The sequence below is a fragment of the Uranotaenia lowii genome, chromosome 3, assembly GCF_029784155.1.
Source record: "Uranotaenia lowii strain MFRU-FL chromosome 3, ASM2978415v1, whole genome shotgun sequence".
Classification (NCBI taxonomy): domain Eukaryota; kingdom Metazoa; phylum Arthropoda; class Insecta; order Diptera; family Culicidae; genus Uranotaenia; species Uranotaenia lowii.
This window is the reverse complement of record NC_073693.1, coordinates 183,068,426-183,346,958: the sequence shown is the minus strand read 5'-3', so window position 1 is coordinate 183,346,958 and position 278,533 is coordinate 183,068,426. Positions and strand designations below refer to the sequence as shown.

At 36.8% G+C, this 278,533-nt stretch overlaps 7 protein-coding genes, 4 long non-coding RNA genes and 1 pseudogene across 19 annotated transcripts; 7 read left to right on the top strand and 5 right to left on the bottom strand.

The window, feature by feature from the left end:
* Positions 1-11,637: 11,637 nt before the first annotated feature.
* Positions 11,638-16,385, bottom strand: LOC129755040 (kinase suppressor of Ras 2). The gene is made up of 2 exons (XM_055751339.1): positions 15,841-16,385; positions 11,638-14,954 (listed from the first exon to the last, which is right to left on the bottom strand). The coding sequence occupies exons 1-2, from the start codon at positions 16,133-16,135 to the stop codon at positions 12,346-12,348; spliced, it is 2,904 nt and encodes a 967-aa protein (XP_055607314.1). The 5' UTR covers positions 16,136-16,385; the 3' UTR covers positions 11,638-12,345.
* Positions 16,386-19,630: 3,245 nt separating this feature from the next.
* Positions 19,631-24,159, top strand: LOC129756564 (MATH and LRR domain-containing protein PFE0570w). 2 transcript variants are annotated; one of them, XM_055753470.1, is made up of 4 exons: positions 19,631-19,795; positions 20,619-20,765; positions 20,866-20,931; positions 21,502-24,140. In XM_055753470.1, the coding sequence occupies exons 1-4, from the start codon at positions 19,768-19,770 to the stop codon at positions 24,123-24,125; spliced, it is 2,865 nt and encodes a 954-aa protein (XP_055609445.1). In that variant the 5' UTR covers positions 19,631-19,767; the 3' UTR covers positions 24,126-24,140. The 2 variants fall into 2 exon arrangements, with proteins under 2 accessions (XP_055609445.1, XP_055609446.1); XM_055753471.1 differs by lacking the exon at positions 19,631-19,795 and adding an exon at positions 20,196-20,414 and having other exon boundaries at positions 21,502-24,159.
* Positions 24,160-40,541: 16,382 nt separating this feature from the next.
* LOC129750527 (uncharacterized) lies at positions 40,542-41,692 on the bottom strand. The gene is made up of 3 exons (XR_008738397.1): positions 41,610-41,692; positions 40,675-41,545; positions 40,542-40,607 (listed from the first exon to the last, which is right to left on the bottom strand). It is a non-coding gene; the product is annotated as an uncharacterized LOC129750527 (long non-coding RNA).
* A 1,804-nt stretch (positions 41,693-43,496) lies between these two features.
* LOC129756273 (dromyosuppressin) lies at positions 43,497-53,890 on the bottom strand. 2 transcript variants are annotated; one of them, XM_055753094.1, is made up of 4 exons: positions 53,792-53,890; positions 47,095-47,309; positions 43,698-43,798; positions 43,497-43,592 (listed from the first exon to the last, which is right to left on the bottom strand). In XM_055753094.1, the coding sequence occupies exons 1-3, from the start codon at positions 53,836-53,838 to the stop codon at positions 43,701-43,703; spliced, it is 360 nt and encodes a 119-aa protein (XP_055609069.1). In that variant the 5' UTR covers positions 53,839-53,890; the 3' UTR covers positions 43,497-43,592; positions 43,698-43,700. The 2 variants fall into 2 exon arrangements, with proteins under 2 accessions (XP_055609069.1, XP_055609068.1); XM_055753093.1 differs by having other exon boundaries at positions 43,497-43,798.
* Positions 53,891-61,674: 7,784 nt separating this feature from the next.
* Positions 61,675-116,181, top strand: LOC129757188 (acyl-CoA synthetase short-chain family member 3, mitochondrial). The gene is made up of 11 exons (XM_055754321.1): positions 61,675-61,808; positions 87,281-87,434; positions 93,723-93,867; positions 94,274-94,418; positions 94,500-94,802; positions 95,573-95,961; positions 108,348-108,498; positions 108,657-108,802; positions 112,961-113,094; positions 115,516-115,727; positions 115,856-116,181. Exons 1-11 carry the CDS (start codon positions 61,760-61,762, stop codon positions 116,020-116,022), a joined length of 1,995 nt encoding a protein of 664 aa, XP_055610296.1. The 5' UTR covers positions 61,675-61,759; the 3' UTR covers positions 116,023-116,181.
* On the bottom strand, positions 115,841-189,521 carry LOC129757187 (C2 domain-containing protein 5). 3 transcript variants are annotated; one of them, XM_055754318.1, is made up of 15 exons: positions 189,235-189,521; positions 188,705-188,820; positions 188,547-188,647; positions 183,979-184,065; positions 183,757-183,917; positions 169,092-169,276; positions 160,638-160,843; positions 153,864-154,016; positions 151,593-151,761; positions 132,318-132,701; positions 132,203-132,260; positions 127,658-128,193; positions 123,719-124,238; positions 116,576-116,848; positions 115,842-116,506 (listed from the first exon to the last, which is right to left on the bottom strand). In XM_055754318.1, exons 1-15 carry the CDS (start codon positions 189,409-189,411, stop codon positions 116,435-116,437), a joined length of 3,198 nt encoding a protein of 1,065 aa, XP_055610293.1. In that variant the 5' UTR covers positions 189,412-189,521; the 3' UTR covers positions 115,842-116,434. The 3 variants fall into 3 exon arrangements, with proteins under 3 accessions (XP_055610294.1, XP_055610293.1, XP_055610295.1); XM_055754320.1 differs by lacking the exons at positions 183,757-183,917; positions 183,979-184,065; positions 189,235-189,521; XM_055754319.1 differs by lacking the exons at positions 183,757-183,917; positions 183,979-184,065; positions 188,547-188,647; positions 188,705-188,820 and having other exon boundaries at positions 115,841-116,506.
* On the top strand, positions 143,554-144,324 carry LOC129757190 (uncharacterized). 3 transcript variants are annotated; one of them, XR_008739641.1, is made up of 3 exons: positions 143,597-143,658; positions 143,715-144,070; positions 144,129-144,324. It is a non-coding gene; the product is annotated as an uncharacterized LOC129757190 (long non-coding RNA). The 3 variants fall into 3 exon arrangements; XR_008739642.1 differs by having other exon boundaries at positions 143,606-143,658; positions 143,718-144,070; XR_008739640.1 differs by having other exon boundaries at positions 143,554-144,070.
* On the top strand, positions 170,999-171,098 carry LOC129758839 (U6 spliceosomal RNA; annotated as a pseudogene).
* A 1,212-nt stretch (positions 189,522-190,733) lies between the features above and the next one.
* On the top strand, positions 190,734-274,809 carry LOC129757502 (MATH and LRR domain-containing protein PFE0570w). Of its 2 annotated transcripts, XM_055754766.1 has the most exons (11): positions 190,734-190,918; positions 192,674-192,820; positions 233,437-233,640; positions 233,826-233,968; positions 234,030-234,111; positions 240,774-241,517; positions 241,703-242,204; positions 251,376-251,593; positions 272,318-272,814; positions 273,056-273,192; positions 274,530-274,809. In XM_055754766.1, exons 2-11 carry the CDS (start codon positions 192,728-192,730, stop codon positions 274,715-274,717), a joined length of 2,808 nt encoding a protein of 935 aa, XP_055610741.1. In that variant the 5' UTR covers positions 190,734-190,918; positions 192,674-192,727; the 3' UTR covers positions 274,718-274,809. The 2 variants fall into 2 exon arrangements, with proteins under 2 accessions (XP_055610741.1, XP_055610742.1); XM_055754767.1 differs by lacking the exon at positions 190,734-190,918 and having other exon boundaries at positions 192,679-192,820; positions 233,441-233,640.
* LOC129757506 (uncharacterized) lies at positions 220,635-222,224 on the top strand. Its single transcript, XR_008739723.1, has 4 exons — positions 220,635-221,074; positions 221,151-221,214; positions 221,280-221,350; positions 221,411-222,224. It is a non-coding gene; the product is annotated as an uncharacterized LOC129757506 (long non-coding RNA).
* LOC129757505 (uncharacterized) lies at positions 229,110-231,091 on the top strand. Its single transcript, XR_008739722.1, has 4 exons — positions 229,110-229,788; positions 229,865-229,928; positions 229,994-230,064; positions 230,125-231,091. It is a non-coding gene; the product is annotated as an uncharacterized LOC129757505 (long non-coding RNA).
* LOC129757503 (uncharacterized) lies at positions 238,238-241,507 on the bottom strand. 2 transcript variants are annotated; one of them, XM_055754768.1, is made up of 2 exons: positions 240,141-241,507; positions 238,238-240,073 (listed from the first exon to the last, which is right to left on the bottom strand). In XM_055754768.1, the coding sequence occupies exon 2, from the start codon at positions 239,541-239,543 to the stop codon at positions 238,449-238,451; it is 1,095 nt and encodes a 364-aa protein (XP_055610743.1). In that variant the 5' UTR covers positions 239,544-240,073; positions 240,141-241,507; the 3' UTR covers positions 238,238-238,448. The 2 variants fall into 2 exon arrangements, with proteins under 2 accessions (XP_055610743.1, XP_055610744.1); XM_055754769.1 differs by having other exon boundaries at positions 238,238-240,241; positions 240,674-241,507.
* Positions 274,810-278,533: the final 3,724 nt, after the last annotated feature.

Below are 278,533 nucleotides of genomic sequence, written 5' to 3'. Positions count from 1 at the left end.
GAATAATTAATTGTAACAGTGCTGAAAAAATTATACCGAAAAATATGAAAAATATTACAAAATTAGACTAAATATGAGAAAAATTTCCCATAAATGGCAAAACTATGACAAATGTGAAAAAAATATGACAAAATTATAATCAAAATTTGACAATGAAATGACCTGACAGAACTAATATATGGATAAATATTTGACAACTAATTTACAAAAATGACAAAGTAATAAAAAAAATTTACAATAAAATTACAAAACTGACACATAAAACTATAAAAAAAATATTTCAAAGGTAGTAAAATATGGCAAAAATTTGACATTAAAATGAAAAAAATAAGACAAATGGCCTAGAATATGACAAAGTTCTGAAAAAAATATGACAAAAATTTGACAAAATAATGACAAAAATCTGACAAAATTATGAAGAATGAGATAAAAAGATAACAAAATACTTTTAAATACATGTAAAAAAATTACAAAATGATGACAAATACGACAGTAAAATTACAAAAGTTTAACAAAAAATGACAAAAATCCTAAAATATAATGAAGAATGTGTTACAAATATATGGCAAATATGAGGAAAAAAGACAAAATATGAAAAAGACAAATCTATGGGCTTGTGATATGTGTAGCTCAGTTGGCGAGTTTAAATACAAGAGTAATCATCGACCACGGTTGTACCGGGTAAGACTTTCATAATGAAGAGAAGATGGTAAAACGACTATAATCGAACGAAAAAAGACAACTATAAAAAAACTTACAATCAAATGACCAAAATTCTGACAGAACCATGAACAAAATACGACAAGTTGCAGACTTATGTTATTTTATTGCAAAATTTTGTCATATTTCTAATTTTTGATTAGTTATAATATTTGTCATATTTTAATTTCATTTGTCATATTTTCCATAATGTTGTCAAATATTTGTCAAAGTTGTTATTTCGTGTTATGTTATTATTGTAATTTTTTTGTTATTTAGTTTAGTCAATTTTAACTTATTTTTTTAATATTTTGGTCATGGCTTTGCCATTTTAATGTCAAATTTACCAAAGTTTTGGTATATTTTTCTAATATTTTTATCACCTTTGCCATATTTTTCTCAAAGTTTTGTCAGCGTTTCGTAATTTTTGTTGTCATAATATTGTAAAATATCTTTTCATAATTTTGTTATATTTTTGTCATAGTTTTGGTAGATTTGTTTTCATGCGATTTTCAGTCAATTGAAATATTTTAAAGTTGAGCGGAAGCCGCCAAATTGGATTTTAACGCGGATTGTTTTTTTTTTTTGCGCGGTACGTATTCCCCGCTCACAGTTTTGATTCTGCAAATAAATTTACAAAGATTTTTTGACGTGTGAATAATTTGTGCAAAACACAGAAGGTTTTTTTCAGTGTTGAACCGCTTCGCAATTCGCGTGCACTGTGGCCGGCCTTCAAAAACGGACTTGCGAAATTCATCCGGTGAATGAATATTTCGCTTCGCAGTTCGCTTCGCGCTCACTGTGTTCGTACCCTAAGAAGGCAAACGCTACAAGAGTTAACCGTTTTTTTATTTGATGATTTAAAAATACGACAATAGATGGCACTACACTGTGTTTCCAGTTGCAAACGCGATCGCGAATGCAAGCTTGGCCACTCGAGCGGTTTCGCCGACATCGACGCATTAAATAAATCATCTTTCTATTTATTTCTATCTATTCTTCGTTGAAAATTTACTTAATTTTGAATTGAACAAAACAAAAACGCCATATGATAAAAAAAAATAGATAATAATAATGAATCTATTTTCATTATTATTATCTATTTTTTTTATCATATGACATTCGGTGGCGTTTTTGTTTTGAATTTCAATTCAATTCAAAATTAAGTAAATTTTCAACGAAGAATAGATAGAAATAAATAGAAAGATGATTTATTTAATGCGTCGATGTCGGCGAAACCGCTCGAGTGGCCAAGCCTTTTAACTTTCAACGCTACTCGGCGGCGAAAAATCTGGATGTGTATGGATTTTTTTCTTCTCAGCATTTGAACTCGAAGGAAAAAAGTTGCCGTTTTTCTAACATGAAAATGCCACTAGATGTCACTAGTCGAGTAATGAGAAACGCTAGGAATTTGAGAAAAAGATTCCAATTCCCCAATACACGCATCGCATACAACGTTAGACGTTTTCGCAAAAATGTTTCAAACGTTGCAATCTGTCTGTTGTCTGCTATTGTCAATTCGAAAGATCGTATATCGTATCAGTATCAGTTTATGTTTTTGCGAAAACGCATAATTTTGTCTCAGATGTATAGCGACATCTATTGGCATTAATTTTAAACAAAAGAAGACCCTACAATTTTCTTGGCTCGTTCTTAATTAACGCTTTAATGTCACTATACGACAAACGAAGGCCGATGACAGAGTAATTATCGGGTCGGGATAGCGCATGGCAAATAAACGAATTAAATCAGTTTCGCATCGCCCCGAAAAGAAATTAATTAGAATAAAATCATTCAATAGAGATAAAATGTACTATGTATGTACTACGAAAATAAAACTTGAACACCAAATCTTTGGAATGAAAAACGCCGCCAAAAACGCTCAACATAAATCCCACAAGATGTTACTAGACGTTTGTGATTTCCCAGGATAAACACTTGGAGTGGGAGCGTTTTTCATTTCAACTGGCGGCGCTGATCGGATGGGCTGGCGCGAGTCTGGTAACCCAGGCGTACTGGGTTCGATTCCCGGTATCGGCAAGAAAAACTTTTGGGTTCGAATCCCATAAGTTGACGACAGGTAAGATGTGTAAATGTATATAGATTATATATTCCAGAGGGAATGCATCTGGGGCGCACGAACGCTATCAACGATGATGACTATGGCAAGAAAAAACACGTTGCCTTCTTGCTAAAATAAAAATGCCGCTAAATGTTGTTATGCTTAAAAAACGGCAGGTGGGTTTCTGAAAAACACGATTTTTTTAAATTTTCAGATTTTTGGGGAATCTTAAACGGTTAAAAAAATTAATTTTCTATTTGTTTATTTTATAAAAACAAGCTTTGTTTCGGAGGTATTCACGTGTCCATGAATAAAATTCAAAATCAAAATGCCACCAGATGTCGCTATGATTAAAAAATCGGATGAAAAAACGAGCCTGTTGGGTTGAGATATTTAAATAATTTTAATGCAAGTCCATTTTTGTTTCAAATGGTTTATTTTATATGTTTGGAGTTATAGTATAAGTTATTAATATAAATTATTTATAGAGGCAAACAATACAATGTTGTTTTGACAATTCACTTTATACAATATCATATAACCACAAAATTCTTAATTTAATACATTTCTTCTGTTTATTCCTTTCGAAGCTTTCAATGCGGGATTTATATGACACTTATAAACATATTCAGAACTGTTTTCTAAAAACAAACTCGTAGAAATTGCTCTGCATCATTGCTACAAAAAATTACACCTTTTTATCAGTGACCACTACAACTCAGAACTTCGATAATTCTATTTATAATTAAGTTCCGCTAAGCACTTGTAAACAAATTATTGTTATAACATTTCATTATGAACAATCTAGTTTGGATGTGATTATGATTCGGATAGAATCAATCCTTTTTCAATAACACATTATTTTGTTTCGTTTTCTACAAATATTCAAAATAGAAAACAATTTATGTCTATTTTTGTATTTTTTTTGTTTCATACGACGTGAAAGCTCACGTGAGATATCATAAAATTACAAATTCTCTGCAAATGATAAAAATTGAAATTTGAATAAATAAGACATTTTTTTTTATTTCGCCACAAAGCCTGCTGTGCTATGCCGGGAGTTTCGAGCATTTTTATTCGTTAGTAACGCTTTAACTAAACGCCAATAGATGTCACTACTGGCTATAGCCAAGCATTTTCCAGTAGCTCGATTCGAGCAGCCGGACTCTGATCTACTCGATTTCGATTTTTCGTAGCGTTGCATTGAATTTATTTGTTGAACGGATGTCGCCAGATGTCACTATACTTTAAAAACAAAATCGTGAATCACGCCTTTCTGAGATCATCATTGGAAAATTTAATTCAAAAAATTTAAAAAAATGACATTTTTATTTTTACGGATTAACGGGGTCTCGGTTAAAGGACGTTTTTATGCTTTCTTCTAGGTTTAGGGACGGAAGCTCTTTCAACCGTTCACATTAAACTGCAATTGTTGTTGTTGTATTTTGGGTTTAAAATTGGCCTGAGGGACGGAGCCTCATATCGCCAGTGCGAAATTTCACTGTTTTCTTGATGATTCAAAAAAAAACGACAATAGATGCCACTTTTCTTTGTTTCCAGTTGCAAACGCGAACGCGAGTGCAGGTGCGGCCACTCGAGCATCATTATTTTCTATTCTTCAGTAATAACTTACTTATGCCGTTTTCGTTTTCTTCACGAACACAATTACAGCAATAAGGGCAAAAACCCGTTTTTGCCACTGCTAATAAACAAAAACTCTAACACGAGATATCATAAAATTGCATATGCATATGCAAATGATGAAAATGAAATTTTAAACAAGACTTTTTTTTATTTCGTCGTTTTGACCTTTCCCACAAAGCCCACTATGCTGGGAGTTTGGTGACGCTTGCTTAGTGACGCTTAGATTAAACGCCAATAGATGTCACTATTTACAGTATGTTCAAGCGTTTTCCTCCAGCTCGGCAGCTCCATCAGCTTGATTCGAGCAGCTCGGCTACATAAAAAAACACTGACGGAACGCTTTTTCCAAGCGTGAATGGAACTGAATTTGTTCGATGTGGGATGATGAAGAAGTACACCCAAAATAATCTACACGTAGCGGCTACGTGAAAAACTACATAATTTTTATCCAATTGATTTTCACGTAACTTCTACGAATAAAACATGTGAACGATCTCCTAATAAGATTTGCTGCATAAACGTCACCTACAAGTTACGTGAATTTTCAATGAATTCAAACAGATGTGCTGATGAAAGCTATTTTCAATTCAAGTTGAATCATTGCAATTAATGGAGGTTAAGATCGGTTTTCGAATTAAACATTTATACGTTTTCTTATAACTAATATTTATTTTTCTTTTCTTTCACTAAATATTACATTACCACAACACTACCACTACACTTATTTTGCTGTCTCAAAGTCTCAATTCCGGGAGTTCTTTCCAGCTGGTTGATTAGGTAAAATCTGTAAAATTAAAAAAAAAAATAATCAAAAAGAAATTATCTAAATGATAAACAATTTACCTTGTTAGGAACCAGTAGAAAACTCATTTCTTTTGACAGGGCAACTAAAGAATGGCTGATCGTGTCTGGTACCAGCACGAATAGCCCAAAATTTTACAGCAGCAACATATCGACATGAACTGAAATAATTAAACAAATTCGTTAATAAATAAGCTCCGCGCTTCAAAAAATAATTTGAAAATGTTGTTTAGAAAATCGAAAAACTTACGTCCTCACTGGTTCGAAAGAAATAATCTCCATCGAATTTTCAATATTGTGTATTCAGAGAAAAATTGGATTTTCGCAACGGTAGTTAGACCCGAAATTTGACAACCGTAATTTGACAGCTCTGCTGCAATGGGTTGCATTTTCGTCAGTGTAGCCGAGAAACACTAAAGCAAATCGTCATATGATATGTAAATCGTTTTTTAAGATGTACTAAATTATTATTTGAATGAATAAATCGACTTCTCTGCGAGTTTTGTAAATTATTAGATATCGATAAGAGTCGGTTACTTTAAAACATATATGACTTATTTGAAACATTCGTTGTACTGTATATAATGTGATAATGTTGAATGTTTGTGTTGACTCAATTTATTCAAATTTAGGATTTCAAGTTTAGTTTCTATTCAATATTTCTATCTATTCTATTTCTAATTTAACTTCAGATGTTGGACTTCCAACTTCCAACGAAGATAAAATTTGTTTGTACTAGATTGTCGGAAGTTTGTGTTGTCAGTTCCCAAACAATGCACAATATTTGTTTGATTGAGTCGAATTGCGATTTGCAGCATAGCTGTTTGAAGTTATTGGTTTTTACTTAATATTTTAATAATTAATCACGGTTTCAGGATTTTTTTTCATAAAACAATTTTTGAATAAACATGATAAAAATACTACGTAATCTTTAAGCACTAAGGTTGCATATGCCAGCATCATTTTTCAGTTTTTTTGGGGGGATTTTCATTTTTTAAATCGTTATTTAAATATCGATTGAAAAATCTTGAGAACTGAATCATCCTTGCGGATGAAAATCACAAAACAAAAAATCAGCAACTTAGAGAAAGCTGGCAAAAGTAAAACTTAACTCTGGAATAAGTTTTTGACAATTTGTTCCAAACACAAAAATTTGCAAAAGATTCAAAGTTTGTAAGAAAAAATTCTGATAATGTATGTTAATCCTTCGATTTCATGTATAAAAATGCAGAGAGAACCATTCGAAATAAACTCTGCATTCTTTCTTCTTTTTCCTTCTGATTGAAGTTTCAAATCAAGTTTACCAAAGTTCTTTAAATAGGTAAACAATGTTCCAATCAGAACGTTACCATGTGCAGTAATCATTTTAAATGGTTTGAAATGTTGCTGAAAAATCATGATTGATTCTGAAACATGATGTTTGGCTTAGTAAAAAACGCATGAAAGTGTTCTGAAGATTTATTTCAGTTTCAAAGTTCAGTTTCCATGTTTGACGTTTGCGGTAGTGCTTCTTCTTCTTCAGGAAGAGTTGAGAAAATCCAAAATAAGTCTGAAAGAGCAATAATAAGCATTTTGTTTAGCTTCCTGCACCAAACTCTACACTATTACGATTCGGTCTGAAATAACCACAGAGTTAGCAAAAACCAGATACAGGCTCACCAGAAAACAAACTCAGCTGACAGAAGACAATTACCATTTCCTATAAGAATTTGCAATCACACGCTTCTGAAAAAAGCATTCACTTGTATTTTACGTGAAATTCATGAGCTAGTTACGAAAACGTAAAGAAGGTACTAAAAGATACCATAGAATCGATGTTATGCCACAAAAGCATAGTTTACGTGAAAAATACCGTAAAATTAATTTCAAAATTATTTTGGGTGTAATTTAAGGAAAAATTTGAGGTCCTTTTGTGAGAAAAATCACGCCCTAGTTTTGAGGAACGCTTTTTAAATTTCAATTTTCATACAAATTCATTCAAATACAGTATTCAGACAACAAACCGAGCCATGTTTTCATCCGTTTGCTTATTATAAACGCCAATGGATGTCACTAGAGCGTTAAGTATTTTCCCAAAAACATTTCAAACGTTGAAAAAGCGAGACAATTTGAAAAAACATCAAAAACATAAACAGCATTTTTATGTTTACGGCTTAACGGTGTTTCGGCTGTGGTTTCGGTTAACAAACGTTTTTTATGCTGTCTACGGACGTTTTAGAGCTTTAGAAGGCAAACTGCTAGAGTTAACCGTTTTTTTCATTTGATGATTTAAAAATACGACAATAGATGGCACTATTCTGTGTTTCCAGTTGCAAACGCGATCGCGAATGCAAGCTTGGCCACTCGAACGGCTTCGCATCGACATCGACGCATTAAATAAATCATCTTTCTATTTATTTCTATCTATTCTTCGTTGAAAATTTACTTAATTTTGAATATAAAATTTAAAACAAAAACGCCACCGAATGTCATATGATAAAAAAATAGATAATAAGAATGAAAATAGATGTTACTTTCAACTACAACAACTGCGAAAAATCTGGAAGTGTATGGATTTTTTTCTTCTCAGCATTTGAACTCGAAGGAAAAAAGTTGCCGTTTTTCTAACATGAAAATGCCACTAGATGTCACTAGTCGAGTAATGAGAAACACTACACTCAGAAAAATACTATTATGTATGCCATAAGATTCTCTTATGAAGTGGCGCCATAAGAAAAATTAATGAAATTCATAAGATTGTCTTATGACGCGAATGAATTCTGAAGATGAACGCCTACTTCAATGAGAGGTTGTTGCTTTTCATTAGAGATTCTTATGGAAACAGTAAATCACTTTCTAATAAGAAAAATTCTTGCTGAAAACATTCACTTTATTGTTTGCCAAATTCGTTTAAAATTAAATCCTGCATTGTCACCATCAGCAGCGCATCAACAGACGGCTTCATCAAAGTTTTTTTTTTGCCGCATCTAAATCTTCGACCTTTCGTTTTTTGCCGATCAGCTTGCTGAAAAGTAAACAAATAATGTATTTTAGTTTACTAATATATTCAACGTTTATACCAAAAACATCAAATCGAACATACCATTCCGGAGATAGCAATAACATTTAACATATAAGGAAAACTATAATAACTATGAACTGGCGATTGCTTCGTACTGTTAGATGATAAAAAAAACTGATGCTATGAATGAATGTGTTCATCATTTTTTCACAATGCCGTTTCTTATATTTTTCATAAGAACATCGTATGAAAATTGAAAGAATTTCATAAGACTCTTATGAAAAATTAGTTTGGACGCAAAAAAGTGGTTCATAAGATTTATCTTATGAAATTTATAATAAGATTTCCTCTGAGTGTAGGAATTTGAGAAAAAGATTCCAATTCCCCAATACACGCATCGCATACAACGTTAGACGTGTTTCAAACTTTGCAATCTGTCTGTTGTCTGCAAGTTATCAATTCGAAAGAACACAAAAATCGTATATCGTATCAGTTGAACAGTTCACGTTTTTGCGAAAACGCATAATTTTGTCTCAGATGTATAGCGACATCTATTGGCGTTAATTTTAAACAAAAGGAGACATTTTCTTGGGTCGTTCTTGGGTCTATACTGTTTGCAAACGCTTTAAAAGGCCGATGACACAGTGATTATCGAGTCGGGATAGCGCAAATAAACGAATTAAATCAGTTTCGCATCGCCCCGAAAAGAAATTAATTAGAAAAAAAAATCATTCATTAGTGATAAAATGTACTATGTATGTACTACGAAAATAAAACTTGAACACCAAATCTTTGGAATGAAAAACGCCGCCAAAAACGCTCAACATAAATCCCACAAGATGTTACTAGACGTTTGTGATTTCCCAGGATAAACACTTGGAGTGGGAGCGTTTTTCATTTCAACTGGCGGCGCTGATCGGATAGGCTGGCGCGAGTCTGGTAACCCAGGCGTACTGAGTTCGATTCCCGGTATCGGCAAGAAAAACTTTTGGGTTCGAATCCCATAAGTTGACGACAGGTAAGAAGTGTAAATGTATATAGATGTATAAATAATTATATATTCCAGAGGGAATGCATCTGGGGTGCACGAACGCTATCAACGATGATGACTTAGCATTTTCGTATGGCAAGAAAAAACACGTTGCCTTGCTAAAATAAAAATGCCGCTTAATGTTGTTATGCTTTAAAAACGGCAGGTGGGTTTGTGAAAAACACGACTTTTTTTTTAATTTTCAGATTTTTGGGGAATCTTAAACGGTTAAAAAAAATTAATTTTCTATTTGTTTATTTTATAAAAACAAGCTTTGTTTCGGAGGTATTCACGTGTCCATGAATAAAATTCAAAATCAAAATGCCACCAGATGTCGCTATGATTAAAAAATCGGATGAAAAAACGCCCTAATCGCTTATTTTGAGGAATTTTGAAAACAATCATTTCAGATATTCAGATGAATAAAATAGCCACGCTGAGCCTGTTGGGTTGAGATATTTAAATAATTTTAATGCAAGTCCATTTTTGTTTCAAATGGTTTATTTTATATGTTTGGAGTTATAGTATAAGTTATTAATATAAATTATTTATAGAGGCAAACAATACAATGTTGTTTTGACAATTCACTTTATACAATATCATATAACCACAAAATTCTTAATTTAATACATTTCTTCTGTTTATTCCTTTCGAAGCTTTCAATGCGGGATTTATATGACACTTATAAACATATTCAGAACTGTTTTCTAAAAACAAACTCGTAGAAATTGCTCTGCATCATTGCTACAAAAAATTACACCTTTTTATCAGTGACCACTACAACTCAGAACTTCGATAATTCTATTTATAATTAAGTTCCGCTAAGCACTTGTAAACAAATTATTGTTATAACATTTCATTATGAACAATCTAGTTTGGATGTGATTATGATTCGGATAGAATCAATCCTTTTTCAATAACACATTATTTTGTTTCACAGATTTAAACAAAAATCGTTAAAAATGAGCAAATTTCGGTATTCTAGGGCTTACGATATTTTCACTGTTTATGATTCAACTGCTCCCGTTTTAACCAACTGTTTCAGCTCGCTGAAACATTTAACATTTATGTTGGTTGCTATTGTTACTAAAACATTTCCATCGTTGCTCGAGTATTCAAGAAATGAAAAGGTTAAAATTTACTTATAACTTGTTGATACACATGCGCGTAATAAGCAACTTTATACTTGTTGAAATATTCGTGGTACTTAAAGATGTAACCAAAAATGTGAATATTAAATGCTCAACTCGCTTGTTCTTAAAAAAAGGAAAGAAATTCTTGAGTTAAAACAAATTCCTAATACCAAATTTGAGAATAGTGGATACTGATTATGTGATATGAAAAAAAATCAATCTTTTTCATTCTTATGAAATTTGTATCGGGGATGAGAAGAAATACATTGTTAAGCCTTTCTCACTAGATGACATGATACGAGATTTCGGTTGATACCATTGCTGAAACATTTCTTGGGACTCTGATTCATACGATACATGGAAAATGGGTACATGTTGCATCACGTTGCCTAATGCCTACTAGGCTTGGATTGATGAGTCCTTTGAATGTGATTTCAATAATTTTGGATTTTTAATCACCGTAATTTATGTAACTTTTAAACGTTGTACTTATACAAATAATTGATTTCATTTGACAGATGTGCATTGTTTCTCTAACGAATTGATAGACAATTTCATGTTGGGATAACTCAGAAGGTATTTCTTAAACCCTAATCCGCGCTAGAGCGTCAATATGACACTATTGGAAGTTTGGCTGCCTGTAACTTTATTCAGGCGCATCCAAATAAAAAAAAATCTTGTGGGTTCCCCAATGAATTCATGAAATCTTTAAAATTGCATCATTGGTTTTTTTATGGACGCTCCCTGAATCCCAGACAAAAAAAACTCCCTAATGAAATCTGGAGTGTCTCTTGATCCTCAACCTATTTGTACGAAATTTATAGTTTTGAAAACCTCGTTGCATTACGAATTTTGTACTTTAAAAATTCTCTACTGAGACAGAAACAACTTTGACCACTGGCTGATTGAAATGTACAGTTTTGACACCCCCTTTTTACATTTTTGTAGTCATGATTAAAAATAAACCATAGCGTTTAGTTTCAGCTTACTCTAAGTACTTCATTCCGAAGCATGTTTCCTATTTTTTCTTAGATTTTGAATAACGTGAAAAGAAATAATATTAGCTGTATATTGTCGTTAGCGCATACTTGAGCTCCATTGCGAGGTGTACAAATCGGTTGAGAAACAAGAGAGATATTATATTATAATTATTATAATAGCAGTTTTAGTAATGAGTGTCAAATTGACATCGTTGAACTCTAACGGGTGAGAAAAATCAGAGACGAGTGAGGGTTAAAATACACTAAAAAATATAAACGACAATAGATATATTACTATCTGTTGTGGTCCCACTCTATAGGTTTATTGAAGCCATTTTCAACACATCTCTCAAAAACTTATCAAAATTCGACCTCATAACAGCTACTTAGATACGTTCCCAGAATAATTGCAAACTTAATCCTTTCGATATCCATTCCTAGTAGTTTTCTTTTAATTTGTAAAAAGGTTATTGGAATTTAAAATATGAACTCTTTTACAGTCAATGGCCAATAGTTGGATAGCTGGTTTTCTTCTTTATCAGGCTAGTTCTAATAATGAAGTAAGAGTGAGAAAAAAAACAGAAACTTGAAAAAACAAATGATTGAACACTTCCTTCGTCCATTAAACTCCTTTCTAATCTTGATCTAATCTTCGTTTAGCTGAGACTTTTCAGAAAATTAACATGAAATTCACATTTTTTCATACTAGTTGGGGAGTGTTCGTAAATTATGCCATGCAGGAGTTAAGCTTAGAGTATCACTTTTCCCTTATGTCACGCATGCTACAAATGTTCTTTAAAAGTTTTCATGCTCTGGTAAATGCCCGCTTAGCTCTAATCACGTTGCATGATTAATGAATGCTCCTTTACGTTGTTCTTTTATTATTATTGAAATCTAAACGTTGATATGATTCAGATAAACCAACTGTTTTCTTTCTATATTTCACAATACATTCGGTAAGATTACCTAAATAACAAAAAAAATGTATGAAAGGTCTAAAATACGGATTCTGCCGAACGAGATAACTGCACCGGATGGGATGGTGACCTGGCTAGCCTTTTTTTAGGTAATTTTTCTAGATTAGTTAGTAGTTTCGCGAAATCGGGTCTATCGTCTAACTGATATTTCCAACAGTCCATCAAAATTTCTTTCACATCTCGCGAGGCCTGAAGGTTAGCAAGAGTTTGCTTCATACCGCGACCGACCTGCCAGATAATGGACTCTGGCGGCTGCAATTTGAATGGGAATTCACCACACAATAACTCATACCATACAGTGCCGAAAGCGAAAATATCTGAAGCTGTTGAAAACGGCAAATCACTGTTCACGGGTCGATACGATGTTAACTTTTGTATCAGCTCTGGTGCAAGGTAGCATAGCCAGCCACTTGGAATCCCTAATCCTAAATCACAATACAAGAGTTTGGTGGCACTGAAAAGGCCAAAATCTGTTATTATCACTTTGCCATTTTCGAGAAAGATGTTTTTTGTTCTCAAATCCTTGTGAACAATGCCTCTGGCGTGTAGATAGCCCATGCCTTGCGAAATTTGTTGGGCAACAATGGTGGTTCTGTTAAGATTGAATTTATCTTTGCGAATATGGATGTGGGTGAACAACGTATTCCCTTTACAAAGTGAAGTAACAATCGCCAACCGAGGTGGCTTCATACAGGCACCCATGAACAATACCACATTCTCATGGCGTGTTTTCTTGAAAGTAGCAACTTCCAACTTAAAAGCTTCTAAAGTACTATCGTCGGCAACATAGTCTTCTTTCAGTAATTTTACTGCTACATCTCCATGCCATAGAGCTCGATGAACGGTACCGAAACGTCCATTACCAATTTTCTCTAGCAATTTTAGATCATCATATGGTATATCCCATTCTTTCAAAGATAAACTATTCTGTCGCGGCCAATTTTCATTCTCACGTTCTTCGGTTGAATCTAGTCGAATTGGGGTACGCTCTGATGAAGAATCAGTACTGGTAGCACTATTAGACCCAGTTTTGTCGCTATCGTTGCTGTGTTGTGATTCAGGTAGTTTCGAAAGCTGCAACTTGGGGATCCTATTTGTATTCTCTGAATCATTCGTAGTTGCTGCTTTGACATTGTTGTTGATGGGATGCGTTTCGATCGTAATACCATCCCTACTATCCGTATTATAATGTAAATTATTTGTATGTAGAATGTCTGGAAAGTTGAACTGCGATTGTTTAGTGGCAGCTGGAGTTTGTGGAGGCAATGACAGTAACGCAGGACTTGACGGAGAAGAGCTGTTGCAACTAGAGCCAGCTGAACTACTATCTGGTCCAGCATGAATTCCATGCATTGGAACTCTATTCCTATCTTTTGCAAACGGAATTCTGTTGCCTAAGTTTGGTGATATATTTGGCATGAGTGTATCCGACTGAAGCCTTTGCTTAAACTCATCTACGAATTCCTGTGGTAGCCCACAAGAAGGGGGCACGTTGGATTTACAATCTTTATGGCAGCGATATTTACATTCTGTACATTTGAAACCAAAAAACATTTGCTTGTTACATAGATCACAGGTGCTCTTAGTCACCTTGAATTTTTTAGTAAAACGATGCTGAATCATGTGTCCCATACCGCGGGTTATTATAGGTGTACAAGGGGACTTTGGCGGAATGGATACGTTGTGCAATGAAGATATGTGGTTATCTGTGGTTTCACTATGATGCTGCTGCTGCTGCTGTTGCTGCTGTTCAGCTTCTGTACATGGACGTGTGCGCACACACGATAACTGAACGCTGCCGTTACCTATAGTTGTAGTTGGCTGTAAGCTCGAAGTATTATTGTTGGAGTTCACCATGTTCTGGTGACTCACAGTTGCATTTTCAGTAAGTGGCAACATTTGATTGGGTAGGAATTGAGACTCGTGAGATTTCGACTTTGTTAAAGAAATGAATTGCTCACCATTGACATTGTTATTGCTAGTCGTTACAACACTTCCAATTGTATTATTGTTTTGTGGTGTTTGTTGGGCTTGGCTTGGAACGTTTTGTGTCATAATCGGCCTAATTTGTGTTTGATGTTTCTTTTTTGGAGGAGGCGTTGTAGGAAAACCTTTTTTATTTTGTTGTTGTTTATTTAACGCTGCATTGGATGGTGATGTTGGAGGAGAAGGTGACGGTGTAAGTGTGCAAGTTGACCCTTCTTCTGGAGACATTGCCTGTGAAGGCGGATGGAGTAATCTCTCAGAAATAATTTCTGGTGAGGTTACTAATGCAGGGAGTGGTTCTATCGGACTTTCTCCCGTATCATTTGAAAAATGGTTTTCATGTTTCGCTACAACACGCGGTTGCGAGCGACTTATTCTAGGAGATGCTCGATGGTGTGTTGCATGATGACGTTCCCAAGAATCCCAGTACAAATCTAATGGTTCCTTAGGCTCCCCAAATCGGGTTTGGTCGAGACATCGCCTTAAGTTGTTTATCGCACGGAGTAATCTTCTCAGATCATCTTCTCGAACTTTAATGTTGCTTTTAAGTAGATCACGTAAGTCAGCGTCACTTGTTTCTAGAAGTAATTCCAAAGAATTTGTTCTTTGTATCACAGCATTCAACGAAGCTGAACTCAAACCTGTAAGCAAAAAAAAAAAATGTTTGTTCAATAAATACCTAACATTTTGGTGCAATAAAGCTGAAAAGATTACAAGGGTATTCCTAAGTAACATTTTAACAAGGATTCAAAGGGTTCAATCTCCAAATGGTAGTTTAGAATATTAGAAACGTTTTATTTAGCGACGATTCAGAAAGAACAAAATCTATTCCATGGATCACATCTGAAGATTTTAAAATTTCTAATTCATCAATAAATTTTTGAATCACCAGGAAGTACTGTGTTAATATTTTTATTGTAAGTTTACCACAAGAATTTTAGTTCATAGCATAAACATAAAATCTTTTATTTTTTAGGTCCAATACATTTTTCTCTTAGTGCAGAAGGTTACAGGCAGTGATGATTTCGACTATTTTGGATGTTGAATCTGAATATGAAAACTGTTTTTCTTAGCTGCACTTTGACAACACTAGAATAATTAATTAACCGCCTAAGCGATTCTTAAATTTAATTTATTGTTAATAAAAAGTCAATGATAGATTTTCATTAACTTTCTTTTTCTATATCTTCCGAAGTTGTCTATGAAAAATTTTTGTTTTCTTACTGGGTTGGATTTTCACTAAGATTTTTGACTAAAGGCTTAGGCGACAATCACAATAAACAGCATAGGAAAAGGTTAGAAGAATTGAAAATAAATATTGAAAATAACGACTTTATTTGATGTTGTTCCACCTATTCCAATCAATTTCAGATCTTTTGTGTTAAAAAAATTATAAGAATTTTTTTTAAAGTGAGATTAGTGTTCTAATCTCTTATTCATGCACCAAGAAGGGCTACGATACCTTTTGATTATCCGGCGTTTAAAGCTCAATTCTATCATTTTATTCTTTATTACAGACAAACTTACCAACGACACGTAGCCATTGTCCAAGATCATTTCCGTCAGCCAATAATCCGCAATTGGGTACCCGTTTCGCTAGTTTAGCCTTCGCTAATAGCAGCTCTGAGAACATTTTGATAAGTTTTGTTTCCAATGTACGAATTTCTTGTTGAGTAAGCTCAGCGCTTGTTGCACACTGTGTCCTTAAACCTTCCAACCTATCGGCTGATATATCTATCATGCTCTGAATGACATCGAGACTTCGGCGGATGTTTGCTTCACTATCATTGTTCAGATGGGATATATTATTTTCTTCGGCCATGGTATCCAAAGAAATTGTAATTCTCACTTCTAACAAATGGCTCTTCTTCGGAAAGTTTTTCAAGCGATCCGTAATGATATCCAAGAAGATACTTTAGGGATACAGGATTTTCACTTAATCAACAATTTTGAAGACTACTGAGTCTCTTGGAATCATTTTCACAATGTGTTTTGCTATTTCTTCATTATTCTGCACAAAAAGGAGTAAAAATCAATATTTTTCTCTGTGATCTGAAACTAGCAATGGACATGATTGTCAAAAACTTTTCGATAACAAATTTCCAAATTCGATGTTACTGCGCATCGTAGAAAACATCGAATTCGTAATGCGAACACTGAAAAAAACCACTTTTGCACGCACAATAAAAATTAATGTTCATGCTGCACGCACTCAGGCAAATTCATATTATAATTTTCATAAGAAGAGTCTTTATGAACCGATTTTTAGAGTGTAAAACTGTTTTCCATAAGAGTTATGAAATTCTTTCAATTTTCATAAAAACATCTTATGCAAAATAGAAGAAACGGTATTGTGAAAACAAAATTAACACATTCATTCATTCCGTCAGTTTTTTCATCGTTTAACGAAGCAGTTTTTAATCTTGTTTATGTAGAATTCGATTGTATTTTTTATAAGTTTTTCTGGTAGTCGTTCAATATATTTGCAAACTAAAATACTTTTTCTGGCTTACTTTTCAGCATGCTGGCGACAACAAATGAAAGGTCGAAGATCCGTATGTGACTGAACAAAAATTGGAACCGGGTGTCGATGTGCTGCTGCTGGTGGCTAAAACACCACGAATAAGGCTGACCAGGAAGTCGAAAACCCTGAGGTAGCTATCGAAACCTCAGCTAAAGGAAGCCACCACCGGACCCTGATGGAAACTGTTCTTGGAAGTGACCCCAGTTAATCCCCTTTCTTTTCCTATAATAAGATTTGAATTAACAGTTGAGTAGCCGCGACGATTACGGCCCCCTCTTACTAACCCAAAGGTGCCCAAAGTTAGGAAAAATACTCCCGGCACATAAAAACTTTATAAGTAAAATGCCTTAATAAAACCATTTGTAAATTAAAAAAAAAAAAGAAGTACATCTAAGAAGAGGCAGACCCAGAAACTCGTGGTGGCGAAGCCTAGCCGCCGAAATACGAACTGTCGACGAGAATCTTGACTGGGATCGAGTGAAGACGCTGGCTCCGGATCGTCAACAGTGGAGGTCTTTTACCACGGCCCTATGCACCGGAGGATCAGCGCGGAACATTATGTAAGTAAGTAAGTAGTTTTTTGTCATTTTAGAGGCAGCCAAAATAGTTGAAAGTTATGGATGCTTTTGCGCACACTTTAAGCACTGACCACACTGACATGACACTTAGAACAAAAATTCAACCATTTTCTGTCTAATTTTTTGTTGTCAGATTTTGCAGGTTCGCAATACCGACGGCAGATGGCGAACCTGAAAAATTTGACAAAAAATGCCCTGTAGGAAAAATGGTCCTGTTTAGCCCGATTTTATCGTAGAAATTGCGTGTTTTATTTTTAAAGTTGGGTGGCATTTCCTAACTGGGATAGCATTTCTTCAAATCGATCGATGCGCACTCTGGAATCGACATTGCGTACTGTTGGAAAAATGATTTTTTTTTGTTTTTTTTTTCTGGAAAAATTATCCAGAAAACGAAATCGAGTGTCCAGTCAGTATGGTCAGTGCTTTAAGGTTTCAATTGTCAAAGTCAATTGATCGACACATCCACACTGCAAAAAATCCACATATTTGGAATATGTTAGCCTTATAGATTTTTGAAATTTGACTCCCTTTTGGAAAATACGTGCCCAAACATATAGAATTCAAGAGTATAACTTTTATATGAGTCACATGAAAGTTTTAATCCCACACATAAATATTATGAGCATTCATTTGCATTGTACTAAAACATCTGCCTACTTTAAGGCGTTTAAATTCTTGCTTACTCAAAGGCGATTTTTAATTTTCGTATTCGTTTTTTGGATGAAAATATAAATTGGTTGTTGCACATTCCTGTAGGAATAAATATTTATATTGGATTCCGGCATGATAACTCCATATAACAATAAATTTCGTTGTTCCTGGTCCGTACATTTGTCTCGCGTTCCAATTTCACTTGAACGAAAACTGGAAGTCAAATCCTCATCAATTTCTAGTAGTTTTTTTCGGGATTTTTCTGTGTTATAAAACCTAAATTCGATCAAATGAATTATAAACTCACCTTCTGAATTTGATGTGTAAACGTTTGCTGGTCTAGGTCTCCAAAATCAATGAAGGGCCAACCACCCTGCACTGAGTATAACCGGTGCCCAGAGGCAAGTCAATAGCTGGAACCCGGATGCGAATGGTATCGAACGAGGACCATTTCCGGACGACCAATTTCTGTGACGAACGAATTTCAGCATCTCAGTCAGAGTTTTCTGCGGGGAAGAAAAGAATGGATAAATGAAGATTCACTGCTGTAATTTTTATAAACTATTACTCACCTAACATGAGAATTTTTTTCAAAGACTAAAATCATATAATTTATGTGTCAATATCATATAAACTTCATATTTCGAACATAAATTTTATGTGTGACATATGATAATCATATGAATCATATAAAATCTAAGCGTAGAACAATTTTGAAGACGTATGTGTGGGGGAAATATACATCCTAAGTGTGGATTTTTTGCAGTGCAGAAAGCAAAAATTGCAGGCACCCTTGAAAGGGTAATTTCCACGTATAAGTTAAAAAAATATGTTGTTTAAAGTATTCTTCAATCAAATCTGAATGAATAACTTAAGATTTGAGGCAAGCTATTCATAAACCCAAAATACAGGAAGCTACAGGAAGCCACCACCGAGCCCAGATGGAGAAACGTTTTCGATAATGAACCCTAAATGCTTCCCTTCCCTCCCCCAAATTAGAATACAACTAACAGTTGAGTCCCCGCAACTGTTACGGCTCCCCCTTCTACTACCATATAAGTAAAATGCCTGAATAAATACACCTGATTAAAAAAAAACTTAATTAACGTCGATTTCTAGTACGTCAGCATGTTCTGCGCCCATTTTTACGTTGACTTACAAATTTATAAGCCTAGTCCACACTAGGAGACGGTTCGTCTCGAGACGGTCTCAGCGTCTCCCATTTTCTTCGGGAGACACTGAGACCGTCTCAGGTTTCCAACAACAACAACAACAACAGACGACAAAGATCGTCTCATAACAAAAATCGCTGTTCATGTTGCCTAGTGTGGACTAGGCTATAGATGGACTCGACTAGCATTCATGAAATAAGAATTGAAAATGTGATTCACCAACAACGATTTTCTCGAAACATGTCCAGTGGCTCATGCTCAAACTCAGATTTAGCATCTATTTACCTTGATACTTAAAGTGGAAATCAGTTTACATGATTTTTCGCGTAGTATGTATATAAATGTTTTTAAGTGTGTTACAAACAACAAAAACCTGCAACTGGCAACACAGTTTTCTGCTGTCAAAACATCAAAATGTCATATTTGCACAAATAAATTGTGAATAATATTTGTAAAACAGTTATTAAAATCATATTTTGGAAAGATATCTGAATAATTTCTTCACCAAACTGCTGTTTTACTCGAAAATATGTCATCGTTTAACGGAGCTTCCCATGGTAAGTTTTAAAAAGCATTATAATGGCTCAAGACGAATCATTTTTCTCTACCCCACCCACTTTAGTGGATGACTAAAAATAACAATCAATGGATTTTTTTAATGTCGATCCAAATGAAAGCATCTGGAATAAAAATATGTAACCGCCGATGCAAATGTTCATTGATTGTAAATTCATAGTAGAAAAATCATTCAATCTGCTTAAAAATTTCAATAGTTCGAAACAAATTCTGTTTAATTTTCGGGTTTCCTCATATCGAACTGTACACTTGGTAAAGAAAACATTTACCAACACATAGAAACCCATTTGTTCATTCGCATCAAATTTTCACATTTTCTTGTGCGATTTAGATTCCGATTCGAAGTTCTCAATTTATAATCAGATTATAAATTCAAATTAGCCACTCGTCACGCAAATTCCACTTGACAAGTTCGGCGTATGTTCGGTTTTCGGTTTCCAATCATTAATAATTAGGTTTCCATGCAGGATGGCTCGACAAAATGAGTTCCAAAAGTTCTTGATCCCTCTTCCATCACTTCGAGATTATACTGAAAAATTGTCGTCTTGTGATATTCTGGTATATCTCTTCCATCAGACTATCGCCATGAGAATAATTTTCGTAAGATGTGGGAAGGTTCGGGAATAGATTCGTCCTATTGTAGATTGACTTAGTCTACAAAGTTTGGCTTAATAGATAAATATACATAATTTCTAAATTATTAGTTTGGTACTTGCCTCACTACAGCCTCAGTCAGTCAGAATTTACTGTTGATTTACGTATACAGAATCGATGAAATAAATTTACCTTTTTTTTAAATCACAGATTACAACGCATCCTTACAGCTAAGACCCACAAGCACCCTAATATCTGAAATGGATTACTGTGAACCATCGGGGTCTCGCTTATCACCACCAAAAGCAATAATCGATTCCAGTCCTTTACAATCATCGATGGGTAAAAATAAAGAATGTAAGCTGATTAAAAATTATTTATGTATACAATGCGATGGTTTATACATATATAAATTCGTACACCAAAATCACAGACCAATCAATTCTTTATTTTACAGCCCTTAAAAACAAATTATTGGTTCGGCGGTCTTTAAATCAATTGGTTGAGCAAGGAATAATGCCATGTAAGTAATATTTGTTTTTATTGAAAAAGTTAAAATTTCATAGAATCCGATGTTTAATAATTATTATTAGCATAGCTTGATTCTAAAATTTACTTATCATTAGAGGAATAAAGGACACAATTACAAGACGCAACCGAATAAGCACATTTAAATGTAACTGAACTTTGCTCCGTAATTGCTGTGGAATTTCCGTTTTCTTTGTTAGATAGTACATTTCGTTATACTTATTGCGTTCTTTTGACTTCCTGGACTTACAAAATTTCCTTAACCTAATTTAGGTTAGTGGGATTCGATCCCTGCTATTTTCAAGCAGTTTCGAGAGTCAAATACTTCGATTATGAATATTTTTATTCCGGATCAGGTGTTGAGTAATTGTGCTTTTTTATACCTATATAGTTATTCAAATACTTTAAAATTTTGCCATTGAGAGTTCGAGCTGAGTTAAAGCTACCGAAGCAATTGTTTTTTTCTTATTCATACCACCTATTAGGCTAAACAAAAACCCCAAAAAGCAGAGTTTGGTGAAAGTTTGGATGGTTATATATTTACTTATATTTGTTTATATTCTAGCTCTAAAAACTTCTCCTGCGATTTATGAACAACAACGCCAGTTGGAACGAGCAAAAACAGGTGACATGTTGAAAGCAAAGATCAAACAAAGGCCCGATAGGCTAGAATTAGAGCGAAGGCATATTTTAGAACATCAGGAAGGCAATATTGATCCCAGTTTGGCTGATAAAAAAAAGATGCTGCAGAAAGCCTTATTAGTAGATCATTTGAACTCTAAAATATCTCACAGACCTGGTCCATTAGAACTCATAGAAAAAAACATTCTACATGCCGATGAGCCAATTGAGCGAATAGTTAAGGAAGGTTTGGTAACTTATACTGCAACAGATGAAGTTCTTTCTCCCTCTGATACTCTTCAGAGTCCAGAAAATTTGAATTTGATTTGTGTTGAAGATGATTCTTTAAGTTCCGAAGGAGAAAATCTGGGTGAAAATAAAATTAATCCAATAAGCGTTCTATTGTTCACACAGCCTCCTGAATCAAAATCATCAGATGATGCATTACAACAAGGGCCATCAGTTTCCGCAATTTCAGAACAAGTCACGCATATGATTAATTTGAAAAATAGCTACCACAATATTTTACAGCAGCCTGATATAAAACAAGAGATTAGCTCGGATAGGTTAGTTCTGGGTAATGAACCTATCAAAAAAAGTTCAAGTTCGATATCCAGCAATTTGAAAGAAAAAATAAAGAAAAAGAATAAGAACAAATTGATTTCTAAAGCACGTTCTATTAAATTTCATGAGTACAAAGGCCCCCCAAATGCTCAAAAACACTCATCATCTTCACATCAAGCAAGTGGAGAATCAAATTATCAGTTAATAATGAAACAACAATATCTGCTGGAATATTTAGAAGAAATGTGTAAACAGCCGCCAGTTTTACCAGTTAATTTGAAGTCATCCTTCCCTGCAGTAATGAAAGAAAGAGATAAGGATTTACAGACGTGTGATATGCAAAAAAAGGGTGATCCAGCATCCGAGGTTCTGAACAAGTTGAAAGTATTTCAGCTTAAACAGTACTGCAAAAAATTTAATTTACCAGTTTCTGGATCCAAATCCAGCCTAATTGAACGGTTGAAACCTTTTTTGAGCATAATGGAAAAGAATCCAGAATTCGAAGCAAGAAACGATACTGATATACTATCATCAAATGAATTGCCGCAGCAAAAAGATAATGAAGAAGGCAATCTTTTGAAAGAGCAACAGAAAAGAATAGCTGAGTTGCAGAAACAGCTAAAACAAAGTCAAGATGAACTGGAATTAATAAAACAAAATCAAATACGTTCGCAACAAAACTTTTTATCGCCAACACATAGTAATTACACCGATTTATCAATGAAATCTGAAACGCCAGGCGTATCAACTGCCTTCAAAGGAAATGAACTGACTTTAGCATCATTGCATGATGATAAATTACTATCCAATATGGATATAAAAATAACCGTGCATATTGACCATGGCGAAACGGAACTCAACAACGAGCTACCAAACAAAACACTATACAGTTCGAAGGATATAATGAGTGCAATTGATACTGAAAGCGATAATCTTGGCTCTGATACTATTCGAAGCCATACCAAAATTACTGAATATTCTCTCGGCGTTAATAACTATGTTTCAGAGAATGAGACCCTTGATAAATTACTAGGACAAGTTCAACCTGGTATACCGCAAATGAAGGAAAAGAAGGATATACTAAATGATAATAAAGTGACATTATACAATCAGAAGGAAGATTTACTAAAACATCATAAAACGATATTATCAAACAGTAAACCGGATAATAGATATAATGATGTCAATTTGCTAGATTTCCACATGCAAATTGATGAGGTGAGTACTCCTGATTATAACACAGTTCAATACAAACTAGAAGAAAGTGAATTTGCCGAAAACATTCAAATGAAATGTGAAAATGAAAAACATTATGAATCGGATATGCAGGATAGTTTACTCAAGAATATTGACCAAGACGAAAGTAAACAGGTGTTTAATGAGTTTGACGGTCTTAAATTTGTTCAAAATTATTCTTTTGGCAATATTTTTGACGTTCAAGCAAAGTCGTATGAAAACCCGAATAGCAAGATTCAAATAAAAAACCATTTGACAAATAGTGTTACTTTTACAATGGATTCTGTTGAAAAACACACCAGTAGTAATACGATAGCAGAATCGATGAATAGCCATAAAAATGATTGGTTCCAGGCAAATGCCTACGATGATGCAACCAAGTTTAAAACATTAATTCCTAATGAGAGACTTCAGTCTAACGACCAGGGTTTTGATAGCATAGTGAATGATAACGTCGCTAAATTGGCTTTCGGGAGTGATGAAAAGAATGCAAATTATGGTGTACTGAAATGTTTTAATGATCATAGTGACAATGTTAATAACAATCATCATATAAACATAGGGCAAATAAGTCCCATGGATTTTGATAGTTTACTAGCAAACATTGATTTACCAGTTTGTACACAATCTTGTGATCGATTAATGCTTGATAATAACCAAGAAAAATTAAGTTATGAACTTCAACAGCATAGTTTACTAGATTACTTAAACGATGATTATGGAATGAATGATTCATTATCATGTGAAATAAATAATACTAGTTTTTAATAAGCGTTGTTTTTATTACCTTTGTATATGCATTAAGACGTGACAGGTTAATTGTTATACATGCAGCTATACTGTTAACAATACGGATTGGAGACGTACCTTGAGGCTTTAGCATTTGAGGAGAAAAACAAGTTTAGATGAGATCATTTTTACAGAACCTTAGCTTTCAATTGCAGCAACATATTTATTTATTTATTTTTATTTTCATTCATCACGCTCCACTTGATCTAACCACCTCGCTCATTGCGCCCCTGCTCGGCTCGTTTCTACTGGATTCGTAGCGAACATCTGTTTTGCAGGGCAGTCGTCCGGCATTCTCGCAACATGTCCTGCCCAGCGTATCCGCCCTGCCTTCGCCACCTTCTGGATACTGGATTCGCCTTAAAGTCGCGTGATCTCGTGGTTCATCCTTCGCCTCCACACTCCGTCCTCCTGCACGCCGCCAAAGATGGTTCTAAACACTCGTCGCTCGAACACCCCGAGTGTGCGCAGGTCCTTCTCGAGCAATATCCACGCCTCGTGTCCGTAGAGGACAACCGGTCTAAGAAGCGTCGTGTACAGGTTACATTTAGTGCGAGGGCTAAGTCTTCTCGACCGCAGTTGCTTGTGGAGTCCATAGTAGGTACGACTTCCGCTGATTACTCGCCTCCGGATCTCACGGCTGGTGTCATTCTCTGCGGTCGCCAGTAAGCCGAGATAGACAAATGTCTTCGACTATCTCCAGCTCATCGACGTCGATCGTGACCTTGACCTCGGTCGGTCTCGGATCCGCAGGCCAGCGTTTATTTGTCTTAGACGTATTAATTATCAACCCAATTCCTGCTTCGCGTTTCAGTTTGCGATAGATTTCTTCCACCGCCGCAGTTGATCTGCCGACTATGTCAATGTCATCGGCAAATCAGATAAGTTGACTAAATCTGTTGAAAATCGTGTCTCGCATTTCACCCACCGATGGTCGAATAACAACTTCTATGGCCTTGTCGAAACCCACAATTTGTAACTAGTTTATTAAAGGCCTTTTACTTTTATAAAAAAAACTCGATAATTAACTCGAAATCCGCACACAGCACTGCGTTCAGATCATCAGCGTAGGGGAGTTTCGGTCCGTCAAGGAAAAGAAGAACGTCATTAAAATACATTAGAAAAACTGTCAGATGTGGCTGGGAACTGTCTGAAATACGAATCCGCCGATTTAACGTTGAGGAGGAAAGAAAATTTCCTAGAGCGTTATTGTCAATTGCATGAATTTTTAGACTATTGAGAGAATCTGATTTGACAGATAACAATTCCGCACTCACTAACACCATCACATTCTTTATATAAACTATCATGTAATAAAAGTTGACAAGGGACTATATGAAAAAAGGACCAACATCAGAGTTCAGTTACTTCAAATTATTTCTACCAAAAAATCAACTTTCATACGCACCGTTGCCGTCAAACTGCGCAGATTGCACCTATTTAGACCCCCGTGCAAATAATTTGCGCGCAGTAAAATCTGCTCCCAGACCTATACATAGACAATAGGTGGTATGAATAAGAAAATAGCAATTGCTTCGATAGCTTTTACTTAGCTCGAACTTTAGAACGGCAAAATTTGAAAGCATTTTCTCAACTAGATATGAAAAAATAGAGTACAAAATTTACTTTCAACCAGCTACGGATTAAAAATATGCATGCCATTCGAAGTATTTGACTCACAAAACTGCTCGAAAATAGCAAAAGCAATTACTAGAGCTTTATTCATATCAGCCAATGACACATATCGATATTCTTTACATCTTTGGATAAAATTGAATTAAAAACAATTGCGACTGGTGTGTCAGTAAAAATTGTCAGGGAATCCATAATTTTTTGGCTGATATTTCAGTAATTCGAAAATCGCCCGAAATGCATGATTTATTTGTTCCACTTACATTCTTGTACCCGAATGTACAGAATGCAATCTGTTTTCTGTTCGTTTCTTTCCATTTGTTGATCGGTAAATTTTCGTTATTAAACTCCTTGGTTCGCATTTCATAATAATTTTCGCCAAAACAATAACGATTATGCCGTTTGGAAATGTGATTCGAAAATCAGAAGCGAGCAACGGCTGATTTGAAAAACTGACACAGGTTGTCTATGTGTGCGTCAGTGCGAAAATATTTCTGCGTGGAAATTATTTGCACAGGAGTCTAAATAGGTGCAATTTCCGCAATAACTAGATCGGTAGAGATTGGTTCATTAGTGAAAATACTAGAAATTTTTTTAGGGATCAAATTACAAATATCAGGGTCCAAACTAGCCGTCTCGCCATCCAGGAATATAGATTGCTAGTTTTTTTTATAAGTAGAATTAAGTTTACGGTAATGGTCTTAAGGATTGTATCCCATTTACCCGAAAACCATTGCCCAGAATGAATTTTTCCCAGAATGACAAATACCCGAAATCAAACCCCAGAATGAACCATTTCCCAGAACAAAAATCCCCAGAATGCACCATTTACCAGAAATTTTTTTCCCAGAATGGACCATTTACCAGAATGGCACAAATCCCAAATTTTTTCCCCTAGTATTTTAATTTGTTTTTTTTTTCTTCTAATGAATTCTTGAATATTTCATATGATTCGAAATTATTTTTTCAAAATGATTTTTTAAATGAAACTACGACTTTGAAATTTTCCAACTAAATTTATTTTAGAACCCATATTGTGCTTTGTTTATGGTTTGGGTACTTTAATTGATTCAATGCTTACCATGGTCCTTTATTAAACCGTTTTGGTATCCGACTCCTCACGCTGCGCGTTCGAACTTGAAAGACGTTTTGTCCTTCACGCTGTCGCGTGGCGGACGGGGCTAAGGGATCACCCCTAGCTTTCACGCAGACCTAGGAAGCCCCGGCAGACCTAGACCCATGTCTTAGGGCCGCCGCTTCCGACGGCGGGTCGGCGGCCTCCTCGGATTTGGGAGCTTCGGCGGCTTTGTGCCGCCTCAGCCCCTTCATCCTCGTTGGTTGCGGCCTTGCCGCAAAAGAATAAAGTTATGAAACCCCATTTTTTTTGTAACAATTCCTTTTTTTAAAATAATTTCTAGTAAGGATAAATGTTTTCAATTTTCTGGAAAATGGTCCTTCTGGCGAAAAAATTTCTGGTACATGGTTCATTCTGGTGAAAAATTTCTGGGAAATGGTACATTCTGGCGAAAATTTTTCTGGGGAATGGTTCGTCTGGGGAAAAAAATTCTGGGGAATGGTTCTTTCTGGCGATTGGAATTCTGGGGATTTTTCATTCTGGGCAATGGTTTTCGGGTAAATGGAGTACAACCGGTCTTAAGCGCTTTGTGATTTGTGCTTATTATATTGTACGTTTAGATAAAAAAAATTATAAACGTCGTTGGTGAACTGGCATCATGGCTGACTTCCGACCAAAACATATTGAGTCGTTTTATTTAAGCGTACGCCAAGAAATTTTCTGTTTTCAAAATTCACATAAAATCAACGTTGCCACAAATTCATTTGAATCGTTTGTGTATCTTTCTGCCCGTAAGAGTATATTTCACGCGAACACAAATGATTGCTGGCGAAAACAGCAACAGCAACAAAAAAACCATCTCCACCTGGGTTGCCAGGTGCCCAGATTTGTCTGTAAAACCAAGACTTTTGACCCTTCGTTCAGATATTGGTCAGACACAGATTTTGCCCAGATTTTTGCTGAGAGTGCCCAGATTTTACAGACTTTCAAAATTGAGTGATGAAATCAATATTTAAGCATCGGATTTGATCCGTAAATTCTAGATTAGACTGAAAGACTGAAATCTCGCTTGTATTCATCGGTGTTTGACCAATCATTCATTAAACATATATAATTTTTTGGGTACGTGGTAGGAAACAATGTTCTCAACTTGAAAATAACCTGAATACCACAGGACAAACCCCCCCTCCCCCGCTCACACGCATCAGTTTTTTTTGTGGTTTATTTAGTGAGGGATTAACCTATTATTTTCACCCTCACGCATCGTTAAATTCCTTTTTTAGTACCAAATCTGTGATCTTCCCTGTGCACAGATACACACAGACTTTTTTTTCGAAATTGCCCAGATTTTTACTCCTCAACACCTGGCATCCCTGATCTCCACCCCGGCTGGGAGGAGGATATTGTGTATTCAGAGAAAAATTGGATTTTCGCAACGGTAGTTAGACCCGAAATTTGACAACCGTAATTTGACAGCTCTGCTGCAATGGGTTGCATTTTCGTCAGTGTAGCCGAGAAACACTAAAGCAAATCGTCATATGATATGTAAATCGTTTTTTAAGATGTACTAAATTATTATTGGAATGAATAAATCGACTTCTCTGCGAGTTTTGTAAATTATTAGATATCGATAAGAGTCGGTTACTTTAAAACATATATGACTTATTTGAAACATTCGTTGTACTGTATATAATGTGATAATGTTGAATGTTTGTGTTGACTCAATTTATTCAAATTTAGGATTTCAAGTTTAGTTTCTATTCAATATTTCTATCGCGCCAGCACTAAATTTAACTTCAGATGTTGGACTTCCAACTTCCAACGAAGATAAAATTTGTTTGTACTAGATTGTCGGAAGTTTGTGTTGTCAGTTCCCAAACAATGCACAATATTTGTTTGATTGAGTCGAATTGCGATTTGCAGCATAGCTGTTTGAAGTTATTGGTTTTTACTTAATATTTTAATAATTAATCACGGTTTCAGGATTTTTTTTCATAAAACAATTTTTGAATAAACATGATAAAAATACTACGTAATCTTTAAGCACTAAGGTTGCATATGCCAGCATCATTTTTCAGTTTTTTTGGGGGGATTTTCATTTTTTAAATCGTTATTTAAATATCGATTGAAAAATCTTGAGAACTGAATCATCCTTGCGGATGAAAATCACAAAACAAAAAATCAGCAACTTAGAGAAAGCTGGCAAAAGTAAAACTTAACTCTGGAATAAGTTTTTGACAATTTGTTCCAAACACAAAAATTTGCAAAAGATTCAAAGTTTGTAAGAAAAAATTCTGATAATGTATGTTAATCCTTCGATTTCATGTATAAAAATGCAGAGAGAACCATTCGAAATAAACTCTGCATTCTTTCTTCTTTTTCCTTCTGATTGAAGTTTCAAATCAAGTTTACCAAAGTTCTTTAAATAGGTAAACAATGTTCCAATCAGAACGTTACCATGTGCAGTAATCATTTTAAATGGTTTGAAATGTTGCTGAAAAATCATGATTGATTCTGAAACATGATGTTTGGCTTAGTAAAAAACGCATGAAAGTGTTCTGAAGATTTATTTCAGTTTCAAAGTTCAGTTTCCATGTTTGACGTTTGCGGTAGTGCTTCTTCTTCTTCAGGAAGAGTTGAGAAAATCCAAAATAAGTCTGAAAGAGCAATGCTCTGGTGGATACAAATTTAGGTGTGGCAACGTTGCATATAATACACTGTTATTTTTTTAAACACAACTGTCAAAAGCTCGGAAGCAAGTTCGGGATCGGAAGTCCGGACTCCGAAGTAAAACTTAGTGCTGGCGCTATAATAATGTGGAAGGCTTTGCATCTGGCGTAATTCTTTGGTGATCCAGGGAGCTCTTGAATTTTCATTCCCCAAACGTTTCGGAACATGACGATCAATAATGTAATTGATGTCATGAGAAAAAGTTCTAGCCGTGGCATTGGGGTTAGAGAGTGCGATCTCGGATTCCCAGTCTACAGAGTCTAACACAACAGAAATAACTTGAAAGACTGCGTTGTTATTGTTGTAAACTGGGGTAGCACAGATACGAGAATAAATAACACGTACACAGAAAAAAAATCTGAATCCTTAACAACACTGAAATTGAAAACCTTTATCATTACATGACGTGGAACGCGATTTATTAATGTAAATTTACAAAATAAAAAAAGTTGAATCCTTAACAGCACTGAATTCTAATGACACAAACATTATTTGACACGGAACGCGATTATTTGATGTAAATTTACATCACATATGATGTAAATAAAAAGAAGCATCACATATGACGGAATTTTCAGTGCGAATTAAATATTACACGTCTTAAATATTTTACCTGTCTTTCATATTTTACACGTCTGTTGAAGTTTATAGACGTGTAATATTCAACTTGCACTGAAAATTCCACCATATGTGATGTTTTTTCCGTTACATCATATGTGATGTAATTTTACAACATTTTTCGTGTTACACAAAATTTTTAACAGCACTGAAATAGAAATTTCTTAAAATTACACGACATGGAATGTTATAGATCATTGAATTTGAATTCAATTAATATTACAATACACTGAACGCGATGATGTCATGTAATAATACAGACTGTCGAAAACAGGCAAACACAAATGTCAACAAAGTGTTGCGTCAAGTCGTGCCCAATAGTATTTTATTGAAGCAGTTTTCCCGCGATTTAGTAAATCGATCTTGCTGGTTCCTGGAGATCTTCGAGAAGCAGGAATGGAGTTCGCGACGTTACTCAATTTTGGATCCGGTACTTCGGGGAAGAAAATAAAAGTAAGAATGCAACTCCTAACAAAAAAATATTTGTCCGATAGAAAAATTTGCCACTAATAAAATGATTAATTATAGAAAGATTTTATTTTTTATTATAAAATGAGAAAATTCCATTATTATATCATAACAACAAAAAATGAAACAAAACAAATTCCTATTGGATTTTTTTTCTTCCAATATTTAGTGATTTTATAATTTACATCATTTTTATTTTACACGTTTTTAAATTTTACATCATTTTTTATTTTACATGTAGCAAAATTTTACTGACATGTAATTTCCAACTAGGACTGAAAATTCCGTCATATATGATGCTTCTTTTTATTTACATCACATGTGATGTGATTTTACAGATTTTTTTCGTAGTGTGCAGTTACTTAACACTACATATTAAAAAAGACGATTTATTGACGAGGTAAAATCACGTCGCGACTAAACGTTTACAGAACAAAACATAAAGTGATTGGATGTTGTTGTTGTTTTCTACTCGCTGGTTGGCGCGTCGATCGGCTTACAGCCCAACGGTATTGTTTGTAGGGTGTTTCACGCCCAAACAGTTATAATCGAGAAAGAATGCAGCTGGTTTCTCAGAAGAAAAATTCGAGCCGGAAACTTCAATCAAGATAAGCAATGATGATGACGAACCAATTTGACCATAGGCACGGGAGACAATTCAGTCGTGGGCATTCTAATGCCTTCATTTACGAAACATATATCAAGTATACGCCCATGTTCCAAGTTTCCAATCGCTGGTCCCTTTCGTAGCGTGGGTCCTTGCCAATTTCCATCCGAAATTTCTTGTTTGGGGCCGTTCAAATACCACGTGGACAACTTAGGGGGGAGAGGGTGTATGGAAATGTCCACGCTTATCCACGGAGAGGGGGGTAGGGGTTTGGGTCATGTCCACGTGGACATACATCCAAAATATTTTCTTAATGTGAATAAATATTGTAGTGAATACCTATAGTGTGAATATTGTATATAAATTATGAATAGAAATTTGAATGTAAAAAAATAAGAAAATATCTAGTAAATTTTTATCAATGGATAAGAGATTGAATGGAGCAATAGGTGGTATGAAAAACCCCTAGCAATTGCTTTTGCTAAACTAAATCGAGCATTCGAGCAGTCGCAGAAAGCAATTGCTTCGGTTGATATGAATAAAGTTTTTTCTGACAGCTGTTTTCTCAGTCAGGAGCTTTTACTTTTAGAACAAGCTAGTTCGGTATGAATAAAGCCCAAATCAGAAGCAATCGCTCGAGAAATCTCCTAGCAATTACTTTATTTTCTAAGCATGCTTGGTAGCAGACTTTTCCAATAAACAAATTCTTCAACAACGTTATGAATTTATAAAATTAGCAATATTACACTTCAATACAATTTAAAAAGGCATTTTCAACATAGATAAAGAACAGTCGAAGTGATAACCCAACTGTCACGAATATACGTCGACACGTCTCATCTCAGCGCAAACTTAGTGATGACGCAACAATAATACATCGGTTTAAGCAAATGTCAGTTGAAACGGAATGTTAGGTATATGAATAATAATTAGCAACGCAAAGAAGATCAGAAAACTCAAAGTCATTCTATTGTGATCTAGAAGTACCTTCTCAAAAATTTAGGGAATTTATAATAGATTTAATTGAACTTCAGTGAAGATTTGTGAGCACCCACATATGAATATTTCTCCAAACAGTAAGTTTAACTTAAATTGCACAGTCAGACTTCAACGCTGTATATCATGAAATTCACAGTACTTTCGATCATCAAACTGACCACTTAGAAACACGAGAACATCAACCGACTATTCGGAACATTCGCAGGCCTTAAGGTGAATACTTGTGATTTGAAATGTACCCCTTTTAAGTAGTTATTATCACAACAGGCGCGATACGATACAATCCGTTGGTTTCAAACAGTTCTCAGACAGGTACAGAAATTCGATCGGAAATTATCAAGGTTATGATATTCACAACGATTCGAGGTCGCTCACATATGAGTTTATAGGAAGAAGCAGTAAACGTAAGACATTTATATTACTTTAAAGATATTCTCTAACCATTGTTATTTTAGAAATATTTTAATACACACCTACGTATTAAACTATTGGAATCGTTTGCTTCCCGAAAACTCCACATTAAAATATTTGTTTATAGTCCAAGATGCGTAGGACTACGAAATCTACCGCTACCCTAAAGAGTGGAGTGACTAACAAGAAGATGATACCGAAGTCTGCTAACCGGTGTAAAGCCTGCTCCAAACAAGACACCGACCAAATGGTGCAATGCGATTGCTGCGAATTGTGGTACCATTTCCAGTGTGCAGGAGTAACACAGGAGGTTGCAGATCAACCTTGGAACTGTGCCGAGTGTCTCACAGATGATGTAAGTGTCATTCACGTCCCTAAAACTGTATCATTGGCCATACCGCAAGATGACTTACAAGGTTTTTCGGTAAATCCTCCCTGCGACACAATCGGTAAAATTAATCTCCCACTTACAACGAGCGAAATCATATCGCTCGAAAAATTAACCCCTATGAGTGCATCAATATCGAAACCATCAGAAATAGTTATTCCCCCCATCGCTAGTTTATCGGTCAATCGATCTATGCTGTGTACTATAGTGGATTGTTCAAGAGCACTTGCTAGCTCAGAAAGTTGTGTTCCAATTATAGAATCCCAAACTGTTTACCCTACATCGTCGATTCCCCATAATACAACTGTTTCTGCTGCCGGAGCATTTGCTAAAGAAGTTGCCGCGCCGATGAAAAACACAGCTGAAACATCAGAGGCGGATCCTAATCTATTTCGCGAAGGTCTAACTGTTCAACAAATTTATTATCGGGCTCCAGGTTCCAGACAAGCTTCAGTTCATCGCCGAGCAGATCTAGAGCTTCAAAGATTGGAGGAGATACAGCGATTGGAAGAAGAAGAACACAGGCGTAAGATGGACAATCTCAACAAACGTTTCGAGCTGCTCCAAGAAATGGCCAGTGATTCTTCTCAAATATCCGTCGATGGGATACCACCGTTAAACAAATCTCAGGAGCAGGTAGCGCAGTGGTTAACTGATACAGGAAATCCGGGACAGCTGCAATTGAATAACTCCAAAAGACGACTTGATGCCGCAAATTCGAACCAGTTCGCTGACGTTCACACACTGAATCGCCAAAAACATAGTCCAAGAGGTGCAATACCCAACGAACCAGAACGCACTAACTATCCGATCGTGCAACCGATGGGAGATGGCCCTTTTATTCCACCACATCGATCTACCCCGCAGAAGGTTAACATCCAAGTGTCTCCGAGAGACTCTGATAATCATCATGACCTTACCACCAGCCAAGTGGCAGCACGTCAAGCAGCTTCTCGCGAGTTACCGTTTTTTAGCGGAGTTGCAGAAGAGTGGCCTTTATTCATCTCAACTTTCCACACAACTACTAGCATGTGTGGATATACGCAAGACGAAAACCTTATTCGACTCCAACAGTGTCTACGAGGCAAAGCGCATGAAGCAGTTCGTTGTATGTTGATGCATCCCGCCAACGTACCAACCATTATTTCCACACTAAGAATGTTGTTCGGGAATCCGGAAGTAATAGTTTTCAACCTAATTACAAAAATTCGTAATTCTTCGTCCCCTCAAGCAAATCAGCTTGACACCATTGTCGAATTCGCTCTTACGGTCAAAAATCTATGCGCAACGATTGAAGCGTGTGAACTAGATGAATTCACTTACGATGTTTCTCTTTTGCGCGAACTAGTTGAAAAACTTCCAACAATGTACCAAGTCGATTGGCTTAAGTATCGGCGCACGATCACTCACGTGACAATATTTACGTTCTCAAATTGGTTATATGAACTTGCTGAGACAGTCTCACCTATTGCAAAGCTATCGTTAAATGAACCGCAAACCATCAAACTCAGGAAAAGTCCACATTTCGAACCTGAAGACAAATTTCCACCTCAACGAGAGTTCTCCGAGAAACTTTGCAGAATCTGCAGAGGCGACTGTTCAAATATAGAAAAATGCAAACGTTTCAAAGCTCTGAGCTATAAAGCTCGTTTGTCAGCTGTGAACGAGTTTAAACTTTGCAAAATATGTCTACGAAATCACACAACTCCATGTAGGTCTCAGAAATCTTGTGGTGAAGATGGATGCTCCTATAAACACCATGCATTGTTGCATAATTTTGGGGGCAATGATACAGCGGCCTCAGAAGTTCAAAATAGTTCAAATCCTTCTTCACGCGAGTGTTATTTGCATCACTATTCCAACACCGAAGCACTATTTAGAGTAGTCCCAGTGACCTTGTACGGCCCTAGAAAAATCGTGTCCACGTATGCCTTTTTGGACGATGGCTCTTCGTTAACTCTGATTGAATCATCTCTTGCATCTGAGCTTGGGGCGGAAGGTAAAGCTGAATCATTATGTTTACGTTGGACGAATAGCGAAACCAGGACAGAATCAAATTCACAGAATGTGTCGATGGGAATTTCAGGAACTGGTTATCATCAGCGAAAATATCGGCTGCACGAGGTTCATACTGTCGAAAATCTTGATCTTTTCCAGCAATCTTTAGACATGGAAGAAATGAAAAAAAGATACAAACATTTACGAGATGTTCCAGCGGAATCCTACAGTGATGTTCAACCACAAATTCTCATTGGAATTAATAATACTAATCTTGGTTACGCATTCAAAGGTCGCAAAGGTAAAATGCACGAACCAGTCGGAGTAAAAACACCCCTCGGATGGCTTGTTTACGGTGGCAGTGAAACATCTAACTTAAATTTCATCGGATATCACTCTATTGACAAATGTCAATCTGAACACAATACTGAACCACTACAAGCGGAAACGCAGGATTTTCTTTCCATTTGTAATCCGGATTCTTCTGAGCCATCGGCATTAGCTGAGTCAAGCCAAGATCGGTTGTCTGACACATTGGTGAAAGCAATCACTCGCGCAAAAACCAGTTGTTTCGAAAAGCACTCTTTTAGGGGATTTGATAAATTCTATTCACCTAACAGCAAGTTAATCATTCTCACTATACTACTACTTGTACTTCCTGGTTTGCAATGGTATTCAAAATTACAGAATGAAAAATCGATAACAGATAATCATCGCAAAATGATGCAAAGTTATTCGTCGATAACAAGTATTACAATGTTGACCGATCCAAAGACAATACATTGTCGTGTTTCAATGAACAATACTTTCGTTTCAAGACTTTCACCATTCATAGGACCTTCTGCATTTACTAGATCAGACGTAAGTGGATTCTTATATGATTTAGTTGAACGGAAAACCGAAAAGCGATGGGGAGGTAAAATGACTTATTCAACCACTAAAACAATGTCAATTTGTTACATTCTGGTTTGGAGGGGGTTGCCGATTCAAACATCCAATGATCGAGGGACACAGTTGGTAATGGCAAAATATAAGCCTTTGAATGCACTTCGAGGTATCGTTCAAGGTATGGTTCAAGGAAAATTAAATCCACTGGTAAACCATGGCAGTTGTCAACTAAAAGCGTGAACCGCTTCACAGGATTAAAAAGGAATGTAAAATCTCAGCAATGGACTTGAATAAATTCATCGGAAATTACATAACGAAATGAGTGATATCGGCTGAAATACGTCACAACAGAAAAATAAGAAAGCGGCTATTCATATATCAACTTTAAACTTTCAACATCAACATCAACATGAAGTCACTTCTGTGAAGTCAGATGCTAGATATTCGACGTAAAACGAAGTAAACCATGGTGATGGCATACTTGGGGGGGAGTGTCACGAATATACGTCGACACGTCTCATCTCAGCGCAAACTTAGTGATGACGCAACAATAATACATCGGTTTAAGCAAATGTCAGTTGAAACGGAATGTTAGGTATATGAATAATAATTAGCAACGCAAAGAAGATCAGAAAACTCAAAGTCATTCTATTGTGATCTAGAAGTACCTTCTCAAAAATTTAGGGAATTTATAATAGATTTAATTGAACTTCAGTGAAGATTTGTGAGCACCCACATATGAATATTTCTCCAAACAGTAAGTTTAACTTAAATTGCACAGTCAGACTTCAACGCTGTATATCATGAAATTCACAGTACTTTCGATCATCAAACTGACCACTTAGAAACACGAGAACATCAACCGACTATTCGGAACATTCGCAGGCCTTAAGGTGAATACTTGTGATTTGAAATGTACCCCTTTTAAGTAGTTATTATCACAACAGGCGCGATACGATACAATCCGTTGGTTTCAAACAGTTCTCAGACAGGTACAGAAATTCGATCGGAAATTATCAAGGTTATGATATTCACAACGATTCGAGGTCGCTCACATATGAGTTTATAGGAAGAAGCAGTAAACGTAAGACATTTATATTACTTTAAAGATATTCTCTAACCATTGTTATTTTAGAAATATTTTAATACACACCTACGTATTAAACTATTGGAATCGTTTGCTTCCCGAAAACTCCACACCAACTTTTTTCATATTCCTGTCGTTGTATGAAATGATTCGTCTAAGATGAAACAAAACAAATCAATTAGTAAATATTTCAAATTAAAAAAATCCGGCTACAGTGGAAGAAGTCCCAATCGGCTTGAAGTTGGAAGAAAGTTGTAATAATTTAAAACATAATTCAGATCTCCCAAATTTATATGATTTTTTTTTAATAATTCAAAGATTTAAATAAAACATCTAAGTTAAGATGCGCGCCTATTGCCTATTTTTTATATATCGGATTATCCCGATCCGAAAACGTGTGGGAGAGCTTATGATAAATGTTAAAAAGCTAGGCCATTTTTTGTTTGACAATATTCAATTTTCTTAAAACATCAACATACGAGCATGTATTGATTTACATTTTTCCGATCGTTCTTACACCCACCACCCGCACCGTCGATTTCATGGCTATTTTAGCCGTACTTTTCAATTTTTTGATCGTCTTCTTTCATTTTACTTTAGAAAATTTCAGATTCTGCTGGTTGGATAGCTCTTTTTTTGAAGCAAAAGCTATGTTCTAAGACTTTAGTACACATTTGCTAAGCAAACGTTTATTCATACCAAACTAAGCAAATGCTTTGGGCTTTTGCTTTGCTTGATTTCGTGCAAAGTAAAAGCTACCGAAGCAATTGCTAAACCTTATTCATACCACTAAATATCAAGCATGAGCGAGAGCATGGTTGCCACATGAACAGATTTATCTAGACAGGTACAGATTTTTGAGCTCATTTTTGGTACAGAATCTGTACGTACAGATGACAGATTTTCAAAATTTGGTACAGATTTTTGACTTTCAAAAACTAAAAAAAGTTTCCCCATTTTACTCTCAACCAGTTTATTGAAAAATTTAAGGAAAATAAGTCAAAAATTGGTCTTTATTATTCTGACGATAGGAGTTCCTTACTGGGAAGTACACGATGGAACATTTAGATTTCCAAATTTGCTACAAATATTTATATATCTGATTATAATCCCCCACTCGTCAGCAGTGGTTGAGCGGATTTTGTCGCAAGTAAATGCCAATATAATCAAAGTTCTTAATCGTCTGAATGTTGACACATTGAAAAATGATTAAATGAGTTTTACAAAAAGTGTTTAGCTAAAAAACTGTGCTTTGTGCAATTAAGTAGGGGAAAAGTTCATATAACGCCCCATGTGGCTAATACGCGCTACCCTTGTTTTGAAGAATCTGAAACATTTTAAGCCTGCAAAACAATACCAATTTGTTTTAAATGCTGTGATTGGTCATGGCAAGTATAATTTTTTCCCTAAAATGCCCATGTGTCGTGATAATTTTACAATTTAGGTTTTTCTTCATTTCGATCTAAATTTTAGAACACTTTCAATAAGGTGTCACCAAGCAGAGAAAAACGAATAAGACAATATTTTCTGACACACCGATAGAGCAAAATCTAAACTTTAATTTTATGCTAAAAAATCATACTGAACTCGCTAAGGTATGCTTTTTATGGGTATGTTCTATCACGGCCCATGCGCTCGTTATAACGCGCCAATCGTAGTAGGCTGAAAATAGCATTAATTTTTCAAAAAGGCCAATTTTCATTAAAAATGAACAAAAAGTCTAAAACCATATTTTGAGCGTTAATTCAGCCCAAATTTTAAATTTTTATTAGTCCATTTTGAATTTCTTTTCATTCAAAGTGTCTGTAAGTATTGGTGTGTTTTCGGTCTTCGGCTGCTTTCGGGTGCGTTCGGCTGCTAGGCGCGTATTGAATACACAGCGGCGCGTATTTGCAACACAGTTTTGTTCTGTGGCTTTTAATATGCTTTTTAAAAATCAAGTTTTTGAAGCAAATATAGCAATTTGAGTAATAAAAAATCATAGGCATTTGTAGAAAACACTTTTCTTCAACGATTACACCCATTTTTACCACAATTTGTACGTGGAATACATAGAAAATCAGCGATCAGGTGGCGCATAATAGGGCATGTTCCCCTATCTATCTTTTTTAAGATTAAAAATAAGGAAACAAAATCTTCACATATCTCCAAGTTCAATGCAGAACTTTGTTTTCTTCGGTACAGATTTTTGAGATTTCGGTACAGATGAAAAAGATTTTTTCGATGAGCGGTACAGATTTGGATGTGGTAACACTGAGCGAGAGACTTCCAAACAGGGAAAAAACAAGAGAGAGAGAAACATTGAAAGGTAACCCGCATGGAGCAGTATTATTCAATGACTATTCTCATTATCTTCTTCCCGAGACACACAAAAGATTACTTCTATAGTTTTGGATCATTAATGTAAGATAAGGCTTATCATTTTTCCATGAAATGGAATCTTTTGGACGCACTTTACGATACAGCAAACGGGTCGTTAAGTAGAGTAACCATTCATTATTCAAATACATAACATTTACTAAATATATTGCTTAAAAATCCAAATTGCACATACACTTTGAATAGTAAAATTTTAAATCTGACAGTTTACACATTTTAAAGAGGATCTGATTCATTGTTAGATTCCAATACGAAAAACAATGAATATTAAATTTGATTTTTCATGTGAGATCAAAGTTGGATTTTGAAATTTTTAATCCTTAAAATATTTTGGTTTGGCATTCTTAATTCTTATGTAATATGGTTTCCGAAAATTTGATTTCTGATACTGAGGTTTTCTAGTTCAAAATATGATATTAAGAAATCATTATACATTTTGTCAATGATTTTTTATAAAGAATTTTGAAATATGCTACTGTACTCTCTACTTTTACGCTGTTTTTCTGCTGATTTTAAACGCTTACACTGCTGACCATAAGTATTCGACATCGCATTTACCTTTAAATTCAAAGAAATTCTATATAGTTAAGAGATATTTGTTGCGAATGGATTCTGTGAAATGATCTCAATCTAAGGGCATACGATTTCCAATGCTACACTCTATTTTTCCTGCTTTTCTCTCAAAGTGATAGTTAGCTTCAATTGCCGATAACATTTTGAAGGTTTGCACAAAATTCCTCCTTCTTGATTCCAATGCAAACCGACAAACTAGCTGGACTGATAAATGGTAGAATACCTTACTGCAGGATTGCCTAAGCACATGACTTTATAATCAGTGGATTTTTGTGCCCGGTATCGGTAATGATGAACTTATCATCAGTTGAGGTATAACAACTCAGTACACAAGTACAGATGAAACTTAGACTGGAATATATTCGCAGCGTTAGGTGTGTGCCAGGTATTCAACAGATTGTCCTTTCCGGTGAAGACAACCAACTTGCTACTGGTGGCAAACCTCAAGAAGCAAACCTGGTGGCGATCCAGCAAAAGCAGCTCTCGTGCAGGTATTTGTCCTCCTATCAATTAAGTGAGGGCACAAGTTGATAAGCAGGAGGTCTTGCTTATAAGTATGAGCGGTGTGGTTCCATATCCGATTGTTTTAGCACCCATACGATTGTTATCTAGAAGGAATTTAAAACGGTAACCAATTTAAATGGTTTTTAAAGGATATTGGAAAATATTGCTTACCTGTTCTTATCATTATCGCATGCGATGTATCATGATGTGTTGATCCATTCTATGTCGAATTTAAACTTGTACTGACTTTCAAATCCTGTTAAATCTATGGCTTAACAATTTTGGGATACATTAAAATCCATTCGAGCCGCCTAATACTGGAGTGATGAACTGCAAGTTTCACTACTTCGACAGGTTCAGAACCTCTCGGTTCCGAGCTCGTTTTGGCACAGGAACAGCTATTTTCTAAGCCTACGGCTATCTCGCCGCCTATATCCTCACCTGTCTTTCCCAGGAACCGTGGAATCGATTTTTACGTAATCGGCCGGCCTTGCCGCAGGCCACATCGTATTACCAGAAGTTTCCATGTGAGGTATTTGGTGGTAGCGGTTTACTGAAATTTGAGTTTTGGTCGACAAATCAGCAGCGGCCCGCAGTTGCCAAATTTTTCGTCACAAACTCCGGCGCTGTTCTAGAATAAAAAATAAATAAATGAAGAGATGGAGAAGAAAAACTGAAATAAGCACTGAATGAATATTTACGGCTGACGCACCGAGCATCGGCATTCCAAAGGAAACTCATAGATGCCGGATACATGTTGAATCCGGATTCCGGTGTTAATTTGATCGAAATTTTCTGTGTAACCACAAACATTCTTGGTTTTCGCATCAGCGCTGTTCCAGCTTTGGTCTGCATGATGTGTATCGAACTGGCCAGCGTCTTCCGCTAGCCGTAGAAGGAGCCCTGGTTTCTGTTCCGGTGGATCTTGGGGAATCGTATCTGGGTTCCAATAATAAAAGAAATTGCCAGTGGCTGTGTTTTGCTTTCGGAGCATCTGCACACGCAAGGTTCACAGTTTGCCATGCACCTTGGATGTTAAGTCCTGAAAAAGATATTTCAAACTATTGAGAAATAATTAATTTATAATAAATTTGCTGAAAACTTACATTCAAGCTGATATATTATTAAAAAAAACGGGAGTTTTCACAATTTGGAAAAACCAAAACACACGCGTTTTTTTCCTTTGCTTTGTGCACAGTGAAGACACACGACACGATACTGAGTTAATTTTAAGGATTATTACTCGTATCATTCAAAAATAGTTTTTTATCATTTTAGCAAAGACGCATAGAAAATGGAAAAGTATGCTTAAAAATAAGAAGATTTTAGAACGATTACACGAATAGTTAGTATACATGTAATCAGAACAGAATAATATCAAAGATACAGTGTATGATATTTGATTATGCGGGAAGGCCAAGCTAAGAAGTCAGAATAGAAATCAGTAATCAGTTTGAAAAAGGATGAAAAGAGAAACGGTCGTGTGATATGCGGTCGGATTGCTGGTTGCAAGATCTATCGATTACGACGAATATTAAGATATTTAAATCATAATCTTCAAATTGTAAAGCTTTTCGGGTTAAAGTTTAAATATTTAGTAGCCACCTGAAAGTAAGTGATAAATATGATAATTAAAAAAACTAAAATTTAGAGATTTATTTGATACAAGGAAATGCTTATTCGTTTTCTTTTTCAGAGTCAGCCATTTCAATAACAAAAAGTCAAAAAATAGTGTTTTATAACTGTCAAATTATATTTAGAAAAAAAAAAACAATTTCAAATCTGTCCACATGGACATCCGGGGAGGGAGATAGGGGTTTGCCAAATGTCCACGCTTGTCCACGGAGGGGGAGGAGGGGGTCAATAATCTCATTTTTCTGTCCACGTGGTATCTGAACAGCCCCTTTATCGTCGTTGCTAGATGTGTTTTTGCAGTCACGGGCTCACAAGGCCCGAAGCTAACATCACTTTCTCGCAGGAGGACCGTCGTTATGAATCAAAATTAATTATTTTTATAAAAAAATAAGTTTCATCCAAAAATTATATTTTGACTACAATCTAATTCAAAAAAGGTAAGTAAATCAATTATGCTAAATCTACAGTATGACCAAATTTAATTTAATTTAAAAAAAGCGAAAATCTACCATCAAGGTTCAAAACCTCTTTGATTTAAAAACTATTTTCATTCATTCAGGAACGTAGATAAACATATTAAGAAACAATAAAAAGATGTGTCCACTCTTTTTCTCAACTACTCTTTCCAGGCGAGATCTGAATCGGGAGCAAAATAATTCGCACATCGTGGCTAAAGAAAAACTATACAATTTTTATCCAATTGATCTTCACATAACAATTTAAAATTGTACGAATAAAATAAGAAAACGCTCCCTTAATAGGAATTTTTTCTTGGTGGAAATGGCGTGAATTTTAAGTGAGTTCAACGCGATGTGGTGGTGAAAGCTACGTGAAATGTGTTTAGTATGGAAATGATGTTTGAATGTTATTTTTTTCGGCTTCACTTCCGGTAATCTAAAAGATATATAAAGATAAGTTGGAATACACGGATAAAAAGTGTACTAGTTGTTATAAAAATTCTCATATGATTGCCTCTTCTCTGCCACTGATTTTCAATTTAACCTATCGTTTTACTAAAAAGATCAACATCGATATCTATGAACAAATAAGCGTAGCTGTGAATTTGTTTTGGCTAACCAGAATGGTAAGTATTAAACCTACCACACCACCGGCGTTACAGGGACTCCCTTTATTACAATATCCATTTTTTTGTTACATTATTTTCTTTTTGTATTATTTGTGTTCGTTTTACATCCGGAGACTTACAAAATTCCTTAACCTAGATTTTTTAGGGTGGCGGGATTCGATCTCTGAACCTCTGGCTTATAAGCTAGACACGTTCGCCTTTAGGCAAACGACCACCCCATATTTCGTTCGGAAATTTTAGAAAACAGTAAGACTATTTACCGCACATCATGTAGTATGAATCCTTAAGTTTTATTTTTACTCATATTTCGGGAATGGAATATTTACAACTGTTTCATTTATCTACATTCAAAATCACATTGGGGCCGCTTAACGTTTAGATCATATTGAACAAATAGAGACGCATATACAAAGATAAAAATTAAATGTATTATCACCACAGTTCCTTTTAAACGATTGGAAGTAGTCGGTACCTATTAACGCTTCTTTCCAAAACGAAGGAATACATGGTCTACATCTGTCCGTTTTCCATTGCTATTTGGCGTTAATAAATCTTCACCTTGATAAAGAAGAGCTGAAAAACAAGCCAAAAATGAAAAAAAAAACACTTGTAACAGAATTAATCCGAGGATTTTTAAAGTACATACACTGTGCGAAACCAAATAGCAGCTTACTTTTTTTTTCGCAAAAAGCACAACCTGTTAATTTTTCTGGGGCCGTTCACATACCACGTGGACAACTTAGGGGGCAGGGGGGTGTATGGAAATGTCCACGCTTGTCCACGAAGAGGGGGGTAGGGGTTTATGTCATGAACACGTGGACATACTTCCAAAATATTTTCTAAAGGTGAATAAATATTAAGATGTTCAAATCAAAATCTTAAAATTGTAAAGCTTTCCAGTTTAAGTTTAAACAATTAGTAGCCACTTGAAAGCAAGTGATAAATATGATAATTCAGAAATTTAAAATTTATAAACATCAGGAAAAGCTTATTTCTTTTTTTTCCAATATCAGCCATTTCAATAACAAAAGGCAAAATGTAGTGTTTTATAACTGTCAAATAAGATATAAAAAAATTTCCAATTTGTCCACGTGGACATTCGGGAAGGGGGGTAGGGGTTTGCCAAATGTCCACGCTTGTCCACGGAGGGGGAGGAGGGTGTCAAAAATCTCATTTTTCTGTCCACGTTGTATCTGAACGGCCCCGTCTTGAAAATCTTCCAAATTAACATGCCAGCGGCGATTTTTATAATGAGGAAGATTACCAATATCCTAAACTTTAAGGGGGGAGTAGGGTCTAACGCTTTCGTAAAATCGATTTTATTTTTTTTTAATTTTCTTATTGTAAAACATTTCAAGAATGTTGTGTCAAATTTTCAAGTCAATCGAAGCAAAACTGTAGAAATTATAGGCCTTTATCTCATGGGTGGCCAACATTTTCAACAGTTGGGCCAAATTTTCGAAATGCGATAGACTGGCGGGCCACACCACTATTTTTTTTTTAATTTTCCGAGCAAATAATTTTTGGATGTCGCTACTAAATCGGCAGCGCTGCCCAAAAAATGGAAGATCAGTTATTCATTTGTGAACCAAGTTTTTAAGAAATTTATTTTAAAATAACTAATTCAAAAGTTAACCAGACCTCCTCATTCATAGTTTCAAAACTGAACTAACGTCAACAATTCAAAATGCAGTTTCAAATGAAATGCATACTATAAAATCGGATTTTCGAACAGTGACCGCGGCTATAGAAACATCCCAAAAATTCTCGCCTTCAAAATTTGACACTATTTATTTATTTATTTATTTATTGCTAACAGATACATAAAATTAATACATTTTAGTTAGTACTCCAATGGCTTCGCCGTTTAAGGAGTTGTTATTGATCTTAAATTCTATAATCTATGATCTAATCAATAATAAATATTCAAACAGATTTAAAAAATTTAAAGTAGGGAATGAAATTCCAATATATGAGGTGATTGAACTAAAAAAACGCAATCTTTTTTTTTTGAAGATGATGAAAAGTTTGAGAGAAACAAGAAAATCAATGTTTCAAGCGTAAATTTCATGATTTTTTCGAAAAATTCATTGATTCTCATGTATTCTTAATCTTTTCGTCATATTCGATATTATAACATGGCAAACAAACATGGATATTATAACAAAACGCAGTGAATTTCAATAGCTTTTTAAATAAAATATTTAAAAAAAAGTTTGTTTCGAAATATCATTAATAAGCTGCAAAAACTATCAAATAGTACCTTCTGCAAAAATGAGAAAATTTAAAAATTTGGTAAACATCTGGAAATACCCTACGCAAATTATCATGTAATGGGTGTATCTATTTTGTCGTGATATTTGCAGTAAATATTTCATTGATTTCAATGGAAGCTGACAAATGAAGTATATTCTCCCATCTAAAATGCCTAAAATTCTAAACTTTGACAAATAAGTTGTTCAAGTCGTATATAAACCAATTATAAACCAATCAAACTAGTGTCATGCAGCCATTTAGAAGCTCTTATTGCTTCAAGAATAATGGTAGGTAAGTGGTAATAAAATAAGAAAAAAATCATCACAATACACATCTGTTAATCGAAATTACAGTTCATGTATGAAATATTAGAAAATTTAAAAATATACAGGTTTTTCCTAATTTTAATTCGAATTCTTGAATGATTGGTACAGATTTTGATAAATTTCATATCCAAATGGTACAGACAGAAACCAAGAAAAAGCCTCAACTCTTAAATAGAGCTTATACCACATGTAACATTTTGGAAAAAGCTTCGCGGGCCACAAAAAGACAGCCGCGGGCCATGGTTTGGCCACCCCTGCTTTATCTCCTCTTATCTAATACTGCAAGAATACTGCAATCAGAAACTTCAAACGCGTTTTTCTCGAAATCACATTTCTAAAGTCAGTGGACATCGTCATTTGAAAACTACTTCACCGATTCTTTTCAAATTTGGAACATATTTTCTACAAATAAAATACCAAACCCCAACGATTTTCTTTTTTTTAACTTTGGGGAGCTTTTACAGATAAAAAACGGCGGATTTTTTCCTGAAAAATCGTAGTTTTTACTTCAAGCAGCCACAAAAATTTCATAAATTTTTTTTTAAGTTAAATAAAATCGTTGGGGTCCAGAAAAACATCTATTAGAAATATTTTGCTCTGATTTTTTAACTTCAGATGATTCTGTGCTGAGACACAGTGTCCATCGCAAATCCTGTTTTCTAAAAGGAATCCTCGAAAGTGCTCCGTCACCGGCTCATTTTTCAATATTTTTCTACGAAAAAATTACTAAATGTTCTTTTAACAATGCTTCGTATAATGCAAAAAATTTGAATACATTTGTTTGAACGATAGCTCTAAAAAAATTTGTGAAAATGGTGTTTTTTTACCCGTTAGACCCTACTCCCCCCTTAAATCCTTCAATCATTACCTTTTGTGTTTTACTTGTTAATGAATAATGGTTTTCGCCCAAATGAATTCTTACAAAGTTTATTTTGAATATCTTGATGAATTAATTGTCACTGAGGCCAAAAAATATTAAAAGGATGTGGAATAAAAATAGTATCATTTTAGTATTTCTATAAAATCAAAAAATCAAAATTTACTACGAACCGTTTGAAAAGATAACTGAATATTTAGACGATTTCTAGAATTTTTTTGTTCACCGAAGAAAAGGTAAAAGTAAATGCTTAAATTGTCCGTTAAAATTTTTTAAACCTATTGTACAAAAAAATTTAGAAAATTGTTCCATTCATTTTTGAACAAGCAAAAAGAAGGACAGTGCTATTTCTGTTTCGCTCAGTTTACTACTAGGTAGTTTGTTTTTCTTGATGTACATTTATAACTTACCAGCTGCTTCCTTTCGGATATAAGCGTTAAGGGCTTCTGCAAATTGGTTTGAATTTTCCAAAGCAGTACATACTTTCCGAATGCGTTGAGGCATATCATCTAAAAGCGCACTTTCGCAAATAGGTGGAACAGCTGTAACGGCTTGGCAGGAACATAACGATACATTAATTACCACCACGGCACAAAAGAGATACCAGATCATGAGTAGTCGCAACCTGAAAAAGAAAGAAAAATATATATATTTTTTTTGTGCAAAACGGCATATGTGTGTGTGGCTTTCAGAACTCAGTTTTAGAATTCAGATTTGGAAATCAAATCTTGAATTCAAATTCAGGATTCAGATTAGGAATTGATATTCAGATTTCAGAAATCTGATGAGTAGGCATATGCCAAACTGTCATCACGCGTTTTTTTTTGGCTCCGCAAATTAGTATTTTTTTATAATATCTATATTTGAAACGGCTAAATTAGTAGATATTTGATTAGAACTAGAGTAGAAGCGCTAGTTATTGAACAGGTATCAGATATTGAACACTAGTCAAACATAAACCTATTAAAACAATTATATACAGTAGAAAATTAAACAAAAATCGTTGTACCACTATTGTAGTTTTTTCTAACTCTGTTCAAATTTTTATCAAGAATTTCAGACTAAGAGCCACAATCTGCTAAACTTCAATATTTGTTCAAATTTTTACATGATTTTTTGACTGCATGAAGAAAACAGCCCTTTTTATGATTGGGAGAAAAATGGGATAAAAACAAATTAAACTCTTAACTGTTTTCCAGCCTTTATTATTTGTATTTCCTTAAAATTTTACAAGTTAACCTTCCAAAGCCGTTCGCTAAATATCCGTTTCGGGGAAATATGCGTTGTAATTTGAATACGTTCTCCTGGCTGTAAATGTTAACCGATTTTGATGATATTATATTCATTGTGTAGGTAATTTATTCTAATTACTCATCATTTCAAAATAAAGTCGATATGTATTACCAGGATTTCAGAAACTGGTTCAGAAAGTTAAAAGTCCGAAAAATCAATTTTATTTTTAAAATACTCATAACTTCTGACAGCTTTTCTGTATTTAAATATTTTAATTGATGTTTGAAATTGTCAAGAATTCATTTATCCGACAATGTATAAATATGTTGGGGTCCAATTAAAGTTTTTACCGCTATGACAGATTTTCCGGTAGAAAAAAGTCTTACTTAAAAAAAACGACATCCAGTTTTTGCTTTGCTTAGCTGTATTTCATTTCTCGATGAACCGATTTTAAAAACTCCAATTTTAGTTTTTTGACGTTAATTTGATCATTATTTTCATAGAACATACTTGGTCTGTAAAAACTACCAGTTCATCAGTATATTGGAATGATGATAAAGATGTTTGAAATGTGCGCTTCGGGTCATATTGACCCTAACGGCTTTGGAGGGTTAAAGTGTTCAATCATTGGATCATCGAAAACGCCAATGTTTCAATTATTGAACGTTCAATCTTGCAATACTCGTTACGTAAAGGAATACATGTACCAGTTATTGAACAAACAACGGTTGGTGCTTGGAAATATAAACAAACTTTTTCTAGGTTGCTAGCTCAACCAAAATGCCCCTGCAAGCATACTATCATGCGAAATACCCCTAAATGTATACCTACAATGATTTCCAAAGTCTACGTGTTCAATAATTAGAACATTGCCTGTTCAATATTAGAATCATTGTGTTCAATAACTGGGACAAAGAATATTTTGATAAAAAGACTTAAATGGTTATTTTAAAACATATTTATATACACGAAAAAAAAAAACATATCGATTCGAAGCTGTGGACACTATCCAAAATTTCATATATAAAACCTCAGGTTATATTTTGTGGGCCACAAATTCGATGAATCTCAAAGATGGTGTTCAATATATATAGTGTTCTTACCCTAATTGTATGGTAGTTATCCACCACAGGGCCGCAGGAAGAATTGACTCTGACTGAGGGGGAGTGGGGCGGGGGGGTATTTGATTATTCATTTTAAGGGCATCTGTATTCGTGGTCTATTCTTGGGTCTAATTTATACAAGAATTGAACCAAAGAAATTAGATCCGATCCAATGAAAAAATTGGCAACTGCACTCGTGTTCCATTAACTGTCAAATGGTTTAGAACTGCGTCAAATTGGATCCAAATCTCATCATCTTTGGATCAATCCTTATACCAGCTCTAGAAAAAGTTGAGTTGAAACTGGTATAATAGATCACCAGTGCGGTTGCTCGGGTCGGAATTTGGGTCTAAACCTGCTGTTTGGACCACGGATACAGGTGCTCTAAGTTCTTTTACATAAATAGTTTTTCGTGTTGAATAAAATCTTTTCAAAATACATCCTAAGATCATTATTAAATAATGTTTAGAATTTGTATAAACAATCCTTAAGTAACAAAATAGGAAACTTACTTTCAGCGATTATGGTTGGAGTCCTAAAATACGCATCAAAATCTGATTAATTTAGATTAAGATTGCCAGAAGTTCTCCCGCACGTATTCGGTCCGGGCAAATCCGGTCTATTTTATTAAAACCTGGCAAAATTCGAGAAATCCATTTTCAAATTTTCAAACGAAAATCCGGGCAATATCCGGGAAAATTTTATAAAAATTCAGGGAGAATTCAACAAAAAAAAACATTTAAATCATTATTTTTTCGTCGAAAAAGATAACCAGATTTTGAATCGTATTTCAGGCTCCAAAAAAATCGTTTATGTTTATTTTAATAAATCTAGCTTAGAAAATTCCATTTTTGGGCGACAAAACAAAATAAATAATGAGATGCAATTTAAATTTTTCGTTTGATTTTCCGAAAAAAAATCAGTATATTTTCAAGATAATTTCGGGCAAGTCAGGGTAAAACGTGGTAAAACTGGGTTACCTGGCCCTCTTAATTTTACTTATTTGATTTAAACTTACAACAAGCTTTTTTGAAGAAAGCTTTCAATTTCAAAAAACAAAATTTTTAAAAATAAATTTATTTTTTAAAAGTTAAAGTAAAAGATTTAGATTTTGCGGTTCAAATCGGATTTATGCAAACTCGATCCTAGTTAAAGATTTGAACTTTGGTTCTTAAAAAGAAAATACAATATCCCAAAACATATGATTCCTTGCGATTTCTTAAAGAAAAGATTCACGTATCATCAATTCCTTTTCATTAAAAATCAATTCCTGTGAATGTGTTTTTTAAATAAATTTTTCATATGACTGAACGTGACTGAACTTGCAAAATGAACTCAAATTCCACTTAATTTCTGTCATTTTAAGCTGAATTGTACAAACGAACTGACTTTGGTTGGTTATTAAAATCGAACTAACAATCAGAATTTTAAGCCTGCAATCTCTTGCAATTTAAAATCCTTACCGAAATAGTTATCTTGATAATTTTATTTTGATTGTGGAACTCATTTAACAGCTCTTTTTGAATCCTAGTTTTAAACCTGGGTTCAAAATTTGAATTTTTAATCCGTTTCGGAATTTAAATACGTTTTCTGAAATGAACATGAAAACGAATTCTGAATATAGAATTATGAGTCAAGAATTGCCCTCAATCATCGTGAACTTTGAATCTGAACATTAAACAAAAACTCAGAACGATTTTTAATTTTTTTTTTTCATATTAAGAAAAAAAAACATTAATTAAATGTAAAAAATGCGTATGAGTTTCGGAAATCATAAATCAAATTTTGAAGGAAACGTAAAACCAAATTTACGATGATTTCAAACACAGCTTTTCATTTCAATTTTCATTGATGATTCGAACCGAAAATCAAGAATCATAACTGGATACATAATCCGAATTATGAAAACACAAATACACTTTCGATTTTGATTATAAGGAACCAGAATCTCTGAAATGAATTAAATCTTATTTAAAATTTAATATTCAGAAATGAATTACTACCAATAAGGGAGAAAATTTTGAAAAACTGTAGCTAAATGTTGAAATCTGGGATTAGTTTTCGAGGTTTTGACATCAGTTCTGAGTCAAGATTGTTACTATCGAATAACCTTACTCCATCATCATAACTTGATTGAGAATAACAAATTTTGAGTGTAGACTAGAATACCTCGCTTGCTTTTGATGGACACTCATGGGATGAGGGGCCACCCCCCCCCCCCCCTTTTTACGGCCATGATCCACCATGGGTTTACTGATTTACCGATTCATGAAATTTTCTGGCTTCCTAAAAGGAGTTCTACAATTTCTTATTTTTAGATTTTTGAATAGTTCACCCAGCAGAAAAAATGACAATTAGCCGGTTAGGGTTATATTGAACCGGATTATTGTTTTGATTATAAAATTAAAAAACTAGCGAACCGATTTTTATAAACTATACCATTTTGAAATCGTCCATATGTCTGCTATAAGATGCTTCTGATTGAAGTTATGATTTTTAAGGTCATCGGAAAACGACCTTAAAGCCGAGTCCTTAAAAATGGGTGTTTTACCTGAAATATAACTCATTCTGTTGAAGTCGTATTGAAAAACTCTTGATTTATATGAATTCAGATAGATTGAGAGCTCATATTGAAATTAGAAAAGTGCTTGGTTTTACATATCACACCCGGATATTTGAAAAATTCATGAACAAAAAATTTCAATGATTTTATAACTATACTGATCCCGTACGAACTCCGTTTCGCTTTCAACTATTAATACGCGAAGATGAGTTTGCTTTTGAATAATGAAGTCTATGCATTTTCACTACAATATTGCATAAAACATTCAACAGTATTAAAGATGACCCTTTTACTTGTTCTTCAACTTAATATTATAAATTCAAGATTCATTACCTGTCTAATATAACACCTGTGAGTGAACCTCGATTAATTGCAATGCAACATCATACTATTATTGTATTGTAGAAACATTGATTTGTTTATATCGACGACTCCTTTTCTTGACCTGGACGTTCTCTTCTAATGTCCAATGTCCCAAAATTTGATTATGGGAACCAATTTTCCGTTCCTAGCAGCCTTGCTATTTTTTTTCTGATTTCAATACATCAAAATCGAAAAACATTTAATGTGGACAACCCTTTTGACCGACTTGTGAGTGTGACCCGAGATTATGAACGACTCCTTTTTTCCGACCTCGATTGGAAATCGGACACATGAAATCAATTTTCTGGCCTTCAAAAATCTCGTGAACAAAATTTTATCTCAATTTAATGCATATTCATGGCAATATTGAAATATCAGCGAACATCTAAAACGAATGACCCCTGACCCAAAAATTGATACCTAACATTTTTTGCCCTTCCCTCAAAACTCCAATTTGCAAATTGTCAACTCAATCGATGTATACTCACGACAAAATCGCGAAAACATTTAAAATTGTATATGGACGACGACGGAAAAGGGTTCAGACCCTCGATTCAAAATTGGACACATGAAAATAAAAAGCCCTTCTCTCAAAACTCTCATGTGCAAATTTTCATCACAGTCTGATGCATCATCACGACAATATCGCAAAAATGGTCAACAGTTGATATGGATGACCCGTTTTTTCAACCCCTGACCCAGAACTTGGAACCCGAAATCAATTACTCCTTCTTTTGAAATTTATTGCGCAAATTTTTAATATTTTTTTTTTAATTTTTTTGAACGTTTGCACTTGCCCCGAGTTTGCACTGAGTTTGTACCTTATCTTCATCTTTATTTTGATTGAAAAAAATTGATAAGCAAAAAAATTTTTAATTTTTTCAAATTTGTATGGTTTTCTCCCCGCATTTTAAAAGGGGTAGGTACACGTTTTTATTTTCAACTGAAAGCAAAAACCCCAAACGAAATGCAAGGAAACCGACAGACTTAACGTAAAATTATCAGATAAATGAGAAATTATACCTATTTAAATAAATTGACTAAATTTCCGTTTGTTTGCATTTTTTTCATCCAAATTTAAAAAGTTCACAGTGGGCACTGCATACTAGACCTACTAGGCAGAAGTGCAGTTATTCCCCCTCCAATTGCATCCTCACTTTCTGGCCAGTCACTCTGTCACTCTGTGAATATGTCGAAAAAAGTTGTCGAAAAAAGTTGAAGATACTGTTGGTTTGAGAGAGAGTCCACAGCGATTAGTTTGTATTCCAATTGTGATATTTCTTATTCGTACAACTATCGTTACGAGCGGGTTGAGAAGGGTACTACTAGTATCTAGTTAATGTGATACCACTGTTCATAACGGTCTGTCGAAATTGGAGGCACCTAGATTGCGATTCAAAATCTTCATCCTTCATGTTTGGGAAGCAATGTCTACGGAAATACTTTGAACCGCCTGCAACGTTAGGCATTTTTTTAACACTGCTACACATGGATGATATAAATTATTATCATATAAAATTGTTTTCTTTTTTTCCGTTCTAACATATCCATTAAAACATACAACGCGATCCTTATCGATGGTCCCTATGAAGAATGACTACGATGATCCGCTTATCATCCAGCTCAATTGATTTTCATACCTCAATTAGGTACCACATTTTAATAGGGCGGTATTTAACGGAACTTTTTTTTCATAGAAATGTAATCCTTTATTGTTTATTTGAAAAATGCTACCTAAGTATTTTATAAACTTTAACGACATCCCTTGTGTTCATCAGTTCTTTTATTATTTTGTTATTGTATGCTTTAGTTAAATCCTTTAATCCAGCCCTTAAAATCACTTACATTTTATTCACTCGTTTATGGAACCAAAAGTTTAAACTCTCTTTCATACGGCACTTTCAGCAATAGTATATTTAATGATGATCCGTTGGAAACCTCTAATGATGTAATGAGCATAAACTACATGCTTCCATTCTTTTATAGCGACACAAGGAGTAAAGTTGCGACGGCGCAAAAAATCCCGTTTGAATCTTTCCATATGTATTGAGCTATGATGTTGTACACTGTTTTTCGCCAGAAGAGACCATGCATCGTTTAGCAGTAATTTGTTGGTACTCAACAGCATTTTTAGCTAAATAAGATGAACTATATTAGATCTTTTTTTTCTTTTGAAGTGATATGGCATCGGCTGTGAGTGAGAGTCATTCATACGCGTAGGGAATTCGGGCATGTTCAGTTTATTAAATTTTTATCACAGCAATAGAATGGAAACTTTTTTTGGTGTTTGAAATAGAAAATAATTTTCAGCATTTAAAAACCGTATCGAAAATCGCATTCATCATCACAGTTTCTAATAAAGGTATATAAGGATAGTATATAAGTATATATTCTGTCAAAATCAACACCAGTTGCCAATACAAATTAAGATCAAAGCTTTGAAAATGTAGCATTCTGAAAACGGTAACAAGTTAGTATTTTAATTAAGCATGTTTTAATTATGGACGGTCTAGATCATGAATGAATTTAGTCGATTCAGTGTAAACAGTAAGTAACCGTTGAGTTTTGTACAAAAATGAACACCGTCGAACAACTCTTCACTAGAAGTTTAAAGTTCTCTCAATCGATCCCCAGCTTCAACGTATGTACAATCAAACATCTACAAGGCATCGCACCAGATTCAGATTTCAGATTCAGATTACAATTCAGATTTTAGATTCAGAATTCACATTTCAAATTCAGATTTCGGATTCAGATTTCAGATTCAGATTTCAGATTCAGATTTCAGATTCAGATTTCAGATTCAGATTTCAGATTCAGATTTCAGATTCAGATTTCAGATTCAGATTTCAGATTCAGATTTCAGATTCAGATTTCAGATTCAGATTTCAGATTCAGATTTCAGATTCAGATTTCAGATTTCAGATTTCAGATTTCAGATTTCAGATTCAGATTTCAGATTCAGATTTCAGATTCAGATTTCAGATTCAAATTTCAGATTCAGATTTCAGATTCAGATTTCAGATTCAGATTTCAGATTCAGATTTCAGATTCAGATTTCAGATTCAGATTTCAGATTCAGATTTCAGATTCAGATTTCAGATTTCAGATTTCAGATTTCAGATTTCAGATTCAGATTTCAGATTCAGATTTCAGATTCAGATTTCAGATTCAGATTTCAGATTCAGATTTCAGATTCAGATTTCAGATTCAGATTTCAGATTCAGATTTCAGATTCAGATTTCAGATTCAGATTTCAGATTCAGATTTCAGATTCAGATTTCAGATTCAGATTTCAGATTCAGATTTCAGATTCAGATTTCAGATTCAGATTTCAGATTCAGATTTCAGATTCAGATTTCAGATTCAGATTTCAGATTTAGATTTCAGATTCAGATTTCAGATTCAGATTTCAGATTCAGATTTCAGATTCAGATTTCAGATTCAGATTTCAGATTCAGATTTCAGATTCAGATTTCAGATTCAGATTTCAGATTCAGATTTCAGATTCAGATTTCAGATTCAGATTTCAGATTCAGATTTCAGATTCAGATTTCAGATTCAGATTTCAGATTCAGATTTCAGATTCAGATTTCAGATTCAGATTTCAGATTCAGATTTCAGATTCAGATTTCAGATTCAGATTTCAGATTCAGATTTCAGATTCAGATTTCAGATTCAGATTCAGATTTCAGATTCAGATTTCAGATTCAGATTTCAGATTCAGATTTCAGATTCAGATTTCAGATTCAGATTTCAGATTCAGATTTCAGATTCAGATTTCAGATTCAGATTTCAGATTCAGATTTCAGATTCAGATTTCAGATTCAGATTTCAGATTCAGATTTCAGATTCAGATTTCAGATTCAGATTTCAGATTCAGATTTCAGATTCAGATTTCAGATTCAGATTTCAGATTCAGATTTCAGATTCAGATTTCAGATTCAGATTCAGATTTCAGATTCAGATTTCAGATTCAGATTTCAGATTCAGATTTCAGATTCAGATTTCAGATTCAGATTTCAGATTCAGATTTCAGATTCAGATTTCAGATTCAGATTTCAGATTCAGATTTCAGATTCAGATTTCAGATTCAGATTTCAGATTCAGATTTCAGATTCAGATTTCAGATTCAGATTTCAGATTCAGATTTCAGATTCAGATTTCAGATTCAGATTTCAGATTCAGATTTCAGATTCAGATTTCAGATTCAGATTTCAGATTCAGATTTCAGATTCAGATTTCAGATTCAGATTTCAGATTCAGATTTCAGATTCAGATTTCAGATTCAGATTTCAGATTCAGATTTCAGATTCAGATTTCAGATTCAGATTTCAGATTCAGATTTCAGATTCAGATTTCAGATTCAGATTTCAGATTCAGATTTCAGATTCAGATTTCAGATTCAGATTTCAGATTCAGATTTCAGATTCAGATTTCAGATTCAGATTTCAGATTCAGATTTCAGATTCAGATTTCAGATTCAGATTTCAGATTCAGATTTCAGATTCAGATTTCAGATTCAGATTTCAGATTCAGATTTCAGATTCAGATTTCAGATTCAGATTTCAGATTCAGATTTCAGATTCAGATTTCAGATTCAGATTTCAGATTCAGATTTCAGATTCAGATTTCAGATTCAGATTTCAGATTCAGATTTCAGATTCAGATTTCAGATTCAGATTTCAGATTCAGATTTCAGATTCAGATTTCAGATTCAGATTTCAGATTCAGATTTCAGATTCAGATTTCAGATTCAGATTTCAGATTCAGATTTCAGATTCAGATTTCAGATTCAGATTTCAGATTCAGATTTCAGATTCAGATTTCAGATTCAGATTTCAGATTCAGATTTCAGATTCAGATTTCAGATTCAGATTTCAGATTCAGATTTCAGATTCAGATTTCAGATTCAGATTTCAGATTCAGATTTCAGATTCAGATTTCAGATTCAGATTTCAGATTCAGATTTCAGATTCAGATTTCAGATTCAGTTTCAGATTTCAGATTCAGATTTCAGATTCAGATTTCAGATTCAGATTTCAGATTCAGATTTCAGATTTCAGATTTCAGATTTCAGATTTCAGATTGCAGATTCAGATTTCAGATTCAGATTTCAGATTCAGATTTCAGATTCAGATTTCAGATTCAGATTTCAGATTCAGATTTCAGATTCAGATTTCAGATTCAGATTTCAGATTCAGATTTCAGATTCAGATTTCAGATTCAGATTTCAGATTCAGATTTCAGATTCAGATTTCAGATTCAGATTTCAGATTCAGATTTCAGATTCAGATTTCAGATTCAGATTTCAGATTCAGATTTCAGATTCAGATTTCAGATTCAGATTTCAGATTCAGATTTCAGATTCAGATTTCAGATTCAGATTTCAGATTCAGATTTCAGATTCAGATTTCAGATTCAGATTTCAGATTCAGATTTCAGATTCAGATTTCAGATTCAGATTTCAGATTCAGATTTCAGATTCAGATTTCAGATTCAGATTTCAGATTCAGATTTCAGATTCAGATTTCAGATTCAGATTTCAGATTCAGATTTCAGATTCAGATTTCAGATTCAGATTTCAGATTCAGATTTCAGATTCAGATTTCAGATTCAGATTTCAGATTCAGATTTCAGATTCAGATTTCAGATTCAGATTTCAGATTCAGATTTCAGATTCAGATTTCAGATTCAGATTTCAGATTCAGATTTCAGATTCAGATTTCAGATTCAGATTTCAGATTCAGATTTCAGATTCAGATTTCAGATTCAGATTTCAGATTCAGATTTCAGATTCAGATTTCAGATTCAGATTTCAGATTCAGATTTCAGATTCAGATTTCAGATTCAGATTTCAGATTCAGATTTCAGATTCAGATTTCAGATTCAGATTTCAGATTCAGATTTCAGATTCAGATTTCAGATTCAGATTTCTGATTTCAGATTCAGATTTAAGATTCAGATTGCAGATTCAGATTTCAGCTTCAGATTTCAGATTCAGATTTCAGATTCAGATTTCAGATTTCAGATTCAGATTTCAGATTCAGATTTCAGATTCAGATTTCAGATTCAGATTTCAGATTCAGATTTCAGATTCAGATTTCAGATTCAGATTTCAGATTCAGATTTCAGATTCAGATTTCAGATTCAGATTTCAGATTCAGATTTCAGATTCAGATTTCAGATTCAGATTTCAGATTCAGATTTCAGATTCAGATTTCAGATTCAGATTTCAGATTCAGATTTCAGATTCAGATTTCAGATTCAGATTTCAGATTCAGATTTCAGATTCAGATTTCAGATTCAGATTTCAGATTCAGATTTCAGATTCAGATTTCAGATTCAGATTTCAGATTCAGATTTCAGATTCAGATTTCAGATTCAGATTTCAGATTCAGATTTCAGATTCAGATTTCAGATTCAGATTTCAGATTCAGATTTCAGATTCAGATTCAGATTTCAGATTCAGATTTCAGATTCAGATTTCAGATTCAGATTTCAGATTCAGATTTCAGATTCAGATTTCAGATTTCAGATTCAGATTTCAGATTCAGATTTCAGATTCTGATTTCAGATTCAGATTTCAGATTCAGATTTCAGATTCAGATTTCAGATTCAGATTTCAGATTCAGATTTCAGATTCAGATTTCAGATTCAGATTTCAGATTCAGATTTCAGATTCAGATTTCAGATTCAGATTTCAGATTCAGATTTCAGATTCAGATTTCAGATTCAGATTTCAGATTCAGATTTCAGATTCAGATTTCAGATTCAGATTTCAGATTCAGATTTCAGATTCAGATTTCAGATTCAGATTTCAGATTCAGATTTCAGATTCAGATTTCAGATTCAGATTTCAGATTCAGATTTCAGATTCAGATTTCAGATTCAGATTTCAGATTCAGATTTCAGATTCAGATTTCAGATTCAGATTTCAGATTCAGATTTCAGATTCAGATTTCAGATTCAGATTTCAGATTTAGATACAGATTTCAGATTCAAATTTCAGATTCAGATTTCAGATTCAGATTTCAGATTCAGATTTCAGATTCAGATTTCAGATTCAGATTTCAGATTCAGATTTCAGATTCAGATTTCAGATTCAGATTTCAGATTCAGATTTCAGATTCAGATTTCAGATTCAGATTTCAGATTCAGATTTCAGATTCAGATTTCAGATTCAGATTTCAGATTCAGATTTCAGATTCAGATTTCAGATTCAGATTTCAGATTCAGATTTCAGATTCAGATTTCAGATTCAGATTTCAGATTCAGATTTCAGATTCAGATTTCAGATTCAGATTTCAGATTCAGATTTCAGATTCAGATTTCAGATTCAGATTTCAGATTCAGATTTCAGATTCAGATTTCAGATTCAGATTTCAGATTCAGATTTCAGATTTCAGATTTCAGATTTCAGATTTCAGATTCAGATTTCAGATTCAGATTTCAGATTCAGATTTCAGATTCAGATTTCAGATTCAGATTTCAGATTTCAGATTCAGATTTCAGATTCAGATTTCAGATTCAGATTTCAGATTCAGATTTCAGATTCAGATTTTAGATTCAGATTTCAGATTCAGATTTCAGATTCAGATTTCAGATTCAGATTTTCCATGATAATTTGTAGGTGTCCACATTCGATTCTAAAAACGAATTTTTTTCTTTCATTTTTTCTGAATAACAATGAACCATCAGATCATGCGTGGATTTACGGGGGAGGTGATGGGAATGATAACCGCCCCCCCCCCCTCCAAGTGGCAAAAAATAAATCATCAGTAAAATGGTCATAAATTTTTAAAATCAATTTAGATGAAATATAACTTTTTCAAGTGTCAAAATTTCTTAACATTGACATCACCATTTTTACGCGTGCATAGAAATTCAATAGCTGCTTAAAAATAAGGCCGTGTGAAAAGGATAAAGCTTGCACCTCACTTTTTAAGGAATTTCTATAAGCATAACAGCAGATTGGTTTTGTTTATTAACCGATATCCGGAGTTGTTGTAAGCGCCAGTACCAGAAACGTCGGTTGATAGTGACTAATTCTGCATGATTTCTCGAAAACGCCTGAAAGAAGCCAACATCTATTTTCAAGTCGATAATAAAGTGATTTCTAGTTTATGCATGTTTACCAAGCTTAACAGTTTTCTAAAAAGAAATTTATTGGGTCCATAAATGAAAATTTTCAATTATTGTTCTATGTACGACTAGAAATATTTGTGACATAATTCTGACATTTTCAATAACACTTTTTAACTGTGGGAAAATAACCTCACAAGCGACCATGTCCTTTAACGGACCTCAACGTTTTGTTGACTAAACTTCTGGAGGTTCTTTTCAAAAAAAGTGTGTATCCTAAAACCGGTCCGCTGAAATGAGCAAAACCGGGCCGCGTTTACTTCCGTTTGGTGCATTTGCCCTTACTAAGCCACTGACTCGTTTTTCAAAACTCACAGCAAAAAAAAACGCTGGAAGTATTCGATAAGATATAAAGAGACGAATAAAATCAAATATAATGATTAGCAATCTATATTTTATTTGTCTAGATACGTGCTTATTTGTGTTTTGAATGTTTATTTGTTTTAGATTGTTTTTTGATTCACATCTTTAAATTGATATTTTGATAAAACTTCAAGTGAAAAATAAGTGAAATTATTGAATAAATACATTGACGGGTTTCGATAAGTAATGAGGTAGCATACGGTTTAAAATTGGAACTCAAAGGGAAAATATTTCGATTAAATTTAATTGAAACTTGTGTAAATGACTTTATAACCCGAATATTGTAATGGTTTCAAAATTAATAAGACGTAGTTTTAACCATAAAACCAGAGATGCTCATTTGAGTAAGTTTAAATCATACCAACAAATTTATTTTTCACCGAAAATAAATAAATTATGATTTTTAAAATTAAATTGCTTATGGATTTTTAATCTGATAAAAATAAATAAATGGTCATTCCATATCCTCAACTAGATAAATAAACGTAAAATCAACTTCATACCAATGTTCCGAAAATCAATAATTTTCACTGAGCTATGCTTGAATACATTCAGAGCCAAAAAAACAAAGCAGTCAAATTTTCCTTCTTCAACCAAATCATATAAACAATCATGCATGACAACGACGCTTCTGTATTTCAAACACTTTTGCGATACATGATATGGTAAAGAAGGACGCAGACTATCAGCTATCGAACGTCTCGATGCTGATTTCCTTCCATGACGACTTTCAACCTTAAGGATTATAACTGATATGTATCAGTTTTGAGCGATCTATGTAGGCTATCAGATGATTTTTTATTTTTCTCTTTGACCCCCCCCCCCCCCCGCAATCTCTAGATCCGTGCCTGCATCAGATTTGTTAAGAATATCCACATCAAATGACACAACATGGCCTCTGTTAAACGAAAACGTTTGCTTCTAGATTTAATTGTGACATAGTGTTGCATGTTTTTTTTTTTTGTTTTGTCTAGGATTTTAACGCTCTCGCGTTATTCATCCCTTATACACATAGTGTTGCAGTGCCGACGAGAATTATCCACATACTTGAGTATGTATGTATGTACCTACTTTTATTTTGAAATGTTTTCACTTTTACTGCTTTCTAGAAATTGATACAAACAGGAGCTGCCTATCACGTCAAACTGCATTCTTAATGTAGAAATATGCATTATTCAAACACATTAAGAATTCAAATGGCCGGGGTTAACGAAAAGTCTTTTACAGTTGCTTTTTAGTCCAACTTAAAGTCTAACCGAAATAGGTTCGAATTTTCGACGCACAATTTTTCGTTCTTGAGAAAAGATGAGTTCCAGAAAGTTTAGTTGTGAATATAGCAGCAGATTTACAAAAGGTAAAAAACAAGCTCAATGCCGTGAAAGTGATCTTACTAGTTTTAGGTAGTAATTTATGAAGAAAATAATTCAAGAGATGAAATAAATGATGTTTGAAGTTTATAATTGAAAAAATCATTTTAGTCGATTACATTAGATTGAAATTCTGCTGTTTTTAAATTTTCTCATGGAAACTGGTTCGGCCTGGTCAAAGGCCTGCCCAAAAAGTTTTGAAAAAACCATTGAATTATGAAATTTTAACCACAATTTTTTTTATCTGTTATTGTCAGTAAAACATTGATTTTGATAAAAAAAAACTTCAATTTCATAATAAATCATCTGTGTGATATTTATTAATCCAAAAATAAATTTATCATTTAAAAAATATTCATTTCTTATTTAAGATTTTCAACTGAAGCTAAGCTGTCTTTTTATTTTAAATTTCAAAAACGAGCTCAAGCTTATTTCTGAATCTGAAAGGTGAATCATAATTTAAAATTTAAGTACGATTTCAACGTGTACAAAATTTGGTGACAATCTGTCTAGTGGTTTTTTTTAGATAATCGAGATCGAGAAAAATTCAGAAAAGCCCCAAAAACAGATGGGAATTAACTATTCGACCGAAGTTCACAAGGTGAAATGTTTAAGAAGTTCTAAAGGATCGAATAGTGAGCGAAAGTTTGAATAAAAGTGAAGATGATTGATTCCATGAATTTAAGAATGTGAGATATTTTTTCAAGCACAACTCGAAACTATCAATAAAGGAAGTGATAAAAAAAGATATTTTTTTCTGACTGGTTCTTCAATTCTACAAGGTAGAAAAGCTGCCTCCGGTGATCAAATCGTGCGCAAAATATTTGGACTGTTTGTGGGGAGATATTTTGAAAATTTTCGTAATGGACAGAAAAAGGAATTCTTTAGCGGTCACCATGCAATTTTCCAACCAGAAACTTTTCGTTGACAAGTTTCACCTGTATTTCCCTAAAATGAACAAGGGAAAAAATTGTAAAATTTGTCTTCTAGTATTTGAGGACGCTAACGATCTGTGGAAACAGCAAAACACTCAGTGTTTCATAACGATTGACACGATGAATGGTTAAAAATACAACGAAAACTGCCTCCAAAAGCGACCGTTTTCTCTGCAAAGAACTTCGCTAGGACCCACAAAGTTTAATCTGTGTTTAAGTTGGATCTGGAATCGTGTCATTACGAAAAAGACGGTGGTGGAGTGATAAAAAGTTAAATATGTAGTTTTTGTGCCGAAGGAGGACAATCGGCTAAATCTTCGAGCAAATTAGGGTTATTTGGAAAGTCAAGCTTCAGGAAACAGAAAACGTAATCAATAATAGCCTTGATTCGACATTAGGATGGTTAATAGTATGTATGGCGCACGTGTTGCCCAAATATTCAAGTTGAAAAAAAAGGAAAATTGTATAGAATTTTGGACGAATGTTTGCAATGAAAACCATGTTTGCTATTCAGTAACCTGCAAATAAATTTTTTGTTCCCAAAACAGCCAGAAATTTTTTAAGAATCGCATGTTTCACTTCAAGCTCGCATTGCATCTCGCACGTAACTTTTGATTTAACCGATAGAACTTTTCAAAAATATCACACATGTGTGTTATATATTTCAAAAATCATCTAGCAAAATTTCGATTATCTGCGTAGTTTCTGATCGAGATATGACAGTTTTTTTTTCGTAGAATTGCTGTATCTCTGTTCAAATTTTGTGATTGATCTGTTGTACGAAGAAAATTTAATCAACAAATCCCAAGCAACCAAAAGTTCGGATAACATTCCTCTATCAGGTTTAATCAGCTTAATCGAGTATGCTAATACAACTTCTTTTCAGCTCAATTTTTAAGTAGTTAAACGAACTTTAAAGTTGAAAAAAAGTTAGCACAAATCGCCAAACAACTTTTAACCAGCTTCAAAATTCACTTTATAAGCAGCATAAAAAATTGAAAAAAATACTCTTTCGCTCCTTTAATTGCCTTCTCAAGTCCGCTTATTTGATTCATATTAATCAACCATATTTGTTACTAACTCACATTACATTTAAAAAACATGTTCTTACCAAGCCTCGAACCCGAGCTCACTGCTTGAAAGTCGAGATCCATACTTGTTGCCTCATATGAACATCATGAGTAGGCAACGATTTTACTCGATGTGATGATTTTCTTTAAAACGACTTTCAGGTTCTTTATTTCTACTTAATTCCCACTTTCAAGCTGTTAAAAAGTTCTTCCGGAACTTAATGTGTACTTCATATAGTTGTTTCCCAAGTAACGATGTGTTTATTTATGCAAACACGTGTTGAAGTTCGAAAAAAGTAGATTTAAGCGTTTAAATCTACTTCAAAGTTTCTATAATACCAAGTTGCTTTTGAACGCCCGTTGGAACTAATTAAAAACTTTCAAGTTTACAAAATAGTACAACAGAGACTTTTTACGAACTATTGAGCTGTACAAAAAGACTTGCAACCCTTTGATAGCTACTTGATTTTGAAAAAAATGAGAAGTACGTAACAAGTAGATTGTTTTTCTTCATACAAACTTTAAAGTTCCCAAAAAGTAGAAACAGAAACCAAAACAGTACTTTAAAGCTTTGTTTGAGTATTGGCTGAACTTGATAAAGAATTAAGTTCCATGGACCTCGAAAAAGCATTTTGAACAGCAAAACAGTTTCACAGAACTTTTGTACAGCTATATATGAACTTATTAGTTCGTTCCTTAAGTGATATTCGAACTTTTGGTTGCTTGGGATATCACTACATCCAACATTGATGGAAGTTCATAGTTGAACTGGAAGTGCACAGGCATTTCACTTCTAAAGAATTATGAACGGTACTGTACGTAATAGAAAACATTCTAAATATGTTGAATATTCTTTTCCCCCTTTTGCTCTTTTAAATTCGAATTATTTTTTTAAATGTTGTCATCCATTCAAAAATTAGGTTTAGTCTTAAACGTAAACGACTTAATTCAAAATTTGATTTCCTCTGAGTTTTGTATTTAAATTACAGTTTAAATTTATCAATTCGAGTTCTAGGGTTTTTTTTTTACTTAATTGCAGAATTTCAGTATTTCTGGACAAAGATAATACTACTTGATATTCAAGTCTTGCATTCTGCATAAAATACATAGTCAAAACACCGCCTTTAAATTTAATTTTTCAAAGTTCGAACCCCGGAATCACAATAATGAATTCATAATTTTGATTCAGTAGCGCTTTCTACGCCATTAATTCAAATTGACTTATGACTGTTGACTGATTTCACTGGATTCTGTAATCTTAGTAAACTACATTGATCTTTTCTCCTTTTTGGTAATTGAGCTTGAAAATTTAGTCATGCACAATTTTTCATAATTTTATCTCTGAGCTGTAAAGCTTAAATGAAGGATTCCATATTTTAAATTTTGTGATTCTGGTTCTTCGTAGTTTACTATTATTTTGAGTCTCTCGAGAGTCACGTATCATGTATATTAGACTGGCCCATAACAAAAAAAATCCTCATGTTCCACGCGGCACCCTCTAGATTGGTGCATTTAGGTGAAAAAATGACTTTCTGAACGGATTTGAAATTTGTATGGAGATTTTCGGCAAAATGTATGAAAAATCGACATAATTTCTCTCTTTGTGTTCTAAAATATGTTTCCAGTATGCTAGAAAGCTCAGAATTTCAGAAATTGTAGTTCAATCAATTACAAACAAGTTTGTAGTAGATTGTGACGCGATACGAGTTGACTGTGATGAGTTATTTGCAATTGAATGTGTGACTTTTATCGCATTTCTTTGACATATCGTGAACGGTGTATGGGCTAATAATCGCACTAGCTTGATTACATCGTCACACAATAAGAATAACAAATAGTTTGTGTCCTCGGAAAAGTTGCCAAAAAAGATTTTTGCAAAGATATTTGTTATAAAATAAGCTACAAATTTGTCGAGGACACAAACTTTCTATCTATTATTCTCATTGTGCGACAATGCGAACAAGTTAGTACTATAATCCACCCATACATCGTTCACGACATATCGATAAAATGCGAAAAAAATCGCACATTCAAATGCAAATAACTCATCACAGTCAACTCGTATCGCGTCACAATCTACTACAAACTTGTTTGTCATGGTTTGAACTACAATTCCTGGAATTCTGAGCTTTCTAGCATACTGGAAATATATTTTGGAACACAAAGAGTGAAAGTATGTCGATTTTTCATACATTTTGCCGAAAATCTCCATACAAATTTCAAGTCCGTTGCGCCAGCTCATGTTTCTGCCAAATGACCTGAAACTCTCAGAAAGTCATTTTTACACCTAAATGCACCAATCTAGAGGGTACCGCGTTGAAAAAAATGTTGTAAAAATCATCCCATACAAATTTGGGCCAGTCTAATGTATATACACTAACATATGACCCAAGATCTTTATAAATTTGTCTCTACAACAATGGGGCCGACTTTTAAAAAAAAATCATGAACATTTTATAGCTTATATATTTACTCATGTAACACATTTTTCTACCATATTTGATTATCTTTTTTACCCCCATTCAGTCGATATTGGTGTTCAACATTATAATTCCATTGGGATGGTTATGGTGATTGTGTTTTAGATCGATTGAGAAAATCTCATCAAAATGTAAATAATCCTACGCATGCAGAAGGAGGTAAAACCCACTGGGAGTGTTTTGGAAAAGGTCACAATTAATCATGATCAATTCCAAAACCGAGCACTTCAGCACATATAAAAACAACATCGACAAATAAAGCGAAATCTGTGACCCGATCTTGAAATCTGAATCTGAAAGTTAATATAAGTTTTGAAACAGAGGAACATACATGATATACAACAGTAAGACCCATAAAAAATACGAACACGTTTAGGTTGTTTTTGACGATTTTTAAGGATTTTCTTGTAGGTATATTAGCTGTGTTCGGCACTAAAGCACTAATCGCTAATTAGTCCGCCAACTTTTTTTTAGCGGTTTAATTTTGCCGCTAAATTTTGGTTGGGGTATCGAATTCATCCCGCTTTTTTTTTTGGTTCCGCTTACTGAAGACCGGTAACGCCTCACGGCTTGAAACTCACGTATTATTACTGATAGAAGTATATTTTTAGTATTTTATCAAACTGAAAAGACATTTGGTAACATTATGACTCCAATATCCAATAACATTAGGACCTCAATATACAGATGACACATTCCACGCGCTTGTACCGCTCAAAAATGATTTTTACCCGTTCACCTATCAAAAAATCTCAAACTTGTAATTAATTTTGATTATTCAAATCGCACAAAACCAGCGGAAAAAAAGAAAAAATGTTCTAAACATGTTTTATATAATTTTGAAAAATTAAAATTTTTGTTGAAAGAAGTGAAGAATGTTGACAACTTTTATATAATAATTAGTTAACATATATGGATTGATGTTCAAAATTTTTTTCATACGTTTTGAAGCCAACAAATACTGCTTCATTTTGCAGAAAAAAGAATTTGTTTGTAGTCACTGGGATTGTACTAAAAAGCGAACAAAAACAGTCGCAAATGAGTGAATTAACGTCACAGAAAAGGAATTTTTTGAATTTTACGAGAAAACTTTTATATTTTAGAGCAACAAAAAAAAGCTGAAAGCTGTTTTGACCCTCCAGGTGGATGAATTTTTAAAAATCGAACATAGTTTAGTTGATTTTTTTTTATTAGTTCGTGATTTTCAAATAAAAAACAAAATATTGAAATTAAAATTTAAAAACAATTTTTTGTGAATCTTTAAATAAACACTGTAAGAAACAGTAGTAATTTGAACGTATGATTTCTTTATATGCTTTATACATTCAAGTGCCAGTCAAAATAAGGAAAAAGTTAGGAAAAGATACCGTCAAACGGGGCATCATGCAACATCGGGGTTAGATGGAACATTTTTCATACCACAGCACTGATATATATATTTTTTTATTTTATATAACGTAATCGAGTTATCTTTGAATGAATAGAAAATGAAGATGACATAATTTTTCACATCTTAAGCTAAAAATACTTGCTTTCATTTTCATTCAAACTTTAAAAAATCCACCAATCTATTATATGAAATTCCCTTGTCACGATGTTTGTAGCACTACTCCTCCGAAATTACCCAAATGATTCGAATGAGATTATTTTTAGAGTCGGTTTATATCGAATAAAAAAACACAAAGTCGCATCAGTTTGTAATATTTAAATTTGTAGTTATTTGAAACAAATAAAAGTCATGGCTGCCATTTTTCGAGATTTTTTTTCCTTCGGGCGGTATGTTTTTCGTCTCCAAGGCGTCGCGAGCAAACGTCGCGAGAGAATAGTAACCATGGCATAGCATACTGATTAGTGGGAACATTTAGGCGCATTTTTTCTAACAGACATACCTACTGTCACTGCACGTGGTGGAGCTATGAAACCTAGATGTGTTTTTTTTTTCTTTTTGATTCTCAGCTCATTTGTACAACACATATTAATGAATTAGGCCAAATATGATTCAGATTCATTCATTAAAATTATTTTAATAGAAAACAAATTCTAGGCCCAACAAACTATTGGATAAACACATTGATTTTTCTAGCCAGGCGCAAGCAGTAACGCACACAGGCTAATCAACTCCAGATCTCGCCTGGAGAGAGCAGCTGAGAACGAAAAAGGACAAATCGAATGATTGTATCTTCTTAATATGATGATTGACCTGCCTGAATCACTAATCACTTATGCCCGATCCAGGGGAATAGTAAAAGATTATTATCATTTTTTATGTCTTTGTTCATGTTTTTTATTATGTTAGTATAAAAACATTGAAATAATAGAAAACATAAAATGGACTGTGGAGCAGAGAACGCAGAGACATCTGGAACAAAGGAACAGAAGAAACGTGGACCACCAGTACCATACGTTTCAAATAGGCAGTATCGTTGGAAGCATGCTAGGAAAAATGCCCTTTAATGAACAAACCATGGGTGATGTGAAGTAACTTCGCCAATCACTAGGACAATTCTCAGCGGCTGGAAATGATTTATTTGGAACATCGAAATCACAAAACCTAAGAATGGATTCATTTTAAAGAATTCGATAAACATAAGGATTTTTAAAATCTTAGCTTCATTTTTTGACTGTTTTGGATTTCAGAGTACAATCATTTCTGATCATTGATCAAGGATAAAGCGCATTTACTCGCTCTTGAAAATAAAAAAGAGAAACGGAAAATATTAGTAGAACAAAAACCCTTCAAGGTCTGAAAGCTTCAAAGGTTTTTTTGAAAAAAATTATCCTAATCGTAGAATGGAATTTTACTTATTGAATAACCCCGAAAGCTTTCCACAAGCAATAATTTTTCAGTTCTTAAATAAATTACATTTTATTCAAATTTTTAACAAAAAGCATTGTATTCTACAATGTATGGTTCCCTCATGCATTTAATATATGATTCGATTTTTATTAAATTTATTTAAATAGCAATTCGTTAATGAATTTCGAAAAAGGTGAATGCGCCAAATGTAAACATATGGAGTTATGAGATGGGTAAAGAAAGAGGTCCGTTCGGAGACCTACATTTTGATGCTACAAAGTTATCTAAAAAACATAATAATATTTTTGCTGAGCTGACAAACTCTGAGAAGCTGACATTGGCGCATTGATCGTATTAAAAACTCCATACCGAATTGAAAGATATGATTTGACAAAAAATAGTTTTCAAGATTGAACTTATTAAAAACATAAGCATAACGGGTTTTTTAAATCCCTTTATGGAAAAACACCTCATTGCACGAGTAAAAAATATGAAGGATCATTACCGTAGGAACGGGGGGGGAGGGGGGGGGGGTCGGTGTTTAACCCCCCCCCCCCATGAGGATCTAAAACATCAAGCAAGGTATTCTACTCTACACTCAAAAATTAAATTCGGAACCAAATTAAGATAATAGAGTAAGGTGAATCAAGAGTAACAATCTAGACTAAAAACTAACGCCCAAACCTCAAAAAACCCATCCCAAATCATAAATTCTGGTACACAATTTTTTCAAAAAATTTCTCACTTGTTATAAATTTAGGTCTGAATATCAAATTTCGAATCAAATTAAACCCATTTGAAGGTTCTTATTCCATAACTCCCATAACCAAAAGTGTATTCTTATTTTCGTATTCCGGATTCTGGATTCAGTTCATAATTCTTGATTTTCAGTTCGAATAATCAGAAAAAAATAGGATGGAAAAGCTTCTTTGAAATCCTGGTACAGATTTGGTTTAGCATTTCATATCAAATTTGAATCATTTTTTACGAGTTTATCGAGATCGAGTTCTTAATCTTAATTCTTACATAAAATTCAAAAATTTTAAGCTTCGAAATAGCAATTCAAAATTGAAAAATCAGATTCAGATCTTTGTAAATTCATTATTAAATTCTGATTCACAATACACATCAACAATAAATAATTTAAATAGTGAATTAAGATTAAACCTGAACTAAATACAGAATTTAATCTATAGATTCATGAATGGGGGCTTTCAAACTTGGCTCATAAAATTCTGATCTGGAATAAGATTCTGAAATCGTATTTTTTGTTCATTTCAGAAATCGTATAGAAATTTGACTACAGATTAAAAGCGCAATTTTTGAATTCATGTTCAGAATGCAGATTCAAAATTCAGAAAAAGATTAAGTTTGTAAATAAATATTACATTCAACATAAATTGTTGAGGAATTCGAGAGATCAACAAACACATCGCGGACCAAATCTTGTATTTTCGCTTGCCAAATGTGCTAAATTTCAAAGTACAAATGAAATGGACTGAATGTAAGTGTTAAACTTTATTCGACAAAATTGAGAACAATATTTGCCGTAACTTGAAAATGCTCAATTTGTAAAATTATGTTCAGAGGTTTCTGAAATATAGAATGCCGAAATTCGGGTTTTCTCGTCATAGATTTATTCGGTCTTTTATGTGTTAAGGCATCCATAAATTACGTAACGCAAAAAATGCACTTTTTCGACCCCCTCCCCCCCGTATGTCACAAATCGTCACGTTTCGATGTACCCCGCTATGAAAATTACGTAACGCTGATAATTACCCCCTCCCCCCCTCTTTTCATGTTTTTGAATAATGATTTTCGATGGTAAGAAAACATTTTAACATAAATTTTTTTAACGTTCTTCGAAACGGAATTAATATCTATCCAAATTGCTTCTTAGTTCTCATTGATGATAACTCTCTGATAAAATGAAACGATTGTCTTATTAATAGTTGTTCTGTGCTTGTAAACTGATGATCTACCATTATTTTATTTATTTACATAGTATTCCGTCTCACGACATAACTTGACGAACATAATTCCTAAAATTCACTCGGTTCATAGCAACCGTTCTCCAATTTCTCGGGCACCCCACGTTCGCCAGATCACGCTCCACTTGGTCTAACCACCTCGCTCGTTGCGCCCCCGCTCGTCTTGTTCCTACCGGATTCGTAGCGAACACCTGTTTTGCAGGACAGTCGTCCGGCATTCTTGCAACATGTCCCGCCCAGCGTATCCGGCCAGCCTTCACCACCTTCTGGATACTGGGTTCGCCGTAGAGGCGCGCGAGCTCGTGGTTCATCCTTCGCCTCCACACTCCGTTCTCCTGTACGCCGCCAAAGATGGTTCTTAACACTCGTCGCTCGAATACTCCGAGTGTACGCAGGTCCTCCTCGAGCAATATCCATGTTTCGTGCCCGTAGAGAACAACCGGTCTAATGAGCGTCATATACAGGTTACACTTCGTGCGAGGGCTAAGTCTTCTCGACCGCAGTTGCTTGTGGAGTCCATAGTAGGCACGACTTCCGCTGATAATTCGCCTCCGGATCTCACGGCTGGTGTCATTGTCTGCGGTCACCAGTGAGCCGAGATAGACAAAGTCTTCGACTATCTCCAGCTCGTCGCCATCGATCGTGACCTTGTTATTACTGGACAAGCGGGTTCGGTCGGTCTCGGATCCGCAGGCCAGCATGTACTTCGTCTTGGACGTATTAATCATCAACCCAATCCTTCCTGCTTCGCGTTTCAGTTTGCGGTAGATCTCCTCCACCGCCGCAGATGATCTGCCGACTATATCAATGTCATCGGCAAAGCAGATAAGTTGACTGGATCTGTTGAAAATCGTGCCCCGCATTTCGCCCACCGCTCGTCGAATAACACCTTCTAGCGCCACGTTGAACATCATGCAGGATAGACCATCACCTTGTCGAAGCCCCCTGCGCGATTCGAATGAACTCGACAATTCACCCGAAATCCGCACACAGCACTGCTTTCCATCCATCGTCGCCTTGATCAGTCTGATCAGCTTCCCGGAAAAGCCGTTTTCGTCCATGATTTTCCATAGCTCGTTACGGTCGATCGTGTCGTATGCGGCTTTGAAGTCGATGAATAGATGATGCGTAGAGACTTGGTGTTCACGGCATTTTTGGAGGGTTTGCCGCAATGTGAATATCTGGTCCGTCGTAGACCGTCCCTCCATGAAGCCGGCCTGATGACTTCCCACGAATCTGTTTGCTTGTGGCGTTAGGCGGCGGAGTAGGATTCGGGACAACACTTTGTAGGCGGCATTGAGGACAGTGATCGCTCGGTAGTTCTCACAGTTCAATTTGTCGCCCTTCTTGTAGATGGGGCATATTACCCCCTCCTTCCACTCCTCCGGTAGCTGTTCTATGTCCCAGATCCGGATTATCAATCGAAGTGCTGCTTCCACCTTTTGATCACCTCACGATTGTCCGTCAGGACACCCCCGTCCTTATCCCGGCACATTTCGGCTTGCGGCACGAAGCCTTTGCGGGATGCGTTGAGTTTCTGATAGAACTTTCGTGTTTCTTGGGAACGATTCAGCTGCTCCAGCTCCTGGAGCTCCTCCTCCTCCAGGCGGCGCTTTTTCTCCTGGAAAAGTCGGACTCGCTGCCTCTTCCGCTGTCGGTGATTTTCCACATTTCGACGGGTGCCTCTTTGCACTACTGCCGCCCGCGCGGCATTTTCTTCGTCCATCACCCTCCTACACTCCTCGTCGAACCAGTCGTTCCGTCGAGATCGCTCCACATAACCGATGACGTTCTCCGCAGCACTGTTGATGGCTGTTTTGATGGTATCCCAACAGTCCTCGAGAGGGGCTTCGTCAAGCTCGCCCTCTGCCGGCAGCGCTGCTTCGACCGATTGCGCGTAGTCTGCCGCGACCTCAGGTTGCTTCAGTCGCGCGATGTTTAACCGAGGCGGGCGCCGGTTTCGCTTGTTGTTCACTACGGAGAGTTTTGGGCGCATCTTCACCATCACCAGATAATGGTCCGACTCGATGTTGGCGCCCCGACAGGATCTGACGTCGATGATGTCCGAAAAGTGCCGGCTGTCGATCAAAACGTGGTCGATCTGTGATTGCGTTTGGTACGGTGATCTCCAGGTGTACTTGTGTGGGAGGCGGTGCTGAAAAAAGGTACTACGTACGGCCATTCGTTTGGAGGCGGCGAAATCAGCCGTTTTCGTTGGTCAGCTGGTGCGCGCTGAACCTTCCAATTGTCGGTTTAAATTCCTCCTCCTGGCCGACCTGAGCATTGAAATCCCCGATGACGATCTTGATATCATGTTTTGGGCAACGGTCGTATTCACGCTCCAGCTGCGCGTAGAATTTGTCTTTGTCGTCACCGGTACTTCCGAGGTGAGGGCTGTGCACGTTGATGATGCTGATGTTGAAGAACCGGCCCTTGATTCTCAACCGGCACATTCGTGAGTTGATCTACCATATTTAATTTATTTTGTTCAAGGAGCATAACTTGTTATGCAAAATATACTCCACTTAGTAATATTCGTCGGAATAACCAAAATTGCAGTTTGCAAATTGAGAAAAATAGTAAAATTTCCGTCTTAAGGATGAATTGTGTTCCTGGGAGTAATTGTACACATTTTCTAGCGATTATTTCTTGGATATCCAATACACAGTTTGTTTGGGTATAGAAATCGGTCCCCTTCAGCAACGAGTTTTCGACACGGCGCAATCACCGACGGCGCGTGAGGCGCATGAAACATTTCAACGTTATTGTTTGCCGGATTCCGCGAGTTTCTTGGCGGGAGATATGGCGTTCTATGCATCGCAAAGATAGGCTTGGGCATACCGAACATCACATCGTTCACTTCGATTTGTTCCAGCACGACGAGTTGACGGCCAAGCCGCAAGTTCAAAATCATTGTTGTTTCTTAATGTTAAGTGTTTAGTAATAAATTAATTTTAGTCAGTAAAAGTCTTCTAAAGTTAAAAATAAAGTGTGTAGTAATTGTTTAAAATAAACTGTTTGAACTATCAGTGTAAGTGTCATCATTTGATCTCAAGAAAAAACCGCAAAAGTGAATAAAAGAGACTCACCCGAAATTTGGGAGCTAGTGTCCGCTAAATTAATGTCTGGGAATCACCCACTGCAACCCTGAGCCCTCGACACAGTTTAAAGAATCTATCTCAGAATCATTAAAGAGGAAAGGTTACTGGTTTGTAACCTTAATCATGTTGAAGCTTAAAAATTATAAGCTGATTTTGGTTTGCTTATCATTCTGCAAAAATTGCATGACATCAAAATAGCTGCGTATAACTGAAATTTTTAAGGAAAAAATCGTTACGTAACGAGAAGCATACCTCCCCCCCTCCCCTATGTCACAATTCGTAACGCTCGAGCTTACTCCCTCCCCCCCCTAGGAGCGTTACGTAATTTATGGATGCCCCCTAAGATTGCTTGTCAATTCAGATTTCAATTTTTAAACAAAATTGGTTTGTTAACACAATTCACAATGAATTTTTTGTTTTATCCGAAAAAACCCAAATTTTATTCGAAAAATTCATCCACAGGATTTTCATTATGGGAATGATTCTGTTTGAAAAATATTTGCTGTTAAAGAAACATCTTCATCTAAAAAATTTGCACAAAATTCTTTATTTTCCCAATGAATTGTTTAACACCAAGGACATAATTTGGCATTTTGTGTTTCAGAAACCAACAAGCAAATTTCTGCTAATTGGATAGATATTTGAGTAACGGGAAGTGTTGTGTTAAATTTTGTAGAAAGAGGTTTCAATGAAACGGTTTCATTATTAGATTCAAAACATATGAATTATGCTTTTTAATGGAGCATACTAGCGGTAAGCGAAAAAATGTATTCATATAGTAGTTTTTAAGTCATATTTCATACCAAAATCATCAATTTGGTTCGAGTTTGCATCAAGAAATTTGGTCCGAAAATCTGTTGATTTTTATCTCTTACTTTTTTTTTTTGAAAATTTGTTTTTTTTTTCATCGAAGGTTCAAATTTTTGAATTTGCAAAATAGTTTGGAAGGTTAGGCTTCTTTGATTTGAGTAGAGATAAGTTTTTTTTAAGAAATGGAAGACTCACCTGAAAAAAGCTTATTTTATGCCCAAATCAACTAAGTTTGATCTATTCGACGGGCAAAAAATCATAGGTAAAAATTAGTCACCAAAACCCCCCCCCCCCATGAGTCGGTTCTTCCTACGGCCCTGTCTAGGATACTTATCTTTGCGCAGCGTGTCTCTATTAAGCGTTGGCTTGTAACAATTAAATATTATACTTGGTTTATTCTGTGTTTAAACCAATTCGGAATAAATGTTCAAAACATTGCAAATCATAATCGACGCAAATTACTCTCAGTGCAGTAAAATGGGTAAACGAGAACCCAAATAAAGTGAGGTAAACAAATTTTGAAACACCGTGTACCCATATTGCCAACATCGAGAAAACAAAAAAATAAAGCCACACGCTAGCAATCGAAAAAACCGCCAGTTTCCGGGAGTGTGCTTTTAATCGTGCGAGAAGCAGAAGTGACGCCGCGAAGCATTTTGCCCTGCTGTTGGGAAAAACGGCAAAGATACCGTGTAAGGCGAAGCCTCGAACGGCAGCAGTTCTGCTCAGTCACGAGATTGCCAGTCCGGAAACCTGAAAACGGCAAGCACGTCGGAAGAAGGCACTCGACTCCTTTGTCGACAAAATCTGAGTAAATCACGAGACTGTGGCAAACGAAGCCAGCCAAGAATCCGGAAAAACGGCAAGCAAGTGGAAGAAGGCAAATTAAAGGACGACGTTGAATCTGCTTTGATGCAATTGTGGCCACGAGCCAATACGGAAACAAAAGAGAAGAGGCCGGAAACAAGAAAACACGAAAAGAGCCCCAAAGAAGGGGCTCTTTCTTTCTTTTTTCTTGTTCTCTTTTTCTTTTCCTTCTCGACTAGCGTTCTGGCAAAGGGCACGGTGAACGGACGAAACCTGGATCCAGACAGAAGAATCTTCCACATCCGGGGGAAATCTCTCCGGAAGCGGCTGGAATCGGAGGCCCGGTCACACAGGAGTCGTCGGAAAGAACGAGGGGAGTCAAGGTCAACCGGCTTCCACGTGGTTCCAGAAATTTCGTTTCTCTGGCCGAAAGTTCGTGCGCATCGAGGAGATCCGTCGACAGAGCGCTTGGCACCCGCCGGGTGGAGTGCTGAATCGACCTCAGACAGGCAGCGGGAGCAGTTCCGTTCCGGAGGAATCGACATCGTGTGGGAGAGGCCAGTGCTGATCGTCACGACATCTGGTGGCCAGAATCCACAACGTTCATCGGGTGAGGCAATCGCGACACCTGGTGGCGGGTTTCGGAAGCTCGCCGCTTTTCAAGCAGCAACAGCGAGAGACGTTCGCTTGCTCCGTGAGCCACCGGGGTGTGTTAGCCGGTCCCCGGAGGCGCATTGCCTGGTGGCGAGCGTGATGTTTGGTCCGAGGATGACAGCAGGGCAGCAGGAGATCGACGCACAGAAAAACTCCGGGTCAGCGAGCCATCTACCGAGTGCGACAGAATGCAGTTTTTGCACGTAAGTCGGAAAATCATGAATAGATGTCATTTGTTTACCCACCCACAATTATTTCGACCATGGGCCATTGGAGCCAAGAATAAAATGATTTGCTAAAGGCAATGTTATAAAATGAACATTAACATCTTATGTTTTCGTGATATCATTCGGAAATCACCACAAGTTCCCCTGTTAGCTAAATTTAATGAGCTAGCCGGAGCCTGACAAAGAGGAAGAAACAACTCTCTTCTTCTTCTTTCAGCCAACTTCTTCTTACATTGGCACCCAACGTTAAAAACCCACACAGCACAACAGAAAATTTGGTTTTTTGATGGTTTTTCCTCCTTATCGTTAATTTTCGAAATCTTGTTAAGATTTCTTGTTTGGTTCGTTTTTGGATTGATGTTTCGATTCTGCTGCTTCAGAATAAGTAGCAATAAAAGTCAACATTATTATTAGTACAATACAAAGTAAGAAAATTATTTTAAGATGGATTTTTCGTTGCTATCAGAAGAGGAGATCGCTTACGAATTAGCGTTGTGACACATTTTGAATGTGAATTCACTCACACATCGCAGCAAAGTGTTGCGTTTAAAAGCACTTCTTCAAGAAGAACAAATTAAGGACCTTTTTCACAATAGTTCGATTCATGTGATGAGTCCAACAATAAATATTGAGAATTGCACAGTTGGCATTAAAGATCTACAAACTTTTGCCGATTTAGCTTGCAAAACAAATAACAACCAGGATCTTAAAATAGCTAGAGCTAGATTGCTTCATTATGACCAAAGATTGAAAATTATAGATCCACCAAATTATCTTATTGATGTCCTCACTTCCCTTCAGTCAATCGTAAGCGAGTTGCTTAAAAAAGTGCGTGCGCATATTGAAAACGGTGCTAGTGCAAACTCTAGTTTAATGGCAGTGGAAGAGGAAGGAGTCGGAGGAGAAAGCAGTCTTGCTGAGATCTTCAACGCTTCAGCAAGTATTCAAAACACCACGATTCAGGCAGGTTCACCAATCAACACAGGCCGAGGACGAGGGCGAGGAGTTTCGCCACATCAACAGACAGGAGCCGTTCCAAAGCAACGAGTGTTGAACAACGACTTCGAAACCAGCAACCCTCCACACCTTCTCCCCAATCCTCATGCGCAACAACAACGGGTTTGGAACAACAATGCATCTGCAATCAACCGTGATCAACAACTACAGCAATCAACTGAAGACAACAACGAAGGTAATCGACGTGACTTCAGATCAACACAGGCAGGAAACAGCAGCACGGAAAGAGAGCGTTTCGACGATCTTAGGAGCGAGCTCTTGAACAACCTGTTGCAGCTACAACTTCAGCCACGCAGAAACGACGAGAATAGCAGGATGCAGAAGGCGATACACCACTGGCGTTTCTTCTTCAAGGGGCGCGAAGACATCGAGAATCTCAACACGTTCCTGGATCGAGTTGAAAGCTTTGCTGTTTCGGACGATATTTCCGATGAGGTGTTGCTGTCAGGCGTGAAGCACTTACTCATGAACGACGCGCTGGAGTGGTATGCAGATAACCAACGTCAACTGGTGTCGTGGGACGCGTTCAAGCGTATTATTCGACGTGACTATCTAGGTGAAGAGCATGGTCAGTTGCTGAGGGCTGAGGCGTTTTTCCGTTACCAAGGTGAAACAGAATCGTTCGATCAATACTACAAGGACATCTCTACTTTGTTCCGGTTTGCCGATCCACCGATGTCCAACGCAGAAAAGCTGTTTCTGGTAAAAAAGAACATGCGCATGGATTACCTATCAGCAGTCACAGCAGCGAACCCTACAACGCTCGAGCAGCTAGTTCGGACGTGCAAAACCCAAGACAACATGAAGCTTTTGCTGGACAGACAACAACGCATGTCTATTCCGCGCGAATCATTATTAGCACCGAGGTTGGCCACTCCGAAGAACCAGCAGAAACCGTCGTACAACCAGCGTTTTTCGAAGGTGAATCTGGTGGAGAAGAACAACGCGGGAGAATCTGCAGCAACAACTCGACTACAAAAAGAAGCGGCAGATGCAGACGACGATGAGTATTGGCACCTGAAAATGGAAGAGCTGACGGAGCAGATCAACGCCATCAAGACTTTCGTGGATCGTAGACATCCCAGAACCATGAACAGGCAGAATCAACCGTCGATACCCAACCAACAACAGCAGCCACCGTATTCGCAGTACACGCAACAGCAACAGCTGCAGGCTACACAACATCAGTGGCAGAGGTCTCGGTATCCGGTAGAACAGCAACAGTTTGAAGGTTCGCAGCAGTATGCAGGGAATCAAAATCATCAGTGCCAGTATTCGCAGCAACCGTGGCAAGGTCAGCAGCAACGATCTTCGAATTACAATCAACAGTATCAGCACATTCAACCGAATCAACAGTACCTGACAACTCAACATCAATTTCAGCAGCACAGACAACCCTGGCAAACACAAGAAGCACAGCCTCCAAAACAGCACTTACAGGACCAGCGGAGAACTCTGACAACTTGTTGGAATTGTGAAGAAGCAGGACATCGATTCGTCGATTGTGAGAAGGAGCAAACATTTTATTTCTGTCATGGCTGCGGCAAAAAGGGATTCACTCTGCGCAACTGCACATCATGTCGTTCTAGCGCGGGAAACTACGAAGCGGGGAATCGTCAGTAGAGAGGGATGATTCAATTAACCCAAGCGACACTCTCAATGAAAATCTGATATTGACACACTTAAATGCTATCATCATAAATCCCGGACATGACAACAGACCGCATGCAATCATCGGAGTATTAGGTAGAAGGATGAAAGCACTATTAGACAGCGGAGCCAATTGCTCATTGCTAGGCGGCAAGCATACACGAATAGTTGACGATCTAGGATTACGGAAAGGAACGGTGCAAGGTGGAATAAAGACAGCAGATGGTACGAGCCACATGATATCAAACTTCGTTCGCCTGCCTATTGCCTACAACAATCGTAACGAAACACTCCCTGTTTTATTAGTTCCGTCAATCCCAGACTGTATTATTTTGGGGATGGACTTCTGGAACACCTTTGGTGTTAAGGCCGTGTGTTGTACGCTGGAATCCATGACGACAGAAGCAGATGTAGAAGATCCTCCAGAAGAACAGGTTACGAAGACACTATCGGATGAAGAGCAGAACCGGTTAGAGATGGTTGTACAGCAATTTCCCAAAGCAGAAGATGGCGAATTAGGCAGAACACAGCTATATGAGCACCGTATCGACATTGGAAACGCACCACCGAAGAAACAAAGGCATCATCCGATGTCAAAATACGTGCTGGAGGAGGTAAATAAGGAGATCGACAGGATGTTGGCCATGGATGTCATCGAGGAGGCCATGTTCTCCCCTTGGAACAACCCACTCGTCGCTGTGAAGAAGAAAAACGGAAAATGTCGTGTCTGCCTAGACGCCCGGCACCTGAACAGTGTGATGATTAACGAAGGTTACCCGATTCCACAAATTTCGTCAATCATCAACAACTTAAGCGGTTGCACATACATCTCGACCATCGATTTAAAGGACGCATTTTGGCAACTTCCATTACATCCAGATTCTCGTCCGCTAACTGCATTCACAGTACCTTCTCGGGGTCATTTCCAGTTTCGCGTTGTTCCTTTCGGTTTATGCACGGCTAGTCAAGCGCTGGCGAGAGTAATGACGCACATCTTCGCCGACATGGAGCCGCACGTGTTTCACTACCTCGATGATATCGTGGTTTGTTCAAAAGACTTCGAGGAGCATCTGAAGACATTGGAGGAGGTCGCTCGAAGACTGAGAATCGCGAACCTAACAATATCCAAGGAAAAGTCGATGTTTTGCCGGAAAGAGATCAAATACTTAGGATACGTCTTGAACGAGCAGGGTTGGAAAGTCGACGATGAAAAGGTAGCATGCATTGTAAAGTTCCCGGTTCCGACTCAGCGAAAGGAGTTGCAGCGTTTTTTGGGCCTCTGCAATTGGTACCGTCGCTTCATCCATAACTTTGCCAAGCTTGCAGCACCACTTACGGAACTTACCAGAACCAAGGTTAAATTTCGCTGGACCAAGGAAGCAGAGGAGGCATTTTTAAAGCTGAAGTCCATGTTAGTGTCCGCACCAATTCTTGCCATGCCGGACTATTCCAAGCCGTTCGCGATCGCATGTGATGCCAGCGATGTCGCTATTGGAGCGGTGCTCACCCAAGAGATTGACGACGAGGAACACCCGATATGCTACTTCTCCCAAAAGTTGTCAGCATCGGAGAGGAAGTATTCGACTACAGAACGGGAATGTTTAGCGGTGATAAGGTCAATAGAGAAGTTTCGCTGTTACGTGGAAGGAGTTAAGTTCATCGTGCATTGCGATCACGCTGCATTGAGCTATTTAAAATCGATGAAAAACCCAACAGCACTATTAAGCCGCTGGATTCTTCGTCTGAACGCCTTCGACTTTGAAATCCGATATCGAAAGGGCACAATCAACGTCGTTCCGGATGCCTTGTCGAGAGCAGTCGCCACAATTACACTCTCGAAGGACGATACGAAGGACACTTGGTACATCAAGCTTGTTCAGCATGTGGAAAAAGAGCCGGATAAGTATCCAGATTTTCGGACGATCGACGGAGAGCTGTACAAGAACTGTCGATGTCGTGACGAAACCGGAGTCACTACGCACACATGGAAGAAGGTAATTCCACTTGAAAATCGGCAGGAAGTAATCAAAAGGTTTCACGATTCTACAACAGGAGCTCACCTGGGATTCTACAAGACGCTGAAGAAAATCCAAACCCACTTCTACTGGCCCAAGATGCAGGACGATGTTAGCCGCTTTGTGCGAAGCTGTGATACCTGCAAAGCTAGCAAAGCGCCGAACACAAAGATGATGCCGCAAATGGGGAATGCCAAACCAGCCAAAGTTCCATGGGAGCTGATCTCGGTGGACTTCGTGGGCCCTCTGACGCGCTCAAAGCAGGGAAACACTGTCATGTTTGTCGTAGTAGATTGGATAACGAAGTACGTTATAGTGCAACCGATGAGAGCAGCAGATTCAGTCCGCATGGTACGCTTCTTGGAAGAACAGGTGTTTCTAAAATTCTCACGACCCAGGATCATACTTTCCGACAATGGCAAGCAGTTCGAATCAGCCGCATTCAAATCGTTACTGGCACGCCACAAGATCATCAACATGCGAACCGCCTTCTACTGTCCTCAAGTAAACAACGCCGAACGCACCAACCGCGTATTGATCACATGCATCCGCTCGCTAATCGACGAAGATCATCGCTGTTGGGATGAGAATCTACCGGCGATCACCGCAGCGATCAACAGCGCGAAGCACGAAGTCACTGGAGTTAGCCCGCACTTCGCGAATTTCGGCCGTGATTTGATTCTACACACTGATCTCTACACACAACAACACCTGAACGCCTCGGATGATCCAAAGATCACACAGGATCTACGACTGTCAGGAATCAAGCGAATCCAAGAGTTCATCACGAAGAGGATCAAGAAAGGTCACGAAGACTCCAAGCAGCGATACAACTTGAGGAAGCGGACGGTAGATTTCAAGGTTGGTGATGTAGTCTGGAGAAGGAAGTTCATCTTGTCCTCGAAAGCAGATCATGTCAACCAAAAGCTGAATCCGAAGTTCGTGCCAGCAGTTATTCGAAATGTGCTAGGTGCGAATCTGTATGAGTTAGAAGATGTCTCGAGCGGGAAACGCGGACGCTATCACGCGAAAGACATCAAAGCAGATTAAGTTTCAAGCTATGTAAGCAACAACGCTGACCACAAGCTCACTTAGAGCACAAAACACGAAATGGAGAAGGCTGAAGGACCAACATCATATTTGAAACCTCGCCACCAACAACTCGGAGCAAATTTCCAGAATTCTTCAATTCAAACAACTCAACGGAACACAGCTGATGCTAATTCGTCGCTAGCACACCGACGAACACAACGAAGTAGGCGTTTATGAAGGAGACAACGGCCTTGCGTGGGACCAGCGTCGGCTGAATGGACTCTAAGAACTCTGCCAGGAAGTTCGTCAGAATTTGGAGAGGGCCGGCAACCTTGCGTGGGATTGCCGCCACTTATTGTCCAGAAGGCAATCCTGTTATCGGGAAGCAGCGTAGCGGCGCTGGGGATAGTAGCACTGGTGAGCAACCGTAGCCAGGCGCTACACACCATCGTAGAGAACCCATTCAGGTTCGGGATATTGGAATGTTCGGAAAGTCAAGTACAGCAGCTCCAAATACCACGTCGCTGCAATTGAAAGGATTGTCAGGACATCAGAAAAAGGATTCAGCACCACGGAACACAGTTATGCGAAGAAGTTGTGAGGAGTAGACATCATGACGGCCGCTACTACCATATCGACTCTCTCTCGCTAACTGTCGTAAGCCACACGCCCATATAATCAAGCTATGTACACAAGGCAAAGCCTGTCAACAACGAGCACAGCTCCAAACACAACATCCAAGGTGTGACGAGCAACAACCATCTCTCAACCAACTCTCCACCTGAAAATGTTCAAGAATACCACAATCATGCTAACGCAGCAATCAACCAAGCTTGATAGAACGAAGCACAAGAATCAAGAATACACATCCGTTTTCAGACCGTGACAAACTGACAACTTAACCAACACTCAACCATCAACCCATACGAACTGAAGGAAACTCCGAAGGCAGAACCAGCCCCTTCAGGCTCGGGATATTGGAATACGGGAAATTCAAGTACAGTAGCACCAAACACCAAGTCGCTGCTGTCGATACGATAATCAGGACTTCAAAACGGGCGAAAGAGTTAAGCACCTACGGAGTTTTGCGCAGAAGTTGTGAGGGGTAGACATTATGACGGTCGCTACTTCCATATCGACTCTCGCAAACTGCCGAAAGCACCACGCACTAAAAAATCAAGCTATGTGAACACGGCCATGCCGGTCAACTAAGAGAAATCTCCAAAAACAACATAAATGGTGTGATGAGCAACACAAAAATTCTCTGCAACTACCTCTCCACCAGAAAATGTTAACAAGTACCACAACCATCATTGATACAGGAAAGAACCAAGCTTGACAAAACAAGAAATCAAGAGCAACAACACTTAGCCGTTCTCAGATCGTGACAAACTGACACATAGCCAGGAACACTACAAACCGATGACAACTGTAAGAAATACCGAAGAAGAAGAAACCGTTCGCCGGACGAGATAAACCGTGCACACCGAAAGCGACAACCATCACTATCTATTTGTATTTGTACTACGTAAAGAATTTGAAGCTACTTTCTCTACTAATAACATTCAAAATTTAAAAAATCCAAATACAAACATTCGTAGAAACTTCCGGGGGGCAGTAAGAAAATTCAAAAGGAACGCGAATTGGAGGCGCGGTAAAACCTCTACTCTGGGCTCTTATTGTTTTAGGAGATTAAATCCTCCTTTTCCTGGAACTCTGCGAATCACCACGAACCTGTAAATAAAACCATCATGTTTCTCTGTAAATACTTGTAAATAGTATAGTTAGTTTCGTCATCATTGTTCGATCTGAATCCTTTAGCTTAGTAATGATTTTTGATCGTTTCTGCGTGTATGCTGCAGCAGAAATTCGTTGAGAGAAACAAGTTTAAGATATTGGTCGGTGACTTTGTCACATTTCGGTGACGCAATCTTGATCACCATTTGCCAGGATTCGCTGGTGCTACCTTTGGTTAGAATAAGTATCTTCGTTTTGTACTAAGTGCACTACTTCTGGTGTGCCTTTAGGGCCACGCAACTAAGTTAGTTGATAAGCATTTTGAGTTTAGCTCAAGCCTTCTGATCAGTATAATCTCCGACCAATTTCTGAGAAAGTTGTAATTTTTTTCATGAGCCGCCTCACACCGTCTCATGAAAAAAATTTTCTGTTGTGGCAATGCTGTGTAACAATTAAATATTATACTTGGTTTATTCTGTGTTTAAACCAATTCGGAATAAATGTTCAAAACATTGCAAATCATAATCGACGCAAATTACTCTCAGTGCAGTAAAATGGGTAAACGAGAACCCAAATAAAGTGAGGTAAACAAATTTTGAAACACCGTGTACCCATATTGCCAACATCGAGAAAACAAAAAAATAAAGCCAGACGCTAGCAATCGAAAAAACCGCCAGTTTCCGGGAGTGTGCTTTTAATCGTGCGAGAAGCAGAAGTGACGCCGCGAAGCATTTTGCCCTGCTGTTGGGAAAAACGGCAAAGATACCGTGTAAGGCGAAGCCTCGAACGGCAGCAGTTCTGCTCAGTCACGAGATTGCCAGTCCGGAAACCGGAAAACGGCAAGCACGTCGGAAGAAGGCACTCGACTCCTTTGTCGACAAAATCTGAGTAAATCACGAGACTGTGGCAAACGAAGCCAGCCAAGAATCCGGAAAAACGGCAAGCAAGTGGAAGAAGGCAAATTAAAGGACGACGTTGAATCTGCTTTGATGCAATTGTGGCCACGAGCCAATACGGAAACAAAAGAGAAGAGGCCGGAAACAAGAAAACACGAAAAGAGCCCCAAAGAAGGGGCTCTTTCTTTCTTTTTTCTTGTTCTCTTTTTCTTTTCCTTCTCGACTAGCGTTCTGGCAAAGGGCACGGTGAACGGACGAAACCTGGATCCAGACAGAAGAATCTTCCACATCCGGGGGAAATCTCTCCGGAAGCGGCTGGAATCGGAGGCCCGGTCACACAGGAGTCGTCGGAAAGAACGAGGGGAGTCAAGGTCAACCGGCTTCCACGTGGTTCCAGAAATTTCGTTTCTCTGGCCGAAAGTTCGTGCGCATCGAGGAGATCCGTCGACAGAGCGCTTGGCACCCGCCGGGTGGAGTGCTGAATCGACCTCAGACAGGCAGCGGGAGCAGTTCCGTTCCGGAGGAATCGACATCGTGTGGGAGAGGCCAGTGCTGATCGTCACGACATCTGGTGGCCAGAATCCACAACGTTCATCGGGTGAGGCAATCGCGACACCTGGTGGCGGGTTTCGGAAGCTCGCCGCTTTTCAAGCAGCAACAGCGAGAGACGTTCGCTTGCTCCGTGAGCCACCGGGGTGTGTTAGCCGGTCCCCGGAGGCGCATTGCCTGGTGGCGAGCGTGATGTTTGGTCCGAGGATGACAGCAGGGCAGCAGGAGATCGACGCACAGAAAAACTCCGGGTCAGCGAGCCATCTACCGAGTGCGACAGAATGCAGTTTTTGCACGTAAGTCGGAAAATCATGAATAGATGTCATTTGTTTACCCACCCACAATTATTTCGACCATGGGCCATTGGAGCCAAGAATAAAATGATTTGCTAAAGGCAATGTTATAAAATGAACATTAACATCTTATGTTTTCGTGATATCATTCGGAAATCACCACAAGTTCCCCTGTTAGCTAAATTTAATGAGCTAGCCGGAGCCTGACAAAGAGGAAGAAACAACTCTCTTCTTCTTCTTTCAGCCAACTTCTTCTTACAGGCTGTTCGAAGTACGTAGGGTCTTGTAAACGAAATTTTTGTCTCGAACACATGCATTACATTTATCGAGGTACTCCGGCTGGCTTGATAAATGGAACTGCTTAAAATACAGTTAATTTTGCCATTCCCTTTAATAAGCGCTAAACTCCAAGTAACGTTAAAATATAATTCTATACGTGGAATCATCATAGCAATCCAGAAAACAGATGTCGTTGGCAAGCGAAGACAATCGGGGGAAATCACTTTGGGTGGGGAGAAAACGAAAAAAACACTTCCCATTTCACCATAAAATCAATTCTCGACTACACTTTCTATTCTTAGTGCTATGTCCTTCCTGTTTGAACTCCTGCACTTACTTTTTTCAACCAATTTTCTTTTTGGCCAACTATTGGCGGACTTTTAGAAAGAAACAGCGACGGATCTGGGAATGATTCACTAGCCACGATGGCTTACATTGACCAAAACCAACAGCTTTCCCACGCTTGGGGAATAATTCGTAGAACTGAATCAAAATATTGCACAGATCACAATCATTCTTCCCCGGGTTAATATTGATATCACTTATCAACTCAAATGAACAATTTCACGAATAAACCATTAATTTTATTTATTTTTCCGGGACGTGCGATGTCATCCGGTCATCGCCTACTCCTCATATGATGATTGACCTGCCTGAATGAATAAAAACTATTTTAAATCATGTTAACATTAAGAAAAGTGTGTTTGATGATGATGATGATGATGCTTGATGACAGATTTTCGCATTTTTATTGGTCATACATACACACACACATACACAACATGACAAAAATGCCAAACATTACAAAAATGACAATGAAAAAATTTGAAAAATGACAAAATTGCCAAAATTTAAAATAATAGCCAACATAAAAAATAACAAAATGGACAAACATGACAAAAATACAAAAAGAACAAAAATAGAAAAACTGAAAAATGTAAACCCCAATTTGGAACCGTATAGCGTATACCTAGATTTTTTGTGCAGTAGAAATAACAAATTAAAAGTGGTAAGTTAACCAATCTCAAACACACTATTTCTTGTAACCGTTTTTATAGTACTTTTCTATCACTAATTCTTTATTGCATTGAACTTAACGAATATTTAACACATTGACAGGTCGCGATTGCAAAAATCCTTTGTACCGTGATGTGTATGAAAGGTCCATAAATGAACCGAATGCATTTTGGGGTGAGCTGGCCGAGCAACTGCTTCATTGGAATAAACCATGGGAAGCCGTTATGGACAACAGCAATCCACCGTTCACAAAATGGTAACTATGTATTAACTTAGTTCTATGTTAATATAGAATTGACACATCAATTGGATGTTTATCTGGAATTGTTGAAATTTTCTTTTTTGTGATAATAGGCTGGGTATTGCAAAATATGTTTTTGAAATGCCAAATTTTATTACATGGAAAATTCAGTTAGAAATAGAAACTGTTGACGAGAACGTTGACTTGTGGCAACTCACAACCTTTTATTACGGGTCAGTTGGCGGACAGGTAAGGCAATAATAAACTATTTTCGATACAACCACAACTATGTTCGATGCTTACTCTTGGGTTCGAACCCAAAGACTTCTGTTTAGAAGGCAAGTGTTCTACCAGAAAGCTTGTTAAATTATCCAGCTGAACTTCACTCTACTTTTTTCATTATTTCATTAAATACTTTTGATCTCAAGAGGGTGCGTTCTGTTAAAATTTCCCGCGTAAATTTAGTACAATTTTTTACAAAGTACGTTACTTGACAAAACGATGATTCTTGACAAACACCCTCAACTATCCGAGTTCGTTTACAGAGAATAGGGTAAATTTTATTGAGTGGAACTGGCCGAAAACTGATCTGAAGCGGAACAATTTGCTTTTCCTAAAATTTAAGCACCGGTTAGTAATGAATCTCGTCGAAATGTTGAAAAATAACTTTTCGAAGATTCTTCCATACAAACATCGTCATGTTCGCTGAAAATAATAAAATAACATAATATTATGCGTGGATTACAAAAATATGCCTTTTCTTTTCTGCTATTTTCACCAATCTACGCTGACTTTGAACGTTAGTTTATGTAGCTCTTGATGGATTTTTAATGACTAAGATGGTTGCTTGTAAGCAATGAGGAGATGATTGTTAAACCTACTCCACACTTGGACTCGACGTAAAGTTGCATGTCTCAAGTCTTCCTAAAAGTATGGGAGACTTTCAGCAACCAAAATGTAAACATAAACAAGTCTCAGCAACCGAAATCGTAGTTCAAGTTGCCGAGTGTGGACGAGGGTTTACCAAGAAGAAGCATTAGCTATTTAAGCCAGCAAAACGTTATTAAATTTCGTAAGTCACGTCACTCGCGCCGAAGAATAAGCCCAATCGTCCCTGAAAAATCTACAGAATAACACTTAAAATGTATGTACACACGAATCTTTCAGTTTGAAGCATCTGCTAGCAAAAACGATGTTTTTCTTGTTCAACGATATCGCCAACTATGGTTATATTTTTTTTTTTTCAAAAAGCATTATTCGGATAACGAGTTTGCCATCAAAATATCAATCATTCGCCAGTTTTATAATATTAAATATGATCTTGAGTGGAAAGTTGTGGAACTATCTTCTTTCTTGATTGCAACATCTTGCTTTTTAAATCGACCTTTAGGTACGCTGCCTTATGTATGCCTCATGTCTCGCACGCAGTTTTTACCCCTGAATGTGTGCAGTATAAAAAGTTTGATAATCCCAAGACCACATTGAAAGTAAAACTAAAGGAAAAACGTAGAGGTAAACATGGAAAGGAAACGGTATTGCCCTTTGACTTGGAAAGCCAACTTGCCAATTGGATCTGGAAGGCTTTCGATTCATCGAAGCAAAAAGAAGACAAGCACCTGATTAATCGAACACTTCTTAATCTTGAGTGGACCGAAGAAGGAATCAATTTTTGTTTAAGGTACACCGGGGTAAGTGTGGACGCGGGGTAAGTGTGGACGATGGCTATTAAAACACTACTGTGCACTATTTTCTCAAACTTTTAATGCAGAATGTTCAATTTACTTGTAATCTATTCAATAACTGTGAAAAAGATAAGATTCAGACAATAACGGATGTTTACAGCGACTTTTTTGGAATTTTCTATTTTCAACTACGATGTCGAGTTGATGTGCATCTTTTTCAATTGCAAATTTCTCGTAAACTAGCTGGCTCTCGATGAAAAACTCTACATTGAAACAATCCTTACATTGCAAACAACCAGTTAGGAAAAAAAACAGCGGTAAAAAATGAAGAAAAAAGAGTTTATTTACAAAAAACTAAAATTTTGTCTCCAACCCCTGCCTGGGGTAAGTGTGGACGGCTTTAAAAAGACTTGATGTTTAGACATTTTTTCAATTTTCTGTCCTTCATCCTTCATGAATTGTATTATTTAGCTATATTTAGCATTCGAATCATGAAAAGTTGGGTAAAGTACTTGTTTGTTCTGTGTTTTTGATAAAATCGGATCTCGTGTGTTGCAACATAAATTACACACAATAATTATTGAAAGATGCCTTACTAATAGTATCATGAACTTTTTTTCAAAACTTTGGAAGATTCGAGCAATAAAATAACGTATTCGACCAAGAAAACACAAATTTTTTGGAAATTTTCTGAGAAATCAAAGAGAAAATCTACCGTCCACACTTACCCCATAAAACGGGGTAAGTGGAGACACTAGCAGTCCATTACAATTTACGTGATAACTTTTCTCGCTTTGCTTCTATCGAGCTCATCTCTTCAGCGTTTGTAAACAACATGTTCTGCATCACATTGAATGTAATTTTATGAAAATTGCTCCACTGCTGATTTTTTTTTAATGATTTTTTAAAGTTGAACTATACGAAAAACCGCCCACACTTACCCCGGTGTACCTTAATGCAAATTTAATATCATTTAATAATTATTTGAGATTTATAATAAATAGCTCACCCAGTGTGCTTTGCCACCCCTACAAAAAAAGTTTGGTAAAGTGATTTTGATTTTAAAATTTTTTTTTATAAATTAAATTAAAACATGATTCAGAAGCAGACTTCAGTTTCAATGTAACGTGAAGGTTTGAAGGTTTCAGGAGCCACTTTTTTCAAGGTTTCAGGAGCCACTTTTTTTTTTGAAATATCTTTTGTGCAATGAAACTCATTAAATTAAAACAAAAATCAAACTTTTATGAAAGTGGGAGGAGATAAAAAAGTGTGGCAATTTCAGGGGTACTCAGTGGTTTTGTCAAAGATCAGGACAACACGAAGAAAAAAAAAGTATTTTTCAGGACACCTAAGAATTTATGGAATAATATGCATAAAAGCAAGGCGAAATACAAGTACTGTTTACGCCCTAATTTATGCAACAGACGTAGGCAGCTTCTTGGCTGACCTACTGTTCATACCAAAAACCGCCATTTACATAAAACGAGTTTAACTTTTTTTTCATCACAGAGTTGTTCAAAGTTCTCATAGCTCATTCCACATTCCATTATATAATTGAGATATGTTTTTTTTAAATCAAGACAGTTCAGGACGCTTATAGACAAATTTTCAAAAATCAGGACAGTTCGAGAGCTTTTGAAAAATCAGGACGGTCTGACGGAAATTAGGACAAATCCTGATAAATCAGAACACCTGGTTCCTCTGGCCAAGCTTTATGAAAAACACTTATAAACTGTTTTTGTTGATAACATATATGTACGTCCAAATCTATTTTACGAAGTAAAACGAACGTTTCGAGTCGAATATGAAATAAATATGTACATATATAGTTTTTACAAAATGAAAACCCTTTTTGCAGTATGAGTTCCGTTATGAAAAAATTGCTAACAGTCGTCCAATTTTATAATTCGACCGAAAACAGAAAACAAAATAATTTATTTTTGGCTATCATAATGAGAGATGTTTTTCCAGTGAATTGGTAGAATGATGATGCTAACACACAAAATAGACGACATATTTTTAGTGAAAACATCCTATTGTGATTTTGGCTACTTGATGGTACACAGCAATTTTTTTGTCTTTATTTAAGAGGTTTTCAGCCGCAGGCTGGTTCGCCTCTGAGCACAGCAAGTTTTTTTTTGTTGGTTTTCGTCCCGCTGAGTTTCCAGCAAAAGTTCCAGCAATTCAAATTACTGGAAAAAACAGCAAACATCAATGCTGGTTTCTAACAATTCAAATTGCGATTGGGAAGAATGACAGCTTGCTGTTAAATTCCTTGAAAAAAAAATCAAATTGCTGGAAATCGCAATCCAGATTACTGGAGACCAGCTATTTCATTCAAAATAACCGGCTGTATTTGGTACCAAATTTATATTTGAATTCCAAATTTAATATTCAATACTGGCTGTGCATATGATAAGCAATGAAAAACAATTATTTTCTCCCACTTTTTTTTTTAAAGGAATGTATTTATTTCCAGAAACATGATTTTTTTTCTATATTCCAACACCGGTTCTGGGATGGCAGCTTCATGCAAGGTGTTGATCATCCGCCACCTGAAAAAAGAGTTTTGATTAGTATATTTCATGGAATTTCTACCTGCCCAACAAAAACTCACCCTTGACTTAATGTCTGGTTGTCTGGTTATAAACCAACATTCTTAAAATAGATTCTCACCTTGCTTCAGCGTGTGAAAACTAACAGACTCCAATATGACAACTCGATTACTGATTTTCCAGCAAACTAGAGCAATTGCTGGAAAGTTCAGCGATTTTAAAACCGATTGCTGATTTTTCAGCAAAACTGACAAGAATACGATCGAACGCTGAAAAATCCAACAATTAGATAACAGATTGCTGGTTTCCAGCTAAATTTGATTACTGAACGTTTCCAGCAATGTTTTTGCTCTAGAAATCGAGGCAAAAGTTTATTGTGTGATTTCTTAAACTTAAAAACTGTTAAAAGCAAATGTAAATTTAGACACTCTCGACAATAGAGGTGAAGCAGAGAAGTTTCAAATGTGTCGTAAATTTTGTTGAATGTTCAACATCCCGAGCCCTGCGAAGTAAACTATTGAATTTTCATCCAAGTTTGTTTGTTTTTTTCCTACCGGTGCGTGGTAAGCCATAGAGCATTTGCAACAATTTCGTCACCAACTGCTTGTGAGTTGGGAATCGAGAGTCAACAAAGAAGAATCAATCATAGTATAACATTAATCCCAAAGGTTTTGAGCAGAATAAATATTTGCTCCCACGCAGCAAATGTTGTTTAGTAAATGGCAATCTATATCGTTGCTGTTATAGTTTATCAAAAAGATTCATTTCACCCGACAAGAAATTGCTTTTTGTCGGCATCAATTTTATCAATCAGAAAATTTTAGGGCAGTGTACCTTGCAAGCGATGTAAAAGCCTTTCCCTTTACTTCGTGGAAGTTACATTGAGCGCTGTCAAAATAAACACAGATATGGTACTTTCGTAATGTGAATTTGTGTCTAATGCCTGAGTACCACTGTACGGCATACTGTACAGAATTCAGATACAGAATTCAGATTCAGAATTCAGATTCAGAATTCAGATTCAGAATTCAGATTCAGAATTCAGATTCAGAATTCAGATTCAGAATTCAGATTCAGAATTCAGATTCAGAATTCAGATTCAGAATTCAGATTCAGAATTCAGATTCAGAATTCAGATTCAGATTCAGAATTCAGATTCAGAATTCAGATTCAGAATTCAGATTCAGAATTCAGATTCAGAATTCAGATTCAGAATTCAGAATTCAGATTCAGAATTCAGATTCAGAATTCAGATTCAGAATTCAGATTCAGAATTCAGATTCAGAATTCAGATTCAGAATTCAGATTCAGAATTCAGATTCAGAATTCAGATTCAGAATTCAGATTCAGAATTCAGATTCAGAATTCAGATTCAGAATTCAGATTCAGAATTCAGATTCAGAATTCAGATTCAGAATTCAGATTCAGAATTCAGATTCAGAATTCAGATTCAGAATTCAGATTCAGAATTCAGATTCAGAATTCAGATTCAGAATTCAGATTCAGAATTCAGATTCAGAATTCAGATTCAGAATTCAGATTCAGAATTCAGATTCAGAATTCAGATTCAGAATTCAGATTCAGAATTCAGATTCAGAATTCAGATTCAGAATTCAGATTCAGAATTCAGATTCAGAATTCAGATTCAGAATTCAGATTCAGAATTCAGATTCACAGAATTCACATTGTCACTTTTAGCACATTTTGAAAATTTTGCCATGCAAAAACATTTTCAAGATCTATGGCCTTCAAGTTTATTTACAACACGTGTTGTATATTAGCATGCTGCGTTGCAAAAATAGCAATATTTCTATCACATACGGCTGAAATTGAAACAGTGTTGTAAAAAAATACAACACTCCAAGATCTTGAAAACATTTTTGCATGGTCAAATTTTCAAAACGTCAAAATTTCTACCACTTTTTCCCAACACCAGTAAACTTGCTCTTAGATTTTTTGTGCATTATATAATATATTTTTTTAAACAACAATCCCTCATTTGAAATAGAGATGTATGTATGTACCCATGCCTACTAATACCAGATTTTTCGTCTTTTCATTCGAAGGTATATTGGAGGACAGCTGAATGCTTGCTATAACGCATTGGACCGTCATGTACTAAATAAAGCTGGGGATAAAGTTGCTTTAATTCACGATAGTCCAATGACAAATACTGTTCGACGAGTAACTTACAATGAATTGTTGGATAAGGTACATATTAATTTAGTTGAATGAATACACAGTTGAATGAATACACAATTTCATCTTCAAATTTCAAAAATGGACCGCATACATTTTGCTGTTTGGCCCGAAAATGACCTAGCAAAAGTAATCTCAAAGTGATTACATTTTACCCTAAAAAATCACCTTAGGAAATCGGAAAATCGAAATTTTAATAAATAACATCAGATCTCTACGGTTCATGATTTTCTAGTCATTTGGCGAGGTTTAAAATTCGAAACATTGAGCGCTTCGAGAAACTCCTAAATCAAGTCCTTAATCACAGGTCAATTTTTTTTGGGCCAAGCAACAAAATGTATATGGTTCATTTTTGTAATTCGACATGGCCATTTGACTGCCACCCTGACATACAGTATCTGTATATTATTGTTCAAAGGTTTCCAGGCTAGCCGGCGGTTTAAAGAAATTAGGAGTAAAAAAAGGCGATCGGGTTGTCATATATATGCCTCTTATACCTGAAACAATAATGGCTATGCTAGCAACAGTCAGATTAGGTGCCATTCATTCTGTAGTGTTTGGAGGTGAGTACCTTTCACAAAAGTTGTGATCATTATCAAATCAGGAATTTCTCAAAAAGGTAACATATTGTTTTCATTAACCAGGATTCGCTGCAAGTGAATTGTGTTCTCGTATTGAACACGCCGAACCAAAAGTGATAATTGCTGCCAACTGTGGCATAGAACCGAATAAGATAATCCATTACATTGATATCCTACATGAAGCAGTCCGAATGTCCAAGTGGAAACCACAGGTCAATATTGTTTTTCAAAGAACAAATATTTTGGTATCTGACTTGGATGACAAGATGGATGTCAGTTGGGAATCAACGTTGTCAGATCCTGCAGAGTGTGTGCCGGTGGAAGCGAACGATCCACTTTACATATTGTACACATCCGGAACAACTGGTAATTAAGTTTCTTTTGCAATTGTTATACTTCTATTTCTAGAATTTCATCCCGCCATCTAAAATTTTGAATCTTAAATACTTTAGAGCAAGGAAAGCGAATTTACAAAAAAAAAAAAAAAAAATATCTAGAGATCTCAAGTACCATAAACGATTCAGCCCTAGCTTGCTGCATGAATTTAGGGGTAAAACATGATCATTTTAGCATTTGAGGAGGCTTTTATTTAAATCAGGAGAAAAGAATAAGTAACATTTTGTAGATTCGCTAAAAAAACTGACCTGTGCAAAATTTCAGCTCAAAAATCAAAAATAAAAAAAAAATTAATGAAAAAAGGTAAAACTTAAAAACTGATAAACATAAATTATAAAAATGCCCAAAATGACACGAAACGACAGAAATGACAAAAGTGGTAAAAATGACAAAAGTGACAAAAATGAAAAAAAAAATGACAAGAAAGACATAAATGAAAAATAAATGAAAAAATTACAAAAGTGACAAAAAAAAACAAAAATGACAAAATTTCCAAAGTGACAAATGCAATTATTACATATAACTCTAAAAAAGCAACCAAAGCAAAAAAATAAATTAAAAAAAAATCAAAATGACAAAAGTTACAAAAATTAAAAAAAAAAACAAAAATGACAAGTATGATAAAAGTGAAAATGAGAAAAATGACCAATGACAAAAGTGGAAAATACAAAAATGACAATATGCCCTATGAAATCCTTAAATTTTTGTCTAATAGGTATTCTCTGTACTTTCCTTTTTAGATAAACCAAAAGGTATTATAAGGCCAACAGCTGGACACCTGATTTCATTGATGTACACAATGAATACAATATACGGAGTTCAACCGAATGACGTATGGTGGAATGCTTCCGATATGGGATGGGTCGTCGGTCATTCCTACATATGCTATGGACCACTGCTGTTTGGAGCCACCAGTGTAATGTACGAAGGAAAACCTGATCGTACACCGGACCCCGGACAATATTTCCGAGTGATTGCGGAGCATAAGGTCTCTGCATTATTTTCGGTTCCTACATCGTTTCGAGTTCTACGTCGAATTGATCCGTCAAGTAAATTTGGAAGTAAATACAGTCTTAAATCGCTTCGTACGATATTTATTGCAGGAGAACATTGTGATTCAGAGACAAAGGTAGGTGTGACTGAAACGGGCCCAGCAGCGTTTTTTTCGTGGTGCCGAAAACATCAGAGCTGTTGTTGCTGCCAAATTTCAAGTGATAACGTTTTCTCAGAAAATTTACCTATTATGTTCTTCAGGCTAAGACGATGTGGGGTCATACTTCAATTTTAAGAATTTTTAAGTTACATCTAAAAAATCTTAACTTTTAGGCCTCTATTGAAAATTTAATACCCACATACTTTGTTCCAAAAACCAATTTATTCTGTGAAACCGCACCTTCTAACCTTTTTTTATGTTATGTTCTAAATTAGTTTAAGGAAATTTTGTGCTGGAGAACTGTGTCAAATACTGTAACTTCGTGTCTTTTAAAGCCCGGAATGCTGAAACCCAATCCGATGCATAATAACCTCAATATCTAAAAAACATAAACGGTTAAAATTAACGACCCCTTTTGCAGGCCCTTTACACCAAATACCTGAAATCGATTGCCCGTCCCTTAAACAATAACGTCATTATCGCAAAAACTGTGAACTGGTAATATAGATATAAGGGTCGCCCCTGACGACCCCTGGCCTGATAATTGGAATCAAATGCTCGTCCCTAAAAACTCCCATATGCCACTTTTCATCTTAATCCGATGTATAATAACGTCAATATTGCAAATAAACAGTGAACAGGTAATATGAACGACCCCTTGGCCGACCTCTTCTACAAAGTTTGATACGTGAAATCGGGGCTACCCGTCTTTTAAAAGCCACATGCGATTATCCGCCCTTGAAAACTTCCGTGTACCAGTTTTCATCTTAATCCAATGTATAATAATATCAATATAGTAAAAACAGTGATTCGATGATATGGACGACCCCTTTTTCCGACCACTGCCCCAAAGTTTGATGATTGGAATCAATTGCTCGTACCTTAAAACTCCTGTGTGCCAATTTGCCAATTGCCAAGTCAATATCACAAAAACAGTGATTAGGTTAAAATGACGAACCCTTTCTGTCGACCCCTGCCTCGAAATTGGATGATTGGAATTATTTGCTTGTCTCTTAAAACTCCTGTGTGCCAATTTTCATCCCAATCCCAGTTCACGATCGGACGTCGATGCGATCACACGTGATTCATCTGAACACTTGATTCCTATAGTCGATAGTAGTGTTGATCGGAAACTTTTACGGAATACCGAGATGAAAAGAACGCGCAAGAACACGATAAAAATAGCTTAGGGTTTGTCTTCAAAGCCACCGGCATATCTAGACGTCTTCGGATTTGTTGGAAACACGTTGGCGATAAAAGCTTCAACTGTACATTCTTTATATTTATAAAGATGAATACGAACGTTGCTTTTATCTAAAGTTTATAGATGAAACAACTTTCAACAGCTTCACGAATAATATGGACGACGAATACCCTTTTTCGTACGAGGACGGGACCAGGATTATCGTGAGATTATTATTAGCCAGCAGCATTTTCCGATACGTTCGGGTATTTAATCTGCCTCCGCAAATCGACGATACAGAAATTGCAACAGTTTTGGGGCAATACGGAACAATCAGACAACACATACGTGAAAAATTCGCAGCAAATTCAAGCTTCCCAGTATTCAATGGGGTCCGTGGGATCCATATGGAGGTCGCCAAGGAGCTCCCTGCAAATATTATCATCGCTCGTTTTAAGGTGAGACTCTTTTATGAGGGATTTAGGATGTTTCTTCTGTAAGTGTGAAGGCCATCTTAAGGCGGCAGATTGCCCCAAGTTGTAAAGCCTCAAAATAGGAGAAAAAGATAAAAAAAATCGAAAACGATATCTGGTCCAACACCTTACAGCCAAGTGCTGATGAACGCGACGATCGGAGCCACATCGAACATCGGAAGTGTTGCACCGAGCATGACAACGTTACCGATAGAATCTAAAAATAGATTCCTTGAAACCCCGAAGCAGCTCAATACCTTCAGTGAGATCGAGAACACATCAGTTGCTGTGAAATCGGTACCTTCAGTGGAAACCACGAGCAGCGCAGAAGACGATGACGAACAATACGACGACGGAGTTGATGGTGATAACGACGCCGATGATGATGATGATGATGATGATGATGATGATGACGATAATGATGACGACGCTGAAATTGAAAGTTAAGGTTTTGGCCGTAACTACCAGCTAGCTCAAGGGTACTTACGTTCTCTCAGGGTCGTCTCTATGATCTCGGGGAGGACTGGAACGACCAATAGCTGATCTCAACAGGGTGGAAAAATACGATCACCAAAGACAAACAAGGGGCTCACTTAACAATTATTAATACTATTACATACGGGTCATTTTAGGTTTATTTAACTTGCCGTTTTGTTGGGATACCATTTGTCCGGGCCTTTGGTAGTGGTGCAGCCGGCCAAGCTGATGGAGGACCTCAGATGATCACGGTTCAAAATCGCCGGAGTTCAGGATCACCGATTGCCGAAATTGCCAAGGTGTTGATTTCCAGGTATGACAATCGCAACTCGTTCCACCAGGGGTTCGTTCAGCCAATTTCTTGTTGACGTCGAAATCGGTACGATGGTAGCAGGAATGTGGCCCACAGTCCGGGAACGTTCAATGTGGTTCTGACTGAACCGGTAATAATACCACGTGGGAAGGACTCCAGAGGTGTCGTATGGAATTCCTCAGAAACCTTTTGGCGAGTTTCTAGCGAGTGTGGCCGGGATGAAAAAAAAATCCGACAAAGCGCCTGGAAGCAACGGAGCGCTTTTCGGAACGGTTGGGGATGCTTCGTTCCCTTCACAACGGCACTCTAAGCCGTACACTTCACACTCTTTTTGTTCAGCACACAGCAATATACATGCGTTCTACTTCCGAGTCCCGACAACAGTGAAAGTCGCTTAGGCATCGCATGTACGAAGAACCCTTTTTCTCAAGTTCAATTTACTCTCTTAGCCGTGCTCTCTAGCATTTGAGTAGTTCCGGTAAGAAGTGGTCGAAACTAGTGGACAGCTGGTATAACTGCCGATATCTCAACATTAGGCTTGTTAAATAAAGTGTATAACAGTTTACTTGACAGAATGTACAAATACTTGACAAATGTAGACTAAGTGAGCCATTATAATTATGCAAACAAAATTTAATAAAAAAAACTAACCGCGAACAAATATTTGAATTTAATAATCAATTGTTTCCGATTTTTTTTGTTTAAGACTGTATTGAATCGGTAACAATCCTCCCCCAGTTCGACCAGAAAAATTTCATTTTTTCAAGTGAAATTTTTCGTGCAATATTTTGGTGTTCAACTCCCTCGCAGCGTTGCTTCATACCGTCGCCCCTTGGACAATTTTTTTTTCCTATTCAATCGGTTTGTTCCACCAAAATCAGCTTTTTCTCAACGTTCCCTCCTATGTGTTTCCATAGACACCCTTTTCTTAGGTTGTATCCCCTTCGCGTTGTACACCCTCAGGACACGCCTTTACTCTACGTAAACGTTGCTTATGGTATTACACTTCTCCATTTAAGACCGAGAAACACCTAATATTTTAACCATTTGCACACTATTCACACATTCATTCCCCTTTCAATGGACGCGTCCCCCATCACATTCATTCATACTCATTCACACAATCATTCATCACCAAATTCTCTTATTAGTTCATTAATCTATTTCTAGAGACAATAATTTATTTCTGACTCTCAGAATTTTCTATCTAAAGGCTCTAGCGCCTTGCCAAGCTTGTAACTGACTTGTCATTTGAATCCAGGACAGATGCGGGGTCATAGGGCATCAACGTTGTTTCCAACTCCGCTCAAATTTAGCGCATGGCTCAGTATCGAGCCACCGGGTACTGACCATCAGCGTCGCGATGACTCCGGTCTCCAGCGCAACGTCCATTAGAAACAAAGCAAACAATCGAAAACTGGCACACCTCGACTCCATCCATTAATCAATACTTAACCATTGAATATTTTTTCAATGAAAGTTTCCTTTCTTCAACTTTTCGCCCGCCTCTGTTCGAAATAATTTCCTATAGCGAACGAGCGGACTACTAAACGCACTCTCCAAATAACGAAAAGCGCTACAGGGGCTTCAATGAGCCACGTCTAAATGACACGAACTGTAACCGGTTTTGGAGCTGTCATGAAAACAAACAATGTTATTCTAATGAGTATCGCAAAAGCTTTCTGGTTGCAGGTAATTTAAATTATCAATAATTACGGATTTTGGACGGCAATTTTGAAATTTCTGCTACCATCCGAACAGGCGCTGGGTTAACGACGGTATGGGATTTCGGGAGAAGTACAAAGAGCTGATTCTGGTGTATTTTCTATCGAAGGTAAGTGAGAAAAACTGAAATGTTATGGAGTGTTTTGAGCCTCACTTTTTTCCAGAGAGCAAAAGATGACCGAAAGACAAGATGCTGCCTTTTAAGGTTCCGTTCCGGAAGAAGTCGTGGAAGAATAACCGGATAGTTCAACCCTGGTTACTGAGGATTTATGCATCTGCGAAACACTACTTCTTGACATAATTGGGTATGTTTTTAGCCATTATTTGTTTTTTTTTTGTTTTCTGACGGGTAGGATGTTTCTTCTACAGACAGTATTCTGCGATGTATTGCCCGAAGTTGGAGCTGAGTATGGTATTCCTAAAGCATAGGTGGCCAGTGTAAACCGACATGGAACCGCACCGGAAAAAAAAGGAAAACAGAACGAACAATCCACCAGGTCGCAAAAAAAAAAAGAATTGGAAAACGAAGATGAAATTGGGCAATTCGGAGGAAAAGTGCTGGCTAGGATTTTCGTAATAAACTACCCTGGTTTCAGGTGGGCGGCTGGCCACACCCCCAGGGATTTTCCATTGGTCCCCTCCAATTCATAGGAGTTGGTACCGATGCGTCTAGTGACTCTTGCAGGCAGATATACGGGTCCATATTTCGCGTTATACGCTTCGGCGGCACTGGATTGTTTTGTGTTACGCCTGTACACTAATTGACCCACCTCAAATGGCTTGGAACTCCGTCGGTGGCGAAGGTTATAACGATGCCTTCCGGCTTCATGCGCTTTAGTCAGGTTTGATCTTACCAGATCGTATATTTTGCCAAACAAATGTTGTTGATGTTCGGTTCTCCGTTCCGAAATAGTTTCGTCGTTCGATCCGAACCACTGATGGTCGGACCCTTTCGCGAAGGCTTCGTGGCCATGTATCACAAAATATGGAGTGAATTCGGTCGCGGAGTGTTTGGTAGTGTTCAACATAGTTTCGATTTCAGAAGTCCTACTGTCCCAGAGCCTCTGATCTTCTCGAACATAGGTGCGTATCGCAGCATTGATTGTTCGATTTACCCTCTCAACCGGATTGGCTTGAGAATGGTATTTCGAGCTCAACCAATGGCGCACTCCAAACTGTTCGAGAAAATTTTTGAACTCACGGGACAAGAAGACTGACGCGTTATCGGAAATCAATGATTCAGGGGTGGAAAACCGGAAGAACCATTGATCCCGCAGGTGAGTACACAATGAAGTACTAGTTATTCTTTTCACAGGGACGAGTAAGCACCATTTGCTAAATAAGTCTGTGACGACTAAAAGGTGTTGATTACCATTTTTGCTACGCGGTAATGGGCCGATATAGTCAACGGCTATTATTTGCCAAGGATGTGTCACCATTCTTTGTTCGCCCATGGCAGGCACTACAGGAATACAGGCCGGTTTTGTTTCCTTGCAAACCGAGCATGCTTGGATATACTCTTTTATATCCTTGGCCATTTTGGGCCAATAATACCTAAGTTTTAATTTAGCAATAGCCTTGTCGGTGCCAATATGCATCGAATCGTCATGGCATTCTCTAAGAATTGCATTTCGTCTCTCAGGGGGAATTACAAGCTTCCATTCAAACCTATGGTCATATGGCTGAATGGGAGTTGACACAAATTTGTAGAGGGCGCCATCCATTACTTGGAAATCTATGTAGTTGTCTGGTTGTTCTGTTACCTTTTTGATGAGATCATCGTACCATTCTGATGCAGGATTCGCCGTTACCACAGCAACACAACGTGACAAGGCATCGGCTACTACGTTATCCTTTCCTTTCCTATGCCGTATTGTCAGGTTATATTGCTGTAGAGAAAGGCTCCACCTACTGCAGCGGGACGATGTCTTCCACTTGGTCCTAAGAATATGGGTTAGGGCAGAAGAATCTGTCACCAGTATGAAGTGCGAGCCTTCAATATATCCACGGAAGGCCTCGATGGACAAGATTGCGGCCAGCGTTTCTTTCTCACAAGCATGGTAGTTCCTTTGGGGAGTACTAAGCTTGTGAGAAAAATACGCAATAACCCTTTCTTGTTCATCGTGGACTTGCGTAAGGACACCAGCGACTGCTACATCACTGGCGTCCGTTTGAATCGTAAATTCTTTCGTAAAATCGGGACTTACAAGGATTGGGGAGCTTATTAGCATTTCTTTAATCATGCAGAACGCATCTTCAGCCTGGTCGGTCCAGGTGATAGTTTTGCCCTTGGTTTTCAGGAGGTCAGTCAGAGGAGCCGTAGTTCCACTGAAGTCCTTGATAAATCGGCGATAATAATTTACCATTCCTAGGAACCGGCGCAATTTGGTCACAGTTGTTGGGCGTTCGTACTCGACGATTGGCTTTATTTTCTCAGGGTTTGCGCGTAGACCGTTGGTTGATAGAATGTATCCTAGGAATGGCAGTTCGTTTACTCCGAAGTGGGATTTGTCTAGGTTGATGGAGAGATTAGCATCCCGTAATCTCTTGGCTACCTCAGCTAGTAGTTGTAGGTGGTGTACGAAAGTTTCACTAACTACAACTATGTCGTCGAGGTAGACGAAGACAAAGGGTTCTAACTCTCCATTACCTAGAACTAAATCCATCGTCCTGGCCAGGCGGCTTGGACTGTTGGCTAAGCCATAAGGACAACGTGTGAATCGAAACATCCCGGAACCCTGGATGCTGAAAGCCGTGTAGTTTCGCGACCGTTCCTCTAAAGGGATTTGCAGGAACGCCTCTGACAGATCGATCGTGCTCAGGTAACGCGCTTTGGGTAGCTGTCCCAGAATTCGGCCCGGATGGGGGAGTGGATACGCATCGCGAACGGTGCGTTCGTTTAGCTTTCGTGCGTCCAGGCAGAGGCGGACCTTACCCGAAGGCTTGATCACGGGTACCACCGGGAGCGACCAATCTGACTGACAGCGCTCAATGATACCCACTTTCAGCATTCGGTCAAGTTCCGCTACCACCTTCTCGCGTGTTTTGGGCGACATAGTGTAGGGATATTGTCTAACTGGCGGTTTTGATTTCCACTCTTCTGCAATCTCAATTATGTGTTGGGTAACATGTGTCGTGGGTAAGTATCCCGGTTTAGCGACTTGAAACATGTGTTTTACCTTTTCTAGGTCCTGTGTTTCTGAAGAAGTAAGTATACATTCGGGAGTTATTGATTCAATGTCACTCTCTTCTTGTAGAAGGGCACATTGACGAATCTGGGGGTAGATTTTAAATTTGGACCAGAAGGTCATTCCTAATAAACAATCGACAAGTAATTCCTTAATAACTAGCGTAGGGATAATCTTTGTTTTATTTTCGAAGTTGTATGGAACAAGTATTTCTCCTAATATTGACAAATTTCCGCCGTCTGCGGATTTCAAATCTAAATTTAATGGTAGAGGTTTTAATTTAACTCCACGAAAACGCGAAAACAGCTTATCACTGATAAGCGTTCGATTGCTACCTGAGTCTAGCAATCCTTTGACGCGTAGGTCATGGACGTAGACCCAGGCGTATGGTCTGTTATCAAACTTATTTGGTAAGGTTATTTGCAAAACTTCGGGTGGATTAGTATTCGCGCGATCCGAATACCAAACAGATTGAACGGGCTCATAGTCCGGAGAGCTCAGTTCAAAACCAGGAACTTTTACGCGGATTCTTCCGACGCTCGGCGGTTTTCGGTTGTCGGCCTGCCGTTTTTTTGGCAATATGGACAACGTGATGTTTCGTATCCTTTGTACCCACAAATATAACAAAGAAGACCATTTATAGATCTACAATTTTGTACCTGATGGTCGGGTTGGCGGCAGTTAAGGCAAACGTTTGCTGGTGGCGGCTTGTACCCTGCCACAAGATAGTCAATCGGGCGACGAGACTGAGATGGTCCCGGTTCCGGTTCTCTTGGTGGGACCGATTTAGGTTCGGAGACGTTTCTAGAATCTCGATAGTTATTCGTAGGGCGTGGGTTATCATTAGGGGGTTTTCTAGCATGATTCTTCCAGTTATCATTTTGATTTCGGTTTGATCGAGTTGAACGCGCGTTATCAGAGTTGTGCGTAGGGTTATTATTCGGGGTTACAACATTTACCGTTCGGTCCTGACCGAATACTTGATTGTACATCGAAAAGTTTGACGAATCGATAACGTGGCCAGCATGAATTAGTTGAGGTAGATCGTGAATCGGTTGCCATAAAAGGGATTTTTTATAGTCATTGCGCAGATTTCGTTTCATTATTTCCAGTTTTTCGCGGTCTTCCATCGGAGTCATCATACTACGGAAAAGTTTATCCATAGCAAAGTAATACTCCTGGAAGGTCTCGTTTCTTTGCTGTCGTCGTTGGTAAATTTGGCAACGTAGAAGTATGTCAAGTTCCGGATGAGCAAAGTTACGCTTTAGCTCCGAGATTAGATGCTGCCAGTTAAATAATCGTCCCGGATGCGGGTGTCGCATGGACATGTACCAACTTTTCGCGGGGCCGTCAAACAGATGGAAAGCGGAGTCGAACAGCTCATGTTCAGACATCCTTTCAGACTGGGCTAACTGTTCCACCAACGCGAGAAATTCGTTGAGTTTAACCCCACGATCTGTGCCGTTATATTTCTCAATTTTCCACAGTGAGACGGGAAGTGATCTGTGAGAAACCGCGGTGTTTCTTTCTGGCGGATACGCGTAAGGTGAAGTGTTATTTGAGGCGTAAGGGTTCGCGAATGAAACTGCTGGAATTGCACTCGAAGCTGGGAACGCAAATGAGGGTTGAGGCGCAGAAACAGATGAATAGGGAACAGATACGCATGTGGTCTGAAACGGTTGTTCAATTGATTGGGGCGGTTTAATAGGGGGCGGCACGTGCGATGTGAGCAAGTCTGAAAATGGTGCAGCGCTTTGAGCCATGTGTGAGTTAGGGTTCATATATGGTGTTATCTGACGCGAGTAATGATTAGCCAAAGCTGAATTGTCCAGCACCGCAGGGGGAAAAGCTACTAAACGATCAACTTGACTGTAACTGGGATAGAATGGTAACGTATGCGGGTACGGGGTCGTATTTTGATTTCTGGTATGGAGCGGTAAGTAATTAGATGTGTAAATAGATGCTGTTACCATGGGGGTGGTTACGGGTCTCGAATATTGACTTGTAACTATCACACAATTGCTAGAACCTTCTGACGTCTTCGGAATAGTTCCGGTGTAGGTTTCGCTAGTCGACGTAACCACGTTAGAGGTCTCTCCAGCGCGTGTAGCAGTATGAGCAGAGTCAGGGGAATACTGTCTGTTTCTCAACACGGTAAGCTCTTTTTCCAAGGCTATCAATGAGTCGCGGAAAACGTTAGCGTTCGGTCTGTCAAGCCCTCCCGAGATAACTCCCATTCGTTTTAAACACTCAATAGCTTCCTGTTCGGCATCCGAGCCTCCTACTTCTCCTCCCTCTGCCTTATCAAATAGATTGTCGACAATTTCTTGATCTGGATTCGGATCGGCCAAATCCACTTTAAAGTAAATCTCTAGTTTCTCACATACATTCTTCAATAAATCTATCGCTTCCATTTTTCCTGGAAAATCCGAAATGCTACCTAACACAGCTAAGCGATTCGCTAAATGCAACAGAGCATACATATATTTAGGCGCCACATTGCTAGTAACTAGCACTGTATGAAATTGTAGTACTCTATTGCGGCAAACCATTAATTCCTGCTCGGGTATCCCTGGGACAATCATTTCCGGTAAACCTTCTTCTTTCTCTTGTCTCAACAGGTCTCTTAATATTCGTCGCCTACGGCTTATTGATCTATCGCCGGTTACCACAAATTTCCTCATTTCTAGTTCCGTATCTATATCGGCGCTATCTAATAGATCTGGGCGCATGTCTAAATACCGTTTTTCGAATCTCTGTCGCAGTTCTTTAACAGTATGCCCCATTTTGAAGCAAAATTAAAAAACTGTATAAATAAATTATTGTAATACCAAAAGCAACGAGTAAATAGGTCAGATTTCGTTATCCTGATGATAGGAAACAACAAGGCGACGCAAAAGAACAACCGAAAAGAAATAGCTGAAATTAGGGCTCCCAACACGCCTGAACCCGCTTGCCCTCTTGTCTTTTTTTGGCTTTCTTTTTTTGCGGAAGTGACTCAGAATATGAAGCAAGCTGAAATAAAAGTTGAACATTCAAGACAAGCCACTGATGGTCTTGAGTCTCCCTGAGATACGCTAAAATATTCTAGTCAGTGACTAGTCAAAGACTAGAATATTTCTCCTTTCCGAAGGATCGCCAATTGAAAGTTAAGGTTTTGGCCGTAACTACCAGCTAGCTCAAGGGTACTTACGTTCTCTCAGGGTCGTCTCTATGATCTCGGGGAGGACTGGAACGACCAATAGCTGATCTCAACAGGGTGGAAAAATACGATCACCAAAGACAAACAAGGGGCTCACTTAACAATTATTAATACTATTACATACGGGTCATTTTAGGTTTATTTAACTTGCCGTTTTGTTGGGATACCATTTGTCCGGGCCTTTGGTAGTGGTGCAGCCGGCCAAGCTGATGGAGGACCTCAGATGATCACGGTTCAAAATCGCCGGAGTTCAGGATCACCGATTGCCGAAATTGCCAAGGTGTTGATTTCCAGGTATGACAATCGCAACTCGTTCCACCAGGGGTTCGTTCAGCCAATTTCTTGTTGACGTCGAAATCGGTACGATGGTAGCAGGAATGTGGCCCACAGTCCGGGAACGTTCAATGTGGTTCTGACTGAACCGGTAATAATACCACGTGGGAAGGACTCCAGAGGTGTCGTATGGAATTCCTCAGAAACCTTTTGGCGAGTTTCTAGCGAGTGTGGCCGGGATGAAAAAAAAATCCGACAAAGCGCCTGGAAGCAACGGAGCGCTTTTCGGAACGGTTGGGGATGCTTCGTTCCCTTCACAACGGCACTCTAAGCCGTACACTTCACACTCTTTTTGTTCAGCACACAGCAATATACATGCGTTCTACTTCCGAGTCCCGACAACAGTGAAAGTCGCTTAGGCATCGCATGTACGAAGAACCCTTTTTCTCAAGTTCAATTTACTCTCTTAGCCGTGCTCTCTAGCATTTGAGTAGTTCCGGTAAGAAGTGGTCGAAACTAGTGGACAGCTGGTATAACTGCCGATATCTCAACATTAGGCTTGTTAAATAAAGTGTATAACAGTTTACTTGACAGAATGTACAAATACTTGACAAATGTAGACTAAGTGAGCCATTATAATTATGCAAACAAAATTTAATAAAAAAAACTAACCGCGAACAAATATTTGAATTTAATAATCAATTGTTTCCGATTTTTTTTGTTTAAGACTGTATTGAATCGGTAACAAAATGGAGTCGGAAAAGGTAAATCTGAAGCGGACAATATCCAGCCCCAGTTCGGCATCGGAAAAGGAAACTAAAAAGAAGAAAAAGTCGAAGAACAAGAATTCATCGGTTTCAGTGATTGCGTCAATTCCGGAAACGAGACCAATCGAGATCATCGGACGCCGGACCAGAATGGAAAAATGTGCTTAAAATGATGTTTCCAACTTTTTAAGAATTCTACTATTTTTGCTAAGCAAAAGTGTATAGAATTTTTTCCTCCCTTTTCAATTTTAAAATCTATTTATTTTTCAAAAGTCATCAACAGACAGGACACCGAACAAGAATTATAAACTATGATAATTTCGATCATTTGAATTTTAAGAAAAAATAAACAGAAAAAAAAATCCAATGTATAATAACGTCAATATCGTAAAAACAGTGAACAGTTTATATGGACGACCCCTTTTTGCCGGCCCCTTACAAAAAAACTGATCTGTATCAAATGCGTATCTCTCAAAACACCCATGAGCAAATCAGTCAGTCCGATGTTTTATAACGTCAATATCGCAATAACAATATTTACGTTGTATGGAAGACCCCCTTGGAAAGGGGTCATCCGGAAATTTCCCATACAAATTTGGCGCAGTCTATTGGATATATTGGAATTCGGTAAAATTATTGAATTTGTTTATTGAATTTGAACTCAATGCCTTGAAATAAGTTCTGGAATTTTTTGGCACCAAGGAAAAGAAGTTAACTCGTTTGTTATGGCTTAATTATCATTTCATAATTTTTCCTTCCAGAAATGGATAGAAACAACTTTTGGAGTACCTGTTTTGAACAATTGGTGGCAGACAGAAACTGGTTCAGCTATTACAGCGACTTGCGTTGGACTTGCACAGAACTTAAATCCTCCGCAATTTACTACAGGACTTCCATTTTGTGGATACGATAGTAAGTATCTATAACTTAAATAATCTAATAAAATCTTTTCTATCACAGACTAATTTGTAGAGCATAAGTTCATGACAGTTATGTGATATCTCAAAAAAAAAAAAACACGTAATATACTGTCTATATACCTAAATGTACTATATATATTTTAATTTCAGTTCGCGTATTGAACCCAGATGGTACCGAAGCTGCACAAAATGAGCTGGGACGTATAGTTATAAAACTGCCATTGCCACCGGGAACAATGTCCTCTTTGTATCGCAATGATGATTTATTTGAGAAACTTTACTTTAGCAGATTTCCCGTGAGTATTTTTGTTATAGAAAATTTTCTTCGCCATTATAATAAAACTAGCTGATTTTACCCGGCCTTGCTCGGGTTCACATAAAATATTAATCAAAATGAATCGTTTGACTTTTCGAAATTTTGGAAGCTTTATATTCATCATTATAAGAAATTGGCCCAAGTTTGGCCATGTAAGTTTTGCTAATCTTTTTGAAGTTTTTATAGAGATTATTCACTCTGTTTTGATTAAAAGAAATTTGAAATAATTTCCCTTGAATGCTAATTCCTCATTTCATGAAAAACATTTTTTACATCCATCATTTCGATCATCCATCATTTAGAAAGCTTGAATAGATTTGAATGATGAAATGAAAATCTCTGTTGGAGATTATCTCACTTTTCAAGATGAATAATCTTCTTGTACATTGGTTTGTTTAAATTTTATTTATTCAGAAATTTCTAGACTTCCGTACTTTGTTGAACCATGATAAAAACTTACTTTGCATGTTTTCAATTGTATGTGTGTATCGTTTAGCTTTTTTTTAAATTTACACTGTTTTATTATTAGTTTACCTTAAATGTTGAAAGCTCACTACCTAATTGTTTTTTGAAGTTATCGAAAACAGATCATCTCTGAACCGGAGTCACCAATTCAATTTTTCTATTCTTGTGCTTGTGCACAAACATCCCATTAATTATTTTGAAGAGTAATCAATGTTTAATTCTAAGATATTATTTGATGAATTCGCAGTACTAAACAGTTTTACAATAAATTTTCTCAAAATTGGATGGTTGAATCGACTACATTTCTTATCAATGATAACTCTAAAGTTAGAAATTGGCCAATGAAATTGAATTGTATAAAACTCAAAACCTCAGATTTTATAATATAATCAATTTTCTAATCCCCCGTTTAAATTCCTCGAAGACTATTGAAGCTCTGAAATCACAGCCTTGGCCTCATAAATCAGAATCTGAATAATTTTCTTTCTATGAGGATTTCCAAAAATATGAAAATGGTTGGCTTCTAAAAGCTGGAATTTATGGAAATCGGTTCATCAGTTTTCAGCAGAAGAAATCAATTCATTCTAGAGTTTGTTTTGATTAGGTCGTAAGAACCATTATAAACAAAATTGAGTTATTGACTGCAGACGATTTATAAACATGTATTCTACGTAGGATAAAAACTTGGTTTCATTTAGGCAATGAATAACTTTAACATTATGATTTGAATTTAAGACGTATAATGATTTTCTGAATTTCGAGTGCAATTGGTTTTAACGACCTTTCGCGTTGCACTGATTTGCAGTGCATGCAGAAGGTCGCTAAAAAAAGTTTGGCGAGTTGGTTGATCGGTCCTTTTGCATTTTCGCAGAAAATGCTCTGTGGTTATTGGAATTTTGTGAAAACTGATAGTAACTCGAACAAAATTCGTTTGAAGTGGTTTGAATAAGAGTGACTAAAGCTATCTTAGTATCCCGAACGTCTCAAATTTGTTGTTGGGTAAGTAAATCAAGCATACTTTTAACTAACTGAGAAATTAGTCTTCTTTTCTATACCAACAGATGCACCCCAAATCTTTGTTAGCGTTGGATAGGTTTACGTTGTTCTTGATCGTACAGCGGGTTTACGGGATTCACAGGTAATACCCAGCAGTGTCCAATCCAATAGAAACAAACCTGGGATGGACAGTCCCGCGCACTACACCGGTTCAAGGAACCTTCAAGTGGACAATTCCTAGTAATATGTGTACTTGCGGTTGTTTTTAAAACAACTTCAAAAGGAAAAGATGAGTTTTGAACCAATGCAGTCGTGTTGCATGATAGCATTCATCAATTTGCAAAAGGACGTTGGCGCCAATCAATCAATGCAGAAGGTTGTAAGTACGCATTCACTAATAATAACAAAACTGAACAGAAAAAAATTTGGACTATTACGTGTCATTGAAAATGGTTACCTTTAAAATAATTCAACCTGTGATTCAGAAATCACATAATTTTCAATTGATTGGTTGAAAAGTAAATGTTCAATCATTTGATATTACAGCAAATGTCCTGTAACAAAAAGGAGCAGGACATGTACTGTAGTTTTACAGGTCGAAGCATTATTTTTAAGTGAGAGCATTATTTACAGGCTGGTTTCGTGCATATGAATGTAGTGTGTCTTCGCTGTTGCTGCCAGTCACGTCAAGAAAATAAAAACACCACAGGCCGTTAAAATTTCAGAGAACTCCTTAAATTCGGCCTGAAAAAAACCGTTAAAAGACAATAAAGTACTGAAAACTTAGCGCACCAAGGCTGAAAACATCGCTAACGATGAAAGTAAGTTTTAAAATGGTTTTGTTTAGCGATAATTTTAATATTTTCTACCCCCCGTACAGCTCGCAGTAGATGCGAAAAACGAACTTCACCATCCGGCCGGACAAACACCGGAACAGTTCCAGCGCCAAACGAGGTGAAAACTGGGCAGAAACGATCATGCATCATCAACAGCAGCGGTAGAAGATTTTACTTTGGCGAAAAAACAACATCATCACCCGTCCAGATCCTCAATCACGATTGCGACCACACCACCAGTCACAACATTCCGGAGGCCCGAGTGAGAACCAACACCATAACAGCCAATTTTGGGTCGCAGAAAACGCACCGAACCACCTGCGTCGGCGCCCTTTATTGGTAAAGTAAAAAAAGCCATTAAATCGAAAATTGTTCATTGATATATTGAGGTTATTGTAATAAATAAATAGTGTACGAATACAATTTGGTTTGTTCATTAATGAAATTTAATTCTATTATAATAAATCAAAATAATTAAATTACGTGCAGATTTCATAACTGGTCGCTTAAAATTACAGGTCGCTTGCAATTACAGATCGCTTGCAATTACAGGTCGCTTGATATTACAGGCCTGTAATTTTAAACTATCCTGTGAATTGCCATGTCCTCGACCTGTGAAATTACGGTAAATGTCCTGCTCCTTTTTGTTACAGGACATTTGCTGTAATTTTACAGAAAATAATTTTTGCTGTGTAATACCCATATCAAATACACAGGCTTATTCTTCATCTATTTTTAGGTTGGCCACCAAATTTTCATACACTTTTGAGCGATAGTTTCAAAACTAGAATTAAAAAGGTGTTTCGAAACTTGTACAGCGATTTTCTCCAAACTAGTTGAGTGGCTCATACGACCTAATCAAAACAAACTCTAGCATTGTTCACTGTTCAGTTCACTGTTTGTTTTTGTAGACCCTCAAAGCCCCCCAGCAGCGGTAAAGAGCACTTTGAAAGTCACTACAATTTTAGTCAATAAACTACTAATCACAACACTCCTCATTAGAGGAAACCATTGTTTTGATTTTGCCAACACTCCGATGACAATTCGGAGTCTTTCCAGCTTGACCCACTTCAGTGGCTTAGCCATAACGTCTACCTCCATCTTTTCAGTTGGCAGGTGACACCTCGCTGATGAAGATCCTTGGTGCAGGCATTTTTGGTATCGATATGTTTTGAACGCCTTTATATACGGTCCGATTTCTTTAAAGGAAGCTAACAGCAAGCTGTCGCTGTCATTTTTCCAAAGGATCGTTAGCGAATGGGGAAGGCAGACGATGACGCCAACAAAATTGATGATTCGTTTTCCAATATGTTGCACACCGGCGTCGTTCAGGTTAAATATGCGTTAAAACTACGTGTTTTGCCATTTGGAGTATACAGAGTAATATGCCCTGATGGCTCCACATTACATGATTTTATAACTTTTTATTGAATATATTAAACCGGGTTTTATTAGTAATTTACAAAATACCAAACACGTCTAGTTCGGTTGGGATCTAGGTTTAAAGAGACTAAAGAATAAAATATTTATTTTATCTTTTCGTAGAGCGCTCACCAGCAAGTTCTCATGTCAGTTTCTGCGATCCCAGAAAGGGATTTTTTCCAATCACCAAATTGTTAGTAAGCCGAATACTACACAAAGTAGAGGGAAGTGTTCCTAAATGAATACAGATATTTTGACAGGTTCAAACGTCCAAAATCTCACATTATTTTTTTAATGGTTAAAACAATGTTCTGGTAACTGTATAATAATAAAAAATGCCGGTAGACCTATTACACTTTTATGGTTATGACAACATTGACATGCAAGAATCGAATAAATCGACCATTTCATTTCAACAGGGTTTCTACGACACAATGGATGCCGGCTACATGGATGAAAAAGGATACGTGTATGTTACTGCACGTGATGACGACGTAATCAATGTGGCTGGACATAGAATCTCAACCTCAAGTTTAGAGGATGCTGTTTTAAGGTGGGTTAAGTATATCTTAGTAACTAAGTAATGTTCTAATGCTAATTGAAATCTTTAATCGCAAAATTTTCGACGGATTCATCGAAATACTGTTTTTTTTTTCTCAAGTGAAGGCAGAGTTTGCAGTCAATGGGACTAAATTTGCCTTGATACTTCGATGGAATGTCCTCCCAAGCCAGACAATAAATGTCCAAAAATATTCTTTCTTAACCCTTATCCGCATTAGATTTCGTTACCCTAATCAGCACTAGGAGTGTCCATTTGACACTACAAGCTCAAATCGTTATAACTTTTGGCGTGTTCAACCCCAATATGTTTAGAGAACATTATATTTACCTTAAGCTACTAGTTTCCTCGTTATTCAGCATGAAAGAAAAAAAATCCGAAAAAACATGCCTCAGGAAAACTGCTGTAGTTCATATCCCAGCAAAAATTTTTGTAGGTATATTTCTCAACAAACTATACTATACGTTTCATATACATTATAAAATCATCTTATATAACTCGAAAAAACAGCATTTACGTACTAAAGTGGAGGCAATATATATACATATTTTTAACTTCTGGCTTATGCGATAAGTGTTGTAAAAATTGAACGATATACAACACCTTTTACCGTACATCCTGACAGTATGCGAGAGAGCACAAGTTCTACTCTCAATGCATGCAAACCGTTGCCAGCCACAATATTTGCTGCTTCTCTCATTGGACAGTTTAACCAAATGGACCCTCTGATTTTTAGAAATCTGGTTGCACTGCTAATCGCAGAGAAAACAACAAGGTTGTTTTCTCACTTGAATCCCGCACGCGGGAAACAAATTGGCAAACATGGCGCAATTTTGTCATATCCGAGTCGGTAGACTTTAACCAACCATTTTTACGATCATTTACTTGGTTTGGTAGGAATTACGATTCGCATTAACATTGTTAACGAGCTGAACTGACATTTCTAATGCGATGTTATGTTTGCTGGGATATTACATGTTCAAGAAAATATTAAAACTGAAGTTAATGTCTACATCATGAAGCCAAGATATATTTTTTTAAATTTTTTTTAATGAAAGGGTCACAAAAAGTTCAAAAAAGTAGTCTGAAAAACCTACTTTTCATTCGATTGATAGTAAATAAAGTTTGAGCGATGGAAGATCATTATTTCATTATCATTATCATTATTTCGACTTTCGGCTTGGCTCTCGCCCAAATCATCACCCACCGTACCTACTCGGAGAGCAAACAAACACGTTCTGCTGGACGCGCTGCTTGTGGTTCTAGAAATTCGGGAATGATTTTACGTTTATAATTTTCATATTTTTGTGAAATCTCACAGCGTGAGTTGTTGCACCTCACTAGAATGTAGATTACATTTGCTTTCCAATGAATATACTTTCGATTGGTCCAAACAAAGTAAAAGCACTGAAAATCCGGGTACAACCTGACGGTGGACCACAAAAACAGATGAAATTTCAATTTGTAAAAAAATCGCGCAAAGTAGTCAAATTTGGAAAAATCCAGTAATTTAAATTTTTGTTGCATCAAAAATCTAAAGACAACAAAAATGTTAGAATTAGAATAAATTTTGTAGTAATATTTTTTCCAAAACTCTACCATCGCTCAAACAGTACTTTCTATCAATCGAATGGAAAGTAGGTTTTTCAGACCACTTTTTTGAACTTTTTGTGACCCTTCCGAAAAAAAATTAAAAAATATATATCTTGGCTTCATATGGTAGACATTAACTTCAGTTTTCATATACATATGGCAAATATGTTTTCCTGAGGCATTTTTTTTCGGATTTTTTTTCTTTCATGCTGAATAACGAGAAAACTAGTAGCTTTAGCTATATATAATGTTTTAAACATATTTTACTGATATTACAAGGTTTCTATTGATAAAAGATTTATATGAAATTAATAATAATTCAAACGACTTATATAGATTTTAATTTTGGAGTGCAATTTGACACTCTAAGTCGGAAAAGGGAGTTTTTTTGTCCAGGCTTCCAGGGTTTGTCCATAAATAAAGTAAAGATGCAACTTTTGAATTCATTTAGGGTCCCCGAAGATTTTTTTGTATTTCGAAGCTTCTGAAAAAAGTTACAGGCCTTCAAACTTGCAATAGTGTCAAAATGACACTCTAATGCGTATGAGGGTTAACGTACTACCGTGTGAGACCCAACGGCTGCGCAGTACCAATGGTCGTGCATTTTCAACTTTGATCATTATTTTTCTTCGGATATCGATAATTTATATTTTAATATTTCAAATTTTGCCTGCGAAGTTCGTCAATCATACTACGTTTCAGTGGTTTTCTTTTTCGAGTCGCACAGAAAATGGTTTTTATACAACACAAAGAACATACCTAAATGCGCGACCATTGGGTCTCGCACGTTACAACTACCTACATATGTTATCATCATTTCAGGCATCCTGACGTGGCGGATGCTGCCGTATTTGGAGTTCCGGAGCCAACTAAAGGCCAAATACCTTTGTGTTTGTATATTGTAAAAGATGGTGTAAGCAAAACTACCAACAAACTGTCAGTAGAATTGATTAGGTTGATTCGTGAAGTGATTGGTCCCATAGCATCTTTTCGATTAGTGGGACGGGTAGATGCATTGCCCAGGACAAGATCAGGTAGCTTTGATGATCTCTCGTAAAATTGCTTAAAGGACTTTTTTTTTCTTTTTACAGGAATTCACATTCATAATTGATTTTTCAACTACGATATATTGTCATTAAAAATCTTGTTTCTATACTTTTAGGCAAGACAATGAGGAGAGCCATGGCTGATTTTGCTGCAGATAAATGTGTGCGTCTACCTGCCACGATTGAGGATGAAAAAGTATTTGGTAACATCAGACAAGTGTTACAGGAACTGGGATATGCCATGCATGCACCAGACCCAACAGTAGAGGTATTCAAAAACTAATTTGCTTCATTCAGCTAGTACAGTAATTTTTTTTTAAATCATTTTTGGTGTACAGTTATTGAAGCTATATTTAAATATAATTTTTATATGATTAAGTAAGTAAATAAAAACGAGAGACAAAAAAAGTGCAATCTAATCTTTTTCAATCGAAACTCTATGTGTCATCGACATATTGTTCAAATATGTAGGAAATCGTCGCCTCCAGTACCAATCATCTGTGTGATACAGTTGTGTACGCCACTAATTAACACTTCACATAGTTTTCTGATCATATTAAAGATTGCTTAGCTGTTTATTCTAAATACTTTTTCATAATTTAGAAATGTACATGAGTTTTTTAATCCTGGATGTAAAGAACATTACGAGAACATGCTATATTTATTTCAGATGCAGACCACAGAAAATCCTTTATCTAACTGATTGGATCATCCTTATAGTAGGAAACAAATACTACATCACCTCCGGCACTAATTAAAGATTGACCCTATAATAGAAACCAAAACAATTGAATCATTATAGTATTGAGTAAATTTGGTAACAATAGTTCATTTACCTGATTTTTATGTAAATTATCAACAAGTACAAGTTCTGTCAAGTGAAAAGCAACCATCGCATTTCCTCCTAATGCAGTTATATGAGCTCTGATCACTGCCAAAACCTCCACGATAAAACTGTGAATGAACCCGCTTATACCTCCATTTTCTTTAACTGCAGTTGATTCTCGAATGAAAAAAAAATTTAGGTTACCGAGATATTTTTCAATTTTTCCTCCTGGTACGTAGGTGAGAGGTGTTATTTCTATTCCGAAACGCTCATTCAAAGACATCTGAAAGAAGGAGGACAATTATAAACCGTATTGTACATACAATACAAGTCATACATATATGTTATAACCAATAATTAGCTTTTTTGCTTTAAACGTGTTGATTTGTGCTAACGTTCGAGCCGAACAAAACAAAGAGCAGAAAACAGAAACAATTCGCTTAAATAAACTAGTGACTGAAAGAGCTGGTCTCATTTTGGTTTGGCTTCTTAACCCTCTACTGCATGGATATAACTTCATTGACCTCTAACTCAGCAATTTATACCAAAAACAATGTCGTTTTTCAATAGTTTTTATTCATTCGTTTCGCATCTCTCGCCACAGACGGTCGTGTGTTTTTTGCTGAAGAAGGTGCAACGTGAAAAGTGGTGAGGTTTAATAGTGAAAGCGCGGAAATTCTCATTTGCCCCGTATATTCGGATGTGTATCCGAACAGTGCTCCGATAAATTCGGTTTTGCGTTCCGTTAACGGATATTGGATACAAAAATCAAGAGTTGATTCGATCTCGTGTGTTATAGTCAGCATCCTCCTCATCGGTTCAAGACAATCGGTTTTGTTGCTGGGTATAACCGCCACGAACAAAGGAACACGTTTTGGTTTGGCAGAAGGCACGGTGTGCCTAATAAGTATTTTTCCCAAAAAAATCTTGGTTTTTTACCTCTTTTTCCTTTTCTTTGTTTTCTTCTATTGCTCATTTCGTTTGGTTTTTTCTTTTGCTTTATTTAACTTTATTATAAATTTTTGTTTCCTTATTAAAAAAAATTATTGTATAAAAATAAATCTGGTTTCGCTCTCTATCCAAACCCGTTATGTCGGAACGCAACCACATAACGGATGACGACGGCGAGGACGATAAACATCCTCCATTCCGGGAAGAAAATTTTTCCGAGGAATCAAGAATGGAAAATTATTCCCCCAACCCCCCCATGTACGTTTCGGACACGGAAGATTCACCTTCCCATGTTTCTCATCTGATTGAAAAATCATTTGTATTTGGCACTCCCTCCTCTTCCACAAATCAAGCTAATTCCTCCCCTGAAAATGTTGCAACATTGCCGGAACGTCCCCCTCGTCGTCGGGTTTACCAGAATAAATCGACGGGACCGTGTGTAGTGTACTTCCGGTCCAAATCGAAACCTTTAAATATAATCTCGATTTCCCGAGACCTCGACCGATTGTACTCTTCCGTAGTCAGCTACCAGCCGATGAGTCGGAACAAAATGCGCGTTGTTGTTGGTAGCTTGAAGGAAGCAAACGCCATTGCTTGTGACGAGAGATTTACGATCGAGTACCACGTTTACGTTCCCGCTCGTGACGTGGAAATCGACGGAGTGGTAACCGAAAAGGGTTTGACCGTCGATGACCTAATGGAATCAGGGGTGTTGGACGCGCAACAATTAAAATTAGCATCTAGCGAGGGGGGAAAACGAAAGTTTTCCCTGTCGAACTCTTTTCGGGTTATCTTTTCCGACATTGCACTTCCTGATTACGTTGCGATCGGGAAGGTTCGTCTACCTGTGAGACTTTATGTGCCTTCGGTCATGTTCTGCTAGAATTGCAAGCAGTTGGATCATAAGGCTGCCTACTGCTGCAATCAGGCACGCTGCTCTAAGTGCGGGGAGAAGCATGCGGAGGCTTCGTGTACAACATAAGCAGCAAGCAGATGCTTGTATTGCACTGGTGAAACCTCTCATGTTCTCTCGGCGTGTCCAAAGTACATATCGCACCGCGAAAATAATCAAGACTTCTTTAAAAAATCGTGTAAAAATGTCCTATAGAGATATGGTTTTGAAGTCTTTGCCAATCGTCTCAGAAAACCAGTTTGACCTTCTAAGTGACCATGAATCCGAAGGGGAGATTCCATGTGAAGGAACATCAACTGAGCCATTTTCAAAAAATAATGTTTCACAGGCTCCAAAAAGGAAACGCATCACTAAAACACAATCCAGAGTAGCTGCCAGCAAACTTAATATTAAAAGAAATCCTCAAAGTGGAAATAGTAATTCTACCCCTCCTATTTAAAGTCCTCCGGGTTTTAATCCGTCCCCGAAGGACTTTCCTCCACTTTCTGGAAAGTCAAAACCCCAGGCTTTCCTTCAGAATCCAGGCCCATCAGTAGCTAACAAGAATGCAACAATTCCTAGAGAAACTGCACCTGACCCATCGTCAAATGGTTTTCCCAGCTTTTCGGCTGATGGTAAGATGAAATTCTCGGAAAGTGTTGCATTCATCCTGGACTTTTTCAGTCTACCAGCAGGATGGAGGACTATGATAAATATGTTTGTACCCCTTATGCGAAACTCGGCTCTCTTCAAACGTAGATTTTCCCTTCCACAGCCACAACATAATTCGTCTGGATCGTGATGGTCAAAGAGGGGGTGGCGTTCTTTTGGGGATCAAGAAATGCCACTCTTTCTATCGTATTCCACTACAACCATCTCCAGGTATTGAAGTCGTCAGTTGCCAAGCTAGAATTAAAGACCAAGACCTTTGTCAGCCTCGGTATATATTCCGCTAAATTCAAGCGTGAGCCGGAACCAATTGGCGAATATTCTTTCACTTCTCCCAGAACCCCGGTTAGTTCTGGGAGATTTCAACTGATGATGATCGTGCTAACATTATTTATGAGCTGTGCGACGACTTCAACATGATTGTCTTAAACAATGGGGAAGTGATTCGAATTAATGGATTCCAAACACAGCATACTATTTTAGATATTTCTTTAGCTTCTTCCTCTCTGAGCTTGGATTGTACGTGGAAGGTAATCCAAGACCCTCAGGGAAGCGATCATTTGCCTATCCATATTTCTATCACCAGTGGTCGTAGTCCACCCGAAGAGATCAATATTCGTTATGACCTCACAAAGAATATTGATTGGAAAAAGTATGCATCGGGTGTAAGCGACGCCATCGACTTAATGGACGAATTGCCTCCGGAGGCAGAGTATAGTTTCATCTCCGAGACGATAGTGGAATGTGCAATCGAGGTACAGATCAGACGAAACGAAAACTCGACGATCCTGAAGAGACCTCCTACTCCGTGGTGGGACGGTGAGTGTTCTCGCGCGGGAAATGAAAAGCGCAAGGCGTTTGTCGAGTTTCGCAGAACCGGATTGCCAGAGAAGTTTCAACGTTATTTGGCCTTGGAACGCAAGTTCAAGAACCTGATCAGGGGCAAGAAACGTGGGTACTGGCGGCGATTCGTGGATGGGTTATCTCGAGAAACGTCCCTGCGCACACTTTGGCAAACAGTACGAAACATGCGTAATCACACTCCCTCGGACGAAAGTGAGGAAAATTCGAGTCGATGACTATTAAAGTTCGCGAAAAAGGTCTGCCCGGACGCAGCATCAGCTCTGAAAATATATCGGGATACAGAGAACAGCTCCGAAACCGAGGATAAATTCTCGATGATCAAACTTTCACTTGCGCTCTGGTCCTGCAACAATTCAGCTCCCGGACTGGACAGAATCAAAATCAACTTGTTGAAGAATCTGCCAGATTCCGCTAAAAACGTCTATTGAATTTGTTCAATAAGCGTTTGGAACTGAACATTGTTCCGCATGACTGGAGACAAGTGAAAGTCATCGCCATACAAAAACCGGGAAAACCAGCTTCTGAATACAATACGTATCAATCTCGTGTCTCCGGAAATTGCTCGAAAAAAATATTCTCTTTCGGCTGGATAAATGTGTTGAATCAAACAATCTGTTGTCAAGTACACAATTTGGATTCCGTAGAGGCAAGGGTACGAACGACTGTCTAGCATTACTTTCATCAGACATTCAATTGGCGTTTGCCCGAAAAGAGCAGATGGGGGCAGTATTTCTGGACATCAAAGGGGCATTCGATTCGGTGTCCATATTAGTGGTATCTAGTATAAGGTTGCCAGAATTTTTTCAGCACGTATCCGGGCCGGACAAACCGAGCAATTTTTATATTAAATCCTGGCAAAATCCAGGCATTCGATTTGAAATTGACGACCATAAATCCGGGAAATATCCGGGCAAATTTGGTCAAAACTCAGAAATTCTTCAACAAAAATCAAGAAAAAAAAATTAAAAAAAAACAAAAAAAATTTCATCAAAACTCATCGATAGATTTTAAACCGTTTTTTAAGGCTTCCAAAAACCCTTCATGATTATTTTTATAAAACTTGCTCGAAAAAAATCGTTTTGGAGGTGTTTGTTGTGGTTTTTTAGTGTTTAATTTGCCAAATAAAGTGAATAAATCCGGGCAAAATCCGGGCATTTATCAATAAAATCCGGGCAACCGGGCCGGGCTGGACTGTTCTTAAATTTTGTATTAAATATCCGGGCAATCTGGCAACCTTGATCTAGTAATCTTAACTCTTGCGGACTTTCACCAATTTTGAACAATTTTCTATATAACCTGTTGTCTGCAAAAATCATGCATTTTAGCCATGGAGAAACCAAAGTTGAACGAATTAGTTACATGGGTCTACCCCAAGGCTAATGTTTAAGCCCCCTGCTATACAACTTTTATGTCCGAGAAATCGATATGGCACAAAATTGCACGCTACGTCAGCTTGCGGATGACTGTGTTGTTCATATCACAGGTAAAACAGACACTCAAATAAAACCTCCTTTGCAAGAAACTCTAAATAACTTATCACATTGGGCCAGGAATCTAGGTATCGAGTTTTCACCTAGTAAAACCGAGTTAGTAGTTTTTTCAAGGAAGCATTCCCCTCCTCAAATAGAGCTCCTTATGATGGGTCGAACTCTAACTCAATCTCTTAGTTTTAAATATTTGGTTGTCTCACTTGATCAAACTAGAACGAATACAGTATCGTTGTTTGCGTATTGCCATGGGGGCAATCGACACATACGATGAGTCTCGAAGTACTGGCCGGAGTGATGCCGTTGAAAAATCGGTTCTTCGATTTATCGCTACGTTTCCTAATTCGAAGTGAAACTATGAATCCTTTGGTGATAGGAAATTTGGAAAGGCTTATGAATATTAATCTGCAAGTCAAATATGTAAATAATTATCGTACTTTTAGTCAATTAGAAATAAATCTTCTCTATTAAATTCGGACACGAGTCACTTTTACCTGATTAGCAGTTCCTTGATAAAATTCGATCTGTCCATGACCGCTGACATCTGTGGAATTCCAGATCACGTCCGACTCAACATCATTCCTTCAGTCTTTGCTTCGAAAGTACGTGAAATTGATCCTTTAAAAATGTTCTTTACTGAAAGTTCTATAATCGACAACCCGACTGGCTTCGCAGTGTATAATGAAGGCTTTGAAGCTTCGTTCAAGCTTTGAGAGCCATGCTCCGTTTACACTGCTGAGCTAGCCGCTATTTACTACACCTTGGAACACATTCGCACACTGCCCGTAGACCACTATTTCATCTACTCGGATAGTCTCAGCTCCGTTGAGGCGATTCGATCGATGAAACTGATGAAGCGCTCTTCCCATATCTTGCTGGAAATTTCTGGGATATTGGGCGCTCTGATTCGTATAGGATTACCTTAGCTTGGATCCCGTCTCATTGTCTCACAAGGCAATGAGAAGGCGGACTCATTGGCTAAGGTGGGCGCGTTACAAGGTGAAATCTTTGAGAGGATAATAACTTACAATTAATACTTTTCAATACCTCGCACTTTAGCGATAAACGCTTGACAGTCTAGCTGGGATAATGGCACACTGGGACGTTGGCTCCATACGATTATCTCTAAGGTTCCGACGAAGGCATGGTTTAAGCATTTTAACTTGAGTCGCGACTTCATTCGCGTGATTTCTCGGCTCATGTCAAATCACTGCCGGCTTGACGCGCACCCGTTTCGTATTAATCTCGCTGCAACCAATGTTTGCGTTTGTGGGGATGGCTACCACGACATCGATCATGTTGTATGGACGTATGAAAGGTATGGTCAAACGAGGGCTTGGCTACTGGATACCCTTAGGGCCCGAGGTAGATTACCTGGTGTTCCAATTCGAGACATTCTGGCAAACTTAGATTTTGGATATTTGTTCCCAATTTACAAATATCTCAAACTGTCTGACTTGGTCGTTTAGTCCGCTTACCCACGTAAGCTCTCCCCTTGTGTGTTCTTCATTTAATGTCTGTTTTGTTTATTTATTAGTACCACCTCTCATCCAACGGGTTCGACACATTCCTGTAGAAGGCTGGCCAGATGGGCGGAAACTGATACCAAACCGTAGCTACCGAAGCCACAGCTACAGCAGGCCACCACCGGACCCTAATGGAAAACTGATAATAAGAAGAATGACCCCTATAAACCCTCTCCTTGTCCCTTGTTTAAAGTTTTTTTTAAACTGTTGAGTTGCCGCGACTATTACGGCCCCCTTCCCTACTAACTAGTGAAACGAATACCCTCGGCACATTAAAACTTTGTTAAAGTAAAAGGCCTTTAATAAACTAGTTTTAAATTAAAAAAAAATAGTTTTTATTGTTTCGATAGTTTAAGACCAATTATTTTTTTTAGGTTTGATAATTTCTTTTTAATTTATTGATGCATTAAAAGTTGCATTATGCTCAAAATGTGAAAGAAAACATCGAAGACATATCTGGGCTCTTATGCAGTAGAGGGTTAACAAGCAATATCGCGAATACACAATGTACACAAAATATACACAATATACAAAATAATACACTACTACGTTCATATTTCAATAAAATCGTATTTTTCGAAACTTTGATAGATGTAGCTCAGTGTTGAGTTTATCGAATCTTTGCAAGGAAACATCAAGTTTCATTGAGATCCAATATATCCTTATGCGTTCATTAAAAATTACACGACCATTTGCCAAAAACCAGTTTAGGAATCATTTTTCTGTGGAAACATACATAACAAAATTGACTTTAATTTACTTACGTGTTTAACATTCCGATCCGAGCCAAATTTTCCCCCACTAGGTGACCTACGACTAAGCTTGAGAGAACCTGTTTGAACCAAATAAGATGTTGTGCTGGATTGCATTGGCATGTTCCACGGCGTTCCACAACAGTCTTCGTCCAAGTTGAATATTAGATCATCTTCGTTGCGTTTGTGGTGGTGATCTTTCGCTGATGGTCGTGATTGATTCTTTTTTCTATTGATTGTCGTTTTTAACGAATCGTTTAATCCCAATGCCATTCCGGTAACGAGAATTTGAATTTCGTCATTCTCTGGTAGATATAGCTTGAATTTCAAATCACATATTGCACAGGGTGTCATGGCTCTCAATTTAAAATATATTAATTGCTGCAAACGACGAAATTGTTCGGAAAGGCAAGTATTGGATTGATGCATCAAAAGTTTTGCCCGCCAGATTTGTAAAAACATTTGATAATTTTTTATTACATCGTTGTCGAATAAACCAGGAACAAACTGCGTACTAACTACATCAAATCCTCTGTAAAAGGAAATACAAATATATGCATATGTAGTAACAGTTATAGCTTCCAAATGATCACATTTTTTTCAATCTTTAAGGATTCTAAGATACTTTTTTTTAAATTAATTATTTAAACGGCTGCATCGGTGAATAGAGTATGCTTCGAGGAAGAATATTTCAAGAATTGAAGACTGAAGACGGATAGAACAATGGGAGAAGATGAAAGCTGCTGTAAGTCAGCGGAGGGTACATTTAATTTGAAAACTTTTCAACACGTTGATTTTTTTTCGACACGGGTCAACTAATATGAAGTGGTAGACTTGAATCAAAGATCTCTTAGTATCAAGATAGTCGGGCTGTTGTTCTATCGAACAAACCGTTGGCGACGCCAACTCAATGTCTATGGTGCTGCCGCTCTGCGAGAGATCGGATTCAAGCTTTGCAGCTTTCTTCTAAAGCAGGGGTTTTCAGATCGTGATTTTTGAAAGTGCTCCGCGACGTACGCAACGAAAATCATAAGCCAATTTTGAAAAACTCTGATATTTTATTATCGTTTCATTTTTATCGTAACATGAGAAAAAATGTTCTCAGGGCATATAGTACGAACGAATGAATTTTGTTTACGTTGTTTTTACCTGGGGGAGGAAAACAAGGGGCTGAAAGAGAAAGAAATTTCCGAACTGACATTTCAGTACCGCACTGACATTTTGGTACCAAAATGCCATTGAAATCAAAGGGGAACTGACGTTCTGATTCCAAAAAGTCGGTACGGTCCGTTTGTATGTGATTTGACAGTTGCTTCAGTCCTTTGAGGAAGACTGAAATTTTCTGCATCGTTTTCTGCATCATTTTTTTACTGTTCGGCAAAAAGCCAGCAATTGTTGAAAAGATTTGTAATCGTTCAAATTTTAACTTTAGATGATCAGTTTCGTGTTGCGAGTCATGTAACTCAGTTGTTTGGGTGCTAAATTTAGATTTAGCTAAATTTTTAGAACAACAATTAATCAAACCATTTTTATTTATCAGCTTCAAAACTTTGACGAAATTTGAGCGACTTAATACGCCATATCATACAAGAATTTTCCAGAGCAAAACAAAACCTAATTAAATCATTGTTTTATGCAAAACAAGTGCTTTTCAGCATCAAACAAGTTCTATTAAAAATCACTAAATAAGAAAGTAAAATTTTGAACCTCCGCACTGGTCGGTAGATTGATGAGAGAAATTTGACGTTTGAAAGGTTTTTTTTCTTTTTTATTCAGTCTTCCTCCCCAGGTTTTTACTGGCGGCTGATTCTCTGCAGGGATGTTGGCAAAGAATGGTGAATTGTCAAAAAGCACTGCTTTGATCGAAAAAGGTTGTGTCGCAGGACTGAGTGTGCAAAACACTCAATGAAAAGGCTGTTCTTGCGCCGTACTTGGCGAGCTACCGATTGGAAAAGCTGGAGAATAGCATACTATTGCTGAAAACTTAATCAAACCTTATTTATATTCAAGAAGTCGTCCGTATCATTGTTGATAATAAAACAGTGGAATTGGTGAATTCGATTCCCATGTCTGACAACACGGTTTCTCGGCGAATTTGTGACATGACTGAAGATGTTGAAAGCTATGGAGAACTTCAAAATTCGACATGCAGCTTGACGAATCCACAGATGTTGGAGGACTGGCAATTCTTATGATATTTGTTCGCTATCAAGGTTCTGAATGTTTCGAATAAGATTTGTTCCTTTGCAAACCGTTGTCAACTTCCACGTCGGGGGCTGAAATTTTCAAGCTAAATAATTGATGATTATATTACGGACAACAATATTCCATGGGAAAATTGCATTGTTGTATGTATGGAAGGTGCAAAAGCTATAGTTGGAAATACTGCTGGTGTCGTGCCAAGACCAAAGAAAATACCAAAAGTTGCGGTAGTAGTCATTACATTCTTCAGCGACATGCACTCGCAACGAAGAAACTATCATCGCCTTCGAAGGAAGTCTTGGACGAAAGCATAAAATTAATCAACTTTATTAAGGCTCGACCGAAAAATTTAGGGTTATTCAAGGCGTTGTGCGAAGTGATGGTTAGCCTACCAAAGATAGCTGGTTATCTCGTACAAAACCGTTGTCTCGCCTGTTTGAATTCAGTCTTTCAATGCAAGGTAAAGGAATGACAATCTTCGATTAAAACGGCAAAATCATGACTATCAAAAATCAAATTTTGAGCAGAATCGCTCAAAAAGCGCAACCTGGACAGCTTTCCGAATTTAAGAAGCATTCAATCACAAATAACCTTGAAGTTGTCATCCGAACAATCACACCACTTTTCGTTGATATTTTTTTTTTGTTTTCCTTGGTGTGAACTTAAACTAACAGGCCCACGTGTTTAGTGTAGTCATTTGCAATTACAGTTATAATGTTTTGCCGCAGCATTTGTTGAACAGCTTCCAGCAAAATTCCCCGAATAATATCATAAAATAATAAAAAGATCGAAGACTTTAAATGCGTGGAACAGCCTAATTTTATGTCAAGGAAACCAGAATCATTAACATCGAAAGAATATGAATGCTTGATAGATGACATCGGATTCAAGGCTTAGGAAAAGATTCGTATCCAGAAAGTCGTTGGAGGAGTATTGGTGTCAACTGAAAAATAAATTTTAAATTTTGTCCGATAAAGCAAAACTTATTCTTCCAAAACTTATCTATGTGAGTCTTGATTTTCCGCATATATCGCAACGAAGACAAATTACCGATCCCGACTGAACGCGGAACCAGACGTCAGGCTGCAACTGACACAAATTTAACCAAACTTGTTACAGCTTGAAAAATCTAAGGAAGCGTATTTGTTCTATTGATATCAATTATTTTCGATGACACATATTTTGTTGATAAACACAAGACTATTTTAAAAGTAGTCATTCATAACTGATTTTATTGACTACGATGACAAGACACATCTTATTTAAACGATAAATATTATCAAGTTTTCAAAACTCGGGTTTTTCATTCTTTCAAAAATGTAGGTGCTCCGCCAAAATTTTTGGTTTTCAAAAGTGCTCCGCCGAGCAAATGATCTGGAAACCCCTGTTCTAAAGCATTGAAGCTTGAAACTTTGCATTCAAACTTTGAGTAGAAGCACATCATCACACCAAAACATTGAATATCAAACGTCAGTTCACTAACACCATGATTCTTCTTATATTGTTTACGGTGATGTAAATTGCACTGGAGCATGAGTGTGCGTGAAAAGTGTTCAAAAAAGAGGTTGGATCCCAACCCGTTAACTCTTATTCGGCGCTAGTGTGCTGTCGCCAAAATTCAAGCGAAGCCGGTAGGATCTGCTTGAATCTACCACCACATAATAGTTGGCCAAGTGGATGCTTGCAGTGCGCACGTTCGCACTTACACAACTGACCACAACTTACACTACTCTTACACTATATACTTACTCTGGTTGGCATGATTCCATCAACATTGAGATCGTTTCTAGATCGTGAATATCATCAACCTCTAACAAGCAGATTTCCTTGTTGCCATGGTTTAGATCTATCTCTAGCATTTCTGCGTCGGAATCGTCTGGTATTTCCTGTTGTATCGTTGATGTAGGAATATTTTTAATGTTGTATATACCTCTATTTTTTTCAACAGTCTCTTGAATCGATTTCTGTATTTCTATAAGTTTCTCTGAATTAGTCCATGAATTACCGGCCACAATTTTAGGGGTCATTGGTTGCTGGAGTGCTGATAAGTACACAGCCGTTCCTGTAGCTACTAGTGCCATCATTCTCTCTCCAACTGCAATCGATGTGTTTAACCCGAAAATTGCGTTCATTCCTTTCATTTTTAATTTATTAATCAATAACTTATGAAGTTCTATTTCCAAAAATGGGAGAACATCTGAAATTTCTTTTGCATTAGATTCGCCTTTCAAGTCTCTCTTCACTCTGCTTGCGTAAGCTTGAATCATAATCCCACGACCATTTACCTAAAATAATTCAACTTCATTGAATTGTACAGCTAATCGAATAAAAAGAGCGCATTAAAGAAAACTATTTAATCGAAAATAACAATTATATAATATAAGAAGGGTTTATGTGATTAAGCGAGAAACTCTGAGAATTGAATACCAGAAAACTATTAGAAAAGTTTAATATATCGATTTCTATTGAATACCGAATAGATATCAAATTTTTATTTATAAAATAAGACCGGAACAAATATCAAATTCTTTTTTTATTTTTGTTAAATTTTTCACCAAAAGTTAAGCCTCACCCGTCCCAGATTTATTTACCCGTAAAGCCTAGTCCACACTAGGAGACGGTCTCAGCGTCTCCCATTTTCTTCGGGAGACACTGAGACCGTTTCAAGTTTCCAACAACAACAACAGACAACAAAGTTCGTCTCATAACAAAAATCGCAGTTCATGTTGCCTAGTGTGGACTAGGCTTAAGTGTACCTGGAGTGTCAATTTGTCACTCTTGGCTTTAACCGCTATATCTCTCAACCAATTTGTATAAAATTGACAGTTTTAGAAACCTCGTAATGTTTTTCAGACAATATTCAGCTACAACACTTCAGTTTTCCGTTATTTAAGAGTGGGAAATATTTCTACAAAATAAAAGTTAACTGATAAGAGTCTGAGAATAGCTAATAGTTTTCAGTATGTCCGAAGATTCTACACCTCCCAACACAGTCAGAAAATGAAATAGGAAGAGGATCGTATGTGTGGTGGGAGTGGAGTACCAAAATTTCATTCAGTATTGACATTGCTGCCTGACTGACATTGTAGCTTGATCATTCAACTGTAGATAATTCTTTCGATAACATGGACTACTAGACGTGGTGGTCAGGATCGAACGAAATTGCCTGAAATGTACCAGCCTTGACGCAGACTTTGTTTGAAGTATGGACACGTAAAATGTAAATCTATGAAAGAAAAGGCATGCATAGTTGGGCATTAGACTGGCCCAAATTTGTATAAAGAAATTTTTACAAAATTTTTTTCAACACAGCACCCCCTAGATTGGTCCATTTAGATGAAAACATGATTTTCTGAAAGTTTCATGAATGTGTACTGTGTACTTTAGAGTGCTCCAAATGACCCGACTTTTGAAAAAGTTATGCGCTGCAGGCTAAAATTGATCCTAGGCCTAGTACAAGATCTCATGCCAAATTTGGGCCAGATCGGATCACGGGAAGGGGTCGCTCAACGAGCCTGAAGTTTGTATGGGATTTTGAGACATTTTGTTCGGGAGAAACATGAAAACCCAGTTTTTCATCAATAACTTTGATTCCCGTCGGCCGATTTCTTTCAAAAACGGGTTTTCTTAAAGCCTAAATTATGAAAAATATTTCATCCGAAGACTGCATTTTAATAAGAGTTAAGATAAAAAAGTTATTAGGCTTCAAAAATGGGCTAACTTTTTTTACGGTGGTATTCATTACTGTTAATGAGGCGTCAATATGTTCGACCGCCCCGACTCATTAACAGTGATGAATACCATCCTTAAAAAAGTTAGCCCATTTTTGAAGCCTAATAACTTTTTTATCTTAACTCTTATCGAAATGCAGTCTTCGGATGAAATATTTTTCATAATTTAGGCTTTAAGAAAACCCGTTTTTGAAAGAAATCGGCCGACGGGAATCAAAGTTATTGATGAAAAACTGGGTTTTCATGTTTCTCCCGAACAAAATGTCTCAAAATCCCATGCAAACTTCAGGCTCGTTGAGCGATCTTGAACTAGGCCTAGGATCAATTTTAGCCTGCAGCGCATAACTTTTCACAGGTTTTGAATTTCCCATACAATTATGAGGCAGTCTAGTGTACATGAATGTTTCATGAAAGTGCATGACAACAAAAAATATAAAAAAGTGGTTTGAAACCCGTATTTTTCAATTAATTAACCGTCAACATGGTTTTAGTTATATGTGGATAAATTTTGAAAAATAATTTAATTGAATGATTAATGGCATTTCGCTGAACTATACATTCTAATAGGATGAATATCAAATGAATGTAATAAAAATTATAGACGGATAGATTAGATTAGGAAGCATGAAAGGTGTTGAAAATGAGCCAAGAGCGTGATTTGAGAAAACTTCTTGCCACACAAGACCATTTGTCCCACACCGTATTATTGTCTAGAAGAAGCAAAGTCGATAGGCTGACTTTGCATTGATCTATAGCTTCGTTCAATCGTTAGTAAAAATCGGTTTCAACTGGTTTCTGTCAACTGGTAGTTGTTCAACGAGCCAATGTTTTGGTCGAAACAAGTCAGGTCGTTGTTCAACGGAGCAAGTTGAAATCAGTCGAAACCGATCCAGCTCGGCAGCAGGATTCGTTTCGACCTGGTAGAAATCGGTCGAAGTCAATTGGAAAGAGACAGATGATCAACTGTCAATCCATTTCTACTTGTTTCGACCCGTTTCTACTAGGTTTCATTGAACAGACTATATAACAATGATACATGGATGGATCGAAGCACGTGTTTTTCGTACCCCGATCGGACAAAAGGAAATGTACGGCCGGCTACTTTATTGTTTCACGCATTTGAGTAACCGTCAACGTCCCTACTTGTTAAGACATGCGCATTAATTAGTGAACTGCATTTTTATTTCCCCATATTTCCCCCCCCCCCCCACGTTTTTTTTTTCGCCAATTGATTTTGTACGGCCAAAACAGTACGGAACAATCGTGTTTCTTCAGGAAAGGCAGCAGACGTTTATTCAAACACTTTTTCACGTAAATTTCTTGGTTGACTGTCCCGGAAGCTATGAAAATGCTGCTTTTCAAGCCACAGATATTTCTTCGCGAACTTTGACAGTTTCATGTACTTGAAAATATCTGATGCCTTTCCTCTTCCTTTTGCCGTTTAAAACTCCTGTCCAGGAAGCTGCTTGCCGTCGGCTTTAACGTAGGTTTCGTCGTCCATTACCACGCAGTCAAACTTCGTCAGCATCGTCGTGTACAGCCTCCGGGATCGCGCTTTGGCCGTCGTATTTTGTTTATCATCGCGATTTGGAGTCACTACCTTCTTGTAAGTCGATAGTCCGGCTCGTTCATTTTCAGTTCATTTTCGAAAAAAATCATCGAGGCTCATATGATGGGAGTATATTTAAGGGATCTACGGCATTTAAGTCAACAAAAATTGCGAAACTGTGCGATAACAGTGAAGTGTTTTTGCGAAACTTTAATAGCGTTTTTCTCGCTTTGCCTTTATTTAACATGTGACAATTATGCTTCCAACGGCAGTGATGCTCTTAGAACTTTTTGCCAGTTTTATACTCAAAACTGGCAAAAAGTTCTCAAAACTGGCAAAAAGTGAAACAAAATGAAAACAAAGAGTTTTATAAGGAAAAATACAAAAACTGACATAAACTAGTTGCAACTTCTTAATAATAATGAATGTTTGTAGCCTGGACAACATATTCTATATGTCAGATACAAATTTTAAAGTTGTTTTGATAACTTTTGCAGCAGTTCTCTGTGAATTCTTGAGATGTTTCATACGACGTAATGAAAGCTCACTTCGAGATTTACGGTTTTTACACAATTAATTTCATTTTTTTGTGGTTTTCTTTTGTGGATATCTTTGAGCGCATATATAGTTTCTAACTTCCATTTTTTTTTTAAGCAATCCGTAACTGATCCACAGTCTTTTTCCAAAGTATTTTTGTTCAGATTTTTTCTTAGACTTTGAATAACAGAAAATTGAAGTGTTGTAGCTGGATATTGTCTGAAAACATAGTTGAGCTACATTACGAGATTTATAAAACTGTAGATTTTATTCAATTCGGTTGAGGAACAAGAGAGATATAGTGACTTTAAGCGAGGAATGTCAAATCGACACTCAAGGTCTGATTAGGGAGTTTTTTTGTCTGGGCCTTGAGGGGGTGTCCATAAAACAGTAATAGTGTCATATTGACACTCATGAGCGGATTCGGGTTAAAAAACTCACATGGACACACATAGAGTTAAAATTTTGATCAATTACCTGCAGTTCTTCAGGGATTTCTATTGTGCACAATAGAATATCCGGCACACTAGATGTCCTAGGAAAGGGAAATGGTTATTGTTTGATTTAACTGTTATTACGATAATGTCCTTACCGGCATGCAGCACATTTCATCATGTTGATTCTAAAAGGAATAGTATTTTGATTGTATGGAACATGGCACAGTTCACAGCTATATTTATGATTCTGGGGGATGTTTTTTGCAGCCGTCTCACTACTGTCAAAAACCATGCTATTTTCGCCATCTGGGTTATAATTTTCTTGAGTTTCCGAGCATTTCATAGGAATTGAAGAGTCTACCACACTATTGAATTCTCCATCTAAATCATGCGTTTCTAAAGAGGAAGTCATAGCGTCTTTTGCACATGTAGATACATGCGGTTTCGAAACATTGGTAGAGTCGCTATTGAAACTTTCACTATTCTGCAAACACACAACGACGGCAGTTCCTGTAGCAGATAATACGCAAACATCTTCACTGCAATGAAAAAAAAAACAAATATTTAAATTAAACCCAACTTGAAAACCGTTTCATTGATCCACATGGATGAAGATCGGCTCCATACGGATGTAGAGTCGAACATCACTCAACTGATACATAGGTGATACATGACAAGGTTTTTGTTTCAACAGAAATTTAAAACGCTTATGAGTTTTTTTTATCAGATGTTAACCGGAACACTTTTGAAATTTCATTTTTTATCTTCATTTTATTCTCTAGTTAGGTTTTTTCCACAGTTAGATAATCTTATGTATTTTGCTAAAGTAGTGGAGATGAGGGCATAATGGCCACCTTAAGGAAAACGCTTATTTAATTATAGAAAATAGCTATAATATGGAGGTTACATTATTGTTTCGTGTTCAGACACTTGAAAAGCCTATTCCCTAACGGGCTGAAACGTGAAAAACTAGATGAAAACGTTAAAAAATGCGTTTTAAAAATTTTTGCCAAAAGCTGAAAACCAACCACTGTAGGGGCATAATGAGAACCCCCCCCCTGAGGCAGTATGAGCACCATTAATCAGGGCAAGTTGTGCGTTTTCTGCCGGGGAAACTAGCAGCGAATTCAACTCGATGAAGTCATGTGAGTCGTAGAATCATCAAACAAAGCAGTAACAAAATAATCTAGGTCTGTTTGTAGAATACAAACAATTCACGCACGCTCATACATTATGTGCTTTGTTTGGAGGATGATGCTACTAGCCGTATAATGTATCAATAAAAAAATCGATCATGAATTAATTGTAAATGAAAAAAAAATCACCTCGAACAGAAATCGAATTCTAGTCTTTTGATTACCTCTCCGACACCTTACCAATAGGCAAAATCGTCGGATGGAAACTAGTCAAGGTGTGGCTCTATAAATCAATTTTAATTCGCTGCTAGATTCTACGGCAGAAAATGCTCATTATGCCTCGATAATATGGTGCTCTATATGCCCCTAGTCAATAAATTTAAGTAAAAACGTGTTTTAAAATTGATAAAAGTGAAAAATCGAAAATTTGATGATGGTAAAAATTGAGAAACAATGTGTACAGCATGTTGCAGTGCGTACATTATAGATCAAGGTGATTTTAAGATAATAAGAGCTTATTTCGTGATGCTCAAAAATTATAATATTATCGTTACTTGAAAACATAGCCGTTTTTTTTTAAATATCTCTGTAAAGATGATAAGAATATTCCTGTTTTTGTGAAAAATTAATGCTATAGGAAGTACGAAACAAATCCTAATGAAAATTTATTTAAGAAAAAACGTACTTTCGTAGAAAAGAGTAGTGCTTATTATGCCCTGGGTGCTCGTTATGCCCTCATCTCCCCTATTTTGTATAAATTCGCTGCAGATTTTTTTCCTTTTCGACAAAAGACTGAGCAGTATTTGAAAAAAGTTGTAATCGTTTAAGATAAAAATTTATGCCGGAAACTTAAAAAAAGCTTCATGGTGACATTCCATTTATTAACAAAAAAAGAAGGGCTTGTGATATAGCTCAGTTGGTAAGTCAGTTGCCTCCAGAGCCGATGTCCGCAAGTTCGAGCCCAAGAGTAAACATCGAACACAGTTGTACCGGATAAGTTTTGCAATAACTGTCCGCCAGTTGCAGTGTTGATATAAAGTCGCGAATGTCGCAAAGGTGGTAAAACGACTCTAGTCGAAACATAAAAAAATAATAAAATAAGAAAAAAAAACAAAGGACCAAAAAACTTTACAACATAGTGAAAAAAAGGCCTCAACACAATCAAAATAAAATCTCGCGTGAGCTTTCATTACGTCGTATGAAACAAAATGTAAGCATGCAGATTTATTGCGAGAAAATACAAAAACTGTCATAAACCAGTCGCAATTTCTTTCCATTTAGAATATTTGTAGCCTGGACAACATATTCTATATGTGAAATGAGGCCCTCGGAACCAAAAGGGTTTAAATGCAGAAATGGTCGATTTTGAGTTAATAATGCAAAACGATTCTTCATGTTTCAAACTAAATTTGATGATTTTTTCAAATTTTAAGAAAAAAAATTACCAAACACAACAATCTAAAAGCGTGTTTTCTCGAAATAAGCTTTTATCAAAAATAATATATTCAAAGATACCTAGCTCTTGAAATTTTGCATATAAATGCCAACGGACAATCTTTTAACAAACCTTAACACCATCTACTGACAGAAAAGGTCAACATTTTTCGATAATTGAATTTTTCACTTTTACCCCTTGTTCCGGGGGTTTAAAATGCACTCTAATATGCTTTTGTTTTATTTTTGAAATACATTTGAAAATGCACTCTGACATACTTTCACCAATTTTTGAAGAAAAGCTATGCCACTAACTCAATTTAATTAAGAACCTCACTCGTTATTGCGCATTCAGATTTCTCATTAAAAAAATTTTCAATCAAAACAGATAACTAATTTGCATGGCATATCTCGTTGAGCCTGATTATTGATTCCAAATTCCACGGAACAGGATATTGCGATTCAGGGTTTTGATGACGTGGCCAATATTTATTTTGATTGGGATGCTGATTTTTGATATATTACAGATTTTTCCCAAGGTTTTAATTTAATTTAGTTTAATTCATTAAAATGCTGATAAATTTTATTTAGTTTTATTAAGATGTTTAAATCAAAATCTTAAAATAGCAAAGCTTCCCAGTTTAAGGTTAAACAACTAGTAGCCACTTGAAAGCATGTGATAAATATGATAAATAAGAAATTCAAAACTTTCAAAACTTTTTTATATCAGGAAGTGCTATTTCGTTTTTTTTCCGAATCAGCCATTTCAATAACAAAAAAGCAAAAAGTAGTGTAAAGTATTCTCAAATTAGATTTGAAAAAAAAAATCAAATCTGTCCACGTGAACATCCGGAGACGGGGGTTGGGATTTGCCAACACCCCACGTGAACATCCGGGGACGGGGGTTGGGGTCTAAAATCTCATTTTTCTATCTAAGTGGTATCTGAACAGCCCCCAAGGAAGAAAAAGCTTTGAATAGCGATTGGAGACTCTGATACCGAAAACCCGTGCTAATTCTGAAGAGCCAAGACCACGTAGAGACCTCAGTGTGTTTGTCGTGCAGATGAACCCTCAAACTGCTAGTTATTTCCGACCGTGTACTATAAATTGGTTTTTTTTTCCTTAGCGTGTTTTATTAATTAGTTGCATTTCTGCCGCAGCATTTGATGGTGGCGCTTTTCGATTTTGTCCGTCGATTTTCGCTAGAGTTCCGAATCTTGTAATGGATAACTTTTGCTTTTATGCACTTATACCCCTTTGGCTCCAAGGGCTTCAAATACAAATTTAAAAGCTGTTTTGATAACTTTTGCAGCAGTTTCCTGTGAATTCTTAAGATATTTCATACGACGGACAGAAAGCTCACGCGAGAAATTGGAATTCATTACGTTCTAAAGCGTGTTTTTCTTTGAAGTTTCTGCCATTCTCGTATGAATTTTCGATACAATCGTTTTTTTACGTCACAAAAAAATCCAAAATGGCTTAATCTTGTCTTTTTTATTTCTGTAGTAAAGTTTCGTTTGTTCGATAAGTCTAGTGTCAAACGCAAAAACAACTCCTCCGTTATATAGTGTGTTTCAAATGTTTTGAAAATTCTGACAGCACACTGCAATCTCGATGAAATTGTTCTGCACTGTTGTTAAATACTGGCCAGATGGCTTATCTTTAGGATCAAATTTCAGAACGCATATCTCCTTCAGGTGACCCAATGATAAGTTAAGAAAGTCTGACATCATCAACTCCGCGACATCAATTGATGCATTTTGACTTTCAAAACCTTAGTAGATTTGGTTTGGCTTCAGTTCTGTAGAAAACATAGATTAAAAAAGATAAAAATATGCAAGATTTATGCTATCTTTTTAACCATCTAAAAGCTAGATTTTTTCACTGTAAAATTCCCAAAAAATCAGTTTTATCTGTAAAACAACTTTTGTTCTAGGAAAACAATTTTCGTTGGAGTAAATTTTTCAACAGTTTTTTTTTATAATTACATAACAACAAAACTAGATTTTATGTACTTTTTAGCTTACACATTCCAATTTTTTCCAAGTTTTGAAACATGTTTAGCTATAGTTGAATAAATTTTGTTGTCGTTTTTTTCCAAACCCCTTCTTTAGACGGGGTTTATATTTCGTCTCGTCTACCCAACCAAGTCTTTTTTCCCAAAAATCAACCCTGATTGGTTATAATTTTTAGATCAAACTGTCAATAATTTTTCATGAAGCATAAAAAATAATGATTTTATAAAAATTGGTGCATGTTCAGTTTTATTATGTTTTTAAGCTTCTTTAAGCTGTAGCTTTTGACAACTGATGAAACAGTTGCCATTAATTTGAATTGTAAGAATAACGTGGTTTAAAGCATAATGCACGAACAGTAAGTTAAAACAATGATTGGCTTGGTTTTATGTCAATTTGAACCCCGTCTTAAGGCGAGTTTGGGCTTTAGCGAGTTGATTAATGCCATAATCCTATATTTTATTTGTAATAAGCGATTGAAATAGTGTGCATAATTCTTTCCATTTGCGTGTTATTACGTTCATGAACATTAAACAGAGAGTTTAATACCCAGGTTATGTTGAGTGGTCCAAAATAAGTCCTTCAGGAATTAAGTAGGGCCTATTTTCGACATGAGTCCAATAGCTATTAAAACAAGTTTTTTTGGTTCTTCGAGCTTGCAAACTAGTTTTAAAGTGAAGATGTTTGTAGTTGTTAAATTCATCACAGCTATGCAGAAAACCTCTTGAAAGTTGACTCCAATAACGGTACGTCCTCCTGAAATGGCCTTGATTAGGCCCAACTGTGAAAAATCAAAACTTTATTTTCAATTTTCTCTCCTCAGCTTATTCCAATGAAATGTTATATATAATTACAATCCTAAGAAGGAGCTTTAACTTTATTTGTTCAAAATTTTCATGATCAACAAGATTTATGAGAGAAATACTGGAAAAAAGCTGCAAGGTGGTCCAAAATATGTACCCGGTCCAAAATAAGTCCGTTAGCCTATGAAGTGATAAATTTATTGCGATAATTGTCGTTGTTGCTTAATGTAATGAAACACACACAAAAAGAAAACGAAAATATTTTAATTATAGAAAGAAGTGATCAGTGTCAATTGAATTTTTTTTTTTTGTAAATTTGTTAAAAAAATTTTTTTTTCATTATTTTGAGAGACCCTGGAAAATTCCGAGTGTTCTACAAACCCGTCGTAAGCTGGAGGTTTTCGGTGAGTAACCGGAATTTCCATTTTCGTAATTGTATCTTGATATTTTTTTAGTTTTCTACATTTTTTATTTTGGGTTCTATCAGTATTTAAGAATGGCTCCGGCGAAAGCCTTTGATATCACCAGCGAAGATAAAATGAAAGAAATTCCTTTTTATTATTGAGTTGGATTTTTCATTTTAAATGCATCTAAAGATTATTTTATAAATTCAAAATGGTTGTAAAAATTTGAAACATTTACATGAGAGGAAAGATCTTCAGAATTTTGTTCAAATTGCTTTTGGTTTCAGATTGCCTGGTTTATTATTGATTGGAATAAACATGTTTTTATAGATTCAGTTGTGAAACTTCTTGTAATAGGCTATTGATAAATTGAAAGTATTTAATCAAAGCATTTCAAAATACTTTTTTTTTGCAAAATTGCAGTGCTCATTAAATAACCTTAAAAGTAAGGTAAATAAACAGACTATTCAAGAAGCTTCCCGCATGTTAAAAAACTATATAGCTCAAACAGTCTAAACGATACATCTACTACGGCTTTAGAAAAAGAGATTGTCTCTGTAACGCAGCTGTTCTTTTAAACGTTACCGTAAACTGGGAGAACTTTGATCACCGGGGTAACTTTGATCAACATAAAAATTTCTTCTGATAATCATCTTTAACTAAGTCTGAAGTTAAAATATCTGTTTTCTACGTTTGAAAGCCTTTAAATTGAGTTTCAAATAGGCTAAAATTGCTTTGTAGTTGGAGATTTTTTTATCCTACTTAAAATGTAGATTATCTGTTTTTTCGAAGGCTCACAAACAAACACCTCTCCTGATAAAATGACAGCATTTAGAAGCATATGGGTTGTTTTATGTGAAAGTTTCACTTTTTTCCTTGGTATAGGTATAGTTTTAGAGTTATTTTTATGGTCATTATATGATAATTTTTGGATGGAAAAAGGACATTTGCTATAAGAAAGGCCCGTATAGAACGAATGGCTAAAACCCTCTATATCAAATGATTAAGTTTCAATAAAAAAGAACATAGGAACGGTGGGAAGACCTAGAGTAGGGTTACCATATCCTTCAACGCCAAAAAGAGTACGTTGATATCATATTTCAAAATATTTAGGAGAAACGTGAGAAACCAAGAAATTTTAGGCCATTCAAGTAGTTGCAATAAGTCGCTAGTTATGTGGCTAACCTGGCAATTATGACTTTTCAAAAAAAATTACAAATTAAAAGTTATCGTTTTTAGTTTTTGCTCATTTTCTTGCAGATTTTTAGTGAAAAGCCGTTGGATTATTCGAAGAAATAGAGATCAGAACATCGCAAACATGAGAAAATGTTGGATTTCAAAATGAGTTCAAATTGCTGTTGTGCTCTTCGCCAATTAATTGCATATTCAAAGGCGCTGATTGCCTGCACAGTTTATTTCGATGTCTGGGAGAAGCTTTTTTCAAAAGCGGTTTAAAAACTTTCGAATTTGTTGAATTTCACTTATAGAAAAGTACTGCTGATTAAATAGAAAACTTGTTTGTGACGAAAAATTTAGATTTTCATCGATCTGTGAATTTAATTAATCGTTTGGAAAACTCAACAAAGTTGGGAAACCTGAAATACCGTGCCATTAATGCATAAAATGTTCCATTTCTTTCGGACCTCTTGTACATATAGGAACACAAACTTATGAACTAAGAACTGGAACAAATTCCGTACGATAATATTTCAATTCTTGAACACCATCAAAAAACTTTTTTTTAAGTTTCAAATCTGCATGAGAATTAAGGGTAATAATTTCAAATTTAAATTTCAAAAAACGGATTGTAATTTTTCTTTAGATATTCCGGAATGATGAGTTTCGAATATGAAAAAAAAAACAATTTGATTTTAGTTTCAAATGAAAAACCGAGATCCGAATCAGGATTTTGTCCTAATGACGAACCGAACAGAAAATCTAAAGTTATAAACAGGATACAGATTCCGCAATCCGATCACAGGCAACAAATTTTGATTTTTATAAAAAAAATGAAACTAGGACATCGGAAATGATTCAAAGCTAAGCTTGCCAGATATTTGTCCACACTTATCCGGCAGGGAAAATTCGGGCTATTCAGCAAAATTAGGGATTTATTAAAAATCAAGAACAAAAAAAGGTTATAAATTCAAAATCCAATACACAAAACATTGATTTCAGATTTTTTTATTTAATTTTTAGAATAGAATAAACATACACAATAAAATCATTAATGTCATTACAAATTTACTTTGAATTCTTCACTCACATCAAACAATCATAAACATTCCAGCAAAACAGTATTTCCAGCAGCTAGAACATGGAACACCAACATCTCTGACTGGCACAAAATATAGTTCTCCATGGCCGTGAGTAGCCGGGATCATGGCTTATACGGGCCTTATATGTACTTGTTCAAGTTCCCGATGTCTTCCGGATGAGCGGATCCAGGCTACGAGTAGCGTAGTTCTTCTCGCTTCGGACATTTGAAGTATTTTCGTGGTGGATTAAAGAAAAAAGATCAATGAAATAATAATAGATAAATAATAGATTGAAACAAACTCACCATCATAGTCGCTGGCATTCGGAATCAGATATAATAGCGCCACTAAATTTTACTTCAGAAGTCCGGACTTCCAACTTCCGAAAGACTTCCGACAAAGGAAAGTGAAGAACTAGATTGTCGGAAGTCTGTGTTTTGTTGCCAGTTCACCAGCGACGTTTCAAAATTTTTTATTTAAATTCACAATATTAAAATTTTAAGTATTAACCTTATTTTCGAATACGAACTCAGCAATTGCCTTTGCTGTATTTGGGAACGTTGCGATATGACGCTTGACGTGTCCAAGGATATTTTTTGGTGTTTTCCTTGAGAGAGTGTGTTTACCACGTTTGTTGATCGGAGCTATTCCTGATCCCTGCTCCTTTTTTTAAATATTGTTGAATCTTTTGTAGTTGATACTAAGAGATTTTAAGATGAAAATAATCCAAAGAACTCGCCTTTTTTATAATTATCGAAACACTTGAAGAAGTTTGTTTTGAGCAAAAGCCTTGAGTCTGTGTGGGACAGAAAGTTCCATACAGCTATTAAATAAAGAAACTGGTCTGAAGATCCCAAGAATCGATGTTCCAAAAATCTTGGAAGATCCTTGAACGATGATCGTTTAGCAACACGGTTTTTATCAAGATTTGTATTTCCGGAAATCCGTAATCGCTTACGTGTATTTTTTCTACATGTTCGAGTTGCTTATTCGCAAAGTTTCCGAGTTTATGCATTACATACAGATATAAGGCTATGATCATTTAGAATCCGAACAGTTACAAAAGTGTGTATTTTAAAAACTATTCATTTGATCGAAAAACTTTCTATGGAGTAAATGAAGGTGTTAATATGATACTTAATGTCAAAATATACAAAAAAATTTTTTTACATAAATTTCTAATTGGAAGAAAATTCGCATATTGGAATTTATTGCATATTGTACTTTATGGAGATAGAATTTTGAAAACCGATAAATAGCGTGGATCGGGACAGTTTTTTGAGTATATTCCTAAAATTCTGTATTATGAGCCTCTGATTAGCTTTAGATGATGTAATTTTTGGAGTTAAAAAAATAAGCTATCGAAATTTGAAAAAAAAAACGATGAAAAGGATTTTTAAAAAACATTTTCAAAAAGCTTTTTTCACCATCCTCGCCCTTCGAAGCAGTTTGAATATCTATCCTTTTTGCGCCAAAATTATATGAAAATAATGTTTCGCCCGTGAACATGAGACATTATAGCTGGAAGTTTTCCCAAACAACACTTATCATGGTATGAAAATTATCGATTTCATACAGTGCAATTTTTTTTTTAATAAATTTATTAAAGCAAAAAATATCAGTTGCATCACTAAATAATTTCTCCGCGAGTTTTATTTTCTCTTTGAAAGTCAAATATTCAAAAATGTTGGCAAAAACAAATTTCTAAGTTAACATTTGTCCCGTATATTGGGGCAAGTGTAAATGCAAAGCTTATTTTCAGGTGCGTCAGAGTAATGGATTTAAAATGGATTTAATAGGGGAACTGGGGGTATAATGCCCAGTGTGGGCAAAACGCCCCACTGCGATATCTAGCTAGATATACACTTATTTTAAGAATTCGGTACGCTATTCCCTTCTAATTAACAGTAGAAACCTTTTGTACAAAAAATTAGCATCAAATATGCGATAAATCCCTGCAAAAATCCAAAAATACTTTTCAAACCATATTCCTTGCAATTTGTGCCTTGACTTTCGTAAGGAATTACGGCATCTATCGCCAAAAAAAATTACCAGGCATCTGTTACAATGATGAACATTGGTCTTGAAAATCATCGCAAAACGAAAAATTTCCTTATTCAATTATTTTATATGTTATTTTGAACGATTTTTAATAAACATGTCTAGGTGGGGCAAAACGCGCCATGTCCGTTTATCTTTAAGCATGTTTCATATTTTTTTAAATTTATATGCAGTTTCATTACAACAATTTTAAAGATATTTGTAAGTTGTATTGGAAAACATAACTTGAATATAAACGAATTTATTTAAAATTCCTAAATTTAATATAGATTTAATTAACTATTCACAAGAATTTCAGTATATCTGGCAGCACTGCGCGTAGCAATACATTTTTCCATCTGTGAAGTAGAATAGAAGTGTGTTTACCTGGCAAACACTTTTGGAGGCACCTGAATCAATCAACACTTATTAAACGTTAAACGGCGCGATTGAGTACACACATATGCGCATTATGCCCCTACTGAATCTGAAATCCAATTTTCTACCTACTCTTCAAACTTCATTAAATTTGTGGCCTTTTTTGACCTTCCAGTTATTCTAACTATCAGATTTAGACAAAAAATAAACCAAACTTCAAAACACAATCGAAAATTAAAGTTAATCTTCTCAAATGTATTCTAAAACAAGGCTTTCTTCTTAACGTGGGCATTATGCCCCCTCTTCCCCTACGTATATCTGTTTGTTTGTTTTATCAAGTTTCAATGATATACCTATCTGCAGTATTCCAGCAGTATAAATTTATGTTTGTTATTCCACTTTTAACGAATGCTGTTCAAAGCAAATGGCCTTCATTTACAAAGACATTTAAGAATTTTAAATATTCGCTTCAGTTTCAGCATTCGGAATACTCCTTCTGGTCTTTCCAACATATTGAATCATTTTGAAGATGAATTTCTTAAAAGTTCGACGTTTGCCCTTGCCCCACCGTGTAAGTTGAAAGGAGGCCCCCAGGCCCTTTTAAAACCTTGAGCGAACAATTTCGCGCGTAGGGTTGCGTTCAATGCCATAAATCGGGGTTTTAACTCTAAACGTGCATCAGTCCAGTCAGCTCCCCCAGGCCCTTTTAAAACCTTGAGCGCACAATTCCGCGCGTAGGGCTGTGTTTAGTTGCATAAATTAAGGTATTTAACTCTAAACGTACATCAGCTTAGTCAGCTGATTGTACCGATTGCACACATACACCTATTCAATCATGAGTGTATATAAACACAACTTGAATCAGATTCCTATAAAACAATGATTTTCAATTTTAACGGCTTTTGGGTTATTAGTATTAGTGACAAAAAAATGGATAAATCATTTGATCTGGCAACACTGAGCTAACGAAAGCTGAAAACTTTTTCCAACGGTCATTTTTTTCACGACCAGTAGAAGGAGTTGAAATGGTAAGTAATTTCTCATTATTGATAATCATGTCGAGTAATTATGCCTTTCATTTCAGCAGCTTTTTGCAAGCTATGGAAGTTCCTCCAGGAAATTTCCTATCGGAACGTGTTCCGGCCCAGGAGGGAACATCAGCTCTTATATCGAACTCAAAATTTTCGCGCGGGGAGTTCCAGAGGAGTTGCTCCACCCAACTTCCTTCAAATCGATCGAATCGGATTCTGACCCAGGAAGGATATACCAATGTTTAACTTCATCCTGCCGAAGTGCTCGCGTTGAAAGCTGGTGATGGCAGATAAATTGCTAAAATTCCTCCAGAAAACCTCCGATTGGAATGGATTCCGGCCCAGGAGAGGGCTTAAGGATACCTGCTTCGAAACGTGCAACCTTTCTGAAAGCTGTAATTTAGAAATGGTAAATTGTCGATCGTTTGAAAATAGTCCTTCGGTTCTGATTTCTTTTTGTATTTTAGTTGGAAAATCCAGTTGCGTCCAGGCATTCTTAGAGCGAGAAAAGCAGATAAGGATTCAAGCTGGTGGACCACCGTGGAGGTACTCATAATTCATGACAACAGTTGATTGTACTAGCTGAAACAAATATCAAATTATGTATTTGTGTAAAATATTATACTAGGAATTAAAATTATTAATAAATAAATGATCATGACAGCTATAGGTTTTTTTAAACTCCTGATTGATGTCGCTTTAAAAATATTGAAAATTGGCAATGTACTATAAATAAAATTAAAAAAAACTGGCAACGTTGCTATACTCACACTAATGCACACAATTTTAAGAAATAAAAACTTGCATGTGTGCGAAAGCTGTCATTCTGAACCGGGAAAACCATTTCAAGTAGAATCGGTTGGGCCATTTAATGCTTGAATTCAATGGGAGGAATGCTTGAAGAATGCTTGGAATCCAAGCATTCTTTCAAGCATTCCAAGCATTTATTTTGTTAAGCGGGCTGATTGTACCGATTGCTTGTATACATGAGCATGAATGCCTTTCGGCTTGTGAGTGTGAGTAACCCAAACAGGCCTGAAGAAATCTCTGGGTTTCTAACGGCCATTTTCCTATCAGCTTTTTCAACAGGAACATCAGAGTTTTTTATTTTCAGAACAGGTAAACTAAGTAATAGTTCAAGAAATCGTCAATTAAATTCTCGTTTATTTCAGTTATGGTGGCCTAGTGCTGCTGCAACAACAACATCCAGGCGGTTTTCATCACATTCCCAACAGGAGATTGCAAAAGCGCGGAGCAATTATGCAGCTCAATTTATTTAATTTAACTTTCTTTCGAAAAGCCCTGTTTTCCGGAGTTATCAAACATTCTACGAACTCCGGGTGGCCTGATCCAGGAAGAACGATTGGCCAAAGGATAACAACTCTGCTAGTGGTCCGGGAAATTAAAGTTAAGTGTTTTCACCTAACATGTGAAAATAAAAATGGAGTGCAACAAGCGGATAGTTGTGAAGAACAGGATAAGGAAAAGTGGAGAAAATGTGTATAATTAGGGTGAAATTGTAAAATAAAGTTTGTTATTTTTTGAATAATTTGAATTTTTTTATTTTTCTTCAGAATTCCCATTTATGAGCTGCACTCACAAATACATACGTACTTTTTTTCATGTCCACTAATACATATGCACACAATCAAAACAAACCGAGCATGGCATATGTGTGTGTAAGCTGTCATTTTGAACCGGGAAAACCATTTCAAGTAGAATCGGTTGGGCCATTTAATGCTTGAATTCAATGGGAGGAATGCTTGAAGATTGCTTGGAATCCAAGCATTCTTTCAAGCATTCCAAGCATTTATTTTGTTAAGCGGGGGGGATATTGTTTTGTTCAGTGTTCATGTGTCGGATAGGATTTTTGATCTTCTTTTTCAGTTAAGTACATTTTTACATGTTCAACAAAATGTTTCCGATCTACATCTGTAGAAAACATCTTATTCATATTTCTGTTATCAATATGATTCAAAAATAACCTTGTAGGCAAAATGGGTTAAACAATTGTATGTAAATTCTTTACTTTCAGTATTTTTTTTTTCAATTGTCCGCAAAGTGTCATACACAGTAAACGAAAATTACCGAGTTCGGTAATTTTTTTTACAGAAAAACTTCTGTAATTCGAATATTTTTGTAATTGATCAACTTGACGTTTTGTTTTTACCGAGCCTCGTTAATCGGCTATCGACCTACCGAAACTCGTTCATTTATATGTAAACAAATCTCTCCGCAATTATTTTTCGGTAAAAAAACACCGAAAACTGTAAAGTAAAACTGAAAACTGCTGCTGTCAAGACAAACGTCAAAATGCGTTTGTCCTTTTCTGGCAATTTTTTACATTTTCCTTCGCTCTCTTGCAGTCGTAATAAACGGTCACAACTTTGATTGTGTGCTCGAGCGAGATGCTAAAAAGTAATGAGCAAGCACTCGTTGTCATTTTTTTTTAAGTTTCGGTTTCGTGTGTTATGAAAAACTCACACAAAACACATCGCACCCCGTCTTGTTTTCATTCGGAGCCTTATCTTGAGGTGGGGAAGGTTTGGCCAGTTTAGCGGCTCAGTCCAGCCGGCATTTTGTCAGCTGCGATGGGGCAGGTCCCAACAAGAAGAACTACACCAACAGCACCGAGGAGTACGGCAATAAAACGTTCAAAGCCGGTACCGGTTGTGGTTCCCTTGGAGCTGCAGGAAAATGCTGTTGGTGGGGAAGTGGATTGCTAAGGAAGCTTCCGGAACACCGTTCCAAGGAATCAAATTTCTTTCTGAATAGGACAAGGTAAAAGTTCAATTACATTTGTTCCGTCAGTGTCTAAATTTTATTGTAACGATTTTCTTTCATTTCCACAGAGGCAATCCGAGCTTCGCTTTCCAGAAAATCTCAACTAATCGAGGTCGAATGATGACGATCGAAATGAGAATCCGAAGAGTTTAGATTTTTTAAAGAGTGCAATAAAAAGAGGTTCTAAACTAACTTTTTTCGCTTAAGGCGCCTTCTGGAAATGCCGGTAATATTTACCGAAAACTGTCAAATTTTCGGTAATTTCTTCCGAAAACCATAAAACGTACGGTAATTTTAGATAATGATGCGCTGTGTGCATAAATCGCGAGATGATTCGTTCCCCCGATATACACCGTGCATCATAAGCTGAAATTATCAAACGTTTTATGGTTTAAGGAGGAAATTACCGAACACCGACAGTTTTCGGTAAATATTACCGGCACTTCGGTAATAATTTCATATATATATGGGCAAAAAACAGATTTTTCGGTAAAAATTACCGGAGTTTCGGTAAATATTACCGAACTCTTACAGTTTTTTCGGTAAACAATTTCGGTTTTTCGGTAATAGTTTCAGGCTGTTCGGAAATAACTACAGATGTTCGGTAACAATAACAGGTTTTTCGGTAATAACAAAAGGTATTTCGGTAAATTCTAACGGTTGGTCGGTATATATCACCGAACTTTCAAAGTTTTTCGGGTAAACATTACCGGTTTTTCGTTGATAATCACAGAAAGTTCGGTAGCTATCTACCGATTGTTCGGTGATACAACGAGCTGTCAAGTTGACAGCTGTCAATTTTGTGACAGAACATCTCAGATAGGATCAGCCGAGTTTCGGTATTTTTTTACCGAGAAAGGTCCGTAATATTTGACAGTTGTCACTCCTCGGTCATGAAAAAATTACCGAACAGTTTAACGAACTCCACATGTTAGGAATTCGGTAAAATAATTACCGAACTCGGTAATTTTCGTTTACTGTGTACCATTATTTCATTAGCATCAGAACTAAATTTATATTTTTTAGACAACAAATGCTATATTATATGGACAACAAATATGGAAGTATTTTTGCAAATCTTTCAATTGCTATTGATTCTACTGATAAAATCAATCCGTGTCATCTAGGCGTCATTTATTTCCACGTGCTGTGTACAATTAAGCAAGAAAAAACATATCTACACAGTAAATGAAAATTACCGAGTTCGGTAATTTTTTTACCGAAATCCTAACATGTGTAAATCGTTAAACTGTTCGGTAATTTTTCCGGTAAAAAATAAACGAACATCGGTAAATCGACTCTTCATTTACCGATGTTCGTTTATTTTTTACCGAAAAAATTACCGAACAGTTTAACGATTTACACATGTTAGGATTTCGGTAAAAAAATTACCGAACTCGGTAATTTTCGTTTACTGTGTAGGTTGCAGATCGCACCCACGTGCATAAGAAATATAGGTACTTGGGTGAGAAACAGGCGCCTGATTGTTAAATTTTTCCAGCGATCAATGAACAATATGCTTTGGTTACTATCCACTTGCGACGACGTTTGCTTGACCATAGAGACGAAAAACAAACCCCTCAAAGATAAGAAAATCTCTAAAAATGGATGCCATGACTTTCCAGTTTCAGATTTTGGCAAGAATAATGTATATATTTTATTCGATCGGCAAAATGTCGATCTGGATCACATCTAGCCGTCATTCATAACCATGTGCTGTACAAATGAGCTAGGAATCAAGTAGAAAAAAAATCACATCAAGGCTTCATATCGCCATCCCTTGCATTGAAAATATGCTTGGTTGAGAAATACGCGCCAAAATATTCCCACTGATCAGTAAGCTATGTCATGGTTACTAACTACCCTTTTTCGACGTTTGCTCGCGACGCCTCGACCATGGAGACGAAAAACAAACCGCCCAAAGGAAAAAAAATCTCGAGAAAAAGAATGTTAATTTGTTTCGAAAAACTACAAATTTTGTATGAAGCCCCCCTTCAATTAAGTCGGATGGGGTTTTAACTATTATAGAAACCATCTCCGGCCCCAAAAACCCTCAGATGCCAATTTTGACGATGATCGGTTCAGTAGTTTCCGAGTCTATAGGGAACAGACACACAGACACACATTCATTTTTATATATATAGACTAGCTGACCTGGTGTGCTTTGCTACACCTTCCAAAAATTATTGAAATTGTGATTATTTAACTTTTCATTTATTTGCACAAAATTCTAAATTCAATTACAATATCATAAAATCTTTTTTCAAAATAAAATTGCTACTTTTTTTTTTAAATCTTAAGTCATTTATTTTTGGATCCGTGTTTCAATCCTTTTTATGACTCTGGATTTCTTTGCCCCTAAATTTTAAAGCTTATGTCATTTTTTTTATATATGGAATCTTCGCTGTCTTATTATTTGTAGAGAGGGTTTCAAACTATCCTAGAAAAATTTTTTGTAACAAAATAACATCACGGGACACTCATTTTATCTATTCGTTCTCGAATTATTATACAAACTGTGAGAGTGACCCCCTCCATCATTCCTTTAACCCTTATGGAAGGAAAGGGGTCAGAAAAACACTTCTTGTATACAAATACGATTCCATGTCACATATATGGCGTCATTCTCGATAAGCTCTCGAGCTATTAAAAATTGGGTGACCCTCTTCCCACTTTATATCTCCCCTATTGCAGGAGAAGGAAGTCTCAAACCATCGAAACAACATTACCCGTACACAAATATGCTTCCATGCAAATTTGGTTCCATTTTCTCGATTAATTATCAAAATATTTAAAACTGTTTATGAGTGACCCTCTTCCCATTACATCGTTTCACTGAATAGAGAGAGGGATGCTAAACCACCGAAAAAATATTTCTTGTACTCGACTACCCTCCCATGCAAAATTTTGTTTCGTTTGCTTTATTAGTTGTCGTGTTGTGCCATAAAATTTGTATCAGAGCCCCTCTCGCCGCCTATCATCCCCTACCTGGAAGGAAGGGATCAAGATCAAACATTCCGTGCATTCAAATATATTCCCATGCCTAACTCTGATCCATTTGCTCGATTGTTCCCATGTCGTTTTTGGTTCCATTTGTTAGATAAGTGCTTGGTTTATGCAACATAATCGTATATGACCTCCCGTCTTCTCTAACTGTGTCCCCAATTGAAGGAGAAAGAGGTCTCAAATAATCTAATAACCTTTTTACGTATCCAAGTGCTTTCCCATGCCAAAGTTGTTTCCATTTGCTCAAGTTATGCGAAAGGAGCACCCTCTCTCCTCCCTATCATGCAACTGGAAGGAGACAGTAGTACCAAATATTCACAGAAGCTTTCCATGTGCTCAATTACCCTTACAAACCAAATTTCCTTTTGATTTGCTGGGTAAGTTCCCGAGTGATGTAAAAATTGTATGAAAGCACCCTCCTCCCTTAAGATTTTAAAACTTGAAGAACGGAGAGTTCTCAAAATATCATAGAAACATTTCTCGTAATCAAATACTTTTCCACACCAAATTTGGTTCCATTTGCTTGATTAGCTATCCAATTCTGCTGAAAATTGTAAAGGAACCCCTCCCCCCCCCCCCCCACTTTTTATCTCCTCAATGGAAGGAGCGATGCGATTAAAAAGGTATGAAAGCCCCCTTCTTCCTTCCTGTATCTTAACTGGAAGGAGGGAGGGATCTGAAATAATCATAGAACCATTCCTCGTATTCCCCTACCCTCCCATGCCAAATTTGGTTCCATTAGCTTGATTAGTTCTCCAGTTATGTTCAAAATTGTAAGGTAGGCCCCCTCCCTCCTTCATATCTCCTCACTGGAAGGAGGGAGGGGTACCAAATATTCTTAGAAACATTTCTCGTACCCAAATACCCTCCCATGTCAAGTTTGGTTTGATTTGCTAGATCAGTTCTCGAGTTATGAAGACTTATTACTTTTATATGTAAGACCCCCTCCCCCCTTCCTCTTAGAGGGAGGGGTCTCAAACCATAATAGGAACCTTCCCCGGCCTCCAATAACTCCACCTGCCAAGTTTCACTTAAATCGATTCAGTAGTTTTCGAGTCTAAAGGAAACAGACAGACAGACAGACAGACAGACAGAAATTCATTTTTATATATATACAGTACCATTCATAATTGTATAGAAATTGGAAGCAAGCGCACTGTCACTTCGACTTTGAACTTCCATAACTTTTTACTCTGATGATATTTTTTGATCAAATTTTTTGTGTTAGATAGATCAACTATCACACTAATATATCACAAAGTTTGAGCGTTCTGGAGTTTGTGTGGCCTGAGAAACAGTAATTCTACGAAAATCGGACTTTTTGGACTTTTCTCATTCAAACTGCAATATCTCTGAAACTACGCAACATTTTTTATTGAAATTTTGCACAGTGGTTGTTGAAATATGAAGCTAGCATGTCTGAAGTTTTCGAAAAGTTCTATTGATGAGATCAAAAGTGACGCGAGGTGCAATATTTCAGGCATGAACCTTGAAATGCGATTTCTATAGAATTTTGGACGATTCATGAGAACAATATCGTTTCCTCCACCAATCAGACAAAAAATGTCTGGCAAAAGAAATGAAGAAAAGAAAAAATGGAATAAATGGTCTATTTGTGTTTTGAAATCAGAATCTCGCGATATTGTTGTGATTTTTCGGTTGAAATAGATTAACTGGTTGTTAAACAGTGAATATGATTTTCCTATGAAATCATTCGTCCAAAATTCTATAGAAATCGCATTTCAAGGTACATGCCTGAAATATTGCACCTCGCGTAACTTTTGATCTCATCGATAGAACTTTTCAAAAACTTCAGACATGCTAGCTTCATATTTCAACAATCACTCTGCAAAATTTCAATAAAAAATGTTGCGTAGTTTCAGAGATATTGCAGTTTGATTAAGAAAAGTCCAAAAAGTCCGATTTTCGTAGAATTACTGTTTCTCAGGCCACATAAACTCCAGAAAGCTCAAATTTTGTGTTATAATAGTGTGATAGTTGATCTATCTAACGCAAAAAATTTGATCAAAAAATATCATCAGAGTAAAAAGTTATGGAAGTTCGAAGTCGAAGTGACAGTGCGCTTGCTTCCAATTTCTATACAATTATGAACGGTACTGTAGATATGCAGGTACACTTACGATATAGTGGTAGTTTCCATATAGCCTAACACCATGTTACATCCAATAGCTCGGGTATGTGATCGAATTTCCATTCTGATTTCATTCCACCACATGTCACGCGTTTCTGGATCATCCGGGTTAGGTACGCGCGCTAACAATTTTACAGATCTAGCAGAAACTGTAGCTCCTGGAATGAAAATGTACTTCACGTCAAGTTAGGTGAGGAAGGCATAAATTTACTGTGTCATTTTGATTTACTTTTTGACAAAACATACAGCTTTTGAAAAATAGTTGTATTTGTGTATAAAAAACATAAGGCAATTTAAGAGTTTAAAATAAAAGGAATAATTTATTCCTTGTACAGTTATATTGAAGTATCATGATGACCAACTGCCACCAACCGGTTTGTCAAAAGGCCACTGTCACTGTCCCCTTGGGGAAGGTTTAACCACGAGGCGCCAATGGTGCCAGGGTTTCGTTCGGTTCCGTTCAAATAACGTTCAGCGGATACGACCGAGACTTTATTTTCGACGAAGCGTAGCGCTTCTCGGAACGGGCGGAAGATACGAACCAAACATTGTAAACTCACCAGCAGGCTTGTAATTGGTCACCATCGTTTGAATTTTTCCGGAGACAACCACCACACATCGTTCGTGACAATCGTGGAGAGCGCAATCGTTTGATCGGAGAGCAAAAAAATGTCAAACGAAATTTTGATCTTTTTTGTGGTTAGTCGTTTGACTGTCATCCCTCTTGCGTAGATAATCGAGATAATCATTCCACATTGTTCGACCAACACATCCAAACATCAACCGGCGCTGCAGAGTGACGAATTTTTTTTCCAACAGGAGGGAGTGAATAGAAAAGATTGCATTTGCTTATTGAGTCTGTAAGTTCTGCTGCGTGAAAGAGATAGGCGATGTCGTAAACTGTCGGGAATGATGGTCGTTTGACCATCAAATTATCCCTCTCGTGTACCAAGACACGAAATTTCGTTCGACAATCACACAAAGAAGAATGAATGTCGTTTCGTTTGATGGTAGTCGACTGTTCGGCAAGTTTTCGGTCGCATTCGTTTGATGGCACGAACAATGATACTGATAAAAGCTGGCTGTGCGACTGTCAGAGAAAATGTCGATGGTTTACAAGTCTGCTCACCAGGGCTCGGAATCGTCGAAAGGAAAGAATGAAATTGAAATTTCCCTTTAAATTCGTCTCACTTCAGCAAATTTCAATTTCTAGGAGTTTTCTTTCATTACTCGAATGAAAGTGAATCCCCTCATGTTCACTGCTCGGGTGAAAGAAAGGAATTCAAAAGTCAGCAAAAGAGAGTTCAATGATGCCTTGAACTGCACGCAATCAGTGTCTCCTATTTCGTCGTAAACGAGACTTTCAATGCAGCAAAACAGGCATCAAATGGCATACATACACACAGCTCCTGTGGGCAACAGATTTTTTTGTGTACGTCCCGTGCAATTGTTGGTATTTTTTGTTGGTGCGTTTACCGGCTGTGCCGGCCCGGTGCCCGGCAGCTTGTGCGTCATCAAGCAATTGTTGGTAGTTTTTGTTGGTGCGTCCATCGGCCGTGCCGGCCCGACACCTTGTGCGTCATCAAGCAATTGTTGGTGTCGTTGGTGTACTCCTTGGGCGCCAGCACATTGTTGGTGTGTTGTTTTTCAGCCGGTATCTGCCGGCTTTCTTTATGTAGGTATTTGTGTATAAGCAATGAAATTTTCATTGAAATGGATTTGCTCGAAAGTTGTTTCGAAATGAAATCAACGTTTGCCGTCGTCGAACAAAGGAAACCAAGGTGAAAGCGAACTGAAGTAAGCGTTTGTCGAATGTGAAGAGAAGCTGGTGTGAAAGTGAAGCTCTTTCGAATGACGCGTTTTGTACTCATTTTTGAGTGACGATTGACGATTGAAAGTGAAATTGTCAGGGCGTGAAACTCACTAAACAGGTGACCGGCATATCGGACCATTTCAACCACCGTAGCTACCGGATTTTTGCACTCGTACACTAAACCGAATTACTTCAGAAAAAGAGTGAGGGTTTTTTTGTTGCACTGAAAAGTGAACGCTTTCCGAGTCTCGAACTAAGTGTAGTAGCCTCGAGCTGACTGAACCAAAAACTAATAGTTTAAATTGAGAATAATTAAATAGTTTCGATCCAGTGATATGAAGTTATGTTGGAAAGATTTTCGAAATTGTGCGTTAAGAAATCGAAAAGAAATCGAGTAATCAGTGAACAGATTGCATGAATCATTAAAAAAAATGAACTACGACTTACCCAAATGCTGTATAAATCCAGAGGGTACCTTGGTAATCGTCAAGAATGGATATTCTAATAAGTCCATAGCATCAGAATTCATCGGTTTCATTAGATCATTTGTTTGTTGGTAATGCATAGAGCATATTATTACTCTTTCTGGCAACGAATTACCTGCAAATAATGAAGGTCATTAAAAATACAGTCAATCACAAAATTGAGCGTACACACCAGATCAATTCATAAGATCCAGCCTTTAGCGAAAAAACCCACAAAAATAAAAAAAAATCTTCAGTTTTTATTAAAATCGATTGAAATATTCTCATTTGATGTACAAAACAAAACAAAAACGAAACAATTTTTCTTCATATTAAAAATATAAGAAAAAAAAAATCCCAAATTCAGAAGTAGCAAAATCGAGCGAACAGTTTGAATATTTCTCTATAAACAGGTAAGTCATCTATCAAAAATCATTCGAATCAGTTATATCACTTAATGTAGTACTTTGTTTGTCCGCCTTTTTGCCTTCCATCGCGTCCGAAAAGGTTTATTTTAGATTCATCCGTGAAAATAACCTTGTTTCAGAACTCTGGCAACTCGACCTAGTAAATTATTTTTGTGAGCCACCCGCCGAAGAGTAGTTCAACCGATGCTTTTTCCAACCTCTATTGCCAATTTTGAAATACTTGTTCTAGGATTTTTTTTCAGCTCTGCACTATTACCCGTTCATCAGCTGGAGTCCGAATGCGTTTTCGTCCTCTGCCACTGAGGTTTTTCAATGTACCTTTGTATTTCCATTTGTTAACGATTTCCTGCACTGTAACATGCGTCCTTCCAACAGCTGCTGCTATTTTCCGCAATGTTTCTTCTTCTTCTTTTTTTTACTTAACAGCTTCAGCCCTCACGGATAAAAAAGTCTACTAGTAGTTATCAAAATCTTATGGTTGCCTCTTCCATGCCAATGATTTTCAATTCAACGTATAAATTTACTTGATCAACATCGATATCTACGAACAAATCAGCGTTGCTGTAAAATTGTTTTGGCTATCGAGGATTTCTCATCGCTAATATGGCTAACATATGGCAGATTTGTCTATTTTATTCAGGTCAACTTAAAGATTCTAAAATTTAGTTTTAGAATGTTACAAAAACAGAAGATGGTGGAAGTTATTTTTTGGAGGACACACATCAGAATGCGAAAATGTATTTTTTGTGTTTTTTTTTCAAATTTTGTTTCAGGTCCAGGATGGCGTTTGCATTGGTTTAAATAAAAACATATGCCACTGATGTAATATATGATTAAATTAAATAAAAACACATGTCTGATTGAAAATAAAAAGGAAAAACTATGCATTTAACTGCTAAAATTATTGTTTTTTAAATATTTGAATCTACAATTTCCGACGTTTATGGGGAGCAGTATTACGGTAAAAAAGCCATACGAATGATTGACTAAAAATTCCTGTTGGATTTTTGAAGCTGATGCGATCGCTAAATTAGCCATTTCTAGAGTTTGTTTTGATTAGGTCGTATGAACCAACATAAACAAAATTGAGTTATTCACTGCTAACGATTGAAAAACATGTATTCTACGTTAGGTAAAAATTGGGTTCATTTCATCAAAAAAATAATTTTATAACATGATTTGAAATTAAGACGTATAATGACTTTCTCATTTTCGAGTGCAATTTGGTTTTTACGACTATTTACATCCCACTCTATCCCACTAACGGCGTGTTCGTAAATTGATTTTTTCTATCAAAGTGATTTTTTCTATCGATGTTGGCGTTCGTAAATTAAACAAACTGTATGCAAAAGCATTGGAAGGAGATTTGACATCTACCAAACAAATCGATGCATCACCCCAACAAATCAGTTTACGAACACGCCGTAAATTGCCGTGCACGCAATACGTCGCAAAACAACAGTTCGGCTTTGCGGTTTAAAGCCTAGTCCACACTAGGCAACATGAACTGCGATATTTGTTATGAGACGAACTTTGTTGTCTGTTGTTGTTGTTGGAAACCTGAGACGGTCTCGGTGTCTCCCGAAGAAAATGGGAAACGCTGAGACCGTCTCGAGACGAACCGTCTCCTAGTGTGGACTAGGCTTAAGCGACCTTTTGCATTTTTCCGTAAAGTGCTTCAAAAAGTGTTCAAATGTAAACAATTCCACTGGAAATCGAGATCAACGATAATTTAAGCGACCATGGTACAATAGAGGGCTTCAATATGTAACTAGGTGAGTACAATTAATGTTAATAATGCCGCGCAAAATCGCAACATATCAGTTTCGTGTTTTTACAGAGTCAAAATAACAATAGCGGCTACTTGGATAAGTTTCTGTACTCTTTAAACGATAGTCGCATAAACAGCAAGCAGCCAGCAATGTTAAGTCGACTGTAAACACTCCTGATGGACAGTCTCTCGCAGCACCGATTCCGGACATAACAGAACGGGTACTTCCAGGTAAAACTTCTGCTTACTACGAAGTTTTCAGTAATTATGATGGAAAAAAGAAATGTTGAGAAAGATCCAGCCAAGTTAAGGCATGTTAAGGTTAAATTAATGTTATTTTGCAAAACGACGTTAGCGCCAAGTGGAAAATGCAAAATGTAAGAAACTTTTCATTGAATATAACTTAACTAATGACCATATCGAATACATTAGCATGTTCTTAATTTGTTTTCACGTCGCATACCAATTTTCTAGAAAACTCTTATAGTGTTTTCGTTTATTAGCAGTGGTAACCTAGTTGTCCACGAGTTTTGCCCGAAATGCTGTTATTATGTTCGTTTATTAATTCAGAAGTCCACTAGTTTTGCCCGAGGTTTGAACCTCAAGCAGGCGGTTGCAACCCGTAGAAGTTGTCAGTGTTGGGGGTAAGCATAAGGTTGACTTTAGCAACCATATATTTGCATCGTCCCGGGTGACGATTCTGTTTGTTTATTCAGAGAAAGTTTTGCCCCGCGCCAGTGGAGAAAAACGAAAACGGCATTAGTGTTATTCAAAATACTAGAATTAAAAATGTGTTTAAAAGTTTCAACAGCGATTTTCTCGGAACATGCAATGTGGCTCAGAACCAAATAATCATATTTATGGTCCTGTAGACGCGTAATATAACTGATAAATCTATAAAAACGCGCGATTCTAGATGAATCTCACGTGATTCAGGATATAGCTGTCCTGAATTAAGGCCGAGGGTTCGAGTACCTGTGCACTCATTTTAATCCCATCCTGGATTTCAGGGAAAACGAAGTGTCACGTAATTCGGATGAAGTTCCTTTCGAATTTCGCGACCTCTGTGCAATTTCCCTGTGATTCAAAAGTTCATTATCCCGAGAGAAATAAATGCATTCTTAGTGTGGGGCCGTTCAGATACCACGTGGACAGAAAAATGAGATTTTTGACCCCCTCCCCCCCTCCGTGGACAAGCGTGGACATTTGGCAAACCCCTACCTCCCTCCCCGGATGTCCATGTCGACATATCCGGGTTTTTTTTTCCTAATCTAATTTGTCAGATAGAAAACAATATTTATTCACTTTTTGCCTTTTTTTTATTGAAATGGCCATTTTGAAAAAAAAAACAAATAAGCATTTTCTAATATAAAATAATTTTTAAAAAAATAAATTTCTAAATTATCATAAAAACGAACGCATACAAAATCTCAATGAAACTTGAAGAGATTCCTTTTTCCAAACTTTATGCTTTTCTTTCGAAGATATGATGGCTGGCATTTTACAAATCTCGCGTGAGCTTTCATTACGTCGAATGAAACAGAAACACCGAATCGAGAAAAACGCTTCTGAAATTTGCAGAGTATTTTTCAAATCCTAATTTTATTCCTTCGCCGATAACCCTTCAAAAAATACGCAATATTCATGGAAACTAATAGTCTTAGATATTCCACATTATGAATTTATTTTTTTGCAATTTTTAGAGCTATTTTTTAATCATATAGGAACATACGTCTGAACACATTCGTCGTTTGGAGGGGAAATTTGTTTCATTCGTCTCTTTTCTTTCGTCCTTTGATTCGTTCAACTTGCACTTACGCCCAAATGTTTCTGATGCAAACACTATGGGAAATTTTCAATTTTCTCGGCGTAGTGGCTGTTTAATAAGTGAAATATCTAGTGTTGCGGTAAATTGGTGAGTAAATGCATAATGAAATGTGTGAATCGGGTGCGCCATCGGTCAAACCAGCTCGCTGCTGCTGATCAGCTTTCTGTTGCCGATCAGCTGGAGGGGAAATTTGTCTCATTCGTCCTTTGATTCGTTCAACTTGCACTTACGCCCAAATGTTTCTGAGGCAATTACCAGTAAATTTTCAATTTTCTCGGCATAGTGAATGTTAACTTAAGCCTAGTCCACACTAGGCAACTTGGACTGCGATTTCGGTTGCTTAGACTTGTTTATGTTTACATTTTGAACTAGACGAAAAGATGCATGTCTCAAGTCTCCCGACAAGTATGGGAGACTTTCAGCAACCAAAATGTAAACATAAACAAGTCTCTTCAACCGAAATCACATTTCAAGTTGCCGAGTGCGGACGAGGCTTAAGTGAATCGGGTGATTGGGTGACTAACAGCAGCAGGCTGCTGCCGATCAGCCTGCTGCTGTTAGTTGTTATGTTTGCTGCTACTGCTGCTGTTCGGTTTCTTTTCCTTGCTGCACTATTTTACAGCGTTCGATAGCCTGCTTGAGTATCGATTTAAGAACGCTTGAAAACAAGAATCTGAAATAATATTCATTGCCAGGTTGATATTCTGATAACCTCTATATACCTGTATACACTTGTTTGCTCATGGAATCCATAGCGTATGTGCTACGTTTTTCTTCCTCTGCACATTCGCCGTTTGGAAGAAGGGACGTAAGCAACATTGAAATTGGCAATCAAGGTTTTGTTTCATTCGTCATTTTGAAAGTCTTAAATTTTATATATTAAAAGGGTTTAAATTGATTGTTTTATCAATCACATAGGTAGATAATGTTATAATGAAGCTTTTTTAGTGAATATCTCAGTTTTTCAAATTTTGTTTCATTCGACGTAATGAAAGCTCACGCGAGAAATGCTGAGACCACCAACCCACAGAAAGTGTACTATGTATGCCGTTACCGGGATTCAATTTCATGCCCGCTGGCTTAGAAGACTTGAAGGCTATCTTCTACCCCACGACTGCGGGGGGTCATATTTATCACTTGCTTTCAAGTGGCTACTACCCGCATGACCGCAAACCGTACGCTGAATCTTCCGTATTATTCTATTCTGATCACATTAATAGTTACGTTCTATATTGCATCTTGGCTTAATGTGCCTTCGCTAGAACGTGTAAGATATTATTCCCGGAAGATACGATGAATATTCTAAGGAACGAATTGATAAATTTAGCAACGTAATCAAATGATAAAGAATTATTTAAAAAAGATACAATGAATGGTCTTCAAGAATTAATAGATTATTTTTGCAACACGCATCAACTTCTCTGCTGTCACGTCATCACACGTGGCCAAACTTTGTGAAAAAAAGTTTCTCCCGGCTGAGTTCGGGCAAACATTATTAAAGAGATCATCTAGTTCCGTAGCTGGAATGCTGAAGTGGAAGACGGAGGCTACGAGGAAAGATACGATGATCTATGAGGGTAAGTAAAATGCCTTTTTTGTTTATAGCGAGAAACTTAAATTTCTTTTTTTTTCTCGCTCATAGGCAGGAGGAAAAATCTGAAGAAACCCCTTTTTCTATGGATGAGCAGCGCTGGTTATCGCTGTGTAGCAGCAGCAGCGTTAAGAATGGCTCGGCAGTGCTGCAGCAGCAGTCAAATTTGGTGCTGCAGTATTGGAACTTCTGGAAGCTGTTCCTGGGAACATCCGCGGATGGTCACGGAAGGTTTGTTTTTTTTTAATCATAGAGGAAAAATAAAATGAATATATGTAAATTAAACCTCCTTTACTTTTTTTTCTCGAAATCAAACTGAAATTGAATAAAATCAACGAAATCCCAAATTAGGTTCGAATCTTTTCATTGTTAGGTGACGATATTCTCTATCGTAATCTTTTTATGTGAGGATCATTAGATAAAGATAACACATATGATCAAATCGATTCAGAACGAGTAGAAAAAAGCAAAAAAAATGTATCGTTATTTTACTTATTGACCCGTTCAGTGTATCGTTATTTGTGTCTAAACGATTCCATTTGGTGAAAAAACGATTTGTTCAATCGTTCATTTATAATCCAAAAACTATAGAGGGAATCTTTTGGGTGTCTTGGGAAGAAGATAATGGGAATAGTTGTTGTATCATACCGTTACATGCGGGTAATGGTTTAAATATAAACTAGAAAGCTTTGACATTTTAAGATTTTGATTAAAACATCTTTTTTTTTCTCAAGGATTTTAAACCAACTTGGTTTAATCATCCCGAATTTATACATCTTAATATTTATTCACCTTTAGAAAATATTTTGGAAGTATGTCCACGTGGACATGACCTAAACCCCTACCCCCCTCTCCGTGGACAAGCGTGGACATTTCGATAACCCCCTTCCCCCCCTAAGTTGTCCACGTGGTATGTGGACGGCCCCTGTGTACGCTCAATTTTGCGATTGACTGTATGTCAAATAATAAGAATACATTTTCAGTAGAAGGGGTGATTTCTAAAGCAGTGAAGGCTAGTCCACACCAACGTGGGTAAGTATAAGGTAATGATCTGTCGAAATTCTAGTTTACGTCTTTTTTACCTAAAATTCATAGGACAGCTAGATCTTTCCATTGTGAACGAATTATAGAATACGTACCTTTTGATGTAGTACTTATATCAGAATCTGATGATCTCCTATTAAAGCCATGATTGCAATCAATATCCTTGAAAGCTGTAGTTACAGATCCCAGGATACCCGATTTGGCAGGACTCTGTGATGCTCTCTGTGTAATACTTTCTGAATTACTTGGCAGATATTTTGTGGTATTGATTATTTGAAGTAAACTGTTAGAATTGTCGTACCTGTAATAATTAGATTTAAATTCAAAGTAGAACAATCTTATAGGGAAAAAAATAGGTTTAAAAGTGTAATAAAATTGTGGAATACGATCCTGCAGCGTTTCCCGATGTCAGAACAACGGAACATGTCTAGGAATAAGCGAGCTTCGATATCAAAACAAAATGCCATTCCTTTTATCTGTTGACTCCCAAATTACGATTACAATGCATAAGTATAACAAATTTCGTCCTTGTTCGAGTTATAACGGTGCACTAATATTCGATTCGAAAAAAATATCGGCCGCCATGTTTGCCGCGATATCACTATATCAGTCAAAAAAATTGAATTTCGTTGCCTACTTGAAGGCGTTTTATATATAAGGATATTAAAAAGTGTATTTTGAAAAGCGAAATTTTCGATGAGTTTAGCAATACTAAATGATTTTTAGCCAAAGAACGGTTAGTTTACAAAAATACGATGACATCCCGATCAGGAGGGAAAAACTAAATTACATCAAGATGAGATATTTTGATACTAATTTTTACCTATCTAAATGAGTTATTATTCAGTACTCGTAGGATGTTAAAATATCTCAAATCATATTAAAAAATCTAAACGATCATAGCTAAATTATATCAATTTTAGATATGCTCCTTTCAAGATTATATCTCGTTCAAATAGCATAGTTTGATATTGGGCAGAACAAAACCTATCAGAATTATAACTTATCAAGATATGAGTGCTTCGAGAAAAATTACTAATGGAATGTCAAAAAACCTTTTATTTGCTAAAACCATGTTCCATTTTTGGTTTCCCAAAAATCAGATCCAATTTTAAGGATCTGTTGAGCGAAACTCATTAATGTACGGTTTGGGCCGTTGACTTCGATGTCCGTGTTTAAGAAAAAGTTGTACATGTATCAAAATAAGATATAATCATTTTATTTTGGGACAACCCGAAAAAATTCTTTATCATTGAAAATTATCTCAACCTTATTCAAGTCTGTCAATCAGAATAAGATATAATTCAGGTTGGAGAAACTTAAAATCTAAATTTTTCAGTACTTTATTATAACTGATTCAGATGTAAATATCTTAGTGAGATACGTTTGAGTTAATATTTTGATATGCTCTCCTGATCGGGATGTAGAGTATGGTGGAGTAATAGTAGGACCTTAGTGCTATCCTATTTTCAGAAAAATTAGTAGTTGTTTTTCAAAAAAACCAAGAACAGCATTGGATTCCTTAGACTTTTATCTCTCTTCAAAAAAATTACGAAGATAATCCATCGACGCATATTTAATAGCAGTAGTGAAAATGCCTAACTGCTATCTACTTTTACCCCACCTCTGGGGCAAAAGTTCGAATGATGTGGGGTAAAAGTACGACAATTCAATATTCAACAATTCTCCATGAAGTCAAGAGAAAAAATATTTTATATCATTTTTTGCTTACAGCAGTAGCATCTGTGTTCGCTTCTGATACAAATCCCATACATGGGGGATCAACCTGCACCGTAAACGAAATCCTAACATGTGTAAATCGTTAAACTGTTCGGTAATTTTTTCGGTAAAAATAAACGAACATCGGTAAATCGATTCTTCATTTACCGATGTTCGTTTGTTTTTTACCGAAAAAATTACCGAACAGTTTAACGATTTACACATGTTAGGATTTCGTTTAAAAAGTTACCGAACTCGGTAATTTTCGTTTACTGTGTGCGCGAATTTGGAGTTCTCCACTAACTGTCCATATTCAACAGGTATACGTAATCCAGTTCTCATCGTATTAAAGCAAATTTTCGCGCGAGCAAGTCGTTGTAGAAACAAAAACTGATATTCCCAGTGAATTTTGGAAAAAACTTAAAACTTTCCGTTCAGATTTACTTAAGTAAACCCTGTATATCATTCGTACTTTTGCCTTATTTGCAGTTCGTACTTTTGCCCCTTCAAGGTTACTTGTGATTCACAATTTATTGTGCAAAACAGAAACCAATTAATTGAATTCATTCTTCGGCATTTACATCATGTGGGCAAAAAAGGTGCTTTATCTCATTTTTCGGAGTATTTTCAATTTTTCAAAATAAAAATTATGTCTGGATGTAGGTAGTCCAAATCACTATTAATTCATGCCAGAGTTTTGAATTTTACTGTTCTCGGTTTGTGATAATCTCAAAACGTACTTTTACCCGACTCGTACTTTTACCCCACCTTACTCTAATCAAACATTAGATGTTTCAATAATTACATTCCGTATAATCGTTGTTCCATTTCTTACCACCCTGTTTGGTGCGTTCTGTCCACTAACTTTGGCGTTCTACCCCGTGGTTTGTTTTCTGGCTGTTTTAGTTTTTTACAAAAATATACTCAAAATCTAGCTTTTATCATATTTTTTCTTTTCGATATTACGTAACACTGATCCCTGAATCGTCGTTAATTTTCAATTTGATTCTTAAATGATTGGAATTGCTGTAAATAGCAATTTTGCTTAACTGGTGCGTCTTGTACCGTTTTACCCTATGTATTTTGTATGTTGGTTATCCACCATGGGTGCACGGATTCACCGCAGTTTCTGCCTAAGTATGTGCTCACATGCATTCTTAGATTATTAAGTTCGACAAATCTCCAATGCAGCGCGTACACCATACCCGGACCCCATGGCTTCGTATAAACTGTTATGGATGAATGTTTTGTGTTTATGTAAGTTTATTTTGGAAGAACAAGTCAATCAGGCGGGCAAGTTAATTTACAGGTATTCCGGCATCCGTGTATGTACCTGGCCAGCTGGCAACTGGGTGAACGTTCTTATTATTTAGTCAGTTATAAGAGGAAACACATCTTACCACAAGTTTTCTTTCCGATACTGGGAATCGGCGTAGTTCCACCTCCCCGTGGTGCAGAGTGGAAACGTGTCTGCAAGTCCGGCGTATTGCAGATGTACGGCCAAGAGAACTACACCAAACCCACTAGAGGCCGTCGACGGGTCCCGCCAAACCCGCGCGGAAGAAGTGGTGCACCCGGGTACTTTGGTACCAGTACTTGGGTGTGAGCGTGATGGTCCAACACGCTTTCGGGGGGTCATGACCCTGATATGCGGATGCGACCGGAGGGAGAGCGATCGCCAACTTGTTTTGCGCTTCGGTGGGTATAGACCCGTCTCGCAAAATGAGTAGATGCGCAAAGTGGTGGCCAATGGTGGGCCGATCACTTAGGGACGTGTTTACACGTCAGTGTCCGAGAGGCACATTCTGCCGGAGGTGTCAGGGTTCGACACGCGTTTCGGGAAATGTTGCACCCGAACCGCGAGTGTGACCTGATGAGGGCGTTCTATAGCTCGATCTGCGCTTCGGGTGGTCAAGCGCCCGACTTGAAGATCGGGTAGTTGCGCTGAGTGGTGACTTAAGTCAACACTATTTGTGAGTTCGGAGGAGTCTGAGTCCTACACGTGGCCTAGGGGGCTTACCCCCCCTACCCGCGTGTTTGAACAGAGAAAGTGCCGTCGACAACTCGCTTTGTGTTTCTGGATCTTGGACTGGATTCACAAAGTTAGTAGTTGCGCTACGTGGGGACCTCATTCACACGATGAGATGTCGGGTCCTAACTCTTCAGAGGAGGGGTCGCGCATCGAGTTGTGTTAGAATGAGGCTATGCTATCAGAGGGTTCGGAAACGAGTATTGCCTTGGAGCGCACTAGCGCGAAATGACCTCCCACTATTGAAGCAAAGTGTGTCAAACAGTTCGAGGTGGGAACAAAGGTCAGTGGCCCCAGGTGGACTTTATGGCGTAGGGGGTACAGTGTTCCTTAGCATTGTATCATGAGTCGTCCAATTGCACCCATGGACCCAGAGTAGCAAACTGGGGGGACGCGGTGGCTCGCCGTGCCTTGGAATGCAATCCGTAAAATGGATTTACCACCTGGGTTAACAACTAATAAAAAAAAAATACTGGGAATCGAACCCAGTACGTCTGGCTTACCAATGCCAGACTCGCGCCAGCCTATCCGCTACACACTACCAAAAAAATCTGTAAAATTACATCACATATGATGTAAATAAAAAGAAGCATCATATATGACGGAGTATTCAGTGTCAGTTGGAAATTACACGCCAGTAAAATTTTGCAACGTGTAAAATAAAAAATGATGTAAAATTAGCAACGTGTAAAATAAAAATGATGTAAATTATAAAATCACTGAATATTGGAAGAAAAACTTTCCAATTGGATTTTTGTTTTGTTTTATTTAATATGATTCAATATGATTCAATACTGGAATTTTCTCGTCTCTAAGTAAAAATCTATAGACCTATAGTATCTATAAGTCTATAGACCACATCGGCGCTAAGATTTAAATGCAGGAATGTTTGCTACAAAAAAGCCCTCATGCGGTGCGGAACAGTGCATCAGTCGTAGAGGATTTCAGAGTAGGTTTACGTATTAGCATTTTACTTTAAAACTGGATTTGATTTTTTTGTATCATTTTCCAAACATTGTGTATAAAACCGGGCAAAATCCGAGTAATTTTTCACTATATCTGGGAATCCGGGCCGGACCAAACTTTTCTCGAAAATTCCATTGAAAAACCGGGCTAGTCCGGATAACCCAGCAAAGGTATATCGCAGGAACAACAGAATTATTCAAACAATTATACCAGATGAAAAGATTGTATTTTACTTACCAAAATAGCCTATAGCTAAAAAAGTGGAGGCGATATATCTACAATGACAAGATTCCAAAGATCCGATTTCCTCACAAAATGCAAAAAAACGATTTTTTTTGGAAATTTGAGTAAAACGAAAAATAATTTCCTCGACCGAGATTTGAACTCCAGTTCTCCGAGTTCGCAGTTCGGTTTCTTACCACGATGCCAACTCGTCAGTTGATATGATCCAAGGTGTGTATATATTCAGGAGGTGTTACCGAATATCGAATTCCCGATTCAGCCATTTTGGCTATGTAGGCTATGCAACTATATGGAACTCATGAAGTTTGTTTACCAACAAACCACCGAAAAGCTGAGCAAAAAATAAACAAACTCATTGAGAGCCCCGCTCACTTCTCGCCTACTTACTGTGAAAGTCGGAGAACCTAGTGTATCAAAAGACCTTGATATGATCCATATTGTTTTGACATTGCTGGCAGCAATTTGTGTGGTTGCGGCCAAGGCGGGTAAAGCTAGGTGTGTTCTTATACCAATGCACGGAATCGTCCATCTTGTGACAGGCAATCGTAATCGTAGGCATGGTAGGCGAACAATTCGCTGTCAAAAAGCGCACCGTCTCCACCCCCCACCAATGAGAAACTTTTGGTACCCCTTGCCTACTTTTCCTCAGTATGCACCCACCCTACTGGAGGCACTCTGGTTGCGGCCAAGGTTACCATGACATCGAGCATATTGTTTGGTCGTGTGAGGTCCATTTTGTCGCTAGAACGAATTTCATAGACTCTCTTCGGGCCCGAGGAAAACCACCTAATGTTCCAGTGAGAGACGTATGCTGTGCTAGATTTGGACTACATGTTCTAAATCTACCTTTTTCTAAAAGCTATCGATCTTCGTCTATAATTCTTTTTTATTTTCATATTTCCCTATCTATTTTCTTTTTTCTTTAAAAGTGAACTAGATATAAGCACACAATTGTAATCAAATAAAACGAGTTTGGCTCCTTAAACCCTAAAGGTATGAGCCATTTCAAATAAAGAATTTACAAAAAAAAACTCATTTTTATTTTACACGTTTCTAAATTTTACATCATTTTTTATTTTACAGGTAGCAAAAATTTAATGACATGTTATTTCCAACAAGGACTGAAAATTCCGTCATATATGATGCTTCTTTTTATTTACATCACATGTGATGTGATTTTACAGATTTTCGTAGTGTGTAGTTTTCCTTCAAAGTTAAATGTTATTGTCATCTCCGAAATGGTAAGTTCGATTTGATATTTTTGATGCGAACGTTTTATATATTAGTAAACTAATATTTATTATTTTTGGATATTTTTTTGGTTTACTTTTTAGTAACTTCTGGGAACGCAAAAGCGAACCAATTTAATGGCGGATTTTCATCTCTAAATTAAAATCAATTTGGTTTTAATAAAAATCATTTATTTGTTAAAAATCTGATTCTATGAACACTACATTGTCTTTCACCGCCTAAAGAACCAAAATTTTCGAAGGCATTAGAATATGTATAACATAGGTACACTAAATAAATTCGAAAATATTTGCATATTTCGTCAGCAACTCTTTCGGATTACCATCTTCGAAGGACAATTATGTACGGGATGCCGCTCACAGAGTTGCATCTTGTGGGTCCGCTGCCGTAGCGCCGCAAAGAATAAACCAACAGTATCCACTAACTTACAAACGTGGAAACTTCTTCAAAGCAACTTTCGACTAATTGCTTTGGTGCACGACTTGACGCAACACTTGGTTTACTTTTGTGTGGGCCAGCTTTGACAGGCTGTTTTTTTACATGATACATTGCATTCAGTGTAATGTAATTTACATTTAATTGAAATGTCCATATAACATTCCACGTCGTGTAATTTTAAGAAAATTCTCATTCTGTGCTGTTGATAATTTTGTGTGTTCAAATAAATTTGTAGAATTACATCACATATGACGTAATGAAAAAGAAGCATCAGATATGATGGAATTTTCAGTGCGAGTTGAATATTACACGATTGTAAACTTCAACAGACGTGTATAATTTGGAAGACATGTAAATATTTAAAACGTGTAATATTCAATTCGTACTGAAAATTTCGTCATATATGATGCTTCTTTCTAATTACATCATATGTGATGTAAATTTATATCAAATAATCGCGTTCCGTGTCAAGTAATATTTGTCTCAATAGAATTCAGTGCTGTTAAGGATTCAACTTTATTTTGATATGTAAAATTACATCAATAAATCGCGTATGAGATCTAGCGGATAGGCTAACGCGAGTCTGGCTTTGGTATGCCAGGCGTACTGGGTTCGATTTCCGGTATCGACAAGAAAACTTTTGGTTTCGAATCCCTTAAGTGGCCGACAGGTAAGATGTGTGTTTCCTTATATAACTGACTATATATTAAGAATTTTCAATCAGCTGGCCAGATATATACACGGATGCCGGAATACCTGTAAGTAAACTAGCCCACCTGATTGACTCGTTCTTCCAGAATAAACCTACATCAACACAAAACATTCATGCCATAACAGTTCATACGAAGCCATGGGGTCCGGGTATGGTGTACCATTGGAGATTTGTCGAACTTAATTATTTAAAGAATGCATGTGAGCACATACTTAGGCAGAAACTGCGATGAGTCCGTGCACCCATGGTGAATAACCAACATACAAAATATGCGTTGTTATACTGAACAATGTTGTCGAAGATACTAGCAATCTATCTTGTCTACCTTGGGCACTATTAATTTGGTTCCGCTAGATTGATGTTTTGTATCAGACGACTTCGAAACTTCGATCCAGACGCAACCGATGAAGACAAACCGAGTTTTCTGTGAAGTGTCTTTTTCGCCGATATGCGAACGAGTTTATCTGAACGCGAGAACACACTTCATCAGTTTGTTTGCTTCTCTTGCCCACACTTGGGTGGACGCCGGACGCGTGGTCGTTCTGTAGATAACTGAGCATTTTTTAAAGATACTTCGTTTGGGAAGAGCACAGCGAAAAAACTACACGCTCCTGAACGGGCTAATCTGAGGAGCGATGCCAAACATGGCTGTAAATAAAGGAGGGAAAAGTATTTGACTTTTAAGCCTAGTCCACACTAGGCAACATGAACTGCGATTTTTGTTATGAGACGAACTTTGTTGTCTGTTGTTGTTGTTGGAAACCTGAGACGGTCTCAGTGTCTCCCGAAGAAAATGGGAGACGCTGAGACCGTCTCGAGACGAACCGTCTCCTAGTGTGGACTAGGCTTTACATTAGGTCAATAACAGTGCTGCCAGAGATTGCACTTTAACACATACCACCTATTAATATTAGTATGGATAGTTTTAAGCATAGAATAAGTAATCAGTCTGTATAAGATATTGAATTATCGAAGACCGTTATTTCACACAGATGTAATTTTCAATATTTTTCAAACAAGTTTCCAAACTTCCCAAGTATAATGCACATGTAAAAACTTTTGTCATTTTAAATTTGTCTTTCTTGAACTCGGACTCAAGACTAACACATTTCTTGTGCTCATCAGTGTGAAACCCAAATAAGGTTCTGGTAAGATCCAAAAAAATTTAATTTATAAAAGTATATACTCAACTCTTCAGCGAGCACTGTATCCAACGCTGCAGTTGCTTGATTTGCTATGATTTTAGAAAGAGTAACTGCAGTACCGATACCACGGGCCACAACACCAACATCTCCTTCTAAATCGAAACACTGTGTATAACCGATAATGGCATTGGCACCTAAATCTATGGCTTTTAAACCAATTTTACGTTGGACCTGAAACGACAAAATATTATCATTATAAGTATTAAATTGAATATAAACTTATGTACATATGTATACGTCAGGTGAACTGAACTTTAAAAATATGTTGAGGATAACTAAACACTTCAGTTCAAGTGGAAATGGTTGAGTGATGAAATTTAAACTAATATTAGATTGAAAACCTTTTTTACACATGTTTGATTTTGAATTTTCGCAAATCACATTCTGTCGTACGCGTTCGTCGGGAGCGGTCGTGTATTTAGCTGTTTCGTTTCGCGGAGTATCGTCGTGGTTAATAATTTTTTAACAGCCTCGCAGTGTTTCTGAAGTGTTTGCATATGTTTGATTGTGAAAAAAAAATGTGAAAATGGGGAAATAGATTTGGGAGAAATAAGTGCATGGATTTTCGTGAAAAAGTTCTCCACGGCAATGGTTTCGCAAATGGCTATTATCTTGAGTGAATGAAAAATATTGGGTACCGATTGAATGAAGATATTGGGTGATAGAGATAAGCTAGATAAGTGTCGCTCCGAAAAGTATCGCCGAGAATATGTTGTTGCTTTTAGATTCATATAGTTTAGTTGTCCAATGTCGGAATGGGAAAAAAAATGTCTGCCCACAAAGTAGCGTTGTACGATTGAGGGCTTGTGTGTAAACCAAAGCTGTTGTGTAAACTTGATGAGAAAACTAATCTTGTATGGGTTTGATCGGTAAAAGAAAAGGTAACACGGAGAAATGAAATCCAGTTTCGTAGTGCGCGAGACGCGAAGTGAATTTTCGCTTGTGTATTTTGATAATGATGGTAGTGTAGGGAGGCGCTGAATGAACCCAAGTTTTATGTGTATGTGCAATGCGAGGGAGCGCTTGAGTTCATCGCAAAGTCAACCACTGCAACCACCACGCATGCAAGCGAGTCTGAACGTGTTCAGACTGGAGGAAGCAGAAGAATCTAATTTGGTGAGGAAATTCCAATTGAAGTGGTAGCGTTGTTCATTCATTTGTTAGAAAGGTTCAATTGAAAAAAAAACAGTGTAGTCTTTGAAATTATTGGTAGATATGGGTCAGGTGAATCGTAATGCTCAACGCTACATATTTCAATTATTTCATTGCGTTCTTATTTTCAATCACTTATGGACTCAAATGCTTTTATTTCATTCATAACTATATCAGTTTATTACAATTAAATATTAAAAAAAATCGCAAATGCTTGGTTTGACGTAAGACTAAGCTTTTTTAAATGAGGAATGTACGACAACGACTTACATTTAATAAATAATCTTTTATGTTTATATCTTCCAGCTTCGAGATGGATCTTAATTTAGTTTTGTTTATTACAGAATGCTTGGTAGATTCGCCTCTGTACTTATTAACCATTGATGGTCTTATTTACCTTGTTTGATTTTTTTTTCTAAATGGCAAAACTAATAGTGTTCTCATTAATTTTCTTTTGTTTAATAATCTTCCATTGCTTGATTTCAGCCATTAAAATTTTGGTAAGTTTGTTCTCATAATCGTGTCTAGTAAAGATTCTTTACAAATGTTTTATTGAAAAAAAAAATCGAGTTATTTTCTTTATTTTGACTATAGTTTTATTTTTATTTATTTGTTTTGGTATTTCATTGTTTTATTAATTAATAGGTCCAGCATCAACACCCAGTTCCTTCGACCAGTGTTCAAATACTTGTTTTATATGCTCTATTATTTTTATTTTTGCCGATAATAACTGACTTCTTCAGTCCTCTCTTTGGCTGGACACCAAAATTGGAACAATTTTGGATTAGCATGACCCCTGCGCAAGGATGATACGCAAAAACAGGAAATTATTTAATTTTTATTCTCATATTGCTTATTCAGTTACAATATACATACTTATTTATTCTGTTTATTATTATATACATTATTGCAGGTATTTTTGTCCCTTATTTATTTTGCTGTCTGTGGTCTTATGTTTAATAAATCCAAAATGATTGAGAATACTAAATCTTGCCAACAAAATGGCCATTAAAATATGCTAATTAATCTTTTTTTATAGAGTTATTTATCTTTATTTAACAATACTATTCAAAAGCTCTATATATTTTAATGTATATCTAAGATTTCAGGCCTCACCATGTAAATCATCGAGTTCTCCAGCGCAGAAATTTCTTGATTTTAACTCTAATTTTATTGGATCTCGACATATGAATTTCAAAATACGTACTATATAATTTCAACTTTAATTGATCTTAATCATTGACATTGATTGTATCCATCCGATGAAAATAATAGTTTACCGAATTTAGTTTTTCAGAGCCAGAAGGATCATAAAATCTTTTGAACATGTTTACAATATATATTATAATTCGTTTAGTTTTATTACATGTATTTCATACTTATTCATATTGTAATTGTATTGTTTTATATTATGTTAATCATATGTTTTTCCTCAAAACATTCTCGAAGATGGAGAAGCCACAGCTGCGGTGCAACAGTGCACCCAAGGGGGCTACCATACATACATACATACATACATTAGCATGTTTCAAAAATTATTTTTAACATTGAAATTAAAATTTTCCTGGAATTCAGTTAAACTCTGATTTTAAATTTAGTTCCATGATAGAACCATTGGTAATATTTATGATATTACAATCATGTTCAATCATATTTCTTTTTCAGCTTAACATCACTTTTGGAAAGGAGAGCTATGTTCAATATTGGTTAGTCATATTAGTGTACTTTCTATCCTCAGTATATGTTTTTAAATTACAAAAAAGTAGAAAATTCTGCAGATTTTTTTTTCGGTTTTCTCATACTATCCAATTCTATTCCAAAATAAAAGGCATCATAAATATAAAAAATATTATGATGGCAAACTGTACAACTTTTTTTTATTATTTACGTACTATTTATTCTTTAGCTTAAGTCTACTTATTTTCCGTAATTGATTTACCCTTCATTTCAGAACTTGTTCGCTGGGATTTTTAATTTTCAGCTTGTTACTATTCGATTATTAATCAGATTAAAAAGTATCATATCTAAGTTGATATTGCAATTTTTCATTATTTTTAACCAGGAGTGTGTGAGCTATATTTTCATCATTGTTTTACAAAGCATCAAATGATCTTATTATTTATATTATACTGAAGTATTTTATACATTGCATTATATTTAATTATAGTTTGTTATATTATATTATATTATAACTGTATATTTATTTTATTTAAATTGGTTCGGGGCATCAGGGTATCTTCGTTTTGCAAAAGGAGCAGGTAGCGGTATGTGCTCGTTACCCGTTTCGAATACTGGACGTTTCCCAATTTATGTCAAGGGAATTTGGCATGGTTGAGAAAAAGATAGTATTTGATTACTTTTTGTAAAATAAGGACGCACTCTTTTTTCGGAAGCCTTGGGGGCGGGATTATAATTTACATGCTATTTTGGTTAGTCAACAATATGGTAATAGCTTCTCGAGACTACTCCACTTATACCCTGGATACCGTAAGTGCCTCTGCTTGCGATTCTATTCCCTTAAAAGTCTCATTGAGAGGTTATAACTGTGTTGCATGGTAGCCAAAATGGACGCGTGGGTTATTTTTTTGGCCATAACCGCGGCGCTGCCGCAAACCCAAGGTGGATACATACATACATACATACATACATACATGTTTGATTTTGAATTTTCGCAAATCACTAGGAATGGAATTATAACAACTTTGGAAGGCTTCTTACAATGGGTTCAATATGAGTTCAAATTTCGTTTAAAGTATTGTGCACAGATCTAGATTCCGTATCTGCATTCTGAATTTTTCCTGAATTATTTCCTTGACCTTGTGCAATAGTTACATAAAACTTTAAGGCTACCGTAATTTCAATGAATAAATTATTATTATTATTTAATAATTTGTTTTAAACCTTAATTCCGATAGTAAAATACTCGCGTGAAATATCGAGATTTAGCGAAAACGACTATAAAAGTAAGGAAAACAACTTTAAATTTGTATTCACATCTAGAATACGTTGTCCAGATAACATATTCTAAATGAAAAGGAGTTTAGCCCGATTGACCGGCCGTTTTTTGTTTTGCTTTTGAGTTATACGTCCTTTGGTCCTACACGAAAAAAACAAATTAGGCCGTTTTGCCGATGGCTGACTGACCGACATGCACGCTCATGGCGAATTATCAAGTGACGGTTTAAACCGTCCACACATTACCCTCCTATCCCAAACAAATTAAAAATAACATAGTAATAAAAGTGGAATTTAAGCAGTCAATTGCCACAGAGTAAATAATGTACAGTGAAGAAAAATAGCAAAAGCAGAGAATAAACGTGATTACCTAATTACAAGAGAATTCATCTGGAAATCTAATCCAGTCATGAGGTCAAGCTTGGTGTCAACACCACTGGGTAATGTTCCTCAATAACCAGTCTACTAAGTCAAGGCAGGGCTAGTTTTATTTAGAAAATAAGAATAGGAAAACGTCAGATCAATAATTTTCGAAACGTGTTAGCTGCGTGGTGATTTCGATTTATTAAAATTTCTAATATACAGTTTGTTACAAGTTCCGTTTATAGTCATTTGAATATTACCAACAGAAGAATCGCTATAAAGGACCAAAAACAACTCGTATAAATAATTTATCGCTTTGCACGAGGTGAAGAAAACACTGAATTAGTGAGTATATTTTCAACCTTTTATCAACTGCTTAACTAACAGAAATTGTAATTTTAGTTTGAGCCGCATTAAAATAACAAGTCGCTGCAAATAAAAGTGTATCTCTCAAAAAGATCCGAACACTTCGGATACGACGAAAAAGTTCACATTTAAAATACAGATTTGGAATTCTGATCAAGATCAAATTAACTTTAAATTTAGATTCAGAATTCAGATTTATGAATTCAGATTCAGAATTCAGGTTCAGACTTCAGACTCTGAACTCAGATGAGAAATAAAGAGTTCTAAATCCCATTTCACATTCTATATTTATTAGATGATACCATTAGTTTTACTAAGCTAAAAACTCACATTTTCAGGAAGAACTTTTTAAATTAATGGGTTTATTCAGTACTACATATTTGAACATTCACTCTGCATTTTCCAATCGGCCAACACGTCAGCCCAAAATGACATCCGAGCAGTATCAACCGTATCAACGCATGTCGGTTATGAACAGCACCGATGTGCAACATTTTGAAAAAAGGTAATCATAGGTGTCACAGCGAATAGTACATGAGTGCTCCCACAGCCTCCTGATAAGGAACGTTCTTCATCCTGTCAATTTCCTCGGTCGTCTTCGGCGACATGTCCTTCGCCAGGCGTTCACTTGTGTTCATCGGTGTTGACACGGCCTTACAATTTTGCATGTTGAATCTAGCGAGCAGGGATTCAATATACGGTTCCTGGTCGAGGGAAATGGTACTGTCCGTACGGGTTATTCGGATTCCTATGCAACAGCTAGCTGTTCCTAAATCCTTCATCTGGAACATGGACTTTAGCTTGGACTTGACTTCGTTCTTCAGGTTGTCGTCATTCGAGAAAAGAACTACGTCGTCAACGTAAACTGCTACAAACAACATTTCTCAACCGTTTAGACGATAGTAGAGACAGGTGTCGTACTTCGAAGGTTTGAGTCCCAGCTTTTTCAAAGCTGTATCAAGTTTGCAGTTCCACGTCAGGCTTGACTGCTTTAGGCCATACAGTGCTTTGTTTAGGCGGCACACCTTGGTTCGGTCGGCATCTTGAAAGCACGGAGGCTGCTCCATAAAGATTTCTTCTTTGAGCTCGCTTTGCAGGAATGCAGTCGTCGCATCCATCTGTTCCACCGACAAATCATGTTTCGCTGCTAAGGCGAACAAGTACCGTAACGAGCTGTGACGCACGACTGGGGAATAAGTCTCGTCATAGTCGACCCCCCCGGGTTGCGAGTACCCTTTTATTACTAAGCGGGCTTTGTGTCGGTCGATGTTGCCATTTGCGTCGTGCTTGGTTTTAAAAACCCATTTACATTTGATCGCTTTGCGACCAGGTGGCAACTCGGTCAAAGTCCATGTGTTGTTCCGAATAAGTGCCTGATATTCTTGACGCATTGCCTTCGTCCAGCATTCGGCGCCTCCTCTGGAAAGCGCTTCCTGGTGAGAAACCGGGTCGTCTTCGATCTCCTTTTGGCCGGCGAATGACGATGCAGCCACCTCGCCGAAATTGACCTTGGATTCAGCTACAGGGTCAGCCAAATTTTCGCCATCATGATCGATTGCGTTCGGACCAGTTTGCTGCAAAGAATTAAAAGACCTTTCTTCGGAACTTGTACTTACGTGGAAGTACGTGCTCCCTACCGCTTCGCCTCAACACCTGTGACTGAGGTGGTTTTGACGATTTGCGCGGCGGGAGCACGGAAGTCACTGCGTCAGATTCGAAACCTCGGAATACTTCGTCGTCACTGATGTCGCCACGAAAAGTTTCTGTGGCATCAGAAAAGAACTCCTCGTCGTCAGTTTCTTCGTTGACTTCCTCCTGCCGATCTCCAACTTTCGCTGTTGGGCCCAGTGACACCTCTTCGTCGAAATCCAGTAGAACCACAGTTCCTTGTTTGCGGGTTGCGATTTTCGGGGCACCTTCATAATGAAGGTCACTTCTCGGCTTACGAACACTTTCCGCGACTTCGGGTCATAGAGCTTATACCCTTTCGTGAGCTCGTCGAAGCCGACCAGAATACACTCGTGAGATTTTGAATCCCACTTCCTACGTCGTTGTTTCGGAATTTGAATCATAGTTCTTGTGCCGAAAATCCTGATGTTCGACAAATCCGGCTTTTTGCCTGTCCAGATCTCCTCAGGGGTCGAATCATGTCCGCGGGTCGGGGACCGGTTGATCAGGTACACAGAGGTATTGACCGCCTCGGCCCAAAACGACTTCTCCAGCCCTGCCTGATGCAGCATACATCTTGTGCGCTCCACTATTGAACGATTGGCTCGCTCCGCCATTCCGTTCTGTTCCGGCGTGTATGCGTTCGACTTCTGATGTTGGATCCCATTCTTCTTCAGATAATTCTCAAACAGGCGTTAACAAACTCTTTGCCATTGTCGCTGCGGAGGGTTTTCAGTTTTTGTCCCGAGAGGCGTTCCGCCATCGCGTGAAAAACTTTAAAGACACTAAGCATTTCCGTCTCAGTCTTTGTTTTCAAAAAATAAACCCACATTTTGCGAGAAAAATCATCCACAAAGGCTAGATAATACCGACTTTTACCTATTGATGTCACTTCCATCGGACCACGTATGGACTAATTCGAGCAAACTCGACGCGCGTGAACCCGTTTTTCCGAACGGTAGCCTACAATGTTTTTCCATTGGGCATACAACACAATCACTTTTATCGTTTTGTCCGACAATTTTAATTCCGTTCACTAAACCGGTGGCAAACTTTTTTACATTGTCATTGTTCAAGTGTCCAAGTCTCTTGTGCCACATACTAAGACTTCCGGCAGACGAACATGTTAGAGCACTAGAATCCCGTTTTTGCTCAACACGAAACAGATCATCTTCGCGGTTAGCAGTGACCACAACTTCACCATCGCTGTTCACTATCTTGCACCCAGAGTTCGCAAAAATAACGGAATATCCTTTTTTTACTATCTGGTTTACCGATATTAAGTTCACCGACAGTTCCGGTACCAGTTGCACTTCACTCACTAAAACGTCATCACTATTGCACTTGGGATGCAAGGTGGCAGTACACGCAGAAAAAAAGAAATTAGTTTCAAAGGAAAGTGCCGCAAAAACAAGGGATTTTTTCCTTTGATTTTGGGACAAATAAAAATTCCTTTGATTCAAATGCATTTTCTTTTGTTTCAAAGAAATGCTTTCCTTTGAATCAAAACTTTTTCTTTGTTCCAAATAACATAATGCTCTTGATTCAAAAGCCTTTTCGTTTAATTTTATGAAATTTTCGTTTATTCCAATGTTATTTGGGTTTCAATTTTAAAGCATTTGTTCTTCAATTCCATGTTTTGTTTCATAAATTCTAGTACTACATATATATTAATTTTCGCCCAATTGGAAATAAAAAGAAATAACTTATGGTTTAAAAACATTTATTCATTTGTAAGTTCATGTTCACACAATCGATTTTTCCAGAGTTTTGAACCGGCACATCTGTAAATAAAGAGGAAAACAAAATGTACACATATATGTAACAATAAAATAAATTAAAATTATTTATTGCATGAATGGAAAGTACTTACTGAACGATGTTTGTTGGCGGACAGTTTCTTTCGAACAATTCATGAAGGGTTTTGACGCCAGATGGATCCCTGGACCGGATCGGAAGCGATTAGTTGGATGAATGGTTGCCCTGAAAAAGTTTGTTAGGTTGACGGTTTATTTGAAATTAAATTGATTTTGATAGACCTACCTAGGAGTCCACTATCGTTTGGCATCTAGTTGACAAGACTTTCCTACGTCGGATCTTGTGATTCCGGTGCTGTCTGACTGTTGCGCGGCATGAGATGAAATGGTCTGACTGGTTGTCGGAAAAACTGCTCGCCCGACCCGTTCACTAAACAGAAGCTAATGAAGATGTGTCAACTGTTTGACGAAGAAATACTTTGATTCAAAAGAAATAATTCATCTAAATTAATGAATTTTTACATTAATTCAGAGTCGAAAAAAAAAATTCTCGAATTTAATTTAAATCTTTTAATTCAAAAATTTGGAACATTGGTTTAATGAAATAAAAATTCGGTTCAATTTAAAAATTACTTGAATTAAGGAAAATGGATTTTGTTTCAATGTACATGAGGTTTTTGAATCAAAGATGTATTTTTTTTATCTCAATGGCACTACTTTTCGCTGCGTGTACCAGTGCCAGTCACTTTCATATTACCTCCGTTCGCAGCTATGACATTTCCGGTTGCTGGCCTGATGTCATCCAAAAACTCACTGTTGCCAGTCATGTGGGCACTTGCCCCAGGGTCTACATACCAGCCGTTTTTGTTTGTTATCGCCGAAAAGGAGAACACTGTACTGAGTGCATTTTGCTTCTTCTTGGCACCATCAGCATTTGCACTTGCACATCTACACTCACGAGCAATATGCCCGTATTTGCCACACTGTCGACACTTCGGACCTTTCGATGTAGTGGTGTGGTTTTGTTTGAACTTACCACCACTTCCAGAGAACTTTTTCGCGGTCAGGGCGGAGTCGTTTCCGGGAGATTGTACCTCTTGCAATAATTTTGTTTTTATTGCATCACCGGTAATTGGGGTTCCGGAGTTTTCTAACGCCATTATCATAAGGCGATACTCCTCTGGCAATCCGGCGAGCAGGAGGGTTCCAATCCATTCTTCGAATATGGGAAATTCGATTCCATCCAGTTGATGTGCGGTCGTTATGATCCGGTTGACATAATCCCTCATCGAATCGCAGGAGGCAAGTTTGGTTTTGATTAATTTATGCAACAAACCCACGCGCCGCGTTAGCCCCGTGTCTTCAAAAGCCGTCTCCTATTTTTGCCAAACATCTCGCGCGGTTGCGGCATCGCGAACGTGCACGTAGTTTACCGGGTTCAAGAGGAGAATTATTTTGGCTCGAGCTTTGCGATTTTTATCCGGATCGATGTCTTCCTCTGTTCCATCCGCCTTACGACCTGGTTTTACCGTACACCAGAGATCCTCCAGCTCAATGTAAGTTTGCACCGCAAACTTCCATGTCGCCCAATTTTCGCGACCGATTAGGCGCTCGATTCTGGGAAGGCTCGAAACATTACCGACGCTCATTTTCACCGTTCGCAAACTCGCGAAAAAACTTTTTACGACCGAAAAAAACTGTACGAGAAAAAAAACAACTTGTTTTATAGGCCCATAACCTATAGGGAGAGATAACGCGCAGTAGAAAGAAAAGCGTCCTCCCTATTCAAACGTTTATTGTACAGTGACAGTAATGCAAGAATACAGAACGGAGTGAAAAAACGAATTTTACACACTACTGTGTGAAACCTCAACTTGTAGTTTTTAGTTATGCAATGAGTACGCTACAGCTTACACTCTTATACCAACAATTCCTGTTCACGTATTGCCACTATATTAGTGGGGCGGACTTTCCTGAGTGTTGCAGTGGAAGTTTTCTTGTGAACTTCCTTATGCTCATAAAGTTTACGTCACAAATTGTCACAAAAATCGAAACCCCCTCTCCCCCCCCCTAACGCGTGACATCATTTATGGACAGCCCCTAAGCGAAGACGACGGTGAATTGACAGCGTCGCGAGCAGGGTTGCCAACAGTTTTTACCCAAATTCAGGGAGCCTTGAGAAGAAAAATCAGAAGTCCTCATGATGGCTCAAAAAAGGTAGTCAACCTGGAAAAGTCTGGATGGCGAACTTTTATTTGATTATCTAATCATACATTCTATACATTATAAAAAAAAATCAAACAATCGTCGTTGAATCACGTTGAATCATCGAATTTGATCAAGCCATTTGTGTAGTCTATGGCCCGCTTTAAGCGCAGGCTTGTGCCAATTCGATGATTCCACGACGATTGTTTGATTCTATACTCGGACACACACACGATACAAAAATATTTCGTGCGAACACAAATGATTGCTGTACAAAATATTTCGTTTTTCGTTTTTGTTTACATGAAAAACTTTGGAAAATATTCATATCACCGTGGAAGCATGAACAAATTTTTTTTTACAATCCATTCCATTTTTGAAAATCTGATCTTCAATAGATTGTTAATGAACTGATAAGGTCAGTAAGTTTAAATCTTGAAATGTCTGATCTGCTGATGGTCCTGCATAATAAAGAGAAAAATTGCTGTGGTTCAGTCAAATAACAAAATTAAAAAAAAAAATCTCCTATAAAACAATTCTTTTTCTCAAATCATTGGGTTACAGCACTAACTTAATGTGCACTTTTTGCTTAAACAAATTAAAATATAGTAATTTGCAGTACAAAAATTCGATAACATGACAAGTGCTGTTTGGCATCACTTCAAGTTGTAATGTGTCATGTTTACAAGTTTAGTATATTGCCAAAAAAATATTAATATAATTTTAACATGGGACGGTAAGAGATATATTTCAATGATTTTTACAGACCTTTCTGCATTGCATGTGGAGAAGAAAGGGACATAGGGAGTTCCATATCAATTGCGTTGTTTAGCTTGAAAACTTATTAACCAATTTGAGACCCTCCCTTTTTCTGGGTTAAGTTGGCAAGAAGAAGGCAAGTCTTTATTCATATTAAATTTTTTTTTTTTTTTTTCATGGCGTTTAAATAGCTCGGGGAGCTGACGCTGGAAATGAAAATTAGAATAGTTTGGAGAAGAAAATTTAAAGTTTAGAGAAGGCAGCGTAGAATAGTAAGCGATCTTGAGACGTTGGTTAGACCATCAAGCACTTCATTATATCCATGGAGTATGTATAAAATGCAGTTCAAGATAATAAACCAACCCCTCCCGATACCAGTTGGAGGAAGGACATGGGCGGGTTCGAGACTGGCCTCTACATACTCCCCACGCATCTATCTACATTATTTTTGGGCGTATTGAAAATATTAAAAATAAACTGGAAGGATCTCACCAAGTTACAGGACACCATCTTCAGCAGTTGATTTATGGTTAGATCCTTGGGCTGGCAACCGTGTCATGCGAAAGCCAACGTCTGGGTCCCCTGATGTTAGGGGATGGCTTGAAGGTTCGCTCAACGTCATCATTGGACCAAATGATACATGAAAAGAAAACAGAAAAAAAGAAAAGAGAAAAAAAAAGAGAGAAAAAAAAAGAGTTTTAGTTCATATCATCTATCAATATCTAAGAAGAAGCATAGCTTAAACTTATAATAAACCGAGATCAAATTAATAGTAGAAGTAAGCTACATTGTTCCTGTCATATCATAGAACCATACTATTTTATCAAAATATGGATGTGAGAGCCTGTTTTGCTTTTTGAAGCAAGCCTATTTCAAACTAATAAAAATTCTAGCTCAAATTAATAGTAGAAGTAAGCTACCTTATTCCTATCACAACATCACAAAATCATGCGAATTCACCAAAATATGGATATAACAGCCTATCTGACCGTTTGATCATCGCCCTACCCTACCTGCCTCACATAGTTGAATGCCTACTTTTGAATGAGATTTAAAAATTTCCAAGACTGTTTGCTTTGAACTATAATACTATCAAAATAACTCAGGAGGAAGATCCGTTTCACAAACCTTGAACCACAAAATATCATTTCCATCCAATTAGCCCCCAGTGATTGAAAAAAGCTAGATTTAAGAATAAGCCATCGTAATTCATAAACCGCAAATACACATCCACTGGAGCATTGGGGAGGAATATGGTATTTGAATATGTTAACCTACTCCTTTCTAACTTTCCAACTATTTGAATATATCTGAAGAAAAAAAAAAAAAAACAAATTCCACCTTCGGATGATCTGAAAAATAGAGAAGAACATTAAGAAAAATAGAAAAGAACATTAAAATGACAATAAAAGGTCAAACAATCATTTCTGATCGGACCAGATAGACCATGTGATTGAGCTTTAGTTAAAAGCCGTGGGACCGACATCTAGGGGTTCCGTTTCACTTATGGTCGGAAGTGATCCGTTGATGCCTATAACAACGCTGAATTGTGATACTCTCACTATTCTATATTTAATGTTGTTATACGTCAAGGTAAACCCATTTATATCAAAGTGATATAAATGAGCACTCAATCACGCCCACGGCAAGTCTTTATTCATATTAAATTTGGTACAATATCAAAACTGCTCAGACAAATAAAGCGAAATGTTACTTCAATTAGATTCTAAAAATGTTTTTAATAAGTCCAAATCATTAAAACATACATTTTGACATCATTAAAAATTCCTTGAAGCTTATTAAAACAGAGTAAAAGTTTCAGATCATGAAAAACAAACTCCAGTTGCAACTCTCTTTCAAACAAGTTTGTTTCTAGATTATGGTGAAATTTTTTTTGAAGTGTTTCAATTATTTTAACAAATTTAATTCATTTTTGGAAAGTGAAGAAAGCACACCGGGTCAGCTAGTATACTTATATAATTATACACTCAGAAAAATACTATTATGTATGCCATAAGATTCTCTTATGAAGTGGCGCCATAAGAAAAATTAATGAAATTCATAAGATTGTCTTATGACGCGAATGAATTCTGAAGATGAACGCCTACTTCAATGAGAGGTTGTTGCTTTTCATAAGAGATTCTTATGGAAACAGTAAATCACTTTCTAATAAGAAAAATTCTCGATATTTCTTGCTGAAAACATTCACTTTATTGTTTGCCAAATTTGTTTAAAATTAAATCCTTCATGGTCACCATCAGCAGCGCATCAACAGACGGCTCCATCAAAGTTTTTTTTTGCCGCATCTTAATCTTCGACCTTTCGTTTTTTGCCGATCGGCTTGCTGAAAAGTAAAGAAATAATGTATTTTAGTTTACTAATATATTCAACGTTCAAACCAAAAACATCAAATCGAACTTACCATTCCGGAGATAACAATAACATTTAACATTGAAAGAAAACTATAATAACTATGAACTGGCGATTGCTTCGTACTGTCAGATGATGAAAAAAAAACTGATGCTACACTCAGAAAAATACTATTATGCATGCCATAAGATTCTCTTATGAAGTGGCGCCATAAGAAAAATTAATGAAATTCATAAGATTGTCTTATGACGCGAATGAATTCTGAAGATGAACGCCTACTTCAATGAGAGGTTGTTGCTTTTCATAAGAGATTCTTATGGAAACAGTAAATCACTTTCTAATAAGAAAAATTCTCGATATTTCATGCTGAAAACATTCACTTTATTGTTTGCCAAATTTGTTTAAAATTAAAACCTTCATGGTCACCATCAGCAGCGCATCAACAGACGGCTCCATCAAAGTTTTTTTTTGTCGCATCTTAATCTTCGACCTTTCGTTTTTTGCCGATCAGCTTGCTGAAAAGTAAACAAATAATGTATTTTAGTTTACTAATATATTCAACGTTCACACCAAAAACATCAAATCGAACTTACCATTCCGGAGATAACAATAACATTTAACATTGAAAGAAAACTATAATAACTATGAACTGGCGATTGCTTCGTACTGTTAGGTGATGAAAAAAAACTGATGCTATGAATGAATGTGTTCATCATTTTTTCACAATGCCGTTTCGCCTATTTTTCATAAGAACATCGTATGAAAATTGAAAGAATTTCATTAGACTCTTATGAAAAATTAGTTTGGACGCAAAAAAGTGGTTCATAAGATGTATCTTATGAAATTTATAATAAGATTTCCTCTGAGTGTATGAATGAATGTGTTCATCATTTTTTCACAATGCCGTTTCTTCTATTTTTTATAAGAACATCGTATGAAAATTGAAAGAATTTCATAAGACTCTTATGAAAAATTTGTTTGGACACAAAAAAGTGGTTCATAATATGTATCTTATGAAATTTAAAATAAGATTTCCTCTGAGTGTACCCATATTACCTGTCCTGAAAGTTTTATAAATGCAATTTGCCGAGCTTCATTTGATGCCCTTGGCGTACGAATTTTATCAATCCATTGATATTCCGGATCATCATTGACAACCAGTTCTTCGACAAACCCATGTACAAATTCTATCCTATAGCCGTGCGGAATGGTACAAGCTAAAATTTAAAAAAATGGTTATTAGAAATTGTTTTTGCACAGAGTATAACTATATCATACAATGGAAAAATCTTACTCCACAGGAGCTCTGTCGAAATTTATTGAGATCGGTGAAAAGGTCTACTTTCACTATCAAGTTAACTTCACCTGAAAACGGAAAGACGAAGTATCAGTCATCATTAGTATTGATGAAGCAAATATTTAAATGGATTATTATTTTATTTACATAGTATTCTGTCTCACGACATATTTAAATGGAATGCGTCTGTATTCTTTCTAAACCATGTACATTAGAGTGGCCTAAATTTGTATGAAAAAAAAACTTGTAATATGTTGTACAATTTGGGCCAGAGCGGACCACTGGAACTTGCGTTGGAATGCAAAATCTTTAAATCGCACGAATGGTATTCGCAATTTCATGTTGTGGCACCTTTACACTCAGAGGAAATCTTATTATAAATTTCATAAGATATATCTCATGAACCACTTTTTTGCGTCCAAGCTAATTTTTCATAAGAGTCTTATGAAATTCTTTCAATTTTCATACGATGTTCTTATGAAAAATAGAAGAAACGGCATTGTGAAAAAATGATGAACACATTCATTCATAGCATCAGTTTTTTTTCATCATCTAACAGTACGAAGCAATCGCCAGTTCATAGTTATTATAGTTTTCCTTCAATGTTAATTGTTATTGTTATCTCCGGAATGGTAAGTTCGATTTGATGTTTTTGGTGTGAACGTTGAATATATTAGTAAACTAAAATACATATTTGTTTACTTTTCAGCAAGCTGATCGGCAAAAAACGAAAGGTCGAAGATTAAGATGCGGCAAAAAAAAACTTTGATGGAGCCGTCTGTTGATGCGCTGCTGATGGTGACCATGAAGGATTTAATTTTAAACAAATTTGGCAAACAATAAAGTGAACGTTTTCAACATGAAATATCGAGAATTTTTCTTATTAGAAAGTGATTTACTGTTTCCATAAGAATCTCTTATGAAAAGCAACAACCTCTCATTGAAGAAGGCGTTCATCTTCAGAATTCATTCGCGTCATAAGACAATCTTATGAATTTCATTAATTTTTCTTATGGCGCCACTTCATAAGAGAATCTTATGGCATACATAATAGTATTTTTCTGAGTGTATGTCTTTAAAAGCTTATAGTTATCGTAAATTCTGCTCTTCGTCCTTTTCAACACCTAATAATTGACTTATAATTCCCTCGTGAGCTTTCATTACGTCTTATGAAACAAAAAGTAAACAAACAGTTTTATTTCGAAAAAAATACAAAAACTGACATAAACTACACTCAGAAAAATACTATTATGTATGCCATAAGATTCTCTTATGAAGTGGCGCCATAAGAAAAATTAATGAAATTCATAAGATTGTCTTATGACGCGAATGAATTCTGAAGATGAACGCCTACTTCATTGAGAGGTTGTTGCTTTTCATAAGAGATTCTTATGGAAACAGTAAATCACTTTCTAATAAGAAAAATTCTCGATATTTCATGCTGAAAACATTCACTTTATTGTTTGCCAAATTTGTTTAAAATTAAATCCTTCATGGTCACCATCAGCAGCGCATCAACAGACGGCTCCATCAAAGTTTTTTTTTGCCGCATCTTAATCTTCGACCTTTCGTTTTTTGCCGATCAGCTTGCTGAAAAGTAAACAAATAATGTATTTTGGTTTACTAATATATTCAACGTTCACACCAAAAACATCAAATCGAACTTACCATTCCGGAGATAACAATAACATTTAACATTGAAGGAAAACTATAATAACTATGAACTGGCGATTGCTTCGTACTGTTAGATGATGAAAAAAAACTGATGCTATGAATGAATGTGTTCATCATTTTTTCACAATGCCGTTTCTTCTATTTTTCATAAGAACATCGTATGAAAATTGAAAGAATTTCATAAGTCTCTTATGAAAAATTAGTTTGGACGCAAAAAAGTGGTTCATAAGATGTATCTTATGAAATTTATAATAAGATTTCCTCTGAGTGTAGGAAAAAAATTCTTTCCATTTAGAAAATTTGTAGCCTGGACAACATATTCTTTACGTAAAATACTAATTTTAAAGTAGTTTTGATATCAGCATCGCTAATTTTTGCACCATTCGAAAGATGGGACTTTCCCCTTTCATTTGAGCCCAAATTTGAAATGATCCACCGGGGGGTCTAGAACATTTTATTTTTTTGAAGATTTTTTTAACTTTTTTAACGGTTTTTTCAAAGACAAAATCATACTAATCACTGTGAAAACGCTCGTCTTACCTTTAGCGTAAATCCAAAATCACATGTCAATAACATGATTTAATAGGAAATTTCCCTGGCTACAATTTTGTAGAAGATATCAAAGTGATATAAATTTATAGAAAAGAGTTGGAATGCCACGAACAGTGTGATTATTATTTCATTTGAAAAATCTAATAAAGCTTCTAACCACTGATTGAACTGAGACTAGAAAAAGTATCCAACGAGTTTAGTTATTGATTGTAGGGTGTATAAATGTTCAAAACGGTTCATTTGCATTACAAATTCAATCTTTTACATAAAATTGATCAGGATTAGCTGAAGTTATGAGCATTTTTGGGGTTTTTTTTATTGCGGAACAAATATCAAATCCTTTTTTTTGTCACTCCGATTTTTCAAAAATTCCGAAGTCGGGAATAAACAAAGTTTAAGGTATTTTAATCACAAATTTCATACATTCTTCGAAAATTCAAGCTGTTGAAAGAGCGAAAGCCAAACTGTAGAAGATTGGAGTAATTTCACCTGTTGTTTAGGATTTTTTTTTCAAATGTTTGATCTCAATTTTCTCGGTTGTTGGATTTTGTGCAATGTACATTGTATACAAGTTTGTTGCAAGCCAGCTTTGGTTCAATTTTTTTTTCCAATGTATTGAAAATTTGAATTAATTTTTATTTTAAATCCCCTAACCACCCTCCCCCCTCCCCACTGATGTTTCAACTCCAAGTGACAAAAGATAGCTTTAATATTTGTTCCGGCCGTAAAAAAAGGATGGCACCTGCTTGAATTGAAAATTTTGTTACTCATTTCATACATTGAGCAATGTTTCATTTTAAATATGTGCCTTATCTGAGAAAATAAATGTAGAAAAATTATTTTAAGCATTTCAAGCCACAGCTTTAAATACTGTTCATGACACGATGTTTGTAGGGTGATTAATCGGAATACTGCACGGCTCCCTTTCAAATAAACGAATTTCAAATTCAAATTCTATTTTTTTTTTTCATAGAAGTAAGAAAATAACATTCAAGGGGAAAGCCAAAAATGCAGAGATCCACAGACGAAGATTTGCAGTGTTCCATACTATCAGATAAAAACACATATTTTTTTTATTTTATCTAAGAAGTAGAATCGAAGTAGAAAATTGGCAAAAAATCTGAGGACTTCAGATGTGAATTGAGAGAATATTTTCAGATAATAGTATTACATCAAATCAACCTCTTAAAATTGTTGAAAACAAAGTTGATGTTGAGTTCATTTTGTAATCTTCTTTTTCCTTTTTATCGAAAAAACATCAATAAAAGCCAGAAGGTTCTGTAGTGTACTTTTGACAAAAATGAACAATCAGGAATTTTTGCTTGAAAACTTAAATTCGACCACATTTTGACATACATGAGTGCCTCCAAAAACACTAATATATGCAATAAAACTTAAGCAGTAGGTTGAAGTTTTTTATTTTATTTTATTTTAAGAGGAGAATTTTATATATGACACTTTATCATGCTTAAGATACCCGTGTCTAAGGTTTTATAATCAATCAAAAGTGAAAAGTAGGAATACCTTCAGAAATCATGAAAAAGGATGAAGGGATTTTCTGCAAAGATGTTTGATTTTGAAATCCAGATGCATCATTTAAAATTTGGGCTTGAATGTAAGAAGTAAGTCTAATTTGTTTCCTAGTCCCAAATGTTTGTTCATAAAGTATTCACACAAACTTAGCTCAAAATATAAAAAACTAAATTTTCAAGAAAGGCGGGAGACATTTTTTCATAACTCATAACTTCAGATAATCCTGATAAATTTTATGTAAAAGTTTGATTTTTTCATGTAAATGAACCGTTTTGAACATTTATACACCCTACAATCAATAACTAAGCTCGTTGGATACTTTTTCTGGCCTCAGTTCAATCAGTGGTGAGAAGCTTTATTAGATTTTTCTAATAAAATAATAATCACTCTGTTTGTGGCATTCCAACTCTTTTCTATAAATTTGTATCACTTTGATATCTTCTACAAAATTGTAGCCAGGGAAATTTTCTATTAAATCATGTTATTGACATATGATGTTAGATTTACGCTAATGGTAAGACGAGCGTTTTCACAGTGATTAGTATGATTTTGTCTTTGAAAAAACCGTCAAAAAGGTTAAAAAATCTTCAAAAAAATAAAATGTTCTAGACCCCCCGGTGGATCATTTCAAATTTGGGCTCAAATGAAAGGGAAAAGTCCCATCTTTTGAATGGTGCAAAAATTAGCGATGCTAATTTTCGAAAAATAAAGTTTTCTCTCAGAGACACCGTGATATGCAACAAAGTGCAACATAAATTATGTTAACACACTAATATTTTTTTATACTTACCCCTGACGCCATTCATTGTGTCATAAACAGGAATCCATCCTGACATAACTGAGCTTCTGCCGGTATTGCTAGTCTGATTTGGTTTGGTCATGGATAAAGAGCTAAAATTGTATCGTTTCAAATATGTTTCACTTAAATATCTGGAATAAATAACTTACTACAAAAGGGGACTCAAATTAATATAAATTTTTCCTATAGCGTCATTTGCTGAATATGTATCATAGTCCATCAAACGAATTTGTAAAGGTTCGTCTTGTAAATCGGAATCATCGACCTTAAATGAAATTAAAAAAAAAATGAAGATAAATCTTAAGCCTCCTAGTAGAATACGTATATGTATTAAAGCTAGGTAGTTTTCATGCTTACTTAAGAAATTGGAATTGTACTTAAGAAAAATACGAAAACCTTTAAGCATATTAAGAAATTGGAATTGTACTCAAGAAAAATACGAAAACCTTTAAGCATATGGGGTTTTTCGTCAGGTCAAGAAGAAAATTTCTGTTGTTTTTTTAAATCAAATACTATATAGATAATCAAGATTTTTGTATACTATGTTTTGTTTTAAGCTTAATAAATGTAAGTAGATTCTTTTATATAAGGTAGCGTAACAGACAAGTTTTTGAAACCGAATACAGTAATATCCGTTTCCATGGATTTATTTTTTTTAAATTTGTGTATAGGTACTTACTTCGAAACGATACCAGTCGGAATTCCAAGTAGGATTTAGCGATTTTCTACAAACATCAGTTTTATGTGTTGATGAACCAAGTTTTATTTCTACGTAAGCATCCGTCGTATCGCTACTGCGGTCCATCACAGGTAAATTTCTCCCTGCTAAAATCTTCACTTTTACTTTTCCTGGCATATCAACAATAATTTTAAAATAATATGTTTATTATGTTTATTTATGAACTTCAGCTGTATGTGGCAGGGGTGTCAGGTGTCCTGATTAATCAGGATTTGTCCTCCTTATTATAGGTGTGTTCAACACAGCGGTGTTTAAACTCGCCTCGGAAAGAATCATTCGGCTGATTTTTTCCGAGTTTAACTTGTTGTGTGCAGATTGATTTTATCTTCGTTCCAATCATGACGTGATTGCACACAAAACGAAGAGAACAGTTCCGAGTTGATGTTTTCCCCTCCTCGCAGGAATAAAATCACACCAATGAAACAACAGAACGAAGCTTACCGTACACGAATGCTCACGAGCGATCGTTGCCCGACGGACCGAGTTTACATTCCTCGCACCCTTCTCTCGCTCGTTTCCCGTTCCCTTGTATCTATCACTTTTAGCCACGCCCCCATGCGTTGTCCGATTGATGTGTTCGGCTGCCGAACGAAAACGATTTTTTCTTTAATTCGCAGAACTGTTCGTTTGCTTCGCTGATGTTTCCCCCGATTGCTGTTTACTCCTGCCGAGTTTACCCGAAGCTTACTTCCTGATGCTTTCCGAGTTGAACTTTAGATAGCATCATTGCAGATTGAGTTTAACGAAATAAAATCGTTCTGCATAGAAGGGCAAAGTGCGAGTATGTAGACTCGCGATTTTAACATCTCTGGTTCAACAAAACCCAATCGAAATCAATTGAAATGGATTGACAGCTGATCAGCTGTTTATCCAATTGACTTCGATCGGTTTCTATCCGGCTGTTGATTGAACAGCCACTCACTAATACTAACGCACTGTTTACTAACGCACGCGTGTTTATTGTCATTTTCTTATTCAGCTTTGCACTTTAAGGTTTCGGATTTTTTTTTTATAGAAAAAGAATAATTGTAATCGTTTTTAAATATATACCGAATACTATAGATAAGTATTTTATTCTTTTTTGCAGAAAAAATTGCGAGGCAGCGAGCAAACGAATTGATGATAGACACAAAATTAAAAAAAATCCATGGAAAGGCAAATCAAAAAAACACTGGTGCGTTTTTTGGTGCTGCAAGCCATAGTGTCCAACATTCCGACGATCCTGCCCCAGGTCATAGCAGTACTAAAATTCCTCGGCACTGGCGTCTATTGGATTAGTTTCGACCAAAACATTGGCTGAGTGAACATCCATTTACCAATCGAAATCGATTGAAACCAATTTCAATTGCCTGTTGAACAGGCTTTATATACTTACACATATTTTGAGTAGCTGTGTTTTAAAGTGCGGTTGTTTTGGTTTTGTCAAATTCGAGCATATTTTTTTTATCGTGTCAATATGTGAAACAGTTATGTTTATTTTGTTAACTTTTTGAAACCGATTTGTTCGAGTTTTGGTTAAATTTTGCTTTTGGAATGCCTTTTTCGTGATTTTTCAATGTACTAATAAAAAAAACTCAATTGAATTGAAATCTTCAAGATCCAAAGTGCCTGTTGGAAAACAATGGTAAGTTGTCTTAATGATTGTTAAATTTCTTACTAGGATGGAAACAAATGCTTGACGTGTATATTTTCTTCTATTGGAATAAATGGAATAGTTATCCATTAAGGCTATTCTTAGAAGTGTGTTCGAGAATAAACTAATCTTGTAATGTAAAAAATCACAAGTGCAGTATGTTATGTGGCAAAGCATTTCTTTGCTGTCTTCGTTCTCGAATTCATTTCACATAAATCCCGAGAGTATTAATGGTAAACGCTGACTTTAATGAACTTTCCCGATTTGAGTTCACACTGCAATGGCATATGTGTGAAGGTTTCGATGTTGGTTTTTTCAACGTAAAGGAAATACAATTTCATTAAAGAATTTAACCCCATGTCCATTACCGCATGCCCAGGCCAGAAGGGTAAGGGACGATATTTATTATAGAAATATCTTATATCTAGACTGTATTTATAGTTATTAATAATAATAATTCATATTTCGTGTAGGTTTTTTTTGTTCATGATGACCGTAAAAAGATGGGGATACATGATGTTGAAAAAATAAAAACAACGTACAAAGTAGATTTTTTTCCTTCATACCAATTTTGAAGTTCCAAAAAGTAGAAACAAACCAAAGTTTCCAAACTTGTTTCGAGTTATTATTATTTTATTAAAGACATGTTACCATTTTCATGGCATTCGTGTCTTAAAGTTTCTTAAAAGCTTATTAACATAATAATATCTTAACTTAAATTTTATTGAACAATTCAATAGCTTTCATGAAGCTCAAAATTGCTGTTTCATTCGATGAATCGTTGTGTAGAATTCCACAGATGTCTCCAGTTATTCCATGATCTCGTCTGGCTTGATCATATCCATCACAATCAACGAGAATATGTTGAATGGTAATCCGTACTCCACAGACAGTACTTGACAGACAGGTGGCGAGTCTTTCTCGAAAAGGAATGAATGAGTTAATCGAGTATGTCCTATTCTTAACCTACTCAGAACTCGCTGTTTAGAAGCGTTTTATGTCTTGGGCTGGGAGAGGTATAACCAAAGGTGTTTCATTTCTTCCTGCTTTAGCTAAAGAGTCAGCTTTATCGTTACCCAGTATGCCAGCATGCCCAGGGACCCAGGCTAGAGTGAAATTATTGTTAGCCAACAATGTACTTAGCTGTTGAATCCAAGGCAAGGGTTTTTTTTAATTTCCTTGTTGAATTGCATCAATGCAGCTGCAGCAGCAGCAGCAGCAGAGTCCTTTAAAAAGATGGTGTTTTCGTTTGGATTGGCATTATTAACTGCATGTTTCAGCGCAAATGCCTCTGCCGAAAAAAAACGCTAAGATTGTTTCGAGTATTGAATGAGTTTGTTTAGGAAAAAAGTTGTATAGACCCTGGCTTAAAACGGAAACTTTTGTACGTACAACGTGAACTTATGAGTTCGTACCTTAAGTATTATCCGAACTCTTTTTTGCTCGGAAGTGGATCAATAATTTTTTTTACAAACATTGAACGTTCTTTAATGTTGTTTAAATAAAAAAAAAAAAACGGGATAAGTAATGAAATTGAAAAACAAAAATTACCTAAAAATAACAACCATGACCAAATGTCAATTAACTATTGCCAGAAATGCAAATTTGAAATTTTTTTAAAATAATTTTCCAGTACTAATTTGTGTTATATTTTTCCTTCAAAGGAGATTTATCTGGGGTAAAAAATGCAATAAGTATTCATAGATGATACTTTTTAACTGTGTAATTTCATTCATTCCATTCCAGGTTTAAATTCGTATTCATGAAAAGTGTCTTCATCGAGTTCATGTCAAGATTGCAATGGATTCCGAACATAATCCGGTTTCGAATCAAGGTGACCCGGCACATTCGACCGACCGTTTAGCCAATGCTGAAACATCACATTCAAAAAATGTAAGTTTTGACTTTTCAGTTTTTTTTGTCGTAGAAGCATATTTAGTAGGGTGCCGATTTTGTCTGGTTACTAATCAGCCTACCTAATCAATTTTGTAGTTTGCTGATTAATCGGATTACACTTGAATATATATATATATATAAGGTACACCGGGGTAAGTGGGGACGGTGGCTATTAAAACAATACTGTCCACTATTTTTTCAAACTTTTAATGCAGAATGTTAAATTTACTTGTAATCTATCCAATAACTGTAAAAGAGATACGGTTCCTACGATTGCGGATGTTTACGGTGACTATTTGTAAATTTTCTATTTTTAACTACGATGTGGAGTTGATGTGCATCTTTTTCAATCGCAAATTTCTCGTGAACTAGCTGGCTCTTGACGAAAAACTCTATACATTGAAACAATCCTTACATTCAAAACAACCAATTAGGAAAAGGAACAACGGTTAAAAATTGAGAAAAATGGGTTTATTTGCAAAAATCTAAAATTGTGTTTCCAAACCCTACCTGGGGTAAGTGGGGACGGCTTTATAAATACTTGATGTTTACACATTTTTTCAATTTTCTCTCCTTCATTCAATACAATTTAGCTTTATTAAGCATTCAGATCATGAAAAGTTGGGAAAAGTACTTGTTTTTTCTACAATAAGTATATATTCTCGATAATATCGGATAACACACAATAATCATTGTAAGATGCCTTATTAATAGTACCATAACCTTTTTTCAAAATTTCGGACGGTTTGAGCAATAAAGTAACGTATTCAACCAAAAAAACACAAATTTGTTGAAAATTTCCTGAGAAATCAAAGGGAAAATCTACCGTCCCCACTTACCCCATAAAGCGGGGTAAGTGAAGACACCAGCAGTCCATAACAATTTACGTGATAACTTTTTTCGCGTTGCGTCTATCAAGCCCATCTCTCCAGCATTTGTGAACAACATGTTCTGCATCACATTGAACGCGATTTTATCAAAATTGACCCACTGCTGATTTTTTAATGATTTTTTGAAGCTGAACTATACGAAAAACCGTCCCCACTTACCCCGGTGTACCTTATCCCGAGCAGACTTTGATGCCCGAATCGAAAGCAACCAGTAACCAAAATAAGCTATCAATGCCAAAATGATAGCATGATTTAGTATAGCATTTTTCCCGATGGCAAAATTAGGTTTCATTTAAACATCAATATATCTAAAGATGATGCCAAACCAATACCTAAAAAAGGCATTGATACCAAAATGAAAGCACTATTTGGTTTTGTTTTTTCCAAGATAACAAAACAAGGCATCACTAAGGTTTCATTTTTAACGATAGAGCAAAAGGTGAGATAAAAATGATAGCATGATTTGGTATTCAACTTTGTGTGATGAAAAATCAGTTTTAATTATTTAGGTGTCAAAGATTAAATCTAACTGAAAACAAACAGCAAATTTGTTCGTTACCGGGCGGTTTGAGTGTTGGATTTTAAGTCATTGCAAAAATAGGCATCCTTAAGGTATCATTATTTTATAAAAGGAAGTTACCCCACATATATAAACCTCCTCTCTTCTATTTAGCTTTTTCTAACAGTTGAGTCGCTTCTACTGTTATGGCCCTCTTCCCTACTTACCTAGGGAAACGCCAACAGTGCTACAACGTGGCGCTCATTTCCTATGAACGAATAGCACACTTATACCGTATTTTTTTTTTCACCTGGAGGCAAACTAGAGGCAACCTAGGTTCGCTCTAACTGCTGTCATCGTGCTCATTTATTGCTCGAGAGGCAACCTAGGTTCGCTCGAAAAAGGGACGGAGTCGCCCTGAGAAAAAAGTCAGTTTTGCGAGAAGTTCACCAATACTCTCAACGTTGTTGTCAAAACATTAAACAGCTGTTTTTGGCTGAAAACAAAACAGTTGAAATAATTAACGGGCAAATGATTATTGCCGCGATTTTGAACCTCTCAGCCAAGCAAAATCGTACTATCTGCAGTCCAGTGCAATCCGGACACGAAAAACGGCAATCCGGATGTGAAGAACCGAATGAAGGAATCCGGAAGGGAGAACAAAATGACAGCTGCATGTAAACATTGCGCTCGTTCTCACGCACACCTACGTATGGAATAACTCGAAACACGAAACTTGCTTTTTTATTCTGACGGTTCCAGAGCCGAATCCGGAATCAAAAAAAAATACGCCATTAATTTGCTTAATTGCGGTTGTACTAATACCGTATTTGTTTATGCCGAGTGTTGCGCTGGTGCAACACTAGGTGCTGTCAAACTGTTTGTTTATTCGGACAGTGTTGCACTGGTTTTGACCTGGTGTTGCACTGCCATCGGGCAATGTTGCCCCGGAAATTTTGTCAGTGTTGCGAGAGAGCGTGTGACTGAGTGAGATAGCAATATACTGGGGCTTATTCTGCGAGGCGAGTGACGTGAAGTGACTTGGTTTTTCAGAGTCACCGTATTCTAGCAGGCGAATGCCGTGACTTCAATGAACTTTAGGTGACTTGAATGAACTTTCTTTAACTGTCACCGTATTCTCAGAGGCGAATGGCGTGACTCGAGTCGGTGGCAAGTGACTTTTGGAGTCGTTACCTATTCAGTAAGTGACTTGAAGAAAAAAATCTGAAAAATTTAACATAACAGTCCAAAATTTCTTCAAATATGTGTAATAGGGTAGCTTTAAACATTCTTATATGTTTTTTTCATTGACCAGGTTGATAAATTAAAGATTTTAATTCTTTATTGTTTAATTGCATCATCCATATATCTAATTTTAAGAACTCAAATCAAGTTTTTGAAAAAAATATTGTTACTTTAGTCTAAGGCTTAAAAAACTTGAAAAAAATATTCTAAACTTTCAAATTGAAATTTTAACAAAAATTGAAATCAGGTATTAAAATGTTATGGAGAATTTTGAGTAAAATTCTAAGAATATGGATGAGTTACAAAACACAAATTAAATTTCACATTCAAATTCTAGATCAACATCTTATTTGTAACTGTAATCTCCAGTATTGTATTTGAAACTGGATAATATTCTTGAGAATTTGAACCTGAGCTCTTGAGTTAAACTTGGAGCTTTAAAATCTGGAACTGACTCTGGGAATCTTGATTAGTTCTTGATTAATCTTTAGTTTCATTCAGAATCATGTCATCAAAAAAACCAAAAGTTTTCTAATGATTTTCGTTTATTTTCTTTGCAAGAGAATACAACACTTTTCGTTTTTGAGATAATTAAGCAGAGTTTTTTCAAATATTCCGTAGTTGCTGTTAATCGCCTAGAATTCTGTCAATCATGGGTCGGCTTTTCGTTATCTTGGGAACGGAAAAAAACTTGTATTTCGTTGGGACTTTCAATATTTTAGGCCGCTTTTTCGCCTGATTGATGATCTTTTCCACTCAACGGCTTGAAAGGGTAGTGAAAGTAGGAGGCAGTTCTGTAAATAAAAGATGATTTTTATTTTCAAATTTAAATATATTGAAAGATAAGTTTTACTTACGGGCTAAGCGCTTTTCGGAATAAGTACGTCAGCAGTCCAAGGCCGTTCAGCACCTGGTCACAAAGTTTAAAAGCCATCTGTGTCATTTTTATTCTTTGCTGAATAATTATTTGTTGCGGAGGACAGTCGCCAACGACTTCAGATATCCGGATTGAACTTCCAGGATCCGATAACTTTCGATGTGCGCTGAAGGCAATCAATATTTTTCGGCCGCGAACTTTTCGTTTCGGTTTCAGTTTTTGACAGTTCGCGAGGTTCAATCTGTTCATCGTGAATGAATTCTGCAGCAAAAGCCAACGCTGTGCAAAGGCAGGTGATGAACAAATTTCCTTGCAATTTTGGCATTCACCAAAACGAAGTGAAATGTAGATTTTTCGTTGATAAAGACAAAATATTCTACAGCTGAAGTTAGGCGGAATACCCAAAAATGATTTACCGCACTGAGCGAAACCTATTTTTCTTTAAAATTTTAAACTTATTGTACAAAGTTGTATGTCAATTAGATTTGTTTTGGGTCGCCTGAGTATGTACGCTCGTTGGACCAAATTTATTTCTGATGAATTCCGACGAACGGTCAATCCATAAGGTGAACCTGATTTCTCAGGTATAACATTTTGTTTTTGGGCTATGTATAAGTAGTTCTAAAAGTTAAGCGAGTTATTATATCACTGTTTAAATAACTCACTGTTTAATAAACTCTTAATAAAATGAAAATAAAATTATCATCCAACGTGTTTTGTTTTATGGTTTTAAGGGAAGTTTATTGATTTCAGTCACACGCAAACAACGAACATTTAAGTGACTATTGATTAGGTAGAAAGAATTTTGAGTTCCTTCTTTTGTCACTCGGAGTATATTTATAATTCACAAATTGAGCAATTCGCTATACAGGAAGCCACCACCGACCCGAAAGGGAAATCTGTTCTCGAGAGCGATCCTACGAAATCCTCATCCCTTTGCTCAAGTCAAACAAAATTTAATCCTTTCTTACTAACACAACACAAGTGAAGTGAATACTCGGCACAACAAAACTTTACGAGTTATTAGACTCAATAAAACTATTTCTAATTAAAAAAAGAGCAATTTTGAATATAAATTTTCTCAAATTTAACTTCAAACAGCAACTGTCAGAGTGTTTTCATGCATAATTTTTGAACAATTTTGGGATTCGTTAAATATATAAAAAGCAAAGTTTGTAAAATAACAACATTTTCAAATGTTTGATAACAATAAAGGTTAAGATGCCTTTTTGACATTTGAAACATCATATTTAGCAATACTGAATACTGAAAATGCTATATATGTTTGTTTTATAGTACTTTAAAAAAAGAATCTTCAATATTAAACTTATCTTAAAAACTCATCTTAAAAAATAATTGTTATCTTCAAATTCAAAAGTCCGAAAGACTTTGATCTTGGTCTGAACTTTTGATTCTGAATATTAATAAACAATATGAATTTTGAAATCTGAATCTGAAAAATATTTATTTCAATTTCAAATCAGTAATTAAATGTAAATCTGTATTTGATCTTTTTATTTGAAATTCTCTATAGCTATTTAACCTTTTTATGTGTACAAAAATACAAATCCAATTCTCAACCAGAACTGGAACGAAAGACAATTTTAATTTTGCTTAGGAATTTACAGCATGTTCGAAGAAGATTAAAATTTATTTGAAATCCTTCATCGGGTTTGGTTACATAAAAATTGAATGCATTATTTTTAAATTCTTCATGAATGTGACGTCATCCAAGAAATTGAATATCACACTACCTGCTTTGAATGTTCCTTACATGTTTGACAGTTCGCATGGTGAACCCGATGAAACTGGTTCATTGCCTCTGGAACGTCAAAATGAACATCAAGTCACCGAGGCAATGAACTAGTCACCGTGAGTGAGTCGCCTCTCGGAATACCCCGACTAGAGTCACGTGACTACGACTAATGTGACTCCGAGTCACTTCATTCGCCTCGCAGAATAAGGTCCACTGGCGACGATTTGTGTTTGTTTTTATCGGGTACGGTGGAACACTGACCGAGGGGAGAAAACAAATACGGTATAAAAGTATTATGATACCTCGTTTAGCCATAGAACAAATATTTGTATAGTGTTGAATTTTGAACTAACTGAAAACCAACCCGAACAGACCTTCTGCTCTACAAGGTGGCATCACATCACATCACGACATGGGGTATCCCTAAACTAAAAGAAACTTGAACGGGTAAACCTTTCTATGCCAAATTCATCCAAAATAATCTTTTTTCGCATCCCATCACTTAACCGTGTGGACACCATTCAACTCACATCAAAGCCAGGATTTGTCATTTTCAATTTTTTTCAAAACCTTTATTTTATCTCTGTATGGATTTTACTTATAAGAGTAATCAACAAAATTCTCACCTGCTAGGCCGCGTTTATATGAGCACGTTTTTATTATTTAAATTGGAAAACATTTCTTATTTCACATAGCACTTGTCCCGCTTGGTTGAAATAAATAACAAATAATAATTTTTTTTTCAACAAATCAATTATGATTAATAAATAGTTGTAGGTGAATTATATAATAAAACCAAATCTAAAAACTAAATTTTTGTTGTGTGGTTGAAACATTAAAAAAAAATCTTTTTTCAATGCGCAAAAACTTTTGTATATATCTACAGTCACTGATCCAACCAATCACAGCACAAACAAAAAGAAAAATAAAAGGAAAAAAGTGTTTCCGTAGTTTTCGCGACGGGTCGAGTTTATCGGATTGCTGTTAATTATCAGTGCGTTGCTGCTGCAGCTTTTGCTACCTCCGCGGCCCCGAGCATTTCCGCCGTGGAAGAGGCAACACCGAATGATGCCCCTCTAGCGATACGGAATCCGAAGACAAAGCTGGAGGATACAGGAGCTGCTGCTGCTCAGATGTTGACCGATGGTTTGCAGAGTCTGGTTTCGAAAGCCAAACAGTCACCAATCGGTCTGAAGCCGGTGCAGGACGTAAACCAGGTGAAGAACCGCAAATCAAAAAAACATCATATTCGGCGAGGCTGAGATTGAGGCCTTGTCCCAGCAGACGAATGTGCCGCCGCCAAAAAGTTTAACGCTCCGGAAGCTACTTTGCCCCATGGAGAATCCTCTGGCTCGACCACTTCTGTTGCCTCGATTTCCGAAGAAGTGGACGACACTGGATTTATGCGGAAGGTAATCGAGCTGGGCATGCAGAACGTTAAAAGATCCGGCGGCCAACTTGTTGGCTGAAATTTTGCCACATCGGAATTTTTCATACAGTTCCGAAACATGAAAATTCGTTTCCAGAGAACTAGAACACCTGACTAGTACGGTATCCTGTCGCCTTGGATTTACTGCTGGCGCATGACGAAAAGGATCCCAACTGAATTCGTCAAATCGGCTTCTCAGCCTGAACAAAATTTACGTGGTTCTGTTCTTGACTCAGCAACGAGATATTTGATGAGATTATTTCAAGGTAAGTTAAATTTTGTTTAATCATTTTATCCACACTAGGCGATTTTCAATGGTGTAACAAATCGAAGTGCCTCCGACGTCTTCCGAACAGTTAAACGATCGTGAACGGTGTTGTAGGGTAGGTTTCTGACCTGTTTACGCATTATATGTTGCATTTATTTAACTGGGAAACCTTGAGCCACGCAATATAGGGTTCTTATTTTTTTTTCATGAATTAATTACTTGAACACATTTACTTCGAATGCCAAGTGTAGTTATGTTAAATTAAAAGTTTTATTAAGACATAAAAATTATAAAATTTGGAAGAGACGTTCATTGAACTTATTTCAAGAACATTTCTAGAATGTTTACGTGCGAAATTTGTGTAACTTATTAATAGTGCATTTTTTTTTTAAATTATCTAAGATGAAATTGCTTTAAATTAATTTAATGAATTTAGAAATTACTTGGTAGGAAAAACGTTGTAATTTGGCTTTAAATTTGTACAGTTTTGAGTTGGTGGCCCACATTTTTCAACTATATTTAAAAATTCAAATGCTAATCTCATTGCATAGTTTTAGGCGATTTTTTAAGGCGCATTATTTTCTTATTGTCAATGAAACGTCGGATCGTTGCATAAGTGCAGGCGATTTAAGCAATTCTTTGGAACTTATGTCACGAGGTTTTCTGAGATCGCAAACAATTTAGAATTATTTCAAGTTTTGCTATCATGCCTGTTTAGCAAAGTTTGATATCTTATACCCTAAATAAAGGTGATACAAGAATTTGGCTCTCATTTTCAATACGCGGATAGCATAGTTATGCAAAATTTTGATTTCCCTGGAAGTTTTTTGATACCTCGTTTTGCCAGCTTTCTTGAAGGAATTTTGAAAGCACAACGATGCCAAATTTTGGCGGGAAACAATACCTTAAAAAGGCATCATTATGCCCTCAAATCTCGTTATTAAACGTTGGCTAAACGAGGCATCATTGAGCTTTCAGTGAAACCTACACTTGGCATAATCGAGGTATCCTTATATGAAAAGTGAGACCCAAATTTTGGCATTGTACCACCTTTATTCGGGCAAAATGATACCAAATTTTACTTTCAAGGCATGATAGCAAAATTAGGTATAATTTTGCCATAAAAGTCTGCTCGGGATAGATATATTTTTTTTTCTTTATTAAAGAGACTTTCAGCCTCGGGCTGGTTCGTCTCTTTGTAATAATTTAAAATACGACTTGAATATTGAAATAGGTGCCATATTAAATCGGCTGTTGAATAGGCTGATAGAATAATGTATGATTGGGTAACACAATAAGAAGGTCGACTCAATCGGATTTTTTTTTTACGTTCTTGTAAGACGCGTAGCAACTGGATCTATTTAGTGACTAGATTTTCAAGCTATCCTCCAATGGGAGAAGCATAGTAGCTAGCATATAAGGTGTAACGAATGGAGCAAAACCAACCTGTGTAAAAAACCTTAGTGTATGTTATTTGAAATTCTCTTTTCCAAGAGGAAGAAGATTGAAGTCCTCTATAAATAAATAAATAACTAAATAAAATAGAATAAAATATGCTCGTATAAGTCAAGAAATATTTAAATAAGATAGTGTCGAGAGCCATATTGGATTTTTTTTTGTGACGTCACAAAAACGATTGTATCGAAAATTTATGTGCGAATGGTAGGAATTTCAAAGAAATCACGTTTTAGAACGAAATCGAATTCCAACTTCATTTTGATTTTGTTGTATGGCCTCTATTTCACTATGTTATGAAGTTTTTTTTAACCTTTGAAGTTTGCATTATGTTTTTTTTTCTTAATTTATTATTGAATGCAATGTCGGCTTGAAGCTAAAACGTGCAAAAATGAAGAAAATATCAGCTTCGAAAAGGTCTAGCTGGTAGATATTGAGTGTTCAACTGATTGTAATAATTTTAATCCAACCGCTTTACCATATTCAATTCTTATGTAGAACAATTAACATCAATTCATGATTGTTAACTCAGTTTACTTAAATGCCAATAAAAGATTGTGATTTTGTATAAAAAATTGTGTTTTGATCGCTTTATTGTAATGAGGAGCTTAAACTGCCCTGACTTGAACATTTTCATGGAAGATTTCGAACTAATTTTTAAGTTTTGCAAATTTCAGTGGTGAAAATCCACAATTTTTTCGAACTTCGATGGTCTTTTTTAAAGAAAAATTATTCTAAAATGCAACTTTTTATGCACCTATCTTGAAGAGCAAGAATCCTTCTACAATAACATGTTTTCAAAGTGGAAAATTTCCAGCAGATTTTTCGAATTATCATTGAAAAACAAAAATTTCCTAGTAAATTAACATATTTTTCGTGATTTAACGTCTCAGTCTGTACCAATACTAAAGCAAGGCTGCCTTTGCACTACCTTCTTTAACACTAAACATACCGACACTTTGTATATACCTATTCATACCGCGAGCGGTCAAATGACGGCAAACACCGTTTTCGCTAAAACTCCCTTGTTTCTCAACCGATTTCTATCAAATTTAAAGTTTTGAAAAGCTTATAATTCGACTCAAATATGTTTCTCAGACAATTTTCATCTACAATCAATAACTTTAAAGTTATTTACAGTACAAAAAAAAATTTATGAAAAAACATGCTTCAGAACAAAGGTTGTAAATCAGTTATTAAGAGCTCGAAAAAAATTTCACGTAGTGCCTGAGAAAGCTGAAGTTAGAAGCTATATGTTGCACATATGGATAAAATTTTTAAAAAATTTCTAAGATCATGGCCACAAAAAATGTAAAAAAGTTGTGTAAAACCCGTACTTTTCAATCAATCAACCGCCAAAGCTGTTCCTGTTACAGTAGAAAATTTTGAAAAAGTGAATTGAAAAGTAGACGTAATTTGTCACATTTTGGCATCTTTAGATTTTTAAAATACTAAATACATAATTTTTGACGGCTTTTCAAAGGTAGTTGTTTTGCGAACTTTTTATGAATCTGGATTTTCTGAGACAATCCCTACACTTAAATTCAGCTTTGCACTGGATTTTGAGTACGTTAACGTATAGTTTAGGCAATAAAACTATATGCAAAAGAAAGCAAATTTCATACCGGTTCTAGTGACGTAACTGCATTGGCGGTGCGATGCTTGACAAAAATATAATAAATATATTTCTGAAAGTAAAACTAGAAAATTTGAGCGAACGCTCGTTTGTTTTTTCGTTTCCTTTCACCCGTCTTCGTGTGCAAAATACCTTTGGGATATTACCACCCACTGCGCCCGTCTGCCAAACAATAATTTGTGCTGACTTCTCAAAATTCAGAAACTAGTTCACTGTTTTATTTATCATATTTTTGCCAAGCATTGCACCGCCAATGCATTTACACCACTAGAACCGGTATGAAATAAGCTTTCTTTTGCATATAGTTTTATTGCTTAAACCTTACGTTAACGTACTCAAAATCCAGTGCAAATCTGAGCTTAGGTGTAGGAATTGTCTTAGAAAATCCAAAATGATAAAAAGTTCGAAAAACAGCTACCTTTGAAAAGTCGTCATAAATTATGTACTTCGTATTTCAAAAAATCTAAAGATGCCAAAATGTGACAAATTACGTCTACTTTTCAATTCACTTTTTCAAAATTTTCTACTGTAACAGGAACAGCTTTGGCGGTCGATTGATTGAAAAGTACGGGTTTTACACAACTTTTTTACATTTTTTGTGGCCATGATCTTAGAAAATTTTCAAAAAAAATTTCCATATGTGCAACATATAGCTTCTAACTTCAGCTTTCTCAGGCACTAATTGAAATTTTTTTCGAGCACTTAATAGTTGATTTACAACCCTTTTCCTGAAGCATGTTTTTTCATAAAATTTTTCTTGTACTGTAAATAACTTTAAAGTTATTGATTGTAGATGAAAATTGTCTATGAAACATATTTGAGTCGAATTATAAGCTATTCAAAACTTTAAATTTGATAGAAATCGGTTGAGAAACAAGGGAGTTTTAGCGAAAACGGTGTTTGCCGTCATTTGACCGCTCGCGGTATGAATAGGTATACCACATACGTTATTCGAAAACCGTAACACTTAAAAAAAATTTAAAAGCGCAAAAATACTTGCATTTCAAAAACAAAAATAGTCCTGTCGTTAAATTTGCGAAAAAACAATTATATAAGGCGTAATCATCGTTTAAAGTTAAAAAACCGTCATTTGACCGCCTCCGGTACGTTTAGTGTTAAATATTCCTTGCGTATAAGTGATAAGAAGGCAACCTGTATACATATTTCAGGTGGCGATGGAAATCTCGTGCTAAGTATTAGTAAAAGTTTTTTTTATGTAAATATTGTATCCATGACAATTCGTGACGTCAGTTGCATTGTCATACAAACAACCAACGAACCAAACGAAAACTAGAGAAAAAAATCATTGCCAACTGCTGTTTACGATTGTCGTCTAGGATACATAGACATCCTGGCAAGTGACGTACACAGTAAACGAAAATTACCGAGTTCGGTAATTTTTTTTACCGAAATCCTAACATGTGTAAATCGTTAAACTGTTCGGTAAAAAATAAACGAACATCGGTAAATGAAGAATCGATTTACCGATGTTCGTTTATTTTTTACCGAAAAAAATACCGAACAGTTTAACGATTTACACATGTTAGGATTTCGGTAAAAAAAATTACCGAACTCGGTAATTTTCGTTTACTGTGTAGGTTTTGTTAACCTTTTTACATTTTGAATAACGAATTCTGTAATAGTGTGCGTGTTTGTTCATCACATTCTTTGTACCCACATTGATAAGAAGGGCCTACTAAGGTTCACCCAAAATAAACTGCACGTAGCTGCTACGTGAAAAACTACATAATTTTTATCCAATTGATTTTCACGTAAATTGTACGAATAAAATAAGTAAACGCTTCCCTAATAGGAATTTTCGCATAGTGAACATCACGTACAACTTACGTGAATATTTAGTGAGTTCAACGCAATGTGATGATGAAAGCTGCGAGAAATGTGTTTAGTATGCGAATGATATTTTGATCTTTCCTGTTATTTTTATTCGTTTTCAATTACGGTAAATAAAAATGAAAACAATTTAAATTTTATGTTACCACACCCAAAATAATCCGCACGTCGTGGCTACGTGAAAAACTACATAATTTTTATCCAATTGATTTTCACGTAGTTCCGACCAATATACCAGGTAAACAATAAGAATTCGTACTTTATGAAATTCAGCTACAATTGACGTGAATTTCAAGTGAGTTCGATACGATGTGAAGATGAAGAATACATAAAATAATTTTTGTTTGGAAATGAAATTGGGGTTGATTTAGTAGAAGCTTTTTTCTCTGATGATTCTTATAAAAGAAATATAAGTTTTCTTCAATTTAATTTATTTTCACTGTATTCTTCAAAACAAAACACTGCACTTCTTTCAACTGCACTTTTTAAAATCAATTTGATTTCCGGCTCTTGCTGCCTAGTTAATTTTGGTTTCCAAAATCCTGAAAAAAAAACTTATTTCAATAATAACTACAAAATTCAGAAATGATAAATAACTCACCATTTACGATGTGTCCATAATACCCTCTGGCATTCGTTCCAGCACACACGCTCTTCCTTCTCGATGTGCCGGAACTACTCTTATCGTAGCACTTTTCGACCTGAGGGGAAACTATATTTTCTGTCAGCAGGGATCAAATTTTTTTTCATAGACTTACCCTATCCTTTCGATTTACACGAGCGTAAAAACTTCAGCATCAGTGCGTTGATAAGGTTCCGAAAAAAACCACGAAATCACGGAAAAAACGTCCAACCCAATTTTTGCAACTTAAACAAAGCTCAACAAACTGATTGATGCCAGCTCTTTTTCTTATAAGAATCTACAACCAAACGTTTGAGAAAATTGCACAATTGATTTCAGAAGCCATTCAGTTATAATTTACGTGAAATTCATGAGGAAAAAAATTACTTACTCCGAATTCACGTAGAATCGATTGGATGCATCAAAAGCTCAGTCTACGTGAAAAATACCGTAGAAATAATTTTCAAATTATTTTGGGTGCATGACATCGAGCATATTGTTTGGTCGTGCGAGGTCCATCTTGTCGCTAGAACGAATTTTATAGACTCCCTTCGGGCCCGAAGGAAACCGAGGGTGGGAGGGATGTGTTAGCTGTGTTAGATTTGGACTACATGTTCGAAATTTATCTTTTTCTAAAAGCTATCGATCTCCGTCTATAATTTTTTTAATTTCTTATTTCCCTTTCTATCTTTTTCTCCTCTTGAACAAAAAGTGCTAGACCTAAGTAATCAATTGTTATAAACACAAAACGAGTTTGGCTCCTTAAAACTCAAAGGTATGAGCTGTTTCAAATAAAGATATACGTAGCCCATCATCCAGGTAGTCGTCGTCGTCCGATTTGCCCTCTGCGCATGTGGCGCAGGGTGGCCACTCAAAATCTATTTTTGATTTCCCGCATTTTTCCCGTCTTTTTCCCGCATAGTCTCACGAAATTCCCGGTTTTATACAACAGAAAACCAAACAAAATTCCGAAAATTCACTTTTGAAACCATATAAACGAAAATCTATTAAGCTTTCTTTTAGTGATAAATGATCTTTAAATGGTTTTTGTTTAAGTTATGTTTACTAATTAACTTACAAATCATTAGATTGATACGCAGGGTTTTTTTTAATTATTAAAAATATGTCACTCATCAAAGGGTTTATCAATTAAAATGTTTGATTATCATTTTTCAATTTTATTTGTATCTCAGATATTTTTGAGTATTTTAATTTTTTCGTCCATCAAGCTTGCCTCTCTCTGAGCGTCGGAAAGCACCTTCATTTTTTTCGCTTCCAGTTTCTTAGCCTCCTTTTCTGCCTCTCGCTTCCGTTTCGCTATAGGTTCTTTCAGATTCTCCCCCTAATCGAAAGATCTCTCTACGAAAGAAAATCCGAATCTTCAACTCAAACGTCAAATCCGTATTGCTGTACGAGTGCGATGGTTGATGGTGAAGAAACCACATTCGCGTAATGAATGAAAAATTCTGAATGATTTTCTTCACTTCGCTGCAAAAACTAAAATCAGAACGATATTCTAGTCTTCTCTTTCTCGCGTTACCGCGTAAAGAAAATAGCAAAAATTTATGTTTTTAAGAATAAAAATTTCTAGCTTACCAATTGTTGGGTCTTTCCTAAATTTTAAAGGAATGTTAATTGAATTCTCTTTTAACAAACTGCAATGGAAAATGTGCATTTGGCTTAGGTTTTCATTCAAAAATATGTGAAATAATCAGCTAAAAAATTGACCTTTTTTGTTGTAGATTTGCAATGCTTCACGGCACATACACATTATTTCCTTTAGCTCACAATAATCTCTGAATCTTCTACTTTAACCATCATTTTTTGAAAATCTTAACCAAATCAGGAAAAGTAATGATTTGTTACAAGCTAGTATTTCCACCTGTTTGTTTACATTTTTTGCACGAACACGATTTGTCAAAAATTAGCTTCGAAATCGCGAATACTTCGTTAAATCGGTATCAACATGGTTTTTGTCAACTGGTTTGTTCAATGAGCCAATGTTTTGGTCGAAACTAGTCAGGTCGTTGTTCCATGAAGCAAGTTCTATCTAATCGAAACCGATCCAGCTCGGCAGGAGGATTCGTTTCGACTTGGTAGAAATCTGTTGAAGTCAATTGGAAAGAGACTGGTGATCAACTGTCAATCCATTTCCACTTGTTTCGACCTATTTCGACTAAACTTTTTGAACAGACTTTCACTGAGCCAAAAATTCCCGACTTTTAGAAAAAAAAATCCCGGCTTTTTCCCGCTTTTTTCACGTTGGATTTCAAATCCCGTCTTTTTCCCGCTTTTCCCGTTTTTCCCGAATGGGTGGCCACCCTGATGTGGCGACGTGTTGGACACATGATACGCCAGACCATTGGAATGTCCAGCGCATGGTGAGCTTCCGTTCCTTAGCCATGTATGGGAGCCCGTGGGAATGATGTAACGGTTATGTATGGGAGCCGGTGGGAACGGTGTAACGGCTCCCCCCTTAAGTGTCAAGCGTCCTCGTTTGACTTCTGATGCTGCGATGCGATTCCTGCTACTGGGAAGAATGTCTTCGTTGTGAATCTTGATGTTGAGCCTCGGTCCTTGCTTTCCGTCTCATTTGATGAGTCTAAAAGAAAGAAAAATCGTAGAGAACAATTCTCCTTTCCTTGTGCGGGTTGATGCTCAGTCGATCTGGTCTTAATTCTGTGAATACAAAATATAATTATTGGTAACAGGATGATGGATGCTATTCCTCCGATGCTTTGGGAGCTTGTCGTGTATAGTTTGAGATTCTGTATTTTATTATTATTATTAATAGTTTATTATAGAGGATTTTAACTAATGCTAGTCCTTCGTCCTCTGAGAGAAAAAAAAATACAAATACATACACAAATACACTAAATTACAGTTTTCTTAATAAATTAGCACTTTTTAAAAAATCTAACAACTTTTTTTCATTGCTTGGATTCAAGGCAGAGGAAACGTCGTGACTGATGCCGTTAGTTTTTCTTTCCTGGTCATACATACGACATTCTCCAATCAAATGCTTAACAGTTAAAGGTTCGTTACAGGTGTTGCATATAGATGTTCCAGTTGTCCGAAAGCTTGAATGAGTTAGAGTTGTATGACCAATCCGAAAGTATTTTAACTAGGTTGTCCATGTTCATCTGGCGTAATTCTTCCAGATTCAGGTTCTGTTTGACAATTTCAATCTCTTTCCCAAATATTGGTGTAAGATACTCATGTTTCTGTGCTGTTCCAAAAGTATTCTTGAATGTGAGATTCTGCACTGTAACCGTGCAGTTACCTGTTTCGATTATAACGGGTGTTGATATGATTCGGGAATCTCCGCATGAATCTAGTACGTTGACCCTTTTGTGACTGTTGATCAATATTGTCCCTGCATTTATCTCTTTGATGATTGGTTGGTCTGGTTGCTTGGACATGGGACATTTGGCTTTTTGATTTGTAAGTATTTTGGAGATGCATTCGTCGTTGACAGGATATGTGTTATCGCAGATAGAACATCTTTCTTTTTGTACGAAGAACGTCTGTTGGTGTATGGCTAAATATCAGATGTCTGTGGTGATTTGGCTTCCGTTGATGTTGATAGGTTCCAGCTGCATCAGCGTGTATTCTTTCTGCTCTACTATGGGAATTTTAACAATGATTATTATGTGATTGTTTTGCAATGAAGCTATTGCCTTGACAAATTTTTAAATTTCCTCTTCGTACTTGATTTGGAATTGTTGTTGTACTAAATTTTTATAAATATATTCCCTCTCCTCAACTCCAAGAATATTTTTGTTCAATTGATTTGATTTCGAAAAGGCTATTTGATCTTCTAAGTCTTCTAGTATTTTTATTAGAATATCAAGGTTAAGAATTAAATTAATCATCTCAAAGTTCTTCTTGAAGTTTAAATCTTGAAGTTCTATCTGTTCTTTAATTGATTTGAGCGTTTTGGATACTTTAAACACGGTTGATTGCAGCAGATTGTTAATTTTAATCTGTTAAATTTGGTTATCTACTATTCTGTTATTACTAGTTTCTATAGTCTCAAGGTTTTGGTTTATTAATTCTAGATCTTCATCGTCTGGATTACCTGCTATAAACTTAATAACTTTCCCTATTGCGTTTACTTGACCTCTTTTAGTTCTTTTTGGATAGAAACTAGTAAGTTTCTCGTGTGCTTTCTTTATTTTGAAGTGTAGAGTTTGTTCTAAATGGTTTGATATGTTAAGTTTGTTTGCTAATTTTTCTATATAGTCTATGTTTTGTCTGATTTCGTCGAGGTTTATTTTGTGTATTATTCTGTCATAACCTATTCTTATCCGAACATTGTCCATATTTATCATTAACAGTCCGTTTTGTGTTGAGACGTCGTGATAGGTCGTCGCTTTCGTCAAGTGGATAAATCTGTAATGAGCCAAAAGAATTCATTCCTTAATTCTGTTTTTATGAATTTTTATACCGAATGAGTCCTTAAAAGTAAGTTCGTTGTTTTCTTTTATTTTGGCTGTTTTGAACGGTTCTTTGTCTTTTGTAATTCTCTGTTTCACTTTCACATAAACATTCTGGTCGGGTTGTAAATCTTTTGGTAATGATCTAGTTTTGTTATCCTTTTCAACCTGTTGTCTTCTTTTCTGCATCATTACCAGAATGGCTGAATGTATTTTGTCAAAATTTTGCAAAATTTCTTCTGTATCGGTCTTGTTTTGGTAATTGAAGATTATTTGTCTTGGTTTGTACCCTATGGCGGAATGTATTGTATTATTATAAATGTCAACTAAAACATTCATTTTATCGCCAAATTCTAATTCTTTGTATTTAGAGTCGAGAGTTCTGTAAAGTTCGATAAGTGTGGAATGAAATCGTTCCACCATTCCATTTGAATTACTTGAGCTAGCGTGATGAATTTCGATATTTAAATTTTGAAGAAAACCGATAAAGTCTATTGATATGAACGCGGGTTCTTGGTCGCATACAATTATCTCTGGTCTGCCAAAAACTCGGATATGCTCCGTGATTGCTCTCTTGAGATCAACGATTGTTCTTGTTTCAAGAGCGATCACGTTTGCAAATTTTGAAAACGCGTCCATTATTGTTAACATTTTCTTCTGTTTGATGAAGAAAATATCAATATGGACTTTTTCGAAAGGTTGTTGTGCGTCGTTTGTTTTTTGAATCAATTTTGGAGGTTTTCTGTCATATTTGCATTTCTTGCAGATAGGACAGTTACCTATAAAAACTTTAAGTTTTTTGTCTATTTCCGGAAAAAAATAATCCAACAGTATTAGATGTTTATTTTCTTTGATCCCTCTGTGTGCGTACTCGTGGACCTCCCGTACTATCTTATCTTGTTCCTGTGGTAGCCTCACGTCTTGCAAGAGAACCTGTGAAATATAAATCTTGAAAATTTTGTTATGAGAAAAGTGTTTACGATACGTTTCTTGTATTAATTGTGTTATTTGTATCGGACAGTAGATACAATTAATGCCGCTGGGTTTCAGCTTTTCTTAAAATATTTGAACCAAATTTTGTTCGTTGTACTCGGGTCTTGAAATTGTAAATCGGTGATATTTTGGGAAAACTTCATACTGTGTGTTCATGTCTAAGTCAGAGATTTTGAATATTAGTTGGTTTCGAAATTGATTTAATGGTATTTCCGTCATCCAGATGTAATGGTCATCGCTGGTGTCAGCTGAGTGTGCTGTCATGTCGTCGCTGATTGTTTCGTCTTGTTCGATGGCATTTAATTCTGTGGGTTTTAATCTAGAGAGCGCGTCTGCCACAACGTTTTCTCTTCCCGGTTTATAAATTGGTTCGAAGTCGAATTCGTTAAGGTTCATTTTCCATCTGATAATTTTTTGATTTGCACTGCTCATGGAATAGATCAGTGGTTGATGGTCCGTAATTAATTTGAATTTTCTTCCGTACAAGTATGGACGGAAATGTTTGACTGCCCAAACTATTGCTAACAGTTAGCTATTGCTATTGCTATTGCTAACAGTTCTTTTTCAGTGGTGCAATAGTTTTCTTCAGTTTTGCTCAGAGTCTTGGAAGCGTAAGCTATAGGACGGTCTGTGCCTATTTTACCCTGTGAAAGAACAGCTCCGATCGCGAAGTCACTAGCGTCTGTAGTGAGAATGAATTCTTTTTCGAAATCGGGATACGCAAGGATTGAGTCCATTGTTAAAAGAGATTTGCATTTTTCGAAAGTTTGAATTGTTTCTTTCTCAAATACAAACTCTGTATCTTTTCTTAACCATTTCGTTAAAGGTTTCACCATTTTGGCGAAGTCTTTAATAAAACGCCTGTAGTATCCGATAGTGCCGAGAAATTGCTTAAGCTCTTTTTCGTTCTTCGGAACTGGCCAACTTTTGATAATATCAATTTTGTCTGAATTCGGTTTCACGCCGTCTTTTGTAACGGTGTGTCCAAGAAATTGTACTTCTCTTCTAAAGAAGTAGCATTTGTCTGGTTGGATTTTTAGGCATGCTTCTCGTAGTTTCTTGAAGACCTTTTGTATATCTTTTACGTGTTCTTGAAATGAGCTTGAAAAGATAATAATGTCATCCATGTATACGAGACAGCATTTTCCAATCAGTTCTCTAAGAACTGCATCCATAACCCTTTGGAAGGTCGCTGGTGTGTTCTTTAAACCGAAAGGCATGCGAGTAAACTCGTATTTCCCTGAGCTTACAGAGAAAGCGGTTTTCCCGATGTCCTTACTATCGAGCTGGATTTGATGAAATCCAGAAACTAAATCAACGGTAGAAAAATAAGTTGCTCTACCTAATTTGTCTAAGATTTCCGTGATATCCGGGATGGGATATCTATCGGAAATTGTTTTGTCATTCAGTTTACGATAGTCAATGACTTATCTAAACTTTTTGACACCAGAAGCATCAGGTTTTTTCGGTACCACCCAAACCGGTGATGTATAAGGCGAGATAGACTCTTGAATGATCCCGTCTTTATCATCTTCAAAATATAATATTTCAGAGTTTTCTCTGAGTATTTTTTGAATAGCCGATTTTTCTTCGCTATTAAGTAAAGAATCCGATATTTTTAATTCATTTCTCGTATTGAACCTTGGATGGTTTATTTCAAAATATTCATCGTCATCAAATTCCATTTCTGTTGTGTTTATTTCTAAGCTGCATTTGTTGTGATTTCTAGTCATCACAAAAGCAGTTTTATTGTTACTTTGTTAAATTCCCGGTAAAATTGAGAATTTTCCCAAAACTTTCTCTTCACTGACGATGAAGTCTCCTTCATTGACAGTTTTTATTTTTGTGATTTGAAACTCCTGTTCATTTAAGTTAATAATTTGTTTTTCCGGAAACCTTTTCTTTAATTCAATTGTTTTGCGTCCAATCCTAATTTTGTTTTTTCCAATGTCTAATTGGACTTTCAAATCCCTCAATGACTCGTAGCCAATGAGTCCATCGAAAAAATGATGAAATTTGAAGACATAGAATTTTATTTTTTTGTTAATAGAAAATGGGTCGAACGAAACGGATTTGTTAATGTTAAAGGTTCCGTTAATATTAGTAACTTTGAGGTCTTTTTCATTTTCAGCGTTTCCGATGTTTACATGATCCGGAGAAATGTAGTTTTTGTTTGTTCCAGTGTCTATCAGAAATTTCATTTCTCCTTTAGTAGTATTTATTGTTATATGTATGGAATGAAATTATTCAATCCTTTTCCTTTGCCCGTTCGGCTATTTGAAAATTTATTTCGTCCCCCTGGAAATAGTCGTCTTCATCTGAGTTGATGATAGACGTGTCTATTTGGAGATTGCGGTCTTTGGGTCCGTTATCAGGATCTTCAACTTTTTGATATTTTTTTGTTTCGTGATTGTGAAGTTGTGTTCTCGATGCCTGTGTCCTCATCGAGACATCTTCGTCATTATAGGGTTTCTTAAATTTTCCAGAATTCGGTTTGTGATAAACCGGTTATGCGTGATTATTTGGAAAATCGTTTTTCTGTAACTTATTTGAAAATTTTTGTTTGCAAAAGTTTGCCTGTTTTCCATTTTTTGGCGGAAGAAGGCATTGGAATGTTGCACCGTTATTTCGTGTGCTTCTTCAAGAGACTTTGGCCTGTAGCTTCTAACGTACATTGTTAAGTTCTCACCGTTTAGGCCATCAATGTATCTAGTAAGCGTCATAAGGCTGATTAGCTTATTAACCGCTTCCATGGACCCTCTATAATCGTCCATTTGAGCTGCCGCTGATTTAATTGCGGTGTCAATTGTTTTTATCTTTTGAAAATATTCGGCAATCGGCTTGTTTCCCTGCTTTATGTAAAACAGGGATTGTATGTGGGATGTTATGTCCCTTTTGTCGCCAAATGCATTCAACAGAATTTCTTTGATGTCAGTCCATTCTTTAGGATTTCCCGAAGCTAAGAGAACATCTCTTGCTTCGCCTACTATTTTGGACCTTATGACACGCATTATTTGTTGATAGCACGGTTCAAGCTCGTATTCAGCAAAAAGTTCTAACGTTTGCTCGGTATCTTCAATCCAAGCAAGCGTTTGTTTCTTATTTCCGTTGAATTCTGGGATGATTTTGATTTGATCCGGAATTTTGAAACTCTGGAAGGGGTCCATAACTCGTCTTTGGAGGTTTTCAATTGTCTCTAATAAACGGTTCTGGTTTTCAGTCAAACTAGCTACCTGAGCGACCAATTGCTCTGGGGTAATTTCTTGTGCCATTTTTCTAAACTGTTAAATGAAGTCACAAAAAAAAATGTCACTTAAAGTGGGAAATTGTTGAAAAAATTCACAGTAATTTGTGGGATTTAATTTAAGATGCGCGACGCTGCTGGAGCTATAATATGTCGCCGTTCAAACAGAACGGAAAAATAATGTTTGCTTGTGTTATTCTTATGCTGCACTTTCCGCGAGCCACGGGTAGTTGCCTTTTTTTTTTTCTCTCTACGCTACCGGGGAGAACCACTAATATTCCTCGTTGTTTATGCGGGATGAGATTTAATTATTTCGCTTTTCGAGAGCAACGGGTTGTTGCCTTTTTTTCACGCTACCGTGAAGTAGCAATAATATTCGTCGTCGTTTAAACAGAATGAGAATTGATTATGCTCTTAGGCTTTTTCGTTGGCAACGGTTTGTTGCTTTTTGTTAATCACTTTTTCACTAATAGAAATAAATAAAAATTATTACTTACAGCAGGATTATCAGCATCCTCCTGGAGTTCTAGAGATGGTTCGTGCGTCGGGTTGGTTGGTTGGTTCGTTGCAAGTGGGTCGGGTCGTCTTCGCTCTGCTGTACTCAAACCGTATGATTTTCCCTCACCGGTGCTTTCGCGGTACTTCAGTTGTTTGCACTAAACTTTGCTAAACGCACTTTCTTCACTCACTTCCGTAGACTGCGCCAGTTATGCTAACACTTAGCATTTACACTTTTTAAAAAGGTTTATTTATTTTAACCACGACGCGTTCACTCAAAGATCAAACTAAAACTAAACTTATTCTACCTGTCTCCTAACTAACAACCTAACGACACCTATCTGGAAACGCCGGGTCAGCAATTCCGTTCGTCACGTAGGCCATCATCCAGGTAGTCGTCGTCGTCCGATTTGCCCTCTGCGCATGTGGCGACGTGTTGGACACATGATACGCCAGACCATTGGAATGTCCAGCGCATGGTGAGCTTCCGTTCCTCAGCCATGTATGGGAGCCCGTGGGAATGATGTAACGGTTATGTATGGGAGCCGGTGGGAACGGTGTAACGTATATATATAAAAAAAATATAAATCTATATATATAAAAAGCAATTTCTGTATGTTTGTTTGTTTGTTTGTTTGTTTGTTTGTTTGTTTGTTTGTCCTCTATAGACTCAGCCGTCTTAAGAGCTAGAGGTCTGAAATTTGGCATGGATGCTCATTAGGACCAGGAAGGATGAAAAATGTTTTTAGATTTTCGGATGACCCCTTTTGAAGGGGGTCGTCCATAGAAGACAAATATTGTTTTCGCGATATTGACGTTACTTTTCGTCGGATCGTGTTGAAAATTTGCACATGAATGTTTTGAAAGACGAGCAATCGATTCTAGGTGTCAAATTTTGTGTAAGGGGTCGGTCAAAGGGGTCGTCCATATAAACTGCTCGCTGTTTTTGCGACATTGACGTTATTATACATCGTATTCAGATGAAAATTGGTTCACGAGAGTTTTGAGTGAGGTGCAATCGATTTGAGGTATCAAATTTAGTGTAAGGGGCCGGCAAAAGGGGTCGTCCATATTAAATTTTCAGTATCTTAGTGATATTGACGTTTTTATACATCGGATTGGGATGAGAATTTGCACATAGGAGTTATTAGAGATAAACAACTGATTTCACTTATCCAAACTAAAATCAGGGGTCGTCCATATTAACTATTCACTGTTCATGCAATATTGTCGTTATTATATATCGGATTCAGACGAAAATTGGTACACAAAAGTTTTGGGAGACGAGCAATGGATTCCAGGCATTAAATTCAGTGTAAGGGGCCGGCAAAGGGGGTCGTCCATATTAACCTTTCAATATTTTTGCAATATCGTCGTTATTATACATCGGATTGGGATCAAAATTCGCACACGATAGTTTTCAGGGACGAGCAATCGATTTCAGATGTCAAATGTTTTACCAGGGGTCGACGGAAGGGGTCGCCCATATAAATTAATTTTCCACTGTTTTTCGCAATATTGACATTATTATACAATGGATTGCTTTGAAAATTTGCATACGGGAGTTTTGAGGGAAGGCTATCGATTTCAGATATCAAAGATTGTATAAGAGGCCACCGATAGGGGTTTTTTGGCGCGGTCAATTGATTCCTGATTTCAAATTTAGTAGCAGACGACAGACAAAGTGATCGTCCAATATTTTTGCAATTATTACTTAATAATGACTTCAGAAATGCATCTGGAAAATGCTTGCAATTTACTTTCATACAAACTGCTCATGACATATTCCAACTTGAATTTTTTTTTTTTTTTTGTTTCGATTATAGTCGTTTTACCATCTTTATGGCATTCGCGACTTAAAAATTCCAACTTGAATGCGAAACGGAGTTCGTATGGGATCAGCTAGTCTATATATATAAAAAGCAATTTCTGTATGTTTGTTTGTTTGTTTGTATGTTTGTCCTCTATAGACTCAGCCGTCTTAAGAGCTAGAGGTCTCAAATTTGGCATGGATGCTCATTAGGACCAGGATTGATGAAAAATGTTTTCAGATTTTCGGATGACCCCTTCTAAAGGGGGTCGTCCATACAAGACAAATATTGTTTTCGCGATATTGACGTTACTTATCGTCGGATCGTGATGAAAATTTGCACATGAATGTTTTGAGAGTTGGGCAATTGATTTCAGGTGTCATGGTGTGTGTAAGGGGTCAGCCTAAGGGGTCGTCCATATTAACTGTTCGCTGTTTTTGCGATATTGACGTTATTATGCATCGTATTTTGCTGAAAATTGGTACACGATAGTTTTTAATGACGTACAATCGATTTGAGGTATCAAATTCATTGTAAGGGGCTGGCAAAAGGGGTCGTCCAAATCAACTTTTCAAAATCTTAGTGATAATGACGTTTTTATACATCGGAATGGTATGAAAATTTGCACATAGGAGTTATTAGGGACAAACAATTGATTTCACCTATCAAAATTAAAAACAGGGGTCGGCCAAGGGAATCGCCCATATTAACTATTCATTGTCAATGCGATATTGTCGTTATTATACATCGGATTTAGATGAAAATTGGTACACGAGAGTTTTGAGGGACGAGCAATGGATTTCAGGTATTAAATTCAGTGTATGGGGCCGGCAAAGGGGGTCGTCCATATTAACTTTTCAATATTTTTGCAATATCGCCGTTATTTGACATCGGATTGTAATGAATATTTGCACACGGTAGTTTTCGGGGACGGGCAATCGATTTCAGATGTCAAATATTTTGCTTGGGGTCGATAAAAGGGGTCGTCCATATAAATTAATTTTTCACTGTTTTAAGGCAATATTGACGTTATTATGCAATGGATTGCTTTGTAAATTTGCGAACGGGAGTTTTGAGGGAAGGCAACTAATTTTAGACATCAAAGACTGTATAAGAGGCCACCGAAAGGGATTTAACTTTTTGGCACGGTCAGATGTTTCCTAACTTCAAATTTAGTAGCAGACGACAGAAAAAATAATCGTCTAATATTTTTGCAATTATTTCTTAACAATGAATTAGGAAGTGCACCTGGGAAATTTTCGGCAATTGACTTTCATACGAACTGCAGCCGAATTCCGGTACTTGAAGAAAATCTCCGAAAATCTCTTCTAGAAAAGAAATTCTAAAATTGTCGTTCTCTTCAAAAAAATGTCTTTTCTTCTTGGCTGATTCCGAAAAAGTAAAGAGAAAGAAAAAAAAACCAAATGTAAGAGAAGAAAAAAGTATAGTTCACCTATTCACCGCTAGACGTCTTTGACGTTTGTTTTCGGTGAGACTTTTCAAAACGACTTTTTGTTGGCACCGTGTTTCTCCCATGTTTCCCGATATTTAGCATGGTAATTAGAATAAAATTATATTTGTAATACTGAAAACTATTTATAACAGCAATATTCAATATTGTTAGATAAAATACTTCAAATCTTGCTCATCGTGCATGCAATTAAATATGAAAAAAACATATCGTTGAGTGTTGAAGGCATAATTGGAAGTTTTGAAAAATGAATCTAGAAAGTTACGTGTTTGTAAACAATCGGATGTGTTGATATGATTAAATATGTTATAGTTGTACATTCGAAAGTGTCATCCTTTAATGGGATAGCGTTCAATTGTTGATCCAGTAAGTTAATAAACTTCTTAGCCAAACATTTTGGCATTCGAAAGAGTTTTTCGAAATTTCCATCCGAAATATCAAATGGATTACTAATATCTCTCAAATAACGACGATGCCGAAGTAGTTCGATTTTTTCTAGGCGTTTATACCACTTTTTTTTACATAGTAATATGATCCAATCATTTGCTCCATTATTTTAAAGTTTTAATAGGTATTAACGTATAATTTAACAAAAACCTCACTGAAAAGAAATGTCTTTTGAAATTTCCGAAGCAAAAATGCCGAAGAAATTAAAAATCTCGTTTTCTATTTCAAACGTCAAAAATTGTCTTCTTTGAATTGACCGGAATGTCAATCTAAGAAAATTTCGCAACGAAAAAAATCCGAAGAGATTGAAAATTATGTTTTCTTTTTTAAACGTCAAAAAATGTCTTCTTTAAATTCACCGGAATTCCAAGACAAGAAAATTTTGAAAATGTCTTCAATAATTTCTTTTCTTTCACGACATTTTGTGCCCGGAATTCGGCTGCTGTTCATGACATATTCCAAGTTCAAAGCGAAACGGAGTTCGTATGGGATCAGCTAGTCGTAAATAAAATTTATTTTAACTCTTGGTCACTGTCGTCACATCGTCGCACACGTTCACTGTCATTAAACCTTATTTGTTAAAAAAAAAAACAGTTCCGGGATCTCTTGCTGACGAGTTTTGTAGAATCCTGTGGAAATTGAAAAATAATTGACAATGAAAATACATTTATTCAAATAATAAATGGTTTACCTTGTACGGCTGATGTGATCGTTTTTTGTTGTCATAAATGGTCATAACCAGGGTTGGCATCATTCAACGTCCGTCAAACTCATTTGACTTTTCCTTAACGACCAGTCACGTCGTTTGCCAGTCATTCAATCCCCAGTCATTTGAAGCTAAAATAATAACCTAGTCAAGCAATCGCATTCATACGACCGATGACGAAAAAGAAACGCATTCATTATTATTGTTGCTCTTGCCAGCAAGCCGAAGACGACCGAGGACGAAAAAGAAAAGCATTTATTATTATTGTTGCTTCTGCCAGCAAGCCCGTTTTCGGTTTTTTATTGCTATTGTTGCTCTCTGCCAGCAAGTCGTTCAATTAGTTGTAGAGTTGCCAACTGATTTCCATAAAAGTCTGGAAGATTTTGGAAACATGTCTGGAAAAGTATGGATAGCAAACTTTGAAGGTGGTTAACCTTTTTTTTTTGGTCACCAGATCCAATGTTGCAGAAAGGCTGTAGCATTATAATTAAGATTGTCTAGCTATTTTATTTTGAGCGTGTAGTGAATGAATCAAAAAACTACCAAAGAATGAGTGTTTAGAAGTAAGAGTGTAACTATAACTGTCAAACGCACACATGGAAAAGAACATCATAAACAAGGACGAACAAAAACCAAAACACATCGTTGGAAGAACCGAACACCTTGAACAGTTGGATTCGCCATTGCTCTTTCAACAGTTTTTGGTGAATCAAGAAAGCCGCCATCCCGCCACATTCTGGATCAGAAGCCACCAAGGAAGGAGGATAAATCGTGTTGGCTGATTGAAAGGTGAGACCGTGCGAACAACTTCAATCATATGGGATAAACATAATTGTTTTTTCAACGCGCAGGCAAAGCAATGTCGAGCGCATAACAATCCACCCTAGGAGCAATAGAGCCTAGCCGAGCGGAATCAAAGGTAAAACATCGGCAACAATATTGTGGATTGCCTTTTCATTCAGTACGGTGCCGGTCGCAAAAAAACGGAATAAGAAGACGAAAGAAAAATAGCACGCAAGGGCGAGTGAAACCAGCCTATGTTTGCCCCAAATTGTGTCAATATCATCTCGATTTTTCAGTGCCGGAAAATCACCGCTACCGTGTCGATCATTCCATCCACGGCGGAAAACTATAGCTGCAGAGAAGAACGGCCCCATTGGGTGAGTTGCTTATTGAATGAGCCAAATTAAAGCTGGGGTCGATAGGGTCGTTTTTGGAGAACTGAATTCTCTTTTTTCAGGACTAGTTTTTGTGCCACTTCTGGCTTTTTCGAGTCTTGTTTTTGAGAACGGAATTCCCGACGCCGTGAGATTCCAACGATTTGGATCCAGCCGGAAGCAGTCTACAGAGGTACTCCGGGCAGTGGTGCGGGACCGTTGAGCCGAGCAACCAGCCAGTGTTGCCAGATATTCCCGTGATCATCAGCTGTGATAAACCTGTGTCGTCCGATAGCTGTGATATGACTGTTGTGCGTTTGGAATATAAGAAATTTGTAAACTATGGTAGGAAACGGGTCCGTGAGTAATAATGTTAAGCTAGCGTAGGTTTTTAAAATGTCGTATTAGTAAATGATTGTAATTGCTACAGATTTGGGTTTTGCGTGTTAGCCGTGCAGCACTCACTGAGAGTCAGTGGTGCTCAACCTGTTTCAAGGCTTTGTAATGATTTAGTTTACGCCCTGTCGATTAGTAGTGAGCCACTGCATTTCAGTTGCCATAAAAAAGCTAAAGCTCAAAACCGTGCTTAGAAATAGAAAGCTAAATTATCCGCTCGACGCGCCATCTTCTGGTCGGTATTCACAACAGTTAGGCTTCTTACGATTTTGCATCGTGATGAGATCCACACTTGAACTCATTTAATTTTTGTAATAAGCTGATCGGGGTTGCAAAAAGAGGCGTATAAAAAAATGTTACCTTGTCCTTGAAATTTTGCACAAAAGCCCACCAGCTAGGGTGTATGAGATGGGGTGCAACACACACAACTGCCGGTGGCTAAGCCATCATTTGGCGCGGGTTAGATTGGGGGGATCGTAGCTAGTCTAGTCGGCTATCGTAAGTCACTTTGGTGAAATCCGTTCAGCGAATAACATCGAGCTCGACCGCACTTGAAGGCTCGTAAGTGTAAAAACGTGCCAAGCTATAGTTAGAAGCCTACCTAATCTAATTTGCTAATTTCTTTTTGTTAATTCAGAATCAGCAATAGAGCTATAAGGCTACTCTAGTGCACAGTTAGTGTGGCTTCGAAAATTGCACTAGTAAGTAAAAAGTTGTAAAAGTGTTAGCGTGATCTAATAAATTGTTTTAATGTGAACAAATCTAGGCAAACTTGCATTGACCCTAAGTCGAGTGAGGTTTTTTATTCGCTGTGAGCAATTTAAGCTAACTCAGCAGGTAAGATCGGTAACACCAAATCTGACAATATGTGGTTCTAAACAATCTCGTTGAACATAGGCAACCCACTGTTCAACGTGGGTGTTTGTTGGGGCTTATTTCGCTGCCAATCTCGGGGCCAAGAAGACGGTATCCACAACGGTGGTTTGGAGTGGAACACGTGCTACAACCGTAGTATTGTTGCCAATATTAGGAGAGCTCGAACACGGTGCACGATCAACACACCGGTCTCCATGCGGTTCCGCCGAGCCCGTCGATTGAAGGCTTCACCACCGCTAAGCCATCCGAGAATCAACCACTGCCACGTGTTGGAAAAGCCATCGTACTAGTTAAGTACGAGTCGTGTTTTGGCGCGTTAGCTGAGACACCAACCACATGGTCGCCTCTGGTTATTAGTTGGAGGTTGGAATCTACCGATGCGTAATTTGGTTTGCTGAATCGAAAAGGTCAGATTAGATTAAGACACTTGTGAATAATCTTAAGAGCTATTATGATTAGTGACGTCACTCAGGGCTACAGGAACACAATGAACGCTACAATTAAACATATTGTGTTAGCTCAATTGAAAGTCGTGTGTTGAAATTGGTGGGAAGCGTTGACGGTTTCATTGATTTGGTTTGCGTGGGAGTAAGATTTTGATTTGTCCGCATAGTTGTGGGTTGTGCAATTCATCTCATACTTGTTTAAAAAAGTTAGGGCCGCAACTCGATTGGTAAGTTGGGAAGATTAAGTGGGACTGAGTGTTAAAACTGTTAGCCCGCCTTGAATCAGAGTCTCTAGCCGGGACGCAAATCGCGCACCAACAGCCTCTCGGTTTCCGGGAGTGGCGCTATAAGCTGTTGGCTGTTTCGGGAACTAAAACATTCGTTACAAATCTGGCGCCCAACGTGGGGCTCGTAAAACAGTTGAGTTAAATACAGTTAACCTAAAAATATTGATTTCATAACCACAAAACTTGGACACATTAGAACCAAATTCGCTTACGTTGATCAGACCATCGCAATCGTAAGAATCATAAATTCGTTTGTAAAGTTATTCGTATGATATATTATTGAATTCGTTAATTAATTGGTTTGGATTATTTGGTAATAGTATTAGACAAAGTTTATTATTGCATTTTTTTTTAATTTTGGATTGGATTGGATTAGTTTGTTATTTTTTGTCACATATATTTGAATTATTTAATTATATCTTTAGTTTCCAATTACGTGCAAAATGGAGCATTACCACATTAACGCAGATCACCTCGAGGAAGAGGAATTGAATTATGAGCTTGCTTTAAGAGGAGCCAATGTTAATGAGCCTGTACAATCAAAAAGAAGAACTTTGCGAATTTTGTTGCGTGATCAAGAAGATCCTGCGACGATTGTTTACACAACGCCTCAAGCATTGACAGACGACTTTGTTCGTATAACAAGTAAATTGAAAGAAATTGAGCAAACTTTGAGCATTGGACGACCTCATGGTAGTTTGTACTCTCGATTAGTACATTACCACAGACGGTTAAGGAGATACACACCGAAAAACGAATTGGAGCAACAAAACCAAATAGTTTTGAAAAACCTTGTAAGCGGTTTGGCAGAGAGATTTTTCAAGATAGATCTAAATTTATTAGCCAAAAGTTTTTCAAAGATCCAAATAACTTGTAGGGATACACCGAAAACAACGGAAACTCCTGTTGCTGGTCCGGACCAGAATACTTCCGATACGATTATGACCACTCCTCGGGTATCGGAGTCGATGCTCGATATTCCGACTGCATCAGTCAGGGATATGTCCGGGTCGCAAGCAAACGTTTCAGGTGTAATAGAGAATCCTTCCGGTGCGCAAAATGTCATGTCTGATAATCAAACGAACTTCGTCGAACCTCAAATCTCTATTTCCGGTACGCAACCAAATATCGTCGGTTCGCAAACATATTTCTCCGTTCCGCCAGGATATATTCCAGGCTCGCGAGTACAAGTTTCGGGTACGCGAGTCAACACTTCGGCTACGGATGCACAGATTTTCGGCACACAGGCAAACGAATCGGGTGCGAGATTAAACGCGTCGGAAATGCAAATGAACATGCCTAGTACGTCACGTGGTCACGCGGTTCCGCAGCGAAATTCGTTGGATGATCAATCTCCGTTTTTGGGATATGATCTCATGTCGTCGCGTGCACAAGAAAATATCGCGATGCGTAACAGAACCCAATTGAATCGATTACCGTTTTCGAGTCTGGATCGTGAAATAAATGGTCAGCCGGTGGCCTCGGCGGGTAATAGACTTAATGTCTCTCAATTGACGAATGATGGGGAACCGTTTCTCCCAGATTACGCGCTCAACCACTCGACGGCTAACAACGTGTCCAATTTGGGACTTGCAAGAAATCCGGATTTTCCTAGATCAGGCGATTACGAATATCTTCACGTATCAGAAGTCGAAAACTACATTCGGGTGTATGTTAACAGCCTTGTTGATCAAGGACCGGTACGGTTTGATCGAGCGGTAGATCGGAGGACTATCGATCAATTAGTCGAGAATATCGCGAATGTAACTTTACAAAATCCGAGAAATTATCAAACTCCGCAAGCTAAGATTTCGAGCTTGTCTCAACGCGTAGATCCCGGTAATTTGAACCCTTTGAATGCCTCGAGTCTTTCGAATCCAATGGTACCTCCGTGTACAGTACCATTTACGCGTGAATATATGAATCCTGTTGCTTCTGGTGATAGACTCGATTCGCTTAATCCTCCACAATTCTATTTTCCTCAACATTCGCAATCAGCGCCTCCATCACCATACCATGGTGCAAGGTTTAATCAGGCTCCTCAGAGGAGATCAGGGGAAGCTTTATCAGGACCATACGGTGCTGTAGGGAATATAGTTCAGCCAAGACGACTCCCGTATCAACAATGTAACATTATCGAAAAATGGCCCAAATTTAGTGGAGATTCAAACCCTGTACCTGTTGTAGATTTCCTGAGGCAAATTGACCTCCTTTGTCGTTCATATGGCATCGACCAAGACGATTTACGAATTCATGCCCATCTTCTGTTTCGCGATGAGGCTTTCATTTGGTACACTACCTATGAAGAACGTTTTACTTCTTGGGGTAAGTTAGTCGAAAATTTAATGATGAGGTACGATGATCCCAATCGTGATCGATCGTTTCGTGAAGAAATGCGGGCTAGGAAACAAAAACCAAATGAAAAATTTAGTGCGTTCCTTACAGAAATTGAGACCCTTGCGAGAAGAATGACGAAGAAAATGACGGAACAACAAAAATTCGATATCATATTTGAGAACATGAAACTAGGGTATAAACGTAGGCTTGCCCTGGAGCCGATCTACTCAATCGAGCACTTGGCTCAACTTTGCTACAAATTTGATGCTCTTGAGACAAACTTGTTCGGTTTAAAACCATTAAATCGAAACGCGTTACTAAATTATCTAGACGAGGAAGAGGTAGACGAAAACGAAGATTTTGGTAGCCGTTTAGAAAATGAAGACGTTCTTGTCATGAAGACCCAAGCCGAAAGAAAAGGGAATAATGATCGGTTAAAGAAAAATGAGGCAGACAATCAGGCCAGAGATGGTATCGTATGCTGGAACTGTAGAAAAGTAGGGCACATGTGGCGGGAATGTGACAAGACGAAAAAAATATTTTGCCATATGTGTGGGCATGCTGATACTACTGCGTTTCAGTGTCCAAATCGACATAATCTGCGCTATACAGGAAATAGCGACTCAAAAAACGAATAAGGACGGGAGGTATTGGGAACCTAACTCCTGACCATAATTTCGCTCAGGTTCCTAACCAGAATTTTCACTACTTCGAACGTACCTTTCATATCAATACTATGTCTCATAAATGTCCCCATATTACCTTGAAAATCATGACCGAAAATGTTGTAGGACTCGCTGACACCGGAGCCAGTGTTTCGGTGATCAGTTCGTTGCCTTTGATTGACAAGCTTGGCTTGAAAATCAATCCCTTGAATCTTAAAGTATCGACAGCTGATGGGACCGCCTATCGTTGTCTTGGTTTTGTGAATCTTCCATTCACTTACCAGAACACTACACACGTGATTCCAACGGTCGTAGTACCAGAGGTTACAAAACAGTTGATCCTTGGGATGGATTTCCTTCGAAAATTTGGATTTGAATTAACGCGTTCCGATAAGTCGTTCGTGGATTTAGGGCCGTCTAAAACTGAGGAACCTAACTCAGTAAACCAGCTAACGTTGATTGAAGATTACTTCAGTGATAAACCAGAAAAGTTCTGTTTCCAACTTTCTCCGGAACAGAAATCCGAAATCCCTTCTCAAGACCCCGTTCAAGTAGAGGATGACAGTTTAGATATGCCTACGATTGAGATTCCAGATAGAGTAATTGAAAAACCCGAAGATATAATAACTGAACATGACCTTACAGTCCAACAGCGCTCGTGTCTTTTCGAAGCAATTTCAGAATTACCCGTCACGGTTCATGGACGTTTGGGACGAACTCATGTCTTGAAGCATTCGATTGAACTGCTTCCCGGTGCAAAATCGATTAAATTTGCCACCTACAGATGGTCACCTAAAATAGAATCCGTGTTAGACGTTGAGATCGAGAGAATGCTGAAACTTGGTGTGATTGAGGAATGCGATGGCCCCGTTGATTTTTTGAACCCATTATTACCGGTCAAAAAGGCCAATGGCAAGTGGCGTATCTGCCTAGATTCGCGACGCCTGAATGCAGCCACGCGTAAAGACGATTTTCCATTTCCGAGTATGTTAGGAATACTGCAACGTATTCAAAAATCCCGTTTTTTTCTCGGTTATAGACCTCTCGGAGGCCTATTACCAGGTAGGCTTAGAGCCGTCCGCTAAAGACAAAACTGCATTCCGAACTACAAAATCTATGTTTCGTTTCACCGTTATGCCTTACGGATTAGCAAATAGTCCGGCCACCATGGTGCGCCTCATGTCCAAAGTGATTGGTCACGACCTCGAACCACGAGTGTACGTTTATTTGGATGATATTATCATCACGTCGCTATCGTTGGAAGAACACTTCCGTCTGATCAAGGAAGTCGCTGTTCGTCTAAAACGAGCAGGGCTTACCATTAATATCACCAAATCTCGTTTCTGCCAAAAACAGGTCCGTTACTTAGGATATGTGCTTTCCGAAGATGGTTTATCCATGGATGTCGCGAAAATTCAACCCGTGCTCGATTATTGTACTCCAAAATCCGTTAAGGATGTTCGAAGACTTTTGGGACTCGCGGGCTTCTACCAAAAGTTCATCAGGAATTATTCCGAGATCACAACTCCAATTAGCAATTTGCTGAAGAAAGGTCGTAAAACGTTTACTTGGACCGAAGAAGCCGATGAGGCCTTAGGGAAGTTAAAATCTGCTTTAGTATCTGCCCCAATTTTGTCCAACCCCGACTTCTCCATCCCATTCATCATCGAGACAGATAGTTCTGACCTCGCGATAGGATCAGTCCTTACACAAATCCAGGATGGCGAGCGTCGATGCATAGCATACTACTCGAAGAAATTATCAAGTACTCAACGAAAATATAGCGCCACCGAGCGTGAATGTCTCGCAGTTTTGCTCAGCATCGAGAATTTTCGACATTTTATCGAAGGTAGTCAATTTGTGATACAAACGGACGCGATGTCGCTTACCTTTCTACGAACGATGTCCATTGAGTCGAAGTCCCCAAGGATCGCTCGATGGGCACTTAAATTATCCAAGTACGACATGGTATTAGAATACAAAAAGGGATCCGAAAATATATCTGCCGATGCACTATCCCGTAGCTTATGCGTTATCGATACCCCTTTACCAGATTTGTACATAACTCAATTAAAAAGACAGGTAGAACAATTTCCTGACAGGTACAAAGATTTTAAAATCGTAGATGACAAGCTTTTCAAGTTTGTCACCAACACTTCTCTTGTTGAAGATCCCGGTATGAAGTGGAAGTACGTTGTTCCGTTAGCAGAGCGAAAACCGATTATTCAAGCAATTCATGAGGAGGCCCACTTGGGTTTCTTAAAAACCCTGGCCAAGATCCGCGAAAAGTTTTACTGGCCACGGATGTCTTCCGAGATAAAACGATTTTGTTTCTCCTGTATGGTTTGCAAAGAGTCAAAAATTCCAAACGTGAATGTAACTCCTACTTGTGGGAGTCCGAAAATGTGTTCTCGTCCGTGGGAACTAATTTCTATGGATTTTTTGGGACCATACCCACGTTCCAAAAAGGGAAACGTGTGGCTCTTAGTCGTTACAGACTTCTTCACCAAGTTTATAATGGTCCAATGTATGAGATCGGCGACTGCAATCGGTGTTTGCACATTCGTCGAGAATCAAGTTTTCACTCTATTTGGTGCTCCTTCAATTTGTATCACGGATAATGCAAAAGTCTTCTTATCCGAACCGTTTGAAAAATTACTACTCAAATACGGGGTGACGCACTGGAACCTTTCGGTTTACCACCCCAGCCCGAACCCGACAGAGCGTGTGAATCGCGTTATTGTCACCGCTATACGTTGTGCTTTAAACCGCTGTTCGAACCATAAGACATGGGACGAATCGATTCCGCAAATCGCAATGGCCATCAGAACCAACGTGCATGACAGCACTGGTTTTACGCCGTACTTTTTAAATTTTGGCCGCAACATGGTTAGTTCTGGCAAAGAATATGAACATCTACGAGATTTAGTTCTAGATCCTGACAAACAGGAATCGTGTTTTAGTCCTGATCAAAAACGATTATGGGAAACAGTTCGCGAAAATCTATTGAAAGCCTATAAGCGCTATTCTATGCCCTATAATCTTCGTGCAAACCAAAAACACACCTTTGCGTGTGGTGAGATCGTGTACAAGAAAAATGTTAACTTATCGGACAAAGCGAAAAATTTTGTAGGAAAACTAGCTCCCAAATTCACGAAAGTTCGAATACGTCAAAAATTAGGTACTAGCACTTACGTCTTAGAAGACTTGGATGGTCGAAGAATTCCGGGAACCTATCATGGTTCATTTTTAAAAAGGCAGTAATCTGTTGCATCAATTATATTTGCATCATTTGTTTCTCAGCTATGTTAGTTTGCCATATGCAGCTAAACAAAAAAACAATTTGTTGGAAACACTCTATTGAGGAATCCTAGAAGCGTAGGCGTCAAGATGTCATTTTTGTTTCCTTCGTCGACCTTTGTTGCGTAATGTACGGCAAGACGATCTTCTTCTTGCCAGATTACGTCTTTGTTCAAACGCTCCAATATCATTCAACATTGCTCCGCACGTCTAAAATAGTCACAGTAAAATAATTAGTTACAGAAATTCAATCAATATTTTTGCTACTTACAGTTTGTTAGATTTCCTTTTTGTTTCACCAATTCGTCAATCCAATAGTCCGGTTTTGTTTTCTTTGCAATTCTTTTCATTAATCAGCATCCAAATCCTTTTTTTTCAGTAATTTGTTCCAAAATCCAAAACTCAATGTAGAAATGTTCTCAGTTTTCAGAAAGTTGTTGTTTACAAATGAAATGAGCTTTTATGGCTCCTTTGACGTTTAATTTGGAATCCATACACTAGGATAAATATAGGTTTTAGTATTATATATTTCGCGGTGTTATTTTGAATTCAGATCTATACTGTTTTTCAAGTAATTATTGGAGTTAATCGGATCATGTAGGATAAAATTAGTTTCCAGTATTCTGGAGTTTATAGGTTTGGAAATGGGTGAATTTTCGAAATTTTCGGAGTAACTTGGTACCATGACCCGTGGTAATAATGATAATTGGTTAAATTTTCGAGTACATTCGAAGTGAATTGGTTCTAATGCGACTGTAAATTGGTTAAAACGACACCGCGATAGTCAAATACAGTAGTTTTATCTTATGTAATGCTAGATGAAGTAATCTATAAATTAGTTTGTTCATTGTTATAAAAATTTTGAAATTTTATTTCAAAATTTTTATTTTGTTTGCATCGGCGAATATGTAATGATTTAGTTTACGCCCTGTCGATTAGTAGTGAGCCACTGCATTTCAGTTGCCATAAAAAAGCTAAAGCTCAAAACCGTGCTTAGAAATAGAAAGCTAAATTATCCGCTCGACGCGCCATCTTCTGGTCGGTATTCACAACAGTTAGGCTTCTTACGATTTTGCATCGTGATGAGATCCACACTTGAACTCATTTAATTTTTGTAATAAGCTGATCGGGGTTGCAAAAAGAGGCGTATAAAAAAATGTTACCTTGTCCTTGAAATTTTGCACAAAAGCCCACCAGCTAGGGTGTATGAGATGGGGTGCAACACACACAACTGCCGGTGGCTAAGCCATCATTTGGCGCGGGTTAGATTGGGGGGATCGTAGCTAGTCTAGTCGGCTATCGTAAGTCACTTTGGTGAAATCCGTTCAGCGAATAACATCGAGCTCGACCGCACTTGAAGGCTCGTAAGTGTAAAAACGTGCCAAGCTATAGTTAGAAGCCTACCTAATCTAATTTGCTAATTTCTTTTTGTTAATTCAGAATCAGCAATAGAGCTATAAGGCTACTCTAGTGCACAGTTAGTGTGGCTTCGAAAATTGCACTAGTAAGTAAAAAGTTGTAAAAGTGTTAGCGTGATCTAATAAATTGTTTTAATGTGAACAAATCTAGGCAAACTTGCATTGACCCTAAGTCGAGTGAGGTTTTTTATTCGCTGTGAGCAATTTAAGCTAACTCAGCAGGTAAGATCGGTAACACCAAATCTGACAATATGTGGTTCTAAACAATCTCGTTGAACATAGGCAACCCACTGTTCAACGTGGGTGTTTGTTGGGGCTTATTTCGCTGCCAATCTCGGGGCCAAGAAGACGGTATCCACAACGGTGGTTTGGAGTGGAACACGTGCTACAACCGTAGTATTGTTGCCAATATTAGGAGAGCTCGAACACGGTGTACGATCAACACACCGGTCTCCATGCGGTTCCGCCGAGCCCGTCGATTGAAGGCTTCACCACCGCTAAGCCATCCGAGAATCAACCACTGCCACGTGTTGGAAAAGCCATCGTACTAGTTAAGTACGAGTCGTGTTTTGGCGCGTTAGCTGAGACACCAACCACATGGTCGCCTCTGGTTATTAGTTGGAGGTTGGAATCTACCGATGCGTAATTTGGTTTGCTGAATCGAAAAGGTCAGATTAGATTAAGACACTTGTGAATAATCTTAAGAGCTATTATGATTAGTGACGTCACTCAGGGCTACAGGAACACAATGAACGCTACAATTAAACATATTGTGTTAGCTCAATTGAAAGTCGTGTGTTGAAATTGGTGGGAAGCGTTGACGGTTTCATTGATTTGGTTTGCGTGGGAGTAAGATTTTGATTTGTCCGCATAGTTGTGGGTTGTGCAATTCATCTCATACTTGTTTAGAAAAGTTAGGGCCGCAACTCGATTGGTAAGTTGGGAAGATTAAGTGGGACTGAGTGTTAAAACTGTTAGCCCGCCTTGAATCAGAGTCTCTAGCCGGGACACAAATCGCGCACCAACAGCCTCTCGGTTTCCGGGAGTGGCGCTATAAGCTGTTGGCTGTTTCGGGAACTAAAACATTCGTTACAGCTTTAATCGTTCAAAAATAAAATATTGCTGGCACTATCAATGCCAGTGGTTATACGCGTTCTGCTTAGCACTCTGTTTCACATGTATCTTCGCAGCATACCAATTTCTAATATCATTTTTATATTTTTAGTTCCCAATTCTATCTATTCCTTGCCATATTACACCATGAAAATTTCGAATTTTGATAGTTTTGTAGGACAATTTATGATGAAATTATCATCATGTCATCTCAAAACTCATTATAAGTTTCCATCGCGAGGCCTCTCGAATTTGTTTGTTTTGTGTATTTTGACGTTTCATACACAACTGGCTTGGCTCTGGAGTATTCTGGAGTATTAACTGTTTTTTTCTATCAGAAAAACTTTCTTTTTTTTACCACCGCAACATTAACAAAAATTGAAAAGAACATAATAAACAATATTTTAAAAATGATTTCGATGTGTTCTCGTTGAATTTAACCAGAAAAATAAAAGAAATTGAAAAAAAAATTTGGACACTTTATTTTGCCCCTCACTGTACACGATGCAAATCGTGTTCACAGTGACAGCACTGACCATACTGACTGGACACTCGATTTCGTTTTCTGGATAATTTTTCCAACAGTACGCAATGTCGATTCCAGAGTGCGCATCGATTGATTGAAGAAATGTTATCCCAGTTAGGAAATGCCACCCAACTTTAAAAATAAAACACGCAATTTCTACGATAAAATCGGGCTAAACAGGACCATTTTTCCTACAGGGCATTTTTTGTCAAATTTTTCAGGTTCACAACCTGCCGTCGGTATTGCGAAACTGCAAAATCTAACAACAAAAAATAGACAAAAAATGGTTGAATTTTTGTTCTAAGTGTCATGTCAGTGGTGACAATATGTCATCGAATTTCATCGCATTTGTACAAATGTGGTGTAGTCGATGGCCCGCTTTACAAAGTTCGCGGGACTTGCACTTTAAGCCCGGTTTACAGTTCTTGTGAACTCGAACTCGAACGTGAACGTGAACTCACCACAGTGAAAAAATATTCCGCAGTGAAATGTCAAATCGGTCAAATCTTCAAAATTAGTAAGAGGTTTGTTCAACTGCGGGTAGAAATTGGTTTCGATCGGAAAATGACAGATCATTCAACCAATGTTTTGATCGATACTTGTCGAACCAATGCTCAAATTTAAATTCAAATTTCTCAAAAAAACATATTGTTCTTCTTCAAAACATATTCAGCTTTGAAAACGATTGATTTAATCAAATAATCCCAAAGTTCTTATCTATGAATACAATGAATTTGAATTAAATTTTATGAATAACTCCTAAAAAGTATTTATCGATCAAGGAGTAACGAGCTTTAGCGATTCGTTTCTTTTGAAAAACTCATTGAAAGGACGTTATGAATATAACTTCTACAAGATAGCCATTTTTTGTTCTTGATTAAAAATTGACAAACAAAAATTTCAAAATTATTTTTAATTAGTGAAACAATTGAAAAGGTTTTTATTTAATTAAAATGCATCAGTACTCTTTTGTTTGTTAATTTTTCTGCTTTTCAGTTCTCCTTAAAACACATTATTTTTGAATGATTTCATAAATTTTCATAATTATTTCCATACCTTTTCTGAAACACACATTTGAACAAAGCGGAATCTATTTTTTTTTATTTCAATGGAATCTGGCCATTCGATGATCTTCATTTACATTTATTCGTTGAGAAGCTCTTCCAACAGGTACATTTATTCGTCGAGAAACTCTTCCAACAGGTGCAATTAAATGATGCCCAAGCGGGTTTTAAAGTTAAAAAAAAAAATATCGTATGCGTTTCATTTCAAACTCGTAGTATTTTAAACCTTTAATTGCCTTCAAATGTGCTTACAAATTAAAAAAAAACTAATTTTTTATGAAGCAAAACTTTTTCCGTCATCGGTGAAATTTTTTTCAGAATGCACATTGCCATTCGGACGTGAAAATGAACGCGGAATTTATATTCACCACTCTTGTTCGTTTTCCGTTTTCATGTTCGCTCAGTGCGTTTACACTTCGAGCGGAATGTCAGTGAACGCGGAAAAAAAATTTCCGCAGTGAAAATCGGGGGAATTGAAATAAAATTAAGATTAAAGGGCTTTGAACAAGGAAATCAGTTCAAAAATAATCGTTCAACCATTCCGCATCTATTCCACCTAGTTTCGCAGCCATGAAATGCAGCATAGTCAAGTTTTTGAAGAATATAAGTTTTTTCATTTTCACGTTCGAAAGAACTGTAAATGCACCTTTAGAGGGACTTGCAGGAGCTTGAGAGGAACAATATAATAACATCGACTGAAATAAGTGAGAAGGCATCACCTGTAGTTGTAGTCATGAAGAAGGCCTACGAATGTTAAAATGAATAAAGAATAGAAAAGATGATAAGTTTATAAAAAATTTGACAAAACTAATTACATGTATAAAATCAGTATATATTATAGGTATTATTATACAAATAAACCTGTAAAGCTATGAATATCTTTTATTTCAGATAGAACACGATCCAAACGATTACATCCAAAAAGCTCGAGTGACGAGAGCAGCCCCACCGAAACCTGTCAATGATCCTTTACAGTTTGTTCAACTTAAACCATGCACTAATCTCGCCTTCTCAGCTCAAGAACAATTGAAAAAAGCAGAACATCTAAAAAAGATAAACCAGGACAAAAAAGAAGAACCCGAAGAATGGCAATGTGTAAGTATATGCACTTAAGATATAAAAATACATAAAACATTGTGCGCTTAGCTAATTGTAGAATGAGTTTAAAAATAAAGTTATAGCATAGCTTCTCTAAAACAATTTTCGAATATTTTTTTTATTGTCTATTTATATTGTAACTTTTGGGTACTTATCGCTTTTTAATGTTTTTTTTCTTTCAGAATTTAGATAGCTGGAAGTCATCGAGAAAAAAACGAGTGGAACATATAATAGAACGAGTTACTGAAGTGAAAAAAATTGAACAAGAAATACATGAACGCAATAGACGAAAATCTAAAACCTTCAGAGAAATGATCGAAAAAAGGTTTGTTCAAAACATGGAACTTTATACACTTATTTGGGGTTTCTCAACTGATTTATTTTAGGAGCTCCAGCAGAATTAATCATTTACCTATATATGACGATGAGGAAAACGACCTCGGAAATCTTGGATTTTCGAATGAAGACGTAAGTGTTTTTCCAGAAATAATTCTCCACAATTAATCGACTTCCCCAGCGAACCTTTCAGCTATCTGCTTAACCCTCCAAAGCTGTTCAGGACAATATGACCCGAAGCGCATATTCAAAGCATCTTAATTATCATTCCAGTATTTTCAAGAACTGAGATTTTTAAGAAACCAAGTATGTTCTATGAAAAGAATATCAAGTTAATGAGAAAAAAACTAAAATTTGAGTTTAGAAAATTGGTTCATGGAGAAATGAGATACAGCGAATCAAAAACAAAATTGGATGTCTTTGTTCTAAGTACGATTTTTTTTTCTACCGGAAAATCCGGGATAGAGGTCATAATGTTCACCCTGCATCATGGTTGGTCCGCACTTCTCAAATCCGACAGTGCGCTGTGTAAATCGCACCGTTATCTTCTTCGATTTGTAGAGCACCACACTTCATTCCGAAATGCTCTACACTCGTTTCCGAGTACAGCCGAAGCCAAGTGCCGAGCAAAACCAGTGCCCCAATAGCAACAATACTGTGTGAGCAGGGGAAATCCCGAAACACACAACTGAAGTGCATTTTTTTTCTTCTCTTCCTACCATAGTAGGCAAACAAACAGCACGAAACGATATTGCTTCTTCTTCTTCTTCCTTTTCTTGTTGGGAAAGAATCAAGTCTATTGTGTTTCTATAGCGCTGCTCCCCTACACTTAATGTGATGATTTTTTTCTCTTGCTCTCACTCTGATGAAGCGTTCTCTGCTCTTTAATTTGGTGTATGCCCGGCGTCTTAACAGAGCAGGGCAAGTGTTTCAGAACGAAAATTTCACTGAGTTGCATTTTTCAAGCCGCTCGGGGAGAAATGGACAACCATGCCCTGCATAATTATACATCGCCGTCGGATAGATGTATTTTTGACAATTCCACAAATTGAAAAAGTAAACAATTAAATATTGCAAACCTGTCAGAAATTACAAGTTTGAGATGTTCAAAAGTCCGGCCTAGAAACATGAATAAGAATTACGAGGATTTCCTTACGAGGATCGTCCCTAGCTTTGGGTAATCCTAGAAACACGAGGCCTTCCTAGATCTTTGAGTAGACCTCAGAAACATAGATCAGAACTGAGAGGCCGCCTCCTCACACTGCGCGTTCGAACTTGAATGATGGGGCTAGGGGATTGTCCCTAGCTTTATTATTATTATTAAGTTTTATTCATCGAACATATTTGTTTTAATGAATTAAAATGATCTGTACAAAACAATTAGATAACACGAAACAATGTAGACTGGCGTATTCGGTTGATGAATCGGCTAGATGGCTCCTCGAATTGATGTAGATGCTCAGCAATCTGGAACGTACGCATCATTGCACTCACTGGTTCATTATGGCCGTAGGATTTTCGGTGGGTTCGATTCGATAGCAAAGAGTGATTATGTAAAGTCCTCGAAGGAGCATTAAAGTTCATCATTCCTAGCAGGTTTGGCGACTGAATTTCTCCATTCAGTTTTTTTGCGATGAATGATGCCTGTTGAGTTTTCCGGCGGCGTTCTAATCCCAGAAGCTGGCACCTGTCGGAAAATGCGGGAAGGCTTTCAGGATTGCGCCAGGGTAAATGTCGTAGAACGAATCTAACAAAACGCTTTTGTACATGCTCGATTCGCAAAATCCAACATAACTTATAGAAAGCCCAATTAATTGCAGCATGTTCTGTAACTGACCGGACAATTGCGCAGTAGAGTGACTTCAAGCACAATGGGTCTCTGAATTCTCGTACTACTTCGGAGATGAAGTCAAGCTGACGATTCGCCTTTCTTATTACTGAAGATCGTAAGAGCCCGCCTCCTCACGCTGCGCGTTCGAACTAGAATGATGTACGGTCCTACTCTTTACGTTTCGAAACAAGGAAAATATTTGGGTACAACATTTGCTTAATATATTTCTGAGCAAATATCTTATCGCATAATGTTGCATATTGCCAAAAAAACAAACTGCGAAAAGACTCATACCGCAAAAAATAACACCACCAAATCGACCAAATCTACAATCAGTGTTCAAAATTTTCACAGTCAAAGCTCAATCTTCACTCAACTGACAGCATACTCTCTTTCAAGTCAAAGCTTTGAAATAGCTTTCATATTTGTATCTTTCAAAGTAAAGGAGCTTTCTACCGTATTCATTTCCTGTCAAAATGCTTTCCAATTTATTTGAAAGCCGGTCCAGTCATATTCAATTGAAAATGATTGATGGTTTTGTTATTCTGATTTATGTCATTTTGTGCAAAGCTGATAAAATGCTATACTCGCTAAATTTGAAATACTCAGAGCCCGGTTACCCTTTACTCAGACGTCGCCACATGTATGAAGCAGCCGACGGCTGATCTTAATGAACTCAAAAATCAGCGGAAAGATTACTCAGACGACAGGAAATTCGGCACTCAGAGAACTCGAGTGCTTGAAGGCGACAACTGAGTAAATGTTGATCAGTTTGTGCGAGGCGGTCGGACTTCGTTTGTTTTCATGCAAAAAAACAGGAAAATTTACATGGTAAGTATTCATTTTAATTCTCTTCAGATTCAGATAACAATCCAATTTTCTTCATATTTCAGGATACTTAGCCAAAGTTCAAAAGAAAACATCCACCGAAGTGTTGGCCCGGGAGGCGAAACCCGACGGGCGAAAACAAAAACCAAAAATTCATATAATTTTTTTTTAAATAAAGGTTTATGCATATATTTCGACTTTTGTTGTTAATCCTAGCATGAAAAAAGCGGCCAGAAACCGCTTCAGAATTATTCGCGCATTCTGAGTAAGCATGACTCAGTTGTCGCGAAAAGGGCTGTTAGTCAGTTCTGAGTAAAAGCCGTTTAGTCAGAACTGAGAAGGTGCGGTTTTGGCGACAACTGAGTAACCGTCACTCTGAACTGAGTAGCTGGAAGTTAGCGAGTAAGGCATTTCCCCACTTGTCAAACGAACAGCTGATTTCTCGTGTAAAGGTACACAGCAAGAAAAATTCGTGTAAATTTAGATCGAAAACGATGCACGAAAACGGAACATCGATTTTGATGTAAAATTCAATCACGGTGTTCAATCTGGTGTAGTAAACCTTTCCTCGAAGGAGGTGCTCACTACACATCGGGAAAACCATCAAAAAGCGTTCTCGCGTCTTATTACGCTTGGTATAAATCCTGCGGTGTTTAAAGTCAACCCTTTTTTCAATTTCCGACATCCAACTTCAAACTTCCAGTTATCAACTGTCGCTTAAGTTTTTGAGCAAAGTTCAAACAATGAAATTCCAAATTCGCTTTTCTAAAAATTCCTTGTTTCTATCACGTTACTTCTACAAGTTTTCGTCGTTAAATTAAAACAGCGAACTTTCATATTCAACACATCATTTTTAACTATATATAATCTTTCCTTTATGAAGTTAATTTGCGGCTTTATCGGATAGAAGATCAGAAGAAAATTCTAAGGTGGTGAAAAGAGCGAAGAGCATTTGAAATAGAAGCTTGACCACATACTAAATTCTTTTTCCCGCACCAATTAACTGTATTGAAGAAGTAGTACCCAATAGAGGAGGCACTACGTTTTTCGATACAGTTAATTATGGATGGTTCGATCGCCATGTGAATGCACATGTGTCGAACGGACAAAAAAATTAGCATGTGGTTGCTCTGTAAAGTCTTCTATTGTGCGATATCGTTCGATCGATGACTAAGTAGATTTCTTATTTTCGTTTTGTGCGCAAGTTTCAACTGGATTGAGTTGTCGCCTACGGTCAACGGTCAGAAATCTCGGCCTAACTATTTTCGATTATTTGAACGATGTTTTGTAATTGATTTTTTTTATAGATGAATTATTTTTATTATTTAAGAAGAGAAATCACCGTGAATTTGTTCTATGAAATTAATTTGCGGCTTTATCTTTTATTTTACTTGAAAAAGAATTTGCAATTTACGTGAATTTTTCATGCGTTCAACGTGTTATAAAAATGGAAGCTACGTGAAATGTGTTTAGTATCGACATGATATTTGGATCCTTTCTGTAATTTTTTTCGTTTCTAATTTTGGTAATAAAAAATGAAAATAAATTGAATTTCATCAAGCATAAAACAAAATAAATTTTTATTCGTTACACTGTCACTATCAATTATTATTTAATCGCAATTCTGGATCTTCTTTCCATCGAGTTGGTTTGTTGAATCCTGTAAAAAATGGAAAATATTTAACAATTAAAAATAGAATCATCAAATTGATAATTATTTTACTTTGTTAGGATTAGTAGAAACAAACTTCCATTATTTATTTATTTACATAGTATTCCGTTTCACGACATAACTTGACGAACATAATTCCTAAAATTCACTCGGTCCTGTGCAACCGTTCTCCAGATCACGCTCCACTTGGTCTAACCACCTCTTGTTCCTACCGGATTCGTAGCGAACACCTGTTTTGCAGGACAGTCGTCCGGCATTCTCGCAACATGTCCCGCCCAGCGTATCCGGCCAGCCTTCACCACCTTCTGGATAGAGTCGCGCGAGCTCGTGGTTCATCCTCCGCCTCCATACTCCGTTCTCCTGTACGCCGCCAAAGATGGTTTTTAACACTCGTTGCTCGAATACTCCAAGTGTACGCAGGTCCTCCTCGAGCAATACCCATGTCTCGTGCCCGTAGAGAACAACCGGTCTAATGAGCGTCATATACCGCTTACACTTCGTGCGAGGGCTAAATCTTCTTGACCGCAGTTGCTTGTGGAGTCCATAGTAGGCACGACTTCCGCTGATAATTCGCCTCCGGATCTCACGGCTAGTGTCATTGTCTGCGGTCACCAGTGAGCCGAGATAGACAAAGTCTTCGACTATCTCTAGCTCGTCGCCGTCGATCGTAACCTTGTTATTACTGGATAAGCGGGTTCGGTCGGTCTCGGATCCGCAGGCCAGCTTGTACTTCGTCTTGGACGTATTAATCATCAACCCAATCCTTTCTGCTTCGCGTTTCAGTTTGCGGTAGATCTCCTCCACCGCCGCAGATGATCTGCCGACTATATCAATGTCATCGGCAAAGCAGATAAGTTGACTGGATCTGTTGAAAATCGTGCCCCGCATTTCGCCCACCGCTCGTCGAATAACACCTTCTAGCGCCACGTTGAAAATTATGCAGGATATACCATGACCTTGTCGAAGCCCCCTGCGCGATTCGAATGAACTCGACAATTCACCCGGAATCCGCACACAGCACTGCGTTCCATCCATCGTCGCCTTGATCAGTCTGATCAGCTTCCCGGAAAAGCCGTTCTCGTCCATGATTTTCCATAGCTCGTTACGGTCGATCGTGTTGTATGCGGCTTTGATGTCGATGAATAGATGGTGCGTAGGGACTTGGTGTTCCCGGCATTTTTGGAGCATTTGCCGTAATGTGAATATCTGGTCCGTCGTTGACTGGCCCTCCATGAAGCCGGCCTGATGACTTCCCACGAATCTGTTTGCTTGTGGCGTTAGGCGGCGGAGTAGGATTCGGGATAACACTTTGTAGGCGGCATTGAGGACAGTGATCGCTCGGTAGTTCTCACAGTCCAATTTGTCGCCCTTCTTGTAGATGGGGCATATTACCCCCTTCTTCCACTCCTCCGGGAGCTGTTCTATGTCCCAGATCCGGACTATAACCGGTGTAGGCAATCGGCCAACTTTCCCGGGCCCATTTTGATGAGTTCAGCTGCGATGCCACCCTTCCCAGCCGACTTGTTTCTATTCAGCTGGCGAATGACTTCCTTAACTTCACTCATCGTTGGGAGTGGCTCCTCTACGTTCGTTGGCTACGCCGGCGATGTACCTTCCTCCACCGTCTTGATCTCCTGCATGTGCGCCGTTCAGGTGTTCATCGAAATGATGCTTCCAAACTTCCTTCCGGGCCGATTTGGTGCTTAGGCTTCTTCTCACGGCCCTTCCTCGTCTTCTCGAATTTCTTGGAGCTTTTTTCGAAGCTGGAATAAACATAAACCACAGCCTAAATTGAATTAAATTTCAACAGGGAAAACAATTCACACTTACCACCTTGCTCCCGAGGCTCGGTTTTGTATTTCTCGTGTTAGGGACCCGCAGGACGTCCTTTGTAGTGTATTGCTCGTCTTCCGAAACTGAATGTTCCTGAGCTGGCGCATCCAGACAAAATCAAATTAGCTAACTGACAACAATTCCCTTTTCCAATAGGAATACACTACCACATGCTTGAGAAAATTGCAAAAAAAGTATTCAAACCCATCCACATAGACTTTACGTGAAATTCATGTGAAAGTTATATGGAAGTATAGTAGTTACTAAAAAGTATACGTAGAAGCTATGTGATTCCACAAAACTTTAGTTTACGTGAAAAATCCCGTATAAATAATTTCTAAAATATTTTGGGTAAATAGTTCTGTAATAATACAGCAGCTGAATCAATTTTTTGAATTTCTCAAATCTTGGGGTCTGAAAAGCTTCGTTTTGGTTCAAAACTTATCTATGATTTTTTGCAGAATTTTCAAGTAACGCTTATATCAGGAAATTTTAACTTTCGGGATTGCATGGGAAAATTCAATACTTACATGTTTTGTTCTGAAAAATCAACATAATTTTTGCTTCTGGCGCTTACATCGCGATGACCCAATTTTGATTACAAAATGCATTTATACTTATTTGTTTTAGAATTCGATGTCAACGGTGCTTGATTCGACTGTCCCTGATAAACTTGATGATAAAACTGATGAGCCTTTGCAACAAGATTCTGCGGAAAGTTCTTATGAAAATGCTATAAAAGATTACAAAAGCAGAGTGTCGTTAGCATGCCAACCCTCATGTAATTTTCCCAACACGTCTTTAACTACGGCGTCAGATCATCCTCAGCTACTCTCCAAATATAACATTATTTCAAATGATGATGGAACACAAGACGAGGAAAAAAATACAGAAACGATCCTTTCGAAAGTTCATATAACAAAAATGAAGGAATTATTTGAGAAAAAAATTAACGAGACTGTTCACCAAAGCTTGGAGAAAAGCAGGTCGAAATCGAGCGGAATTCAAGCTAACGAGCTTCGAAAGTCAGGTTTTGAATGTGAATTCGTAAACAACAACAACAACAACACAAACGATAAAACTAATATAACCGATATCCAACAAGATATGCAAAAGTTTTACGATGTAAGTGAGACCAATCATACATCAATAATTCAAAGTCAAAAAGGTGAATTCGATTTGAATGATAATTTAAAAATTGGTGATGAAAACATTACGGATGATTATTATAATGTTCCAAATCATGATTATATAGAAGAAAAACATGATCTTGTATGCGAAAATACGTATATACGCAATGATGAAGAAATCAGTGAGCGTGAAATATTGCTAAACGCAGGAACGATTGATTGCAAAAGCTTGGATAAAGGAAAAGTAAGTACCTAGAAATAATTGATCAGTTAAACAAAAAAAAAAAAAGATTTATTAATGTTCAATTAAAAAAAAGAAACATGGTATATTATCAATATTTTCTCAGCTAAACCATGTTCCATTGAAATGCGAGAGACTTATCTATAAATGAAGCTAATTTGTAAAAAATGTTTCTTTTTTTATGCGAGATACTGGACGAAGCACTGGAACTAGCGCTACTTGAAATGGACTGTATGGAAAACGAATACCCACAAAATGGGAATGTTTCGACAGAAAAGCACATCTATCAAAACATTGAAAATCCACGTGATAACGCTCAAATCAAATTATCACCGAACATTATGAAGGACGAATCTCATTATCAAGTGCCAAAAAATCGAGAGCCTCACTACGAAGTACCAAAGATCAATAGAATGCCTTTCTACGAAAATGTAGACTTGATGTTCTCGGAAAATGAAAGAAATTTAGTATATAAACAAAAGCTGTCTCCGCCTAAAGAAAAACCGCCACCACTACCATTTGATGACTCCTTTTATACCAAAAGCTGCAATGAAGAAGCTTTTAGCAATTCTGGAAGTATCGAAATAGCCACAACATTGAAAAATGAAATTGGAAGCTTGTCCAACGCTGATTACATCGCGCAATCAAAATTCATCGAATGTTTAGGATCTTTCAATACATTTTTAACAGGTGAGTTATCAGCAACATCTACCTTTGGAAATGTTTCACCTCAAATAAAAAGACAAAACGTAAATGAGACTTCCATGATTAGATGGGTATAGGTTCCGGAATGTGAGATACCCGAGAAATTGGAGAATGGTTGCCATGGACCGAGTGAATTCTAGGAATTATATTCATCAAGTTACATAGTGAAACAGAAAACTATGTAAAGCGGGCCACAGACTACACAACATTTGTACAAATGCGATGAAATTCGATGAAATTTTGTCGCTGTAAACACGATTTGCATAGTGTATGGCACTGCTTGAATGAGCGCCCAAACGGTTGGAGTAAAATCAGTCGGGATCGAAATTTTTTGTACAAACGATCCTCCCAGACGGGGTGGAGATGGTTTTTTGTTGCTGTTGCTGTTTTCGCCAGCAATCATTTGTGTTCGCGTGAAAAATGTTTGTATAGTGTGTGCGCGAGCATAGATCAAACAATCGTCGTGGAATCATCGAATTTGTACAGGCCATTTGTGTAGTCTATGGCCCGCTTAAAGGGTGTTCGGTTCAAAAAGTGGTCAAACTAAATTATGTATGTATGTATGGGTCCCCCATCGGTAGCAAGGTCCTGCCTATGGCTGTGTGGCTTGGCCTTCGAATTGCTTCTAGGGCTTCCACGGTCCGATGGTTCGTCGAAGGAAGACATCCCTTAGAAACCTACAATGGCCGGCTACCCGTGCCGCTTGTAAAAATCTCTTTGGGTTATCCCCAGATGCATTCCCTCTGATTAATATATATTTACAATGATATATAATAAGATAATATATATGAAAACAATGAATATAAAATACAATGAAAATGAAATGTGGAAGTTAAAAGAAATATAGGTATAATAATAAAGATAAATAAACATTTGAAAAACACTTACAATAACACGATACTTAAAAAAGTAACAATACGGTGATTGATAAAATAAAATATAAAAAACTAAAATCTTTATAAACTGCACAATACGATGCAATGCACAAACAATTGAAGCATGAACTACAATAGCACAAACTAACCAAAAGCATAAACTACCGTTGTTTTACTTCTTTTACTAATTCTTACTATGTAGGAGTCATTACCATTTTTCAATATTTTATTTTACTTGTCGAAAAAAAAATGAGGTAAATGAATTTTACATTTCAAATTAAAGATTGAAACAATTAATAGTTATTCATCTATTAAAAAGAAAATGTATTTTAATGATAGAACAACTTGAAAAGTGATACTGACAAACATACGTATGACTAAATGATTTATTTGAAAACGATTTTTTGTAATATTTAAAGAAATTCCAAATGAAATAAAACTTTTTTATATATCATTTGTTTATTTGAAACGGCTTCTGGATGAAAATAGGTCCTAGATCAGATAAAAATTTCAAACGACAAAATAAGATTGTATATTACATCAAAACCAAAATAAAAAATACAAATTTAGAGCTAAACTTAAACGATTTAAAGTAGAAACTGACATTTAGTAGTAAAATCCACTTTATGACACGCTTGAACTGGAAAAGCAAACAGTAATGAAATAATATTTATAAGTTTAAAAACTTCAAAAGTGAACCAATCTAGCCAAAAGCACGAAAACATAAACCAGCGCAAGAACTGAAAATCTTTAGAACTAGTAGCGATGACACAAACCTGCACGAACGCAAGCACATGAACGGCGCTGATCAGAAACTTTCACAAGTCAAAGGTTACTGCGATTGAAATAATAAAAAGCATACTACCGACTACGGCTTGTGCAAAGAAGAGATAAAAAAAAGAAAAATTCTATTCTCCTACAATCATCTGTTCCATGATTCGGAACAGAGCATGAAAAAAGTGTTAAAATAAGAGAAATAAATAGAATAGCTTAGCTATAATGGAAACTTCTCACCGGGATTAATATCGCTGCTCGCCCGGTGCGTCTCCGACGAACATGTACCAACATGTTTCGGCGTCTGCCAAACCACAACACTAAACAAAACTTTCAGCAAAATCTTGTTCATCATCATCCCGATAACAAATCTCGCACTTTGGAACAATCACAATCGACACAGAGAAATCCATTCATAATTAAAATAGGTACATTTCTTTTTCGGTTTCATCACTTAGAATCACTGAAAAATCTATCGGTACTAGTGGCCATCGAGTCGGAGCAAAATCAAACCGAACCGTTCACGTCGAAAGCTCAACGAAGACTGTCAAAAAGTGGTCAAACTAAATTGCGTGTAAACTGATTATTTATTAATTAAAAAATTAAAGTATCTTGCTTTTTGAAGTTTAATCTGTATTAACCTTCCTAGGCCGTTCGCAAAATTTTGAACAAATTATTTTTCGCTTGTTTTGACTAGTAAATTGATTTCGTTCCACTGGTCACATATCTTTACCGATATTTATGACTTTAGATTCATTGTTTAGGTAATTTATTCAAGATTTTAAATATATAAAATTTAAATCGATTTAACTTAGCAGATGACCTATAGAATGCTTTGAACGGAAAACCTCCGAAAAAAGACATCATTTTAAAATTCTTATATCTGCAGTATATGTTGGTGTATCAATTTTTTTTATAGGTTTTGAAATTGTGAAAAATTAATCTTTCCAAAAATATATAAAAATTTTAGGGTCCCATGAGAGTTTTGGCCGTAATCTTGGAATTACCGGAAAAATAATTCTCACTTTTCAAAAGAGGTATCCTTTTTTTCTTAGCAGCGCTGTACTGCCGTTGGACGCATAATTGTCACATGTGACATTTCGACGTTTTTGACTTTTTGATGCCAATCGTGATAATTTGATACGTATTATTGAAATTCTTTGTCGAAACGTAAAGTTTATTCTAGAAATTTCGAGAAAAATTCCAAGTCAATTTGTCACACTGGGACAAATGGACGCATAACTGTCACACTGAGACGATTGGACGCATATTTGTCACACTCAATAAATGAATGTATTATAACTTCGGAACGTCTAAATAGATTTTCACCAAACTTGGCATACGTGTCCTCGATAGTCGGGAGGGGATCATGGAAATATAAAGAGGGGGAGGGGTCACTGTTTTCGCGGCATCCCAGTATGTGCAAGAAAAACTCTGCAAACTGCTTCGGGTTCGTTGCTGGCGCTTGGAAGAGTGCATGCAAACGAAACCCACTTCACAACATTAGTCAAATAATACTCTTCCGGCGCCGTGGAACTGTAATCCAAAATTGTCCAGGATGGCCATAAGTGATTGTCGGTGGTTTTAGTAGACCATTTCTTCTTTGGTTTTGCTTTGAGTTTCTATTTTGACGCACGTTGCAAAATACTGGAGATGTCTGTTTTTTAATGTTTACAAACTATTCCGCCAGAGTTACTACATCCGGAACTTGTTCCAGGACCGTATTCACTTCAAACGGATTGATTGTCCTCTTCTGGCATCGCTTCTCTCGCGGTTGCGACATTTTCAGCGCGGCAACTGACAGTTTGTTGAAGAAATATTGCTTCCTGTACAGTGAGTGAGCTGCCGCAAATGGCTCACCGTGCCGTTTTAGTGATCGAACCCGTTAAACACTTCATGTTTGTCACCAAATAATGTACGCTTTCGAATAATCCGATTCAGACCTGGTTTTTTCAATGTAAGCTTCCATTTACGAATAAAACACGAGAGCCACACACGAAATTCCAAACTAAACAATTACTGAGAAAATGTTCGTGGTGTGACAAATATGCGTCCATTTTTCGACTATTCATAGAATTTCGCTTCATAAATGTCACACAAGGATTTTCATTGAAAAAATAGTTCATTTTTGAAAAATTAGACCGAGGCTCGTATGATAGGAGTATACTTTAGAGATCTACGGCATTGAAGTCAACAAAAGTTGCGAAACTGTGCGATAACAGCAAAATGTTTTGGTGAAACTTTAATTGCGTTTTTCTCGCTTTGCCTTTTTGTAACATGTGACATTTATGCTTCCAACGGCAGTGTATCTCATTCCTAATTGAACCGATTTCCAAAATGAAAATTTTAGTTTTATTTCGATAACATGATTATCATTTTCACTGAATACACATAGTATCTCAAATATTACTGTTATTCGTAATACGAGAATGAAAACAAGAAAAAAATCATGATTTTTGGACCCGTCTGTTATGATGCGCACATTTCTCATTTTGTTATCGTGATTTCTTAAAACTTTTCATAAAACCTGCCCACTTTTTATATACCCAATGATAGATTTTAAACTCTACAATCAATTGATATGCTTTTTATGTGGTTTTTCAAAAATTTGTAGCAACGTTTTCCGAAATTACTAAAAGATATCTTAATTCTACCAGATTTTCAAACGTTTGCAGCAAGCTAGCACAACCCCCCGGGAGAACTTAGATCGAACAAAATAGATTGCTCTCCCGGTCGTGCTCTCAAAATCTGCCTTCCTATAGCAGACTGAAGGAATCGCCCGCATGGTTACGTAGGGTGGTTTGTGCTGATTCTTATGAAATTTTTTACGTAATTCATAGCTAAGTCATTGTCTTCATCGTTTTGATTGTTTTCAGCTTTTCAAAGTTACAGAGACCTAGTTCAGAATTTATTTTATCTTTATTGCATAGTGTGGTTTCAAAACGACACTTAGTTTAAATTATTTCGGAAGCGCATGGATATTGTTGTATTCAAAACAATCACAACTAATATTACAAAGATTTAATCTTTAAGTTTATAATACTATAAATATCGAGTTTAAATTTACATGTGAAATATTAGACAAAATATGCATTAAAGTAGTTTAAGGGGGGGGTAGGGTCTAACACTTTCAAAAAATCGATTTTTTTATTTTTTTATTTTCTTATTGTTAAACATTTCAAGAATGTTGTGTCAAATTTTCAAGTCAATTGAAGCAAAACTGTAGAAGTTATAAGCCTTAATCTCCTCCTATCTAATACTGCAAGAAAGCAAGAGCAAATACTTCAAACGCGTTTTTCTCGAAAGCACATTTTTAAAGTCCGTGGACATCGTCATTTGAAAACTACTTATCCGATTCTTCTCAAATTTGGAACATATTTTCTACATATAAAATACCAGACCCCAACGTTTTTCTTTTTTGATTTTTTTACTTTGGGGAGATTTTAGAGGTGAAAAATGGCGGTTTTTTAAGTGAAAAATCGTAGTTTTTACTTCAAACAGCCACAAAAATTTCATAAAAATATTTTTAAGTTAAATAAAAACGTTGGGGTCCAGAAAAACATCTATTAAAAATATTTTGCTCTGATTTTTTGACTTCAGATGATTCTGTGCTGAGATACAGTGTCCACCGCAAATCCTGTTTTCTAAAAAGCATCCTCGAAAATGCTCCGTCACCGGCTCATTTTTCAATATTTTTCTACGAAAAAATTACTAAATGTTCTTTTAACAATGCTTTGTATAATGCAAAAAATTTGAATACATTTGTTTGAACGATAGCTCTAGAAAAAAAATCGTGAAAATGGTGTTTTTTTTATACCCGTTAGACCCTACCCCCCCCTTAAATCATAATTGGAACTCTTCGTGGTGTTATGAGAATTAAAAGATGCTTCTAATGAATTAGTAACTGACATATCAATTTAAAAAAAAGTCGTGTTTTAAAAAGTTAAGACATTCCCCCTTATTCTGCGCCGCGCGTGAGGTGACGATAGTCGAGTCACCTGATTCCAGTAGTCGATTTAGGTGAGAAACGTCTTTAAGAATGAACTTTTTGAGTTCTTATCCTAATCTAGTAGTCACCCTGAGTGACAGATCGTATGCTCTGTCACATCGGATTCGGGAATAAGGTGGCAAGACTCACGTGACTCCGACTCGAATCGACTATCGTCACCTCACGCGCGGCGCAGAATAAGGGGGATTGTGTTCCAGAAAATTGTCATATTGCATAATATTTTGAACGACATCTTTTGTTTCAGAGATATTATTTGAAATAGACATTCTTAATTTACATGAGTGTGATTTTTATTATTTTACTCATATTTTCTTCAAAAAGATTCATAATTTTAACTTAACATCAGGATTCAGAACAAAAATTTGAAAAAAAAAACTTTAAATAAATTATAAATAACTTATGATTCAAACTTCACAAATAATTTTATGGATTCATAATACTGTGCTTCGAATTGTGAGATATAAACTAGTTTTTCGTGTTTTATTATTTAAATTTTTGACTTTCCAAGTATAAATTTTGCAATTCAAATTAACATTTTTCTAAGAGTTCAGAATCGGAATTTATAATGAATAAATTCATAATTGAAAACTAAGACAAAAGAATTGCTTATTCTTAATTCTAAATTCATAACTCAACAAAAATCAGAATGCGAATTCAAATTTAATATTTTCGAATTTAGTATCAGAAATATGAAACTAACTATTTTTAGTACGATTTTTCAATCGTGAATTTATTCTTTTTTGAATCAGGGTTTAAAAAAGAATGGAAAATTGTGGATTTTTAATTCAAAATTCACCATTGGAAGCTTAGTATTGTGAACAATGAATTTTTGAAAGTGAATTAGAAGCTCATAATTTCGATTTAACTAAGAATAGTATTCCGTCTCACGACATAACTTGACGAACATAATTCCTAAAATTCACTCGGTTCATACTAACCGTTCTCCAATTTTTCGGGCACCCCACGTTCGCCAGATCACGCTCCACTTGGTCTAACCACCTCGCTCGTTGCGCCCCCGCTCGTCTTGTTCATACCGGATTCGTAGCGAACACCTGTTTTGCAGGACAGTCGTCCGGCATTCTCGTAACATGTCCCGCCCAGCGTATCCGGCCAGCCTTCACCACCTTCTGGATAGTGGGTTCGCCGTAGAGTCGCGCGAGCTCGTGATTCATCCTTCGCCTCCACACTCCGTTCTCCTATACGCCGCCAAAGATGGTTCTTAACACTCGTCGCTCGAATACTCCGAGTGTACGCAGGTCCTCCTCGAGCAATATCCATGTCTCGTGCCCGTAGAGAACAACCGGTCTAATGAGCGTCATATACCGCTTACACTTCGTGCGAGGGCTAAATCTTCTTGACCGCAGTTGCTTGTGGAGTCCATAGTAGGCACGACTTCCGCTGACAATTCGCCTCCGGATCTCACGGCTGGTGTCATTGTCTGCGGTCACCAGTGAGCCGAGATAGACAAAGTCTTCGACTATCTCCAGCTCGTCGCCGTCGATCGTGACCTTGTTATTACTGGACTGGACAATTTCGATTTAAGAGTTTTGAATTCAGAAAAAAATAATTGTGAACAAAGAAATATGAATCGTGAATATTGAATTATTTATTCTAAAATTTTATTCATCATTCGGATATGAAGTTCAGATTAGTAATCTGAAATATATACAGCAAATCTTATTTAATACGTATGGTTTTGAAATATTTAAAAAATTAACATCGAAAACATTCACAATTGTGTAAAAGTAGTATGTATGTATGTAAATTTTATGTTATAATAAAAATCAAAGAAGATGCCACCGAAATTATTTCGCAAAATGAGGATTCTTAAAAATATCTTAAATCATTTATGAACTAGGTAGGTCTCTGTACCTTTGAAAAGCTGAAAACAATCAAAATGATGAAGTCAATGACTTAGCTATGAATTACGTAAAAATATTCATACCTATCAGCACAAACCACCCTACGTAGCCATTCGGGCGATTCCTTCAGTCTGCTATAGGAAGGCAGATTTCGAGAGCATGACCGGGAGAGCCATGGACTTTGTTCGATTTATGCTCTCCCGGGGAGTTGTGCTTGCTTGCTACAAGGCGTTTGAAAATCTGGTCGAATTCCGATATCTTTTAGTAAATTCTGAAAACGTTGCTACAAATTTTTGAAAAACCACATAAAAAGCATATCAATCGATTGTAGAGATTAAAATCTATCATTGGGTATATAAAAAGTGGGCAGGATTCATGAAAAGTTTTAAGGAATCGCGATAACAAAATGAGAAACGCGCGCATCGTAACAGCCGGGTACGAAAACTACGATTTTTTCCTTGTTTTCATTCTCGTATTACGAATAACAGTAATATTTGAGATACTATGTGTATTCAGTGAAAATGATGATCATGTTATCAAAATAAAACTAAAATTTGAATTTTCGAAATCGGTTCAATTAGGAATGAGATACAACACTGCAAAGCAAAAGTTCAAAAAAAGAAGCTTTTTTTCAGAAATTCCACGTTAGCGACCAATTATTCCATATGACCTTCAATTTTTCTATATGTTTGAAAAGATTTATTTTTCACAATTTCAAAACTTATAAAATAACTTCAATACATCAAAGCAATTAGAAGATATGGGAATTCTTAGAAGACATTATTTTCGGGGGTTTTTTTCCATTCGAAACAGAATCCAAACGTTCGGATAAGTTACATCAACTGAAATTTTATAGATTCAGAAACTAGAATAAATTTCCTAACTAATGAATGTAAAATCATGAAAATCGGTTAACATATATAATCAGGGGAACGCGCGCGAACTCTCGGGTCATATTGACCCGAACGGCTTATGTGTAACTTTTTTTTCGGCTTGCCAGTTGTGGCATTTCCGGTGGTCACCGGAAGTTGCTTTTTCTACAGGTTATGTATCTCGTGGTTTTAGAAATATGTTCCAAATTTCATATTTTTCCGATTTTTTTCTAAAGAGTTATGACGATTTTAAAGTTCGCTTCGGGTCATATTGACCCGAACGGCCTAGGAAGGTTAAAGACGGTTAAGTTAAGATTCCTTTTGACCTTATCCAAATTGGCGAGACTTCTTATAAGTCGATAGTCCGGATCGTTTTTAAGCTTCATGCACGGTTGTAGAGGATATTCCCAACTTATTGGCACATCTCGAACGGAATGATTGGAGTTTCGCTTGAAAGTGCTAGCCACTGTGGTTCCCGGATTTCGATTTTCCCCAGATCCCGGCTTCCTAGTTGTCGAAATACATTCCCCGAACACTTTTATTACTTTGGTGACGGTTGATTTCGCCACATTCAACGATTTTGCTATTTCTGCGTGGGGTTTTCACGACGCATGTTCTAATTTCGACGATCAGTGCGCTAGAGGGCTTCCAAGATAAATTAAACAGTTCTCCCTTGCGCATCAAGATAGTCTAGGTCCTAGGATAGCAGCCGAACACTGTTGGTAAGCTAAAAAATGCTGATTTCATATTTTGTTTCTTTTTAGAGGAAAATTCAAATGCACCTTCACCGGAAGAGAATTCCTTGACGTACCATCATTGCCGCTCGTCGTCGTCCAGTGAAGCAGACAAAAAGATTAAAGATATACTAAAGAATCGTGGAGAAACTTATTATAATAACGTTAATCAATCTGAAGTTTCTGATGTTCTCCGTCCAGATAACGATGATGAAACAAACGCGAGAATCAAACGATACATGGAACAGGTATGAAGAGGAAAATATAAACTTCAATCATACAGTAGGTATTTGTTATTTGTTTGCAATATATATTCAAAATACTTTAAACCGGGAGTATGGCATTTTGCATAACTGTCATTTGACATAAAAGGCATTTGGCATAATTTCATTTTTTCATCTGGGGCGGGATTATGGAACTCGAAACAATCGAGTTTCGTTCGATTCGACCAACTTTGGCATTACCGATCTCGATTCGAATGGAACGTTTCGCGACGATCTTCTACGCGATTTACTCGAAATCTAGTACTTTAAAATTTAGAACTCGAACGAGATTCGTAATACTGATTCTAATTCGATTCGAGTTCAACTCGAAACGGGTAACTCGAATCGAAAAGGATTCATAATTCCACCCCTGGTCACATCGAACTCACTTTTCAGACAAAGTGTAGTCAGCACAGCTGGAGAGCTGATCGAGTAAATGGAACCAAATTTGGCATGTGAATACGAGAAATGTTTCTATGATAAGTTGAAGGCAGTTTGTGCCTAAGCAGGGGTGATAAGGGTATAACGAGCAACCGGGGCATATTAAGCATTCCTTTTTTCTACAAAAGTACGAATTTTCTTGAATAAATTTTGACGAGGATTCGTTTTGTAGTTCCTACATTATTAATTTTTCACAAAAAAAAGGAATCTCCTTATCATTTTTATAGGGATATTTAAAAACAACCAGCTAGGTTCTCAAGTGACGAAAATATTATAATTTTTGAGCACCACGAAATGAGCTCTTCATAATTCATTTCACACATTTTGCAAAATTGTTTCACACATTATCAGCAAATATATGGAGCTGTCAAACTCGAGTGTGGTTTTCACACACCATGCAAGTTCGAATTTAGAAAAATACTATTATACATGCCATAAGATTCTCTTATGAAGTGGCGCCATAAGAAAAATCAATGAAATTCATAAGATTATCTTATGACGCGAATGAACTCTGTAGATGAACACCTGCTTAAATGAGAGGTTGTGGCTTTTCATAAGAGGGTCTTATAAAAACAGGAAATGTCACGTTCGAAGAGACTAATTGAGGCACTTAGGATCAGAGGGGTGCAAGTGATTTTTTATCAAAACTGAGATAAACTGTTTTTTGGATAGTTAAAGTATAGATTAACATTCTGTAGAAGACACAGGTCAAAAGAAAAATTATTTCGATATTTTTAAGCTATTTATAAAAAAACGTGTCAATGAAAATCCTGTTTCGTTTGGTGTCAGAAGGGTGCAAGTTCATTCATAGTTATGTATACAAAAAATTCTAAAATATTTTTTTATGGCAAATTTAGCCAATGCTAATAGGGATAAAAGGCAAACACAAAACGCACTTAACAATATTTTTTTGGCAAATATATCTAAGAAAAATCTTTCGGATGAAAGCTCAGAGGATTTAAATAACTGTTTAGGAAAGAGGCCTGGTATAATTAGACCAAAAAAGAAAAATTAAACATCCACGGTTCGTCTGGATAATCAGAAGGTGCTGCTGCTGCAGTTGCTAGCGAGAATGAGTCCATTCCTGGAGAGTCAACTGGCCATTCATCAAGACCCCAAAGACGCCAACGAAATCAGGCAGTCTGGAAACTCATCTTGCGATAAAAAGCTACGAAACCAAGGGGAAGCACGTTGGTTCTACCGGAAAAGCGACCAGCTAAACAGTTAATTCCAATGAATGAACACATATGCAGGTATTCTTGTGTATCCACCATTAAGGAAAAAGAGAGATTGAAAGTTTTCAACAAATTCTGGGAATTAGCATAGTGGAACTTGCAAACCTCGTTCATTATGAGTTGCATAGAAATTTGAAGCCCGAAAACGTAGAAAATTAAATGTGTGAACAAAAACAAAACATCTAGTATCATACTGAAAATACTCGTTACATACAGGTTCCAAAAGGATGCTATCATATTGTTTGGAGTCAGAGGGGTGCAAGTGTCATTCTTGGGGTCAGAAGGGTGCAAGTGAAAAATATCAATAAAAGTAGTTCGCCGTTTTAACATAAATATCGCAAAAACTTTGGTTTTTCTTTCAGAATCGTTCATTTTAGACCTCATGAGACACACTCCATCGAAAATTTAGTAGAAAAATTGATTCGATAATTTTGATTTAGAAAAAAAACTTTGAGGCCCGGTTTCTCGAAATCATCATTTCGGCACTTGCACCCCTCTGATCCTAAGCGCCTCAATTCAAAACAATTCATGTTAAAAATTTCATTTATTGTTCGGCTAATTTGTTTGGAATTACATACATTATTGGTCACCATCAGCAGCACATCAATACCCGGTTCCAAAGAATTTGTTCGGCCGCATACGGTATTTTGACCTTGGATTTTTTCGTGGTCAACGTGCTGAAAAGTAAACAAAAAGCAAATTAGAGTTTACCTTTACAAATATGTTTAACGATTACAAAAATAAACTTCAATTCAAACTTACCATTTAAAAGAATAAAACTAATTATTCCACAACTTCGTATGACGACTGAAAAATGACTGATGGAATGAATGTGTTCATAATTTTTCCAGAATGCCGTTCCTTCTATTTTTCATAAGAACTTCGTATGAAAATTGGAAGAATTTCATAAGACTCTTATGAAAACTTAGTTTGGACGCAAAAAAGGGGTATTTTTTTGTATTTTATAAACAGACCTAGATTATTTTGTTATTGCTTTGTTTGATGAATCAACGACTCATCTGATTTCATCAAGTTGAATTCGTTGCTAGATTGCCCGGCAGAAACGCTCATCGTGCCCTGATTTATTGTGCTTATACTGGCCCAGGGGGGTTTTCATTATGCCCCTACAGTGAATGGTTTTCAGATTTTGGCAAAAAATAATAAAATTAATTTTTAAACATTTTTATCTAGTTTTTCAAGTTCCAGATAACTAGGAAATAGACTATTTAAGTGTTCGAACACGAAACAATGATGTAATTCACGTATTATAGCTGTTTTCTATGGTTAAATAAGCGTTTTCCTTAAGGTAGCCATTATGCCCTTATCTCCCATTAGTGCTCAAATGCATTCTTAAATTATTAAGTTCGATAAATCTCCAATGCAACGCGTACACCATACCCGGACTCCATGACTTCGTATGAACCAGTGATTGAAATCCACACCAATTTTCTCATCAGAGGCATTCAAAATACACGCTCTGAGGCTTCGCATAGCTATACAGGAGACGATACATATACATTCATTCAAACCTCCCCCCATGAGGAGGATTTGCTCTGAGAGATACTATTCGTTTGCTGCTCCGAACGAACTCTCTCAACGTTCGGTTGCTACATGATGCATGAAGAAGACGAGGCACACATACTCTGTTACGTTGTTGAATTTGATAAACTCCACTTCAGCTGATAGCTGTCGTTGAGGAGAACATCTTCAACCTCGCCGCAAAGGTTGAGGCAACAACAAAAACAACCGAACTTATTGGCGTTGCATGGCCCGCAACGTATAGTGCAAAGAGGGGGGAGGAAAAAGAAACGAAAGAACGAGCTGCCTGCGTGCGGTTGCTGTGCAATAATAGCAATAACAAAAAAACCTCACGCATTCGATCCAGGCACAAACGAGGGGACTCGGGTTTGCTCTGCCTTTTGAATTCGGTCCCATCAAGCTCGTAACAGGAAATGAGTGAGAGCCATTCGTTTGGTTTTTTGGATTCGCTGCCTCGAATGTATATTGCTTCATGAAGGCGGGCCATGTTTAGAGCGTATACATCATCGGTTTTGTCGTTTTCGCTGCCTCAAAGCAACCTTTGCTTCCGAGTAAAGCGTTGAGCGAGAGATGGTTGATCAATTCATGCTCAGCAAAATTCAATCACTGGTATGAACTGTTATGGAGGAATGTATTGCGTTGATGTACACTCAGGCAAAATCTTATTATAATTTTTATAAGATACGTCTTATGAACCCCTTTTTTGCGTCCAAACTAAGTTTTCATAAGAGTCTTATGAAATTCTTTCAATTTTCATACGAAGTTTTTATGAAAAATAGAAGAAACGGAATTGTGGAAAAATTATGAACACATTCATTCCATCAGTTATTTTTCAGTCGTCAAATGAAGTAGTGGAATAATTAGTTTTATTCTTTTGAATGGTAAGTTTGAATTGAGGTTTATTTTTGTAATCGTTAAACATATTTGTAAAGGTAAACTCTATATTTTTTGTTTACTTTTCAGCACGTTGACCGGGAAAAAAATCGATGGTCAAAATACCGTATGCGACCGAACACATTCTTTGGAACCGGGTATTGATGTGCTGCTGATGGTGACCATAATGAATGTAATTCCAAACAAATTAGCCGAACTATAAAATAAATTTTTAACATTAATTATTTTGAATAATTCTCATGGAACGTGACATTTCCTGTTTTTATAAGACCCTCTTATGAAAAGCCACAACCTCTCATTGAAGCAGGTGTTCATCTGCATAGTTCATTCGCGTCATAAGATAATCTTATGAATTTCATTAATTTTTCTTATGGCGCCACTTCATAGGAGAATCTTATGGCATGTATAATAGTATTTTTCTGAGTGTAGGTATACTTTGGGAAGAACAAGTTAATAGGGCTTTTGCTTAGTGCATGTGTGTTAGAGAGCCGTCCAGCTTTCAAGTTAGCTATCCTGTAAAAATGAAGATTTTGATATAAATACGACTCTTATCAATGGAAACATAACAAATATTTGGAAATTAGGCAAATTTCGCAACATTGGCACTTAACTTCATCCTCCGAGTGAGAAAACTGGTTACAGGTGGTTCAGAATCCGCCTACAAAGTATCTACAGGGTTCATTTCAAGTGCCCTAAGGGAACATTTTTTTTTTAAACTTTGTTCTGCTCGGTTCCTCACTGATGACCTATGAAAAATCAACATAATAGTTCTATTTGAAAGAAAATGATAAGAAATACACTCACTAACTGTTTCTTAGACACTTCTCACATAGATTTTAGAAAAAAAAAAACAATATTTCAGTTGAACGAAATTGTGAGAAAAATTTCTAATGTGTGCTCAACAGACCTCTTATATATATACATATATGTATTGTGTAGCCTGGTTATATGAGGAAACACAACTTACCTGTCGGCCACTTATGGGATTCGAACTTAAAAGTTTTCTTACCGATAACAAGAATCGAACCCAGTACGCCTGGTATACCAAAAACCAGACTCGCGCCAGCCTATCCACTTGTTGATTGTTGTAGAACCTTACGCCTTACAATGTGGCGAGAAAAGGAAAGGATGGGGTTCCATATAAATTTTGTTGTAAAGCTTAAAAACTGATCATCCAATGGAACTAAATTTGATATGTTAGCACCCAAAATTCAGCCTCTGTGCCAATGGCGTGTAATCAATTACATAGCATCATTGGCACAGAGAACAGACGTACACACTTAATCTTTTCTCCTGTGGTCGGGTCGGTTTCGTCCTGTATTTTCAACAGCTGAAATTACAGGACGATCTCGGGACAGAAAAACAGCTCAGGAAAACAACTGTCAAATTCACCTGTAGTGTCGAAACGGGGTTTCCCTGTGAATTCGAGAAGGTTTCCTTTCGAGGTTTTCAGGAGAATTCTAAGTTTTGTTTCCCCTGGTTCCTTTTTTCTAATCAATCTCAATCGTGTAAAATTCATTGTTTTTAAATAAAAACACCTATTTAATGCACAAATAAATCAATTTATTAACACAAATTTGTTTACCTTTTTTTTAAACACAATACAATTATACTCACTAATTCACTTCACTCGGCTGGATGATTGGTTTTCCTAAGTTTTGCTGGGCCATTTTACAAAATGGTTATTGGCTCGGGTTGGGAAGAAGTGCCGTTGGTTGTTTGGTGATTCCCGAAAAGAAGATTCTGTTGTTCAAAGCGCTGAACTGTCGTCAAAATCGGTGCTGACTGGGCATTCTTCTGAACCACTAGGGCGGGTGGTGAGAAAACCGGAGGATCTGTCGCGTTTGCCAACGAAGATATCTGGGAGGGGGAAACCATTTCGAGAATTTTTATTAGGAACTACCAAATTAGCAATCTCAACTTACCAGAAGACAAACTTTTTCGATGAGCTTTGTCTTGATAGCTTAGGAGCTTATAACTGTCTGACCGAAACCAAACTGACAAAAAATTATCGCTACATTACACACACGCGGTAGAAAAGGATACACAACGGTTGCTCACTCACACACCAACAAAAAACGCGCGATTCTAGATGAATCTCACGTGATTCAGGAGATTGCTGTCCTGAATTAAGGCCGAGGGTTCGAGTACCTGTGCACTCGTTTTAATCCCATCCTGGATTTCAGGGAAAACGAAGTGTCACGTAATTCGGATGAAGTTCCTTTCGAATTTCGCGACCTCTGTGCAATTTCCCTGTGATTCGAAAGTTCATTATCCCGAGAGGAATAAATGCATTCTTAGTGTGTACAAGCTCGAACAAAAAATCTTTAAAAAAGTGTGTAAAATTTCAAATGCTGACACCCAAAAAATACGTTGAAACATGACTTAAAACAGTGCCATCTATTGCGCCGTTCAAAAGTTACAAATCGAATTTTCACAGTTCTCTTTGGTGTATTTGGAGACATCTGGTGGTTGAGTCAAAAAGGAAAAATTGGTTAAAATGTTCGTTGGAAATTTTACACAACTTTCGTGAGATAGCTTGTACGTCTGTTCTCTGTGTCATTGGTACAAGAAGATAACGCGACCGGCGCTGATTCGATTTGCATCCACCGGCATTAGCCGCCCAGTGCAACCGAATTGCGTATGTCTGAAAGAAATAAAATAAAAACGTTTTCACGTCCCTTCATATCGCATCACAAGACGAAGAAGGATGGAAATAAATACCGGCCTACACCAGGCAGCCAGCGAACCGAGCATTGTGCGTGTGTAGCAAAATCAACAAAAAAAAAAATTCCTTCAATTCAATCCACCGGCGAACAACCACGGCTAAGCTGTGCGTGTGTATGTAGCAAAAGCAACAACAAAAACATTCCTTCAATTCACCGGCAAACAACCACCGGCCAAGCTGCCCGGCTTTAGCAGCTGTGTATATGTAGCGTGTGTATGTGAGGCACGCAGTAAGCTAAGCACAATTCTCATTCAATGGGTTTCCCGTTTCCTTCACTCCCGTTCCCTTTCATGTTACCATCACAATCCTACAAAATGTAAGTGCCTTCTTTTTTCTAAAAATCAACCAGATCTACCACCTGACGTTTCTATTGATGGAAATACAGTAGAATATGTCAGATCCCTGAAATTACTTGGGATGCATTTCACAAGAAATTTGACATGGTCTTGCCACATCCAACAAACTAAGAAACGGGTTACACCCTATTTAAACTTTTTGCGCAGTATATCTGGGCAATATTGGGGAGCACACCCAACATCCATGATATGGCTAAAGACCTGCATCCGATCGATACTAGATTATGGTTGTATTTTTATGACCGATATCACTCAAAAAGACGCACTGGTTCTGGACAGAATCCAATGGGCTGCCATTCGAACCTGTTTAGGATCCACTAAAACAACTCACACTGGTTCCCTTGAAGTTGTAGCTGGATTGATGCCTTTACGAAACAGACGAGAGATGATGACTATGCGGTTTGTGAATAGGAGAGCGTCTTTGGAAAGCTGGAATCAGCAATATGTAACACCCGTTTTGAGCTGTGGAATTGAAACCAACGGTCTCCATCGTGCAATTAAAAAACACAACGAATTCTTCCCAATCAAAACTCTACGCAACCTTCCGTGCTTCTTATTTGGTCCAGAAATTCGGAAAAAATATATTTGCGGTTTGCAGCATACTAGCTGAAGATCGTGAGGGATCCACTGCAGAGGCAGTAACCAGATACCTTGAGGAAACGTACAGCAACGCAAACTATCTTGGTACTGATGGCTCTAAGGATATCACTTCTACTGGTTATGCGGTAGTCAATCAATCTGGTGACCGAATTGCCAGCATAAAAATTCCGGTGTCAGCGTCGATTTACATGGCGGAATTACTAGCTATCAGAGACGCAGTCAAAGCTATTCTTAGTTCTCCGCCAAATGGAGTATTTGTCATTCTATCAGACAGTCTAAGCTGCCTTTCAAGTCTTCAAGCAAAAAGTATTAAGCCTTCAAACCCTGTAGCGTGGTACGAAATTAAACACACCATAAACCAAATCGAAATGCTGGGTTCACAGGTCCATCTTGTATGGGTACCATCTCACCGAGGTATACCAATCAATGAATTAGCTGATCAGGAGGCCAAGTCAGCTTGCATCAATGGATCTTCTGGAGACTACGAATTCACAACTTTCGACATCGCTTTTCCTGCTCGTCAAAGGGTACTGCAATCTTGGCAAAATTCTTGGAATACAGCGAATAAGGGCCGATTTTGCTTCGGAATTTGCTCTCGTGTATCTTTACAACCATGGTTCTACACGGTGGACATGAATAGAAGGCAAATTGTTATCCTGTCCAAGCTCATCACTAACCATTCTCGAGTTCCTGCTCATCTGGCTCGGAATCAAATCATCGCAGACTCAACGTGTACGTGTGGCGAAGGCGTAGCAGATCCAAACCACATTATTTTTTTATGCAGTCAGTATGAAACTCATCGTAGACAACTGTGGAGAAGCTTGATTGAAAAACGTATTATTCCGGATTTAGAAATTATTCTGAAACACAAAGATTTTGAATTATATAAAGTGATAGCTGATTTCATTATTACATGTAACATAGATCTCTAAACAAATTTTTTTACAACACTTGGCCGGTTATGTAATTAGAGGTGAAGCCAATAAATAGTTAAGCAAAAAAAAAAAAACTATCTGAATCCGTTAGAAGCATTGTAAATGCAATGCTTCCCATAGTAAAGACACTTTTTCAGCAATTGATGCAAACTTGGCCCCTCCTTTCAGCGTTTATCTCTCTTGATGGCTAATTTTGCCCGAGAGGTCGGAGATATCACTGTTTTACAGTGAAATTGTCGTAGTCTTATTCCTAAATTGGATTCGTTCAATTTTCTACTTCACGAAACTAATTGCGATATTTTTGCGTTGTCCTCAATCTTTGTCTTTCTTCTCAATCTAATATCTCATTCCACGATTTTAACATTATCCAACATTTAACATATATGATTCTTATGGAGGGGTGCTTTTAGGGATCAACAAGCGCCACTCTTTTTATAGAATTTACCTTCCTCTATCAGAAGGGATGGAAGCTGTTGCATGTCATACAACTGCAAGAGGTTAGGACTTGTGCATCGTCAGTTTGTACTGGCCTCAGAGAGTTGCTTTGGACCGAACTCACTTAGAGGAACTTTGTTCAGTTTTGCCTGAACCAAGTTTGATCCTGACTTGACTTCAATTCACATGGAACATGGAACTGTCTGGGGAGAACAAACTGATGATAGTCGTTCTTCTCTTATCTATGATATTTGCGAAAATTTTAATTTAACAATTTTGAACACGGGTGAAAAAACACGAGTACCTAAACCTCCGGCAAGACAAAGTGCAATTGACCTCTCCCTCTGCTCAAATTCACTATCATTGGATTGCCAGTGGAAGGTTATCCTTGATCCCAATGGCAGTGATCATCTGCCTATCAAAATTATGATCACAAATGGGGTCAACACTTCAAATTATATGAATATGACATATGACCTTACAAGACACATCGACTGGAGAAAATATGCGGACTCGATTGTATCAGCCATCGCCTCTGAAAATGGCTTACCTCCATTGGAATAGTATCAATTTCTGGCTCGTTTGATTTATGATAGTGCGATTTGCGCTCAAACGAAACCCATGTCCCCTTCATCTCTTCGTCGAAGACTTCCAAATGTATGGTGGGATAACCAGTGTTTCGAGCTTTATAAGAACAAATCCAACGCATTTAGAACTTTCAGGAAAAATGGAACTCTTGACAATTTCCAGTCCTATTTATCTCTTGAGAATCAATTAAAAAAATTGATCAAAGGGAAAAAACAGGCTTATTGGCGTAATTTTGTTGGAGGTTTTTCAAGAGTAACGTCCATTGGCACTCTGTGGAAAGTGGCACGAAGCATGTGCAATCGAGGATCTGCAACAAATGAAAGTGAAGAACATTCGCATAGGTGGATCTACAACTTTGCACGGAAAATCTGTCCCGACTCCTCACCTGTGCAAAAAATCATTCGAAATGTACCAGCAGATAGGTGCAGTCTAGATTCAAGCTTTTCGATGGTCGAATTCTCACTTGCCCTCCTTTCTTGCAACAATTCTGCTCCGGGAATTGATAAAATTAAATTTAACTTGTTGAAAAACCTTCCGGATGCTGCTAAATTTCGCTTGCTAAATTTATTCAATCAATTCTTGGAGAATAACATTGTACCCCAAGAGTGGAGGCAAGTGAAAGTAATTGCTATCCAAAAGCCTGGGAAACCTGCGTTTTGTTCTGATTGGATAAGTGGGTGGAAACAAATGGTCTCCTTTCAGATACTCAATTTGGGTTCCGAAGGGGCAAAGGGACAAATGATTGTCTTGCTCTGAAGACATACGAATGGCGCACGCAAAACGTGAGCAAATGGCTTCAGTGTTTCTAGACATAAAAGAAGCTTTTGATGCAGTCTCAATAGAGGTGTTGTCGGACAAGTTGCACTCTCGGGGTCTGCCTCCTCTTTTGAACAACATCTTATACAGCTTGCTTTGTGAGAAACATTTGAATTTTGCTCACGAAGATATTGCAGTTAGAAGAACCCTTTTACATGGGCCTCCCGCAGGGTTCATGTTTGAGTCCACTTTTGTACAACTTTTACGTAAGTGACATCGACAGCTGTCTCTCTGAAGGCTGCACTCTAAGACAACTTGCAGATGACGGTGTGGTGTCTGTCACAGGATCTACTGAGTCTTACTGCACAGACCTTTACAAGATACTTTAGACAGATTGTCAACCTGGGCTTTGGGGCTTGGGATTGAGTTTTCTCCTCAGAAAAAGGAGATGGTTGTTTTCATTAAGAAACATAAACCAGCTCAACCGAAGCTTCAACTCCTACACACTAAGATTACAAATTTCTCCCTCGGGATAATGACTATCTGAATAACAGGGAAATGGCTTGATTTAAACGAAGTTCGAACGAAACCCCTTTCGAATCTCGGGGCGCTTCATTTCTTCTGAAATTCGCGATGAAATTCCTACGAACGCACAGGTGATCGAACAATCGCCCTGTATCACGGGAGAACTTCAGCTGTCAACCGTTTTTTGTCTCGCTTTTTATAAATAGTTTTTCTTTTTCACCTTTGGCGGAAAGTTACGTAAAGTTTCCGTTTGTGACGACAAAGGCCAAAGGAATCTGCAAGGAAACCAGCTGCGAAATGTTGCTCTTACGGCCATTTAGGACACTTCCTCCAGACGAGCCATCCATCAGCCAAGCAAAAACAGTGAAAAAAGTGAGCCGTAAAATTGTGTTGTGTTTAAAAATCGACTATCGAACATTCTTATTTGTTCTGTTTCATAGATGCGGCCAGGATTCAGCTGAAACATCGGTGATGCTGGTAGCCAGGCGGGAGGGATTTACCGGCGGAGCTTGACTGAATCCAACTGGTCGAGAAAATTGGCTGTCGCAACATACTTTGTTCCATACCAAGTTTCAGGTATTTTTTTTTATCAAAATGAAGTTACTTAAAGAATAACATTTCATTGTTTTTTTTCAGGCAAAATACCGGAGAATACAAACGGAATACAACAGCGAAGTGATATTATAAAAAATCATCAATAAATGTGCTTTTAATTTTAAATTGGTATTTTGTGCGAAATATATCCCTATTAATATATCTCTTTACATTTAAATTTCGAAAGAAAACAGTCTCGAGGCTACAGGATTATTTCGAAACCTTCCTGCAAGCCACAGGAGAACATCGTTTCGACCCTACAGGTGATTTTGACAGCTGTTTTCCTGTAGTGGTTTTCTGTCCTGAGATCGTCCTGTAATTTCAGCTGTTGAAAATACAGGACGAAATTGTCCCGATCACAGGAGAAAAGATTAAGTGTGTAGGCAGAACAATCACTCAATCGAGATGTTTCAAGTATCTTGGGGTCTGGTTTGATTCCAAGTGTACCTGGAGAGCTCATATTGAGTATCTGAAAGGAAAATGCCAACGAAGGATTAATTTTCTCCGATCAATCACTGGCACCTGGTGGGGGGCCCATCCAGAAGATCTTATAAAATTGTATCGAACTACTATTCTCTCAGTGATGGAGTATGGAAGTTTCTGCTTTCAATCAGCTGCCAAAACGCACCTTATTAAACTTGAGCGGATTCAATATCGTTGTCTCCGCATCGCTTTGGGTTGTATGCCCTCAACGCATAACATGAGTCTTGAAGTTTTGGCAGGCATACTCCCACTGAAAGATCGATTCAATTTACTCTCTCTGCGGTTCCTCATCAGGTGTGAGGTCATGAACCCATTGGTCATTGTTAATTTTGAAAGGCTACTTGAGCTAAATCTTCAAACCAGATTTATGTCTATATATCATGTCTTCATTTCCATGCAGGTAAATCCTTCTTCGTATTCTCCAACTCGTGTTTGCAACCCAGACTACGACAATTCTTCTGTCCAGTTTGATTTGTCTATGCAGCGAAAAATTCGTGGAATTCCGAACCTGCACCGTCTGCTTTTAGTTCCAAGAATTTTGATGCTAAATATAGACACGTCAATGCTGAACAAATGTACTTTACTGATGGCTCTGTTATGGATGAATTTACGGGATTTGGAGTATTCAATGAAACTACTAGTGCGTCTTACAGTCTTCAATCACCATGCTCTGTGTACATTGCAGAGCTTGCAGCTATCCACAGGGCATTGGGCAGTGTCGCCTCACGACCAATTGAACACTACTATATCATAACGGATAGTCTTAGCTCTATTGAAGCAATCCGTTCAATAAGACCTGGAAAGCATTCTCCGTACTTCCTCGAGAAGATACGGGACATTTTGAGTGCTTTATCTAAACGTTGCTTTTCCATCACCTTCGTTTGGGTACCCTCACATTGTTCGATTCTGGGCAATGAGAGGGCAGACTCTCTTGCGAAAGTGGGTGCGACGGAAGGAGACATTTATCACCGTGAAATCGTTTTTAACGAATTTTACTCTTTAGTTCGAAGAAACTCACTTGTCAACTGGCAGCGCAAATGGGACGAGGATGAGTTGGGTCGATGGTTCCACTCGATTATCCCAAAGGTTTGCCTTAAGCCCTGGTTCAATAGGTTGGATCTAAGTCGAGATTTTATTCGAGTATTTTCTCGTCTTATGTCCAATCATTGTTCCTTAAACGCGTTACTCTTTCGTGTAAACCTGACTGGCAGCAATTTGTGTAGCTGTGGCCAAGGTTACCATGACATCGAGCATATTGTTTGGTCGTGTGAGGTCCATCTTGTCGCCAGAGCGAATTTAGTAGACTCCCTTCGGGCCCGAGGAAAACCACCTAACGTTCCAGTGAGAGATGTGTTGGCTGTGATACACTTAAACTACATGTTCGAAATTTATCTATTCCTAAAATCTATCGACCTTCGTCTATAACTATTTTCATTTTCACGTTTCCCTTTCTACACACAAAACTTTCGAGGCCGGAAATTAGCAAAATTTTGCTCAAATTTGACCAGCTAGAAACATAGCAATCAATTTAGCAAAAAAAATTAACTAAAATTTTAGCAAACGAGAAAAAAGTTAGCCGCCGCATTTTTTACTCAAATTTTTAGCAAAAACCGGAGGAAAAGATCGCCCGGATCTGAAATTTCAAAATTTATTGTTTTTTAATCTGGAGAATCAGGGGGAATGTTTGATTATATAATAGAATACTCAACTTTCATTCAATTTTGATTTATTTTTCACAATTTTTTTAATTTTACACATTTTGTAAAATAGAAGTTCCGATCCTGGGAACGCACTTTCCGGCAAGCGAAGTGCCAAGCAAATGCACCGGGTGTGTGCTCGTTGAATTTTCAGTCGTGGTCCCTCTTCATTTCCGGACTGTTGCGGGTTTCTTGTTGCAAATTTAACCTGGTTGAAAAGAAAACAAACAAACAATTTTGCAATTAAAAATACGGAAAATCTGTACAGTTTATCATTGACTTCTACCTCTTTCGCTTCCGGTGTCGATTTGGCCAGTATTTTGTTGTTGACTAAGCCACCTTTTGAACCACTAGCAGCGATCTTTCGGAACCGCGCTCAATCGTGTCTGTTTGTTTTTTTTTCTTCTCCCTACCCGCGGCGGCTGCTGTCTGTACACAAAGCGGCTAGAAGTCCTTCATTCTACTAAAATCAAGCAAGATGAACTTTCATACTGCTAAAATCAAGTAAATTTAGCTTTTTGCTAAATCAACGGTAAAATTTTTTTTTTGCTAACGAAAAGTAACAGTGAAATTTTGCTAAGTAGAGCCCCGAAAGTTTTGTGTGTATATCTTTTCTTTGAAAAATTGTAAAACTAGGTTAAGTAACCAATTGTAAAAAGCAAAAAGATGTTGGCTCTTTAAAACTCAAAGGTCCGAGCCGTTTCAAATAAACAAATTATAAAAAAAAAACCACAATTTATAAGTTGTTTGCATAAGAATAATTTGAGACCCTCCTTTTTTAGGGCGGAGTCGGAAAAAAAGAGGCAGGTTTAACTCATACTTTAGTTGCATGTGACGTTTTGCAGCTACTTAAATATTTCTAAGGTATGTGAGCCCATCCGGCAATGTAAGGAGAAGGTGGGGAATTTGGTCATTCATTGGTGTTTTTATTCGTTTGCATTGTGTGGACTTTTGTAAAACCGCCTTAAGTAATGCGTTTAGATCTAAGCTTAAACCGCAAAAATTAAAAAGACATCTTGCGAGTTTCAAATAGTCACCATACACAGCAATTTTTTTTGCTGGAAACCAGCAAAATTTTGCTGGTTTTTGTCCCGCTGACTTTCCAGCCAAAACAGCAAACGTGAATGCTGGTTTCCAGCAATTCAAATTACTGGAAAATCAGCAATCCAGATTGCTGGAAACCAGCTTTTTTTTCAACACAACCGACAGTATTTAGTATCAAATTTATATTTCAATTCAAAATTAAATTTTAATATTGGCTGTGCATATAATTAGCAATAAAAACAATAATTTTCTCCTATTTTCAATGAGGGATTCATTTATTTCCAAAAAATCTTTTGTTTTACATCTAACACCGGCTCTGGGGCGGCAGCTTTGTGTCTAAAGTGTTGATCATCCGCCACCTGTAAAATAAAAGCTTACCCTTGACTTGATGCCTGGTTGCTAGAATATAGAGGAAAATAAAAATGATTATATTAATCTAACCGAAATTCGTGAAATACAGTCTCACCTTGCTTCAGCGTACGAAAACAAACAGACTCCAATTTGACAACTCGATTGCTGATTTTCCAGCAAACTAGATCAATTGCTGGAAAGTCCAGCAATTTGAAAACCGATTGCTGATTTTTTAGCAAAAAAGAAAGGAACACAACCGAATGCTGAAAAATCCAGCAATTTGAACCCCGATTGCTGGTTTCCAGCACAATTTGGAATTGCTGAACGTTTCCAGCATTTTTTTTTTGCTGGAAATCGAGGCAAAAATTTACTGTGTAGGACCATCTTGTCGCTATAAAACGAATTTCATAGACTCCCTTCGGGCCCAAAGAAAACCACCCAACGTTCCAGTAAGAGATGTGATGGACTTGGACTACATGTTCGAAATATACCTTTTCCTAAAAGCTATTGATCTCCGTCTATAATTCTTTTTATTTTCATATTTTCCTATCTATTTCATATTCTCTTCAAAAAGTGTTCAAAAAGTGATCTAGACCTAAGCAAACAATTGTAAAAAAACAAAACAAGTTTGACTCTCTCCAGCATCAATGTATGAGCCGTTTCAAATAAAGGAATTACAAAAAAAAATAGTCACCACATGGTAAGTTGAAATTATGCCAAATGACGTTATGCCAAATGTCATACTCCCCTTGAAACTATCCCATTCACTGTGATGATTTGTAGACAGGGATGCCAGGTGTTGAGGACAAAAAATCTGGGCAATTTTGAAAAAAAGTCTGTGCGTGTCTGTGCATAAGGAAGATCTTAAGTTTGGTACTTAACAATATATTTGATGATGAGTGTGAGCGGGGGAGGGGGAGGGTGTAGGTTGTGCTGTGGTATTCGGGTTATTTTCGAGTTAAAAACTGTATAACAAACACTATTTCCTACCACGTACTATGTAGATCTTATTTTAAAGAAAATGTTTTGAATGATTGGTCAAATACCAATGAAAACAGGAGAGATTTCAGTCTAATCTGGCACTAACGGATCATATCCGATACATGAATATTGATTTCATCGCTCAATTTTGAAAATCTGTAAAATCTGGGCACTCTCAGCAAAAATCTGGGCAAAATCTGTGTCTGACCAATATCTGGAAGGAGGGTCAAAAGTCTTGGTTTTACAGACAAATCTGGGCACCTGGCAACCCAGTTTGTAGAAGAGATTATTCACAGTGTAACAACTGTCAAATTCCAGATGAATTCGGTAATTCTCGTTAACCGTGCATGTTTAGCTTGGCGCCAAATCCCAAAAGTGTCAACATTCATAGTATTGGTGATGTTCATGCTTATGCTACACAGACAAGATGAACCATCCTCATGACAATACTGATTGTTCACCTTGTGCCAACCCCCTGGCAACTTGACGTTTCCCATACAATTCGCGTGTGCCAGTTTTTTCTGGTTCTCTGGTTCTGTCAAATCGAAAATCAAGCGACTTAACATGTCGGAAGGACGCATATGGAAATATGTTTTCTTTTAACCGATTCAACAAATGAAAAAAACGTTCAGAGTTGAAAATTAGTTCAGTTATACGTAAAGTGAATCTGTTTTCAAAAGTTCAGTCGGATAAAGGGCACACAGACGAAATCTGTATGTCCTTTATTACGTTTAAAACTTTTGGACTGATCAAAATAATTCACTGATATACGGCAGATTTTTGGGAAAAGAACCCCTTCCACCAAAACTATTGATGACGATCGTACAAAATAAATGTAAAACAAAACATTACCACAACAATCATCGAACGATTTTTATAAACTGCGATACATATGATAATTTTAGTATAACAAAACTATCAAATTATAGCAGAACATTTCTCGGTTTATGGAAAACTGTTCCTATACAATATATAAATATGTAGAATATTCAATGAGAATAATAATTTCGGTTGAAATTTTTTTTCATTCATTCGAATTTTATGATTTGCACCACATTTGATGATCTGCCCTTTCCATACGCATGGCTCGAAAAGTATGTAAACAAGCGGTACACAAGCGACACCTGCGGATTTCAATCAGGCACACGAAACTCGCCAGAACTGTCAAGTTGCCAGGGGGTTGCCTTGTGCTTATACTTTGCTGCATGGAGTTATCCATGATCATTCTCAAAGAGAAAGTCATCAGGTCAAGAGGTAAGTGCTAATCTGGTAAAACTTACACAATTCTAATTATTTCGTTTTGTCTATAATTGCAGCTTTCGCCATGTTGGTGCAGCAGCAGTTACTGGCCTAAAGGGCCATAAAATTGCGTTAAGTGGCTGCATATATCTTCTGGCTGTTCTCGGCGAAAATGCCTCGCACTCCAATGCCGGCATCGAGAAAATCCTGAGCTCAGTCGGTATCATCGTTTCTGGTCGCGAGATGCTGTCTTTGATGCCAGCCGGTGACGATGGTGCCTTAGCTGCTGGTGGTGGAGCTGCTCCGTCAAGCAGAAGGAAGAAAAGAAAAAATGTCGGGGCCCGAGAATGACGACATGGGTTTCGGTTTCTTTTAAGTATAGTTTTATTATGTATATTATGCACAAAATAAATAAATAAATCTATATATATAAAAAGCAATTTCTGTGGGTTTGTTTGTTTGTTTGTCCTCTATAGGCTCAGCCATCTTAAGAGCAAGAGAGCTGAAATTTGGCATGGATACTCATTAGGACCAGGAATGATGAAAAATGTTTTTAGATTTTTGGATGACCCCTTCTGAAGGGGGTCGTCCATACAAGACAAATATTGTTTTCGCGATATTGACGTTATTTTTCGTCGGATTGTGACAAAAATTTGCACATGGGGGTTTTGAGAGACGAGGAATTGATTCCAAATATTGAATTTCGTGTCAGGGGTCGGCAAAAGGGGTCGTCCATATGAACTGTTCAGTGTTTTTACTATAGTGACGTTATTATACATTGGATTGATACAAAAATTTGCATATGAGTGTTTTGAGGGACGAGCAATCGATTTCAGCTATTAAATTCAGGGTCAGAGGTTGGCCAAAGGGGTCATCCATATCAACTTTTTAATGTTTTTACGGTATTGGCGTTATTATGCATTAGATTGAGATGAAAATTTGCAGATGGGGATTTTAAGGAACGGACAATCGATTCCAGTAATCAAATTTTGTACAAGGGGTCGGCAAAAGGGGTCGTCCATATCAACTGTTTAATGCTTTTGCGATATTGGCGTTATTAAAGATTCGATTTTGATGAAAATTTGCACAAAAGTATTTTGAGGAATGATCAATCGATTCCAGGTTTCAAATTCAGGGTCAAGGGTCGGCCAAAGGGGTCGTCCATATTAACACTATTTTTGCGAAATTAATGCTTAAATTCATTGGATTAAGATGGAAACTTGGTACGTGAGAGATTCAAGGATTAATTGATTTCAGTAATTGATTTCAGCAGTCAAATTTTATTCAGAGGTCTGCGAAAGGTGTCGTCCATATAAACTGTTCAATGTTTTTGCGGTATTGACCTCATTATACATCCTATTGAGATAGAAATTTCCACATAGAAGTTTTGAGGGAGGGGTCGGCAAAAATATTCGTTCATTTACTGTTTTTTCTATATTGGGGATTAGATATTCTGCGAGTCGAGTGATGTGACTCACTAAATTTCACTTCTTTATCCTGACTTTAGGATATGTTTTTGAGAAGAAACATAAGTATGAATGAGCTCCAAAAATCGATCACAGGACATTTGAGCTAAAACTTCTAGCCTAGAGTGTTTTCTGGAGTCAGCACATCGATGTGAAATTTTGCACATCACGTCACGTAACTCTCAGAATAAGCTCCATTGTCTTGGTTATACATCGAATTATAATGAAAATTTGCACATGGAAGTTTTACAGTACATGTAATTGATTTCACGTGTCAAATTTCGACAGGGAATCAGTTAAAGGGGTCGTCCATAATATTTTAGATTTTTTTTTTCAAGCACGACAGTTTTGCAGGATAAGGAATCGATTCCTGATAACAAACATTCTATTAGACGACAGAAAAAGGGGTCGTCCACATTTACTGTTTAATGTTTTTGCAATCATTGTTTAATTATGCTTGAGATCCAGATAAAAACTCATTCACGGGTGTTTTACAAAACGGAGAATTGATTTATGAATTGAAATTTTGAATCAGACGACAGAAAAGGGGTCGGTCAAATTACCTTTAAAATTATTTAGACATAATTTCGTTGTTATGCATTAAAAAAAGACAAAAATTCGTACACGAGTGTTCTTATCGACAGTCAATTAATTCTTTTTTTCTTAAATTTCCGTTTGGTATACTACCTAAAAGGTCACTTGCAAATTATTTTTAGTATTCTAAGCATTTACAAAATCATCAGCTTTAAAGTTAAATTCGAAACGAAGTTCGTACGGGATCAGCTAGTATTAATTAATAAAATTAAAATTAAAACTAAAAAGAAAATTTTTTATTTGAAATTTACATTGATATTCCTTTTGAAACCGGACCATCCTTTTGCATTACACATACATTCACACTTTTCAATGCAACGCACTCACACATAAGCACAAATGTCAACCGAGCTGTCATTCTGAAAATTCATTTCTAGTCATTAAAATTCATCAGGTTGGGCCATTTTCCACTAGAAAACAATGGGACGGCTAGTAGAATTTCTACTAATCTTTCTAGTGGTCCTACTAATCTTTTCCGTCAAAGGGATACCTTGTTTTGAGTATATTCAAAATAGATCATGAATGCTTTAGTCATTTTTTAGCGAGTATTACTGACGATATTATATCAGCATGACTAGACGATGATGATATTAACGCGCCAGTACTAAATTTTACTTCGGAAGTCCGGACTTCCGACTTCCGAAAAAGGAAAGTGAAGTACTAGATTGACGGAAGTCTGTTGCCAGTTTTACCAGTGAAAAAAAATTTCAAAATTCACAATGCGTATATCAAAAATCTTCCAATAACAATTTTCACGCCACAGCAAGAGTTGCCACTTGGCGAATTGATTTGATACTTTTTTACCGTCGCTGGTTGGCAAGGTTGCCAGCCATCAGGCCGAAAACTATTTCTTTTTTCTTTTTTTGATTTGTGTTTAACCCGACCCTAATTCTTCCTCGTCCGAAAACTATGGAATTCAACTGCTAGGACATTTATTGTTTTTTTTTTTTTGGCGAGACAAGTATTTTGGTCCCTTTCCCATTCGTTTTTTTCCATATCACCTGATTGCAAACCTCAGTAAGGCTTCCGCAGGCGAATGCACGGAAGTCAGATTACGTTTGCAGTGTCTAAGTTAGACATCAGGAATATGCCTCAACTACGACGCGTTACAGCATTTAAAATTGCGTATCCATCGTCTAAGGTGTAGAAAATTTATTTTTCAAACCTTTAGTAGCAAATCATTAGCTTTAATTTATTGTCCTTAATTTCTTGCCTTTCTTATTGACAGCAATCAAACGTACAACCTCCAGTAAAGCCTCAAAGATATTACTTCTACGACCAAAGTCACCAAGAAGATAACGTTTTCAATTTGGAGGGTCACGAATGTTTACCCAACGTTTTGTGTCAGAACGTGAACCAAATGAAAATTAATCTTATGTCCTCGAACGATAAGGACATGGCTTGTGGCAGCCCATTGAACCAAGAACGTTATCAAAGGCTCAGTCTTCCAACCATAGCATCAAGCAACGCATGCAGCATGAACGCATCGAAAAAATGCCCTTGTGTTCATGCGGACAAAAGTTTGGTTCAATGCAAAAAACCTTGGCATCAAAGTTATACCGATGTTCGAGATGTCAAACGAAATTCGGAAACACTTTCCCGTACTGAAGGCCTGACATGTTCTTATAACAGCAAACATGAATTCAAGAAGTCATTACCAGAATCAGTTATTCAGTCCATTACGGAACGTGTGCAATTTCTCGGGATAGGTTTGGAAAAACGTCGGTAAGAATTCATGAAATAGATTATGGAAACTTTTCATTTGCATATTTTCTATTATAAAAAACGAACTCAGTACCACTATTTGAATCCAAAGGCATCCAAATCCCAGAAAACGTAAAACAAACTTTTGAGAGGAAACTGTACTTTGCATGGATTTAAGATCAATTTCAAACATTGGTACTGAGATGTTTTCTATAATGGTAGAAATCAACTCCTATTTCTATTTGGTATTCTTATTTTTCAGAAAGTCGGACGCCCCTCGCTTTACTGTTGAAAGTGATGAACGAAAATATAATATATGTGAATCTGTTCTTCCAAATGACGAAACAATTATAAGTGTTAGCGGGAAAAAGAAGTGTTCACACTGCAAAATAGAACTAGGTAGGTATTATTTACTGGAGTATCAGTTGTCCGCTGCGTTTCTTCAATTATAAGGGAACGTCCATAAATGACGTAGCTTTTTTTCGAATTTGTATACCACCCCCCTCCCCCCTCGTAGCATTTCGTCACAAAGTCATAGACCCCCCCTAGATAATAACGTAGCCTTAATAAACCCCCCCCCCCACTTTTAAAAATCGATATTTAATTTAGAATAATACAAAAAATAACAAAAAAAGGGAAAGAAGTTATAAATGGAAGTTTAAAAAAGCATCAAAATCAAGCTACCTTTCAACAAACAGGATAGCTAGTAAGTATTCAATCAGTTGCGTCGGTCCAAATTATCTCCATTCGGGATTCCAATGAAATCGTTGGGCAGCTTTCCCCCATCGCCTGTTCGGCTGGAATAATTGCATCTGCGATGTCAGCTGCCTCCACCCACTCTCTATCGTCCTCCGGAGTGATGACCAGCACTTCTTGTTCTCTTTTGCCTACAATTCGCTTTGGACGAATCTTTCTATTCGAGGCTGGAGCCTTGTGGATTTTGCTATGCTCCTTTTGGAGAACATTTGAAGCAAAATATAAATTGCATTTCTTGCATGTACGCTCCTTGATACGCTTGAAAACAGTCGGGCAGTAGGAGTCAAAAGCTACATGTTCAGACTGGATTGAATTAGGCATAATTTTGCTCAATTTTGATTTTTTTTTGATATTTAATCAAAGCTACGTAGCTTCACTTGAACCCCTACCCCCCCTCTCGTCACACATCGTCACACAAAGTTAAACTCCCCCCCTCCCCCTCAAATGCTACGTCATTTATGGATGTTCCCTAAAAGATCATTTATCGCGTGAGCTTTCATTACGTCGTTTGAAACAAAATGTTAGCAAAGAGTTTTATTACGAAAAAATACAAAAACTGACATAAACTAGGGGCAACTCCTTTCCATTTAGAATATTTGTAGCCTGGACAACATATTCTATATGTGAAATATAAATCTTAAAGTTGTTATGATAACTTTTGCAGCAGTTTTCTGTGAATTCTTAAGATGTTTCATACGACGCGTCGCGACTTAATGAAAGCTCACGCGAGATTTGTTTTTCTACCTGGAATCTTCACTTGAAATGTGGCAAACGATTATTTATTAAATTTTCCATCTAGAAATCCATATTTAGAAATCGAATCTGTAGCACTGAGAATTGAATTTCGTGATCTGCTTCTGAAATCTCGCACAGGCAATCACGAATCTAACACCCGATTCTTAATAGATAAGTTTTCAGCATTAAATCATGCAGATGTGAAGATAATAACGTCTCAAATTTTGTTGTGTACTTGGTTCCAGGCCGTGGAGCAGCGATGGTTATTGAGAGTTTGGGACTTCTATATCACATTGATTGCTTCAAATGCTGCGTTTGTGATATACGATTAGGGGACGGACTGAAGGGGACCGATGTGCGCGTTCGGAAATATAAATTACATTGCAGGAACTGTTTTTCCAGCGAGGATGGCGTAAAGTTTAGCTGTGTTTAAATTCAATGTCAAAGTTTATTTAATAATGTTAAAATAATTGTTTCTATTGTTGTTTCTTAATATAAATACATATGATGTTAACATTTTTTCCACTTGAAAGTAACTATCTTAGCCGATGACACGCTTTGATTAATCATATCTCTCTGAATCAACACTTTTTGTTTGTTTCAAATAACAAAATGCATTTGATTAAAAATGCTTCCAATTATTTTAAAATCTGATGAATTGTTCGCGAGATATGGAAAAAAAAATCAAAATAAATGTATAGGGAGCAAACGTTGAAAATGTCAGGAAAACAAAAAGATCAAATGAAACAGTGTTAACCCTCATCCGCATTAGGGTGTCATTTTGACACCATTGCAAGTTTGAAGGCTTGTAACTTCTTTCAGAAGCTTCAAAATACAAAAATTTCTTCGGGGACCCTAAATGAATTCAAAAGCTCTTCAATATTGCATCTTTACTTTTTTTATGGACGAACCCTGGAAGCCTGGACAAAAAAACTCCCTTTTCCGACTTTTGGTGTCATTTTGACACCACAAAAGTAAAATCTATTTAAGTCGTTTAAATTATTATGAACTTCATATAAAACTTATATCAATAGAAACCTTGTAATGTCAGTAAAATATGTTTAGAACATTATATACAGCTAAAGTTACTAGTTTTCTCGTTATTCAGCATGAAAGAAAAAAAATCCGAAAAAACATGCCTCACGAAAACTGCTGTAGTTCATATGTTACACGTCCAAAAAAATATTTGCCTTATGCATATGAAAGCTGAAGTTAATGTCTACTACATGGAGACAAGAAATATTTTTTTAAATTTTTTTTAATGAAATGGTCACAAAAAGTTTAAAAAAGTGGTCTAAAAAACCTACTTTTCATTCGATTGCTAGTAAATACTGTTTAAGCGATGGTAGAGTTTTGAAAAAAATATGACTACAAAATGTATTAAAATTCCAACATTTTGCTGTCTTTAGATTTTTGATGCAACAAAAATTGAATTAACTGGAATTTTTCAAAGTTCACTACTTTGCGCGATTTTTTTACAAATTGAAATTTCATCTGTTTTTGTGGTCCACTGTCAGGTTGTACCCGGATTATCAGTGCTTTTACTTTGTTTGGACCAACCAAGAGTATATTCATTGGAAAGCACATTTAATCTAAATTCTAGTGAGGTGCTACAATTCACGCTGTGAGATTTCACAAAAATATGAAAATTATAAACGTAAAATCATTCCTGAATTTCTAGAACTACAAGCACCGCGTCCAGCAAAACGTGTTTGTTTGCTCTCCGAGTAGGTACGGTGGGTGGTGATTTGGTCAGAGAGCGAAGCCGACAGACGAAATAATGATGCGTGTCGTGACTAGCAAACGAGAACTACTGTCAATAGAAAATTTCCAACCGCGAAACGTACGACACGCATCATTATTTCGTCTGTCGGCTTTGCTCTCTGACCAAATCACCACCCACCGTACCTACTCGGAGAGCAAACAAACACGTTTTGCTGAACGCGGTGCTTGTAGTTCTAGAAATTCAGGAATGGTTTTACGTTTATAATTTTCATATTTTTGTGAAATCTCACAGCGTGAATTGTAGCACCTCACTAGAATTTAGATTAAATGTGCTTTCCAATGAATATACTCTTGGTTGGTCCAAACAAAGTAAAAGCACTGATAATCCGGGTACAACCTGACAGTGGACCACAAAAACAGATGAAATTTCAATTTGTAAAAAAATCGCGCAAAGTAGTGAACTTTGAAAAATTCCAGTTAATTCAATTTTTGTTGCATCAAAAATCTAAAGACAGCAAAATGTTGGAATTTTAATACATTTTGTAGTCATATTTTTTTCAAAACTCTACCATCGCTTAAACAGTATTTACTAGCAATCGAATGAAAAGTAGGTTTTTTAGACCACTTTTTTAAACTTTTTGCGACCATTTCATTAAAAAAAATTTAAAAAAATATTTCTTGTCTCCATGATGTAGGCATTAACTTCAGCTTTCATATGCATAAGGCAAATATTTTTTTGGACGTGTAACATATGAACTACAGCAGTTTTCGTGAGGCATGTTTTTTCGGATTTTTTTTCTTTCATGCTGAATAATGAGAAAACTTGTAACTTTATTTATTTGACTTTATTCAGTAACGTAAGAATGAAATTCTTTTTAATTGTTACATTTTGTTTTATGTAGAACTAAGTGTGATTCTGATGTCTTCATGACGTGTGGTAATAATAAATTTTTAAATGAAAAGAAAAAAAAAATTATGAAAAGTTAAATTTACGAACTTAAATTAAAGTGCTCAATCAATTTATTTTTGAAGGATGTTTTCGATTTTTCTAAAGTGAGTGAATTAGGTAGAGAGTTCCAGTAGGTTTAGCTGTAGCTGTATATAATGTTCTAAACATATTTTACTGACATTACAAGGTTTCTTTTGATGTAAGTTTTGTTTAAATCGGTCCAACACGCCAAAAGTTATAACGATTTGAGCTTATGGTGTCAAATTGACACCACAAGTGCTGATTAGGGTAATGAAATCTAATGCGGATGAGGGTTAAACAGAATTTTCTCATTGAAAATGCTTTTACGTGAAAGATAAAATCATTCTGAACATGACTGCTAAAAAATTTGAGGAAAAAATGGTTTTTCAAATCAAAACAATGATTTTACCAATGCACAGAATTTGACACCATTTGTTTACTTCTTTTTTATGAGCAGGGAAAATCACTGATCACACTGACATGACACTTAGAACAAAATTTCATTCAAATTTTGTCTAAAAGCCTCCTACCGTCGACATTGCGCGGCAGCAATTCGAGCATAAAAATTTGATTCAATAGCATGGACTCACACCTGTTCAGTCCGTTCGAGTAGTCTGAACCAGGGGAGTGACAATCTGGTTCTTCTTGCGAACAAGAATCATTTTCTTTTTTTCTATCCATCGGGAGAAACGTTTATAATGTTTTCCTCTCAAAGCAGTACAGAGTTGAAAAGGTCAAAATTTCAACCAATGAGGAACCTGAATGATTGTTGTGTTAGTGTGCAATCATTCATAATTCTCTAGGATTTGACATCTAGTCCGGTTCCTTGAAAGCAAAATGTCAGGTTTGTTATGGGTCCACAAAATCGTGGGCCCGTAATTTTGATGGTTGTCTAAATCAATGACAAAGGATAGGGATGTCACCCCCTGGTCTGAACTGATCGATAATTATCAAATGTCTGGTTTAATTTTCCAGCCGGGCTACAACATCGATCGAAGCGCCTCTGGTTTCGACATTGCTCGTTGCAACCAAAAATCGAAATCGAGTGTCCAATCAGTGTGATCAGTGGGAAAAGCCCGCGTAGCCCAGCGATTTTGTAGCCCGATGAAACTTCTTCTGTATGTCGGAATTTTACGGGATGAATAAGCCATTGCCAAAGCCAAAGCAATAAGCCAAAAGAGAAAAAAAGTATGTCGGAATAGTGTGCGCTGCACACCAACGAAACAAGTTAATTTGACCAGATTCGGCGAAGAACGGTAAGCGAGCTGCAGGAAAAAGCATCTGCAAGTAACATATAGCAAGTGTAAGAAATAGTGAAAGTAAAGCCGCGTTTTCGCAATCATGTAAACGTATTGATGTTTAACTTTAAAATTTGATACGTAATCTACACACTTTTCTAGATAATTTAGAGTTTCAAAATATCAGGATATTTTTTTAAAAATCAAATGAACTTTTTTTTATATTCATAAAAGTTTTAAAACACTATATTCAATGATTTTTGAAATCATAATTTAAGTGCATTTATTGCACTCATCAATAGAAAAAGCCCCTAGA

Coding starts and splice junctions, on each gene's coding strand:
- LOC129756564 (XM_055753470.1), top strand. CDS start 19,768: ATGTCATCGTTTAACGGAGCTTCCCATG. Junction 19,796..20,618: donor GTTTAACGGAGCTTCCCATG/GTAAGTTTTAAA, acceptor TTTAAATCACAG/ATTACAACGCATCCTTACAG. Junction 20,766..20,865: donor GATGGGTAAAAATAAAGAAT/GTAAGCTGATTA, acceptor TTTATTTTACAG/CCCTTAAAAACAAATTATTG.
- LOC129756273 (XM_055753093.1), bottom strand. CDS start 53,838: ATGAAAGAGAGTTTAAACTTTTGGTTCCATAAACGAGTGAATAAAAT. Junction 47,310..53,791: donor CATAAACGAGTGAATAAAAT/GTAAGTGATTTT, acceptor TTTCTTTTTCAG/GTTGCGACTACTCATGATCT. Junction 43,799..47,094: donor TATCCGAAAGGAAGCAGCTG/GTAAGTTATAAA, acceptor CTTGTTTTTCAG/CTCTTCTTTATCAAGGTGAA.
- LOC129757502 (XM_055754766.1), top strand. CDS start 192,728: ATGGATTCCGAACATAATCCGGTTTCGAATCAAGGTGACCCGGCACAT. Junction 233,641..233,825: donor AACCCGAAGAATGGCAATGT/GTAAGTATATGC, acceptor TTTTTCTTTCAG/AATTTAGATAGCTGGAAGTC. Junction 234,112..240,773: donor TTGGATTTTCGAATGAAGAC/GTAAGTGTTTTT, acceptor TATTTGTTTTAG/AATTCGATGTCAACGGTGCT.
- LOC129757187 (XM_055754318.1), bottom strand. CDS start 189,411: ATGCCAGGAAAAGTAAAAGTGAAGATTTTAGCAGGGAGAAATTTACCT. Junction 188,821..189,234: donor CCGACTGGTATCGTTTCGAA/GTAAGTACCTAT, acceptor ATTTCATTTAAG/GTCGATGATTCCGATTTACA. Junction 132,261..132,317: donor ATGAAATGTGCTGCATGCCG/GTAAGGACATTA, acceptor TCCCTTTCCTAG/GACATCTAGTGTGCCGGATA.
- LOC129755040 (XM_055751339.1), bottom strand. CDS start 16,135: ATGGCCGAAGAAAATAATATATCCCATCTGAACAATGATAGTGAAGCA. Junction 14,955..15,840: donor ACAATGGCTACGTGTCGTTG/GTAAGTTTGTCT, acceptor TTTTGCTTACAG/GTTTGAGTTCAGCTTCGTTG.
- LOC129757503 (XM_055754768.1), bottom strand. CDS start 239,543: ATGGAGGGCCAGTCAACGACGGACCAGATATTCACATTACGGCAAATG.
- LOC129757188 (XM_055754321.1), top strand. CDS start 61,760: ATGAGTTCCAGAAAGTTTAGTTGTGAATATAGCAGCAGATTTACAAAA. Junction 93,868..94,273: donor ACAATGAATTGTTGGATAAG/GTACATATTAAT, acceptor TATTGTTCAAAG/GTTTCCAGGCTAGCCGGCGG. Junction 115,728..115,855: donor ATTGCCCAGGACAAGATCAG/GTAGCTTTGATG, acceptor CTATACTTTTAG/GCAAGACAATGAGGAGAGCC.